This window comes from Scophthalmus maximus, chromosome 5, assembly GCF_022379125.1.
Source record: "Scophthalmus maximus strain ysfricsl-2021 chromosome 5, ASM2237912v1, whole genome shotgun sequence".
Classification (NCBI taxonomy): domain Eukaryota; kingdom Metazoa; phylum Chordata; class Actinopteri; order Pleuronectiformes; family Scophthalmidae; genus Scophthalmus; species Scophthalmus maximus.
In genome coordinates this window covers 371,528-657,500 of record NC_061519.1, presented here as the reverse complement: position 1 = coordinate 657,500, position 285,973 = coordinate 371,528, and the positions used below count along the sequence as shown (strand labels likewise).

Below are 285,973 nucleotides of genomic sequence, written 5' to 3'. Positions count from 1 at the left end.
AGCGTGCTGATTGGTTCTTATCAGTCATGACACAACTACCAGCAGTGAACTTTCCCCCCAATTTTTTTTGAACACATACAAGTAGTAAAAGTTCCACATGGTTGTTGCTCCAAGAAAAGAAATACCTTATTTGATGTAAGCAACCAAATGCAGATCGTTTTTGTTTTAATAGGAAACATAGTAGGATGGATGTAGCCTCGGTCATTAATGGCAAACACTGTACTCTGTTGAGTCTTACACTCCTTCAATTGAAAAATGTATTTTTCTTATTACGTTGAAGTTGAAAAACCGAATGTTTTATGTGTCTGAGTGTTTTACTCCCGGGTGTAACTAGGAAACCATCGTGTGTGTGTGTGTGTGAGTGACCGTGACAATGAGATTCTTACAGCTTGCGTCTCCCTCCAGGCCAAGGATCTTTCTGTATCCTCCATGAGAGAGCACCCTGACCAGAGTCTGAGCTGTGAAACACACCATGTCCTGCACAAGTGCACACAGACATTATCACGCCCTGATCAGGCTCAGTATTGTATATTTGACACATCTGGAGTGATCCAGGTAAGGTTTCTGAGGATATACAGATGTTAGCTGAAGGAGTGCCATGCCTCATACATGACCACAAACATTCCCGCAGTAAAGAGTGAACCTTTAGACGTCTTAAAACGTATTATAAATAAAATATACCTGCTGTTCCAGAGTCATGACTGTGTGCACTCTGAAGTTCCCACTCTCACATGGATCAGTGATGCCCACAGAGCCGGGCAGAAAGAGACCAGCAGCCAACATCTGCAGGCAGCGCCTTCGAAACACAGGCCAACACAAAGCTTAGACAGTGTCCCATCTGTAGTGACTGTACACAAATGAAAGCTGAGGTGAGGGTAACCCACCTGTAGGCTACGTTCAGTGACAGGGGCTGCCTGGACGGGTTGTTCATCACTGCAGAGTGGCCCTGCAACACAATGTGTACCCAGTATACGTATCAAGGCCTGAGATGTACATGTAGTCATATGCAAGTTGTCTGCACTGAAGTTAGGGCAGAGACTTGAGGCCTTACTAGCAGGTCCAGGATCCAGGGGGTGAGGGGTTCAAAACCAGGGAAGCGAAGCCTCAGGTCCTTCAGCAGGCGGATCAGCACTTTGACCCTGAAGATGAATGATGCATCAAGTTTAAATAATGTTAAGTGGCATTTGTATTGTGTGGTGGTGCCTGTGCATCAAACTGCTCTGTTGACAAAACTTGCTCACGTTGACTGAGAGGCATTCTCCTCAAACCAGCGGGCATGGCGGATGGCAGCAAGTGCACTCTGCAGCACCTTGATGTCCACTGGGGAAAAATCAACAAGATACTGAACCTGAGCATCTCTGAATGGAATCCAACTAGAGACCTTTGACTGTCAGGGCTTTTTGATTGTGTTTATACTGCAGACACTGATGTCCAAGGCAAATTCCCCATGGGGAAAATGAAGTCTATCTTATCAAACCCCATCACAAATACAAGGTCTATGAAAAAGATCAAACAATGAAATAAATAAAGACTGAATACAGAAATGTTTTGCAGAAACATTTGCATAATTCACGACCAAGGTGCTTATGTTTTCACCTGTTGGTTGGTTGCTTGTTTTGTTATTGTACACAAAAGCTACGGAAAAGATTTCAATGAAAGCCATCAAATTTAGCCGTGGATACGGACAAAGGGGCAGCTGCTGGAATTTAATAACTTCATTTAACATTGCAACATTTGACTATTTCACTGATTTGCCAAGTAATTAGGGGTGACCATCTTTCCTAATGGTGAAAAATCGGGATTATTTAGGGGGACTGATATCTATGAGTTGTGCCATTGTAGTTGTTACTGCATCATATTTTTACATTTACATTTTATATCCAGACTGTGGTAACAGCTGAGCCAGGTCTTCAGAGTTTTTGATGGTAATTATTCAGAAAAAAAATGGACTTACTAACTTTGGACAATCGACTTTTCTTTCGACTGCTGGTTACAGTACAGCAGTTTCTTCACATTTTGCAGAAAGTTGAACTCTTTCAGACCTTCTGGTCATATTTGAGTTCAGATTTTGTGCACCTTCAATTTGAAAATGTTGAAGTTTTTGGACTTAAGTCAAAATGCTGGGAAACTGCATGGATGAAAACAGCCGTGGCCTACACCGAATCCTCCAAGGAATTCTGGGTCAAAAGAAGCAATTACTTACACCTACAGTTATTGACCAAAGGCAGCTGTAATAGGGGTCTCTTGTTGTCTCTTTTTTTTAACCAGGTAGCAGGTGAGAGTGATTAGTCCAACCTGTAGATATCTGAGCTGAACATATTTTGTGGGCAGGAACAAAAATAAAAATTAAAGCACTATGGTTAGTAGAAAAACACTGGAATGAAGACTGCAGCAATGCTGGGTTGGACTATCCCATTGCTTCTCATTTAAATAACACGATGGTCCAAAATTGATTTGAAAACTCCTGCATTGTCATTGTATGTTTGTGTTGTTAGTGGATACAATGTGTAAACTCGTACAGTGCAGCTCAGGGTCCAGCTTTCGTAGGTTGGGAGGAACAGTGGTGATGAGGATCTTGACAGTGGCATCAGCTGAACTGATCTCAAAGCCTGTCTCGTTGGTAAGCATGGACAGCACTGAAACAAGAGCACACACAGTCAGCTGCCTGTCACAAACATCACACAGCAATTCATCACTAAAAGCTTGATAAATATAAAGCACATATTTTCAAAAAACTGCCTGAGGTTTTTTTTCACGTATCATCCTACAACTGGACTGGGTAATTTTGCGCTGGCTACACGTTGTGTTGGTTATTTGCGGTCTGACTCTGACAACAGCTGAGGTCTGTGTCCAGCTCACAGACGCAGTGCAGACAGAAACCTGCTCCACGAGACGGTGGCAGAGTGAACCGGTCGAAAGTTGGTTGTAATTCACTAAAATCCATGGAGACAACGATCGTTCCCACAAGTGTAACAAATATTTTGCAAGTAAAGGCGGAACACGAGTGATCTGTGGAAACCTTTAGTGAAAGTGAAAGTATATCCCGAAGCCCGAAGCTCCTTCACAGCTGCAGTTAGTAGGAGGATGACTGAGTTCCACCTCACTGTGACCAGGTTCACAGTGAAAGACCTACAACACTTTACAACAGTTGAGTCCTACAGTCTGTCTGTACATATTGAGTTGTGTTATTTTATTTATTTGACAGGCTTTATGTTAGTCCCATCCCTCAACACACAACATCATGTACTTTATAGTAGTTATTTGTTCAAAATAGTGATGTCCAGTGATGTGTATGTAAATTTGTATGTTTGAATTTGTGCTCATTCGAAGATAGTGTGATGAAGGGCTGAAAGACTTAAAACCAGTTCAGTCATTTTTTTTAATTGGGATTCCTTTTTTTCCCTCGTAAAAGGGACGAATAACAAAAACAAAAATAAACAAACAAAACAAAAAATATCGGTATCGGCTATCGGCCAAATTATTACTGTGAATAACTGAATAACATGCGTCAGTGTTACCTTCGGTAGGGTCCTGTGTGCGAAGGGTCTCCACTACTTTGTTGCCCAGGGCAGCAACTGCCTCCACTTTAAAAGAAAAAAAAATCATCATCATCCAACATTCATCCCACAATAAAGAAGACATTTCAGAGGATTTGGGAATAAACTTCTCTTTCTTTTCAAATTGGAACAAAAGCCAGTAATTTTGTCAGCCAGACTTTAAATGGACTATATAGCGCTTTTCTGGTCATATAGACCACTCAAAGCGCTTTACAGCAAAGTTACATTCACCCATTCACACACATTCATACAGCGCTGCTAGTTACCACGCATTTTTCATGCAGAAAAATCCGTGGTAACAGAAAAAAACGCCAACCTTTGGGTTGGTGGACCAACGACTCTACGTCCTGAGCCACAGCTGCCCACTGATTGGACTGATCCACGTTGTGTGTAATGTGACAAACAGGTTGTTCAGTATCAACAGGCACCTCGTTCATTCAGAAATAGAGTTGCCATTCACATAACCAATTAAAGACAAATTATACTGTATTAAACCTAAGTGTTCCTAACCTCCGTAACTGAATGTGTCTTGAGGACTGAAGACTGAACGCTGCCGTCAGATGTCTGGTTTATAGTCTTGTTTAGTAAGATAGTTCTCATATTAGATCAGGATTTTGCCAGTTGTGTTTTAGGAATGTGTGCCTTTAATGGCTAAACTATGAAAAATTTAAATGGGACAGACAAGATCAGGTAAAACCAGCACAGTCACTAGAGATTAAACCACTTTAGTTAACCGATGCTTATAAGGATCAAAAAGCTTGGGACAGAATCTGTCCTTTTAAAAAATGCTGTTTACATCATTAAAAATTAGTAATCAAATTGTCCACTTACATTTTGGGTCAACTGTTTATAACTGTTGTAGTCTACTAATACACTTTACATGTACTCATTTATCAGCGACTTATAACTGGGGGACAACATTAAAGTTTTAAATAAGTACTCGGAGATGAATCTGTTCATTGTGCTGCTCTGTCAATCCTCAATAAAGGTTCATCTTATCTCCTCTTTAGACAAAATGCAGGATATCAGGTAAAGAAGTGTAAAAAAATAAGTGCTGTATTTTTGCTTCATTATTTAAGATCTTAGGTTTATATTAGTGTTCAACCGATTTATCAGCCGATGTTTGCGTTTTTTACACGCACCGACTCAGCAAAAATGTGCGTTTGACAACAACGCGCAGGCCGCACTAATACTAAACTTTGATGTCAAGTAGGGGGCCACAAAATATCATCCTGCGGGCCTCAATTGGCCCGCGGGCCGCGAGTTTGAGACCCCTGCTCCAGAGCGACGTGAGCCTCGTCTCCCTCTACCCAGGGAGGCGAGCCATGGCCTTGGCCATAACCCCACTTTGACTAAGACCTCAAATCAGATGACAACCCGCTGAATTTAATTCTATTTAACTATTAAATTGAGGGAGCAAAAGTAGTATCGGCTCCAAATATCGGCTCAAGAAAATCGTCAGTCCGTATCGGACATTGGCTAAGGCTGATGAAAAAAAAAAAAATCTGTATCGGCATTGGCCCTAAAAAATCTGTATTGGTCGATCGCTAGTTTATATTGTTAGATGGGAAAAAGGTCTGTAGAAGTATGATTTTAGTATCAACCCCAGTAAACAGTCCTGGAAAAAGGGATTGGCAGACATATGGCGCACAATTGTGTAATGTTACTCACATGTAGGGAGAATCTTGAGGATTACAACCAGGTCAGCAACGTTGTGTCCTGATGTCATGGTGCCCTTCTTGTAGGAGCCCACTTGACGCACCTCTTCAATTTGCTATGAAAGAGATACAGGTTCAAAATTATCAAAATGGAATGTACAAAATATTAACCAGATTATATTATTCCCAGAAAACAAGTCCGCTAAAAATTTACAATCTGAGCACAAGTTGTTTTTAGATTTAATAATCTACATTCAATGGTAATTCAACAGTGCTGTTCAACTATTCAAATCATCTTTATTGGTAACATTATACAGCTTCAGTGTGTAGTGACATTGTAAACGACTCACCACTTCAAAGTTGCCAGGTGCAACAATCAGGTTGTCAATAACATTATTGATCTTTGTAACCAGGGACAAAATGGAGGACTAAATGCAGGAAACAAGGTTTGTGTCAGTGAATGTGCAACACACAACTAAAGAAAACATGTGTCAGAGCAGGTTTGTGGACTGACTTGCTCTGCAGGTGTGGGGCTCAGGTCCTGGTTCCTCTTTAGCAGACACTCACTGAAAGCCGTCTCATCAGGGGCGGGTTTCACTCTGGGGAAGGCCATCTCACACTTGTGACAAAAACAACATGTTTCAATACTCACTGTTCTCACTGCAGCTACGTTAACCATGGTAGTTTCATTAGGAAAACATGGTCTCCTCAACACAGGTCTGAATCTCCTGAGAAACCTCTATCATTCATGTACAGGTGTAGTCCAGCAGCTGTATTCACAAAACCTCCTCATCCTCCAAACTGGCAGTGAGGGGCAAGTCCTACAAATAAGGCTCATGTCAGTCCTGACTTCAGACAGTAATCCAATCCCCTTAGTTGTAAAAGTAACTCCTCAGTCGCCTCTGACTTGTCTAGTGATGTGCTGCAGGTAATGAGTCAGAATAAGAATTCAGTCGGCTCATCAACAGATGTAATGACAGTTTAACTCTGCTTCTTGCACAAAGCATTAAAATATGGATGTTTTCTTGTTAAACCTGTCAGCGCTCATCTGTAAACAAATGTGCTTGTTGGTGCAACAGTTACAACTACTCGCACAAGTGCGACCTGCAAATGTGCAGACTTTTTTTTTTTTTTTTTTAAAGAGAGAAAGAGTCTACTAGTGTAGGCCAATGTGTGTTAGAAGGGGAAGATTTCAGTAGTAATTAGTCAACTGCAGGGGCCACGTCAATTACACTCGTTGCTGTGTCTTCGCAGCTACGCAGGTATTGAAGTTCTCGGTCACTACGATTTCCGTCAATTAGATTCCAGACAGGCTACGCATGAGTTCAGTGTAGATCTCCACCACCTTCTCTGCCGATGGGGCGGTGTCCAGATTGCACGCATGTGCGGGTCTCCTGAATTAACTTCCGTTTTCTCTTGCACCCGTGGTTGGCCTCAAGCCTGTCCCTGGTGCGGTTTTACCTTAACGGCACACTCTTTTAACCCTTACACCCAGTCTGCGGCCAGAGAGGACATCTAGGTTCTGCTTCTGCCCCTAAAATTTTCATTAAGGTGCTACAGTGCTCCTAGAAAAAACAGTTAGTCTGGAGCCCTGATTAGTCTAATTCAACTCCTGGCTATGGCCGAGACAGACTGACACCCAAAGGGGCAATGAAACACTTATTTACTCACCACATAAAAATCGAATGGGATGTGTGGGACAAATGGACGATACCTAAAAAGGAACAAAGAAAGGAAAACAGTTTGTAGTATTCTATTTAGGACCTCAACATAACAGAATATCTGACTGAGCAATTCGACAGTTACACATCTTATTCTTCAGACTCTGTGCTTCAGCTCATTCAGGTGGAAATTAAATAACGGATTCTTTTCAAAGTACCCAGATTCTGTACATTTACGGGTTTGAATTTTAATTTGGAGGTCTTCTAGATTAGGTCCACATGGTGTAATATTCAAAATACACATTGTTGGTCTAATTCCGTATGCTGCTGTTGTGCCTCTATTCACTCACTGAACCAATAACAAGATGTAACTGTTACTGACAGCAAGTGTTAGTAACGCTTGTAATGATTCGAACCGCTGGTAGCCGGGTCATGACTGATTAAGACCCAATCACGAAGACAATATGGGCATCTGCCTCATTCTTTCCAAAAGTCTCAGTTTCTGTCCGTCCAGACTAAAAACTCTGGAGTATAGTGGCCAGCAGGCATAAACATAGCAAAAGTGACGCAATTTAAAACTACAATGGATAAGATAACTAGACATAATCTTAGTATCTGCCCATTAGTGATTCATTTAAAGTGTAACTAGGGGGATGCTTTGGATGGTTTAAGAGAAATGACAGAAATCTGTGCAGCCTGAGGAAACCATGATGAACCTCGTACACTAACATCATGATCCCTTCGAGTTGAACTCACCCCTGGACCAGTCCTCCCCGGGATCCGAAGCGGCCTCCCCGGCCCCTGCCGCGGTCTCCTCTGGACACAAACACAGGGACATACGGGGCTTCTTACAATTTGATTTGACAACATGAATTCCATTCTGCTAGATGCCGTATGGTAACGCAGTTACATGGCTCCTACAGAGAAATTCACGTAAATCCATTCATTCATCCGTTCACGTACTTGGCTAGGCCAAACTAGCTAGCAAAAGCTGACCGGGCAGCTGTTGCTTGACACGAGGGTTAGAGACCCTCGCCACTTTATATAATGTGGTGAACACCGATCACACTGTGAAGGATCAATTATGAATAATCTACCTAACTAACGTGCTACCGGGTACGCAGCGTTCAAACAATGCACGCTCCTAGCATGCTAGCACAGGACCTCACATCAACCAACAGCAAAACTCTGCTCATTCAAACTGTGGGCTTTAATATTCAGCGTATGAAAAGACAAATACCTCATTGCGTACGACGTTTTGACAATTTAATGCAGGAATCTTGGGAGAAATGCCCAAGTTGGTGGCGACAACGGCGGCGGCGGCGGCGAGGAGGAGGAGGAGGAGGAGGAGGAGGATGATGATGGTGATGATGCTTCTTCTTTGTCTTCATTCTATGGGTTTTAATGGCAGTTTATAGCTTACACGCGGGTTATACTGCCACCTATTGGAATAGAGTGTGGGGCAATAGATTGGCAAAGGGGAAAAAACAACTAAGTCCTATTTATAATGCTAAAGGCAATCACACTTCTTGTTATCGAAATCTTGTGTAGATGCTGGATGCATTCTCAAAATATGTTGTCCTACAAACACATTTCAACCTTTGTTTTTGGCCCTCTATCCTTCCACATGTCCTTCAACCTGGAAACTTCATTCAAGAGTTCAGTTCAATTAGGACATTCCTGCTTGTATTCAGCTTCTTCATAACTTTCATACTTTCTGAGATATTCAACGTTTACCACGACTATTTTACTAATCACACATTAAATACCAATCCAAATTTTCCTACTCTTCATACTCCTTCAACTTCTTCATCCAAATTCAAGCCAGCAATCCAGTTTAGCATCAGCCTTTCAGCAGCCAGCATTCATAATAATACAGAATTTTGTTATTATTATTATTATTATTATTATTATTATTATTATTATTATTATTATTATTATCATCGTCATCATCTAGATATTCAAATTATTATTGTTAGTAGTAGTACTTATGTCCCAGTCATTAAGGACATGATGGCTATTACCTTTCTTAAAGAAGCTCTAGCATATTTTAGTGATTCTATTTACTTTTATAATGGAAAGTCAATGGGAGCGATGTTTAAACATTAATATCTGAAGTATTTATATTCCGTGAACAGGTGTCCCATGTGGAGCTGTGTAACATATTCAACTAGAAAAGGCCATTTTTCAAGAAATTGTGGTGTGAATGCTACCTGCTGAAGGCTGACGCTAAACTGCATTGCTGGCTTGAATTTGGATGAAGAAGCTGAAGGAGTATGAAGAGTATAGAAAAAGTGGGAAATTAGTAGATAATCTGTAATAACTGGAACGTTCACAGAAAATGTTGAATATTTCGGAAAGTTATGAAAAAGTTGAATACAATCACATCGTTATCGGTAATTGATTACCAAACATTTGAAGGCATGGTCCACAACTTTTGGAATGTCATTATATAGTCACCAAGTGTGTGACTTGATGAGTGTGACTGGTAGTGTAAAGTGCTTGTTAAAGTGGTTGTTAAGAATAGAAACGAGCAATGTAATTCATACATTTACCATTTACTTTATTTTCATTGATTAAAATGTTCATACATTCATTTATAGTTAATCATGCCATCCTGTGGTTTCCACAAATACAAACAATCCAGTGCAGGTAAACTGTGTGACACACATCTCAGATGATTTTAGGAATACTGGCATTGTGAGTCACAACTACTCCAATTTTATGAGTAACAAGTGTTTTGTTTACAACCCTGGGAAAGTACAACATCTATATATTGCAGAATCAATTCTATCTAAAAGTTCCCAGTGGCTACAGGCCTGCTTCTTTGCTTGTAAGGTTCCCTAACATCTTTGTGAAGTAATTAAGCAATTATTAAACGATGGGGAAGGGGTTGATGGTGAGCAGGCTCATGATAAATTTAGTTATAATTAAAATTTCAGCTCAGATTTGACTCCAGTGGCTTCACATATGGCTTCAGTGTTTGTTTGGTAATATATTCAAATCAGATTATTATTTATCTATTATTTATCTTGTGAAATTATAGTTTTGATCACAGCATAAAATAATTATATTACTGTCTCCAGAAAAAAGCTCTGCATCTGCTACTATGAGACTGAATATTCTCTTTTCATTTGCTTCTTTTAAGCCTCCCAGCTTCACAGAAAAACTTGATCACTGGAGCACCCCTTTAGGTATGAATCTCAAGATAACAGGTCTAAAACATGAGAACTAACAATAGACAGAGGCTCTGCTGGTGTGATTCTTTTATCAGTTAATTGTGAAGTGGTATTAAGACTAGTTTAGAATAGCTTAACATTTGTAAACACAACCAAAAGTAACTTTTATAAATGAACAACAACAACAGCAATAACAACAACAACAATAGTGTGTACACATTTTGTGTTTATTAGAATGAAGACAGATTATATTTGTAATTTGTCTTCATTCTAATAACCACAAAATGTGCACACACTATTAGTAAAGTGAACCTGTCCAACACACAATATTTCCTTTTCCTTGCTGTAAGTATCTGCCTTTCTCTGCTAATTTTATTTCACTTATTATACATATGTGAGTGGGCTTAGTGTTTGTAGAATAAATTAACATTACTAATAACACTGATTCATTCTATGGCCACAATATACTATATTGCATGTCCAGCTGTGCTCACACTGATGCTGTGTTCATGTTATGCCAGAAGACAATGATTCTCGTCATTTTGTCACCGGAGCTGATCCGTGAGAGATCACTGAATCCCAAATATAATGATCACCAGGGGGCTGAAAGGAATAGTTTTTCCAAGTTGACATTCATATTTTCACTGTCTGACATGACATGAAACCACATGGAGTAGTGTGTGCTGAATTCAGGGTTCTGTCTTCACAGACTCTATCGGCTCCACCTGGGGTTCAGTGGGTGGAGTGGAGATGTCCTCCAGTTGCTCTGAATCTGGTTCAGTCACAACTACAGACACCTGCTGACACACAAAACAAAGTGTGAACATGCTTCCAGAAAATGCCAACATATTGAAGTGCAATTTAAGGCTGTGGTTTGGTTTGACTGAAAGAAGCCTTGTTTGTGTTTACTCTGAGAACACTGCTTCTCAAATCCTACCGTGGACCAGTACCTCACATTTCACACAAACTCTGCTGTGGTTTTCCACAAGGGCGTTGAATCAGGAGCAACTAGGCTTGGTTGTAGATTCTTGAAGACGTTTCACCTCCTTAAGTTCTAATGTGACCCTGTTTTCACCTATCAGTAAAATCCATCCTGAGTGATCCAATCACAAGTGGACAGCTCTCAGTACAGGTGAAAACACTCTCAGGACGCATTGAGGATGCATTGAAATCGGATCTCAAAAAACACATTCAGAGTTGATTTAAGCCACGTGTCCACATTCTAATAGCAGTGAAAAAGGGAATGCCACTTTTGGCCACATTAGGGACAAATAAACAGAATTTGAAAGATCACGCATTTGATCCGCTGACTAATTGCAATTTTTTTTTACCATGTTGCGTAAAACACTGTTTTACTTTTTCATTTGCTGCCGCTGCTACTTTTTAAAGAAGCGGAATAATTCCCTGAAGGTCGATGAACTGCAGTGAAAATATACTGATCGGGAGATGTTGAAGGAAGTTGTGTGTTCACGTGAATGAGCCATGTTAACAGCGTTAGAAGCGGATCGCAGTCATGGCTACTGGAGGATGGAGAATGGAGCAGTGAGAGAGAGAGAGGAGTGTGTGTGATGTGAGCATGGCTCGACCCAGCAAGGGAGACAGAGTTGACACTTAATTTGCGGTGCCAGATTCAGTGTGAGAAAGGGAGAACATCTCACCCTTTAATTGTCTTTTTGGCATATTTTATTATTTTGTTAAAAACAACAACGCATTTGGTCTTTTGCAAAAATGATGCACATGTTGATTTACATACAGAGCGGGTAAATGAAATCAGATCACAAGTGGTCACTGAAGACACATGTGGGGACACATTCTGCTGACAGGTGAGAACAGATGTACTGAGAGCTGTCCACTTGTGATCTGATCACTCAGGTCGGATGTTATTGCCATGTGAAAACAGGGTCACAGTTTAGGTGAAACCCAGTTATTTAAACTCTGTGGAGTGTGGGTAGTGCATTTTGGTGCTCCAGACTGCTGCTGTTGTAACAATGGTATTTAGAGTCGTTGGAGTCACCAGTGTCCACACTGTTGTCTTGAGGGCCACATGAGGTTGAGTGTGAAAGGTTGTTGAGTCTCCAGCGAAAGGATAAAAAGACAGCATAGTAGATGGGAGAAATATGGTGTCTCAGACCTCTTCCTTTGTTGAGAGATGTTTCTCTTCTTATATCTGTGTCTTCCAATGACTGTTATTTGTCCCTTAGGTGTAGGGAAATAACTGAGTCTTGCCCTGAAGAGCTGGACTCCTTCGTTGAGCCATGTGTTTGTATAATGTTTGTTTGGTTTCTCCAATATACAGGTCGGCTTATTCCTCGCTTCATTGGACTGCATATAATAAGTTGCTTTTCTGTGTGGTGTGTGGTCTTTGGATCTGGATCTTGTAACAGTTTCCCCAAAGGTCCTGTCTGGGTATCCATTAACTTTAAGTGCCACCTCAGGTGCCTGTGCTCCTTCTCTTGGCCTTAGGCACTTGTGTGTACATTATCAGCTTTGTGTCTCAGAGTTCTGATAACTCCCAGCTTGTGTTCAATTGACTGACGTTTAACCAGTCTGGAGCACGAACAAGCACTGGCCACACTCCACAGAGGTTAAATCCCTGGGTTTCATCACAACTTACTTAGAACTGAAGAAGCCTCTTGGATGAAGGGAAAACATCTTTAAGAATCTACTACCAAGTCCAGTTCCTCCTTACTCAACACCCTTGTGGATAACTGACTTGGATGAATGAGCATCTCCCCAGACATCTGCTGTGGTTTATTGGTGATATTATGGACCATGTAACGAGGGCACTTTGTTACTAGTGATTAATAGTTTTAGCCTGGTAAATTTTGCACATTTGGGTTTGTATTCATATCACTTTTAACAAATGGCTTAACTTGGCACATTAAGAACTGCACTTTGCACTTTGGTGGTAATATTTGCACTTTATTGGCAAGACTTACACAGAACTTTTAGCACATTGTATTTGAACATTGTTTATAAATTATTATTATACAACTTATTCAATTTAAATGCCATATTTATTGAATGTTTAAACAATGAGTGTTATCTTCTGGCAGGTGCTGTGGTGGGTACCTGGTTAGGCTTGGACAACGGCATTTGTGCAAACATGTTTATGTTCATAATTGAGGATTAGTTGTTTAAATGTATTCTGTGTAAACTTGGTGACATTTGTGTAAAATATCATGAGATGATAGTGCTTGTGCATTAGTTAGTTGACTGTTAAATGCTGTATACACACTCACCTGTCCTGTCATGTCTGCTACAGGGTGTTCGGCCAAAAGAGTCTCCTAGGGTACAAACACCCATATGAATGTTCCAGGAGGGACCAAGTGGCAGGATTGGAGAGCGGGATTTGGTAGTTAGGTGTATTTTTATATTTATTGAGGGCTGTGTATCCACATGGGGAAGATGAAATGCAGAGCCAGCAGCCATAAGCAACCTTGCACTGCCTAGGCAGGTCAGACAAGTGGGATTCAAGGCCAGGTCAAATATCACAGTGCCATCGGGCCCTATTTGCGGAGGCTGGACTGGAAGAGAGAGAGGTAGTAGTTACCCCCCAGGAGATGGCCCCAGAAGCATCTCTAAGCAACCAACATGTCAAGCCAAGACAAAAGACTACAAGCATGAATGGACCAGGACGAACGGACCAGGTCCTCTGCGAGCTGCTACAGAAAGCTTTACGTGGCACAGTGGATGCCAAGCTAAACCTTTGTAGTGAAATCCTGTACAAGGAGTGCATTAGTAGGTATGGCGAGGTGCCTGGCAGAAAAGCAACGATGAGGACAAATGGAAGAAGAGAGAAAGAGATCGATGCCTAGAGAAGAGCAGAGGAACAGGAAAAGAGTCTGAAAGCGCCCTGGGATGAGATGAGGAAGAGACTGGCTAACCTGCGGTGGGAAGAGTGCATCCGGCAAGAAAAGAAAGGAGAAGGAGATGGCTAACTTATTCAAGAATCCCTTCCACTTTGCAAGGTGGCTCCTCAAGGAGAAGACCATTGGAACGCTGGAGATTTCCAAGAAAGAAATGGAGAAACATCCATTCAATACAGCGACCTTGCAAAGAATGGGCCTCTGGGCCCACCAAGCTATGTGCCAAAGCCCGCAGAACCATCAGTGCTTTTTGACACATCACCACCCAAACTCAGTGAGGTCAGGCATGCAGCCCGACGGCCAAGATCAGCATCAGCACCGGGGCCAAACAGGATTCCATACAAACTGTACAAGAACCAAGGCTACTGAAGCTTCTATGGACCCTGATGAGAACATCGTGGACCAAGCAGATTATTCCATCAGCATGGCAAAGGGCAGTGGCAGTCTTCATCCCTAAGGAGCAGAACTCCAAAACCATAAACCATTTCAGGAGTATATCCCTGCTGAATGTTGAGGGTAAGATTTTCTTCTCAGTCATTGCAAAAAGAATGACAACCTACTTGAAAGAGAAAGGATAAATCGACACCAGCTGCCAGATCCCACGCTTTCCAGGTTTTTTAGAACACACCAGCGTGATCATGGAACAGATCCAGAGCAGGGTCAAGTGCCACACCAACTCAATGCATTTGCAATGGATTTCTTTTACATCCTAAAGAAACATCAAGGCCATGGTGATGGACTACTTCAGGATCTGCATATTTGCTTCTCAATGCAGGATTGTAGTGACTGATGGCTTTAGCCTTGTAAATTTTGCACATTTGGGTTTGTATTCAGTCCACTTTTAACAAATGGCTTAACTTTGCAGATTAATAACTGCGCTTTGCACTTTGGTAGCAATATTTGCACTTATGGGCAAGACTTGTACAGAACATTTTGCAGATTACATTTGCACATTTTATATTAATTATTTTTTGACAATTGATTGAAAATACATGCCATATTCATTGAATGTTTAAACTCTGAGTATAATCTTCTGGAAGATGTTGTGATGGGTACTCATCTCCACCTGCAAGAGAAAAGCTAGGTTAGGCTTGAAAAACGGCGTATGTGCATAATTGAGGATTAGTAGTTTAAATGTATTCTCTGTAAACTTGGTGACATATCTGTGTAAAATACCATGATATGAAAGTTCTAGTGCATTAGTTAGTTGACTGTTAAATGCTGTATACACACTCACCTGTCTAGTCCTTTGTCTGCTCCAGGGTGTTCGGCCAAAAGAGTCCGCCAGGGTACAAACACCCATATAAACATTCCAAGAGGGACCAAGTGGCAGGATTGGAGAGGGGGATTTGGTAGTTGCGTGTATTTTGATATTTATTGTACTTATGGTTGTCAGTATATTTGTGAGGGGTGAAGTAAGTGGCAGTGAGTGTATTTTTTTAAATAAATATTTTCAAATTGCTTTTTAAAATACTGTATGATAGTTTAGCCAGGTGAAGAAATTCAATCCAATATGGGTACCAGTGACAAAGTGTAAAAGGCGCAAGTTACAATCTATCTGTGTTACTGGTCAGACTTCGCTTGGTTGCTGTCATGAGTGTTGAATAAAGCCCCAAATAGTGGGTAACCCTTCCATCGTCTTGGCATCTGTCTTTACTGTTTCATCCAGCCGCTAAAGTGTCATTCTAACAGACCAACCCCAAAACAGGACTCGTGATTTGCTTTGTCAGTATATGTGACAGCTGTTTCTTTGTCATCGAGAAGATATCATTGTCTCCTGTGTGTAGTGGTCCTTCAAAAAAAAATCATCTGTGAAGTAACCAGAATGAGTGACAGGCCAACATTTGACTCTGTGGAGCGGCGTTTTCTTTTTCTCCACAGCTGCTCAGGGTTGGAAAGGGTCACTGGTATCTAATATAGTGACTTGGTGAATTGGCTGAAACAAAAAATAGAAGTTCTGTGTATTCACATTCAATCAACTATGCCCTCTACCCCAACATGTAGGCGATGCTAATGAACAGCTAAAACATTTTACAATAATGCCCCCCGTCTCTTCCATAAGTATCCATCTACAATTATGACATCAGAGCAGTACTATCTATCTGAACCAACACCTTCTGATCAAGCATAATCACATTTTCTCTGTGGACATGGTATAATCATAAAGAATAAAGCCTAAAGCTAAGTCTCCTAGAATGACTTTGTCAGCTCAGTGCAGTAACACCGGCAGTTAAGATAAACAAAGCCTTTCTAAAAGTGGGGTCCATGGTAACTTTGGTATCAATTTGCGAACTAACTGAACTAGAACTACAATGATTAGAAAAATATATTCCCTGCTTTGATCTGGACCAAGAAGACCAAGCAACAGGTGTGAACACACCTGAAGGGCTTTATTTTCATGCAGAGTCGTTGAACCATGCATGGTGTACAGAGTTTTTGTGGCCAGGGGTGTCAAGGACACTTCATATACATGGAGTTAAGGAAGGGCAGATGGTCGTCATGATGGTCAAACACATCACTGTCTTGCATTCATATACAAGCTACCTGAGATGGTTCAGCTGCAGCTGGAGCAGGCTGCACAGCTGGAACAGGTGGGGGGCGAGTCTGCGGATAGACAGGTCTCTGGCTGGGGGCCTGCAGCACACAAACATTTACAATTATTTATGTTTGTTAAGTAGCAGTTTCATCTTAGACTTCCAAACTACTGGCAATAACTGGAGCACCTTTAACTTTGTGAATTCCAACTACTCATCCTTCATCTTACCTGACCACCCATTTAACTTCCTGACCTAAATTGTTTAGGACGTTAAATATACCATAGTCATTTTACATTTGGTGAACTGCCCCATTTAATATTTAATGTTTACTATTGCTTTACCCTACCATTATTATTGTTAGATTTTTTTAAATTGACAATTTATACATACTTTGCCTGCGTAATTTAGTTTTTTGTCCCTAGTGGTCAAATATCACTTAATCTAGCTTTATAATATCAGAGCCCACCTGAGTTCCACCAGCAGCAAGGACACTGAGTCCGAACAGCATGGCAGTGATACAGATCAACAGTTCCAGCACCAGGAAGACCACCAGTGTCCCCAGGATCCCGTCAATCAACAGCTAGGCAGATAAATCCAAGAGCATATAGTATAGTCAGAAAACTGAAACAGTGTCAATTGAAACACAGTATTAGGTGCTGTGACACTGACAATGATATGTTAAAGCCTCAGGACATGTATTTTACCAGTTAAAGATATGTTTGTCTTCTACATGCACTGTACAAGACATAGCAACAATAACATGACCTATCTGACCAAAGTATTAGTTGTAACAGTAGTCAGTCACTTACTTTACACTTTTGCTCGATCAGCCCGGTGCATTTCCTGAAACAATGTTGCTGCAGTAGACAGTAAAGAAAAAGAAACATGGAGTCTGCTTTTTCAAAACATGTAATGTCTACTACGAATTCATTTGACTATATATGTGAAGTCACACATAAGTGAGGGCTCTGTTTATACTACAAAGCCTGCTTACACAGGATATGTAGTATAGATTTTCTCAATCAGTTTTTATATCCCGCCTCTAGCTTTAGATCGTGAATAACGAATTAAAAAACAACCCTTCCCCTTACTTTTTTTTTTCAAGACAAATTCTAATTCTAGAAATCCTAGAAAACCTCCATCTGTGGTCAAAGATCTATTTGATAAAAAAATCAAGTTCTTAAAAGTAAAATGTAAATCATAATTTTTGTGTACTTATAACATCTTCAGCATGTTGAAATCTGGGGCCACATTCACAAAAGACCATATCTAATCACTAGGAGTCATCATTTCACTCAAAAGTTCATAGATATGAGGTTCACACTTGTGTAGTCTACTATGTAGTCACCATTATGAGGTTTCTAGTGTAGGCACTCAAAAGACTAGGTACCGTTAAAGCTGCTGTCGGTAGGATTGAGAGAAGTGTGGACATAGTCTCACAATTCAAAACCAAACGACTCCTGCCCCCCCCCGCTGCACTTCGGTTCCTCCTCCACAGCTCCTCCCAGCCCTCCGTGCCCGTGCACGCTACCATGGCAACTGAAGCCAGGCAAGGTACGTAACATGACGTTCCCACTGGTAAGAAGCTAACCTGAAGCTAACACGGACTACTGTCCACATTGATAGATTATAACACGTTTTTCAAATTATCGTTGCCTCACTTTATTACCTGTGACTTTTTGGGAAAAAAATGACATCATCAGTGTTTTTGAATGTGGGCGACCGTAAATCAGTTTATATTAGCTTGTTTACGTACCTAGAGTTAGCTAGCATGTTAGCTACTGCAGTGTTACATGGTAGGCCTGTAAATGAACAGCTTTATCTTCACATACATAATTTATTTATTTGGGGTAATCAGATTCACTGGTTCAGTACTACCGATGCAGTAGCTCAAAGAAAAGCATGAAAAAAGTACACAATGATGTAATATTGTCAAGCTTTATTTTGCGCATGATAAAATACAGTAGTTGTGTTGAATATTCCTTCCTCAGCTGTTACCCCATCAAAGTCAGCATCTGTAGAGAAAACCAACATGAATAGCGACACATACTTAGCATTTAGCATAGCACGGGATGCTACATTGGTGATAAAATAGGGAAGCTAACTAAACAGTCCGACACAGATGGGGGAGCATTTGGTCGCGAGAGCACGGACAACGACACACACAACTGGAAAACTCTCAAAAACAGATTAGACCGCTTGGACACAAACATATTTTCAGCTATGATGCTACAAACACTGCTAACCAGTAGCTGTAGCACTGTGGGCCTAGCATCTAGCAGCCTGATTAGAACTAGCATCCTGATTACAACAGCACAGTAACACACTGTCACAGAGTGCGATAATGAGAGGGAAAATAAAAGATAAATGAAACAGAGATAATTACCGGTCAAGCAGAAAGCATCATTTGTGAATCCTGTCAGTGTCGTTGCTTCTGTGGAGCGGCTCCGATGTTTACATCTGCTCGGTCTGTTTCCTTCTTTTTAGCTCGTTTTTGCTCGTGGTCTTTGTCGTATTTGCAGTTTCTAGCAAAGGAGCCGGGCAGTTTTGTCGATGCTTGGCGTTTCTCTGCTGGGTATTTTCAAACTAACTCTGCTTCTGCTGCAAGCTCCTCATTGCGAAGACGTGAGCTTGGTCGTGACCGAGTGAGTGAAGCTGTGCACAGGTTCTGCATCGCTGCGCCGCTCGTACCCAGATAACTGACAGAGCGGAGAGATGCCCCCTGGCTGTGATTGGAGATTTTTGCTCGGGCGCGGTGGATTCTGGCAAATGGCATTAAAGGCATTAGGGGGAGGTGAATGACCCAGATTCTGTCACAGACAATCTGTCTCACATATTACTACCAGCATATAGTTACAGTTTCAACAAATATGAAAAAAAAATATTTTTTCAAATCCTACCGACAGCAGCTTTAATGAGCAAAGGTGATTGCAAGCTAAACCCCAATGATTTTATTTCTTCCTCTATCAAACTAACTTCTCTGAATGAGGTTTCTTAGCTATTAGCTCACTAACCACAAAACCTGCCTGCAATAACATTGTGGCTAATGGAAAACCGTTCGTACCAACAGATTTGCTTTTAAATCGTGCAAACAAGTGAGTTAGGACATTTAACTTCCAGCATTCATCAATTTTCTCATTACATTCATGTCACAGACACTTTTGTCTAAAGCGAATTACAATAAGTGCATTCAACCATTAGGATATTACCCAAATGTGCAACAATCGATTGATTACATAAACATTTATCAAATAGGCAAAAAACAGCTTCAAGTACTCATTTAGATTTTTCTACTTTTTTTTAAAATTAATAAATTCAAGGAATAAGGTACAGTCTGAACAGGTGAGTTTTCAGTCTGTGAAGGAAGCATTGAAAGAATTCTGCTGTCCTGATATCAATGGGGACCTTGTTCCACCATTGAGGAACCAGAACAGAAAACAGACGGGATTTAGATGAGCTGTGGCTGCCCACCCTTGCAGTGAGGGAGTAGCAATCCATTTGGCACTAAGAGAGTGCAGTGGCATTTGACCCTTTTCTGGATGTAGGAAAGGCCTGAGCCATTCGCAACACGGTAGGGGAGTACCAGTGCCTTGAATCAGATTCGAACTACCACCGGAAGCCAGTGTAGGGTGCTGAGGATCAGCGTGGGAGAATTTTGGTAGGTTGAAGATCAACCGGGCCACAGAATTCTGGATGAGGTCGGTTGCACATTTCGGCAGGCCAGCTAGGAGAGAGTTGCAGTAGTCCAGGAAAGACTCCACATCTTAGTCTTGGTTCGTCTTCTTATGATGAAGCTGAAGCTACCGCTTCCAACAAAATGCTATTTTTGCAACCCAAGTGCTGATTGCCAAGTTGGCTACAGGGGTGCTAACCACACCCCCACAATTAATTAGAGATTTAAACCACCTGGTGCCAGAGCAATAGAAACTGACAACTCCCACTGAACACTGAGAAACAACAACAGCTAAAAAAACAGTTTTCCACCTCAGTCAGTGAAGATAAAATTTTCTAAAAATGGATCTTAAGCCACAACAAACTTAACTTAAATAAAGTCAACAAAGACAAATTGTTAAACCTAAAACAACAGGCAGAGAGAGCACAGTTAATCAGGGAATGCCAATTTCAGAAACTAGATGTTCAGCTAATACTAGCAGTCCTAGAGGTAAGATATCACAGTAGTCAATTGCACAATAAAATAACGCTGGTGAGACTGGAAATAAATCTGATTTAAGAGTGCTAACCACGACAGAACACAATTTAGAATCAGACTGTAAAGACATTAAAATAAGTCTTCAAGAACTAGAAAATAAATAAATCTAAGTCAGGAATACTGATCACAACAGAACTCAGCTTAGAGACTGAAAACCTAAAACAGACAGCACAGTTAAGCAGAAAATGCCAATTTCAGAAAAGTAAATATACTCAGTAACCAAGCGTTTATTATTACGCCTGTACTGTATCATCTACATAAAACAACAACACAGAGACTGCAGTATCGACAAGTGTGACCCAAGACGGAACGACAACAACTTTACTGAACACTGTCAAAAAGCCCATTACAACACCCCCCCCCCCCCCCCCCCCCCCCCCCCGTCCTCGTTTCTAAACAGTAACATCAAAGATGTAACCACAAATTACCAACCTGTCTTAACAACAACGTAAAAAACTTTTTTCCCCCTCAAACAATAAACAATATACCCCCACATAACAGCACAATCTACCCCAGGTACGCACCACCAACACACCATATACCACTGATACATCACACATTACCGAGACACAAAGTCCTTGAAATGGACAGGCTGCCTCACAGTTCTCCCAGCACGAGTCACATTCTGGCCGGGCTCACTGGCACTGGAAATACGAACAGTCCCTATACCATTAACACCCAGTGGCTCCATAACCCCACAGTCCCCAGCTGGTGGCCCCTCGCCTTGCAGTTCAGGAGCATGAAGATGAGAAGCCGGGAGACCACTGGAACAACCAGACGGCATCAGCATTGTGTAAGTCTATCATAATGAACAATCTGCTCTTGTCCAACAGAGTCCATAGAACGGCCAATACGATAGGTAAGACCTGGATCTGCATAGGGCTGATGATGAACAGCTCCGTCATAGTACAGTTTTAGTTTTTCTCGAAAGTCAGCACAATGCTGTCGGGCACCACTAAAAGCAGTCCCCAGCCACTCCGCCAGAGAGTACACAAAGTCAGCATGACAAGAAGGCAAGTTCGAACACAGCATTCAGGCCGGCACCAAAACATCCACGGGACACCGGCTTCCCGTCCATAGGTCAAGAAGTATGGAATGTAGCAGGTTCAGGCATGAACAGAGGTATTATATGCGAACGCCAACGACTTGATACTGTGCATCCCCTGTGAGGGAGGAATTCACTCTTCGGCAGAGCAGTCCATTCACAGACAGACAAGGACATTCAGTCCATAACTTCCGAAGTCACTGAAGCTCCCTCTCATCTGTCCCCAAGGTCATCGAGATCCACTACGTTCAATCCATTCCAACACCCTACCAATATCTGGATCAGCCTGTTGCAGCTCTCTCATTCCAATCCCATCATGTGACAGTGCATGCACAAAAGACAGATCATCTGAACTACTGTCCCTTTCAATCTGCTGCCCCAAACTCAGGCCATCAGAGGCCTGAGGGTCCGCAGCAGTTGGTTGAGCCCACAAAGTATCAGTCTGGGGAGCAGTCGACTCCCCACCAGTGTCTTTTGCATTCACCTGAGGGGTTGCTTCTGGCAAAGCGTTGTTCCCCATCCCAGCCTCAGGATCTTGAGGTCGCCGGGAGAGAGCATCAGCATTAGTATGCAGTATGACCCAGTTGAGAGGATCCAGTTCCAGTATCCACCTTGCCCTCTTCTCTGTGTCAATAGAAACAATCTTGTACCTGTCAATAGACAGGCTACGGAGGCCCAATAGACATTTATCATCTGTTATGATAGTGAATGCAGCTGATCCGATGTAGTGTCTGCATTGCCTTAAATTCAACCCACACTATAGCCCACAACTCTTTGTCAAATGTGGACCAGCGCCTTTCAGTCGAAGTGAGCGACTGGCTGACATACACCACCATCCTCTATTGTCCTTCTCTGTCCTGAGCCAGCACAGCCCCCACAGCCTCCATGGAGGCATCAGTATACACCTTAAAGGGGAGTTGGAAGTCCGGCATAGTGACAACAGGAGCAGACGAAAGCACCCACTTCAGATACTCAAACGCTGTATTGCATTCAGTTGTCCACTGGAAAAGTGTGTCTTTACATGTTAGGTGGTGCAAGGGAGCTGCACGCCGGGCAAAGTCCCTAACAAAGGGTCTGTAATAAGAAAATAAGCCCACAAATGCGCTCACTTTAGTTGGATTCCGTGGGGTTGGCCAGGTTTTGACCTTGTCCGTGTTTTGAGGGTCTGGCTGAAGGCCATGGCAAGAAACAACATGCCCCAGGAATACCACATGGTCTCGAGCCAGACGGCACTTCTTGGGGTTGAGTCTGAGACCTGCCGCCTGAATCCTGGAGAAAAATTCACACAGACTGGAGAGATGGTCCTCAAAGGAGGGGCTGTATATCAGGACATCATCCAGATACACCATGCACACCTGCCATGGAAGCCCTCTGAGCACTAGCTCCATCAACCGCTGAAACGTTGCGGGAGAGTTAGTGAGGCCCATCGGCATCGACCGCAACTGGTAGAGGCCCCTGCCACTTGTGAAAGCTGATTTCTCCCTGTCCTCCTCAGCCACTTCGTCCTGCCAGTAGCCATTAGAGAAATCAAACGTGCTGAACCACAGTGAGCCGCTCAATGCATCCAAGGTATCATCGACCCTAGGAAAGCGATGACAGTCACACCATTCAGGTGTCGGTAGTCAATACAGAACCTCCACTCACCGTTTTTCTTCCTTACAAGAACAACAGGCGAGGCCCAAGGGCTGCAGCTTTCCTCACCACTCCATTCGCCAACAGAGCCGCCACCTGTCTGTCTATTTCTTCACTATCTTTGGGGAGGTCCGATAGGCATGCTGTCGCAGGGGAGAATGATCACCTGTCTTTATGTGATGTCCAAAAAGTGTGCATCAGCCGGTCGCCCCCTTGGATGTGCTAAATATTTCCTGGTGTTCTGCCGGCAAAGCAACCAACTGCGCCTTCTGTTTTCGACTGACAGGAGGTCCTTTCAGCAACCTGAGAGGCACATCAGAGGTGGAAAGGGACGAGGCAGTGTCACTCAGGACCTGTGGGAACGACACAAGCTCGGCCTCATCCACAGAAAAAAACTCCCCCAGATGCATGCCCTCTCTCAGTACAATGTCTTGATCAGTAGGGTTCAACACACAGGCTGTAGTAACCCCATTCTTCACAGATGTCAATGTGTGGGCCACCACACACTCACTTTTGTTCTGGAGGTTTGGGGCCAAGTAGCCCACAAAGTCCGGCAGCCTATCCACTGGCCCGGCTGGGGACACGCACACAGGCACCAGCATCTCGCTGAGGGGGGGCAGAGTCATAATGGACACATTACAGATTAACACTCTGTTGAGTCTTTACCACCCAGAAGTAGGTGCTAGTGTCCCATAACTGCAGCTGGTCCTGTGCGAAATCCAAAAGGGCGTGGTTGGAGGCAAGGAAGTTCAAGCCCATTTGGGATGCCTAGACCCCCCGAGTACATAGAAAACATGCTGCCAGGCTTCATTACCAATATAATAGAGTGGAATAGAAGCCTTTATTGTCATTACACATGTAAAACTGTACAACATTTTTTTTCAGTGACAGGTTATTGTTTGAACACCACGATGTTAGTTTCAGGATCTCATCCCAGGCTCGTCTTCTCCTAAGATCAGTCCCACCACGATCGTGTCATCCGCAATCTTCACTATGGTGTTGCTGGGGTGGGTTGGACTGCAGTCGTGGGTGTAGAGAGAGTGGAGAGGTGGGCTCAGCATACATCCCTGTGGAGAGCCTGGGCTGAGTGTACAGGTGGAGGAGAAGTGGAGGCTGAGTTTCATCTTCTGGGGCCCATCAGTGAGAAAGTCACTGATCCAGGAGCAGGGAGGAGATGGAGTCCCCGGGATGATCTTGTTGAAGGCTGAGCTGTAGTCAATGAAGAGCATCCTAACGTAACACTCCTGGTGTTCCAGGTGTCTCAACACAGCATGAAGGGCTATGGAGATGGTGTCCTCGGTGGATCTGTTCGCTCTGTAAGCGAACTGGTGAGGGTTGAAGGTGGGGGGAGGCAGGCTTTGATGTAATGCAGGACAAGCCGTTCAAAGCACTTCATAATGATGGGTGTGAGTGCTACTGGACGGTAGCATTTGAGGTGTCCGGTGCTGGTTTCTTGGGTACGGGGATGATGGTGGAGGACTCCAGACAGGCAGGGATGATGGCCTGTGTCAGGGAGAGGTTGAATATCATTGTGAAGACCTGTGAGAGCTGGTCAGCACAGGCCTTGAGTACCTTACCAGGATGTCCGTCTGGTCCAGCAGCTTTCCTGGGGTTGACCACCAAGCACACGTCTCATATCATGCACCTGTACAGTCAGTGAATGGGTGCTGGGTACTGGTGGAGGCTGAGGTGATGAAGCTGTGGTCTGTGATGTCTCGAAGCGGGCAAAGAAGCTGTTCGGCTCTTCTGCCAGAGAGACACTGGAGTCCACAGTTGTGGTGTTTCGTCCTCTGTAGTTTGTTATTTGTTGAATGGCTTGCCACACCTGTCGTGGGTTGTTTTCTGAGAGGTGGTCTTCTATTTTCTTTTGTAGTCCGCTTTTGCCTTTTTAATCACCCTCTTCAGATCAGCTCTAGCAGTGCTGTACTGCTCTCTGTCTCCAGACCTGAAGGCGGCGTTGCGGACCTTGAGGAGAGTCCGGACCGGGCTGGTCATCCAGGGCTTCTGGTTGGGGAGCACACGGATGCATTTGTCCACTGTGACTCGGGAAGCAGTGTGTGTCTATAGTTGTACTGTTTACAGACTAGTTGTTGTGCAAGAAGATGCACAAACCACCTCCCCTGCTCTTACTGGAGTCTTTTTTGTGGTCCCAGCGGTGGACGGTGCGGCCCGCTATCTGTACTGCTGCGTCGGGGATCAACGGATGAACCCAAGTCTCTGATATTATCAACACGCAGCAGTCATGAACATAGTGGTCGGCGGCGAGTAGTTCCAGCTCGTCCATTTTGTGAATCAGGGATTTTGCGACATCCCCGCTACTGCTTCCTCTCCCTACTCCGTCGGCGCCACCTGCCGTAGCCGATAACAATCCACGGAGAGTCTCGCTAACTCGTTCGGGATGTTGTGATAGCGGGGAAAATCGTCTGTAACGGGTGATTTGTGGAGAAAACCAATGTCAAGTAAATCCTGTCTACTGAAGTAGTGGTTTCCATGCATGGTAGACACAAACCAAGATGTTGAGTGGCGGTTATGGTGCCCAACGTGTCGATGATCTGACCATTAACAGCACGGGCAGCAATAAAGTCAGCATTCAGGGGTCTTTGGCCCAGAGCTGGAACAGCCATGTGCAAATCAGCACTGATAAATGACTCTGTGGACCCCGAATCCACTAATATATTGATTTCAGTCCCTTCAATGCTCCCTCTCACATATGAAGTATGATGCCGCTTTGTCGTATCCTGCACCATTGCCTTACTTGTAGAGGAGAAAAAAATGTCTTCCTCCCAAGAGGCCGTGATTACTGTCGAAGCTGGTGTTTGGGCCACAACATCAGCTACATCTCTTTTCCCGACTGGTTTTCAGGGTCCTCCCTCTTGGGTGAGAATAAACGTACTCCTCGCCTCCTCTGGAGATCGTCATTAAAGGGGGCTCTCGCAGGTCTTGGGCTTCGCCAATTTGGAGATCTAGCTCGTCTGTCATAGGGCCCCCAATATCCTGTCTTTCCCTGGGACCCGTGTCTACTCGCCGTTCGCGCCAGTTCCGGTCCAGAGAGCGCCCTCTCGGCTCACCTTGCAGGCGACATTGCTGGCCGCCCTGCTCCCCACAAGAACATTGACACTGACCTCCATGCACTGAGTTAGGAGTTCTCCATTCATCTCTCCAGCCACTGGATTTCAGTTGGTTATTTTCCTCTGCCATTCATCTCATTTCAATCCTCATTTCCCTCACATCCTCAGTAAGTCTGTCCATGACTTGGTACAAACCACCCCCGTCAGCGATGGAATGCACCATTGCTGCTGCTCCGCTTCTAGCGGGAGGTTGGTGAACCAAATTGTTGACATAGTCTGATTGCCAAGTCTCCCTCGCCATTTCACATCGGCCAGCGATAATCAGGGCCTCCTCCAAATCAGTAGCCCATGGCTCATGGCATTTAGTTCTCAACGCCGGGTCAAGCCCAGCCAGAAATCGGCTGAATTTCTCTTCTTTCTGCGTTACATCACCATAGCCTGGAAATGCCTGGTGAACCAACTTCCTTATTTCTGCTGCATACACTTCCAAACTCTCACCTGGGGAATGAGGATAGGCTGCACAGCTGAGCTATATGCGTGTGTTGGCAGTGGCTAACATTAGCTAACTACAACTGCGGCAACTGCCGCGTCTGCTTTCCACTACACACTTTTCTCTCAATTGTCTTTTAGGCAGGAAAAATCCCACCGCTGCCAACAATGTAAGTGAGCTTTTATTATTATGCCTGTACTGTATGATAAAATAACAATAAGGAGACTGCAGTGTTTACAAGTCTGACCCAAGACGGAACCACAACTTTATTGAACACGGTCAAAAACCCACTACAACACATCCGCTTCCTTCTTCCGTCCTTCCCTTAAAACTAAAACCCCAATTTAAAATCCCTCAGTACTTTGCTGAGGCAACCCAAAAACGGATTCAAAATAAAATGTTATGTTACATAAATAAAATAGCTTACACTTCTATTGAAAAAATTAATGTTGCCATGAACAAGCAGGGCATCTGGATAAGGTGGGAGAGAGGACACTGAACTGGCAGGACATCTGAAGCATGGAAGGCCACCGGATCAAGTTCCTGCTATGTTTTGGTGTATGATGTCCTGCCTACCCCATCAAATCTACATACGTGTGCGTTGGCAGAGAGCTGTACACTCTGCGGAAGACCAGCTAACCTTAAACATGTCCTCTCCTCTAGGGATGTCACAATACCAAAAATCTAGTAGTTGGTACCGATACCACCAAAAGTACACGATACCAAATTCAATACCATGGTGTACAAAAAAGGACACGAACAATTATACTTAAACAATAACTCCTTTATTAAAAAAATATTTGAACATTACAGAAACAATAATAGTGGCATGTAGCCATTTAAAAGAAGAAATTTAACATTACAAAAAAAGATGTGCAATACTATGCAATCAACTTTATTATGGCACATATTGGAAGTCATGACTTCAAGATATAACAAATAAATTAAGAGCTTCTGATATTGTTTGCTGACTTTGCTCCTGGTGGATCCTCTTCTGGCTCATACTGGGGGGGAAAGAGAGTGATTTCGGTTATAAAACTGTCTGACAATGAGTCAGAAAACAGTAGAGGCTTCAGGTACAGTACTAAGCACGCGGGCGCGCACAGACGCACGCAAACAGGCACACGCACAAAAATACACGCGCACAGACGCACACAAACACACGCACATACGCACACAAACACATGCGCACAGACGCACACATACACACAGGCAGGCACACACACCTTGTAAACTCTGAACATCATCAAACATGTTGACGGGACACAGACTGAAAAGCTGTTAGGTCACTATGAGTTAGCGGTAGGGTTGTTAGCAAACGGCTATTGCTAACATTGAATGGAGCAGAACGTGAGGAGGTTTCTGCCTAAAACATGTTAACACGCAGCACCAATTGTCGCCGAAGTTTAACAGTTTTTATATGATGTTAATATGAATTTGATCCCACTAACCTTGAATTCTTTGAACTGATCTTGATGCCCGTCTGTCAGCTGTTAACTCCTGTGGTTTGAAATGCGCGATGGCATCGTTTGCATATTGACTTCAGCACATTAATTATAACGTCGTATTCATCTACCTCGAACGCATCCGACTCTTGTTGGGACGGTGCACAACTTGTTGTTGTGTTCCTCCCGTACTTTTCCAGTGTGCTGGAGGGAGTTCTTCTTCTTCTTTACCATTTGAGGACAGACCACAACACTTGTAGGCTATATGCTGCCCCCATCAGTTCCGGAAATCCTGCTCGGTTCCTACGGTACTTACGCTACTGCAGAAGAACAAGTACCATCTGGTTTTCCTAATGTTTGGACAGACTTGGTACCGTAGTATCAGTTCTGGTGACAACCCTACTCTCATCATGCAGATCAAGCCTGGCGGATGGGAAATTCCGGTGGCTAAATGACCAGATTCTGGCCCAGTTTGCTACTGGTATGGAGCAGGCAAGGAAGAAGCCAAGACAACATTCCAAGGCCCACCGGTATATCCACTTTCTCAGAGCAGGAAAGGCTGGCGTGGTGGAGACTAGGAGCAGAGGGATCTTAACTACAGTAAGCGACTGGGAGATGCGGGTAGCCCTCAAGAAACAGCTCAAATTCCCAGAAAAGATAACAACCACATGCCTCAGACCAGACATTGTCCTTTGGTCAGGAAGCACCCAGCAGGTCATGTTTATGGAGTTGACAGTGCCCTGGGAGGAGAGGATTGAGGAGGCACAAAATAGCGCTCCAGGGGCTTCCCAGGGAACTCACTCTGGCGAAGTCTTGGGCTGCTGGGAATAGAAGGCATGGCTAGGAAGCGGATGGTAGCTGACGTTAGCAAACAGGCAGAGACAGCATCCCGTTGGATCTGGATAAAGCGCAGTGAGCGTTGGCAGAAACAACCTGGTGATGGGCAACAACAACAGCACTGAGTTGAGTGGTGGACAGTGGGGGTAGTCCCAGGACACTGGGTCTACCGTTGATCCCGTGGAGATGTGCTGGGCTTAATTCGACAAAACATTGATGAAGGGGGGTGCCCATTTGAAAACCCAAAGAAGCCACCCAACTCAGGCCCAGACCCCAGGACAGGAGGTGCATTGTAGGAGAGAGAGAAACGAGAGCGATGCTACTGGCTCAAAGATGGTGCAGGGGAGAGTACCTGTAAAGGTGAGCCAGGTGCGATAACCACATCATATTTTGCATATTGTATGGCCCCCATGTGCCTGTATGACCTCCCGACAACGTCTGGGCTCCTGATGAGTTGGCGGATTGTTTCCTGGGGGATGTCCTCCCAGACCTGGATCAGGGCATCAGTAAAATCCTGGACAGTCGGTGGTGGTACTTGGCAGCGTCTATGCACCAATACATAATATCCCATAGGTGCTCAATTGGATTTAGGTCAGGGAACCAAGAGGGCCAGTCAATGGCATCAATGCTTTCATCATCCAGGAACTGCCTAAACACTCTGGTCACATGAGGCCAGGCATTGTCCTGCAAGGAGGAACACATGGCCAACTGCATCATCGTAAGGTCTAACAACCGCTCTGAGGATATCCTGGTACCTAACACCTGTCAGGGTACTGTTGGCTATGACATGGAGTACTGTACGACACTCCAAGGATATGCCTCCCCAGACCATCACTGACCCACCGCCAAACCGATCATGCTGGATAATGTTACAGGCATCATAACGTTCACAAAGGCCTCTCCACGGATTTTCACCAAATTTGGTGGGAGTATTATTTGTGAGGGTATCTCCAGATCAGTGGCGGATTTAGCGGAGGCGACGTGGGCAGCCGGGGGTGGCACAGAGTGCTCCCACACATTTTACTTCCTCAACAGCGTGGCAAATAACACAGAAACTTCTCCTTTGACTAGAGACACTGCAGCATCTATTAACGGACGGACTGCAACCTTCACTGCAAATTCTCTACAGCAGCCCACTCTGTTTCTCTGGACCTCACTGCTCACTGTCACACTCCATCACAAGATCATGGACTGCACTTTCAAAACAGTAATGAGTAGGGTTGACACATTGAAGTCCAAACATACTGTCTCAATTCACATCATATAAAAAAGCAGAAAGGCACCACAGGTAAATGTACAAACCATCAACTCATCATGGTGGCCATTAAATACACATTCAGGGATACTTTTCTGTCCTGCAAACATTGTTTCAGTCTTGCACCAGGCAAAACAATTTTTTCAAAAAATACACACTATAGAGAGAAAATTTAGACGTGATCACTTTAAGCCCCAAACTGAATTTTCTGGCACCTGTTTTGAGATAATGTTTAAAACAATCGATCACAATAACTATTGATCTTGGAATTCAGTGATGTACTTTGGACGTTTGTTCCAATCAGGCTGTAACACGACCTGCCACAGAGCCAGAGAAATACATTACATTCTCACAGCATCAAAGCTTTGTTACAGTACTGGCAACTGATTTGGCTTTTTGTATGTCTTTATCTGTTTAACCACTAAAACCTTAAATCTGGCTTCTCTGTGTAGGTTTTAAAGACATTACCACGGCATGTAGCTCCAATCTGTGGCAGTGTTCACAGTGGTAAGAGTCTTGGCGGTAGGGAAGGTGTTTGGACATCAGACCCAGGGCAGCAGTGGCAAATGCAGCACTGATGAGATGCAGCACTAGCATGCATTTCACCTGCAAATGGAAACAGCAGTGCACAAGTAAAATAGGTTAGTTACACTAATCTAACAACATAGAAAAAACACATGCACAACACACAATATTGGTATACCACACAAACAACCACCTCACCCATACACTTGTACCTCACACAACTGACGTAGTATATAAAGACTGGCAGGAACACCAATACTCTGCCAGATCATTGTATACCCTGTAGTATTTACACATTCCCTCGATTCTCTGGAAAGGATTGCATCGGTTTGGACTGAGGACACCAAACAATCCCTTGGTTTAGTTTAGTTGTGTTATTGGTCAGCCTCCTTGCAAATTACTTTGCAATTACCCTGCTTGTGAATTTCAAATTTGTGTCAGTCTCTTTGTTCCACCTCAATGAAACCCAACAGTGGTGGCATTCCCCAATTGACAGATGGATGTAACAAGATGGGAAAAATGGAGCTAACTGGGCCTCATACTGAACAAGAACCATTCGTACAAACAGATTTGTTCTTAAGTGGTGTGTACAAACTCAATTTACGAGTGGTCCGGACCGTGCCGCGTGAAATTAGTCCACTGATATTTAAATCAAGTTTTCATTAATGGATTAATTACGTTAATTACTTTGAAGCAATTATAAATACAATTATCTATTACACCTCATAATTATGTTGAAATTATTCTGTTAAACTCTGCAATTCAAATTATGATACAATTCTAAATGTATTAATGTACCTGCTTAATGTTGTTGCGTGATGGTTAGGGGAGCGCACAACTCCTTTTGCTGCAGAATAGTGAAGTAAACATGTGTCTTATATACCTGTCTTATTGGTAAGTGACTTTGTGTTACGGTTGAGGTTACCAAACAGCAGGTAACTGACAGAGCAGGTTTTGACACTTTGACGTCATGCAAGCTATTTTCAGATCATTTACAGCTGTGGCTCAGGAGGTAGGGGGTCGTCCACTAACCCAAATGTTGGCAGCTCGAGCCCAGCTTCCCCTAGCCGGCATGCTTTTGTGTACTTGGGCAAGACACTTAACCCTAAATTGCCTTTGGCGGCTCTTCTGGCAGTGTATGAATGTGATAGAAAAAGCACGGTAAACAGCAGTGCTGTATGAATGTGTGTGAATAGTGAATGTGACTTGTCCTGTAAAGCACTTTGAGTCGTCAAAAAGACTACAAAAGCGCTATATAAATACAGTCCATTTACCTAAATTTCACAATTTTTTCACAATATTGTGTATATGCTGAACTCCCTGGCCCATGACATCTCTAGTCAACCAGACAAGACAGGAGTATTCATACTGTCATACTGTATGTTCACTTGTGCCATGGTAGAGTGTACAGTTGGTGATTTGAAGGCCAGATGGATGTGCCTTAACAGAGCTGGTGGCTGCTCTACATGCCTGATGCCTGTTGCTTGAATTTCTGAAAGCAGGATTTCAGTCTCCAAACATGTAAACCTTACTTTTTCCTTCCTGCCATATGTCGCAGGAAGCATAGCCTTCTATTGTATTGCAGAACACTATTCACATGCACTCCGCAAATGTGCTCAAGTGTTCATCTTGTCTACATAGGTTATTTACACACTTTTCTGAAGTAAGAAGCGTTTGCTGAATCTGAGTTTGAACCAACTCACGGAAAAAATGAACCAGAAATATAAGATAAGAATATGAAAATGTTCTTGGATGAGGCCAAATGATCTGTGTGGATTGTCAATCTGAAAACCATATCAGCTACTGGTGTTTTGTTTTTTTGTCAATTCTATGTCACGTACAACAAAATAACAATAACATCCAAAATAATGACAATCCTCAAAAGTGAACTTAATTATTGATTGTGCTTTTTATATTTTTGTGTCATTAGATGTGTTTTAACCATAACTATTTTCAGAAAATTGGAGGCAATATGCAAAGTCAAGTTAGAAACCAGTTCACAGCCCTGTATAGTATTCTTGCAATATCTCTGTCGTGACTTTGAACATCTCTGGTCAGATTTAGTTTAACCTATGTCCATACCCTCCAGAGATACACACATGTATGTGCACAAACACTTAAAAAAGGATTTTTGCATAATATATCACCTTTAATGATTCTGCTACAGCAACACACACACACACACACACACACAAATTTTATCTGATTATAACCAGATAGTTTGTGTAGCCCAAAATTGAAAAAAAATATGCCTGTGGTGCCTTTCAGCCTTTTGGCAGGCTGGTGCTGTGGTTAGCATTAAGATTCTGTCAATAAGAGACACTAAATTGACCTATGGTGTGAATGTTTGTTTGACTGTGTATGTTGGCCACCATGATGGGCTGGCACCAAACGTCATCTGGGAGTGGCTCCAAAGTAGAATATTCAAAACGCAAAGTGACAGGAGATTCTTTTGAGACCAGAGTGAACACACAGCCTTGCAGCCTTATCTGCTGTTACTCCCAGTTTATCACGGTGAAACTAGAGGCACAAGTGTTAATGTGTGTTGAAGGGTGGAGAGCTGACTGTTGGATACAGTGATCGGTGTCATTCTAAAGCACTTGAGATGGTCCAGACTGTAACATAGAACTCTTGTTTGATCCAGACTCTCAAAGCCAGACTCACCCAGAACAGAGTAGGTCTCCTTCCACTGTGGACCAACACAGAACCAGACAGGGTCACCTGGTGGGTTACAGTACAACTCATTACACACAGCATTTGGAAGAATGTCAGTTTTAATATTCAAGTTAATCAGATATGTGTTCATGCAGTGCTGAAAAATAAGAAAGGTATGAAGAGTTTCAGTGATCTAACAGTCCGGATCTACCTATACATTGTTAAACACTATCCAAATGATCCATGCCTCTAACTGACCTGAATGACAACGATCAGGAAGAGGGCCACATCCCCTGTGAAGTGGACCTCATGGATCTGGAGCACAGAGGCACTCAGACAAAGAATCAAAGCCCCAATAATGATCTGGATGGCCTGAATTGGGGGGAAAGCCACAAAGTCAGCACTTGTAGCCCCTTCAACCCAGAATCCCCAAACCGGGGAGATGTTTTCAGGCCATTACAATGTGCTATCAAAGTCTGTTGTTACTTGGTATGAGACAAAAGCATATGAGTTAAGCTGGAGATATAATACTTGCTTTTTAGCCATGCATTTGTGTAGACAACCAGATGGGTCGTGAGCATAATTGTTGAAATACTGTTACTAGAGTATTGCACTAGAGGGCACACTACAGAACTCGTATAGAACTTTTACTGATATAAAAAAAAGGCCAGCACCACTTGGGCTGTGTCTGAAATCTCACTAACCCATACTCACTATCTTGGGAATTCTATGTAGTGCACTCCATAATGAACTCATCGGCAAAATAAAAAAACACTTACAGACACTACTTGGGTCGCGGCGGCAATAGAGTCATTGTTGCAGGTTTATGACAATGCCAGCAGGTGGACAATCCCATAATATATTAAAAATATGTTTAAATTTACACTAACTTATTACGTTTTGGTAAAAAGCACTTTGAATTGTCTTGTTCAAATGTAGAAATAAACTTATTTGCCAAAGCTGTGATGCGCTGCTCTGCTCTTATTATATTATATTAGTGCCACAAATCAGAGATTTGTCTCATGCCTGTCGACATAAACAAGCTATGCCAACGAAAATCACTCTTCAAAACCACTTTAACCTACCTGTAAAAATACCAGCGAACATAACTCCCCTGTATTAATCCTCCCTATAATTCAGATCTTTTTGATAAGAATAAGAAGAAATAGAAGCACCAGAGGGAGAGAGAGAAGTCTGCTGCTGCTGTTAAACTAACGAGTCAAAGCAAGACATCCTTAAATTGTAAGTGAAAAGATGAAGACAATGCAAGGCCTGTGCATTTATATTTAAAATACATACACATACATACATACATCATCTGAACGCGCCATAAGACTGTTATAGTCAGACTACGCCACCTCCTGGGGAAACTTGGACAAGGCACAATTTAGTTTTCAGCCCGAGTGTGATGATATATATATATATATATATATATATATAGGAAGAGAGGAAACATTAAAAAAAAAATCTGTCAAACCACATCTTCTCCCCCTTGAACTCTCATTCCCTTTGGGTTTGGGGGCTGTGAAAAGGAGAGAAGGCAATGGAGCACATCCCTGGACAGCCAGCTTCCTCCCCAGGGTCTGAGAGCGACTGAGGGAAAGTAACCCCCAATCAAATCAAAATTGGTAAAATAAGAATAGAAAAGACAAAACCATAAACACGAAAACAAAGGCATCAACATGAACAGGACTGGGACAGGACTAACAACCCCACCAGGAATACCTAACTTAATTACTTTTGTATAATGTTTGGTTACTTACTATTATTTATTTAATATCATTTATCGTCTTCATTTGCCACTATTACCACACATATTTACACATTACCACTGTACAAATTTAAGTCATTTATTCATTCCTTTGTCTCTCTTCATTACCTCTCTGTTACCTCATCATTTCTCTCCCGACTTTATTCTCCCTCCTGATCTCTCCATTTTCAAAACCGTCCTCCCGATTCCGCTACGCTCACACTTACTCACATATACATACACTGAATATTTGAATTCAACACAATAGTCTGCCCTTAACTAAATATTATCACACATAGTCCATCACATTTATTTTGTTAATTGTCTTAATTTTTTCCTTGTGTTTTTTATTTACTTATTTGTTTTCATTTTAACACACACACACGCACATACACACAAAACAAACACCTGTCAAACAACATGTTGACACTGGAGGAGGTTGGCCTATGGTTATTTCTGAGATCACAGCAGAAACAGCGATCACGGCACTATAGTAGATCAAAGGATGCCAAAGACACCATGATAATGACAAGTAATGACAATGTATGTTGTGATTTGGCGCTATACAAATAAAATTTAATTGAATTGAAATTGAATATCTGCCCATACATTGCCCTTACCCTTCCTGTACGTTTTCATATTGCGGACGCACCCAAGTCACAAAACAGACACACGAAACGAAAGGCAGCCATGATGCGTATAAGTAGTCAAAAGCAAGTATATCTCCAGCCTTTAAATCACTGACTGACAGGAAATTGTGTATAATGTCTGGTTCCAAACTCTGAGTGCTTCTGCTCACCCCAAGAGTCTTGGGCTCCATCTTGAGATGGGACTGCAATTGAATTGGGGAGAGGGGCCCCACTACAGGATTCGGGTCTTTATCATTAAGCGCCATCCTCCTGCTGAAGACAAAAAACAGCTTTAAGAGGACAGTAGTTAAAAAAGGACAGAGTCAAAGATAAAATAATGGACAGGATGGTTAAATTGTATATATGGTTGACCTCAGACACTGGACATATCTGTCCAATGATGTCCCTTGATTAAACAGAATTTTACCAATCAACAATTGCAGGATACATTCCAATAAATGCAAGAAATAAATAGATTGCTGACACAAAGGTGGGGAGAAGAAGACTACTGGCCGACAGATGTACACAACGTAGGCTCCAAGAGGAACAAAAGCTTCTGTTAGGTGTCATGAGTAGACACAAGCATATATAGTATATTGGGAGCAGTATTCTTTGGCTTTGGCTGGTAGTCAGCCATTATGCTGGGCTGATCAGACATCTGCACTTTACAAGAAGAACTAGAGCAGAGTGTGTTAAGGTGATTGAGGTCTTTTGGGGTGCAGGGAGTGCTCCTGAAGACCTTTATGACTGGTGGCATCGGCCATTTTATTTGGAGTGGTCTTTTGCGGCAGTAGGGTCTTGATAGCAGACATGAAGAGTCTGACCTGTACTACTTATTCACTAAAGTGTAACTTGATATCTGTACAGTTTGTTCTTTGTCAGGAGGTGGACGTTACGATGACATCAATTCCACTAGAAAGAATGGAAATGCATATTTGAGTTGAGAGAGTTGTGGGAACTTGTGGGACTCCACAGTTCAGTCCACCGGGGATTTTGATAAAAAGAACAAACATGATGAACATATCAGAGACAGTGGGGATACCACAAAGTTAATCCTGTGACAGCATCCTGGTCAACTGATCTTTTTGTTAAAGCAGTGCAGAAATGTGTGCTATTACAGGTGAAACATGCCCTGACGAGTCCTTTAAGCTATAGAATTCAGCACTGAACATACATGCAGGGCATGTGTCTGAGAGGAGGCCTCTACGAACATGCTATGTATAGGAGACTGCAGCAACACCAATGTCCAGAAACCACCTAACGAGGCCTAACGCAATGAGCTTTCTGTCAAAAGCTTTGAAATTTCAAAGATTTGGTTGGAGACTAGAATGTCTAAATGTGTGTGTATGATGTACTTGGGATGGTGGTGGGGGTTTGCACTAAATACTACTTTACTATTATTTATGTGCATGCACTTTGTTTAAAAATTTGTTGATAAAATAATGTTTGAAGAATGGAATGATGTGGTTTGGGGGTTAAGTGTGGTCTGATGTAGGCCCCCCCAGGTCCCTTTTCCTGGGCCCCAAAATTTCTCGAATCACTCCTGGTCCAGGCCAAAGCCTGCAGGCTGATTCCCTGCTCCGATGCGCAGTAACAGTCAGCAAAACCAAGGACCGCTGTCCAAATGATGCAGTGATGCTTGGCTAGAGTTTAAATATGAATGTGCTGACATGTCAGCCTCTGTACTTATCGGCTACAGATCCATGAACCATTTCTTAAGTATTTCTGTGAACTCTGAGCAGGAACAGAGTTGAGTTTAGGAGCAGCACACAGAGGAATCAGAGGAATCCGCTGCAGAGACCGAGGCTGTGATGCGACCGCAGCGACACAACGCGACATAACAAATGAATATGAAATGTCCAGGAGTCCCACACAGACTTGTATCGACATACATCGTCACGACCCATGTCCCCTCAGTAATAGGACCATACACATGACAGTGACGCCAGATCAACACTGTTTCCAAGGACACGCCGTCCTGTCCCAGACTACCTGTCCCAGTTTTCTCCTGCTCGACGATCTGTGGTGAACAGTCAGTCTTACCTCACCTGTGTTCGTGCAGCTCGCCGCCTCTTCTCCTGTCAGCTCAGTGATAATAAATCGGTGGATGTGCCGTGAGTGTGGCTGCGCTCGTGTCTGCAGGATGCGGCAGGGTGTGTTCAGGAGCCGCGGTTCACTGCAGCAAAGTGATGCTGCCACTTCTTTTGCAGACTTGCGGTCTGGTGCAGTTCAGCTGCGCTCCCGCTACACAACACTGTACCTTTAAAATGAGTGGAACCCCACAGATTCTGTGGAAATGCAGCTTCATTTAATGCAAATCAAGGTTAGAGTGGGAGTGTGAACTGGGGGAGGAAACAAGGCCGACCCTAAATATTACATAGATAAATAAAACTACCCTGATGCCTGTGGATTTCCCCTGTAAGTGTCCTATATACTGTTTCACATGCAGCTTTAGAGATTACCTACAATAACATAATGTAGAGTGGTCAAACAACATCCTACTAGTTCCCCTGTCTCCTGTGTTCACTATGGTGGTTGTTGTTTGTCCCCTGTTTGTATTCTCTGTGTGTCTGGGCGTTTCTCAATGTGCGTTCTTCTCTGTACATCAGTCGTGGCCAAAGTACCGTTCACATACAAAGAACGCGTCGAGCCAAGAATTTTGGTTCAAGTTACACATTGCTGTGCTTTGCCAGCAGGTCACCTCCAGCCGACCTTCCCCGCTCTGCTCTCCCCTCACCTGGAGCCCTCTTGCCCATGCTCCCCTGGATTCGTCCATCGTCTGCCCGCTGGATTCCCCCGGAGACCACTGCTCACTGGGGAAAATCCCTCTATACCTTACTATTCCACCTTTGACTCAGTAATGCTCAGTTCTGTCTCCTGGTGATTGTTGTCTGCATTGTGGGTTCAGCTCTGTAGCTTTTACAAGCGAAGGTTAACACTTACTTGAATAATCTAACCATGACCAACATTAATCTAACAGATTAACGCTTTGTCAACTGAGCAACATCCCTTTTATTGAGCTAAAAGAACTTGCACATTGCCACACAAGGCTATATTATTTTCTGTATTTCCATGGCAATAAGGTTGATTTGGCAAAAATGAGAATAGTCTCTCACTTCAGAATTGTTTGCCAAAAAGCATCAGAAAGACTCCACACAAATTTCAATGATGTTCAATCCATTGTCCTGTGACTTTCTATAATTTTGTAGGAATACAAATGATCTTTAAGATACAGACATGGCCTATTTTATCTTTGTAAATGCTCAGTGTTCCTCATCTGTCCATGGAGTTTGTTTCTAGTTTTTATTTAATTGCTCGTCTGTCTTAATACCTTGGGAGACATTGGTGAAATTGACAATGACCTAGGTGACAATGTTTGCCACCATATTTTCTACTTGATCAGTCATGAAAGTCTTGACCAACGTCAGCAATTTGTCGCTCAGTAATGATATTTTTGGTCAGGCAAGGTTTCTGTCAAGTGCTTGAGCTCCCTTCAAGAACATCTAGCCTGCTTTCTATATTTGATGAATCTAGCCAGAATCCATCTGAATTGATGTGATGTGAATGCCTTAAAGCAGGCTGCAGTTGAATAGTCTATTTTGGTTAGGTAGGTTCCAGACTGAGTGAAATGACCTGGAAGTATTTTATCAGCAGTCTGGTAGAATTCTCTAAATTGTTAGGAAAGAAGTTTCAATGCTTCCTATCTTATCTCATTTAGCATAGGAAACACTGGACATCCCTTACGAAAAGAAAGCAGAAAATGTCCCACAATTCCTTGTGATGCAACATTGCAGTTACACTGGGGCAGACAACAGAACAACTGCTTTTTTGTTGTGGCATGATCCAAAAACATATGTAAATCCTGACATGATTGACTGAGCTCCAAAACAGAGAATAAATCTATATCATATATATATATGATATAGATTTAGTCCTTGTCCAGTCAGGAGTCATGTTTATGCAAGCATATTGAACTTATAGTCAACAATATCATTATCAGAATTAAATACAAACATAAATGTTATTTCAATTCTTTCAATAATGGAATTCACAAAAAACATCTCTTATTATTAAATATATAAAAAGTAAAACACACCATAACAGGAAACTATATACTATTATATACATACATTATGTCTGAATATCATATACCCTGTTTCTTTGTATAATTCCTTATTTATAATCCAATTGTTATTTTAATAGCTTCACTTTCTCTACTTATGTATTCCTTTCATGTTACGATGTTATTTTATTTTAAACAAATACTGTACATATATTCAGTTAAAATAAAATAAATAAAGTTGGGGGGGAAAAATGGATTTTGTTTGCACCACTGTTCACTCCAAGTACAAAATTCATCCACAGCATAGCGCATAATAATTTAAAAATGTTTTAGTCTTGACTTAAAAATATCCTTAAAATCTTCCAGTCTCAGATTTTCTCAACAATAATTGTTAGTTTGATTGCACAAAGGTTCTGTTTGTGTTACCCAAAAATATAATTAATTTGTATGTTGATATTGATATAGGTGACTTTTATTACTACGAAGCGAGTTCAACATACCTTGGAAATGTTTTCGTTATCTGGTTTGACTTAAAACAACATTGACCATCCTGATGACCTGTACTACGAAGCTGGATATCAACTGTTTCAGTTAACCCTGGGTTTTCCTGTCCGGTGTCGAGCGCGCTCATGCCTAAGAGGCGGAGACTGTAATTATAAGCAACATCGTCAGGACCATAGACAAAGTTTTTAATATCATACAAAAAGAAACGCTGATACGTGCAGGTCAATTTGGTTAAAGCGACATGTAATATTGACATTCTACAAAGTGAAATAAAAATAATATGATCAAACAACTAAAACAGAAAAGAACAACTCAAAATATTTTCTACTGATGAATCTGAGAGGAATGTGTGATGATGTCTATCACACTGAACTGTTCATTCATGATCATGAGAAATATTGAACAGTGTGTGGATAATTTTTCTAATAAAATTTATAGTATTTAGTTGTTACCATTTATCATCACACTCTCCTAGTGTTGTTCTGGGCTGCAGTGACAAATAATCTTTATTGAATTCAAATTAAGTTCTAATATTAATTAGTGTATGTATTTATCTGGCATTATAAACTCTCTCTGTGTAATAGAAATATTGTTTTTAAACCACAGTGAACATATGAAAAGTCTGGAACATCAACATTATTCCACTCATCTATAAATATCTGCTGCACTTTATTGTCATTTTACTCTAAACTCTTTTGTCCCTGGCAGGATCCTGTAGAATGATGACTCTGGTTTTCCAGTGATCTGATTGGTCAGTACTTGGGCTGTTGACAAGTTTTGATCTCTTATCTGGAACCTAACTTCCTCCAGAGCAGGTTAGCCATTAGCATCAGTTACCATGGTGATTTACCACGGTAAGAAGAGAACCAGCTTCGTAGGACAGAAAACCAGAGTTAAACATGAAGTTAACGTGATAATCACAAATTCTGCTTCGTAGTACAGGCCCCAGGAAACCTGTCTGTGACAAACACTTTTATGTGTACATGTGTATGTAAATATTTTCCAGTCTTTTAGATTGTTCTACCTTTGCAGTCAATAAATGTTATTTGGATTTTGGTTCTGTTTCGTTTACCCAAGAATAGAGTTTATTTGTTTGTGGATATGACAGATGAATTTTATTCATTCAAGATTTTCGTAGCATCAAAAAAATAGTGCTGGTCATCTGAATTATCATTGACAAGCATAGTGACGTCATTTAAATATACAATAGCCAAAACATATTGAAAAGTGATGATTGTACTGAAGGTATTACAAAGGCAAGAGTTTTATTATTAACTTTCAGTTAATCATTAAACTTAACAAATCTGTTCTGACAACCGTGCAGATGTTGAATGACGCAACAAAATGCAATGACTGGTTACTCTGCATGGCTGCTTCTCATGTCCTAAATGTCTCCTTGTTTCCTTCACTCATTTCTTGGATGCAGGTAAAGATGTGAGGAGAGATGAAGTGATGAAACATTTTTTGAGACAAAGGAGGCATCCTTTCATCTAAAGGACATGACAACCGTATAGCTGTATAACATCTAGATCAGCTGTTAGTCCGCTGATGCCTTGGAGTTCGTATTTGCACAGATAATGTGATTTACTTTAAAAATACTAATCAGAGGGGCGATGCAGACCCTTAAGACAGTATACACCCCAATCAGGCAATGCACTTTTTTATATTGTAATAATTACAATTCATAATGACTGTATCATGACGTTAGTTATACCATATGATAATGGATCATTGGTTAATCTAAATAAGCTGTAGATCATGTCTATAACCTTTTAAATTACTACACTATATGACATCATTTTCTGACTTCATAGTGACATCATGACATAATTCCTTCCATTAGATCTTAATAGTTTTTCAGTTTATGAGCTTTAGATCATGTTTATAGTCCTTTAGGATGCAGGAACCTTGAATTGTCTCTTATTTGCACATATCTTGTCAAATGTTTTCAGACCATATTTTGGTTGACCTTTGACCGATCAGCTCCAAAAGTTGGACTGATTTCCTCCAACATGTTTCCCCTTAAATGAACTAGACAAGCTGCACAAACATTAAAAAGTTGTATTTTTATTGAGATTGTGAACAGACTGTACGACCACAGTATATAAAGTTACTGCTCAAAAAAGCCAAAAAGCATCAGTTACTCATTATTCCGTTTGAGCATTCATTATGCAAATATCCAGGCTATGATGGAATTTTTAGAAAATATTTAGTTGACCATGAGGATGCTCAGCCTAGTGGAAAATAATATTTAATCTAATGTTTTTACTCGTGAGTTGGAACATGAATAAGATTTACACTTGGTGGTGAAATTACACCTGGACTGAATTTGTTATTCGTCCCAGCATTTAACTGTAGCATCAGATCAGTCCAATTAGCAACTAAAAATGACTTGTGTGTTATAGGAACATGATGCAGAACTAGGGAAAACTTTGGCATTGGACATAATGTGAAGCATTTATGTGAAATCTCTTATAATGAGAAATATGCTGAGCTGGGGCTCAGACTCTTCTGGATGTTTTCAAATCTAACTTCTCTGTTCATCCGTGCTTTGGATGAATGCTTGAAAAACGGTCTGATTTAAATAGATAAATAACTATGGCAGTCACTGATTTTCCATCAAACACAGACTATTCTATAAAAATACTGGATCAGCTTGTATGTAGTAAGTGAAACATCCAGAAAACCATGACCTGCACTTTGGCCTCTGGCCACAATAAAGGAGAATGTGTCTGCATTTAAGTACCATATGACGTACCAACCCCCATCCACCACTGGTCTTATCTTATTCAAACTGTCTGGGACTGTTCAGATGGGAGTGTTGGGCAAATGTCCATTAGAGCCTGTGAGTGCCCCATTACATCCTGAGCCACTGGGGTGTCCGATATGCAGGGTTTGTCCATTATGTTTACTCAGAACCTGGTTTCCCCTGAGGGCCTCCTGCTCCACAGGGGTCCTTCTGTCTGAGTCTCTGGTTGGCGTTCCTGCATGCGGGGCTGTTCGACTGCGACAGCGCTGTCTGATGACATACAAAAGCACGGTGATCAGCAAACTGAGGCAGAGCACCAGCAGAACTGATACAACCACCAGCTCCTTTAAATAGCAGGGGCCTTGAGCAGACTGCAGAGGCTCCCCATCACCAAAGTCTGCCTTCTTCTGCCCAGGTTCCTGTGTCCACATGGTCAGGTTCCTGCCCTGCTGCCTGTTCTCAACCTGAGTGTCCCTGCTGGTCAGTGTTGGCTCAGTCTCTCCTTGTCTTGTTTCTTTTCTTTCAGGCCAATTCACAGATGTGTGCAGTCCAGGTCCAGGTCTGGACAGTGGTGCCTGTGTAGTGGTTATGGGGTGTGTCTGAGGCTGGGTGTAGGTGGCTGGAGTATGAGCCAAGGGGCTGCTCTTTTGTTTCACATGATAGATGGCTATAGTCTGCTGGTAGCCATTCTCAGTGGAAAGGCAGAGGTAGTGGCCCAGTGTGGCCGGGGTGGCCACAAAGTTTAGACTCCCGTCCCCCATGTGCAGGTACAGTTCTGAGGACAGCCGGCTGTTAGGACGCTCCCACAGCTGCTGGGACAGCTGCGACGCCGCGGGACACTGCAGTCGCACCACTTCATTCAGAGCCACTGACACCAACTCACCTGTAGAACATGAGGCTGACATACAGATCGCAACTCACCACAACCCAAATTCAGCAACAGTATGGAGCCAATATTCTAGCAATATTATGTGTGGAGATTTGTGTAACTGTACCCAAATCTATGTGTGCGTAATCAGATTTGTGTATATCTGTAAATGAAACTGCACATGTGTATTCAGAATGGTTTTATGCATAATCAGATTTGTAAATGTGTAAGAAATCTTTCAGGAGGAGACATCTCAGACAATAGTGCCACCAATAGTATGATGTTTGAAGGAGGACGTTAATTTGGCGCATTCAAAGTAGTGTCAAGTACTGAAGTTGGTTATGCTGGTAGTAATGATATTACAGTGGCAACAAAATTAACTAAATGAACTGGATCATCCATGTCTTTTCGGAAAGACTACTACCTGCCAAATTGACATTCACAATTCTTCACAACAATATTTTACTGTATCCTTATCCAGAATACCTGTACATGTTGTTGCTGTATACAGCAGCAACCTAAGTGCCATATTGTTAGAATATGTCTAGAGTAAATCCTGTAAATATCCGTGATGCTTACATGGAGAATGTAAACCAGCTTATACAAAGCAAAGCAGTTGAGCTAAGTGACACTTACCTGCAGACAATTTGTTTGGATCGAATCTGGCTCTGTGTGTTAATGTAACACTGTTGCACGCCTCCTCCACGTTCCCCCTGTCCACATCCTGGCCTCTGCACAGGGAAAATAACCGTCAACAGAAAAGGCTGTTACAGCTTTCATAGACTTACTGCTGATGGCTGTCATCTTGAGTGATGAGTGAAAAAGAAATTCCATTAGCTTTTTATAGTTTTTATAGTTCAATGTGCTTTAACATTGTGAGATAGTGTTTTTTTGTTGTTGTTTTTTTTTTTTTAAACATTTCCTCTGATTTCCCTTGATGGTAGTATGGGGATATTATAACCACTAAGCTTTATGATTGTACCATCTTCTTATAGGCCAATAATAACAGCCCAGTCTATGGGGCCAATATTGTAGCAATATTGTGTGTGTGTGTGTGTGTGTGTGTGTGTGTGTGTGTGTGTAGATTTGTGTAACTGTATCTCAATCCGTGTCTGCGTGATCAGATTTATGTGTGCGTAAAATAATCTGCAAATGCATACTAGGATTTGTAGGTGATATTGAGATATGTTAATGTGTAGACAAATCTGTAAATGCATACAGAGAAATGAATGGCTGAAAGGCAAAAGTGTTTTGCTCAAAGTGCTGGAAATACAGACAAGTCATGGGTTACAATTCAACTGGGCCTCGCAATTTGCTGTAATTTTACACATGATTTTTGTTGATACAGATGTGAAGGGGCCACCTGATACAACATTTAGGTCAGTTAAGTGAGCCTGTTGAACTTCTCTCTCAGCCTTTTTTTATTTTTAAATTCATGTGAACAACCAAGTAACACTATGGTGTGTTCCAGGACAGACCGTTATCTCACTTTTTAAACAATATCCCCAAGTTCTGTTAAAATACCATAGGTTTATGTGAGGAGTAGTGGAATTTATTCAAGACATTAATAATTTGTTACATTTTCTATTGCCTATGTCTGATAGGCATTAGTGACACTGACCACACTGCAGTCTCTGGATAAGACTTCTTTATTTGTTCTATTTGTTCGTAAGAGGTTCATACATCCAAATGGGTATTTAGTTAATGGGGGTTGCTCCTAAAGTACTGTTTTTTCTAATATATTTTTTAATTAAACACAAAAGGTTTTCAAAAAACTCATGCATTTCTTAAAAAACAATCTGCATGGATAAAACCAATTATCAAAGCTAAAGTCAAATCTGTATCAAAGTAATAATCACATTTGAATAGGCAAGGGTTATTTTTTCAATTCTATCAACATAATTCTTTTAATCAAATGACTTTTGAGAAAATGAGAATTTTTCAACATAGAAATAGCTAAATCTTACTCATACTCACATACTGTTCTGAGTGTTAGAGGCCTCCACACAGGCCCTGTTGGCAGTGTCCCAACCACAGAAGGGGTCTCGGGCCAGAACACACTGAGCACAGGTCCAGTAAAAGGAACAGTTTGCAGTTGGAATCCTCAGCACACCGTCTGATGTGCCAACATATATTACGCCCTGCAATGGGACAGAACAAGATCAAACAATTGTAAAAGAACTCAAAGATGATTTTATATGATCCTCTTTCTGACAACTATTCCTGAACCAGTTTTACATGCTACACAATCTTTGACATCTGGTGCAAAGGTATAAAATAAGGGAAATTAATGAGGTGACTCACTTAGACGAGTCTCTTGACTTCCCATAAATGTCAAGTTTAGCAGAAAATAACAACTATTCACAGCACTAGTGTTTCCAGGGAAATGTTAACTCCACAGAAGAACATACTCACGTAAGATGTGCAAGGACTAATCAATGTCAGTCTATACCCATTATTTGATTTTTTTTTTGTTCTGCCTTGGTCTGAAATAAAACTGAAATATTTTTGTTTTTATTTGACTAAGATGACAGCCACAGCATTAAAACCACTGAAAGGCGAAGTGGGTAACATCTTTTTAATGCAATGTTGGTCCTAGCATTCATCTGGGTGTTACTTTGACACAAACCGCCCACCTATATGTTGTTACAGACCAGACGATAAGCAGATGCCCCCTCCCCCCCTTTGGCACTTCCCGCCGGTAGCAGCCTTACCTTTTATATATATATATAAAAGACTATAACTAAATATAGGAAAAGTTGGCAAAATTATCACTGGTATTCAAAACCGTCTCCCTTTCTCTGTGACTTTCCCACACCTGACCTCAGTTTCACTTTGATCCACACTGCTTGCTGCCCAGGCCCAGAAGTGACATGAATGTCAATTGTCATTACTTCCATCATTAATGCGTATTATTGCACTCATTGCCATAGTGTGAGTTTGTTGATGACTAGTCATTAAGCTTTGGATTGAAGGTATTTAGTCTGAATCTTTGCTTGAACTAAATAGAGTAAAACTCGGTCTCCAGGTTTACCTTAGGTATGGAGAGCTTCAGGCTCTTAATAGGCTGTGGCTGCTCAAACACTTTGATCTCCTCGATGATATGGGCCCCACCCGGCAGCAGCACTGCTTTGTGTAGGTAACCAGACTCTGAAACAAAGTGAATGAGAAGTTGCAGATCATGTTAATGCAGAGGAAATATTATTATTACTGTACAACACAGAGAGCTTACAGGAACCTCAGTTTGCATTAAGTGTTTTGATGGTAACTTGTCTGAGGTGTCAGTTAGTGCTCTCGGATACCTCAGGGTTTCTCAGTCTATTCCAAATCCCCAAACCAGGGTTTCCGCTACGTCGGCCGCCGCCACAAAATAATTGCTGCCGCTCCTACAGAATTTTAGGAAATGTAATGAAGGCGCAATTTCAAGACCCTGCGAGGGCCAAAAAACTGTTTTAAACCCGCTAACGCCCAGCGTTTTCTGCAGTGTGAAAACGTTTAATCGGCATTCAGCCCCGGGTCAAATGACTCTGCAATAGACCCAGGTAATAATCGGCTTCACCTCTGATCGGCATTGATGTGACCGTCACACGCTGGTGAACGCACTAATTTGCGCAATGACGGAGGCAACGTAGGGTCAACTCCTCCGTCGGTAACTGCTGTTACCTCACCAGCTGTAGTAAAGAGACCTCTCGCATGTAGCTAGCTCGCTTAGCCTAGCTTTGGCTGGTTGGTGGTAACAACTAACACAATCCAGATCATCGATGAGGTTTAAAACGGGGCACTTTATTTCAACCCTTCGGCGGACATACGCGGCCTCATCAGGCGGTCTTTCATTACACAGTGGCCATAAACTGTCGGTAACATGGATGATGTGCGGAGCCCGTACTCCTTGTGGCTGCAGCTACGTACACAAACACAGCCTGCAGCGCCAACCTTCTTCTTCTCTCATACACACACACACACACACACACACACACACACACACTTCAAAACCCATATGGCCACCTGCTTAAAGGGCCAGGCTTGGCTCGTAACACTGCGCTGAGTTTGTAAACTTTGAAATAGTGACAAGTACAAGATATAAGGTAACGTTGACCACCGGCTCACTGACTACCATGCGTTATGTTGTTTACTACACTGTTCTTCTTCTTTGTTTTACGGCGCGCGCCGCTCTCTACCGCCATCTGTGGCCGACAACTGTCACTACACGACCATCAGACCCTGGACTGCTCGCAGTGTGAAAGTGGCCAATTGCCGATTAAACGCGGGTCGATCCGCGTTTAAAAAACGGGTCTACACGGTAATTTTGGTGTGAAAGAGGTATTTGCGGATTAATATTCCATTGCTGCCAAATATAACCCACCCACTGACAGGTGCTTTTATAACGAGATTATCAATGTGATTCCATTCACCTGGCAGTGGCCATAATGTTATGGATGATTGGTGTATAATGTTACTGTTTGAACTGACCACACTGCAAGCAGCTGCGGCATTCACATAATTCCAGGTCATGTGACTTGAAATGTATCTTAAGCTTTTTCTCAATAACAAAGAACGCAAGTATGTACTCGTGTTCTTTCCAAGAACGTACTTGGGAGTTCATCCCGAGAACGCAGTTTGGTCATTGTGCAGTGGGAACAGGAGCGTACTTGCCAGCCAGGATGCAGTTGAGAATGGAGATACGGCATTGTAGCATTTCATTTTAATACAAATTAACAATATCTACATATAGCATTTATTTTGAATACTAATATTATGTGATATTATAGCATATTATGCATAACAATATGCATTTTTTAAACAAATATGGGTAGACCCATATATTTAGACCTCACAGTTCATTAGGTACACCAATATAAAAACGAATGCAGTTTAATACTGTCTACATACACACACATATATATATATATATATATATATATATATATATATATATATATATATATATACTGTGTACAACCCCATAATCCACAACATCAAAATCACTGCCATTGAAATGTACTGAGTTTTACTGAGAGTTGTTTCTAATATTTGGTCTATTTTCATTCATATGGGACGGACAGCCAACACTCAAAAACTGATGACATAAAAAGCAAAATATTAAAAACTGGTTGAGGCAGGACTGCTGTATTACTTCAGCTTTATCTAGGTGTACCTAATAAACTGACAGGTACAGAGGTTTGGTATTTTAATAATGTAATCATATTGAAATAGATTAGCCTACATTCCACATACGTACCTCCTGTTGTTTGTCTTCTTCAAACACAAACAGGACTCGTACAATTAGGCCCACAAACATATTTATAGATGTAATTAGTACCTGTACCTTATCTGTGTCACATACATCATTAGTCATTTATATACAAACTTTTTGACCTGAGCGATTACACTGCTTATCAAGAAAGACAGAAATATATCAAGCAGACACCGGACCACACAGGTCAGATGTTAGAGGCACATTTAATTCTGGTATTTATCAACAATTCATATCAGACAATTCATGAAGATAAATTTATTAAATAGTTGAATGAATATGTAAGACACAACTAAGCAATAAATATAATAACAACATAGAATAAACAACACTAAAAACGTCACGTACAAAGGTTTGCACATCTGAGTGACCATGTGTCTTCGCCAAGCTGTTTTTTTCTGGAGTTGATGTGAAACCTTCGGGCTTCCAGGAAAAGCATCAACGTGCTGTTGTGCATAAAATGACGACCGTCCTGCACAGAGCGACTCATTTCCCCAAACCAGAGGAGATGGAGGAGGTGAATGAGGTGGAGGCCAGCTGCTCGTCTTGCTGGTCATGACACGTTCTGCCATGTTGCTGATGCCACATCAGGATTCTTCCTCCTAAAGATTCACAGAAGAGACCTAAACAGACACACGAAACAAAGCAGACTTTAAAATACAGTAAACATTTAATATGTGAATTTTAATGTAAAAAAAAATGTATATCACTCTATATTATAGAACTTTGGGATTTCTTTTGTTTGGCTGCAAATATATATACCGCATATAAGACACCGTTGCTTTCCAAGAATGAATCTCCTGGTTAAATAAGAACATGAACAGTATTTATTTACAACTTAGTTACAAGTGTGTTCTACAGGCACAGCTCTGCTCTCCCTTCTCCTCTCACCACAGCTTCTCTCATTAAATAAACATCTAAAACTACGAACGTTAACTTTGCCCTCTGACAAAAAATATGAGTAAAAATACCAATAAGCTCTGAGACCAGCGATTGATCGTTCGATTAACCCAAAACGGAAAAATAGCTCATGTTGAACCACAACAGAGCCAGCGGGACCTTCAGCAAGGACTTGCCGAGATGAGGCTGCTCTCGGTACCGAGAGCTTTGATCTCGATGGTCGACGAGGCTGCTTATCAATTCCGAAAACTTCGGAGCAAATGTTTTAATAGGCTCTAACTTGATAAATCGACCATAGATGTAAGGTCAAAACAACTATATTCTCGCCTCAAAACATCTTTAAGTACATTTCGGGACACAACAACAGATTTATTTCAAAAGTTTTAACTTACGGCTGAGACTTTTCTCCTTCCCCTTGCTGCCGTTGGTTGTCACGAAATGCATTCTGGGATACTTGGCTCTCCCAAGAACACACAAGTCACCTCCGATGCATCCTCGGTAAAGGGGGCGCGGCGAGAACAACATCCGGGCATTTGGACCGCTCTTGGCTCGATGCGTTCTTTGTATGTGAACAGTACTTTGGCCGAGACTGATGACGTCTCACGAGAACGCAAGTACAGAGAAGAACACACACTGAGAAATGGCCTTAGAGACCATCGACACTCATTGATGTTCCGACGAGTTCAGTCGAGTTCAGACAGCCGACCGTCGGTTTGGTGTGTCCCGGCCTTTAGTAAGAGCAGAGATATGTATCTTACAATGCTTGCTCTGGTAATTACTTGGTCGCATTTTCAAACCACAGCTGACAAAGACAAAGAAAATGTATCAACAGTAAAGGAAAAATACAATCAAGAGTGGCCAGCTTTGAAAAGGGGGATTGTTGGGTTTTTCCCCAACGTGCCTGATAGGATTCTCACTCTAGAAGAGGAGAAGCTGCTGAGAGAAAGGAAACTTGGTACAGTGAGACTAGTGCTGGTGCCCTTTGGGTGGCTTCTTTCTCCCACAGAATAGTGAAAGTGTGAGTAGTTTTTTGGCAATACCATTTTCATAATGTACTGCTGTGCCAAACAGGCACTTTACCTACCTGTAAGCAAAAACAGGACAGTGTAGTCTCTGCTGTTGGCAGCCTGGACTCTCTGGACCGTCAGGTGGCTATACTGGTGCTCAGCAGACACCATGGTCAGACTTCTTCCAACTGGCCTCACACTGTCGTCTGCCAGGAAGTTTTCTTTAACAAAGCGCAGGGCGTTGTCTGAAGCATTGTGCAGTCCACACTACCACACAACAAGGCAGTGAGACAGCAGTGCAAATTAAACAGTAGGTTCAGTGTCATCGTATGAAAAAAATTCTTAGACGTAAAATTACATAAGTACAAATCAAAGTGGCCTAAGTCATTTTGTCACAGTTTCGTCCATCACTTTAAGAATCCAAGTGTGGTTACTTGTAGTGTGAAGTTATTTGAGGGGTTGCTAAGACCAGACAACAGCTATACAAATACAGTCCATTTACCATTGACCTTCACTTTCTCTTTGAGTTAGTCTCAGGAGGAGGTTTGTTTCCAACCTGTCTCTTCTGACTGCTTGTGCTTCTTCAATTCTGTTCAGTGTTGTGTTCCTTAACTATTCTTACTTGGTCAGTACAAGCACATTACTGATACAAATGATGGACAAAAGTGAGAAAAAAGGCTAGTTTAGGCCAGTACATCTGCCTGCATGGCTTATTGATTTAGAGAGCCTTGTGGAAACTTCCTTTTAACTTTTGTCTTAGTTCCTTTCATTCCCATATCAACCGCTTACCTCTCCTGGATTTGCGACCTTCTCTTGGACGCGTGTGGTCCACTGTAAAGTGTCTCGGTTCAGGACTTTGTAGTTACCAGAGAAAACTGATTTGATGTCACTCAGGCGGAATGAACACACTGCTGACTGTCCAGAGTTGACAGACCTGGTTAAAGAAAGAGGAGCATTAAAAACTCAAGGAATGAGAGCTACAGAATGAATCTTCATGGAAAGATTTATACTCCTGTGAAGGAATAGGAATGACAGCACTTGGTCAGAGCAGTGTGAAGATACTGAGTCCTCCTTCTTCTCCAGTTTGACACATAAACCATGTTGTTGTTAGACCTGGTGTTAACATCAGCCTTGAGTGATCCGATCACAAGTGGACATCTCTAAGTACACACTCAAAAGTGCCCTCAATGCATCTTGAGATCCGATCACTCGGGTCACATTGGGAGGAGGTGTAAGACACGTGTCCACACATTTGCAGTCTGAATGCTATTGTGTCCAGCACCACATTGAAAGATCACCTACTGCGCTGAAATCATCTGACCAGTTCAGAACAGTTTCATAATAAACAAAGTATTTTTATACTTCTTAGTGCCCATATGTTGATTTATTTGTGGCCATCACCACAATATCAGCACTGATCAACACATCATTTATGTTTCTTCAAATGGGTAAAATCTTATTCCATATTAGAGCTGTGCACAGAGCACGTATTCACTCAGACCCTCCGCTCTGTCTCTCTCACGCGTACAGACAGACAGACACTATCTCATTCATACACCGCCGCCAGGCCCAATTTATGCCTCGGACTCACTACACGATTTTCAAAAACGTCAGATCTCTGTTCCGTTCATACTACAAGACCTGCTGTCTTGTAATCGCAGGCTTTCAGTCGTTGTGCTGTTCACACTACGTTACACATCTGTGACAGAGGTTCACCCACTACACAATCTATCACCAGGAGAAATGTCTCCAAAGTATGCTTTGTCATGAAAACACACACGAGATGTGACACTGGAAATGTTTGTCACTTTCACGATGGACGTCAAAAAGAAACTGATCAACATATTGCAGGATACTCTTATGTTGACAGGTCAGACACAGGAAGTATTCTGAGCGGACGCTCTCTGTATGTTGTGTGGACGGAGAGAAGTAACTTGACCTGTTAATAGGTGGTTCGGCAATACATAAATCCAGCTCAAGGTTTCACTCATCATCTGTTGCAGAGAAAACGGACAACACAACAGAAACAAGCCCAGCAAATAATCCGCGCAATGATTTGTTCAGAAACACGGAAAAGGCAGAGAATGTGTGTTGTTGTGCTACAGTTTCTCCCCCGGGTTTTGCGATCAATGCATTCACAACAAAGCTCACGCTACAGGAGATGTGTCCAGATATTTAGCCTGCTAGATATCTGAAAGACGTCGGTGAGGCCTCGTGAGTCACTTTCATCGTGTCGTTGGTAGTTCACACCAGTGTTGGGCAAGTTACTCAGGAAGTGTTAAAGTTACTAATTACTTATTACTCTTTCAAAAAGTAATTATGTAACCTTACTTATTACTTGATTTGAAAAGTAATTAGTTACCTTACTCATTATATTACTGTATTATTTTGTTTATTGGTTCTGCATATTCAGTCATAAGAGCAGCGAGGAGTATGTGATGGTTTTGCAGAAACGTTGCATAACACCCAAGCTGATATTGTGTCCAGCTTCTTGTTCTGTTATCTCTGCCCTGGCATATTAAGCAAGGTCCTTACGTTCAGAAGTGAAACAATGATTGTATGTCATTAGCAGAAGCTTCTCAAACCTACGATATTTACGATATACCCAGCGACGAGTGTGTTGTAAATTTCTCATATAATCATGTATTAATATATACTCTGTTTAAATTGTGTTTCTAGTATGTGGGAAAGACTGTTTACAAGAATTAATAATAAGCTGAGCCTGGTGTAGAAATTTAGATAAGGGAAGTCTGGTTTACAAGGAGTTAATGAACAGCTGGTTTATTAGGGGTAGTAAGACTTTTGGGCCAGGAAAGAAGGATTTAGGAGGATGACATGGTGAAGGAGCTCTGAACCAGCTGAACAGACTCTGCTGTACTCTTGACTTTGTTTCAATTAAATATGACTTGTAGACAAACTTGTTAAATTTGAATGATTTATTTGTTCATTTCTTGAGGAAATCAAGTTTTCCACCACGATGAGCTTCTCCAGATCTTTGTCATCCTCTATCCTTCGTATAGCTTTTTGGCTAGTACGTAGCCGATGTGACCTGCCCGCGCATAGACGTCATCATAATAGTAATGCAGCATTACTTTGATCAATAACTGTAATATAATTACTATTTCGGAAATTGTAATCCCGTACTACACTAGTTACTTGGAAAAGTAATTATATTTCAGTAATATGTTACTGAGTAATAAGTTACTGCCCAACGACGGTTCACACAAACCGATCGTGTGCCGATTTGCGAGCCCTGATTTCACGCAGATTTTTTTCCTTCGATTTGCTGCAGCTTGGATTTGTCGGCGAGCAGAAAATCGGGCTTAAAATCATGTAGTGTGACCTCGGTATTAGGGTTAAGCCTCTTGCCCAAGGACTTGGACTGGACGAAGAGGGGATTGAATCAGGAACCCTCTGGTTAGTGGACGACACCTCACTCTTGAGCCATAGCATCCCCTTGGGAACCACAGCTTTGAGCGGCATTCAGCAGAGTGGCAACCAACCATGACGTCACCCATTGGTTTGTGAACAGCCATTTTTTGAAGCCTCGAGTTTAGCATTTTAACAGTTTTTTTTTTTAACCACACGCAAGAGCGGGGTGGGTCTGACTGATAGCTTGTCCACTCAGCACCCTCCTACACCTGCAACCATGCACCTATTGGACAGTACTAGCAGCCAATCACGCTGTATCCAAGCTCCAATGTATGTAATGCTTTATCGTCTATTTTACTCTGAATGGGACCATCATTTACATCATCATGCTGTATTGGAGAAGACTTGAAACTAGCGATTAAGACCATAAACTCCTCAGGAAGATGCTTACTGACAGTATAAACCAAGTGAGAAGAGTCATTTTCTCATAGACTTCTTTAGAAACTAACTACTTTTTGCAACAAGTGGAGTCGCACTCTGCTGGTCATTCCAGATAACACAGACTTCAGGCACTTCTGCATGTGCTTCATTTTCCGGCTCGGAATTCATCACGATGAAGTCAATGACAAGTCTTGTGTGAAGTGAGACTCTGGCTCTGAACAAAGCAACAAACTGGCTGAGAAAAGCACTTAAATACATTAGAAAATGACAGATATGCAGTGGGAATAAAGGCCACCATAGCTATAGTGAATGGAGATTAGTTAATAGACGGATCGTGTCGTGGCCTTTAAGCTTACTAACCACTGTGAGGTGAAGATGCCATAAAACAGAGTGTCATCTGCAGAGGCTCCATCTGCTGGTGGGAGGGTGTCTATGTCCTGGATCACATTGTAGGGTAGCTCATTTTCAGCTTGGCACAACAGCTGAGCCTTGGCAAACGTGGTCCAGCGTCGCTGCAGGGTCCGCTGGCCGCCAACATCGCTCTGACACAAGAGAGGAGGAGAAGGCATCAAGCACACTGAACATTGTAACCTGCTGGTGTCATAAACTAAATGATGTTTCAGTTAGCCAAAAAAAGACACAGTCCCCGGCCCCCCAGCAAAACAATTGAGAGGAGTGATGATAGTAAGCAAGTGTATTTGGGCAACTATGGATATGGATGGACAGAAAATTAGTTGTTTTTTTTGTATGATGTCACAGTGAAGTTGGCCTTTTGGTTATGAATGATCATCACTTTATGTCATCATTTGTCTCAAAATTTGTGATAATGACTGCAATTATGAGCTATGGCTCGCCAGAGTGACTATTGACCACCAAACTCTATAGAGTATATTCTAGCATGTTCACAGATGCTTCCCATCCAATCTGACGAAGACTGAACTGTGAATAAATAAACTGCACAAATCCAGGCATACAAAGCTGGTAGAAACTGGAAACTGTACTGATGCCAAAGGGGCTTTAACATAGTACTGAGTTAAGGGTTTGAAATATTTTTGAATATAGTAGATTGACAGATTTTTTATACATTTCGTAAAATGTCTTAAAACATGATTTCATTGTGTTATTATGGGTTGTTCAGTGTAGAGTAATGGGAAAATGGCATCTTTATCCATTGACAATTAAATCTAAAACAAGTGAATAGGAAGTGTTCTGAAGTCTTCCATAACTGGACAACAAACAAAATCATGATTTAACTCTTACATATATACAGTGCAACTTAACAAAACTCATATGGTCTAGTACTTGGTGAAATAAGGTCAGAAATGTGTACTCACAGATGGTGTTTTATTTGACTGCAATACTAAAACACAGAATTTAATTTACACCTTGATGACAATGAAAAATAATTTTCTCTAATATAGGTACCTTAAAAGTAGACTTTTGACAGCTATGTTGGATTGCACACATGCACTTAATAAATTCTTAAATTTAGGATTGTAGGAATAAAAATAAATGAGAATGTATGTGCATTTCAGCAGAACGAAAAGCAAAATAGGATGCATGTGAGAGTACCAGTATGTATTTTGGTTTACATTGTTTCTCGCCACCAAAAAAACAATCTCCTTTTATGAATGATTCTTACATGAGGCCTGTTGTTTCACCCTTACCATGCAGATCTGAGAAACACGAGAGACAATAAATTTGTCAATGAAGTCGTACTCTCTGCCAACTTCACTGAAGAAGAAGTAGATCTTCTCCTCATCAGGAATGTAACTGGAGCTGATGAAGGTTGGATCTATAGAAAACACATGACAAAGTATGCAGAGATTTTCCACATTAAAACATAAAGATATGTTCCATCATTTCACCGTGGTTTGTGTCTGTGACCCTTCTGAGTCCGTACATAATCCCCCGTCGGTGTCGAACAGTGTTTTAAAAAATGACAGCAGCCATTTTTGCAACCAAAATAAATTGTGTTTGGGAATGATAGATGGTGTAACTCTGGGCACATCACTGTCAAAGAGCAGCTGTGCTGTAGAGACATCGAACTGTTAGCTGTTAGCATGAGGCCCTACTATTTACTCAGGGAGTTCTCACATGTTATTGTGATTGCGGGGTATATTCCCCCCTCTGCTAATGGCGACGCAGCTTGTGATTTCCTGCACTCAGTTGTGAGCAGACTTCAGTCTCAGCACCCGCAGGCCCTCTTTCTTATCTCTGGTGATTTTAATCACGCTTGTCCATCCTCCACTCTGCCCACATTCAGTCAGTATGTCAACTGCCAAACCAGAGACAATAACACACTGGACTTGTTCTATGCCAACACCAAGGAGGCATACGACTAGAAACCCCTCCCTCCCCTGGGGAGATCAGATCACAACCTGCTTCATCTCCTGCCTGTGTACAAACCTCTCGTGCACAGGCAACCAGCTGTGACCCACACAGTTAGAAGATGGTCTGAGGAGACCGAAGAGGCCCTGAGGGACTGCTTTGAAACAACTGTGTGGGAGGAACTCTGTGATCCTCATGGGGAGGACATCGACAGTCTCACTAACTATATCACAGACTATATAAACTTTTGTGTGGAGAACACTGTACCCACCAGGACTGTACAGTGTTTCTCCAACAACAAGCCCTGGATCAGTCCTGAATTAATAATAATAATAATAATAATAATATATTGGATTTATAAAGCGCTTTTCATGTACCTAAAGCGCTGGTACAAAAAGAAAGAAATAAAATAAAAGTGGAACGGGGGAGCTAGGGATATGCAGAGGAAAAGAGGTGGGTTTTTAGGTGTGACTGAAAGGTGGTGAGGGAGTCTGTATCACGGATCTCTTGGGGGAGGGAGTTCCACAGCCTGGGAGCAGCCCTGGAAAAAGCTCTGTCTCCCAAGCTGCGGAATTTGGTTTTGGGGATGGAGAGGAGACCGGCAGAGGTGGATCTGAGGGACCGTGTGGGTTGGTAGGGGGAGAGGAGATCAGTGAGGTATTGGGGAGCAAGGTGGTGGAGGGCTTTGAAGGTGAGGACCAGGACCTTGAAGGTAATTCGGTGGGAGACAGGGAGCCAGTGTAGTTTTTTTAGGACTGGGGTGATGTGGTGCCAGGATTTGGTGTGGGTGATGAGACAGGCGGCTGCGTTCTGGACCAGTTGTAGTTTTTTGATTGAGCTGAGTCGTTCTGCGGCGGGGGGTGTGAGTGAGGTCTGATCTTGGTGATGTTACGGAGGTGAAAGAAGGAGGTTTTGACTATGTGGCGGATATGGGGTTCGAGGAAGAGGGTGGAGTCGAAGATAACGCCAAGGTTGCGGGCCTGGGGGGATGGGGAGACAGTGGTGCCACGATGGTGAGTGTGGGGTTGTTGATTTTGCTGAGTGTGGATTTGGAACCGATGAGGAGGAATTCTGTTTTTTTACTGTTTAGTTTCAGGAAGTTGTGTTGCATCCAGGTCTTAATTGCTGACAGGCAGGAGTCGACATGGGGGGGGGGGGGGGGGGGGGCGCGATTTGGTGCTGAGGTAGATCTGGGTGTCATCGGCATAGCAGTGGAAGTCCAAGTTGAAGTTGCGGAGTATCTGACCGAGGGGGAGGAAGTAGGTGACGAAGAGGAGGGGACCGAGTACGGAGCCTTGGGGAACGCCTTGTGTGACTGTGGATGTAGCAGAGGTGTGATTATGGAGAGTGATGAAATGCGATCTGTTAGTGAGGTATGACTGGAGCCAGCTGAGTGCAGTACCTTCGATACCGAGGTCTCTGAGTCTAGTGAGTAGGATGTCATGGCTCACGGTATCGAAGGCTGCACTCAGGTTGAGAAGGATGAGGATGTTGAGGGAACCGGAGTCAGCAGAGGTGAGGAGGTCATTGGGGACTTTTAATAGGGCAGTTTCTGTGCTGTGGAGGGGCCGAAAACCAGATTGAAGGGGCTCAAAGAGTTTATTGGCATGGAGATGGGATTGTAATTGAGTGGCAACAATGCGTTCCAGAGTTTTAGAAAGGATGGGGAGGTTGGAGATTGGGCGATAGTTATGGAGGGAGGAAGGATCGAGACCAGGTTTCTTTAAAATAGGGGTGACAGCGGCAGTTTTGAAGGCAGAGGGGACAGTTCCGTGGGACAGTGAGGAGTTGAATAGGTTAGTGAGGTAGGGGCAGAGGACGGGGAGGCAGGACTTTATCAGGGGAGTGGGGAGGGGGTCAAGGGAGCAGGTAGTTGATTTGGAAGAGCTGATGAGTTTGGCGATTTCGGGGGGGGGGGGTAACCAGGTTAAACTGGGAGAGGCGGCAGTGGGGAGGAGGGGTCAGGGGGTCAGGGGAGATGGGGAGGAGAGGGTCCATGGTATGTGCTGGAGTAGATGCAGGGGGTGTTACGGGGGATAATGATTGATTTATTAGGTTGATTCTATCAGTGAAAAACCGGAGGAATGAGTTGCAGAGATCAGAGGTAGAGGTAGGAAGGGAGTTGGTGCGGGCCTGTAGGAGGTTGGTCACTGTGGAGAAGAGGGTTCTGGGGTTTTGGCAGGGGTCCGTGAAGATGGTGGAGAGGTATGCAGATTTGGCAGCGATGAGGGCATCTTTGTAGGCAGTGATGTGGGTTTTGTATGCTTCGTGGTGGACCGTGAGTGGTGATTTTTTTGTAAGTCGTTCAAGTTGGCGGCCAGTTCGTTTCATGTCACGGAGTGCGGGTGTGAACCAGGGTGAGGAGGTGTTGAAGGAGACTGTTTTTGTTTTGAGGGGTGCCAGGGTGTTAAGGGAAGTAGACAGGATGGAGTTTAGGTGGTTTGTGAGATCGTCAGGGGAGATGAGGTTTGAGTCCAGGGGGAGGTTGGTGGAGAGCAGGTCAGAGAGATGGTGAGGGTCGATGGATTTGAGGTTGCGGAAGGTGATTTCTCTGGAGAGGCGGGGTTGGGGATGGGAGAAGGGATGGTGAACCGTATGAGTTTATGGTCAGAGAGGGGAAACAGGCATGAGTGGAGGTCGAGCACCGGTGTGTTAATGGTGCAGACGAGGTCGAGGATGTGTCCTTTGTCGTGGGTGGGGAAGGTGACATGCTGGGTGAGTGCTAAATTTTCCAGGAGAGTGGTGAATTCAATGGAGAGTTTGCAGGTGGGGGAGTCCATGTGGATGTTTAGGTCACCGAGTAGCAGCAGACGTGGGGAGAGGGATGAGGCTAGTGTGAGGAACTCGGTGAAGTCAGAGAGGAAGGAGGGGTTTGGTTTAGGTGGCCGGTAGATGAGGACAACTGTCGTGGAGGATAGGGCTTTGAAGGCAAGGAATTCAAAGGATGATACTGAGGGGAGGGGGAGTTCTGAGATCCGGAAATTCTGATTGAAAATAACGGCGAGTCCACCTCCGCGGCGGGAGGGGCGGGGTTTGGAGATGTAGCTAAAACCAGGGGGGGATGCTTGGTTGAGGGAGAAGAAGTCGTTGGGTTGTTGCCAGGTTTCAGTGATGAGAAGGAAATCCAGGGTGTTGTCGAGGATTAGTTCATGGAGGGCAGGAGCTTTATTGTTAAGTGATCGGGTGTTGAGTAGCGCAAGGTTGGCAGAGTAAGAAGGTGGTGGGATCGGGGGAGGCGGGAGAGGTCTGAGGTTGTCCCGGTTAGAAGTGCGGGGAGGTGCTGGGGAGGGGTGGAGGTGCAGTGGGAGAGGGGCAGTAGGTGGATTAGCAGATGGTTGGACGTCGAGTAGCTTGGTTTTGGTGTTTGGTGAAGTGGTAGATGTAATCAGAGGGCGGTGAGCACTGAGGTCCAGTCCGGGTTTTGTATTCTGCCAGGCGGGTTGCGATGTAAGAGTACCACAGACGGCAGCGCTCTGATGGCGCGGCAGACGTGCGACGGGGCGTGCAGCTGAGCAGATGGATTGAATGGATTGTCCGTGCTGGGAATAAATAAATCTGCGGCGAGAGCCTCTGTGGATGTAGCGTGGTCGGCGTAGGAGTCCGAGGTGTTTAATCAATGAGATGCAGGATGGGATGGTGAGGTTGAAGAGGTCAAACAGCTGCGGAGTTGAGTATTTGAGCATGGTGCCGGGAGGGAAATCCGGAGGGACCGAGAGCTCCGTGTTATCGATTAGCCGTGGACTTGGCGAGTAGAGGAAGAAGGCTGTTGCCAGGATTGTCCACGGAATGACAGGAGAAGATGTGCAGCCACTGGAGATGTGGGAAGAACCACACGGAGTGAGAGGGACGGGGGCGACCAGGTGAGCCGCTGTAGCAGCTAGCATGAGCCACCACTCGATGACTGAACGAGGGCGACCTGCTAGCAGCTAGCCGCGAGATTGTTGTCCGGCCAGGGAGTCCGAGCGACTAGGGGAGCAGCTGAGAAACTGTCCATGAGTGAAGCCCTCGGTATCAGCCAGCCGATGCCCACAGGTTGAGACGGCCGGTGTACGGGGGCAGCGGCAGCAGGAGACGGAGAAGCGGCGAACAGACAGCGCCAGCGTCCTCTCACGTCAAAGCCGGAATGACGGCTTAAGGCTCTCCTTAAGGAGAAAGTTAGGGCCTTTAAGTCAGGAGACAAGGAGGAGCTGAAGACTGTGCAGAGTGAGCTGAGGATGAAGATCAGAGAGGGGAAGAATGTGTACAAGAGGAAGATGGAGGACCAGCTGCAGCAGAACAACATCAGTGGAGTCTGGAGAGCCCTGAAAACCATCTCAGGTCACAAAAAGCCAGACTCCCAGACTGCGGGGGACCAGAAGTGGGTGAACCACCTGAACTTGTCAACAACAGGTTTGATCAGCCACACACCCCTCCCCCGAACCAGTCACCCGGGCTGCAGCCCCCCTCATCTGCACTCCCAGTACACTGCCCCACCCCATCTCCACAGCACTCAGGTCACAGACCCAACTGCTTCGGCTTCTCCTGCCGCATCACTTTCATCTCACCTCTTACCCTCACCCCCACCCCCACTTACACCTTTAACACCCCCTACATCATCAAACACTCAGCCCCTGTGCTCCAATCTGTCCCTCTCCACAAGCCAGGTGAGAAAAGAGCTCAGGAAGATCAAGGCAAGAAAGGCAGCAGGTCCGGACGGCATCATCTCTCTGCTCAATTCTGCGCAGATCAGCTGTGCAGGATTATGGAGCGCTTCTTCAACCTGAGCCTGAAGCTGGGGAGAGTTCCACAGCTGTGGAAGACATCCTGCGTGGAGCCGGTACCAAAAGCATCGCACCTGAAGGACCTCAACAGCTACAGGCCAGTGGCATTTACATCGCACCTAATGAAGACGTTGGAGCGCCTGGTGCTCGTCCATCTCCGCCCCTGGTGAGACCATCAACGGATCCGCTACTGTTCGCCTACCAGCCTGGCATCGGGGTAGACGACGCAGTCCTCTTCCTCCTCCACAGAGCTCTTTCTCACCTGGAGAAGCCTGGAAGCACTGTGAGAATCATGTTCTTTGATTTCTCCAGTGCCTTCAACACCATCCAGCTGGTGCTCCTGGGGGACAAGCTGGAGCACTCAGGAGTGGATCACCACCTCAAATACTGGATAATCGTCTACCTCTCCAACTGCCCCCAGTATGTGAGGACAAGGGACTGTGTCTCTGATACAGTGGTCTGCAGCACAGGAGCGCCATAGGGAACAATCTGTAGACTGTACCTGCTTAGGAGACTTAGGTCCTTTAGAGTGCAGGGGACGCTCCTCAAGACCTTCTTTGACACTGGTGGCATCAGCCATTTCCTGTGGAGTGGTCTGCTTGAGCAGCAGCATGTCAACAGCTGACAGAAGGAGACTAGACAGACTGATCAGGAAGGCCAACTCTGTCATAGGATGCCCCTTGGACACAGTGCAGGTGGTGGGAGAGGTGAGGATGCTAGCAAAGTTATCATCAGTGATGGACAGTGACTCCCACCCCATGCAGGAGATTGTCTCTGCACTGAGCAGCTCCTTCAGCGACCAGCTCCTTCACCCTTAGTGTGTGAAGGAGCGGTACCGCAGGTCCTTCCTTCCTGCTGCTGTGAGACTGTACAACCAGCACTGCTCTAAATAGAACACACACAAACACACACAGGACTCAACCACTCTAAAATAATTCACAGATACACTTAAAGTGCAATAACTAACTGTGCAATATATATATTTAGTCTCCATGTGCACCTATTGCTACTGCTCTTTATATAGTATTTATATACCTTTGTTTTTTATTTAATATTATATACTGCCTACTCAACTGTGCCTGTAGCAGACTCTCCACAGGTTTAATTTCATAGAGACAACGCACTCACCCTCCAGCCATCCTAATGTGTCATCCAACTTCAGGTCAACACGCCTGCCCTCACCGAGGTGCCGGGAGATGACTGGCCGGTTCCCCCTGTAGTCTGCCACCGTCCCAGTATAAAGTTCCCCATCTGAGAAACATAACAACACGCAAAAGATTAACAGGTAATGTTCCTTTAAATGAACAATCGTTGGTTTCTTGCATGAAAACATACATTTTTACAGGGACTGGATTCTAAAACAGGAAGTTGGTCCATAACAGTGCCCATTCTTACAGGTGGGATGATCTCCAAAGGTTTAAATCTATCTGAAAAACTATGAGTTGGTTAAGTTAAATTATAACAATGGGTGTCAAGTTACGTTTTGAAATAAGCAAGCAAGCTTGGAAAGGTACATCATTGGCCCAGAGGGATGTGGGAGTCCTCCAGGAAGAAAGAAAATGTTCTACTTTGCTAACTAACTGTCATCAAACCCACGAAGCCCCCTGCACTAGTCTGGATTAGTTAGATTGAGCTGCTATTATTATTTTTTTTATATATTTATTAGTGCTGTCAATCGATTCAAAAATATGACTAATTAATCGCACAATTTGCTGTGATTAATCACGATTAATCATATTTTTCCCCCTTAAGAATGAATTTGTAATAATGGATATTTAAATGTAAAACCATAGATGTAATGTAGAATCAACAAAAAGGAAGTATTTAAATTCAAATACTATCGTTTCATAGCATCTTTGAGCACAGATTCTCTCCTGTTAACTACAGATTTCCAATAAAACCATCAAGGCCAAAGTGACTCACTGAGGCCTCACCGATGTGTCCAGCTATCTATCAGCTAAACATCTGGACACGTCAGGGAACCATCTCCAGTGTGAGCTGTGATGTGACAGGCAGTGAGTGTGTCAACCTGGAAACCACAACAACACTCTTCACTCATATTCTCTGCCTTTTCCGTGTTTCTGAAAATAATAATCGCGCAGACTATATGTGGGGCTTATTTCTGTCATGTTGAGCGCTTTCACTGCAAAAGATGACGAGCGTAACCTCGAGCTGACCTTAATGTGGAACCACATGTAAACCACGCTTCAAGTTATTTCTCTCCCTTGCCATAACACAGAGAGCGTCCACTCAAACTACTCCCTGTTTCTTTCAACATAAGGGTATCTTGCGATATATTGATCGCTTTTCTTTATTGCATCCATCGTGAAAGTGAGAACATTTCCTGTTTCGCGTGTGTATCGCATATTTCCACGTGTCACTTTTCGCGTGTGTTTTACGTGACAAAACCTACTTTATACTCCTTAAACTCTTCCTCGTCCGTATCCACCTTTAGCCAGGATGGCTAATGGCTAAAGGTTATGCGACACACGTCGTCAGCCGCCACAGGAAGTAACAAAATCTGTCAATGGCGTTAAATCTTTTTGATGTTGACAGCACTAATATTTATGTGATAATTCGAAGAATTGCTGTTTCATATTAGAACTCGTATTCATAAAAACATTATGTAGCCTACCCTAAAATGGTGGTAGGTTGATGGCTACAAGAACATGGTTAGTACAGTCTTACAACACATCACAATAGGGCTGGGCGATAAGTCAAGTTTTTTAAATATATCGATATATTTTCAAACAGGATATAGGATAAGACAATATCGTGTATATCGAAATTTATGTTGCGTTAAAATAACGCCACGTTTCTTTCGTGGAGCCGCCAGTTCGACTATTGTCCTCTCCCGGTCTGTCCTTCACACAACTTTGCCTTGCCCCGTCTCTCTTCCTCTCTGAGCGAAACCAATACCCACACCCCCCCCTACCTGCTCACTCACACAATGGTGCATGCAGCACCAACACAAATGAGGGGCAAGCAGCCGAAGATATTTAAAAACAATGGCTCGATCATTTGGAGATGGTTTGGAGAAGTTTCAGATGAGCGGCAGAACACTGCATTCTGTAGAGAATGCCGCAAACAGGTTCCAACTAAAAGTTCGAGCACGACGAATCTCTACCACCATTTACAACAACGCTAACAGCACGAGGAGTGTGTTAAACTTCTGCAACCCAGAACTTGAAGCCTTCGCAGCCTTCTGCACCGAAACAAACCACGTTGCAAACTTCATTCAGCCTTGCTGTGCCTTTGTTTGCACAGCTCTGTGTATTCTGTTATGTAAGAAAGGAGCATTTTTTATCTATTTTATTTAAGGAACGTTTTTATTTAATATTAATATTTATTGTTATTTAACAAGCCAGTAGTTTATTTTTGTGTCAATTTCAATGTACATGAAATGATATTGTGCAGTTGGTTATTATAATTGCCTGTGTGAAATTTGCCACATGTTGATTTGACTTGGAACTGACTTTGTTTTTGTTATTTCTTTACGGGAAAAAATATCGAGACATATATCGAGTATCGCCATTCATCTAAAAAATATTGAGATATTTTTTAGCCATATCGCCCAGCCCTACATCATAATACGATTTGATTAATCAAACAGCGCCAGACGTGCCTGGCACAGTGCAGTCTTCTCCTAAACAAAAGGTGTCGCTGCTGACAAAACACTATCTACACTGCTGGAATCGCCACAAGAAGAAGAAAGGCATCACAAACCATGGCAAGGGTGACAGAGCTGGTGTTGGGATCGTTGGATGAGGAAGAAATTTTGGTTTTAAGCTTGCTTTCAGAAAAGCAACCTAAAAGAAGGAGGTGGTGTGTTCGTCCTTTGAACAACGACAGACACGTCGGGGGCGAATTCAGTGTCCTAGTGAAACCCTCCCCTAATTCTCCCTGAACAACACTGTCTGGCTCTAGCTTTCTTCTTATCATATTAAAATGAATACACGCATCTCCTGAGCACTCATTCCAGAACATTATCACCTGTCCCTGGACAATGCAACAACCATCCCCTACCTTACTAAAAGTGTACGTGCGCCCAGAAGCCAAAAATGGCGTACGCCCCAAAATATTCAGACCGTGCATACGCATATCTGTGCGCAATTCTCACTTTATAAATCACCGATCACGGACAAGTGTACGTACGCGAATCAGCCTCCTATCCCGCCCTGTACAAGCCCATTTTAACCATTAAATAGTCAATGCAAATCATCTCATGAATGCTGATCAGTATATTAATGAGTCAATTGTTCTTTCGTTTCGACAGGTGAGAAAAGACCAAAAAAAAACGTCCCTTCTCAGACACTGAGATAGACTCGCATGTAGGGGAGGTGGATGCCTGGAAAACAACGTTATTTGGTGCCACAGCAGCGGGATCATTAATAAAAAGAAGCAGTGCAAGTGGCAACGTGTTGCTGCTGCTATCAACTGTCAGTGGGAGAGCTTAAGAAAAAGTGGTCCGATCTGAAGGTTTACTACATCTTGATACTCCTTCACCAACATTAGTATTAGTATTTAATTTGTGTTGCTTGAGTATTTGAGGAAGTTTGACTTTGATGAATCCATTTATTTTAAATGTGCGAGATAAAGAATCTCATTCATTCAAGGTGGAGGCAAAGAGGAAGGTGTCCGCAAGTGTGTGTGTGTGGGGTGGGAGGTCAGATCAAGTTTGACAGTAGGCAGCATGTCCGAAGAAACAGAGTTGGCTGCAGTAGTGAATTTGCAGGGCAGGTTTCAGTCTGTCTGTTAATAAATGCTCAGTGTCTCAGGGCAAAGGGGCAAGGGGGGAGCAAGAGAGAAAAAATTTGCCGGCGCTTTGTGAGGCATCAATACTTTAAATCAATACTTCTTCTAACATTTACTTTCTACAATGGGTCAAAGTTTGCTTACAGGTGCGCACATTCTCCTGTCAAGTTTGTTTTTATAGATCCCAAACGTTGCGTGGGAAGTGGCGTACGCATGTTTCCAGCCCCGTTTTGTGCGTACGCCACGTTTATAAACGAGACCCCAGAGCATTAAGAACCTGGTACCACCCAGAACAGGTGACATTAGCAGTCATTTACTATTCACTAGCACCGTTACATAGATGTAAATATACCATTTAAAGCCATGAACAGAATTTCTGGTGTAGCTGATGAAATTGCAACTGTGAGCCTTATCTCCTTCTTCACTTAAACTTCACTTATGGTCTTAAAGGGGAGAACTCAACATAGCCATGAATTATGTTGACTTTTTCTTTTACCATCTGCGCAAGTAACAAAATATGGGAGGTGCGTACCCTGCGAAACAGCACCAAGGCGCTCCCGACGACACGGGAAGTGACGTCAATTTGACATCAACGCCGCCGTGCGGACAAACCGACGAGTCAAGCATAAATCCAGCTTCAGTCTACTCTTCAGGAGGTGGAATGCTGCTCCGTCGACAAAAGGTCCAGTGTCTTGCTGCATAATGAAGTTTGGGTTGTGAATTCATTCTGCTGCTTCATCATCAGTAAAAATTACTGAGCCAGATACCAGAAGCAGCCATGACACCACCTCCACCGAGTTTCACAGATGAGCTTGTATGTTCTGGATAATGAGGATATCCTCTGTTTCTCCAGACCTTTCCATCACTTTGGGAGAAGTTGATCTTGGTCTTATCAGTCGAAAACATTGCATCTTCTGGCCTCTATATTTCTGCTATTGAATTCTTCAAAAAGTGGATCGTGACACTTTCACCTGCCACAGTAAACACTAATCCTGCCTCAGCTAACATTGTATTCTATCAGCTGTGATTGCCTTACCTACGATGATAGCAGTATTGCGTTGGTAGGGGTCATAGGGGCAGCGACCTCTGCCTTCATCAGACTTGATGCTCATTGTTAACATCTTGGAGTTCTGGACAGAAAAGAATATATCAAGCTGATACCAACAGAAAAATCTAATCAATCCACCCTTACCCTAACAATTTTGAAAAACTGTACGGTGATAGAGCATTACCATTCTGCCTAAATGCTAAACAAACCAATCAGTTTAAATGTTTGCACAACAAACTTACAACATAGGTGCAGCGTGGACTAAAGGCAAATGTTCCACAGGCATAGATATGGGAGGAATTCAAGAACTGCAGTACACGGATGAAATTGGGACAATCAGCCTAGAACAAGCATATAAAGGACATCAAGTTAGAGTTTTCACTAACAGCAAGCAGTTTGGTGGCTAAAACAGGTCCTTTGGATTCAATCCTAATGTTTACAGAACAGACAGGGCAGGCATTGAATATTTGTGCATCTGCATAGATCAGCTACTTGCCATTTTCTTGCCTTTCATGGAACATTGTTCAAGGTCTTTGTCTGAAGGGCTCCAGTCCAGCTGAAAGAAGAGTAGAGAATCAGAAAGATTCACAGCTGGCTTAAACACAAGCTGCTACTGAACAATTAAAACTATACAGCAAACACATCTTTTTGTTGCTTTTGACGCTTTTCACCTACACGAATGTAATGCAATCTTCACATTTCCCATTACAAAGCTAGACTTGCTGCATAGTGGTGGGGGAGAAGATCAGGGTAAATTAATCACTTTTTGATTTTGCTCATGATTCTGTGCAACAGTATTTTATACAGTTGGGACACAGAAAAACAAAAAAAGCAACTATCAGCAGGCTCTGATGCAAAATGCAATAATGAATCTTAGAGCCATCCCCAGATTACAAATCAAAGAGCGCAATGATAAACTGAATCTAGGGTTTTGAGACTAGAAGCACGAAAGTGCATATAAATTATGTTGCTGTAATCCAGGACTGGAAATTTCCCTTTTCCCTCCAAAGAGCATATAGGAATGCATCAAGTACTTTAGGGCACAATGAAAATGTATCAAATAATTAGCTTTTCCTTAATAAAGGGAAACACAAAGATAATTACAAGCAAAAAATATATTTGAATCAAAAAAGTTGACTAGGTTTTTAAATATTTCTATTTCACATTCTTTTGGCTGTGCTCCGGATCTGAGTCTTTAAATATTTGGTGCCTGCTGATATGAATACTTATATTTAGATTATTTACATGTTGATTTAACAGTCTGTGTATGTGATATATTGAATTAACACAGCTGTAGATTTTAAAATATTACGTTTGTAAATGTAAATTACTGGAAGTTCAGTTGGGAGATGCCACCCCTGACAGTGATGCACATAAAATCTCGTGGGCGGCTGTGGCTCAGGAGGTAGAGTCGGTTGTCCTCTAAGTTAGAGGACAACTATTCTGCATGTTTTTTTGGACGAGACACTTAACCTTAAATTGCCTCTGATGGCTCTTCTGACAGTGTATGAATGTGATAGAAAAAGTGTAGAAAATAGCAGCGCTGTATGAATGTGTGTGAATGGGTGATCAGGACTTGTCCTGTAAAGCACTTTCAGTGGTCAATAAGACTACAAAAGTTCTATATAAATATAATGCATTTACCATAGGGGACCAATATAAGCTTGATTGGTGTCATTTTTCTATCACATTACACTGTGCAATCACTTTGACAACTTAGACTTAGACAAAGTCAATATTTGTCTATTTCAGCTTAATGATGATCAGTGATCAGTACTGCAGAAGTCAAACGGTGATTGTTGCCCACCTTGTTCATCAGTATGATGGCGTCCTTGTGGCTAACATCCAGTGCTAACACAGCATCACGGGCTCCTACATACAGCATGTCTCCACCTTCACTGAGCAGCAGTGTGGTGGTGTTGCTGACATCGTAGCTACTGAAGCAGGTGAGATGTCTCCCAGGACTACCTGTTGTTTCACAGCAGTTAAGACTGGGATTATGTTTTTCATTCAGTTTCCACGGACAATTAAAAGCATCCAGATAAGCAGGCTGCAGTGTGCTGATCTACAGAGCATTCATTGTTCATAGTGTTATTCATGTCAAACAGCCCTGAATGTATGTATATTATTGAGCCATTCAAATAAGCACACTTTTTTGGTAAAATATAAGTCAAGTTTATCTACCAGGTACAAAACAATGCTTGTGTGGGGATTGGCTCCGACAGCATTACATTACACTTGAATCAAATTAACATACTTTCAGTTTTAGTTAGAGGAAAAGGCTTAGTTTAAATACAGCATTTTTTTAATTGTTTGGTTGACAAGAGAATTTTTATACTGGCCCACCATGTTTGTTGCTAACAACAGTGTCACTTAATTATCACAAGTTTCTTTACGTCTTCAGCTCTTTTTTTTTCCTTGACTAATACATTGAACTAAAGGGGCCAGAGCTACATGTAAGAGCAACAGGCAAGAAGCAAAGTAGCCGCAAAATGGATGATATAGTGTTTCAGATGTGACTGGACCTCTCATAAGTGGGTGGGGCTTAGCAAAATAATAAGGTGACAAGCGGCTGACAAGATGAATATAGAGCTAGAGAGGAGAATATTCACCCCACACACAGATCCCTTCCCCATATTAGATCAGGGGCCTGTACTACGAAGCAAATTCAACTTAATATATAATATATATAATATATAAAACTCACTAGAATATTTTTGCTTTTTTGTCTGATGATGAAGAAAGTAGATTAAAAAAAACAATAATAGGCTAATGTCAGATGGTTTATTGTGCCAAAGCAGAGGAGAGAAGTAGTTGATATGTGATGAGCTCAGTTGACTGAAATGTTCATTTATAATCATGGGAAATATTGAACACTGGAGATCATTTTTGAAATAGAAGACATCAGATAATTAAGTTTTGATTTTCTCCTCATGTTGTTCTTGATAGAACGAGAGTCAAAAGTATCAACACTGTCAGGAATCACAATCAAAGAATCTTTGTTCAATTCAAATGAAGCTATACTTTTTGTGATGTATTAATTTTATGCACACACCGATCAGAGCAGAGATTATGTGATGCAGTGAACCAGGTGAAGTGATTTTTACTTGAGTTGCCAACAACTACGGTTTTTGTGCAGTATAAAGTAAAAGGCCAATATATAATTACAGTTTTACACAACCATAGTGCCGAGGTTAAGTTAATAGCAACTTGTTACAGAGAAGCTTAAACGAAAGCATTCTGCCTGTACTCTTGAGTGATTGTTGGGTTGAAATTAATCTGGTAAACGTATCTACTGAGACACACCGCCCCCCTCTACCAGCAGTACCTGCAAACAGTGAATCGCAGCAGCAGAGGAAGGAAGACAGAGAACTGATACTGAACCATGTTTGTGTTTTTCTTTCTCTCTAAACTTCACTATGGAATATTCTTAATTTTACTGAAATGTAAGATTCGATTCCATGACAGATTATCCAGTTAAAAGTGACTTGTTATTGTTATGAAAATTATTGTTTTTTTCTCTGTCGGGAGCACGCCCGTTGACCCTTCTAGCTAGCTACTCTTTCCCACTGGTACATATACACATGGAATGCCCTGATTAGTAATGGAATAAATATTCCAAACCTGTTTTATTCAGGGGTTGCAGTTTGGTGCGCCTTGCAATAGAACAGTTCCCGTTCCTTTAGATAAGATCAACAAATGTAGTTAGCTTTACAGAAGTTCACATGTAAAGCGGGGCTATATATCAGCCAATATATCAGTAGCAGAATTTTTTTAATCCTAATTATCGCTATCGGCCCCCCAAAATCCATATTGGTGGGGCTCTAATGAAAATATCTGCTGCTCTTTATTGGTTGACAGATATTGGTCTCTTATTATGAACTTAACCTGCTCCAGAGAAGGTTAGCTGGTCTGCTTAAGTAACCATGGTCATTTAACTGAAGAAGAAATGAACCAGCACTGTAAGTACTGTAGGCCAACCAGTTAAGTTGCAGGAAATATGTCAAAAAAATCCAAGGCAGAAAATCGCTTAACAGTGACCATCACAGACACTGTTTCTCTGCCAACGCCTTGTTTCACGCCCTGCCCATCTGGAGCTGCCACATCCGCTTGGAGGTCTGCAGTGATACCCCTCGATTAGTGTGCCGTGGAGTTTAACGAATCCAACTATTTTACCAACATGGAACGTGCTATTGGAACCCATCCCTAGGCTTGTGGTCTTCTTTTTCTCATCTTTATAACTACCACATTGCTACATTACCAACAGGATGAAGAAACTAAAAAAAATCTTTACTCACCCATAGGGAAGGAGACTCTGGGAGTCAGTCTTGTCAAACATGGGTGAAGAAAACCCAGCAAGGCCACAGTGAGGGACAGCAGACTGTGATTCTCCATTACAGTCAGAATAAGGGAGACTGACCTCAGTTACATGTAGGGGCAGAGGGAGAGCACTGGGTGTGATTGACCCACATTGTCAAAGACTTGGTGGGGGGGTGGAGATCCTAGCTGAAGCAACATTCTCTGGTTTGCGCAGCAGACCATCACTGGATCTGAGACAGGCATGAGTGCATACACACAAACAAACACACACCGGACACACACACACCGGACACACACACACACACACACACACACACACACACACACACACACACACACACACACACACACACACACACACACACACACACACACACACACACACACACACACACACACACACACACACACACACACACACACACACAGGTGAAAGTGGGTTTGTTTCAGTGCAGCAGCATATAGTACATGTTATTACAGGGTGTGACAAGTCTTTATATCAGGACAAGCATTATAACCATAGCCATGCTGAGCTGTGTAGCCCCCCGACTGAATAAATATAAGATGTATGTATGTGCATGTGTTATAAAACAAAGATCAGAGAAACTTGGATTACAATTATTATTATATTATATTACTGGAGCCAATCCCAGTTTACATTGGGCGAGAGGCGGGGTTCACCCTGGACAGGTCGCCAGCATATAACAGGGCAACATACACAGACAAGCAACCATTCACTCTCACATTCACACCTATTGGCAATTTAGTGTGTCTCCAGTTAACCTAACCCCAATCTGCATGTTTGGACTGTGGGAGGAAGCTGGAGAACCTGGAGAGAACCCATGCATTCACAGGGAGAACATGTAAACTCCACACAGAAAGACAGTGGTTGGTTGGTTGGTTGCTGTGAGGCGACAGGGCTAACCACTACACCACTGTACAGCCCTTGTATGTTAACATATAGAACATAATTGAATTATTTCCTTGAAAAAAAACAAATTGTAAATGCAGTCTCTTAAGTGTTGTTGATGGTGATCTTTTGACTGCCTTGTACTGCTCGTGTTGGAGAGAGTTGTTCCTCTGCACATTACGTGACCTGGTGGATTCCACTGCACTTTTTGGTTCCAAAGTTAGGATATCTGTTAACACTTGGCGGTGAGTGTGGGGGTACGGTCGAATTTATCAAATTTGCTTAGGAAGGTTCCTAAATCCTGAAATGAAAGTATTTCATGGGCAGCCATGATAAGAGCTGTTTGGATTCTTTGAATGTTTTGGAAAGGTGCTTCAATGCTTCCTTTCCTATCTCCTTTAGCAAAGTGTGTACCACTGGACCTCCCTATGCGAAATGAAAGGATAAATACACGGCCCACAATTGATTGTGGCAGCAATATTTAACGTGACGCGCCATGCCTGAACTTAAACGATTCAATCCGAAGAAAAAGAAGAGTATGAATATGTCATCATGTAAGTTACTGTTGCCTATAAAGTATTTACATCTGATGTCATATGGTGTCATATGGATAAATATGAGTGGATTGTCCATGTTTAGCATGAATCAACACTCTAAGAATTCAAGTGGCGAAGTCGTCTACAAGATGCTTTTTGTAGTCCATCTTCAGAGATGTTTAGTTTCACCACGACAGACACATCAATAACATCCACCTTCGCATGATGACATAGTTTAGTGTAAGTGGAGTTGGATTCTCTGAGCAGCGCTGTCAGCTTTTCCTGAGACCTATGAATCCTCCTTTACACCATGATGTTTTCCACTGAGGAAGAGTATATGGGAAAAGACAATAGGAAGGACAATCCGAATTGGTTCAGCGGGCCCAGTGCTAGGTGGGCATGATTAGCACAGCTGCTGTGAGAGGGCTAAAGCTGGATTTATGCATGCAGGTGACATTCATCTTGTTTACATGGAATTTAAATAGATAGAAGCGTTTGATGAATCCAACATGGCCGGTTCATGAGAACTCACGGTATGAACAAATGTAGGAGAAATTTAGGATAAGAATACATGTTCTTACATGAGTCCCATTTTCTCATAGACTTTTCACTTGAATTCCCTGCTGTATGAAAAGTGCTAGACAAATAAAGTTGCCTTGCCTTTTTCAATCAGTTGAGTCGCACCTGCTGGTCATTCGAGATTAAAAAAAAGGGTGGATTCAGATTGTCCTACTTTTCCTATCTACTATTCCTTGAACTCAGTGGAAAACATCATGAGGTCAAGGAAAGGCGTAAAGGAGGACTGATAGGACTTAGGAAAAGCCGACAGAGCTGCTCAGAGAATCCAACTCGACTTTCACTACACTACGTCATTATGCGACGTCGGATGTTATTGACGTGTGTCCGCTGTGGTTAAACTACAAGACTACAATAAAACGCAGCAGCTCCATCCAGCATTCTTTAGTGTATATTACCACCATGTAACATCAGATGTAAATGCTTCATAGGCAACAGTAACTTACATGATGATGTGCATCTCTTCTGGGTCATATTCATATTCATACTCTTCTTCTTCTACTTCTTCTTCTGTTGTGGATTGAATCATTTACGTTCGTGCATGGCGCATAACATTTGGACAAAAGTCCATTTTAATATACCGTCAATGATTTTCACCGCTGAGTTCCGGGAAACTTGGAAGGATGGGACATGGGGCAAAAGAGAATCGAATCAATTTAGGTGTGGATCTGGGGATCTAAATTTTTTTAAGATTGGTCATTTTCTTTAACATGGCGAGATACGGCTTTAGTGTTGTTGTTTTTTCACAGGGAATTATGCATGGACCTTTATGAAAAAGAGTGAGCGCAATTTGATTCAGATCCAAATAAAAATCCAGATTTAGGTTTTCACTGTTGGGCCTTGGCAGGGGTCTGTGCTCTACTGAGAGCTATTCTAGTTCGCAGTGCAACAGGTTGCACTATCTATACTCACTGTTCAACAGGTTAGGTTGGAGATTGGTTAGAGCTGAGGTCAGGCATTCAATTGTAATGGTAATAGGTAAGTGTATGGGGCTAGGGAATGCATTATGTCAATGGGGCCCTCACAACTATAGAAAGACAAACGCACGTGCGTGTGTATGTGGTAAAGAAACAATAAAGTTATCTGTTGTTGGTCCCGCTGATGAAACACGTGGAGGCCAAAGTTCAGCTCCACACTGAGCCTCTGCACCTTGGCATCTCGGCTCCAGTGTGCAGTCACAACCAGAACCAGAACCAGAACCAATGTGTGTGCTGCTGTTTCACCTTGACGCCGCCTTTCCTCAGAACCAGTCGCTTCTCTTGTCCCTGCAACAGGATGCCGCCGTCATCCCATCTGTGAATGCTCCTCCGTCACCGCGTCCTCTCGTCCCCTTTCTTCTTCCTCTTCTTCCTTCACCGTTCGAACAGAATGGCCGCTGCCCCCCACATCACTGCCTCTGCTCCGGGGAAAACTGGAAAAAAGGGACGTTACATTGTGAGGTGAAAATCGCTGACCGTGGTGTAGTACGGTGGCCCTGAGAGCTCACAGCACTGCAACTTAAGAAAACACATGCAAATAGACAAAACACAAGCAAATTAAGAAAACATCTTCATCAATTTGACAACACATGCGCAGCAGTTAGAAAACGCGCTGCAAAAACCACAACACATTAACAAAAAGCTCTTCAAAAACCACAACACAACACATTAAGCAAAAGCAATGCAAATAGACTGCAACCCATTAAGAAAAAGCGCTGCAAAGACTGCAACACAACACATCAAGAAAAAGCCCTGTAAATAGACCGCACAACACAACGGAAGTGTTTCCAGAGGACACTTTTTTTTGTGTTTTTTGTGTTTTTGTTTCCAGAGGACACTTAAAAGTTATGCACACGTCTGGACACGCTTGTTGTTGATGCGGACTTTGAGTCACAGCGCTATTAAGGTTCTCTTTCCGTCAGTGGTGTTGGAAAATGAGACAAAAAGTACGTGTTTTTGATTTATTTTAACCATACGTGAAAAAAAGTGTCCCCTGGAAACACTTCCGTTGTGTTGCTGTCTTTTGGCATTGCCTTTTCTTAATGTGTTGTGTTGTGGTCTTTGCATCGCTTTTTCTTAATTTGTTGTGTTGCGGTCTTTGCAGCGTGTTTTCTAAATGCTGAGCATGTGTTGTCAAATTGATGAAGATGTTTTCTTAAGTTGCAGGGCTGTGAACTCTCAGGGCCACCGTAGTTTAGCCTTTACAATAACAACAAAGCCTAAGAGCCTCCTCCCAACAGACAGCCGAGGGGACTCTAGCCTCCACCTACAGGCGGCCCGCACACATCACAGCTCGGGCCGTCCCAAACTCTCTCAGGTCTCAAACAGTGGCTGTTGAGCCTCCGTCCGGGTGTCTCACTGAATCCAAATAAGGCAGCGCATTCCCTCAGAAATGCTTCCTTTATTAATAATAATAATAATACAGGTCCATTCAGGTCACATTAGAAAATGGCCCCACACTCAGCCCTGGAAAAGTAACTGACTCTGATGTGGCAACTAAACATTCGGCAGGGCAATCATCAGCAAGGGTCTGCAACCATGGTCATGGATGAGCTAATAATCCCACAATGCAATGCTTAAAAGTTTCGTCCTTTTAAAATGTGTGTGTGTGTGTGTGTGTGTGTGTGTGTGTGTGTGTATGTGTATGCACTACCACTCCTGAAAATGTGTGTATCCTGTGTCTAATTGTTCTATATAGTTCTGTTATTATTTTATCTTCATTCCATTATATATTATTCTTATTTCCATTCCCAAATTTACCCCATGTGGATCAATAAAGGATTATCTCATTGTATCTAATCTTAATGCAGAAGATCATACCAAAGAGGAATCATACTCAAATAAAAGTCTTTTATTCAAGTTTTACATTTTGTAAATGCATGGTAATGGAACAAAATGTACAGAAGGATCAATAAAAGTAAAGTCAGAGAAGTGCCTTTGAAAGTGATGCGTTAATACTGTAGTATGTACTGAACTGCATTTGATTGGTGAGCAAAACAAGTTAATGATTGAAGGAGGTGATTCTGAAAGTTAATCCAACTCAATCTTTGAGAATGGGTTGTACATGTTTACTGTCTCTCTGGAAGAGTTTTGTCATGTCTGAGAAAATTTCTGGTTACTTTAAACAGAAAGCCTTCATTATGTCCTGCAGATATGGCGATGGGTGTGGGTCTAATGAAATATCCTTTCAAATCTGTTTGGAGCTGGATCCATCCTAGAAACGGAAAGCCAGGCCCAGTTGATCAAAAAATGTAATCTGGATTAAAATGATCCAGATTTGGCAATCCTGTTTTGCTATCCACGATCAAATAATCCATTTTACTTGCTTCTACTTACTTGGTCCCAGTTTTTCAAAGCAACATTGGATTGGATCACCCTGTTACAGATACAATTTTTTTAAGATTACCAAATCCAGATTTACAGTGCTTTCAATGGGACTACATATCACACTGAAGACTACTTGATATGTGAACAGCAACACGGGTAGAGTCACTTAAAGTGTATTTTTTGAAGAAATAAAAAACAGCACAGAACCCAATAGAAGAACCCCTTTCCATTTAAATGTCTTTAAAACAGTCAGACCCTCATCTGAACCACAACAAATGAATAAAATATATATAAAGTTTGAAGCTGTGCTTTTAGGAGATGAATCTATATCTGGTTTTGGTTTGCTGTTGTTGGGTGAGAGTGATTTGTACCTCTACAAGATGAATCTGTGTTTCTGCTCTTTCTGTTTTTCATTTCAGAAGTTCAGAATCAGGGTCTGAGGGATCTAATCCAAAGCCATAATTGTTTTTTAGTTTTTAACAACCCATTTCCAAGATTTGATCCAATCCATTATCCAAAATCCAGTCAGACAACTTCTGAACAACTGGGCCCAGCAGGATATGGTGGCCTCTGCCTAACAGCACTAAAGGTACATCTGCTCTAGTTGTGTTTATAATCAGTCATAGTAAAACAAAAAGTATTCCTGCAGGTCCTTTTTTATCTCTTCAACCTCACTGATACTACATTGGTCTTTATAGTTGATTTGTAATTTGAAAAAATGTGGTTGAAATGGTTAAAAGCATTTGACTATGGTCCACAATGTGTAATCTATATAGATACCTGTTGGTTGTCTTGTAGAGTCCTTGATCTCTATCTTGATGCGTTGCTGAAGAAATTAAGTGATTTTTTTCTCCCACCAGGATGTATCATCTCTTCAGACTTCTTCACATACAAACTAGCTGTTGTAGGAGAATCAGTCAAATATGACATGCACAACAATTTGAGGCACACAGGATTTTGCTCTCTGAGACAGTCCGTTCTCAGCTCTTCTTAAAGCTACTTCTATTTATTCATCATCCATCTTCATTTTAGGAGTTCCGCTGTTGATCGAAATGTTGGTCTGCCTGTCATGTTACACCTTCAGAGAGTAGAAATCAGCAGTAACTGCAGTACCAAACTAAGGTTTAAACTATGCATGTAAAATTAGTCATAGACGGGCTTCATGGAGCGCGCAGCAGAGAAAGGAGTAGGTAAGATGGCTAATGGGGAGAAAAGAAGATTGGAGAGGATTAGCAGTGACCTGGAAACAGCCATGTGGTAACAGGCAGTACAGCTCCCAGCATCAAACATGAAGCTGCTGACTTACAGGTTGACTAAGGGGAACAGTGAGACGAATATAATGCTGTCTCTCATCTGCTTCTTGGTGACTGCATGAGACAACCAACTCAAGAACATGGCAGTGACATCAGTTTTCAGAGGGAGTTCCAGTGAAGTATCAGTAAAATTTATTGCTCATCATTCTTACACCACAAGCATATGTTGACAAGGAATGTTTTCTCTCTGGGGTCTCTGTGTGGGTCTGTGTGTGTGTTTGTGTGTGTTAGTATCAAGGTGACTTTCTCTTTGATTGGAGTCAATTAAATCAATAGAAACCAACTCAACTCAGACCAGCTGCTCACTGTTCGACCTGTCTGATTACCACATACTACTGTCCCATATAGGAGCCAATATATAGGTGGGGAAAGAGGACTAACAATATCCGTTCAACTGCTTTAGTGAATAATTATGACTGCCAGGCCTGTACCAGTTACCAAAGGCGTACACCGGACGCAACGCTTGTATAGTTGCATTCCAAAAATTCCATATTCTCTGCTCTAGTCAATGACTGTCCTGTTACAGCAACCCCCACTTCATTCTTTTTTTCTCATCACACTGATGAGTACTGAATAGATAGACTGTCAATTATATACACATACATACATACATACATACATACATACATTCAGTTATTTGAGATCATATCACATACTATGTATGTAGCTCCAGCCTGCTGGAGCTGTCATTTTAATATTCAGCGTGACTTGGATGTGTGATTATCTCTCTGTGAGCTACATATTCAGTCAAACTGTCACCGTCAATGATTCAGTAAAAGCAGAAAGAGAACATGTTGATGTATATGTTTTAATCAATGTCATATTGTACCTGCAGTGAATAGACAAAAACTATGCACAGCCAGCAGCGTCTAACTGATAAACCGTTGGCTCATAAAATCATTTTGACATTTACATTCTTATCTAACCAAATGTGGATGAGTTATGATGTGAAGCTCCTCTGTCTGCCTGAGTTCACAGTGATCAGCACTTCAGCTACACTTCACAGAACCTCACAGCTATGCTGAAACCCTTTGGATTTTATCTGATCATGCAGCTGTCTTTAGCAGCAGGAATAACCGCTGGTAAGATCACCGCACTTTAAGGAATTCAAAAATAGACACGTGATACTGTTTTAATTTGCCACCTCATGTATCGCATTTTGATGAAGCCAACCAAAGCAAAACATGTTGCAAGTGAAATATAATTACACTATTCCATTGAATTAGTAATTCTGTTACTACAACTCTTCTGTACCAAAACAGTGAAAACCACATTCATAATGATAATATCAGTGTTTGAAATAACAATTCATATTAGCAGAACCAATAAATATTCTAATCAGCAGATGAACAGCATTTTACACTAATGGCTGAAAACCAGTGGACTAAGCGTCAGTCATTAAATGCTTTTGTTCTTACAGATTGGAGTATTCAAAGGACTCCATTCAGATCTAATGTAGGAAACAGGTGAGGACCCACATCATGCAACACACGGCCTAGAACTGACATGACAATTCTGATGGGAAATACTGTAAAAATATTGTTGTGTTAATAGGATAGATATAGAAAAAAATGACTTATTTTACTTGGAATAAAGAACACCAGGTTTTATCAGTCCGTCTGATGAGACAAATCAGACACACTAATATAATGTTTTGATGATAGGACATGAAATTCAAAATATATTTTTTAAGGACCTGATTGTGTTTCATGTCATTAAGGCCTCTCTTTTTGCTCATCTTAAAACATCCTGCTCTTTCCTCTAATCCTATGTGTACATATTAATGCATACATTTAAATGTGTGTGTATATTAGGGGTGTGAATCCTCACGATTCAATTCGATTACGATTATCCTGTCAACGATTCGATTCGATTCGATATCCCGATGCATCACGATGTATCGCGATGCATAACAATGCGTTTTCCTCTCAATTTTCTATTTTACTGAACAATGGCTACATTTTCATCAGTTAATACAAGCAGTCAGACTCTAAGCATTCCCTTTCTTTTTTTTATTTTATCCAAGAAAGGACACTTCTTGAATGTGGAAAACCCCCCACAACAACACTTAAGTCTGAACACAGCAGACAACAGGAGTATTTACAAGAGTAAATACTAAAATGGCATCAAACTGTTAGTTTATATAGTGCACTTATTCATAAATGAAAATATTTAAATGATAAAATAAATTAAATTAAATGATCAATCAAAATAAATAGAGGCTAAGCTTACCATCTACATTATTAGTGTGAAAATGGTCATCAAAACAAGACATAAATCCTTATGTTTTGGAAAAGTGCAATAACTTACTCCACTGCTGTAACCTGTATTCTACAAAACATCACAGGACAAGAGCATTTCCTGATTGTGACTAACATCACAATGAATCTGGAACACAAAAAAGGACAGGTAGCATTGAATAGGGGTGTTAATCTTCACTGGTCTCACGATTCGATTCGATTCTATTATGATTCCTGTCAACGATATGATTCAATTTGATTTCACGATGCATCAGGATGCATCACAATGCGAAGCATCTTCCATTTTTGATATTACTGCACATCATGGCTACGTTTTCATCAATGAATCAAAGCAGTCAGATATATATGAACTTCCTTTTTTATTTTTATATTTTTACCGAAAAAAAGGACACTTAGCAAACAGCAACGTAGTGTAAGCTAATTTATTTATGTAACATTACATTTTAATTGGAATCTGTTTTTGGGTTGCCTCAGCAAAATGCTGAGTGATTTTAAGTTGAGGTTTTATTGTGAAGGGCAGAACGGAAGAAGGGAGTGGATGCGTTGTAGTGTTTGATGGTGATAAATAAAGTTGTTGTTGTTCCTTCTTGGATCACGCTGGTTCATACTACGGTCTCCGTGTCATTATTTTGTATAAATGATACAGTACAGGCGTGACAATAAGAGCTCGGTTACAGCATCAATTCTTGGCTGAGCTGGGTCCGCTATTTCCTTGACAGGCGCTACTACTACCAGGAAGTAATTTTGAACTCTAAAACTTTATTGTCCGGCCGCGGTCAGAAAATCAACAAGTAACGGCAGTAATCTATAATCGATTATTGTCCGTCACTGCATCGATGCAGCATCGGCCACTTCCGCATCTCAATGCATCGTAGAAACGATTCATTTCAACACCCCTTGTGTGTATATATAGAAGTACATTAACTGTATAGGTGTGGATATGTTTGCACCTATGTATGTATTTGCATATTCAAAATATATGATTACCCTGTGACTGTGTACTGCTAAGATATCTTTACGTATACTTTGCATTGTACATGCTGAGTCTATTTTTCTAATGTAAAATGAAGATAAATAATACTTGTTACTCACTTAACCACTCTTAACTGCTCATGTTTTTAAGTAGTATACTTTTTATTTTTCATTTGGGTATATGACTTGTCAGGTGACCTCTTGATACAGGTATTTGTATAGTGTCTCTGCTTTGTGCTTTGGCTGAAGAAGGCCTTGTTCCCGAAACGTTACCTGGGACGTATTTAATCATTTGTGGCAGTATCAACTGGGGCGGATATTTCTTGTCTTCTGGCTTTCGTCGCTTCTGTTTTTTCTGAAACATCAACTGCTAAACATTTAGAATGTTAGCATTGTCACTGATTACATGTTAGACTATGCAAGAATTTTTTTTTGTGGATTTAACTCTCCTATACTATGGTAGAAAATAATCTGTTTATATCAAATAGCTGCAAAAAATCTTATACCGGAAAAGAATTGGACAGGAAAATCCATGACTTAATAGGAATTGTGTGTGTGTCTGTGTGTGTTACAATTCGCTCAACTGAAACACTGCTACATTCAGTCAGTGGGAGTAGTTGATCCACTGGCTCATTGCTCACCCTCCCCTTATCTGTTTCTAGGACATATCTTCAGATGATTCCGGCCTGGTTGGACCCTCCACGCTTTGATCCCAAAGATTCTCCTTACAGTCACACCAAGTCCAAACAAATAAGTAGAAGTAATACTAGTGTGGATTTGGAGTTTAGAGACACTAAATACAGTCATTTGAGTATAGTCATTATGGAAGAGGACCCTGTAGTGATTGAGTCAGCCACTTACCTATATGAGAGGTTCCCCAGGGTATCAACTCTGCTGAGGTACAAGAAGGGGGTACTGCATGTTCTCAGAAGAAGCTCTTTCTTTCCTACTAGAAATCATGATGTCATACTAGTAGGCCATGGCAGAAAAGGTACTAATGAAACCGCCCCGCTAGCTGGTCATGGCTCAGAGGTACTTGCCAGATATATGTCAATCTTAAACGCTCTAAGAATCTTTGGTCATCTTGGCACCATCAGCATCATCAGCTGCAACCTTGGTAATGACCGAAACTTTATGTTGCAGTTGCTTCAAGTTCTCCGGTCTCTCAGTGTGGAAACAAAGCTGCACCTGTACAACTCCTTCCTGTCTGTGAGATCTGATGGAGAGATAATGACTAGAAGTGACGGAGTCTGGAGTTCCCATGACCTCAGCAGAAAAGTCATTGCTGAACTAGACCACAGAGGCGACCTGCTGACCAAAGTGGAACTTGGCTGTGCAGGGCCAGTGTCCCCTCATTATAAAGGAAGTGTTTTGTATCTTCAGACATTTGAGTGGCCAAGAAATCCTCAAATGTTTGTTCCAATGGAACTGCGCAAAAAGTACCCTTTTATAGACTGCCTTGAGGGGCTTACTTGGAGCTTGTTCTTTGAGGAGAATGAAAGAAGACGTGCACCTGATTATGTCCCAGACCAAGATCAAAGACACATGACGGCGATTTGGCTCATAGAACCCAGACCCAAAGAAAAAGAAAACATTGTTTTCAAGCATATTGTTAACATTCAGGATCTACTTGTGGAGATAAGATACAATGCCAGAGAGGAAGTTGCATCAGACCTTTACTATGTACTCAACGAATGCATTTACAAAGTACACAGGAAAAATCTTAGCGCAAAACTCGTAGGGAAGTTCATGGGCACTGAAAATCAGGCTGAGATTGAACGTTTCCGTCAGAATTTCAATGAGCAGCAGAGCGAGTCCTCCCTCCAGGAGCTGAGACAGGGTCTCAAAGCGTCAAAGTTCAATGATTTCTGTCGACAGACTTTCCAGTTCCAACAGTGTAGTTATAACTGCGAGAGATGGGGTCGTTACTTCATGGCAGCAGTGTTTTCAGCATCTGTGCGCAACTTCAGAACCTTCTCACTTTTTCTCATGAGTGTCATAGGCTGTGAAGTAGGTCGCTCACGTGGGACGGACAGCACCCTGTGCACAGCGTTTGTTGGAGATGACCACCCCATGGTTACTGAGCAACCCTGGCCGGAACATCTGCAACGAGGATTCTATGGCTGCACTGTTGACAACTATGAAATAGCTCCACAGAACAGACAGATTTGGTTAGATCAAGTTGTTGCAAAGGAAAATGCCCTGTACATCAAATCAAAGCAGATGATGAATGCTGTCAACCATGACGAGCAAACAGAACTAGACATCTTTGGCCGGGTCAAAGTCATGAATAAATACGTGTTCTCATCTTATCTAGAATTCTTTCGAGGTACACCTGAGGGAAAGAAACTCAAGAGAGGATGTACTCCCACTTTCCATGAGAATTTAAATCCGTAACGTTGGTGTAACCTGTGATTCATCTAGTTTATATAATCTAGTATTCTGAACGGCCTGATGATGTGGTATTCGGCCAGATGCTGATATAACCCTGAAATAAAATGGTTTGCTGGAACTCATTTGATTATATTTTCATAGTTTGAAGAATGGGAATAATCTTGATAATGTTCTAATTAAAAGCACTAAAACACAACACCTGTTAGAGCCCTTTAATACAAACTATTGATTGTTTTTCTTATTATACCAATAAATGATTTAACAATAACAAATGAAATATTTCTTTATATGTTTATTACACAATTTTCTTATGGTGTCAAAGGTCAGAATACAGAGAATTACAAAATATAAATACTTAGAAAATGCAGAATCACAGAGGATAAAGCATTACTAGTAGAAACTTATAAAGGGACTATAAAGCTCACATTTAGAGAGTTTCTGCCGGAGATGTTTCTCTAGATTAAACAGATTTAATGCTGACATTCAGAAAGAATTTCTCTAATTTTGTGTTATGTTTCTGTTGCATATGAGGTCAAATAGAGAAGAGTAGTATCATATACTTAAAGATTCAGACAAGGTTTTACAATGAAAAGTTACTGTGTAAACTGCCATGGCCTCAGGCCATAACAGATACTGTGAACTGGGAATTGCAGTAATAATTGATCTTGGAGTCACAAAGGAAGAAAGAAATTCTCTTTAAATGTTACAAAACTTCCTACTCTATATTTCAAATGATCTGGCCTCAACTCTGTTAGATGATGCAGCCCATATATTGATGTGCCTGCAAAATACTTGCCGTGTTGATTACACTATATAACTGTACATAAAATATATGCTTTGCATTTAAGTGGTTAACTAGTGAGATGATCACTGCTAAGCAAGTGAGAAAAAATGGACACCATAAGACCCTGCTCTTGTTCCACCATTTTCAAAACTGTCATAACTTCTATTGAGCTTTGAGCTGTTGGACGATTTACTGATGAAGCTCTGAATACCACAGTGGTGGGCCATTCATCCTGTTTTTAGTGATGGGAGATCTGAAGGCATCATTAATCAACATCAAACATGAACAAAAAATATGATAAAATTATAACAAATAATGGAAAGTGACAATGTTAATGACTCTGACTTTGATAATGTCCAGCAGCTATTTGCACCAGTTAATTCAAAATCAGACAAACAAAGTAATTGTTGGATCGTCACATAGTGTCTGAAGGATCCAATTCAAACTAGTTTGACCACATGTAAAGTGTTACGATCCATTTATAACCACAGAGTGACACTTGGGTTTTATCAGTGTGGATCAACCGGGGTCAGCCAACCCTCCCTCGTGATCCTCCTCTCCACCAGACTTGTTCTGCTTTGGTGAACTGTTGTTGTAAGCAGGAATTAAAATTAAATGATAGCGACATTTGAGTATCATTGAATTTTCCCACTGACAAAAATGAGAGAGAGAGAGAGAGAGAGAGAGAGAGAGAGAGAAAAAAAAAGTTCGAGAGAAAGCGAGCGTATAGAGGCTGAGACAGGTGAAACTTCACTTTTCACAAATGGGACCGATGCGGCCTTGAATGCACCTTGGAATTGATGTTGGGAATGTGTGTGCGTTTATAAGGATGACATTGTATATTTCAAGCATACTGAAGGCATGTGGTCAGTTTGACACCGAAACTGTGTCTCAGTTTAGCTGCATCACAGGACAATCTGAGAAATGTAAACTAGCCTGAATTGTATTTTAACTGATGCAAAGGATGCTGGGCAGTATGTTAGTCGGAGCATGATGTTGAAACCAGTCAGATGGACACCACAGCATGAAAACCTGTAACGTTTCAGTCCTACATGTTGGGAACAGCTTGCTGTGTGCAGAAAAACTTTGCACCTTTGTATTCTGTCCGACACCTGAATAAAGTGATTTATCTATTGTTACTGTGATTCATTAAATTCCAGGGTGGAAACTCAGAGCTTGCTGATGTGTTGTGCTGAGAGCCTGCTCTTCACAGGAGGATGCAGCTACATGAGGTGCCCTTTGGGCCACTGAGGAGGCCATGCTGGGAGGTGGCTAGTGACTGGATTAAGTTCCAGAAATGCTTGAAAGAGATGCCCTCTCCTTCACCTACACCCATCTTCCGCATGATCTCACCCATTCCCTGGTCTGTGCCAATCCCCTGGGAACACAACAGGACAACATTTAAAAAAACATTTGTATGCACTGTGAAAAAGAAGGCCAAACTTCGGCCATTTCGTTTTATTACTAATTGGTTGTTATCGTCAGTCAGTTATATTGTCACTTTATTGTCACTGCACTTATCAAAGTTCAAATGGGAACATGATGTCAGTAAAAAGAAGTTGGATATAAAAAGAGACAGTATTTAGACAAGAGAGACAGAAACGTCTACACAACAACAAAGCCCCAATGTAAAACATTTCTGACAAGGCACCAAAACTGTTATATCTTATCTTTTTCTATGAGCTACATTTACAAGGATGTCATTCTAGTGGAGAAACGTCAAATCCACAAATTCTTTCTCAGGACGATAACACTAACCCGAGCTTCATTGTTCAGTGGTGGCGTTGACACTGTCAGGCAAACTATTTATCTAGATTACATGTACAATTTCATGTAGAGGTCATACTGAATGCAAACACCTGAACTATCACTAATAATATCTATGATAAATATTTACAAGTTTGGAGTTTACTGTTCTCATCCAAATAAGTTTATCTAACCTGTTGGCTTGTGTCCCACCTGTCTGATCTTCTGTCTGATCACCTGTCTGATCGCCTGTCTGATCGTCTGTCTGATCGCCTTTCTCATCACCTGTCTGATCATCTGCCTGTTCGCCTGTCTGCTCGCCTGTCTGATCGCCTGTCTGATCGTCTGTTTGATCGCCTGTCTGATCGTCTGTCTGATCGCCTTTCTCATCACCTGTCTGATCGTCTGCCTGATCGCCTGTCTCATCACCCGTCTGATCGTCTGCCTGATCGCCTGTCTGCTCGCCTGTCTGCTCGCCTGTCTGATCGCATGTCTGGTCGCCTGTTTGGTCATCTGTCTGGTCGTCTGTCTGATCATCTGTCTGCTCGTCTGTCTGATCGCATGTCTGATATTCTGTCTGATCGTCTGTCTGGTCGCCTGTCTGATCGCCTGTCTGATCGCCTGTCTGGTCGTCAGTCTTATATCTGTCTGATCGTCTATCTGATCACCTGTCTGATCATCTGTCTGCTCGCCTGTCTGATCGCCTGTCTGATCATCTGTCTGGTCACCTGTCTGATCGCCTGTCTGGTCGCCTGTCTGGTCGTCTGTCTAGTCACCTGTCTGATGGTCTGTCTGATGGCCTGTCTGATGGTCTGTCTGGTCGTCTGTCTGGTCGCCTGTCTGATCGCCTGTCTGATCATCTGTCTGCTCGCCTGTCTGTTGGTCTGTCTGGCCGTCTGTCTGGTCGTCTGTCTGATCTTTTTTCCGACCGCCTGTCTGATCCTCTGTCTGATCGCCTGTCTGATGGTCTGTCTGGTCGTCTGTCTGGTCGTCTGTCTGCTCGCCTGTCTCATTGTGTGTCTGATCACCTGTCTGATGGTCTGTCTGGTCGCCTGTCTGACTGCCCGTCTGATCGTCTGTCTGATCATCTGTCTGATCGCCTGTCTGATATTCTGTCTGATGGTCTGTCTGATGGTCTGTCTGGTCGTCTGTCTGGTCGCCTGTCTGATCGCCTGTCTGATCATCTGTCTGCTCGCCTGTCTGATGGTCTGTCTGGCCGTCTGTCTGGTCGTCTGTCTGATCATCTGTCTGACCGCCTGTCTGATCGTGTGTCTGATCGCCTGTCTGATGGTCTGTCTGATGGTCTGTCTGGTCGTCTGTCTGACCGCCTGTCTGATCGTCTGTCTGGTCGTCTGTCTGGTCGTCTGTCTGGTCATCTGACTCATTGTCTGTCTGATCACCTGTCTGATGGTCTGTCTGGTCGCCTGTCTGATCGCCTGTCTGATCATCTGTCTGCTCGCCTGTCTGATGGTCTGTCTGGTTGTCTGTCTGGTCGTCTGTCTGATCATCTGTCTGGTAGCCTGTCTGGTCGTCTGTCTGGACGTCTGTCTGGTCGTCTGTCTGATCATCTGTCTGATCGCATGTCTGACCGCCTGTCTGATCGTCTGTCTGATCGTCTGTCTGGTCGTCTGTCTGATCGCCTGTCTGATCGCCTGTCTGACCGCCTGTCTGATCGCCTGTCTGATCGCCTGTCTCATTGTGTGTCTGATCACCTGTCTAATGGTCTGTCTGGTCGCCTGTCTGATTGCCCGTCTGATCGTCTGTCTGATCATCTGTCTGATCGCCTGTCTGGTCGACTATCTGGTCGTCTGTCTGCCTCTGTGTTTCGTCCTGTTGAGTCCAGTCAGACTCATTTCAAGACCTCTGTGTTCCCAAAACTAAGCTATTAACTTCTAAATATTATCGTGCACAATACTAGGAGCCAAGCTGTACTAAGCAAGAATTAGCCTGTTTCTACTTTATTATCATTACTTTGTAGGACATAAACTTGCACAAAATAAAATCATTATGTTACAGTTGTTTTTCTCTAATTATCATTTCAAAGTGACTACTAAATAATTTGACCCATCTTTTTGAGGTTTCATTATACATTGTCTGACAAATGTATGTGAGGAAATAAAGTAAAAGGTGAAAAACAAGTTTTCAAGGATACAATACTGAATCTAACAGATATCTAACAGAGAGCTTGTTTCTCTCTTTGTTGTTGTTGTGATTTTACTGCTCTGGCCGGGCCGCAAACCTGGGTCCTCAATATGGGAGTCCGACGCACTAACCACTAGGCCAAAACCGCGGAGTTGCACGAGAGAGCGCTAGCTAGTTTACACACACTGCACTACATGCACTTGACTGGCTGGACCACCGTTACGCAGGTACAACAAAACAAAACATGAAAGAATTAAATCCCATTTCCAAATATTTGTGCTTGGTGACATTCTGAAAAGCCGTGCAGTGATCAAGGCTAATGAACCCAGGATCATTAGGTAAATTAGCCGATGTCATCTATTGTCTCACAAAGACGAGTGCTGACAGGTGGATGGTCCATTTCGGATTTTATCGTTCTATTGCACTACAGATATTGTTCATGTTACAGCACTTTACTTAGTTTAAAAATGTCTATTTTAGGTATTTTATATAGTCAATTGGTGAAGTAGCATTGATCACTTTTAGGGAGGGATACATTTTGCCCCCCCTCCCCACGGATAAAAATAATTCAGCAGAGGTGGGGTTATGAAGACCAGAAAGGGCGAAGTCCCACACATTCCCTCCTGTAAATCGCACCCTGAACATATATATGATCAGTGTGTTTTTTCACATCATACATTTCATCTATGTGTGTGTTTATCCTCTAATTTTCTCTTGCTTTGTGTAAAACAAAGTGAATATTCATTTTCTAATTTCTAATTCTCCTTCAATAATTCACTACATGTTTATGCTCAGGTAGACAAACACGTTGTGTGTTTATCTTGTGTGTCTGCCAGTGTATGAGGCCAGTGTGTCTTTGTGTGAGCTGAGGTTTGATGCCACACCCACTGAGGAAACACGTGGAGAATGAGTGTAATTTTACCTTGACCAGGTTTGGCATCTGGGAGGACAAAAGACCTTTGAATTCATCAGTTTTCAGTGTTGGACCATTGTCAGCTGAAGCAGCGTGGAACTGCGTGACCAGCGTGTCAATGGCCTTCTCCAGGTCTGAGATCTGTGGAGAAGAGGAAGGAACAAACATGGGGCAAGAAAAATGTTAGTAAGCACATAGTCATGCGTCATTTATTGTCTTCATTCGTTTCTCATTTGCTTCCTCTGTGGATCAGGTCTGGTTAGCAGATGAGATTGTTTCCAAGTTCAAGAATGAACTTGAAATCAAATTTTATGAGACTGTTATAATGCCCATCACTTAATAGTAAATTAGTACAGATAGGACAAAGTATTACAACTATTTAATGTAGTATTCATCGTGTTTTTGCCCCCTGGGGTCAACATATGACATCACCTTATAAAATTCTCTTGAGAATAAGGAAACCGCATAGTCACACATCCAGCAGTCACATGATGATTCAATGTGAGTGTGTGTACATGAGATGACTTTAAATCCTGTGTTCCCTCTCTTTTAGCTTTGTTTTTGGTCTCCACCACCTCCTGAGGGAAAAATATTTCTTTAGCCAGTACATACTCATACACAAACACGGAGCAATCAGAGTGGATACTGTTAACCATGTGTAGTGATGACAACTACGCTTGTTAGGTTTTTTTGCAGTGAAAAGTAAAAGGGCAATTAAGTTCTAAATCAAACCACCTGTTCAACAAACATGTAGAAAAGTGATAGTTTCAACAGTTTGGTCTGAAGTATGAGTAATTATGTTAGTTTGCCACAAATCTGGTAAACTTTTGTAAACGTAGCTATCGTCTGAGACCATACACTGTATGTAAAACTGGTTGATGCGTCTCCACTTCCTCCCTTTGTATAAAAATGAGGCTAAAATATCCAGCATATGGGACATCTTATACTTTTGACATCATTTGGAGGACCAGTGCCTCCAAGTCTGAGGCCATGGTTCTCTGCTGGAAAATGGTGGATTTTTCTCTACTGGTTGGGGGAGAGTTGCTGCCCTAAGTGAAGGAGTTCAAGTATCTCGGGCTCTTGTTAATGAGTGAGGGGAAAATTGAGGGTGAGATGGACAGGAGGACTGGGGCGGCGTCAGCGGTAATGCGGCCGGTGTACCGGACCGGTACAGGATGCCAACTGGGAGCCTTCCTTTGGAGGTTTACTGGGCAAGTCCAACTGGGGGAAGACCTAGAGGTAGACCCAGAACTCGCTGGACAGACTACAAATCCCATCTGGCCTGGGTACGACTCAGGATCAGCTGGAAAGCATGGCTGGGGAGAGGGAAGCCTGGAGCATTCTGCTTAGCCAGTTGCCTCCCCGAACCGATCTTGGATAAGCAGAAGAAAATGGATGGATCGACGTCATTTGGAGCCAAAGTCTGCACAATAGAGAACATGATGTGGAGCTGCAGTATAAACGTCTTGTCGGTCACAGATGACCAATCGCGAGTCAGTCTAAGCTGTCAATAATTATATTTCACTCTATTTTTATAGCATCAAATAACTAATTAGAAACCAAACTTGCAGGAAAATTTTCCAAAAAATTGTGAAATGAGAAAAATATATTTAATATGTACTTTTTTGTTGGTCTCATCTGCTAAAATGGGGGGGCAGGGGTTTATGACCTATACAGCAATCAACCACCAGGGAGCGATCAGGGTGATGAATGGCTGCCATGTTGTTCATCTTTATATACAGTAAAAAGGTAAATGGACGGTGTTTATATTTATATAGCGCTTTTCTATCTTATTAACCACCCAAATCACTTACGGCACAAGTCACATTCACCCATTCACACTGGAATATACTTTTTCTATCGCATTCATACACTGTCGGTTACTCATGTCTGTGTTCTTCGTTCTCTCTAAACTTCACTCTATTTATTTAATAAAATGTTATATTTGTTTCCAGTGACACATTATCGAATTAAATGTTATTTTGCTGTTGTGACAAATTTTTCAAATCATGTTTTGGAAATAAAATATGACCTGATGGAAATTCCAGCAATAAAATATATATGATCAATACGTTCTCCACATCCTATATGTCATCCATGGTTAACATGCTTGTTTATCCCGCCACAGAGTCGTTTTCTCCTGCTTCGTGTGAAACAAAGTAAAAATACGTGCTTCATTTTCTAATTCCTAACAAGTGAAGGCAGGACATTGTTTCTCTGGAAACTGCTGCTGGACACAACATTGACAAACACGAGACTGAAACCAAACTTAAAATGTGCTGAAAAAGCAAGAGTTTGCGCAAAAGGACTAAAAAGCAGCTTAGAGCCTGAGAGTTGGTGATAATATCTTTCATATTACATGCTCATTTGAGTTAATGTTTATGTGCATTGGAACACCATAAAAGATGGTTGTCTCATCTCAGAGGAACACACTCCAGTCTTGCTACAGTTATTCAATACTTGTGGGCCAACAGCTTTGTCAAAACCACACCCTTTCTGACTGATGTACCACAAGCCACTGCAAGCCCTCTGCACTGCAACTGAAAACTCTCCCAGACAGCGCCAATATCCTGACTCTAGACAGGGCACACTGTACTACTGTACTACATTTCACCGCTTATTATACTCACTCAATATTTCATGTATAAATATATGTAAGTCTAAAAACAAAAAATGAGTTAAATCTATCAAAAGGAAATGGAGGCTTTAGTTTGATAGTTGTCTCCACAGTAAGTATGTCAACTTTTTTCCAGTAGTCCCTTTTGAACCTTTCTTAAAAAGTACTTTGGTTGATTAAGATGTTGTGAATTAGTTTCAAAGAAGAACAAATAAAGTTTTATTCCCTGTTTTTGGTTGTTTTTTGTAGTACCCATTACCACACCCAAATCACAACTTTTCTCTCCAGACAATCTTTAGTCAAAAACTCCATAAAGTTGTACTTTTTAAAGGATTGATAATAACACTTTGCGAAAGTATCTTCATCAGAGAGTGGGTTCTACAACCTGCTCTCAGCCGTGACTATCGAATATGTTCAGCTTCAGGATGTAACCGATTGAGACTTGATATGGACTGGTTTTTGGGGAGGAAAGTATCTTCATTATTACAATTATTATTATTATTATCATTTGGGGCAGAGACCCGGTACAATTTAGGTCAGAGGTGGCATAGTCCCCACTGGAAGCCAGCCGTCTTAATTCATGGTAAAGAATAAAGAATAGAATGAAGATGTCATTCTGCATTGCACAATCCAGGATTTCTGCCTGAGCTTCACCTAGGCCCCGTACAAAAAACAGCCACACCCCGAGTAACTTACTGTATTCTTTACTAAAGGTAAACAAGTGTGTCCGCTGTAAAGTTTGTCATAGACTAGTGAAGCCTGAGGTTGTTAGTGCGCTGTAGAGGCATGACAGCGCCTAATGCTCCACGGTGCTGCTTCTCAGGGAGGGGCCGCGTCACCACCAAATAAGTTCCAGTAAAAAGAGCTCGAGGCTGCGGAGCTCCGACTCGGCTCTGGTCGGTCAAGCACAATGGCTTCCGTGTCTGTGGCATAATTCTTTATCCCGGAACGATTTCAGTGGGAGACCGTCCGTTAACCAGTCGTTGCGCATGTTGCTCAATCTGTAAAGTTTGTCCATCTGGAAACGACTAGTTTCGTGACGGGGGGAAACAGGATTCTGGCGAGAAAACGGACTGATAAGTTGGCGTTTTTTTTTCACACATTCCCCCGTCCGATGTCTTGTTTTTTTTAATTAGCAGGTTTTGTTTTTTCAGTAATAAAATAAAAGTTTGAGAATCAGTTCTTACCTGAGGCATGTCGACTGGGAGTTTTCTTCCTGCGTGTCTCGTTGCTGCTGCTGTGTCAGTGGAGCGGCTCTGTCACCAGCTGGCAACAGTCCTGGATCCTCCCACAGCCACAGCCTGAGAGCAACCAGGAAGGAGTGGAGGGCCACAGCCTGAGAGCAACCAGGAAGGAGTGGAGGGCCACTGCAGAGGTGTGCTGCCAAAAAGTGGTCGTCTGCCAGAAACTGATTTTATGTGGATCAAACTCTCATTACACAACTTTATAAAGATATGTCTTTGTGAAACTTTAATGTTTCTTGTAAGAGAAACGTTTATAGCGTAATCAGGCATGGATTGCTCACAAGAAATACGATTCTTGTGAGCAATTTTGTATGCCTTTGTGGGTTTGTATGCCTTTGTATGTTTAATATTACTACACTGTAATTATCATGACGATATATGGTAATGGGTTATGTTATAAAATAAAGAAATTATTGCAATTATCCATATAACTTCATTATTTCTCCTGCTCTGTCTTAGATTATAACCCATGCAGATTTTCACCTGTTGAATTACCTTTAAATGGGTCATACACAAGGGGCCAACTCTGAGGCTTTGAAATGAAGCCTATGCGGAAGTGCTATAAACTGCAGTTCACTAAATGCCCGCTTGAGGCTGGCTGGGGGGGTTTTCTAACTCGCCCATTTATATTATATTACGGTTTGAAAAATCTGCATAATTAGGGGCGTGGTTACTTGAGTGACAGGCGACGCCGCTGTTTGTTAGCCGCTCGGTGGTGGTTAGCCGCTGGCAGCGCTAGGTGTCAGCTGAGCTAATTCCCGGTCAGTGAACGGGACTTCTCGACCGCGGAGTCGGAGCCTTGCGGAGAACATTTGAAGCTACTACCGGATGAATAATACGCCTGTTCTGCGGTCAGTCGTCCCAAGAGAAGTCCAGGAACCTTGCCCTCCTATTGTTTCGGTAAGTAAAATGATAGTATTGTTCTGTGTTTGCAGTAATTAGTGGGTGTCGGTGTCTGCGCTCGGTAGCTGCTTGTTAGCTTAGCTCGCTAAAGCGCTCATTAGCCAGCTAGCCTGGGGTTAGCCTCGAGCAAGACTCCGGCTCTGATGACAAGGCAAGCGGAATCAACACGACACCGTCATGAGCCGGTAAAAAGCGACTGCGTGTGGATGGAAAATATGGTCCACCACATTAAATGTTCCATACGAGCAATGCAATGTTAACAGAACATGAATGCTCACTGTCAAGGTATATGAAGGTGTTTGTATTGCAAATGTTAATGTCACATATCAGACTTGTTTCAGAAGATACCATTAACGTAAGGATGCGGTGTGTTGTTGGTTATTGCGCCAGTACAGTAATTTAAAATGAAATAGAAGAACACAAGAAGTTGATTCATATTTCTTTTACTAAAACCGACACGATAGATAATTAGGATGCAGAAACAGACTTGTTGTGATTGTCTGTGACATGGTTTGTCTGTGTTGTAGTAGTAGATACTTTATTTATCAGGCAGTGTAGTTCTCCTCCAGATGATCCAGACAGACTGGACCAGTGGAAGCTCAACATGAGTCAGAACTGAACTCGGACTCATCACTTCAGCACTGACCAAAGGTCCACATATGGTGTGTGAGTAACTTAATGGTCACATATATTCCCCAAGTGAAACATGAGAACAAAGGTGCCTGTAAGCTTTGATAACAATGTACATTCACTGTGTTGGTAGAACACTGTTAAATCTCAAACTACATTTAATACAGTTGAATATCTACAGAACACAAGCACACAAACCTCTTTATTTACAAACTTTTCTTCATTCATTCATTCATTCATCGTCTACCACTTCATCCCAGCTAACACAGGGCGAGAAGCGGGGTTCACCCTGGACAGGTCGCCAGCCTATCACAGGGCCACATGAAGACATACAGAGACAAACAACCATTCACTCTCACATTAACACCTACGGTCAATTTAGAGTCTCCAATGAACCTGACCCCATTCTGCATGTCTTTGGACTGTGGGAGGAAGCCGGAGAACCCGGGGAGAACCCACGCATACACAGGGAGAACATGCAAACTCCACACAGAACCGGGATTCGAACCCAGAACCTTCTTGCTGTGAGGCGAAGGTGCTAACCACTACCCCGCAGCCCCAAACTTGTCTTACTATTTTTTATTTGTGTCTTTGTTATTAGGGAAGGACCTGCCTGAAGGACTCCACTGTCTTGACCATGTTCTGTCTCCAAGAGCAATGAAGACAAATTAATCACTCAGTTCTTATCATTACATGTACTGTTACACAGCTTTTAAAATATATTTAAATCACACAAACCTGTTATTGCTTAAGGTTTTGTGAAATCTCACATATTCAGTCAGTATTAAAGACATAAATAGTTACAATATAAACATAATTTATGAGCCAGAGCCAGAAGTTATAGATTAACTCTCAGATTTATTCTTAGTGAAGGTACAAAACATAAAAAGGTGGACAATATTAAAATTAAAGAACACATTTAATATACAGACTGGGCTTGTGCAAGCGGTAACAGCTGAGATAAGAATGAGCCCAGAGCTGCAGAGTCCATGTGGTGGGAGGAGAAGGGGATACAGTGTGGGACTGTAGGGGAGGGGAAGAACAGAGGTAATAAGTTTTGTAGCTATAGTTGGTATTTTTTATCAACCATGACGAACATAAAAATAAACTCAACATTGTCCATGAAAGTCAGGTTGTCTTCATGTGGACCAACTACTGATCCCCCTAACGGTTGTCGTCACCACAGTGGATGATGTGAGCTGCTGCTCTTCCTCACGGAGTGGAAACAGAGTGGAAGAAGGCTTTTCCACCAAAGTCCACCAGCCAAACATAGCATGCCAAGGTCTGCAGCTTTCTGGACACCTCGACGGACAAAATTGTCACCACGTCCACATTGTGACTGTAGGATTAATATTAATAAATGAATGTGATAAATGCATCAGATAATGAAAAATGTGAAGTCCACTAAAGAGTGTAGTTCACTTTTTCATTTTTATGATGACAACACTGTTATGTCACATCTGTAGGATAAAATGGACCTAAGGAGCTACATCTCAGAATATAGATGACAGTCTCTAATACTTTATATTTAGACAGGCTATATAACTGTAAAGTCAAGCAGCCACGACTGGTACTGGTTTGTTTTGTGCAGCTAGTGGAAGCATCGCAGGTGAACTCAACAACAACCAATGTGCTGGAAGTAATAAACATCTAGTAACAAATATAAAAGTGCCTTTCTTTCAGTCATATTCAAAGTGATAATCTGGTACAGTAATGTCTATAGCAGTACAGGTAAGGAGGACTACCACGGACTTCTGTCAGTGTGAAAACTTGATCTGTGCACTGTTTACGACAGTGGTGTGGGGAATTATAGTTTTTTTATGTTCTTGTTTGGTGTATGTGTTTGTCCCTTAAGGCCAAAATAAAGAAATAAACGACAATAATAACTAAGACTACAAGCCAGTGTTAATTAAAACATTTACTGTATGCCAAAAAACACTAACCATCACATGTAACTTCTGTTTAATTGATTTAATTTATTAGAATCAAAATATAGTGGTGCAAATTACCACTAATACAAATTTTCTTTTAAAGAAATTTTTAAAACTTATAATTTCAGTAACAAATATTTATTTCAAATGTCTTATAGTTCCAGTCTTACTTACCACATGTAACATTGGCTGGGACGACTGGTACCGGAGCTCACGATACCGCCCTGTTGCAGCCTCGGGGCCGCGGCACTAGCCGGCTCGCACTTAGCCTAGCTTATTAGCCTAGCTCCTTAGCGTCAGCTAGCTGGGAAGCTTCGATGTAGGTGTGCGTGTTTCAGCGACCGGTCTGCATTCGGCACACCTCTATGTCCATATTGAGATTAGCCGGGTAAGGGAGGAGTCGGACTCTGCCAAGATGGTGACGGCCTGACTAGCTGCAGAACCGCCCACTTTGGGCCTCAAAACCGGCCTGCAGAAACCAATGGGTGACGTCACGGATGCTACGTCCATGTTTATATACAGTCTATGGTCATACAACCCATAAAACACAGTATATTACCTGTCAAAAACAACGAAAATCTGTTTCTAGCAGATGATCACTTTTTAGCACCACACCTGTATTCTCTCGAATGACCAACAGAGGGCACTGGTTGTGAAAAGAAGTCAGTTTCTATTGAAGTCGATAAGAAAATGAACTGAAATAGTCAAATAGACGAATGTGATGGTAAAAAGTATTACCTTATTATTATCTCAAATACACACACACACACACAAAGTTTCACAAACATAATTAGCTGCAACTCTTTCTCTGCAACATTTCAGGCCTTTATGACACTGTTCCCCTTTCTCAAGGTCAGGCTGAACTCTTTACCATGTTTTGAAAGTCCCTAAGCTAAAACCTAAACTTTATGCTCTAGGGAGGGGAGTCACCCAAGGTCACTGCCTTACACTTCTGCCGTTGATGTAATTACATAAGACTGTAACCTACCACTGTTGCCTCTCTCATGAATGTATAAAAATGCTGCAAGAAATATACTCTGGTTGTTGATTCCTCCTGGACTCTTTCTGAGTCCTGCTGGACCCGAAGCCACGATAAATTCACAAAGACAATTTATTTTTTCTCAGTCTCTTTATTAGACAAAAACTGCCATATCCTATAGGTGCAGGTTGCAGGTGTAGCAGATCACAAACCGGTGGGTGGGTGACATCACAGTAGGCTGCCATTTTTACCAACTGCTTGACGTCAAAATCGGTCTATGCTCATGTTATAACATGTTAATTGGTATATGAATGGCATATTCAATGAACAACTCATGTAAACATCACAATTCAAATAGTGTTTTATTTGGAATAATGTCAATTGTCAGATAATTGCTGTCCATGTAAATGTAGTCATTGTTTAATATATGAACTGATTAGATGAGACATTAAATCAACATGCACTGCAATCTACAGTCATCTGTCACATTAAGATCACTGGGGTGTCCAGTTTTCAGTTCCATGATCACAATAATTTGTTATGTATGTGTAACACTATATGAAGTGATGTGTCTGGAGCTTCAACTGAGGCTCAGCTCACATTAAGCAGACAACTCATTCCACATCTGGAAACCTTTAGTAAGAGTTGGACACTGTTGTTTTACGCAATGACTGCCTGCAAGTCTAGGCTGGTATTTTACTTCTTTTCCAGACTGTCATAGTGTTAACCCCTTCACTACCAGCTGCTCATTTGACACCAGGTACTTGTGATACTGCAGCTTTATATGCAAATCTGTCCAGACCCCATGTGAGACATTCAGAGTGTGGGAAATGCCCGTTGGAAAGAAGAAAAAAAAAGGAGGGAGAGAAAGCGAGGGAAAAGGAAACTGGCACAACCACATTCTTTCGGTCTGGTTTACGACTTCAAACGGTCAGTAGTGTAGGTGCTGAAGTGAGGGGAAAACTTAAGTTTGGATCAAGGAAACCAAAAGAATCTGTCAAAAGAAAACACGCTACACAAGCAGAACTCAACAGAACTCCAGCAGGCAGAGCTTCTTCCTGGCAGGGGTAGATACTGCAGAGAGCAGCTAACGTCCTCAGGGTGAAAGGTGTGTCACCAAAAGGATTTCAATGATTTGAGACCCACTTCCACCCCTCCTTCTCCTCCAGGAACTTGAATATCTGAGTGGGAGGGGTTGAGGCCACACCCAATCGAAGAAGCCACAGTGAATTGTTTCAGTATGAGACCATCATTTCATCCTCCATGTTCCTACAACAAGCTGCTTCCAGATGCGCGCATGCGCACACGCACGCACACGCGCATGCGCACGCACGCACGCACGCGCACGCACGCACGCGCACGCACACGCACACGCACACACACACACACACTTACTTCAATTTTGCAAACATCTACAACTCAGTATACTCCTTTATAAACATTTGCCATGATGGATTTTGCTCAATTTTGGGAAAACACATTTTTGATATCTAATCTTAAACCATAGGTCTTATTGCAACGGAATATTTTGTGGATCATTATTAATCCAATCTTTTCAAAGTTGTATAAAGCTTGTTGATACCTCAATTGGTTTTCAAGATATTGACCAATTAACTTAACAAGGCCTGGGCTCAGCACATAAATAAACCAAAGTCAATAACTGTAGCAACAATCATCACAAAACTTTCAGGATGTATCCACATGTACCTAAAACGTATCCTGAAAATAACTGAGAAATAGTTTTGACTGTTTCCTAACAATGTGGAAGTTTTTTCGCTCCACTGACACCATGTGTATGTTCATTGTGAAAATTGTTGGTCTATTCTATAATATTGTGAGGTCTCCACCTCACTATGTAAAGTGCTTCCAGACAATGTGCGTTGTGATTTGGCGCTTTACAAATAAACCTGAATTGAATCGAGGGTGTGTTCAGAGATGACCTAACATTGATAGAGTAACGAAAGGATATACAATAAGTCTAGTGGAAACATGAGGGTGTATCAAGTAACTAGTTTATATTTGTGTCATACAACACTCTCTATCCCCATAAACCACATAAACATCCACAAACCGCTTCAAGGAACGACACAGTACATTGCTCCTGCACCATTCGGAGAACATTCCTGATGCAGCTGAACAAACCTAACTAAATTCAGTCAAGCCGCGCCAGATTGTACACACTCATATTAGTCCCCTAAATATGCCAGATTTTTTTCATAAAGATCCATGCATTATTCCCTTGAAAATTGTTTGGGTGTTATTTGTTGACATTTTCACCAATCTCACAGTGTTAAAAAAAAGTGATAAATTCCTAGATCCGCCCCTTGGTCCAAATCTACACCAAAGTTTAATGGTTTCATTCTTGGTCCATGTCAAAAATTTTGTGGAATTTAGTTCAGCAGTTTTGGCGTTATCCTGCTGACAGTCAAACAACAAACAAACCAACCAACAAACAAATGGATGAAAACATAACCTTCTTGAACTAGTGGAATTCAAAAATGTAATTATCACATTATTTCAGAAACAAAGATTCACCTTCATTTTTGTCATTTCAGTTATGAATTATTCATGTGTTGTTGTTTTACCAAATCTATCTTTTAATGTTTGATTTGAATTAAAGTCATCAGATCCCATTAAAAAAAGACCCGCACCAACAAACCCACTGGTTCCTACTTAAGATACAAATCGCTAACAACTCCTAAAAGTTATATGATTTTCCTAAAACAGCTGGTTTCTGGGTTATGGTTAGCAGGATGGTATGAGTGTGGCACATTGATGTGTTTTAATTGTGTCTGAACAACAACAGAGTTCTTTGGCTCATTGGAACGAGATACAGTTCATCACAATACTCATAAATTCAACATATTCATTGTTGGTTTCGATCTCAACTTAAAAATACCAATTTATCCACTGTCATTCGCACCCTTTCTGCACAAACACTGAAAATATCTTATAAACTTGCTGCTGCTTGCTGAGTTGAATAACCCTCTGAAATACATATTGAGGACTCCACAACATTCACTATGTTCAACTATGCTGGAAGAAAAGATTTGCAGTTTATCATTCACTGTAATAACAAATTGTGTTCATTCAGAACATGCTCTCAGTTTATAAACTCGCTGCTCAGCTGAAGGTGAAATCCCTCCAGGTGCTCTTTAAGTTTGTCCCTCACATCTTCTCTCCTTTCCACGGCTGCACTGTTGATAACAGAATGCTGGTCACTATGATCACAGGTGGTTTCAGCTCTGGTCAAACCTCTAATGTCGGTCGTATGTCCCAAGCATCTTTTTAGATCCATTTCTGACACCAGTATGGTTTGTGCTTCATCAGTGACCCCTTCCGTCATGAGAAAGCTTTGTAATCCATCGACACCAGGAACAGGGAGTAGAATAACCTGTTTCTCAGCACTATCCTGAATCCAAAGCAGCTGCTGCTGCTGCATGTCCACAGCTTCAGACTCCACTTCACATGAGTGAGAAACCAGTGGCTTCTGCTGAGAGCTTAACAACTCTAAACTCTGCTCATCGGTAACAGGCAGAGACACACTTGGAAGACTTGGATTTTGGACCACGACTGAGTAATGTGCAATATCTGGGTCATTGGTTTGTACTTTTTTTTCAAATGGTCTTTCCAGCCTGACTATCTTTATGTCTTTGGTGTTCTCAGCTGTGCCACATTTACTGGTTTCAACACTTTTATGAATCCTATCCGAGTCCTCATGCTCTGTGGACTTTGAAAGTCTGTGTGCGACCTGAACACCCACATGAACCTGCCCTCTTTCACAGTAAAAGCAATACCCCTTCTCCTCCTCAGACCAACTGTTAGGGCCTGGAAGAAAATTACCACTCAAATCCACACATCGCTCCTCAAACAACCCTGTATCCTCAGATTTAGCATCAGTCTCACACTCCTTCTGGTTAGGACCTTCTTTCCCTAGTCTCCTCTCGCCCCCTGCTGTCCCCCTGTTTTTACAACCATTATGTGACACCATCAGAGTGTGCTTAAGTTGTTTATCACGGAGCCTATGCACAGTGCTCCGCAGGCGGTTCTCCCTACGCCTGGCTGCATGCAGCTGTCGCAACGCCTTCTCCAAACAGTCAACGGCCTGGTCATAACGTCTCTTCCAAAGCAGGGGGCAGAGCTGAGCATAGCTGTGTTCCTTTGACAGGTAAAAGCCTGGAGGAGGGGGCAGGCGCCTCATGTAGCATGACGGGGAGATGGGACGAGACTGGGGTGGTGGTGAAGGTTCATGTTCTTGCCGTGAGATATGCTCCCCCCATGATGGCTCTCGAGGAGATGCAGGATTGTTTTCATGAGTCTCCCCAGATGTTGCCACTGACCTCTGGACTATATGTTCTTCTGATGACGGACCCTGGTCCGTCTCATACGGAGTGAGCTCCTTGCTACCTGAGCAGGATCTACAGAAAAAACAACAACACAGTGTCTATATTAGATTTTTCTTTCACATGGTACAATATACAAAATGGGTCACAAATGTGTACAATATTACAACCCCCCCGTGCTGGACTGGTAATCTAGCAGACCAGTGGTCCGACGCTCTTTTGGGGCCAATAAAATCTAATTTATTTTGGGGGAAACCCCCCCTCCCCAAAACAAATAAGAAAAACCTTGACCGGCCCATAAAGCAGCGAGACGTAAAAAGAGAAAAGAAGCAATTTTCCTATTTCAGTGACAGTGCGACTCACAGGTGACAGAACATTACCAGCTCCACTGATGATGCTGCTAAAAATCATAGACTTTAATCTCAGATCTCGTAAAGTTGCTCATTTTACTCTTTCTTTTCAAGCGTAGCCTTATATTATTGTACCATTTATTTGTATATGTGATCTTTGTGTACGTTCTCTCAAATATGCCTGTTTATGCAGGTAATTTACAGACTAGAATTGCACCCAGTAGATTGCATACTTCTGCAACGATCCCCCTGTGAAACCATATTTTAATTTGATAGAGATATCAGTCCCCTAAAGAAATTCCTGGATTTGCCCCTTTCTCTGGATCCATGCCAAAATTTATTGGGTTCTCACTTGGCTCATGTCCCATCCTGCCACCAAGTTTTATGGAAATCTGTTCTGTAGTTTCTGCATAAACCTGACAAAAACAGACATAGAAAAATACTACCCAACAAATAAACCTACAGGATGAAAAAGGATAGTGGGAAAAACATGACCTCCTTGGCGGAGGTAATAACTAGGGACGCCGGTAGCCGATGCCAATGTTTTTTGTTTATTTTGTTTTTGTTGTTATTCATTGCCCCTTTTGTGAGGGAAACAAAGGGATCATAACAATAAACATAAAGCACAACAAATTAGGGATGCATCGATCCACCTTTTCCAGTTCTGATACCGATCCGATCCTTGGGATTTTGGTATCTGCCAATACCGAGTACCGATCCGATACCAGTGTATGCCCCACTGTGTGGAATAGAAATGGTAATTCCTTTGCACAAAGCAGCATCTGGATTGACTTAAGTATTAATTCTTTGGTAAAACTAAATGTAACAAATTAACACAAATATAAATTTACTGAATCATTTATTAAATATTGCTTCAAATGCAACTTGAACAAAATATTCTAAACAACATTTTGACCAAATCCAATATAAAAAAATACGTTTTAGAGACGGTGATGACAAAGAAATTGTGCCAAAGAGAGGAGCAGTTTCTGTTATTTGGAGAATTTTCGGTTTAAAAAAGTCTGACGGGGGTGTTGGGGAAGATGGCCGAGAGAGCAGACGTATAGTCAACTTCTCTCCCAAGTCGGACATTAAAAACCCACCACATAGATTTAACACGACGACTGAAAGGGATATTATGGGTGGGAGAGGTAACCGAAGGACAGGGAAATCTAACCAGAAGCAAGACAAAGCCGAGAAACTACCTGAGACGACCTCTGAAAGCGAAGCTAGCGAGCACGGAGACGACACAGCAGAGAAAATGGACAGGCAAGAGCACAACGGGATGCTGCGAGTCGGGCTAGCTACAATTAGCAAAGATATAAAAGACCTAAAACAAGAGATATGACACAAACTGATCACGCTCCAAGACGAGTTGAAAAAAGAAATGAAAGAAGAAATCAACACTCTTCAGCAAGAAATCGAGTGCAAGCTAACAGATAATATAAACGAGCTACAGACACAGAAGGCTACTCAGGCTGAGGCCCAGGTGCGCATAGCAGAGCTGGAAGAGTGGAAAATAGACGCGGGAGAAGTGATGATGGAAATGCTCGAGCAGACACGCCAGATGCAAGAAAAGGTAACTGACCTCGAGGGGAGATCAAGGAGAAACAATATCCGGATCTTCGGCATCCCGGAGGAGACGGAAGAGAACTCCACTAGCAAGTACGTAGGATATCTGCTAAAAACAGAGCTACAGCTACCTGAAGGAACGGAGCTCCACATCCAGCGAGCTCACCACGGTCTCGCACAAAAACCAAGCCCAAATGCTTCACCCATGTCCATTATAGTCAACCTTCTTAAGTTTGAGACGAAAGAAATTATCCTGAAGACGGCATGGAGTAAAACAATACAAATAGGAAACAAGCAAATCTTTTTTGATCACAATTATCCTGCTGAGGTCGTCCAGAAACAGAGGTCATATATGGCCATTAAAAAGGTGCTCAAGGAAAAAAAGATACGTTTCCAGACACCGCTGACTAAAATACGGATACCCTGGAGCAACGGAGTGAAAACATACGACAGCGCCATGGAAGCCGCGCGGGATACGAGAGAGAGGGGATACATAGTAGACCCACCTGGCGATGACAGCACACCTGCGGCAATGGGGAAGACTCGAGTAACACCGAATAGACCTTATAGAGTTCTATTAGGAACTAATTGAGTCTAGGAAGGGGCCCTCTTTAGAGATGAGGATTTCCCCTTCACCCACCAACGGGGACTCGGGGAGAAAACATAGTTCACCCCATTGTCTGAAGTCACTAACTGTTTTGGTTCATGTTGTTACATTGACTGTTCATGAATGTTTCGTTCAGAATTATTTGGGAGTATACTTTCAAAGAATAGCAGAACATAATGATGACTATTCATATCAAGATAATGTCGCTGAATGTAAATGGTCTAAATAGTACAATAAAAAGAAAAAGGTCATGACAAAGCTTAACAATGAAAAAGCACAAATAAATTTTCATCAGGAGACCCACCTTTCACAACCAGAACATAATAAACTTAAAAAATATGGCTACAGGAACTTATAACACAGTACATTTAAAGAAGGATGTAGAAGAGGAGTAGTGATACTGATATCAAATACAACTAAGTTTGATCTTGAGAAGGAATGCAGGGATAAGGAGGGAAGATACGTCATAGTAAAAGGAAGACTTGAGAATGACTAGTAACATTAGTAAACATATATGCACCTCCAGAAAGTGCCAAATACGTTTTTAAATGCCTATTCGATGATATCATAGCAGAAACAGGGGGTATTTTGGTTTGTGGGGGGGACCTAAATGTTATTAGACACCACAAAATAGATACAACTAGTTCCACAAAGAACAAAATGCTTTTGACAAGATTCATAAACATATCTTTGGAGGAGATGGGGAGGATTGATGTTTGGAGGAGTCTACACCCCCTGGAAAAAGACTTCAGGCATTACTCGGCAGCACATAAAGTCCATAACTCACTCTATTTAACAATAAATTTAAATAATAGAAGACGGCATACAGTATGGAGACTCAATCTGGGAATTATGAATAATGATCAAACAAGGAAGAAGGTAAAAACGGAAATAAAAAGATACATAGACAAAAATAACTATGGCACAGTAGACCCAACAATTTTTTGGGATGCCACGAAGGCAGTCATTAGAGGAAAACTGATAGCTGGAACTGCACATGCAAAAAGAGTTAAAGTGAAGGCCTATAGAATACATACTGAGAAGTTAAGGGAATTGGAACAGGAATACCAAAACACTAATGACCCCAAGATAAGTCAACAAATTAAAGAAACAAAAACAAAAATAAATGACATACTACTGGACGAAACTGAAAAAATGAATAAATATTTTAAGCTGGGCTACCATGAAGTAGGCTCAAAGGCCACTAAAATATTGGCAAAGCGTACAAGAAAACAACAAGCAATTAGTAATATATACAAAATTAAAGATCCCCATACAGGTGAGATAGTATCTACTCCAGATGGTATTGAAAATGTCTTCCAAATATATTACCAAGATTTGTATACACAACCTGCATCTGCAGAAGAAAATGAAATGATTGCATTCCTGGAGTTTCTAGACCTACCCTTAATTGGACGTACACAAAATGATAAATTAACGGCTGAGATTACAATGGAGGAGGTAAAAGATGCAATAAATACATTGAAAAATTAATAAATCACCGGGGAGCGATGGATATCCAGCATTGTGGTATAGGATGTTTGCAGAAGAGCTGTCACCACTGCTCCTTGTCTCTTTAAATTGGACTCTCCAAAACAATAAAATATCCCCATCATGGGCTGAGGCAATAATTACAGTCATTCCGAAACAAGGAAAGGACAAAGAACACTGTGCTAGCTATAGACCAATCTCTATATTAAATGTTGACTATAAAATATATACAACAATAATCTCTAAAAGATTGAACTCCTTTATACCAGAAATAATAGAGGAAGATCAAACAAGATTTATAAGAGGATGTCAGATGCATGATAACATTAGAAGAACACTACACATAGTGGAGCAAGCAAGAAAAGACAAAAAGAGCACTGTATTAGTAAGTATCGACGCAGAAAAAGCTTTCGATCGTGTCAATTGGAAATTTCTATATAAATTTTGAATTTTTGGAGATCACAATCACAAAAGGACTATCTAAACTATATAAATCAAACTACGGCAAGATAAATCAGGAAATACAAAAAGATATTGAAAGATGGTCCACACTAACACTAGATCTCAGCTCACGAATTCAGATAATCAGGATGAATGTTTTAACAAGGGTTTTGTACCTGTTCCAATCCCTAACAGTAGAGGTCCCACAGTCTCAATTTATGAGCTTGAATAGAATAATATCAAGGTTTGTTTGGGGTGGAAAAAACCCTAGAATAAGATTGGAGACTCTCCAACTGCCAAAAGAAGAAGGCGGGATGGGACTTCCAATTTTGAAAGCATACTTTCATGCGGCCCAGTTGAGGTATATTGTTGGTTGGTACAAACCAGATTACACTGCGAAGTGGAAAGAGATGGAAAAACAGCTTGGCGAATACCCAGTACAGAGTATTATAGGAGATGAAGAAACATACAATGTGATTAAAAACCAAGTAAACCCAATTACAATGTTCACACTAAAATTATGGTTCAGCATAATAAAAAAACATAAGATTCAGAAAGACACCAATTCATTAAAGTGGGTAGCATATGATAGCAAATTCAAACCAGCTAGATACGATAAAGGCTTGAAACTGTGGACAACCAAGGGAATCACAGCATTGTGTGTGAGTGAAGGATGGACAGCTGGAGAGTTTCCAAAATATAAAAGACAAATATGATTTGGATAAACATGAATTCTATAGGTACCTACAACTTAGAGATTACTTTATGAAAGAGATCAGGATGGACCCCTCCAGAGAAGTGAATGGTGTGATCCAAATCATAATCAATACATACAAAGAAACCAAAGTTAGAATTATATCCGGGTTATTTAAAAAACTGATATCAAATAAACACTCAACTAAATACACAAAAGAAAAATGGGAATCAGAATTTAAAATAAAAATCACTGATGAAGAGTGGCTAAACATGTGGAAAATAAACCAAACATCCACTAGTCTGTGATCTGGAGGGAGTTCTCCTGGAAAAATCTGATACGTTTTTTTATTTCACCCAAAGTCAAGAGCAAACAGTTGAACAAAAATATACCTTGTTGGAGAGACTGTGGAGTAATGAATGTGGATCACTCGCATATTTTCTGGAAATGTGATAAAATCAGACGGTTTTGGAAAATGTTACACGATGCATTGTTGAAAATACTTGGATATAAGATTCCTATGTCTTGTACAGTATTGTATTTGCGAACCTACGTGAAGAAAATATAAGAACGAAGGACAGATACCTGGTAAACGTATTACTAACAGCAGCTAAGAAAGCTATCACAAAGAAATGGGGAAGGGAAGACATCCCTTCACAGGACCAATGGACTCACCTTGTAGAGGAGATCTACACAATGGAAAAAATGACATCGCCTAATGAAGGCGCCCCAGGAAGCTCAGTTTGAAGAGAAATGGATGAGATGGACAATATCTATGACTGAACAGCAGCAAAACAACATACTTGATTGAGTAAAAGAAAATGGAATATGGACAGATTACTTTGATAGTGACTCCCATGTGTTTATACTTGTTTATGTATTTACGTGTTTTAATAGAGCTGTTACAGCTGTATAAAGGAAAAATTCTCCATAAAAATTGTGAAAAAAAGTGAAAAAAAAAGTGAAAAAGGTGAAAAAAAAAAAACAATTAACTATTTACTGCAAATGATGTTGAGCTAAAGTTTTTCCCGGAGGAGGCAACACAAGCAATTTTCTCCACCATCTAAACCGAAAAACATGGAATACGAATAATGTAAGAGATAAAGATCAGCTTCCACAACATCATGTGGTCATATCACATCAACATAGTGGTGAGACAGTAAAACCAATGTCGAGTCAGATGTCGCTTGAAGACGCGTTTACTCGAGGGACCTGTCACCGCCAGCCCTTATTCTGTCTTGAGAAAGCACACAATTTACCTGACATGGATGTCTTCTTGTTTCTGCACTGATCTTGCTCTTATGCATTTTGTTGTTGAAGAGGAATTAAAAACTGTAGGAAATGCATCATCCTTTAGTCTTCTGATCCCACTGTGTGTGAAAAGGCCAAACACATTAATCTAAACATTGTCAGCAGTAGACAAATTAAGATTGAGAGTTAAACTATTAATATGTGAACTCTTAATGTCCTGACTTAGTTTACAGACCTGCATCCGGTCAGCTCAAAGCTCTCTGGGGTAAAGTGTTTGGAACAAAAGTAGACAAAGTCAGTCTGAGGATCCCAGGAGTCTGCACGGTGGGAGTTGGCGATCCATATGTTCCTCCGAGTGGCACCTTTTGGTAATCTGGCAATCACAACAACTAATTTATTATTGATGACTTCAATACTCAAGTTCAAGTGACATAGGGAGACATTTCAGAACACCATAAAAACTACAAAATACAAGCATTAAATGCAATAAACATAGTGTTATGTGATGTGTTTAAGTGTTTTGGCATGTTGTCCTATGAGCTTGTTTGTATTGGTTCACTCTAGGGCTGCAACGGCGCTTCGCATTGTTTACGTTCATCCCCAGTGATCTAGGCGAGTTCCGGTGAAACAGAGTTGGTTGCAGCGCTGAATGTGCGGTGCAGGTTACAGTCTGTCTCTTCATGAATGCTGCAGCGTCTAAAGACAAATGAGTCACACTCGGAGCGAGACATTCAGCCTTGGAAAAAGTGAAAGCCCATCTCCCCTGGAGGAAAATGTTGGAAACTCAGATACTTTTAATGCTATGTCGCAATAAGTTGTGTTTTGATCCATAAATCCACTCACGTTAGCGCAAAGGCTACCTGTCACTACCCTACCGGCATCTCAGACGTCATCGCAACACTACAAAGAGTGTCTGTAAAGAGAGATAAACACCCATCTTTGTTATGAAACAGCTGCATTTAGAAGGAATAAATACTTAAAAAAATATTAGTGAAATTAAATGAGTTTTAGGTGAGCAACCTCAAATCGAACAGCTGACCATGTCCCCATCAAGCCTGTAACTTTGCTCTGCTTCACTTTATCAGCATGAAATTTGAGAGATAATGTTCAGATGTTGTGCTATGGATTGTGTATGGAAGTTTTTTGTTGTTGCTTCATCTGCATTATTACACAGAGAAGAATATGTTTATATATATATATATATACACACACACACACACGTAAAAATCTATAACGGTATTATCGTTGACTGTATGATATGGCACAGGCCTATCCTGAGCTAAAGAATAGGCTGGATAGAGCAGGTTGGCGAGAGGCACGAGAGATGAAACTAAGAACTAGAATGGCACTCAGTAGAGTGCACACCCCTGTCAAGACCCAACAGTCCTATTAAGTTCAATCAAGTTGCACCAAATTGCACACACTCATTGGACTCAGTCCCCTAAATACACGCGTTATTTCCTGGAAATTCAGTCAAAATGTCAAAAACCACAATATTTTGCAATGCTAAAAAAAAGTGATGAAAAGATTTCTGGATCAGCTGCTTTGTCCAGATCCACATCTAATTGGATGGGTTCTTTCTTGGCATGTGTCCCATTCTTCTATTAAGTTTCATGGAAATCAATTCATCATTTCAACATTGACTGAGGTAATTTACTCAACAATAGAGTACTGAGCAGCTGAAAGAGTGGATACCACTCTTTTTTCAGCACTCTTCCAGAACAAACTGGCAAACCAATTACAAGTGGACAGTACTGGGCTCAGGTGTGGACTCTCACAAGCACACGAGGACACATTCGAGATCCGATCACTCACAACATCACAACATTTGGAGGTGGTCTGGGACGCATATGTGGCCACATTATTTTAACAGTATGGACAGAAATTAGTTCTGGACTTATTGAAATGCCTGCTACACAGTTGACGTCCTCTGACCCGCTAGAGTTTCATTATGAACCAAAAGTAATTTTACACAGTTTGACTATAAAGCCCGGTCATTAAAGGCTTTGAATAACAGGGTGATTTTTATATTTTATTCTAAAAGCTGCAGGTAGCCAGTGTGGAATTCAGAGAACTGTATAAATGTGGTCTGATATTTTTGTCCGAGAGACATCATGTGAAGCTGTGTTCTGAGAATGTTGCTTCTGCTGGGTCTGTTGTCCTCAAGTTAATGGTAAATGTACTATATTTATATAGCGCTTTATAAGAGTCACATTCACCCATTCCCACACATTCATACAGTGCTGCTGTTGACCTTCTGAGCCACAGCCACCAACAGCCGTGTTGGCTGATCATAACTGACTGTAAATGTATTGAATTGAATTTTATTCGTATAGTATAATGAATGTTGTGCCAAATCACATTATTTCTATGTACTTTACACAGGAAAGCTTGCATTCATCCATCCATCTTCCAGGGAAAGCATGGCCGGGAGAGGGATGTCTGGAACACCCTGCCTTCACGACACGATCCCGGATAAGCGTAAGAAGGCGCTCCCAGGCCAGGTGGGATATGTAGTGCCTCCAGCAAGTTCTGGGTCTACCTATAGGTCTCCTCACAGTTGGATGTGGCCGGTAAACCTCCAAAGAAATGTCCACAGGTGGCATTCTGACAAGATGCCTGAATCACCTCAACTGACCCCTTTCGACGCAAAGGAGCAGCAGCTCTACTCCGAGCTCCCTCTGGATGTCTGAACTCCTAACCTTATCTCTAAGGTCGAGCCCAGCCACCCTACGGAGGAAGCCAATTTCGGCTGCTTTTATTCGTGATCTCGTTCCTTCAGTCACTACCCAGAGCTCACCATTGGCGAGGGTCGGAATTTAAGATTGACTGGTAAATCGAAAGCTTTGCGTTACATCTCACCTCCCTCTTCACCTGTACAATGCAGGCATTACTCCCAATCCACCTGTCATTCTCCCGCTCCATTTTCCACTCACTCGTGCCTCCAAGATAATTTAACTCCTTCACTTGGGGCAGCAACTCAACCCTGTAGAGAACAGCCCACCACTCCATGGCAAAGAACCATGGCCTCTGACTTGGAGGTGCTGATCCTCATCCCAGTTGCTTCACATTCAGCTACAAACCGCCAAAGTGCGCACTGGAAGTCATGGTCCAATGATTCCAACAGGCCACATCATCTGCGAAAAGCAGGGACGCAATTCTGAGGTTCCCAAACCAGACACTCTCTGCACCACGGCTGCACCTTCAAATCCTGTCCATGAAGATCACAAACAGGACTGGAGACAAGAGGCAATGTCAAACACCCACAGGGAACGAATTTTACTTTATGCTTAGAATACGGACACAGCTTACAGGACCAGGTATTCCCTGTAGGTCTCCCATCCATGTATGAACAAGGGCCAAACCATCTCAGCTTCCAAGATCAAACAAGATCAGGTGTGAACCAGCTGGTGAGGTATGTGTTTTTCAGATGGAATGAATTGAGCTGTTCAACAGAGAGGAACCAAATGCAGAGCAGAAATGTCCATTGGTACTTCATTGTTTAGGAGGTGTATATCACTGACAGACAAAGGCATTCGTGTGTGAATGATCCTTTGACATAAAGGTGCAGCTAATTTTTTTGCAAAAAGTTGTTTGAATCCAGAAGAGGTTGGATTGGGTTTGTGATCTGGCAAGAGGGCAGCTGAAGAATGATACTGGCCATGGCAGAGTGTCCAATTTCATCAGAGCAAATATTTTGCTGTTCTGCCAATGAACTCCTTCTTCCATAGTTCCTTAAAAAGCCTAAGGATATAACAATTGAGGCCCAGTGTTTCCCATGAATTACTTAAGACGGTGGCAGCCCACTATATTCCACCGACCTTCTGGTTTGTGGACGACCTCTATACCTCCTGAGCCACAGCCGCCCCATTACCTGTACCTGTAACTAAAATCTCCATACACCTGACCCTGGTGTTCTACAAAATGTGAAAAATGCTCACCTGTGAAAGGTGATTCCAGCATTACGAGTCTCACGGTTGTCCCGAGATTTGCAGCCACCTGCTGAACAATGTCTCGGCATCTGAAAGTGACAGTGAAGAAAGTAAAAGATGCAAGTTTTTGCATGTTTACATTTGTTTATTTGTCAGCATGATTACCCAAAAACTACTGAATAGATTTCCAAAGTTAGTGGTAGGAGGGGACATGACAGACTCCATTACATTTTGGTGCGGATCCAGACAAAATGGTTGATCCTGGAATTTTTTGTCACTTTCCTTCACATTGCGATAGGGGGATTTGAAAATAAAATTCACAGGGAACTAGAAGCACTCAGTAGAGCACATACCTTCTCCAAGGCCCAACAGTCCCCTTATGAAACCACATTGAATAATAATAATAATAATAAATCCACTATATCTTGATTTTTATTTGGATTTTGCACCTAATTGCACACACATCAGTCCCCTAAATATGCCTGATTTTTTTCATCAAGATTAATGCATTCCCAACCAACCAACAAACAAACAAACTGACAGGGATGTAACCAAAACCTCCTAGGCAGAGGAAATAATGCATTGATACATCTGCCTCCCAAATTTCGTTAATGTGGGATAGCCACAATTTCGGGCTCCATAGAGGGGCTTCACATTAGGGGGCACCTGTGCCACACCCAGGGCCAAGCCTCTGTACCTGAGTAGCGAATAGGCAATATTTATTGTAATATAATCAATGTATGATGTATTAACAGGAAAAACAGTTTATGAGGAGGAACTATGTTTTCAAAGTACTGTTTTACGAAAAACGTACAGGGTGAAGGGTTGAGGTAGGGGGAAAAGTCGCATGCAATATGCAGGGTGAAAAGCAATCTATTGGATAAAAATACAGGGGCATCACTTACTTTACAAAACAAACTCCTCCTGAGCTAAACTGTTTATACAGCTGAAAATTTAAACAGGCGTCCTTAGTGAATAAATAATTAACAGCAGTGAGGAGATTAATTAGATCGTATCCTCTTTGTGGAGAAAGAAACAGAGAAGATAACTTCCCAGAATAAAAAGGTATGACGTCACGCGTGTCCGTGAAGCCTTACACCAATCACGACAAAGTTCTGAAGTTCTTTAGCACAACTGCGTCGTCTGACTGCAGCCGTCTCGCTCCCGCGACATCATCGCACAGGGTCTGGCATGCACCAGCGCTGCGCAGCCACGTGAAGTCGGACCTTATGTCTCTTTCCCACTGAGACTCGTTTCGTCTGGATCATCTCATACAACTGACGTTAGCAGCTGACGCGCGGCGGGAGCACAGGAAATGATAATGAACGCTGCGTTTTCCTGCTAATATACGGCTTTACCACAACAAACTACAGACATCGTAAACTAACTGATGACTTATTAACAATAATAAACCTCACGAAAATGGCTGGTCTCTCCTTCAACAAACTGATTCCTCCTCTTCTTCTTCTTTATGGTTTATTGGCGGTTGGCAAACCAACTTAGAGGTGTATTACCCCCACCAGCTGGACTGGAGTGTGAACGAGAGATAAATGCAGAAAATAAATAAAATAAAACAAACAAACAAACAAATAAAAAAACGAGATTATTTTTACAAAATCAATTTCTCTTACAAACGTTATAATATTATGATGTCTTGCCTGCTGTTTTCCCCAAAAGCCCTGACAGTGAAAAGTTGTGGTGGCTTACATCACAAGGTGGTCTCTCTGGGTATCGTATTCCTTGCGATGTATTAGTATGTGTCAACAGTTTCTGGCTGGTTACTGTGTGTACTGCTGCACCTGCACACCCTTTACCTGGATCTTTAGAGCCATCTGTAAAAAATTAATACTGAGTCTGAGAAATTCTTTTCAACATAATTCTGGACTTTGGCCGTACTGGAAGATGTTCTGACGTATTTTTCAATTCCTGATGTATATTGAGGTCTTCAAGTGGTAAGGGGAATAACCACGGAGGAATGGAGATCTTCTTCTTCTTCTTCTTCTTCTTCTTCTTCTTCTTCTTGTCGTTTCACTGGTGATTCGCAACCATGTGGAGCATTATCGCCACCAACTGACTTAATCAGGTACTACATATATCCTTGATATTAGTCCTGTGTTTTGTAGATAGATTAGTAAAAAAATTTAAACAGACTTCCCGGAGTTATTTGCAAAAATAGTTTTCAGGTCCATCTGTTTGATTCCTTCTCTCATTTGTATAAATTTAGGACATAGCAGGATGGCATTTTCCACTGTTTCCATTTGATTGCAGAGATCACTGTTGCTTTTCTTCTTCTGTGTGAGTTTAGTGGTAAAGAGCGAAGATGTTTTTCAAACAATTTTTTTTTAACTGTGTATTAATCATATGATTATTGTGTAAGTTTGGTGATATTTGTGCAGTGTTTTGTGTTGTTCTTGTAGTGTTTTCCCGTTTGTTTTTTTTTGAGTTTCGTGGCAGCGATGGCGTCCTCTGAGATGCCTCCCTTGTACCTGAGGCACGGTGTGAGGCTAGTGCCTCAGCAGAGCGCCACGGTGAAGCAGGTGTTCCTGGCCGTGGGAGAGCAGGTAGGACACGGTAACATCTTGTATGCCTATCGTATGAACAAAGCAGTGGTGGTTTTCTTTAAAGATAAAAACCTTGTGACTCAGCTCATTGAGAATGGCCTAACTTTAGACAATGAGTTTATTCAAGTTTCCCCGCTGGCAGTGTTGTCTACCCGGATCACCGTGTCCGGAGTCCCTCCATTCATTCCCAATGAGGTGCTGGAGAAAGAGATGAGGCGCTTTTGGAAGTTTGCGAGTGGGTTTCGCTTGGTCTGTCTGGGCTTTAAAAAGGATTTTATTTTAAATTGTATTAATTTTTATGCTCTCAACGGTCCGGAGCGTTTGGCTCTTTTTAAATCTTTAAAGCACGTTTTAAATATTAGTGATCAGGGGGAGAGTGTTGTAATCGGGGGGATTGGACCTGTTGCACTAATGTCACTTTAGACAGGACAGAACAGTAGCCCCATCCTTAGTCGTCCTCCTTTCTGTCTGATCTGGTAAAATAAGCTGACTTGGTGTATGTGTTAAGGATGAAAAATCCTTCAGTTGGATTGTACACTTGGGCAAAAGTATGAGGCAGAGTTAGTGCTGCCAGATTATATAGATTTAACATGTCTGCTTCCCTTAAGACTTGTGTTGCAAACTGTCAACTCTTCACTGTTGGTTTTACAGACCATCATTTACTTTAACAGAAATTGTTTTATCTTCTACCCAAAGATCAAGATACTTTTGGCATTTTAATGTTAAGCTTTTACATGATTTAAATTTCTTTGAAAATTTTTAATTATTCTGGGCTAACTGGAGATCCATGAAAAAGTTTTTTCCCTCCCTGACTCAGTGGTGGGAGGTAAGAAAAGGCCAGATTAGGGTGTTCTACAAGAAGAACACCTGTTATTCCACTGCTAATGTCAGGAGAGCTGTGGAGAAGTTAGAGGCTGAGATGAGAGAGCTATAAAGTGCACTCTCCGTGTGTCTGCACCACAAAGTGAATTTTTACTCTCAAAAAGGCAGCAGCTGAACTCTTTCCTGCAGGAGAGGACTAAAAGAGTTTATTGTTGTCAGAGACATCAACCAACCACCCTCTTTCGATGGATGCACCAGAATTTTGCCTGATTCGCATTGTTCATATCATACCATTCATGTCAGTGTCACGCATCTAGTTTCGCCTCTGCATTGACTTTGTATGTAATCTACCCGTGCGAAAAATGCGCATTAGGTCCGCTGTGAACGCACCTTTAGAGGGCAGCTAAGCCGTATATGAGAAAGCTTCCTCAGCTATTGTTAACTGGGGCAAAAGTGAGGCAGGGCCTCATAGATGTCGTCTCCAGGACTGCAGCTTGCAGACTTCATGCCCTCTGGTCATCTGTGGCCCGACTGCTGCTTTGGAAGGATGGACGGATTGGCCTGGATAAACATCTGTTCCTGGTAAGATCCTCTAATTTTGACCTGGACTAACACCATTCTACTGCTCGGTGATGGATGCCTGGAGGACTCTTGGCTTCACTCGACCTCCTGACCAAGCCCAAGCCTGGTATGTGGCTGTTTAAGGGAACATTTATTTTCCAACTGCTTTCTGTCTGCCACCCGTTTCTCTTCAGTCGCTCTGAGATGTAGGTTTCTTGGAGGCCGACATAGTGAAGCTGGGCCACCTTCTGACTACGTCACTAGAGAGGTTAGCTGAAGTAACAGGCATCAGGTCAACCAGAATGATCTAGAACCTGGCGGAGGAGGTTTTGCAGTCCTTATCTGCTCCTCCCAGGGCTTTCGCTCAGAGTCGAGGTCTGGCTGACCCGTGGAATGAAGGATACGAGTAGGCTATATCCGTGTGGGGGGAGTCCTGCTGTGGAGGAGCCTTAAAAGAGAAAGACGAAAGTATCTGACAATTCCCTAAATAACCGGTCTGACACTACTGTATTTATTGACACATTTAAGACACAGGCCGTCTGGATGTTTTCTGATAACTCACTAACCTAGTTAGAACCACATCATCCCCTACTGATTTTGACAGCAGTCTCTTTCTCTTGACAGATGGCTGCAGAGAGTAGTAATAGGGGTAGTAAAGGGGGGAGGCCTCTTTCCGTTCTTTTTGCTGATGAAGTTCTAACCTTTCTTTGCAAATACCGAAGCATTCACACTTTCCTAATAGGACTTTTACATATAGTTTGCCTTAATAGAGATTGCTTATACAACTTATGAGATATTTCATTCGCTTCAATCCCTGATTGACCCGGTATCCACAGAAATTCAAGATGACAATTCAAATTCTCAATCTTACACAAACTGCGCTGACCAAGATAAATCTACTTCAGGTTCAGGAAGAAACCAGTAAGGAACAGGAGGCAGGACAGACCCACTCACATTTTCCTGCACAAGCGCAATGTTTGTTGCACTCTGTTTAATGTTCAGAAGGAGCCTTTCTCTCCTTACTAGGGATGGGCACGAGTAGTAAATTCCAAGATCCAGTGATCGCATTCATTTCTTGGGGCCATCTATTTTTAGAATGCAACGCATCTTTCTGCAGGAATAACGATGCACAGCAATACAGCCTACCCAACACGTGATACTTATTCTCACTCAAAGCAGTCACAGTTACCCTTTAGGGATTTATTTTTTATACCTTCAAAACATTTTTACCTAAATTGTAATTAAATTCGCGGGTGACACTTGACTTACCGTTGAACAAACGCTGTAGGCTGGTAACTGTAAAAAAAGATCCTAGAAAATAAAATTTTGAAACCTAAAATTAATTAAATTCTTACTCAGGAAAATGAGCCTATGCCAAGAACCAGCCCTGCCCTCCATGGTGTCACAGTAACCCTGTCGTGTAGGTCAGACAACTTCTCTGGGATCGTGAGGCGAACTGATGGTTCCAAAAATCGGAGGTGTTTGTGCCTTGGGTCAAGCCCAGAAGGAAAGAGTGCTGCAGGGTTAGAATAATCTTCCAGAAGACATTTGGTTGCAGAGCAAGGAGGTTTACCTTATGTCTCCCCAATGGAAGCCCAACGTAGGGGGAGTGGGGAAATCTATCAAACAGCGCATCTCTACCTTTGTACAGTACTAAAGCAGTTAGTAGAATAAGTCGCATTACAAAATGCAACCAAATAACCACAATTCATTAATAATACTGTGAATATATAATTTCAAAGACAATGAGTATAATATGCATGTTATGTAATGATAAAGTCTTGTATAACACTTGTTTGGAGCTTATTAATGTTTCTTGCTATACTATTACACAGGTTTGTTTTCTTAAATTGTGCATAGTGATTTAGGAGAACTTCCACAGTTCACCAATTTTCTCGTATTTTGAGTTTTCTTGTTACCTGTTGGAGTTTTTCAGTATCCAAGAATACACCAATTACAGCATCTTTTTGACAATAGCTTTCCTAATATCCACATCTAAAACTGCTATTGAATCCATTTTTTCATTTTCTGAACCCATTTTGATAGTTCACAAAAAACATTAATTTCAAGTAAATATACTAATCTGTTTGTAAATATATTTTCCATCAACTTGCACAGAAAATATTCCAGTGCTATTTGGCGATAGGATGAAGGACAGGATGGATCTTTTCCTAAAAATTAAAATCACTACTGCATGCTTCCACTTTGTTGGCAGCCTCCCAGATATAACTATGCAGACAAAGGATTTCATCCAATACCATTTCATCTAAATGTTTAAGCATTACATACATATTTTATCTTGCACTGGAATGGTATTTACCCCAACCTGCACTGCATCTTTTTGTCATGGCTCTTTGACCTCTCAATCAATCAATTTTATTTGTATAGCACCAAATCACTACATACTGTGACGGTGGTGCAGGAACTGGAGCCAAATGCAGAGATGCAGTAGAGACAGGCAGTGGTGCTCAAACATGCGTAGCTGCTCAGACGGGCGACCCAGAGGTTGGGCAGATGGGTGTAACTGGTCAGATGACAACCCAGAGGTTGGGCAGACGGGCGTAGCTGCTCAGTCGGGTCGTCCCCAGTTGGTGGGCCGACTGAGGATGTGTCGGCCCACCAACTTGAGACGAGGAGCAGGCATCGGCCGGGACCTCCGACACCGTAGCAGGAGATGGCTGGAGGCTAGCAGGCCAGATGCTAGCCGACGTGGAGGCCTGTTGCAGGCTAGGAGACCCAATGCTAGACGACGTGGAGGGCAGCTGGAGGCTAGTAGGCCCGATGCTAGCTGAAGTCGAGACAGGATGGGGGCTAGCAGCAACAGGATTGTCCACACACGTTTCTAGTTCAGGGTACCACTCCGGGTCATGGTTTTGACCGGACCAGACGCTGCATTAAAGTCCGTATGGTGACTTTTTGCTCAATGATACACTCTGCTGGGTCTTCATAGGTGAATTCGTTCTGTTATGGTGGTGCAGGTGGAACTGAACCCAAATGCAGAGGTGCAGTAGAGAAAACTATTTTTAATTAAAGAAAATGAAAACAGACTAAAAACAAAAACAAAATACAACTAAAGGTGTCCATTGGTGTGTGAACAGAAAGAGGTAATCTCAGGCAACAGGTAGCAAACACAGGAACAGACAGAATCTTAACACATACATTATTTCAAGGCTTTTTACATTGTGAGGTAAAGAATCACAATATTACAGAGAAAACCCGACGGTTCCCACAATTAGCAGCACTTGGCGACTCAGAAGAGAAAAAACTCCCCGTTAACAGGAAGAACTCAAACAGAACCAGAACATCTACTGTGACCGGTTGTTGAGAGGAGAGAAATGGGGGAGAGAGAGAGGTGGGCGGAAAAGGGGGGGATAAGAGAGAGAGAGAGAACAGTTATATAACCATTGCTTTTATCTCTACTAAACTGATAAATAATTTTCAGGAAGCCAATGTAGAGATGTTAACACTGGAGAAATATAATCTCTTTTTCTAGTTCCTGTTAGAAATCGTGCTGCAGCATTTTAGATTAACTGGAGGCTTTTCACAAACTTAATGGGAAACATCCTAACAATAATGAATTACAGTAGTCGAGTCCTAGGAGTAAAAAATGCGTCCTTCCATCCTTTTGAGATAGGATGTTTCAAAGGTGGGTCAAAGGACATGTCCTGTTCAAAAATAACTCCAAGGTTCCTCATATTAGAGCTGGAGGCTAAAGCTTTGCCCTTCAAGATGACTATATGCTCAGATAATGTTTCTCTCAGGTGTTTAGGGCCGAGTATAATGCACTCAGTATCTGAATCTAAAAAAAGAAAAAGTCATCCAGGCCTTGTGTCTTTAAAGACCTTGTGTCTTTAAAACAATGAAGTTTGTCTACCTGATCTGTTTCATCTGGCTTAATAGATAAATATAGCTGGGTATCATCGGCGTAACACTGTGTCACGCACACATGAGGATGGACCCACAAATTGAATGACTCAGGTAAGTACAACACAACGGTTTTATTTGCAAACTAGTACAAGCTTACAAACGACAGTGTCCGAAATTGACTGGCAAACGGGAAATCCAAAAGACAGGCAATAATCAGAATCCAGGGGGGAAATCAGAACTCGGGAAATCAGGACACAGGGAAAAACGCTTGAATGCTGCATTAAATGAAAACAGACAATCTCGCACTGGGGTAAGGGGAAGACAGAGCTTAAATACACTGGGCAGGAACGACAATGAGCCACAGGTGCAACACATTAAGGCGGAGGCAGGTAATCACCCAGGCGGGAGAAAACAGGAAGTCTAACAAGCTAACACATATGGGAACAGAGGCCGTTTCTCAATGTGCGTTCTGGTCTGTACTTGCGTTCTCGTGTTTTTCGTGAAACGTCATCAGTCGCGGCCAAAGTACTGTTCACATACAAAGAACGCATCGAGCCAAGAACGGTCCACACGCCCGGATGTTGTTCTCGCCACGCCCCCTTTACCGGGTGCATCGGAGGAGACTTGTGTGTTCTTGGGAGAGCCAAGTATCCCAGAATGCATTTCACGACAACAAACAGTAGCAAGCGGAAGGAGAAAATCCTCAGCCGTAAGTTAAAAATTTTGAAATAAATCTGTTGTTGTGTCCCGAAATATACTTTAAAGATGTTTTGAGGCGAGAATATAGTTGTTTTGACTTTATATCTATGGTTGATTTGTCAAGTTAGAGCCTATTAAAACATTTGCTCCGACGTTTTCGGAGTTGATAAGCGGCCCCGTCGACCATCCAGATGACCAGGCTGTCAGCGCTCTCGGTGCTGGCCGAGAGTAGCCTCATCTCGGTAAGTCCTTGCGGAAGGTCCCGCTGGCTCTGTCGCAGTTCAACATGAGCAATTTTTCAGTTTGGGGTAAATCTGACGATCAATCGCTGGTCTCAGAGCTTAAAGGTATTTTCTCTAATATTTTTGTCAGAGGGCAAAGTTACGTTCGTAGTTTTAGATGTTTATTTAATTAAAGAAGCTGCGGTGAGAGGAGAGGGAGAGCAGAGCTGTGTCTGTCTCCGTCGGACACACTTGTAAATAAGTTGTAAATAAATGCTGTTCATGTTCTTATTTAACCAGGAGATTCATTCTTGGAAAGCAACGGTGTCTTATATGCGGTGTATATATATTTGCAACCACACAAAAGAAATCCCAAAGTTCTATAATATACAGTGATATACATAGTTGAAGGTTTCACATCAACTGTTTTGCTTAGTTGTGTCTTTAGAATTTTATACATATTCATTCAACTATTTAATAAATTTAACTATACGATTTGTCTGATATGAATTGTTGATAAATACCAGAATTAAATGTTCCTCTAACATCTGACCTGTGTGGTCAGGTGTCTGCTTGAGATATTTCTGTCAGTGTAATCGCAATGTAGTCAGTGTAAGCAGTGTAATCGCTCAGGTCAAAAAGTACGTATATAAATGACTAATGATGTATGTGACAGATGAGGTACAGGTACTTCTAACATTCATATATATGTTTGTGGGCCTAATTGTACGAGTCCTGTTTGCGTTCCAAGAAAACAAACAACAGGAGGTACGTAATTAAAATATCAAACCTCTGTACCTGTCAGTTTATTAGGTACACCTAGATAAAGCTGAAGTTATGCAGCAGTCCTGCCTCAACCAGTTTTTATTATTTTGCTTTTGATGTGATCAGTTTTTGAGTGTTGGCTGTCCGTCCCATATGAATGAGTATAGACCAAATATTAGAAACACCTCTCAGTAAAACTCAGTACAGTTCAATGGCAGTGATTTTGATGTTGTGGATGATGGGGTCGTACACAGTATGTGTGTGTGTGTGTGTGTATATGTAGACAGTATTAAACTGCATTAGTTTTTATATTGGTGTACCAAATGAACTGTGAGGTCTAAATATATGGGTCTACCCATATATTGTTTCAAAATGCATATTGTTCAGTAATGCTATAATATGTAAATATATCACATAATATTAGTATTACAAATAAATGCTATATGTAGATATCGTATATTTGTATTAAAAAGAAATGCTACAACGCCGCATCTCTTCATTCTCAACTGCATCCTCGCTGGCAAGTACGCTCCTGTTCCCACTGCACAATAACCGAACTGCGTCCTCCCGTTCTCGGGAGAATGTACTCCCGAGTTGAACTCCCAAATACATTCTTGGAAAGAACACAAGTACATACTTGCATTCTTTGGTATTGAGAAATGGCCAGAAAATCACCAAAATAAAATAGGAAATGATAAAACTAACAGCAGACATGACAGTACCCCTCCCTTAAAGGCTGGCTCCAGACGGCCCAGGCTCTTCAGGGTGTTGCTGGAAGAACTCACGAATGAGCTCCGGATCTAGAATGTTACTGGCTGAGACCCATGACCTTTCTTCGGGCCCGTACCCCTCCCAATCGACAAGGTACTGACGGCCTCTCCCTCGTCTTCTGACCGCAAGAAGCCTCTTCACGGTATAGACAGGGCCTCCATCAACAATGCGCGGAGGAGGGGGAGCGGGAGTCTCAGGAACCAACTGGCTCTGTTGAACCGGTTTCACATGGCTCATGTGGAACGTCGGATGAACCCTCATGGTCCTAAGTAATTTCAGTCTCACAACAACAGGGTTAATAACTTTTTTGACTGGAAATGGACCAATGAACCGGGGTGCCAACTTACAGCTCTCCACGCGAAGGGGAAGATCCCGGGTAGCCAACCATACTCTCTGACCCTCCGAGTATGTTGGAGCCTTGGACCTCCGGCGATCTGCAGACCTCTTGTACAGTGATAACTTATGAAGCAGGACTTGACGCGCCCTGGTCCATGTCTGCCGACAACGGCGAACTAATGCTTGGGCGGAAGGAACCTCCTGCTCCAGGGCCGCGAAGAGGGGGGGTTGGTAGCCGTACGCACACTGGAAGGGAGTGAGGCCGGTGGAGGAGCAGGGCAGAGTGTTATGGGCGTACTCCACCCAAATCAGCTGTTTGCACCAACTGGCAGGATTCCTGGAAGAAAGCAAAGACCCACCTCCAACTCCTGGTTGAGCCGCTCAGTCTGATCATTAGATTGCGGGTGGTAACCAGAAGACAAACTCACAGTGGCTCCGAGAAGACTGCAGAATGCCCTCCAGAAACTGGAGATGAATTGGGGTCCCCTATCAGACACCACATCTCTAGGGAGTCCTTGCAATCTAGAAACATGCTGGAGCATTATCTCCGCCAACTCCTTGATGGAAGGTAGGTGGGGTAGGGGAACAAAATGAACCATCTTGGAAAATCTGTCAACAACAGTTAGGATAGTAGTGTTCCCCCCCGAAGAAGGCAAACCTGTGACGAAATCCTGTGATATATCTGACCAGGGTTGAGAGGGCACAGGGAGAGGATGAAGTAATCCTGCCAGTGGCTGATGAGACGGTTTGTTTTGAGCACACACAGGGGAGGCCGCCACGTACTCCTTCACCGAATCTCCAACTCCAGGCCACCAGAAACGCTGCTGAACCACAAATATGGTTCTCTTAACCCCCAGATGACAGGACAGAGAGCTTGAATGGGCCCAATGGATGACCTGTGAGCTAAGCTCAGGAGGGACAAACAGGTGGTTCGGCGGACAACCGACCGGGACAGGTAAGTCAACAGTTGCTTGTCTCACCCTCTCGTCAACCTCCCACGAGACAGCGCCAACAACACTGGGATACTAAGAGGATGGTCTCTTCAGACTTAGGAACGGAGTCAGAGTCAAACAGTCGGGACAACGCATCGGGTTTAACATTCTTGGAACCAGGACGATATGACAGGGTGAAGTTAAATGGATTGAAATACAGGGCCCACCTGGCTTGACGAGAGTTTAACCGTTTGGCCGATCGTAGATATTCCAGATTCTTATGGTCTGTCCAAACCATGAATGGGTGCTCCGCCCCCTCCAACCAGTGTCTCCACTCCTCCAAGGCCATCTTGGCTGCCAACAGCTCCCGATTGCCCACATCGTAGTTTCTCTCCGCAGGGGACAATTTACGGGAGAGAAAAGCACTAGGATGTTGCTTACCATCCGTGGGAAGGCGTTGCGAGAGGACCGCACCCAAACCGATATTGGAGGCATCCACCTCCACCACGAACTGTCGACCGGGGTCAGGTAAAACCAGCACTGGGGCCGTCACAAACCGCTCCTTGAGAGCCCGGAAGGCTGAGTCCACCCAAGGATTCCACATGAACCTAGTCTTGGAAGAAGTGAGTTCATGCAATGGAGCAGCAACAGAACAGAAGTTTCTGACAAACTTTCTGTAAAAATTTTCAAACCCCAGAAAACATTGGAGCTCCTTGCGATTGGTGGGAACAGGCCAGTCCTTGACCGCTCTGACCTTCTCCGGATCCATGCTCATCTCTCCCTCGGCCACCATATATCCCAGAAAGGACACCCTGGGCACATCAAACTCGCATTTCTCTGCTTCGACAAACAGTTCGTGATTAAGTAGCCTCTGTAGAACAACACGTACATGTTGGATATGCTCATTCAGGTTATGGGAGAAGATCAAAATATCATCATGGTACACAAACACAAATACATTCAATAAATCCTAGAGTACATCATTGACAAATGCCTGGAACACAGTAGGAGCGTTAGTTAGTCCAAAAGGCATAACCAAGTACTCATAATGTCTACTAGGAGTGTTAAATGCAGTCTTCCATTCATTCCCTAATCCTCACCAAATGATATGCATTTCTTAAGTCAAGCTTGGTGAAGATGGTAGCACCCTGCAACAGTTCGAAAGCAGAGGAAATCAATGGGAAGGGGTACCTGTTCTTCACCGCGATTTCATTGAGCCCACGATAATCGAAGCACGGCCGTAAAGACTTGTCCTTCCTCCTCACGAAGAAAAACCTGGCACAAGCCGGTGCGGAAGACGGTCTGATGATCGCGGCCTCCAGAGCCGAATCAATGTACACCTTCATGGATTGGGTCTCAGGAAGAGAGAGAGAGTACAGCCGCCCCTTAGGAGGTGAAGAGCCAGGCAACAAATCAATGGCACAGTCATTTGGTCTGTGAGGAGGTAGAGCCGTAGCCCTAGCTTTGTTAAACACCTCCTTAATATCCATGTAGCAGGAGGGAATAGCAGAGAGATCGGGAAAATCTCTCTCCTCAGAAACCACTGTGACCTGCGCAAGAGTCGACGCAGGACTAATATTCCCCGAACTCCCTCCACATCTGGACCAAAAACAAGTCCTGGAACAGTTCTCTCCCCACCCCTTAACAGCCCCCAAAGTTCAGTCAATGTGATGGTTGTGTTTGAGGAGTCACGGAGATCTGAGGATAATCTGGTGTTGTGAGGACTCCACCAGAAAAAAATCAATCATCTCAGTGTGTAGATCAGGAAAAAACAGGGTCACCGGAGTGGTCTGATGAGTTACCTGCCAAAGCATCCGCCCATCCAGTGCTTTGGCCCCCTAACGGTGCAGGCAGAGGAACAAAGTTCAGTCCCAACCCTCTGGCAAGGGAAAAATCCATGAAGCTATCATCCGCCCCGGAATCCAACATAACCTCCTGAACCCTGGAAATCCCTGTGGAGGACAGGGTCACAGTGAACATGGGACGAGAGGGAACGTTTGTAACGACAGCAAGGCACTCCTTTACTGGTAAGCCTCCCCTTCTTTTGGACACTGCCTGACGAAGTGGCCCAGCTGAGCGCAGTACATGCATGCTCCCTCCTGGAATCTCCTCCGTCTCTCAGGGGTTAGCCGAGTTCTCCCCAGTTGCATAGGCTCCTCCCCCGTGGCAGGGGGACGCAAGTGACGCAACAGCCGGCCGAGCTGTGGCGAGGAGCGTTCCTTACCCGAGACGACCCCTCTATAGCATAGTCCGCCACTCGTCGTCTGCCCTGACGAAGGCTCACCAGGGCTCAGGCCGCTTCTCAGCCCGGGGTGACATGTTGGAAGATCTGGGTGAAGGCTTGGGTGAAACGAGCAAATGAGTCACAAAGAGGAGAATTTCTTCCTCACTCCGCCATTGCCCACGCCTCTGCTCGACTGGTCAGATGTGAAATCAGGTAGGCAATCCTAGCCCGATCAGTGGGATAATAGGCTGCCTGAAGCTCAAAATGTAGTCCACACTGAGTCAAAAAGGCTCGGCAGTCACCAGACTCACCGGAGAAACGTTCAGGCCAAGATAGATGAGGTAGTGCCACGGAACTGACAGATGACTGGACCGGAGAAACCAGCAGGACCACCCCCGACCGTGGAACCAGCAGACGAAACCGGGTCAGTGAAGCTCTGAGAAACGGGTGACGCAGCTGGAGACTGGAAAGCTTGAAACTGTGTCTTCAGGTGAGACACTTGTTCACAAACGACCTTCTGTAATCCCAGCTGCCGCTCCGCCATGCTTCTCATCTCTTGTTGCATGGTGGACAAAACCTCCTCGGACTGGTGAAGCTTCTGTCCTTGAGCTCGAAGAGCATGCTGTTCTTTACTTGAGTCGGAAGGGGTCAATGATAGTGGCAAGATTGTTCTGTCACGTGCACCAGAGGATGGACCCACAAATTGCATGACTCAGGTAAGAACAACACAACGGTTTTATTGTAAACAAGTACAAGCTTACAAACGACAGTGTCCGAAATCGACTGGCAAACGGGAAATCCAAAAGACAGGCAATAATCAGAATCCAGGGGGGAAATCATAACTCGGGAAATCAGGACACAGGGAAAAATGTAATAAAAAAAGACAATCTCGCACTGGGGTAAGGGGAAGACAGAGCTTAAATACACTGGGCAGGAATGACAATGAGCCACAGGTGCAACATATTAAGGCGGGGGCAGGTAATCACCTACGCCTAAAGGTAGGAACAGGATTCAGGATGCATGGAATCCTACTGTTTATAGGGTTGTGAAGGTCCAGGGAAGCACACATGCAGTGAAGCCAGTGGAGGGTGGCCCTACTAAAGGGGTCCACAGAGCCAACCTCAGGCCTTGTTTTAGGCCAGTTCCGGCACCCAGGAAAAGGAAGTGTAGTAGTCCCAGTGTTATAGCCGTCCCCTCTACAGAAGTTGCTCCAGATCATCCAGATTCAGATCCTGAGTATGTAGTGTTAGAAGAAACCTCATACCAAAGGCCAAGATGAAAGGAGAGATGGAGTTCCTGGTCAGAGCGGTGAGGTCTCAGAGCATGTGGACTTAGAGCAGCCGGTTGTGACTGCGTCACAACCCATTATCTTGTTCTTCTTCCAGAACCTGATTGAAAGTGTTGTGCATTGGTTTGGGCTAATTTGGTTATCAGCAATAATTTATAGTTATCAAAGATAATTATGAATTATTAAAATCAATAGAGCTTATTAATCAATGTTAATAGCAACGGGGCACCACCCGGAAGCCGGGACCAATAACCAAATCGTCAATTCAGTCTCAAGAATTAAAGGTGTTTACTCAAAATGTTCATATCTGGTAGATATGAGCATTTATGGAGTGAACTGAAGGTGTGAATTCGAGCACTGACTCTGTCAATCAGCCAATATCACAATGTACATGCAAATAACACAAAACAACTTCAACAACTTTAAAGTATAACAGCATTTATTAACTTTAGCAAAATCAATGTACAATCAATACTACTTTTTATAGTAGCTAAGCTACCAATCATATATCACATGGTCTTCATATGAAAAGACAACAACAAGCAAGTGTGTGTGTGTATGCATGCGTGCGAGTGTGTGCACAGGCGTGTGCCCGTGAAAAGGGGAGGAGGAGCAAAATGGCGGACGTGACCGGGGACGTCACGTAGCGCCAGAGAAAGGTGGGGCCTGAGACCTCAAGTCAAAGGGCAGCTACCTTTAAATATGTGACTAACAAAGGAGAGATCAGAGACGAAGTTAACTGCGGGCCAGAATCTCTCCACCACCCAAGGGTGTGTGTAAATGTTTGTTAGTAAGCAAGCAAAGGGGAAAGCGAGCAAAGCAGCAGTAAAACTCATGCAATGATGACTGAGCTCCAGCACCTGGTCTGTGTGACACAGGGGCGCAGCGGCTCAGCTGGTGAGCCGGCGCGTCTCTGGTCTTTAAACAGACGACAGGTGCTGAGTCAGACACGATGGCAGAGCAACACACAATAGTCCGACGTGGTCAGACACAAATCACAGTCAAGCAACACTGATAATAACGCGGTTATTATAGCAGCAATAAACGGGACACGGCTGTCCGGTACAAACTTCACAACAATACACAGTAAGTTAACTTACTGAAACACATAAATAGTCTACGTTCTGCCCAGAGCTAAAGCCTCTTACTGTACTCCTTCGCGGGGGAACAAGCGTGTGTGGTCCGTCCTCGGATGCGGCGATGCGCGAGGCGCTTCCTAGCGACTGCCGGCGGTGCGCGGCCCTCCGGGTTCGGGTCGACTCGGTTAAAAGACTGTGGGTTCAGGTCTTTCCTTCTGCAGGGATCAATCGACAGTGTGTTCCGCCTCGGCGGCTCTTGTCTGGGTACCGGTGCTGTGTGCGTTTCCAAACGCGCCCAAGGAAGAGAGAAAAAAAAGGACAGATTCCGGTTCGTCCGGCGAAGTCGGGATCCTGGTGCCTGGTTCAGCTGCGTGCACGGTCACTTCTTCTGATTTCTCGAGTGATCGTCGTGGTGGACGAAGTCTAAGTAAGCAGGAGACCCCTCGCGGTGCCGTGCGGGTCTCTGCCAATGAGGGATGTGAGTTGGGCTGTGTCCACATCACGCCCCCAGGTGGGAGATGCGGGATCGCCGCAGGTCCAGGGGTCTTGGCTTCCTTTCTTTGTTTTTTGTCTTCAGCAGACCACGTGGCATTCCGGGTTCTCATATTCCCAGTCGGCAGTCGTCAATCTTTTCTTGACCACAAGTCATTCTCTTGTTCGCTGAGAAACACATACTCAGTACTGTACAGCCCTGTGTGGTCGGAGGTGTACACATAGCTGTAACACAGCTTGTTTGAACCTTGTTGCAGGTTCAATCCCTGCCGGTTCACCTAACTAAATTCCTGATAAGAGGATTTTGGAAAATGCTTCACACAACACTGAAGACTTGTAAGTCACAGGTTTTAGATGGACCTGCGCACATTTCAACATTTATAGTAACCTAGAACAAGAGGTAGCATAGCCCTAGGAAGTGGATTTACAGACAGGTAAAATGAGTCACCAGATACCCCTAGTGGCCGGAGCTGAAGCTCCTAAAAGGTTATTTGACACAGACCTGCTGGCTGTGATCGTTCTCTTGTTTCCCTCTCTAAAGAGTAGGAGAATAACCTAAGCAACTATGAAAAATGTGTGCCTGCAATGAGGAATTGCAGAGAGTGGTTGACCGGTCCATCCACCCGGTCAGGAAGCCAGGCCTCCCTCTCTCTGACCTGTTGGGCGAAATGTTCCTCCTGCACCACCTCAGAACCCAGCTACTGAACGCAGTGCACCAAGGCATGGTTCACACAGCTGCAGAACAGTTTCAAATCTGTTTGCAGACTTTCCTCAGTGTCATACCATCGATAAGTAGGCGTACATGTCGATGGCATCTTAGATCCCAAAGCACACACCCACTTATGTCAATTTATGCTTTTGAACAGTTTATGTTTGTAGTTATACCTTTTCTTTTTTGTTCATCAGTTTAGAACTGAGATTAATGATGGATGTTTGTCTAATTTAAGTACTATTGATTGTGAATTAATACTGCTAACATTTAATTAACTTTATTATATATTTAAAAGAGAAGTTGTCTGTGATATATTATGCGTATTGTGTTATAATAACTGCTCCTACCAAAGCAAAACACAGTTATTTCAGAACATTTTGTGGAACCTGGATTATAGAATTATATTAATCAATGCCACTAATATGAATGACTGAATTCAAAGGACCAGGTCACTTACCAAATACAGGAAGTTCAGATGCTTGTGTTGCAGTTTGAGATTTTGTACTGTCAAACAGAAACATAGGCAATGAATGTTTAGATTAACTGACAAAATGATACAAGCCTTTTGTAAATAGTTTCATATTGGTATGTAGCAAAGTGCAAATGATAGTCCATAGCAAGACTTCACAGCCAGCAGAACACTGTGCGTGCGTGCGTGCGTGTGTGAGGGGGTGGTGATGATTCAGAAGTCCGATCTCTCACAGGAACAGTCTCTTCACAAGACGCAGAAGCACATTGCAGTTGGCCAGTGAGGAAAGATTTTTCTCTTTTTTTTCTATTTCTGAGAAAAAGAAAAAGAGAAAAGAATCTGAGGGATCCACAGAGAAGCATGTAAACACTAATATTGGATATTTTGGACTTGCTGTTTGCTGGAATCTGTCTCAAATTTAAGAGCTGTCACAATGTCAAGAGTTGCGAATTTGTCGAAACTGCGGCAAGAGAGGATGAGGGAGATCAGCCTGAGGGTGAGTTGGAATCATCAAAGACATGTTAACAAACATGTATTAGTATTGTAGAACTGTTACAGCTAAGTCGTACTATGTTAACTTTTTCATTTCCTGTCTGTTTTTGTCACTTCCCCCTCTTTGTGTATCATTGTGTCCTTCCCTGTTCCTGCACAGGGCCTGCTCTCAATGACAGGAGCACAGGCCTCTCAGATCAAAGGCCCTGATTTAGCTGCACTGGTTCCAATCAGCTCTTATTAGAATATAAAGGATAATGCTGTATTTGTAAATGTAGGTGGTGTGTGTTTGCTGGTACACTGTGTGCTTTCACACTGGATATTTGAGAATAGCAACTGTTGCCATAGAAATATCAGTGGGTGTATGTGTGTGTGATATTACAGATTTTTTGAGAATATTGTGGTCTTCAAAAAATGTTTCTAAATAAATATAAAAAAGCACTCATGTGAACACCAGTTGATTACATAATCTGCTGGGTTTATGTGAGCCATCAGCTACACACCATGTCCATCCTCCCTCTCCTCTGACAGAATCAGAAATGACAGATTTGTGGTGAGAAAGGGGAAAATAAAAGAATGGCAGTACAATATTAAATTACTGGACATGCTGAGAAATGTTTCCTCTGATTTCCAGCAGAATCATTAGGGAATGACAAAGAAGACAACTGATGAGTTGTTTAACGGTGACATTATGCCCATATTCAGGTTCATACTTTTCATTTGTGAGACCACTTGAAAAGGTTAACATGCTCTAATGTTCAGAAAAGGCATCAGTGTTCTCAAACTGCCCATTCCTGCAGCTCCTCTTTTTACTCTCTGTTTAAAACGCCTGGATTTCTTTAGCTTATGATAGAAAAAATGTGTCAGTCCAACAACATAGTTAAAGTCAGAATCCACAGAATGGGAAACCTTGAGAATGCACAAATAATAAAACTAAAACAGAACCTTTTCCATTCAGTTGGATGAAAATGGATGGAAGCTGATGCAATGTGCAATCTTCCCTATAACAACTAGCTGCTGGATAAAGGGAGCTGCCTCTGATGGGAAAAAATAACGGCGTCAGTAGCCATTTGAAGGTGCCCTACTGCAGTGTTTTACTGACTGATACATTGCATTCATTTAGCAGATGCTTTGGTCCAAAGCGACTTACAATAAGTGCATTCAACCATGAAGATATTACCCAAGAAGTGCAAGAATCAAGACAAAAACATTTATCAAACAGGCAAAAACAGCTTCAAGTGCCTCATCTTAGATTCGGAGAAGTTACAAGAAGAAATGATTCAAGGAGTAAGGAGCAGTCTGAACAGTTGAGTTTTCAGGCTGTCACAGAAGCATTTAAGGGTTTTTCTGCTGACCTGATGTCAATGGGGAGCTTGTACCACCATTGAGGAACCAGGACAGAAAACAGATGTGATTTAGTTGAGCGGTGGCTGCCCACCCTTTGCAGTGCTTCCTGCGTCCCCTCCTGTGAAGAACAGATGTATCCTCCTGATGTTGTGGAGGTTTAATCTGGAGGAGCAGGTCGTCACTGAAATGTTGGCAGGGAAGGACAGCTGGTCTTCCAGTGTCCCACCTAGGTTTCTTGCAGTTTGAGCTGGAGATTAAGAATTCCTTTAGGTCCAATTCTGTGTCTAGTCTCAGGTGCAAGACAGAAGATCACAGCAAGGTAGTACAATTTTTTTTGATAGTCAACATCCAGAGTGATATTTTATACCATTGCATCAAGGCAAGTCAAAAACAGTAGGTTGTGGGCCGGGTTAATCAAGTGCTGTGTGACAATGAGGTGGATACAACTCAGCAAATCCTGGACAGGCTTAAATCACAATACAATGTGGTCCAATCTGCCAGTAAACCATTTGACCAATCCATTCAATACCTCTGACAATGTGATGTCTCTATCTGCAAGGGGGCCTCTGGTAATTTATATACACATGTAAATTAAAAATTCTGAATGTGTATGTGACGGAGCAGCTGTTGAGAAGACTAATATACAGTGTATAAATAGTTGTAAGTCCGGCAACACCACCTGAGGAATTGCACCCCAGGAAATATGTACTATTGAATATGCTATTGTCAGTAACTTAAAATTTACTTAAGCACACAGGCTTGTTCAATTGAAGGACAGACGACAGATGATATAAAGCAAATCAATCACTTATATTTTGATTGATAATCAAAAGAAAACAAGGTGCGCGAAAGATGTTAAAATCTTTTCATTAAAATATTAATTGTGCAACTGGTAACTAAAAAACAAACTGCAGGAGGGCTGAGGCTAGTAAGTGGGGTGGCAGGCTATGCTAGGATGTGCCCAGGGGTGCTACCACATAATCACCAGAAGTGCAGCCACAGCCACCTACACACAGAAACCAAGGTGAATCAAACGTGTGTCAGTGCCCATCATCACAGCAAACAATAAAGGGGACAAGCAATATAACAGTATGAAAATTTAACATCATGGTAGTTAAAATTATCACAGCTATCAGTATTATCACGGTATTTTTTTAAATATGAAAATGTTCAAAATACATAAACCTTTCAAAAGACAAGCTCATCGTTCTCTTTTCTTGAAAAATATCCATCTTGTGCAGAGATGTGTTAAATTGTTCTTTACAAAATAACCACGCTCCCAAGACTGATCCCTTCGTTCTTCCAAAGAGCCATTCAATAGCGATTGTTTTCCTGCAGGTTCTGCGGACATACAGTAGATAGCCACCTTCTATCAACTGTCCCTCAGCATCGACACGCCTGCATCTGGTAGAGCTGGACAATATTTACCGTGGTAATCAACCACGGTTTTAATGATAATTAAAATTTGAAACGGTAGAACTAACCGTTGAGAATTTCACCATGGTTTACCATGAAATCGGTAACCGTTTAATCCCTAAAAAGTGAACTAAAAAATGACATTCAGCTCCTCCTAAAATAAAAAGAAACAAAATACAAAGTTAAACAAAATAAGCATACCAGTTGTTTACATAAAATGAACAGTGAGGCATACAGTATAACAACATTTAAAGCCAGGAAAAAACAGTAGCAGGTAGGGACCTACAAAAGAAATAATATATTGATATAGTCCCCCTGCATACACAATTTAATTCAGTTGTCTGGGCCCCACTTAACAGTTTGTAGGGAAAGGTTGCAAAACAGGAAGCATCTAAGAGCTAAGAAATGGTGCAATTTAGCCATCAAATAAAATATAACTTCCTGATAGCAAACGTCTATCTACATACCTCCTGGAAAAATGTAGCAGCAAGAGGGAACAGCACTGGTGGCACCAAAAGAGAGAACAACTACCAGCATGTGCCTTTTATAGTGGGGCCTGATTAGGAGAGTGGCGAAGAGGAGTCAAGCCTGAGGCTGCATTCACTGATACTGGGGCTGCGTTCACCAAAACTACTACACACCTACTACACGTAGATCAGGAGTTTTACACAAGTATCTGTTAATTCATGTAAACCAGTTTGTCTCAGCACAGAGCTTGAGGTAATGAGGAAATAGAAATAGAGCTGAAACCATGTTTTTCTCCACTTCCTTCCCTCCATAATTTAAATAACAGATGGGTTTCAGAGATATTCAATCTGGACAATGAGACAAAGTTTATGGCTATGCACTGATATTATTGAATGTAATGGAATGCCGGGAGAAAGTGGCTGTGCTAAAAGGGACTACAACAGTTCCCCTTGCTAATGAAAGAGTAAGACATTGTATCCCTGACTTAGGAAAAGCAGCCTTAGAGCTCTGATTGTAGCTGCTTGCAAACCTGTTGAGGGTTTTTTTAATGGTAAAGTGAACAAAATATTTTCACTCATTCATTGTCGTCCATTAATGCAATGACCTACGCTGCACAGACCTGCATGTATTCTTTAAAACTGAAAATTTTAAGTCATATACTGAAAGACAATGACATTGATTGAACATATCTAAATCCTGTTTTTGAAATATTCATATATATATATATTATAAAAGAGTAAATTGTGCAAAAATGAAAGTAGGTATGTTACTGTTATGTCACCTACAAGTGAAATGCCTTCAAGTGTTTTGTTTGATTGCTTGGAACTGACACATTGTCATGGTTCTGCCCCCATAAACTCTTCAAGTCTTTTTGATTTTCTTAATGGACGGTTATCATGTTTTAATTATCTCTTGTGGATTTTGATTTGATTATTTCCTTTATTAAAATTCCTTGTGTATCTGTTATGTTTGATTCTAGATCCCTCAAGGTTAGTTCCTGTTTTATTTTGAAGTTAGAGTCCTGGTGTCTGCACTTCCCTTTCCTCTGTCTGTTCACCTTACTTTTCTCAGGTCCTTGTGATTGTCCACACGTTTCTAATGTGTCTCACCTGTATTTTCCATTACCTGTGTCTATTTAGTATCTGAGCTTCCCTTTGTCTTTGTCAGTTCATCTGTGATTTTAGCCCCAATCTGTTTACCCAGCTTGTTATTTGCCAACCTGGGATGTTTCCGGCCTGTGTTGTTCCTGTTCCTTCCCTTTGGTTCGTTTTTTTATTTTGTTCCTGTTATTCCATTGTTGTGCATTGACATTGGTGATAGTACCATTTGTCTAAGCAATATAGTTGATCAGTTATGGCTATCAAAATAATAAAATATTAACATTAAAATATTAATATCAAAAAAATAACTTTGATTAATATCAAAGTTCCTTCGGGCACCACCCTTCAAAGGATGGGAAATGATAGTCAATCAACTGATTCAGTCTCATTTACATTATACTAACTATCAATTTGGAATTCTGATTGATAATTAAATTAATAATTACCACCAGAATCACCACCTTGGTAGTTAGCAGAGGTTAAAGGATTTGGAGTTCTTCCGATCAGAGGTTGGCAATACGCACACTTATGCAATATTAAATAGACCAGCCTGCATATTTAATAACATTTATTTAAAAGACAAGTTGAAACAACAATATCTAATCTAACAAACAAAATATATACAAGTCTGAGAATGTGTGTGTGTGTGTGTGTGTCTGTGTGAGTACACAGGCTAGGTGGCCGTAAAGGTCAAAGGTCTAAGAAGTACTACAAACATGATGGCGGTTAACAAGGAAACTACAAAATGGCGGCATCAGAAGTGTTGGCCCGGCCACATGCTGTGCTTCTTTGATAAGGCCATTTGTTGCAGGACAAAGAGTGTAAGGTTAAAAGAAGGTTAGTCACAGGGCGCTAACATCAAAGTAACCTATTATTAAATATAACAACAACATTAAGTGTGCAAACATTGACTCAAATCAATACAGTAGGGTTAGGGTTAGACATTCCTATGCTTAACCGTGTTGTGTTATGCTATGCTGTATGCCCAAGTTACGTTACCAGGTCCATGGAAAAAAGGATGAATAGTCTTTTTGGGATGCTGTTTGTGTGTCCAGAAGGATGCAGCAGTCGTGCAGTGTGGTTTCAGTGTCCTTTTATGTCCTTCACAGAGTTAGAGGTCCAACACTAACTCTGCTTGGTGTCTCCTGAGCTTCGGTCATTTGGCATGACCACGTGTCTACTACTGATGTAAAACCAGACTTTCCAGCCTTTGTTGGTCCTTTGGCAGGCTCTCGCGTCGATGCCTGTGGAAGTTGTAGCAGTCTAACCCTAACCCTGCATGGAGGTCAGGGTCCTCAAAGAGCAGTGGTTTCTCCCAGGGAGAAGAGTGAAGAGAGACTTTACCCCTCAAGGAGGCATGAAGAGAAAGAGAAAGATGTTGTCTCCTTGAAGTTAGAGGCAGGAAGAGAGTGAGAGATGGGTGTGCTTGAGTTTTATGGGCCTGATGACCCCTGCGGTCTGGGCCCTGATCTTCAAAACAAAGAGCCAAATGGTCAAGTCCTCCATTTTGTGAAGCACTACACCATTGATCCCTTTGCCTGAGTTGGAGTTTTTGTATTACCTGAGTTTTGATAGTTTTTTTTCCTTAAAAGATTGTAAGTCAGGTTTTTTTGGTAACTGTTTATTGAATTAGTTGTTTTGTACACCACACTCTGCATTGGGGCCCAGTTCCTGCATACCATTAACATACATGGTTGTTACAGTTACATTTTTATATAATTACACATTGTGTTCATGAGTCATGGACATTTTTTTGTTGACGCCATATCTAATATGTAACAGTTTTGGAAAAGGCTGGATGCAATTGAATTGAAGCAGGGTTTGAATCAAAGACCCTCTGGTTAGTGGATGACCTAACCACTAATCTCCTGAGCCACAGTTGCCCAGGTGGGAGTAGCAAAAGCGAGTAGCCTATAGCAGGGCCGGAGTGGGTAATCGGGAGATTTGGGCGGATTCCAGGTGGGCGGCTTCACTTTCAAATCACTTTTGGGCCGGTCGAAAAAAACAACAACTGACAATTGTCCCGTTAGTTCACTTCTCTCAAAGTTCACAGCGCAGCCTCTGCCTGACAGTGCAGCAGCCTCTGCATGACAACCCTTCCCCCCTCCTCCCAGATAGAGTTGGTTGGGTCCATATAGCTTCTCACTCAGGTACAGACAGCTCCACCGTCTCAACGGTAGAAAGAGGCCGGGGCGCTGAAGAGGCCAGGTTCAAGAGAAAAAGGGTCATTGGAGGAGGGGGCTGCCAAATGTGCCCAACTCACAGAAATGTTTTGGAGACGACAGACTCAAGTGGCAGCTGGTAAAGAGAGATATAAGCCTAATGATTAGCAGTGTAATTATTTGTCTTACAGTTTAGGCTTAAATATTAGCCTATTTGTATTTCCCATAGTGAATCACAGAGTTTGCTAATATTATAAAAAAAATATTGATTAAAAAAAACAACAACCTCAAGCTTGATCTGTGTACACAGTAAAATGACCTCTTCATGATTGTTCTTGGCCAGTCCCCTGCTGAAAGTGAGGAAGAGGAGTCCGAGGCCATGACTGCAGAAGGGACAGGTAGAGAGGATAACAGAGCAAACAACATCAATGAAAGTTATTTCCTGTAAGATTAGATGACACACACATAGAGCAGGAGAGGTGATAGATTCTATATAATATCCCGATATTCAGAATGGTTTCAACATTAGACTATAAATTTAGAGTTACGCTAGACATAATTAATTGTGCCGCATAAATGGATTACAATAAAATGATTGAATAGAATAATAGGTTCAAGTTGTTTAATCAAGAGTTCCTATCTGCGGTCATGACATCACAGTATCTATGCCCTTCTGCGTTTTTAATGCCATGCAATACAGGGGATGCTGAGAGAGGAGATGAATAGACAGTATCCAGTGATACAACAGCAGCCCAGCAGAAGATCCCATAGGGACACACAGATGCTAGTATAGACGAGGAGACCGATCATTTTGATTATTTTGCTCATCCTCAACCACAGGATTAAGACACGTTTTCCATTACCATCCTCAGCAACCCACAAAACACCCCCTGCTAGCTAAAGGTTTTCACAGCAAGCATGGCACCAACCGCAAGTGGCTGACATAAAGTGAAAAAACACAATCACTGTATTGTTGTGTGTGTTTGGCATTTGCACCTGGCAGGAATGCTTTCAGTTCAAATTGATACAACCCAAGAGGTCACACCAAAGGACCAGTCTGCTATCATTGTCAAATATGTCACAAATGTCATTCATGAGCGGTTGGTCGCTGTGGTGGACTGTGAAAAATCCACTGGCAAGTATTTCATAGAGCTGCTGAAACACACATTAGACAAACAGCATTGACATTGGCAGGTGTGGGCAACTCCACTGATGTTGCAACAAATATGCAGGGACAGTACAAAGGGTTCTCTGCATTTCTCTCTGCCATGAGACAATGTATGTTGTGATTTGGCGCTATACAAATAAAATTGAATTGAATTGAATTGAATAAATTTTTTAGAACATATTATAAATAAAAACTACACGGTAGTAAGAGCTGAACTGTTGCTTCATGTATTCAATTTCCACCACATCATAAAGTGGGCCAGTCTTGGGCCTGAAACTCCTGGGCTGAAAAGTGGCCCCAGTCCGGACCTGGCCTATAGTGAAAACAATGTACATCCCATGTTGCTGCTCTGCTAGGCAATTATGCTGCTGTTTCTGACAAGTCGTGTAAACAGAGAGATCAGTGACAGACAGAAAGAGAAAATCAAAGTGTGGCAGAATATTCCAACAGATTTGAGACTGAGAAAGTTGATATTTGAAAATTATGGAAGCAATTTGTGAGTTGCTCTTACTGTTACCTGCACTGAACAGCAGGGAACACAACAACTTCTAATAACAAGTAATATTCCATAATATGCAACAAGTTCTATTTACTGAAGACATGCATTTAACCAAAACAACTCAATGCAGTTCAGTGCATAATAAAAGACAGAAAGGTATGATGTTAAATTTGTATGTCAACAGAAGTTAAACGCCATCCATAGTTAGGCTACTTTTACATGTGTATTCATGTGATCATCACGAGAGATTCCTCTTTTCTGAGTACAAGCCTTCAGCTGAAGAGAAAGAAAAACAGCACAAAGAGATGTTTCATGCAGGACAATGACGGCCTGACTTTATTGTGAGGAGATCTAATCACCTACTGCTTTTGCAATTAGGCTTCTGAAACATGCAGGTGGCATTCAGTTGATGCAGGTGGTGTGTTTAAATGCCATGTCAGATTCCTTGTCATGAATTGTCCTTATCCCCCAAGCAGTAGGGGAGAGAGAAAACACAGAGTTAGTGACATGTTATGTAAATACATGGGAGCAGAGAGAGAGAGATGCATGATGGGTGTTCCTCCAGCAGTCTACACCTATAGCAGCATTAGCTCTAAATATAAGCTTTATTAAAGAGGAAGGTTTTAAGTCTAACCTTAGATGTAGAGAGGGTGTCTGCCTCCCTGGTTCCAGAGGAGAGGAGCCTGGTGACTGAAGGCTCGGCCTCCCATTCTACTCTTACACAGTCTGCGAACCACAAGTAGTCCTGAGTTTACAGAGACAAGTGATCTATTGGGATAATATGGAACTATGAGCTCTGTAAGATATGATGGAGCCTGATTATTAATGACTTTGTAGGTGAGGAGCAGAATTTTAAATTGTATTCTGAATTTCACAGGATGCCAATGCAGAGATGCTCACACTGGAGAAATATGATCTCTTTTTCTATTTCCTGTCAGAATTCGTTGTGCAGCACTTTGGATTAAATGGATGCTTTTCACAGACTTATTGGGAAACATCCAAATAGTAATGAATTACAGTAGTCCAGTCCAGAAGTGACAAATGCATGGACTAGTTTTTCAGCATCCTTTTAAGATAGGATGTTTCTTATGGTCTTGATATTGCGCAGGTGAAAAAAAGGCCTAGAGACTTGTGTGAGTCAAAGGACATGTCCCGGTCCAAAAAAACTCCAAGATTCCTCACAGTAGAGCTGGACTCCAAGGTTATGCAATCTAAGGTAATAATGTGCTCAGATAATGTTTCTCTGAGGTGTTTTTGGCTGAATTTAGAAGTAAAAAATTATAAGTCATCCAGGCCTTTATGTCTTGTCCTGAAATTTGTCTACCTAATCTGTTTTATCTGGCTTTATAAATAAATACAGCTGGGTGTCATCTGCATAACAATGGAAATGTATGTATTCTCGGTTGAGGTGGTGGTGAATGTGGCTTTCATTGCGTGTGTATGCTGAATAATATAATAAGGTAGCTTTGGTGATAGGAACATGACTCCAGACCGAGGTTGTTAGACTCAGGTGCTTTTTCAACTGCAGCATATGGAGGAATGAGCTGAAGAAATCAGGCTCACACAGGAGGAGAGAGAGAGACTCTGGGTCTCTGCTGCAATATTTTAGTGTCGGGGGGCTGGTATGTTGGGTCAGACGAAGTGAGAAGCCTCAGAAAAAAACTGTTATCTGTTCCAAAGTCTCAGCTAAGATCCAAAAGGTTACTGTGCTTTGGAGCCCCAAGACTTTGGGATGCCCATCCCAAGGAAATCAGGAATGCTGAATCAATGCCCCAGTTGAAATCACTGCTCAAAACATACACATATAATTCCCATGACTTTTATGCTCTTATCCTTGGTTCATTGATTTTGTAGTTTTTCCATATTAAGCCTTGTTAATGACAAATTTATTTCATTCCTTTTTACTGCTTGTTGTTTTATGTACAGCACTTTGTAACTCTGTTTTAAAAATGCTGTACAAATAAATTAAGTTAGGGTAAAATAATTATTGCTACGATTACCATAATAATAACAATTATTATCAATATATCTGTCTGTGACTATGCTAAACATCCCTCCAGTGAATGTCACCTCTGCTCCAGTTAGTAGACTCAACTAGAACCTAGAACCTAAGAATAGAACAATAAAATGTGGATTATTTAATATTAGGTCACTCCCATCTAAATCTTTGTTAGTGAATGATCTGATAACTGATAAGCACGTTGATTTATTCTGTATGACTGAAACCTGGCTACAGCCAGAAGAATATGTTAGTTTAAATGAATCAACACCTCCCTCTTATAATAATACTCATATTCCTCGGACCACAGGACGAGGAGGAGGAGTAGCAGCAATCTACAAAGCAGACTTATTGCTTAACGCTCGACTTAACCATAGTTTTAACTCATTTGAAAGCCTAACTCTTAGCCTCCTTCACCCTAGCTGGAATTGTCAAAAAACAGTTATTGTAGTCGTTGTTTATCGACCACCAGGCCCTTACTCTGAATTTTTATCTGAATTTTCAGACTTTTTATCTGAGTTGGTGCTTAGCACAGATAAAGTTATTATAGTGGGTGACTTCAACATTCATGTGGATGTTGCCAACGACAGTCTTAGTTCTGCCTTTAATTCGCTCATAGACTCAATTGGTTTTACTCAACATGTAAACAAACCCACTCACTGTTGTAATCACACCCTCGACCTCGTTCTGACCTATGGCATAGACATTGACAATCTAATAGTATTTCCTCAAAACCCTCTGTCCGATCACTACTTAGTTACATTTGAATTCTCCATTATTAACTTTACTGAATTTGGAGAAAAGTTCTATTACAGTAGGTGTCTATCAGAAAACTCTGTTAGTAAATTCAAAGAAACAGTTCCATCGTTATTTACTCTACTGCCATGTGTCCATACAGTGCAGGATCGTTATCAAAACTTTACTCCCATACAAATTGATGATGTTGTTGATAGTGCAGCAGCCTCACTACGTTCCACACTTGACACTGTTGCCCCTCTGAAAAAGAAGACAGTCAAACAGAGGAGGATAGCTCCATGGTTTAATGCACAGACACGCGCTTTAAAACAGACGTCACGTAGGTTAGAAAGGAAGTGGCGTTCCAATAGTCTAGATGATTCTCACCTAGACTGGAAAAATAGTTTAATTACATATAAGAAAGCCCTCCGAAATGCCAGAACCAATTATTTTTCTTCACTAATATAGGAAAATAAAAACAACCCCAGGTTCCTCTTCAGCACTGTAGCCAGGCTGACAGAGAGTAAAAGCTCTACTGAACAGTCTATTCCTCCAACTCTAAGTAGCAATGATTTCATGAGTTTCTTTACCAATAAGATTATTACCATCAGAGAAAAAATTTACCAGCTTCTTCCCACTAATGGCACAGACACACTGTCCAGTACTGTAGGTTCTGAACCAATAGTATCGCCTAATTTTATTTAGAATGCTTCTCCCCTATAGATCTGGCTGAGCTGACTTCACTTGTCACTTCATCCAAGTCATCAACCTGTCTTTTAGATCCTATTCCATCAAGGCTATTTAAGGATGTATTACCTTTAATTAATAATTCCATATTAGATCAGATCAATTTATCTATATTGACAGGCTATGTACCAAAGGCCTTTAAGGTGGCTGTAGTTAAACCTCTGCTCAAAAAACCGACTCTGGACCCAGATATCTTAGCTAACTATAGACCCATATCAAACCTCCCCTTTATCTCTAAAATCCTTGAAAAAACTGTTGCTAACCAGTAATGTGACTATTTACACAGGAATAGTCTGCTTGGAGACTTTCAGTCAGGTTTTAGAAAACATCATAGTACAGAAACAGCACTACTGAAGGTTACCAACGACCTTCTCATGGCCTCAGACAGTGGATATGTTTCTATTCTCGTCCTTTTAGATCTTAGTGCTGCATTTGATACCATCGATCACAAAATTCTGTTACAGAGACTAGAACACATTGGGATTAAAGGAACAGCACTAGAATGGTTTAAGTCCTACTTATCTGATAGATTTCAGTTTGTTAACGTTAATAACAAATCTTCCATTCATACAAAAGTGAGACATGGAGTACCACAAGGTTCTGTACTGGGACCGATACTTTTCACTCTATATATGCTTCCTTTAGGCAATATTATAAGAAAACGCCACATCAATTTCCATTGCTACGCTGATGATACCCAGCTGTATTTATCTATAAAGCCAGATGAAACTAATCAGGTAGACAAACTTCTGGATTGTCTTAAAGACATAAAGGCCTGGATGACTTATAATTTTTTACTTCTAAATTCAGAAAAAACTGAGGTCATTATACTCCGCCCTCAACACCTCAGAGAAACATTATCTGATCATATAGTTACTTTTGATGGCATTACCTTGGCCTCCAGCTCTACTGTGAGAAACCTTGGAGTTACCTTTGACCAGGACATGTCCTTTGACTCACACCTAAAACAAGTCTCTAGGACAGCTTTCTTTCACCTGCGCAATATCAAGAACATTAGAAACATCCTCTCTCAAAAGGATGCTGAAAAACTAGTCCATGCTTTTGTTACTTCTAGACTGGACTACTGTAATTCATTACTGCTAGGATGCCCCAATAAGTCTGTGAAAAGCCTCCAGCTAATCCAAAATGCCGCAGCTCGAGTTCTGACAGGAACTAGAAAAAGAGATCATATTTCTCCAGTGTTAGAATCTCTGCATTGGCTTCCTGTAAAATTCAGAATAGAATTCAAAATACTGCTCCTAACCTACAAAGCCCTTAATAATCAAGCTCCATCATATCTTACAGAGCTCCTAGTTTCATATTATCCCAATAGATCACTTCGCTCTGTAAATGCAGGATTACTTGTGGTTCCCAGAGTCTGTAAAAGTAGAATGGGAGGCAGAGCCTTCAGCCACCAGGCTCCTCTCCTCTGGAACCAGCTCCCAGTTTGTGTCAGGGATGCAGATACCCTGTCTACATTTAAAGTTAAACTTAAAACCTTCGTTTTTGATAAAGCTTATAGTTAGAACTGCTCAGGTGTTTAATAAACCATTTCTTTATTATGCTGTTATTGGCCTAGACTGCTGGGGGAACTTATATCATGAGCATCTTTCTCCCTCTCCCGTTCTCTCCTTCTCCCTCTTTCTCTCCCTTTATATCTCTCTCCTTCTCCCACCTTTTTCAATCTCTCTCTCTCTCTCTCTCTCTCTCTCTCTCTGCCCCCATGTATCTACATTACATGTCACTAACTCTGTTTTCTCTCTCCCCTAGTAGATCTGACCCCAGAGCTGCAGGATCCAAACCCGTCATTATTATTATTACTATCATTATTATTAATAACATCATTGTATTTATAAGTATCAGTTTTCACTAATTATAAGTATCAGTCTGGTAGAAATTAAAGCAACTGTTATACTACCCCCCCATCCCCCGATATGTTTACAGTACATGTCACTAACCCTGTTTGTGTTTTCTATCTCTCCTAGTGTATCTCTGACCCCAGAGCTGCAGGACCCAAACCCATCATTATTATTGCTATTATTCATATTAATATTAATTTCATCACTAATAATAACAACAACATAATTGTATTTTTTAATTATAAGTATCAGTCTGGTAGAGATTACAGCGGCGGTTGTACAACTGTCCTCTCTCTCTCTTCTCTCCTACTGTCTCGCCTCCCACCCTCTTTCTGCCCACCTCTCCTCTCTTCCTCCTCTCTCTCCTCACCCCAACCGGTCGAGACAGATGACCGCCCACAACTGAGTCTGCTTCTGTCAGAGATTTCTTCCTGTTAAAAGGGAGTTTTTTCTCTCCACCGTCGCCAAGTGCTTTGCTCATTGTGGGATTTGTTGGGTTTTCCCTGTAATATTGTAATATTGACCTCACTATGTAAAGTGCCTTGAGACAATGTATGTTGTGATATGGCGCTATACAAATAAAATTGAATTGAATTGAATTGAACTGATCATGATCATATAACCGTGGTTGTTGCTGGAATTTGCTCTTACTAGGTAGTTTGATACTTCCACATTGGAGCAGTGGTTCCATTACCATGACAGTCTGCTTCTTTTTTTAGTCCTGTCAGTCTTTAGACACATGTAATATCCTGCCAGAGGTCAGTGGGCAAAAGCCATGCTGGTCTGATTTTTCTTTGTAAACTTTGTTGAGACATTCATGGATAAAAAACTAATAATTTTTACATTTTGTTTCTATTTCATTTCCAGAATAAAGAGAGAGAGCGAATGAGGGAGCAGGAGAAGGCAGCAAGGGAAAGGGAGGCACGTTACAGCAATGGCCACCTCTTCACGTCATTGACAGTGTCAGGAACTACACTCTGCACAGCATGCAACAAGAGTATTACTGCTAAGGAAGCACTCAGCTGCCCAAGTAAGTAACAGACACTGCAGTTCTACATATACAGTACAGTGAGAGGTGGGTCCTCTGGTTTCTCAGGTCATCATCTTCAATTATCAAAATTATACATTTCTGCAATGCTGAAAGCGAATGTCTTGTCTTTTTATCCAGCATGCAACGTCACTATTCACAACCGCTGTCGAGATGCTTTGCCAAACTGCACCAAAATGAAACAGAGGGTAAGACAATCAACACAAGTCTAATTATTGACAGATCTTCTTTCTTCTGTCTTCATTTCCACTCTTTCGAGAGTCTGGATCTATTTTTTTGATCTAAACAGTGAATTACACTTATACTTCAATGTCATGTGGAACTTAAAGGTTCTGACAGTATTTAACACTCATGACATATTCCTCTTTAGACTCCTTTGCACTTTTTATTTTGGGCTGACTGAGAGGAATTCCTAATTGCTTAGGAGGTTTCCTAAATCCTGAATGACCCAGAACTATTTCATCAGCATCCATGACAAGGGCTGTTCGGAATCTCTAAATGCATAGGAAAGGTGCTTCAATGATTCCTTTCCTATCCCCCTTTAGCATAGGGTACACTCGACCTTCCTATGCAAAAGGAAGGGTGAAATAGACGCTCCACAATTCATTGCAGCAGCAATATTTAATATGAATATGACCCTGAAGGGACGCACCTCATCATGTAAGTTACCACTGCATATGAAGCATTTAATAATTCCCCAGGACCTGGTTAACAAACTGAGCCCACTGAGCCCAGTCTGTACGTGTGGGAAGGAACACCACCATTACCATCCTGCTGAGCCCACTGCTCCCGCTTCACTCTGATGACCCACGACTGTAGTGCAAAGTTCCAAACAAATCTCATCATCAAGTATGTGGATGACACAACAGTGGTGGGTCTCATCCAGGACAATGAGGAGCTGGCGTACAGAGAGGTGGTAAAATATCTGGTGGACTGGTTTAACCACAACAATTTGCACCTGAATGTCAACAAAACGAAGAAGATAATTGGCGATTTCAGGAGAAAGCAGCCCACCCACATTCCTTTCCACATAGACGGTGCTGCTCTGTCCAGAGCACAACGTTCCTGGCCCACACCCGTCACCTGTCCAAAGCCACCAGAATCATACAAGACCCCACACTTCTCCCCTCAGGAAGGAGGTACCGTTCCATACGCAGCAGAACATCAAGGTTCTGGAAAAGCTTCTTCCCCACTGCAATAAGACTTTTAAATGTGCAGTATCCCCCCCCCCCCCCCCTTAGTTTTGAATGCCAATAAAGAAATGTATCTATCGAAAATCTAAAATATCTAATTTACATTTGATGTCATACGGTGGTAATACACACTGAAAAAAGCTGGATAGGGTTGCTGCTTTTTTGTAGACCATCTTCGAAAATTTGTAGTTTCACCACGGCAGATGCACGTCAATAATCTGCCTTTGCATAATGAAGTAGTTTAGTGTAAGTGGAGTCGGATTCTCTGAGCACCGCCTTTGGCTTTTCCTTAGTCCTATGAATCCTCCTTTCCACCTTTCCTTGACCTAATGATGTTTTCCACTAAGGTCAAGGAATAGTAGATAGGAAAAGACAATCTGAATCCACCCAGTATACTATTTCATAGTATGCATAGTATGCCTCTTTTTAGTCCAGCTGTTGTTATTTTTTAAGGCTCCTTGGCCTGATGGGTTGGAAAATGAAGTTTAGGATGCTCACTTAGAAATAATAACAGAACTTATGCTGGAAATGATTACTGCTCAATTCAGAATTTGTCCCGAAACAATCTATGAAGCAAATATCTGTGTAGAATAACACGTGTAAAAGTGTTACTTGTGATGTCTAGCACACAAGGCTTGGACTCAAATGTACAACTCGGAAAGCACTTAAGTCACAATGTTCTTTAATGGTAAAAAAAATAGGTCAGTAAACGGGAAGGCGGCAGTCAGATCAGGCAAACACATCCATAAAGGAAAGAGGCAGAAACCTCAAATACCCCAACCCACTTTCGATTTAAAATTTTCAGAAATCCAAAGTGCCCCAAGTGAAATTACACTTACTAAGCACTTTATTATGATCACTGTGCACTTGCCTTTTCATTGAAATATCTGATCAGCCAATCATGTGGCAGCAGGGTAATTTATAAAATCCTGCAGATACTCTTCAGGAGTTCAGGTAATATTTGGTTAGACTTTTTCTGAAACTGATGATCACTGGGATTTTCAGACACAATAGTCTATTATTTTTTTACTCAAAAAACAACAAAAAACAAACATCCGGTGAGCAGCAGTTCTATGGTTGGAAACACCTTGTTAAGAAGAGGTCAGAGGGGAATGGTTAGACTAGTTGACTTGACAGTTTAAGACTGAAAAACATTTGCCTGGTGTAGCCAGACTAATACTCAAATACTTAATCTGGGACCTATCAGTTCATTTTCGGGCATTGCCAACGAACGCAGACGAATCATGTGACGTCTGTTGAGTGACGCGAAAATGTCAACAATCTAGAGCAGAGAGATGTCTGGGATGATGATTCCACAATTGTCTGTGAACCAATGTTGCCGTTTTTGTGGAGTCAAATGCTCGTTCATTAGCTGCAGCCTTGGTTGTTCGCTTCCGTCCGTGTCGTGGAATAAACCCCGCCCATTATCAGATAATCAGTTGTGATAGGACTGGCAAGTTTTCGGCCAGGGGAAATCACTTCTCAATGTAGGGGATCCAGACAAAGTCTGGCAAAGCAAATTTAAATGAGCTCCCAGAATTCGTATGGGACAAGGCTAGAAAAACATGGTCTGATGAATCAGGATTTCTGCTGAGGCAGCAGAGGGTACAGTCAGAATCTGGAGTCAACATCAGTAATCCATGGAGCCAACCTGACTTGTGTCAACAGTTCAGGCTGCTGTGGTGGTGTGAAAGTGTGGGGAATGTTTTCTTGACACACTTTGGGCCCTTAATACCAGTCAATCATAGTTTGAATATCACAGCATATCGGTGTGGTATTGCTGACCAACGTCATCTCTTTATAGGCACAGTTCACCACCGTTCCTTTAATTGCTACTTCCAGCACTTTACTGCTAAATGTCACAAAGCAAACATTCTCTCAAACTGGTTTCGTAAACATGACAGAGAGTTCAGTGAACATCAGTACTGAATGCAGTAGAACCTTTGGGATGTGGTAGAAGAGGAGACTGGCAGCATGGATATTCATGTGACAAATCTGACAATAATTTGATTACATTACAATAAGCAGATGCTTTTCTCCAAAGCATTCAACCATGAAGATATTACCCAAAAAGTGTAAGAATTAAGAGAGAGCATTAAAATTTGTGCAAGTGCTATATTTTAGATTCATTTTATTTATTGATTTTCAATTCTTTTGTTTTTTCTTAATTATTGTTTAATTCAAGAGTCTGTACAGTTGAGTTGTCAGTCTGTGACTGAAACCTTGAAGGGATTCTGTTGTCCTGATGTCAATGGGGAGCTTGTTCCAACATTGAGGAACCAGGACAGCAAACAGACAGGATTTAGTTGAGTGGTGGCTGCCCAACCCTCGCAGTGAGGGAGTAGCAAGCTGTTTGGCAGGAGTAGAGCGAAGTGGATGGGATGGGGTGTAAGGTTTGACCATGTCCTGGATGAAGGAAGGGCCTGAGCCATTAGCAGCACGGTATGCGAGTACCAGTGCCTTGAATTGGATTCGGGTGTGGAGGAGTGGTGTAGTGTAGGAGAACTTTGGTAGGTTGAAGACCAACCGGGCCGCTGCATTCTGGATGAGGTGCAGAGGTTGGATGGCAGACCAGCTAGGATGGATTTTGGAGTAGTTGAGACATGAGATAATAAGAGGCCTGCACCAATACCTGCGTTGCCTTCTGGTGAGGAACGGATGTATCCTCCTGATGTTTTGGAGGATGAATCTGCAGGAGCGGGCTGTCACTGCGTTGTCGGCAGTGAAGGACAGCTGGTCATCCAGTGTCACACCTAGGTTCCATCACCACAGAGTTATCAATGGTGATGGAGAGGTCAATGATGGGAGATGCCATCCCTGTGACGAAAATCATCTCAGTCTTGCCCACATTGAGCTTCAGGTGGTGTGTCAGCGTCCACTCAGAAATGTAAGCCATACAAGCAGAGATTCGTGCTGCCACCTGGCAGTCGTGATGCAGTCAACATGCAGAATCTCAAAGGAAAGTCTTCAACATCTGGTGGAATCTATGACATGAAAATCTGAGGCAGTTTGAGAACAAAGAGAGGACCTTCCCAGTATTAGTTTTTAATTCAATCCAATTCAATTTTCAATTCAATTTCATTTATATAGCGCCAAATCACAATATAAATTGTCTCAAGGGACTTTACATAGTGAGGTCAATATTACAGGGAAAACCCAACAAATCCCACAATGAGCAAGCACTTGGCAGCTGTGATTGACAAAAAAATCCCTTTTATCAGGAAGAAATCTTTGGCAGAACTGAACTCAGTTGTGGGTGGCCATCTGTCTCAACCGGTTGGAGTGAGGAGAGAAATGGGGAAGAGAGAAGAGGTGGGCAAAAAGAGGGGGAGAGGAGAGACAGGAGGAGAGAAGAGAGAGAGAGAGAGAGAACAGTTGTACAATCGCTGCTTTAATCTCTACCAGACGGATACTTATAATTACGGAAATAATAATTACACTTATAAATGCAATTATGTAATTATTATTATTATTAATAATAATGATGATAATAATAAAAATAAGAATACTAAGACGGGTTTGGATCTTACAGCTGTTCGGTCAGAGATACACTAGGAGAGAGAGAAAACAGAGTTAGTGACATGTAATGTAAATACATGGGGGCAGAGAAAGAGAGAGAAAGAGAGAGAGAGAGAGAGAGAGAGAGAGAGAGAGAGAGAGAGAGAGATGCTCATGATATAAGTTCCCCCAGCAGTCTAGGCCTATAGCAGCATAATAAAGGTTTTAAGTTTAACTTTAAATGTCTCCCATTCTACTTTTACTGACTCTGGGAACCACAAGTAGTCCTGAGTTTACAGAGCAAAGTGATCTATTGGGATAATATAGAACTATGAGCTCTGTAAGATATGATGGAGCTTGATTATTAAGGACTTTGTAGGTTAGGAGCAGGATTTTGAATTCTATTCTGTATTTTACAGGAAGTCAATGCAGAGATGCTAACACTGGAGAAATATGATCTATTTTTTTAGTTTGTGAATAAAATGGAGGCTTTTCACAGATTTACTGTGGCATCCAAACAGTAATGAATTACAGTAGTCCAGTCTAGAAGTGACAATCTCATGGACTATTTTTTCAGCATCCTTTTGAGATAGGATGTGTTACGTTTCTGATGTTCTTGATATTGCGCAGGTGGAAGAAGGCTGTCCTAGAGACTTGTTTTAGTCAAAGGACATGTCCTGGTCAAAGATAACTCCAAGGTTCGTCACAGTAGAGCTGGAGGCCAAGGTTATACCATCCAAGGTAACTGTATGTGTGTAATGTTAGTAATGTTTCTCTGAGGTGTTTAGTGCCGAGTGCAATGATCTCAGTTTTGTCTGAATTTAGAATTTAAAAATGATGGTCTTTAAGACAGTCCTGAAGTTTGTCTACCTGATTAGTTTCATTTGGCTTTATAGATAAATACAGCTCGGTATCATCTCTGTAGCAATGGAAATTTATTGCCCACAGGAAGCATATATATCTCACTTTTGTATGAATGTTCCTTTAATCCCAATGTGTTCTAGTCTCTGTAAAAGAATCTTGTGATCGATGGTATCAAATGCAGCACTAAGATCTAATAGGACGAGTAGAGAAACATGTCCACTGTCTGCGGCCATGAGAAAGTCGTTGGTCACCCTCAGCAGTGCTGTTTCTGTACTATGATGTTTTCTAAACCCTGACTGAAAGTCTTCAAGCAGATTATTACCTTGTAAATAGTCACATTACTGGTAGGCAACAGTTTTTTCGAGGATTTTAGAGACAAAAGGGAGGTTTGATATGGGTCTATAGTTAGCTAAGATATCTGGGTCTAGAGTGTTTTTTTGAGCAGAGGTTTAACTACTGCCACCTTAAAGGCCTTTGGTAAATAGTCTGTTAATAGAGATAAATGTATCTGATCTAATATGGAACTATTGATTAAAGGTAATACAACCTTAAATAGCCTTGATGGAATACGATCTAAAAGGCAGATGGCTATAATTTTACCATAACTACATTCATCATTAGCCAGCAGTTTTCAATAGGATTCAACGTGGCCTGCTCTGGCCCCAGGGATACAGACTATGGTCACTGGTTTCGCTAACTTCACGTTCTTCAAATAGAGTCGCCAATGATAAGAGTTGTTTCCTCAGTGGGTGTGTCGAGAGGGGAGAATTTATTAGAAACGTGAAGTGGTTGCTGGTGAACCATGGGCTTCAGTTTAGGACCATGCCTCTTACTGCTTCTTATTGCCGACAGTCACCCAGCCGCAGTGTCTCCAGGCTGCTCGGGAGCTGCTGATGGACCGCAAGAAGCTACACTGGAGCGGCTCGCAGCGACTAGAGTGGACTGATTACTAACAGTATCAGCTAATGATTTACTCTCCATGGTGCAGAGTCGTGCTTCTAACAGACTGAGCCTGGCCTCCATCCTGGCAAACAAACTACACTTATTACAAGTATGATTATCGCTAAAGGAGGCAGAGGAGTAACTAAACATGGAGCACACAGAGCAAGAGACAGCAGGAGAGGGTGAGTCGCTCAAAGAGGGAGAGAGCTGTGATTGTTTAGACTAAACAAGGGCAAGTGGAGCGGATAGTTATCCCAATAGTTAGAGGAAACCGCAGTGTTAAAGAGAGACGACGATGAGCAGTGGATAAACACAGTTCACAGAAGCAACAACAACTGGAAGTGACACAATAAGTTAACGCGAGAGTACTACCGTGCTGTTCCTAATGAAGTGCTTTGTTGTATTTGGATCAGTTGTATTAGCTTAAGGACCTCATTGAAATTATAATACTTTTGACACTATCACTGACTCTGTTGCATCTGTGCTGATTTATTTGGCCCTGTGTGTGTTAACTGCCTTTTAAATTTGACTCAGACATTCTGCATCCAGCTATGGGCACTGAAGATACAGTTTATCAGGATATACATTATTAATTTGCCACTCTGATTAACCTTTTTTGTTCTTTTGTGTTTTTTTGGTTATTTGTATGTTGGTGTGTGTTTATGTGGTTATGTGTTATTATCTCTTGTTTTTACAACAAGTTAAGTTGTAACATCATACATTGTTCTTTGGTCCTTTATTAAAACAGCAGCAGAAGACAGTGCTGTTGAGGAATAACTCAGCTTTGCAGAATGTCACACTGCGTGCAAAAAGTAAGACACACATACAATGTAAGATTATACTCAGTCTCCTACTACTTCATCTATTTCTCCTTTTGACTCTTTATTCTCCTGTTCCTCAAAATGTTGTGCTCCTCTACATAATCAGACAAATTTTCTTCCTTTTACTCTTCTTTGTTTTCTCTTCCCTCTAAGCATCCTGCTCTTGCTGCTATTAATCTCGTCTCCCTCCTCCCTATTTATTTCCCTCATTATCTCCTCCTTGTCTTGCCCTCTGTCCTCTACCTGCCTACCATTTTTTTTCTTTCCCTTAGCACCAGGAATGCGTGAACGTCCGACTTCAGCCATCTACCCTTCTGACAGATTCCGACAGTCCCTGCTCGGATCCCGCCGTGGTCGCTCCGGTCTATCCCTGTCCAAGAGTGTGTCCACCAACAACATTTCAGGGTAAGCCTCACTGTCATCGACCAGTAGCTACTATACAATCTAAGGCAAACATCGAAACCCAAACAAAGTCACAGGCAGCTAAGTCACAATTCTCTTAGATAGACACTTCAATTCTCTCTGAAGTCCTACGAAGGGGTGAGGTATAGCCGAGCCCATGTTCACAAGGACAACAACTCTGTACTGTATCCCACTGCACCTGTCATTTCTTTCTTTCTGCGTTTATTTTGGCCGGATATGCTGGTTGGGCTGGTGGGAGCCTCTTACGGTCATATAGGTCTCTCTCCGGCCCCTCTGCATTCTGGGCTGCTGGCCATTGTATTCCCAATTTGGAAGCAGCCTGTTTTCGCAGTGGGAACATGGCTAGGGGTCAAGCAGTGATGTTTGAGCATGTTTAGCGCCCATGCAAGCTATGCACATAGGATGATAGTCCTTGCCTGAGATGGATGCTCCACATGACGTGGGGCACAGGCGGGATGCAGCCTCTTTAACCTTTGGTTATGACGCTTTGGCAGGGGTAGTGGTCGAAGACATGGTGACTTGAAAGGGAGAAAGTAGAAAACACTTAGCCTTACGAGGCGCGCCTCAGCACGTTAGCCTGTTGGATAAAAGCGTTAGCACAGGGTTTGATGTCCGAGCTAACTACAAGCCTTAAGAGTTCTGACTCGCTGTGACATGTAAGCTTAACTCGTAATCAATCAATCAGACTTTGCAAAAATGCAACACAAAGTATATATAAAAAATATACCCCCCCTCCCTTCCACAGACACACAAACACCCACCCACACACACACACAAACACACACGCACACACACACACACACACACACACAAATACTCAGTCAAAAGAAAAGTGAATAGAATAAAAATAAATAAATAAAGATAGAAATGCACACATATATATGTATATATATATATTCATATAAAATAATAGAAAAATAAAATTCAGGGTTCATTAAATATATTGTATTAAAAAAGAGAATAGATAAAAAAAATAAAAAAATTTAAGTAATAACATTATATTAAATTAAGCCTATATATAGATGTATTAAATAGTAAAAAATTGTCAAATATAAATAAAAGCCAGGACAAATTAAAAAACTAAGTAAAATTCGATTAAAAGCTAGGTTAAAAGGTAGGCTGTTCCAGAGACGTTGGCCATAGTAGAAAAAAGATGCCTCACCGTGGGTTTTAGTTTTAACTTTAAACTTTTTAAATAAAGGCCACTACAAAACAACGGTCTTGGGCCTTCTTATCTGATAGATAGGAAGGGCCAAGACCATTAAAAGCTTAACAACCAGTAGAAGGGCTTCAAAATTGATTCTGAAGCTGACAGCCAATGCAAATTAGGAGACTGTAAAATGGGTGTAATGTGAGTCCTCTTTTCTGGTCTTGGTCAACACGCATGCGGCTGCCGTAACACGTTTGCCGGAGGGAAAAATGCTACACAGTCGCCAGTGCACCTGTAAGTAAAAACAGAGTAGCTGGTGGAACAGTTCGCCTGTATGACGATTGAGTAAAATTTTTGCACAGGACTTACAAATCCAAACTGAAGCCAGGAATTGCATTTTGCGACGAGGTCCTTAACGGTGCATCTACAAACTGTTGAGCAGATGATCCAAGCTAGCCTAGATAAGCTGAGGGTGCTTTGTGTAGTTCCTTCACAGGAAGGAAGATAGAATGATTCAAGGGGGGTGAATCGACTGTGGTAGTATGACATTTTGATCTGACTGTTACTGACAGACGTGGTGACATTGGAGCTTCCAAAGTTGGTTACACCAGGGCAATTTCCCATAGTGAAACACGGAACAAAGTTAGAAAAAGAACCCTGCCCCCGCTGAATAATCTTAGCCCTAGTGGGGACAAAATTCATCCCTCCTCAAAGTGATAGACCATATACAATATAATTTTTTTAAAGTAAGTAACCCGCTGTAACGTGAACAGTCTATAGTGCGATAGAACGATAAAATCCGAAATGGACCACGGACTGTCATCGCTCATGTTCATGAGACAATGACATTGTGGCTATTTTACCTAATGATCCTGGTTCCATTAGCTTAGATCAATGCTCAGCTTTTCAGAATGTCACCAAGCACAAATATTTGGAAGAGGGATTTCATTTTTGCATGTTTGTTTTGTTGTACATGTGTAGCGGTGATCAGCAAGTCCAATGCTGGGCAGTGCAGTGTGTGTAAACCTCACTCGCAGACACCGTAAGAGATGTGCTAGCGATAGCCACTAGCACCCATGAGTTTAAGCCTCCTTGCTAGTTCTTCCCGTTTGAAGCCACTCCCGTGACACATGATCGAACCATCCCCCACTGTGCTTTTTTCACAAATTGCACCCTGCTATCAATAATGAATTACAGAAGTTCAGTCTAGAAGTAACAAATGCATGGACACATTTTGAGATGAGATGTTTCTAATAATCTTTATATTGAGCAGGTGACTAAATGCTGTCCTAGAGACTTGTTTATTGTGAGTCAAAAATAAGTCCAAGGTTCCTCACAGTAGAGCTGGAGGCCATAGTATGCCATCCAAGGTAACTTTATGCTCAGTTAATGTTTCTCTTCATCCAGGCTTTTTTTTCAAACCTGAAGTTTGTCTACCTGATTAGTTTCATCTGGCTTTATAGATAAACTGAGTATCATCTGCATAACAATGAATAGCATTGGCTCTTTCTGATAATTTTGCCAAGGGGAAGCATATATAGAGTAAAAGGATTGGTCCCAGCACAGAACCCTGTGTAAATCCATGATCCTTCCAGTGCTGTTCCTTTAATCCCAATAATGTGTTCTAGTCTCTGTAATAGAATCTTGTGATCTATAGTGTCAAATACATAACCAAAATCTAAGAGGACATTTAGATTTGTACAGTAATTTTCAAAACCTGATAACATCCTGTTGAAAACATACATGACTGATGCTTTCTTAAGCTGATGTATCATAAAAAAGTTACATTGCTCATAATTCCATTTTTCCTTCCCTTACAAAAATGAAATAGATAAAGTCTGAGATGCTCATTAGTTATTACACATTGTGTTTGTGTGTGTTGTAGGACCCTGAATGACGACTCTCCCCTGGGGCTGCGTAGGATCTTGTCCCAGTCCACAGACTCCCTCAGCTTCAGGACCAGAGCTATGTCAGTGGAGTCTCTCAATGATGATGGTATAAGTGCATTCAAAATATACATTTTGAAACATCACTAAGAATTTAGTGTAATCCACTCATTTTTCCCAATAACAAAATATACATTTTCTACTTTTGTTGATTTGGAAAAAATCTAAAGTTTTTTTTCAATGTCTAATTTTCAGACTTGTAAACATTTGTCATTCTGACTTGAGGTCTTGAAAGAATGAACTGCTGAGATTTCACTCAGCTCATTAAATGAGATTTGTACAACAGTCATGTTTTTTTTTTCTTCCTACACTGTATATAAAAATAATACTAACTAACATAAAGTGTTACGGTTTTTAAGTGTTCTGGACCAACTGAGACGAAAAAGGGCAAAATAAAGTTCTTACCAAAAGGCACAAACATAGGATGCCGATACAAAAAACAAAATAATCAGGTGGCGATGGCAGGAAGTAGGCTGGCTCAAGGAAAGACAGCATCAGAATGGAAGTGAAGCACACACTGGAAAATAGGTAAAAAGAGAACATGAGTCACCAGGAAACCTGAGCACAACTAAAGCTATCCAAGCACTAGAGAGAGAAAAAACACTGTTGCATTACGGAATTATCTGATGCAGAAGTGGTGATTGTCGCCAGGTGTGTCTCATCAGTAGTGAAACATAGAGAAAGTAAACCATGCCTCCTGCCGCTCACACTGCAACGAGGAGAACACAAAGGGGAGGGGGAGAAGAAGAGAAAGAAGAAAAATGTATTCAATGTATCACAGCCACTGGGAGCTGGAAGTTCTTCATGTCAAATGAAGAACTGACAAGAAAATTTAAAAAGAAAATCAAATCCATCTTTAATGGCTTTAAAGCTTAAGGTTATTGAACTTGTTTTCTTTCTTAGCTCAGTTTAGCATCCACATTGAAATAACTATTCAACCCAAGTTCAGCGAGCTCAGTTTTAAGGCAAATTTGGAGCATTGGCTTCTGAGTTGTACAAACATAAAATGATTTACATTGTGCAACATAGTAACATGCCCGGGAAATCCGTTGACATCTTGAAAACAGCCCTGTCACCCATCAATGTAACCCTTTCTCTCCATTGTCAGTGCCAAAAGTTGTAACCATAAATGTGTTTGTGTGTGTATTCTGTGTATATTCTATGTTCTGTCTGTAAGTATGGAAATCAATGTGCAAAATTAAATCCACTCTTATGTACTCACAAAAGTCTAAAAAACTAAAACCTAAGGCTAACATTACAAAAAAGGTAATAATAATAACAACGGGGTTATAAATTATAATTATAAAGGCGTCCCTTCTCTGACGCACCCTGACTTTCTCCTGCCGTCTTGTGTGGTGAATCACTCCAACCACACATGCTCCCCACACTTACCAGGCAGAATAATTTAACATGGATATATAACTGCCTCTCATCCAAACATCCAAACACACATTGACAGTGCTTACATTGCTTTTTTTCTTATTTTCTGTAATTCAATCAGGAGAGACTTTAATTGAAAAACAAAATGTTACTGCCATACACAACAAGGAGAAAAATATGCAATATACTTTAAATTAGTCTATTTGTTAGGTCATGACCTCACTATGTAAAGTGCCTTGAGATAGTGTATGTTGTGATTTGGCGATATACAACATTTTTTTATGGAATTGAATTAAATATTTTGAGCCCTTGTGACGTCATCATGATTGAAAGAGGGTGAGGCTATGCGTAGTGTAGGTGCCCCCTCTACCTACTGGCTCAGAGAGGGTCACCCATCAACCAGGGCTCCTCCAGTCTGTTAGCCGATATGACCTTGAGCAAGACACTAAACCCTAAAAAATTGCAACTGCCTGCTGTGCCAGCAATATATGAATGATGTGTGATAGGAAAAGTGCTGTATGAAGACACTGTATAAATGTGTGTATGAATGGGTGAATGTGACTGTACTATAAAGGGCTTTGGGTCCATAACAAACTAAAGTAGAAAAGCGCTATATAAATACAGTCCATTAATATTTACCTTTTAACCAGATAACTTCGTCGCAAAGGCATGACAGAAAAGAAGTTGTCTATTCATACCTTGATAGTGCAATGTAGAGCTCTTAAATATGTTCCAGTCTGATTTTCATGCTGATCGTTTTCTCTTGTTTAGGAGACATCTATTATCATTCACTGCTGGAGGAGATAGAACTGGAGTGCCAGGACTTTAAGGCTGATTCATGGAGCATGGCTGTGGACGGCGGCTATTTGCAGACACATCGCAAAAATGTCATCAAGAGGCAGGATGTCATCTATGGTGATACAAAAATCATCAATTCTCCAGCAGTAGTTTATTGACACTTGACACAGTAGTTCTTCTCCACCTGATAGTCCACATACATAGACACTATTTACTGTCGCTAGAATTGGTGAAAAAGTGCAGTGCCCTCTCATTGCATATACTATATGATTTATACACTCTGTTATGTGTGTGTGTGTGTGTGTGTGTGTGTGTGTGTGTGTGTGTGTGTGTCCGTGTGCACGCGTGTGCATGTCCTTTTCAGAACTGATTCAGACAGAGCTTCATCACATGCGAACACTGCATATCATGGAAAGGGTGTTTCAGCAGGGCATGCTGGAGGAGCTTCAGCTGGAGCTCAGCACTGTGCATGCCATTTTCCCCTGCTTGGAGCAGCTGATCAGGATACATTCTCATTTCCTGGCACAACTGCTCCTGCGGCGCAACAACAGCCTGCAGTGTGGATCGAGCTGCAACTTCACCATTCACCAGCTGGGGGACATACTGTTACACCAGGTGACTGCCAAGCATTCTCACATACACATACAAACAGATCAACAGATACAATGGTCTGTACACTTTGAGATTGCTTTTAGCAATGAAAAGTGCTCTATAAATGAAATTTATTATTATTATTATTATTATTATTGTACTATGAAGCAGGATTTGCGGTTCTAGGTAACTTCAGGTTTAACTCTGGGTTTTCAGTCCTATGAAGCTGGAAGCATGTGTCCACCACTTGATTTTAACAAAGATTATTTAATTCCCAACAAAATCCCTGAGTGTTTCCCTGAAAGCTTTTTTTTGATAAATAGAAATAAAAAACGAATTTTATATATTTTATTAGATAAATTATCCACACAGTGAATGAACAATTCAGTCTGATTGACTTTATCACACATTAACTACGCTTGTCTGGGCTTTAGCAGCAGAAACAAACTGACATTATTACTACATTGCTGAAGGTAAAATGATTCACTCAGTGGTAAGCTTGATAAAATTCCTCGTTTTGATTTGTTTTGTTTACAGTATATAATTAGGAGGACCTTTGAATATCAAACATTATTTTGCGAATGCTTTCGTTTAATCTTATTATTTACATTTACTTCATAAATGTCAATACCAACTTTTCCCATAACACAAAATTTCACAAAACTAATTTCACATAACATTTTCCAAAAAACCATGTCAGGAACCACAACATTTCATTGCATTTTGTAAAATACAACTCAAAATGAACAAAATATTTTACAAAACATAACATTTCATAAAACACATCCCACAAAAAATAGGAACATTTCTTATAACACAACCTTTCACAAAATGTGGGAAAAAAACACATTTTACATAACAAAATTCACAATTCATATTTCACGAAACATCTTTCACATTATATATTTCACAAAACACATTTCACAAACACTCCATAAAATAGCAAAACTTCCCCAAAAAACATTTTCCAACAAACAACATTAAATTAACCAGAGCATATCCCAAAGCATAAAATTTCCCAAAACATAACATTTGGTGAAACACAACATTTTGACAAAACAAAGCAACATTTCATGATCTTAAGCAGAGAATCCATTCAGAGAGAGCCATTCAATCCACTGCAGCCCCCTAATTAACTTCTTAACACTAATGCCCTGGAAGCTGTCAACAACACGCTGGCGCAGTCACAGCTTGGCACTGCTACTCTCCGCCGCTCCTTCACCGTCCAGAGCAGCCCACTTCTCTGCCCCAGCAGCAGCTCTACGGGGCAGGAGGATCACCATCATCTCAGCTTTATCCAGCATCCAGTCGCTCTAGAAGTTGCTTCGAAGCAACAGCTCTTCGGGCCTCGTGGGCCGTGGCCAACACCGGTTACAAACCTATGACGTCACTTGGAGACGCAGTGAAGTACAATTACTGACTTTGTCTTTCTTTCTCCTGCTGTTCAATCTCTCTAAATGTGAAAGCCAAATCCTTGCGGCTACTGTAGACACGTGCATCCAAAGTTAGTGTGTCCGGGTCAAACCCGGCTGCTGCCAGTCCGCTAAAATGCTCATTTGCTCCGCAAAGAACCAGCAACTACAGCATCCTCCATAGCTCCCATACAAACGCTCAAGGCTGTGGGTCGCTGGTCTTCAACTGCTTACAAACCTTAACTCTGACGTGAAACTATGGTCATCCTTGATGCTCGAAAATGTATGAGTGCTCTGTGAATCTGCTGGTTCAACAATAATTATTGTGGCTTAATTGCTCAGGCTTCCTCTATCATATGTCTTGGCTGCTGCTCTCCCTGCCTCTGACTGTCCATGTTATCACATGGGGGGTGAGGAGGCGTGCTCTCCCTACCTCAGACATTCCACATACGTGGAAGGGCAGCGAGGTCCCAGAACAGAGCAATACTGCCAAATATAAGCAATTGCGATTATTGAAATTAGTTAATTTTGACAAAAGTGGTCCTGACTGAACTACATTTCACAAACCCATTTCAATAAAACTTGACATTTTACAAAACTCCTATCCCATATAACACTGTCACAGTCATAACACAGTAAATGTTAAATTGACTCTAGTTATATAGCACTTTTCTTCTTGGTCTTATTGACGACTCAAAGCGCTTTACAGTAAAGTACAGTCCCATTCACCCATTCAGTCACATTCATACACTGCCGGATGAGCCACTGCCACCTGTAACATTTTACAAAACACAGAAGGCAGAATAAATTCCTCATGAAGTACAGACACTGGTGGTGATGGTTGTATATGACTTGCTGAGACTGATGAAGAGAGGAACCTGAAAAGTCAATCTATGTTTAATCAGGCAAACTCCTTGAGATTAAAAATCTCTTTTTCAAGAGTGGTGTTTGTAGCGCCCCCTAATGGCTGATCTTTGCCAAATTTGGTCCAAATTTGGCCACAGATCGGACGAAAAACGTAGGACTTTGAAATTTAGTAGGTTTTCAGGTTTCGAAATACATTTTTAGCGGAATTGGGCGTGGCTTACATCATATGCTTCAGCTTGATTCAAGAAACGTGTGAATGTAAGGTGTTTAAATGTGCGATGTATAATGAGGGATTTTGCGCACGGTCTAGGAGGAGTTCGAAAGTGGGTTTCCAATAAATCGCCATTTTGCGGGCAGAAAACTGCAGGAGAAAATAAGCGTGGCCTATCTAAGGACATTCAGCTTTATTCAGTGAATGAGTGGATATAAGGTTTAGAAATGTGCGATTTACGAAATGGGAGTTATAGGGCAAAACACAGGTTTTTAATTGTAGCGCCCCCAAGTGGCAGGTGTGTGTCAATTTTTGTGCCTGAGGTGAGTGCAGGGTCCTGGACCAGTCCTAAAAATGGCACCACTCCACAATGCACGGTTTATGCTGTTGCAAGACTATTAGCTTTGGAATAATTAAAAAGTACAAAAAACAATAGGGTTCCCAGCACTGCTGGAACTGGGAATCGCGTTGCTGCTTGAAAACGTGGTTCGCAGCCCTCGCTGGCGTTGGCTTGGACCCTTACAAAGAAAAATAAAAGTAAAGTGCCTTGAGACGATGTATGTTGTGATTTGGTGCTATACAAATAAAAAAATTGACAACAATATATCATAACACAATACTATTTCTTAAAACACAACATTTCACAAAGCACATTTTGTGGAAAAGAACATTTCACAATACAACATTTTTACAGAACCCTGAGCTGCCACCAGGGTCAAAACTGATTACCCCTTCAACTCCCTCCCTAGAGGGTATTCATTTGTTGCTGCTATGGCAACTGGTTTTGTCACACATCTAAAGGTTTTTATAAATGTATACTACATCCCACATATGTACTCAGTACTAATGATGACAACTATTGTAGTTTGTCTTGATTGCTCTAACAGTTTATCCCCTCTTTCAAAACAGGTAACTTACAGACGTAAACAGAACTGTCCCAAATGACACAAAAAACATTCAACACATGCAGCAAAAATAAATATTTCCCTCAAACGCCACAAGATGTAGATAAATTAATATCTTCTTTCTATCACAGAATACAGTAATCAATATCAACCAGTTCAGCCTTACTCTCATTTGCCTGTGCCATTGCTACCAAAAGAGGCAAGCAAGTCTATCACAGCAATGGTATATATTATTTCCTCCCAAAACGATTTTATACAACCTTCACTCCGCTCTGCACTTTAAAAAAAATAAAGGTTTTAAGATGCCCTATTGAAATATAGTAACAATTTGACATTTTTTCAAATAAAGTTTCATTTATTTGATTGTTGTCTGCCATGGCAACATGCCTCGCGTTAAACCTATCCACCTTTCGCAGCATGGGTTAACTGCGAATTTACCCCTGATGCCACAAAGTTACTCCTGAAGTTATCCTATTAAGCCAGTGATCTCACTTAGTAGTACAGGCCTCCGGTTTTTGAACAGCATTTATCTGATTACTGTACATTTTGTTTACACACAAACAAAATGTTTTTCTGCTAGTTCTCTGGCCAGTGTGCAGATGACATGCAGAAGACCTATGCTGAGTTCTGTAGCCGCCACTTGAGGGCTGTGAAATTGTACAAGGAACTGCTGGCCAGAGACAAGCGGTTCCATTGCTTTATACGGGTGAGTTTATACATAGGATGGTAACAATATGGAGAGTTCATTCTACCACGTAATTAGGGGTCCAAGCCAGCGGGGGCTGGGAAGCGCGATTGCAAGCAGCAACGCAGTTCCCAGTTCCAGCAGTGCTGGGAACCCTGGTGTAGGATGTAACTCTAACCCTGTTGAATCCATTTATAGTTATTTAGGTTTTAACTCTTCCCTTTTCATCTGTTTTACCCTTCTGTTACTGTAGTGACAGATTATAAATGCCATAGGTGCCTTACAAATACAATGTAAAAGAAATGACAAATGTTTCTCTGTTTCTGGGCAGAGGGTGAGCCGAGGACACTTGCTACGTTGTCATGGGGTTCAGGAGTGCATCTTGTTGGTGACTCAGCGGATCTCCAAGTATCCTGTCCTTATTCAACGCATTCTGGAATACACCACTGGTGAATCTTCCCTCACAATTGCTTCATTACCAGTCTATTTTCAGTGCAAAATCAAATACTGCAAAAGAAAGTTTAATTAATCCAGTTACTTACAGTTTTAAAATCAGGCAACAATAGACCTGAACACGGAAAGGATGACTTATATCCACTTACACTCCACAGGGTTTGGCAGCACATGTAGAATATATAATATAATATAACATCTTGGCACTTTTGCACCACTTCACGACCAAAACTAAAGCTGTACCTATGATCCAAACAGAGTTTGTGCCAAGAAAGAAAGCTATAGCCAAGAAATAATGACAAAGTGGAACTTTAAATGCTAAGTTTGGTGACTCTTAATGTAAACAAAACTGTCACCAACCAAAGCCATACAAAAACAATGATAAATTCAAAGAGCAGATCATTTAGCCGTCTATAGACAGTAATGACATAATTATGGTTAATTGTTTGTCTGTTTCTCTTCCAGAGGATGAGGAAGAGGCCTCCAGTCTGGCCCAGGCTCTCACCATGGTCAGAGATCTTCTTAGTTCAATAGACCAGCAGGTACCAAAGTGCTTTTTGATTATGGGAATGGACATCCCACCCCCACCTTTAACATTGGTGTTAGGATTGGCATTCAGTAAATAAATAAGTTTGCACTTCTCTAATCAAGCAGATTAGAGACTTAATGCAACACAACAAACAAATATTCCATGCTATGCCATAGACCTGATATTCAAACATCACTAAAAACCTTTGAAATTTAACATTGTCATTGTCTTAAGATTAGATTGACCTAATTTGAAGTCAATTGAATGAGTGCCTTAGGGCGAGTTCATCAAAGTACGAAGTAAAGAATTGGCAAAAAAAATACCTCAAAATTTTGCTAATAAATAAAAAAAAGTGGATTCCCTGTTGGGATAGAGTTTCACTCCAATAGGTTTTTTAAGTCTCAGTCTTGGTAATGTAGTCATCTGGGACTTCCCTGGTCTGGCTCACTTAAACACTATCAAACTGGACTGGTCAAAGGTCAAAAGGTCCTTTGCAGAAATCTTATTATTTATTCAAATCTTATAATCATTATTATTAGTATTTAATTAAATCAGTCAGAGGTTGCAGATTCTCCAGAAAATTACTACATGCAGTTTTATTTTTAACCAGTTGTCTAGAAACCCTTCTACAATATTCCATTTAAACCCAATCAAATTAATGTGGTTCATTCATGTTCGTTAATACACTATTTTGGACTCGAACTGGACAATGACTTTTATCCTGGTTGGCAGATGGGGGAAATGGAAAAAACACAACGGTTGCAAGAGATACAGCTCAAGTTGGACCCACGGGCTCAGGCCAGAGTAAGGGATGGTGGAGTTTTCAAGCCTGGAGAATTGCTCCGCCGGAGACTTGTCCACGAAGGCACCCTTTTCTGGAAAACTCAGGGATCCCGGCTCAAAGGTAAAAAAAAAACAGAAAATTTTTCTTTGTGAACTGTAGGTGAACTTACAGTATGTAGCCCTCCTGTACAAGGACCAATATCCTTCAGACGCAGTCTGGTGCTAAAGGGAAAATAGTACTTTAGGTTGACAATTCTTAATGCTCCAGTCATGGGCACTAATCACTATGTTACTGGTAAATTAATATAGCTTTCAAGCTGTGGGGGAGATAAAACACGGAGAGTGCTTCATCTTTGTTACTTTGTACATTTTCAATGTCCGTCTCAACCTCAGGACAACACAACACTCGGCCCATTACCTGACATTATATTACTCTGCATATCTTAACAATAACACTGGAGGCAATGTGCACCATATTATGTAGTATCTGATCTAAATAAAAGAAGATAACACAATATGCATAAACTTGCAAAAATAAATCTTATTTTATAATAGCATTTTGGTTTACCACTCCTTACACTATTTCCTGCTCCCATCTCAAACACAGAAGTTCTTATCTGAATAAACCACAGAACATATTAGCTATGTAGTTCACTCTGGCTCAACGGTTGTGTTGTGAATGGCCCCTGTTAAATAAAATAAAATAAACTAGATGCCTTGTACTGGTGCTGACTATAAATAACACTGCTATTGAAGAAACCTACCCCCTAAATTATAAAAAAATTGAGAAACTTAACTCTCAAAATACAAATGTAATAACTTTGATCAGGAATCAGATCTTAAGTAAAGGTGTCTTTGGTCAGCCAGTAGCTACCTTTGCAGCGGCTGCCTGACAGCGGCAAGGTTTTCCGGAAGCAGGATGCAACTACACCATCATGGCACCATTGTGGCGGCAATATCTAAACCTAACAACTTACACAATGCAACAAAGGCTGCTGCTATCCATCTACTATAATCTCAACATGTAGCTAAAAAGTAGTAGGTTGTAGCCTAACATAGAGGTAATGGTACGGAAAAAGAAATGGTCAATAAAGCAATCTATTATCATAATTATTAGCCCAGACTCGATAGTCAGATTTTGAAGCAGTTGTTCCAATATGTTTCTATTTATTAATATTAGTTTGCTCTCAGCTTGTAAATAATTGTAAATTATAACCACAAGATAACTAGAAACACTTTTTCAAACTTGTTTCAGGGTAGTTTGTGACTATAGACAGCAGAAGTCAGCCTTGTTCACAACAGCAATATAATATCAGGTGTCTAGAGCATGGAGGAGAAAGGACATGACAATAACTCAGCTGTGGAAAGCAACAGTCATCAATACGCCCACTTGCTCGCAATGAATCCTCCGAAGATTCTCTTGCTGTATTCTCACATGGGCTCATTCAGATATTCTCCAGACATTTTAAAAGGGGGCTGACAGGAAAAGTAATGGGGAATGTCCAGAGCCACATGTCACATACAGCCCCTTTGGAGGAGTTCAGGACGATGTCCGGACTACAGTGCATGCCTGAAAGCAGTTCATGTATTCAATTATACTGTATACTGGAATGTGTTCTGATGTGTGCCTGCATATTGTGTGTGTGTGTGTGTGTGTGTGTGTGTGTAGATATACAGGTCTTACTGATGACAGACATCCTAGTATTTCTGCAGGAGAAAGACCAAAGGTACATCTTCCCAAGTCTGGTAAGAAAAGGAATCACACACCAAAACTGATTTCACATTTGTTTAGCAGATGATTGAAAGAACAGCTATTCATGCTGCTGCTCTTTAACCCTTCCTCTCTCTCTCTGCTGTGTGATCCAGGACAAACCTCCAGTACTGTCCCTCCAGAACCTGATAGTAAGGGATATAGCCAATCAGGAGCGAGGCATGTTCCTCATCAGCGACTCCTCTCCTCCTGAGATGTACGAGATCCATGCTGCCTCAAAAGAAAACAAAGATGTCTGGATACGCCATATTGAACGCACAGTCAGCAAGTGGGAAAATACACTAACACATACAAACATAGTGTGTCAATGTTGTCCACAGCCTTACAGTTAACCTTGATAAAAAAATGTGAATGAAAACACCAAGAAAGAGTGATTAGAATAGTGATTGTGGAATAACATTTTGGAGTATTGCTGTTAAGTAGTTTTTGTGTCCGGGCAAATGTTTCTAACCTTAAGAAGTTGCTATGCAGGTGCACCAAGGTATGGCTCTACAGCCCCCTGTTGGCAACTTCGAAGATGGCTGATTTTAATTATTGGAAATATGGCAGTTGGGGCACAGCTGAGTAAATGCCCTGAAAGTCCCCTGTCCAATACTTGATACCACAGATTCACTTGAAGACTTCTGTCAGGCTTCTCTCAAACACAATGTATGAAGTAAATACAAACCTTAAACAGTTTATTCATAAATATTATCCCAACATTATGTGTCAGACAGATATAAACGGCATTAACAGCTGTTGTTTTTCTAAAGAAGACATCAACATGGAGCAGATTCCCAAAATTCAACACAGCATGATGTCAACCTGAAATAATAAAACACATAATGCTCCTGTTCAGCCGTTATGACATTTTTAAAGAAAAGAGTATGTCCTAAATAGGATTTCTGGTTTTGACATGGTACTGTTAAGCACAATGCTCTATTAAATTCAATTTCAATACAGTTTTATTTGTATTGTGCCAAATTACAACATACATTTTCTCAAGGCACTTTACATAGTGAGGTCTCAACCTCACTAAATTACAGAGAAACCCAACAGTTCCCACAATGAGCAGCACATGACAAATTTGGAGACAAAAAATCCTAAACCCAAGTTGTAATAATCCACAATTTTTCTTTTCAATGATATGATCTGTGTGTGTATTGTTGTTGCATTTTTTACAACAAAATAAAATAGCAGCAAAAAACCAACAAAAAAACACAGCATTGGCCATCACTTAACAGGATTGTTGTTGTCTGTGCTTTTGTGTCTTTAGGTGCCCATCAAGACTGGAGTTTCCCCTAATAGAAACTGAACAAAAGGCTCATCTGAGGAGACTCAAAGGTCAGGAGACAAACTTTACTAAAACGATCATAGGAATATTTTTCTTACGGCACTAGGTCATTTCTGTTCAAGAATACCAAATTATGTGTGTCTGACATTATGTCAACATGTTTGTTTGTGTGTGTGTTTCTGTGTAGCTGTGTGTCTGTGTGTCTGTTGGTGTGAAAAGAAAAGATAGAGAGAGGGACAGAGCCAGGAGTGAATTTCTGAGTGAATTATGTGTGACATACAATGAAACTAGATCAGGTCTGTAGAGCTATTGAGCGAGAGTGAGAGGGTACAGTCATTCAGCAAGTGCGACCATGCCCTACCTGCTGGGGGACAAAATCTCTTAAACAAACTTACAACCCCTTCCAAGGTTCCCAAATACATTCAAAGTCTTTGTTACAATTCAGGAGAGTTAGCACTCCAAAGTCTGAATTTCTCCCGTCTCCACTGGATGATCCCGAGAAGCTCAACCAAAGAAGAACCATCCCGATCTCGATCTTTCTGTTGCATGACTTTATATACCTTTCTCCTCTCTCTCATTCTCTCAAACCAAACTGCTGTGTGTTAACACAATTAAGTGTGTGTGTGCCGGTTACTTCAATTCAATTCAATTCAATTTCAATTGGCTGTAGGGAGGTGGGGCATGTAGTGAGAGCCTGCCCTGGGAAGAATCAGACTGTCCAGTCGCTTGTTCCACTGATTCAGAATGGTCCTGGTATGGTGGGCCAACTTCAGGCCCAGCAGAGAGGCTTCTGCCTCCGTGTTCTGGAGACCAGGAACAGCAGCCTCCACGATCCCCTCAGTTTTATTACGCCGGCTCTCGTCAGGCTCTCGATGAGTCTGGGTCTGCTGCCATCGTGGAGATCCAGCCAGGCCCCCCACACCAGAGGCTCCTCCAGGAGCCAGAACAGAGATGCTGCAGGTTCCAGTCTGGTCCATTTAAAAAGTGTCCATGCTTTAAAAAGTCCTTGATAAAAATGAGGCAGTTTACACAAAGGGATAAAACCACAGTCCACTAAAAACAATGAAGCATCGAGACTCAGACCTGCTACCCCCCTTAAAAAGGTGCTGGTTACTGGCCTCCAGCTGGTGTGAGAGATGAGATGTTTCATCCGAGGAGACTTGCTGGCTTGACAGTTTCCTGAACGGAGACATTATCATACCATATTTGCACAACTCCCTCCGCAGATAGTCATCCCCGATGAACGGGGGGATGTTGGAGACCGTGACTCTCGTAGCCGGTGTCACTAGCGAAGTCCCGGAAACAAACGCGTCATTGATGACAATCCCCGACTCCACCACCGTGTTCGCCACGCTCCCCACAAACATTACGACCCCACCGTTCATCCGGGAGGCCGACTTGACGCTGCTATCGCCGATTAAGTCCCCCACTGCATGGCAGCAGTCATCAACCGTGCACGGGAATCCCGGAGACACTTTGATCCCGTGCGCACGAGTCAGCATGGTGAAGAGATGGAGAGATGGGAGCTGGTTCCAGAGGAGAGGAGCGTGGTGGCTGAAGGCTCTGCCTCCCATTCTACTTTTACACACTCTGGGAACCACAAGTACAGAGCCAAGTGATCTATTGGGGTAATTTGGAACTGTGAGCTCTGTAAAATATGATGAAGCTTGATTATTAATGGCTTTGTAGCTGAGGAGCAGGTTTTTAATTATATTCTGAATTTTACAGGAAGCCAATGCAGAGATGCTAACACTAGAGAAATATGATCTCTTTTTCTAGTTCCTGTCAGCCAAGTCTGAACATTTCTTCGGGTACGACCATATTTGTCCACGTCCTGTTGAGCATCCTGTCAACTTATGTCTCAATATATTTTCAACAAAAGGTTCCTGTTTCACATGCTTCCTGTTCAACAGTATTACTGTACAGCCTTAGCTCGGCTACAGTTCAACTCTTTCTCAACAACTTTTTCTGGTTTCATTATGAGATCATTAGAATAGCAGAACATACTCTTTTATTACATTTAATCACCATCACAACATTCCCGTTTATTGAAATAATGCCACTAAATACTCTTATATGGTATTAAATCATAGACAGGACTAGATGATATGTCCTTTTTCACTTGCGGTTATGGAGATAGTACTGTGGAGATCTCAACTCATTTGACAGATGCCACACTGTAGTTTAAATATTATAATATTAAACAAAAAAACACAAGTAACTTGAATTCAATTCAATATTTAGATGATGATTTCATTTCACCCTCAGTTTATAAATCAACCAATTGATCTAGTTGAATTGATAATTGGGTTCAATGTCAGTAGCCACATCTGTTCAATCTAAATACCACTTAAACAGAACCTGTCTGGCAATGTAGGCTAAAAGGTCCCTAAAAGGAACACATGATGATTCTGACTACAGAAATTCAAGAACAGTTGCAAAACAGACTCATTGAAATCCATCAGTCTGGAAAGGGTGACAAAGCCATTGCCAAGGAGAGGCCACCCAACCAAAGTTCCTCCAAGAGTGCCTCAGTTCAATCCAGAGAGGCAAGTCAGTGAGAAATAACTATTTATTACAGATTTGACAGATGATATGTGATAACAAAGTCTCGATAGAGTCTTGGCCCTTCGACTGAATGGGAAAATAATGTAGTTGTGGGTATCTACCCTGAACAGTGGCAAAATAAATCCCCCCATGGAGTCCAGACACTCGTGGTGATGGTGGTTCATGACTTGCTCGACAGTGATGGGAAAATGGAGGGCGTAACAGCAGTATGAAAGAACTAAGGCAGAGAGAGAAATCCTATTTAAAAAGACAGCAGCAAGATGATATGGTCACAAGGCAGGTGTGTTGCAGTGCTTTTGGAATTGATAAGACCCGTTGATGAACAGCTGATCACTGAAATGAAAGCCCAGGGAAATGACGGCAAGAAACGGTGTATGCAGGAAAGGAAAATGAGAATTAAACTATGACCAAAGCATGAAAAATAGCGTTCAGACTCAATGAGTATTATAGTCGAGGACATATGTCCTGATCAGCAGCAAAAATAAATCTGACATAAAAAAGGGCGAATATCCCCTGAGGACACCCTAATATCTACCCCAAAACAGAATGCTCACTTACCAAGGAGGGAAGAACAAACAAACCGTGATTGATCAAACAGGATGCTACAATCAGCTAGGTATGAAAGAAAACAACAGTTGAACATGAATTAATAAATTGACAGAAATGATACCCTTTCCAAATAATTTTAAATTTTTATGAAAACCTAAAATTCCAGATATGACCAAGAGGGGAGAGAGTGCAATTAGATGATAAGTGAGACAAACACCACGAGCCACCAGTTATATGCAATTGCTTACAATATGCAGTTAGAGATTTTTGAGCTACGATTTTCGCAGCAGCATCATAACATGTTGAAGGCAAAGGCATAGGATTACCAAAGGCTCAGTTGTTGAAGAGAAACTGTTGATATACTGTGTAAGGCTGCAGAAGTAATGTTAATAATGCTTTGGGGGAATGTTACGTTTCAGGAGAGCCCACTCTAAACGATAGGTGAACCAGGATTTGGGAATGGGATTATTATCTGGGTCAGAAAAAAGAGCAGCACTAGGGGAAGAAAGAGGCCTATTCTTTAAATATTTGAACATGGATTTAAAAGGACAGAACTGAGTATTGGTGATAGCTTTGGAGTGTTTAAAGAAAAAACTAAAGAAATCTGGATGAAAAGTTAAATCCGAAAATTTCTGGTCTGAAGCAGTAGTAAATTCACCACTTCTTAAAAACCCATAAAAAGCTAGTAGAGAAGAACTATCCTCTCAAAACTGTAAAATTTCATGCAGCTAGACATATTGATAGGCAGCCTATTATCCATGTTAGAAGGAGATACTTGCCTTTAAATAGCAGTTTGGTCGGGTTGGAAAATAGGCTGGGAAAAGATGGGTCAGGACATCTAACTTTGAACTGGATACCAGCAACTCAACCTTTAATATAATAAGGCTTGACCATGCAGGCATGACAAATAAATATCTCCAACGCTGTTTTTGCATAAAACCCCAATGCAATTAAGAGCTGCAGCGCAGATTAATAAGCAGTATGGTGGTACGATACAAACCGCAAATCCTGTGATCTCTTCAATAAGTTGAAATAGATCTCTCCTACAGAATCAAAACTGCTCAGCCAATCAGCTCCTCAACACTGTAACTGTCCAGTGGATTGCTTTGGCCTTAATAACTCTTCTTGTTTAAATGCCATGCATATTTAACGCACAGTTCGAATTCAAAGTCTTAGCACTAAAATGTCAAGACTTTGACCTGAATTAATCAACAACACTACTAAATACTCATATAACAGTAAATGTTCTCACGATCAATAATGCTTTTTGTTCGATCGCAGGATTTGCAGTATAAATAAAACTTTGGCCTATTTTTTTTGTATGCATAGTAGCAGGCCCTCATGCAGAACATATTTTTATATTTTAACAGGATTCCTGATAATGGCTTATGCTGTTTGTAATGGAAAAATGATGCAGTTGAATCAGGAAGTCAGATACCGTGGATGTTTTAAGCAGAAGTATTTATTACAAGGAGCTCAACGTTGAGGAGATCTCTGGTTCGTTACACAGATCAACAAGCGGTGCGTCTTGCAAGATGTGACCTAAATTCTGGGACTTTGACATCCCAAGACTGTCTTCAGCTAGCCAAAGATAAGATGACCTAGCACAGGCAAATCAAACACTCATCTTTGCAGTCTCACAGAGAGGAGAGGAGAGAAGATAAATTCCCAGACACTGTTGACAATTATGCTACTATTTGTGCTATGGCTATTGCACACGTATTCCCAATAAAGCCCCTATAGAAGTACATGAGGGTGTTATGTGAAAAATTATTTCACAGTATCTATGTTCACATATTTGATCATATCCTATCTGATATGATTACTTTATTATACTCTATGTATTGTAATATTTAAGACAAAGACACATAAGGTGGTGCATTTTGTTATGTTAAAATGGAATCTCAATAGTTTACCCTGAACTGTACACAAGGCATGTGAACTACATCAAATTATTTTAAACCAGTTAATCAAAACAATTGTTATGATATTACCCTTTAAAAAAATGTTTTATACTGAGCTGCCACCAGGATCAGAACTGACTGACCCTCAACATCCCCCATAATGAGGCTTCATTAATTATTTGCTCTGACCTACTGATCTGCCAGTAAAAATGTTGCAGGAGGTCTTATATAAATGTAAACTACGTATCAAATCTGTACTCAGTAGTAATGTTGAAAACTATTATAGATTTTCTTGGTTGCATTTTTGTCCACAACAAATTTTTAAAACAGTTTACACAGGCTGAAACAGAAGAGCAATGTGTGCTCTTCCTCTGTGAAATACGCTGCACAGGCTTGTGCCGCCGAACACGCCCCCTCTAACCATGCGCTCATGCACGCCCACACTCCGGGTAAGTTAAAAGTTATCCAACTTCAAGGGGCAGTAGGCAATTTTGGAAAAAGTCTGTCTTGTTGTTGTTGACAATTTTACTGCACTGAGTGCCATGACCATCATAGTGTTTGTCTCTCGCAAGTCTCTTAAAGCTGTAGTCTGTAGGATTTGTAAAAATAACTTTTTTTCATAAATGTCACTATATCCTGGTAGTAATATATGAGACAGAGTGTGATTGACAGAGAGTCTGTCAATCATCCGGGTATGCGCTGCGCAGCGCTGCAGAACCTGTGAACACACTCACTTGCTTGTTCAAGACCAAGCTCACGTCTTAGAAACAAGGAGCTAGCAGCAGAAGCGGAATTAGTTTGAAAACAGTGGGAGAGAAAGCATAACCCAAGCATCGAAAAAACTGCCCACCTCTTTGGCCAGAAACTGCATATATGACAAAGACCACGAGCAAAAACTTAAAAGAAGCAAGGAGATCAAGCAGAGAGAAGACCTGTGTATATATTGGAGTGGCGGTCCACAGATGAGAGAGCTGCGAGAATGAAAGGATTCACAAACGATGCGTTCTGCTTGACTGGTAATTATCCCTGTTTCATTTATCTATTATTTTCCATTTTATTGTAGCACTCTGTAACCATGCCGTATGCTACTGTTTTGTTGTAATCAGATTGCTATTTGCTAGGGTCATAGTGCTATCTATGGCTATTGGTTAGCAGTGTTTATGGCATAGTGGCTGAAAATATTTTTGTGTCCAAGCAGTCTAATCGGTTTTGAGAGTTTTCCAGACGTGTGTGCCGTTGCCTGTGCTCTCGCGGCTAAATGCTCCCCATCGTACTGTTTAGTTAGCATCACTATTCATCACCAAACGTAGCATCCCGTGCTATGCTAAATGCTAAGTATGTGACGATATTCCCAGCTGTGGCTACAGTCAAGTTCACGTAGGCCTACTTGATTTGAAAATTCACTCATCACTTACGTATTTATTCATCAATGCAGAGCAGACTGGCAAATTATTTATTTTTATGTGTAATCTCCTGTGTGTCTATCACACGCAGCAGCGTTTCAAGACAAAGATGAAGTTCCTGTGTAGTGTTTACACACTATTGAGAAAGTGTAAGGGTTTTTTCCCGAAGCGAGACTCCACTTTGGCCATGCGCAAACGTAAAATGCACATACCCCTGCGTTGAAATCAAGCAGTAAGAGGAGAACAGCACATTATTAGACATTTTGTTCGACACTGATAATCATGACTACAGATAATGTACTCAAATGATTTATTCCGCTCATAGTATTTCGACTTAAAAAATTTGTAAGGAGGAATATTTTTTCCTGGATCATAGTTTCACATACTCATGTTGCTTTTCTACACAGATGATGATTTTGCTGGGGGCATAGGTGAAGGAGCAAGGTATGCTATATACTTGTTGATGATAATGGCATTCCGTTCTGATAGATATTAATACCCTGTATGTGTACCATTTACCACACAAATCTATAATATAATTAATTAAGAAATATATTTTGAAATGTTTTTAGTATGTAATCGCTGGACATCCATGATGATATAGATGATGACTTCAATCATATTCCAAACTCTATGTAGGTATATACATTTTACGTGATATTTGATATGTTGAGTCACATTGTCTGGAAGGGGCTCAGAAAGATAACAAACCTAAAGCTCCACACTCTATTTACGGCCCACTTCAGGACCATTAGTAGATGTTTTCACATGCAAGGTATTTTTTCAGGTTGCTTTGTGGGGGTTCTGCTTCTTGGGGAGGCTGTTGATGGCCCTGTCTAGAATGGAGAGAGTTGTCTCTTTGATGGTGGGAATGTGGTGTCAAACCAGGTCGTCTCCAAAACTTCACTAAAATACTTCAGGTACGGATATGAATTTTTATTTACCTGTAGGACCACATTTGTTTGTTTGTTAATTGTGATTTTATAACAACATGTGCACTTAGACCACATTATTTTAAATAAAAAGTATTATAACAGTTTCCTCTGAATTTGCAGGTCAACTGGAGTCCTCCTTTGATCACATCCTGATGTACTGTATGCCAGCATCATTCCTTCAGTCTATGAAGGCAGAATCTTACTGGCTGGCTCAGACTACAACCACCATGTCCACAGACCAACCAAAAGAACACCTGACGGCTCCATACATGTTAAAAGGAAAAGACCACAGACCAGACACTTCCCTAGAGGTGATGCCTTGGATTAGCATCCAGATGAATCAGGAAACAAATCCTGCAACTATGTTCAAACATTAAATGTGCAGATCCAAATACATTAGTCTACCTGAGTATTATAAATATTCAACGCACCTCCTTTGTATTTTATTAATGTGCCAAATAAAGCTTGACTATATGTGTGATGTTATGGTGTTGACTTGTTGCTCTGAGCTAACAAGCTAAGCTAACAACAATTGGCTGAGTTACTAAGCCAGCTCAGGTATTTGGTCATTCAACCACAGATAGTTTGACAGTCCTGCTTTATTATAAAAGTATTTCATTTTATTCTGTTCTAATTTATTTATTTTAAGTTATATCTTGCTTTGCTGGTATAATGTCTGTTAGAGTGTAAAAAAATGTTCAAAGTTATATAAATATTGATACATTTTTACTTTTGTTATTGATTTTTCTCCTAGAAAATCCAGACAAAAAAGTAAAATTTATTTAAGTTATACTGTGCTTTGCTGGTATAATGTCTGCTAGAATTTTTAAAAAATGGTCAGTGTTTTATAAATGTTGATACATTTTTACTTTTGTTGTTGATGTTTTTCCTAGAAAACCCAGACAAAAAAGCACATTGAGGCTATTTCTTTTATGCAATGGTGAAGAATGTGGCAAAATAAATTAAAAAATTAAAAACGTTAAAATGTTTAATTTTGGTGCATCCCTAAACTTGAGTACTGCAAGTACACATAGCAAATCATGTAGATGTCAGGGTCGAGTGTTAGCAAGTTCAGTGATTTAACTCACCTTCCATGGGTAAACCAAAAACAGACATGACAATTTAAACACAGCCTGTCCTTCCCTTAGTTAGCAGTCATGGCATGAATGTGATAATCCACTGCGTCTCTGTGTGGAAAACAATTTACCTCGGAGTACATCATTGCTTATGTGTGTGCATCAATGTCAGGTAGCAGTATATAGTTGTACGATATACTGTAAAGGTTAGGCTGGGTAAGCATAGGAAGGAATTGTTTTCATGTTGTATCAGGTTTGCGTTAGATGCATTAATCATTACTTTCCTCAACCACCACCCATAGCTGACCTCCAGCAAAAGGACCGGGAAATGCTGGAGCTCCTGCAAGAGAGGGTGACTGTTTTCTGTGAGCTGGCAGAGGTGACAAGTGGTCAGGAGGGCCTACAGCCCCCCATCACTCGTTACTTGTTCAGGGCAGACATACCCCAAGCTCCACGTGCAGAGAAACTCCTCCTGGATGCCACAGCTGAAGGTAACACACTAAGTATCAGGTCAATTACAAAATGTTATTTGTTTGTTTGCAAAGAAGGTGGATAGTGTTCAAGATCAACCCTAACTGGCATAGACAAAAGAAAAATAACTGCCCTTGTTTCCAAGAAGACCAGTATCAAGGCTTATAATGTTTCAAGTCAGTGTCATGACTTACTTCACAGGAAACATATTTTCACTAAAAACGTATTTATCAAGTGTCGTTACCTTGTGAGTTACCTTGGAACAGAGCACACACAGCATGGATTCAAGGAGCGCTTTATTTGCTGTGACACACACCAAACCCAAAATAACTCCTCATAACAGTTTTTAACGCCAGTGCCCTGCGCTGCCCGGCTGTGCCAGTGCACGGTCCAAAGTTGTTCCCTGCTCCTTTGCTCATGTGTGTGTGTCCTCTCAGAGGATTGAAATAATACCAACTAAATGTCTGGAGGGCCATCTTCTGTGATGTTTGATAGGAGGACGTCCAATTCCTCCAATAAATCCCAGAGAATTTTTTGTTTCACCAGGTAGGTTACAGACACAAACTGACAAGCTTGTCAGAATGGCTTGAGAAAAAAATGACAGCTCAGCTAGTGGACTTCATCAAAAAGTCATCTGATAGTTTCAGTATTTCTCATTGTATGGCACAACGGTGTCAAACAAAACATGCCTAATCATCTATATAAAGATTCCCTATGAAGGTGAGGTCTGCAGCCTCTTCTTTCAACTTATTGAACTGCAGTCGTGCACTGGGTCAGCAATCTCTGACATCCTGCTCCAAAGCCTTCATACGCAAGGCATTTCTGAAGACATGTTGCACTCCTGGCTTATTGGCTTTGCAACTCATGGGGCTGCTGCTATGATGGGCTGCTACAGAGAAGCAGCCACACTCCTATGTGAAAAGATCAACCCTAACCTCACTGTCATTCACTGTATGAACCACAAGTTTGAACTTCCGGTCCATGATGCTGTGAAACCCCTCGACAGAGGCAAGTCATTTTCAGATATTCATTGAATATCTGTATTAATTTTTCTCTCAAAGCCCAAACATATGAGAGAGTTTGAGTCTGCAGCTTAAGATTTGGGGATGCATGCTCGCAGGATAGGAAGAGTGTTTGACATGCGCTGGCTTTCCTCATCCTGCACATCTGTGACGGCTGTCTGGCAAAGCTATCCAGCCTTGGTCAAACTCTTTGGAGTGTTGATGGAAGAAAAATCCAGATCTTCCATGGAGAGGGCCAAATGTCAGGGCATTCATGGTTCATTCTTTTTTTAATTCATTTTTTTGGTGGAGATGGCATTGGTAAAAGATGCGCTGGAGACCCTGCAGGCCTTGTCCCTGTTTCTGCAGAGGAGAGATGCCACCGCTGTCAGTGCCAATGCTGAAGTGAGTGTTGCACTGAGAACACTGAGGTCTATGAGGCAAGCAGATGGTGTGAACGCAAGATGTCTGAAGGAGGAAATTGAAAGTTTTTTCGCTCTTTCAAGGGAGTGATTGTGTCTCAGCCAAGTTACAAATATCCTCACAAGGCAGAGGTCTTTCATGAAAGATTTATCGTTTCCCTGGCCGACAACATTGAGTGCAGACTGGATGACGACTGAATTATTTCCGTTGCAGCTGTTTTAAATCCATCAACTTGGCCATGTGATGAAGATGAGCGCATCCTGTATGGAGATGAAAAACTTCCCTCCATACACACACTCTCAATGTGAAAGCTGCAACCAGTCCCATACTCCTCAAGGAATTCCACCAATTCAAATGCCAGGGCGTTACAGGAGAAAATCTGCACAAAGTGCTCACCACTGTCTCCACACTCCCAGTGTCAACAGCCAGGTGTGAAAGGGGATTCAGTTCCATGAACCATATTCTCACAGATGACAGAAACAGAATGAACGTCTCAACGCTGAACAACCTACTGTTCATTTCAGTAAATGGACCAGGGGTTGCCACCTTCCCTGCCTGGAGAAAGGAGTGTTAAATTAGGGGTTCAAACCACCTGATGGCAGAGCAATAGAAACTTGGTCCCACTGACAACTTCCCCCTCAGTCAGTGAAGATCACATAAAGAGAGCACAGTTAAGCAGAGAATGCTAATTTCAGAAAGTAAATATACTCAGCTAATACTAACAGTCATTGAAGTTAGATATCCTAGTAATCAAATGTACAATAAACATTGGTTCTTCGACTGGCTTAAATAAAGTCACTAAAATTGGACTAGTTCTAATTTTCTCTATGAATGTAAAATACCCTTTCAAATCTAAATTTCGATATGAACATTACTTTAGCTTGAAACAAGCAATCCAGCTGCCAGTGCAGCCAGGTGATAAGTTTCTGAACTCCACATAAAGCAGTAATATTCATGAGTTCTCAGTTTGTCACACTACCCAGTTTGATAAAAAAAATTGTTATGTATTTCTTGAAATATTTGAACTCAAGCGAAATATTCTTGAAAAAATAAGCATTGTTCTCTGCTCTGCAATGCTGGGGGCATGTCTGCTGAAGGCCCTGGACTGAGTGCATTTTAACCAATCAGGTTTGGTGTGAAAAAAAAACAACACACACTCACAGCCCAATTCAAAGCAACCTGCAAATACGCAATATGGCTGGAAGGGTTGGTAATTGCAATGATACAAAGGCAAAAAAGCATCTGCATTTGGTGTGTAGTGGATGCCAACATTAGCTTTACACCCTCTGAGTTTGGCAAGGTTTCCCTCATTTCATGTTTGTCATTACACACAAGCATAAAATCATTAGCACACAGGGCAACATGTACTGGCAACAGTGGTGTCAGATGTAGTCAGGACAGGGGGATGAAGGCTGAGGAGAAAGTTAGTTGGTTCAGTGGTTAACTGAACCTGTGACAGCGTATTATCTTCGAATTCTAGTAGTCCAATAAATGTTTGTAAAACTACCTAGTGCATGGAGAATCAATAAACTCCTATGTAAAATGGATTATCATTGTCAAAAAATGTCCTTTGTGGTAAATGGACTGTACTTATATAGTGTTTTTTAAGCCACATTCACCCATTACAGTTTTTTTGATTGCTAAACGACAGTGGGCACAACTGGAGCCACATGTGCAAAACTCTAAACACTGCACAGCATAAGTTCATGTGGATCAAACTCTAGTTCCTTTTTTATTTCTTGAACACAGTTTTCAAAAGTCTACACACTTATCCCATGGCTGCAACCACAACCTGCACATGTATTGTGTATTTACAGCACTTTGTTCAAATGCTAACACTGCTGTCAAAAATGTTACCACACATTCAAAACAGAATGGATTTCATTCTGGTGCATTTCAAACACTGCTGATTGCACTGTATATATATATATATATATATATATATATATATATATCAATATATGTGTGTATATATATATATATATATATATATATATACACATATATATAATACAGACCAAAAGTTTGGACACACCTTCTCATTCAATGAGTTTCCTTTCTTTTCATGACTATTGACATTGTAGATTCACACTGAAGGCATCAAAACTATGAATTAACACATGTGGAAATATGTACTTAACAAAAAAGTGTAAAACAACTGAAAATACGCCTTATATTCTAGTTTCTTCAGAGTAGCCACCTTTTGCTTTGATTACTGCTTCGCACACTCTTGGCATTCTCTTGATGAGCTTCAAGAGGTAGTCACCTGAAATGGTCTTCCAACAGTCTTGAAGGAGTTCCCAGAGATGCTTAGCACTTGTTGGCACTTTTGCCTTCACTCTGAGGTCCAGCTCACCCCAAACCATCTCGATTGGGTTCAGGTCCGGTGACTGTGGAGGCCAGGTCATCTGGCGCAGCACCCCATCACTCTCCTTCTTGGTTAAATAGCCCTTACACAGCTTGGAGGTGTGTTTGGGGTCATTGTCCTTTGGAAAAATAAATGATGGTCCAACTAAACGCAAACCGGATGGAATAGCATGCCGCTGCAAGATGCTGTGGTAGCCATGCTGGCTCAGTATGCCTTCAATTTTGAATAAATCCCCAACAGTGTCACCAGCAAAGCACCCCCAAACCATCACACCTCCTCCTCCATGCTTCACGGTGGGAACCAGGCATGTAGAGTCCATCCGTTCACCTTTTCTGCGTCGCACAAAGACACGGTGGTTGGAACCAAAGATCTCAAATTTGGACTCATCAGACCAAAGCACAGATTTCCACTGGTCTAATGTCCATTCCTTGTGTTCTTTAGCCCAAACAAGTCTCTTCTGCTTGTTGCCTGTCCTTAGCAGTGGTTTCCTAGCAGCTATTCTACCATGAAGGCCTGATTCACACAGTCTCCTCTTAACAGTTGTTCTAGAGATGTGTCTGCTTCTAGAACCCTGTGTGGCATTGACCTGGTCTCTAATCTGAGCTGCTGTTAACCTGCGATTTCTGAGGCTGGTGACTTGGATGAACTTATCCTCCGCAGCAGAGGTGACTCTTGGTCTTCCTTTCCTGGGGCGGTCCTCATGTGAGCCAGTTTCTTTGTAGCGCTTGATGGTTTTTGCGACTGCACTTGGGGACACTTTCAAAGTTTTCCCAATTTTTCGGACTGACTGACCTTCATTTCTTAAAGTAATGATGGCCACTCGTTTTTCTTTACTTAGCTGCTTTTTCTTGCCATAATACAAATTCTAACAGTCTATTCAGTGGGACTATCAGCTGTGTATCCACCTGACTTCTGCAAAACACAACTGATGGTCCCAACCCCATTTATAAGGCAAGAAATCCCACTTATTGAACCTGACAGGGCACACCTATGAAGTGAAAACCATTTCAGGTGACTACCTCTTGAAGCTCATAAAGAGAATGCAGAGTGTGTGCAAAGCAGTAATCAGAGCAAAAGGTGGCTACTTTGAAGAAACTAGAATATAAGGCGTATTTTCAGTTGTTTTACACAAGTACATATTTCCACGTGTTAATTCATAGTTTTGATGCCTTCAGTGTGAATCTACAATGTCAATAGTCATGAAAAGAAAGGAAACTCATTGAATGAGAAGGTGTGTCCAAACTTTTGGTCTGTACTGTATATATATGTGTGTTTTATCTATGAGGATTGTTCAAAGTGTTTCGCTGCACTAAGACGTGTGTGTTGAGTTGTGTTGTTTGGAATGAGTTTTGATGGTAATGTGAACTGTTCAGCTCAGGTGACTGTTGGTAATGCAGACTGTGGTTGGAGTTTTGCACATGTGGCTCCAGTTGTGCCCACTGTTGTTTAGCAATCTAAAAAACTGTAACACACACATTCATACAGTGTTGCTTTTTACCACCCCTTTTCTGTCACATCCATAAACTGCCAACACAACGACAGAGACAATTTAGGGTTAAGTGTCTTGCCAAAGGCATGCGTACTGGGGTAAGCGTATTTCTAACCGACCAACCAACCAACCTTCTGGTTAGTGGATGACCCTCTCTACCTCCTGACCCACAGCTCCCCTTGATGAATGTCTAGCACTGAAACATTTGAATTAGATATATAACTGCAAATTAGACAGTGCGTGGGATTTCATTTGTAATGAGTCTACTACTCTGATATATACCGAAATATTTAATAAATTGCTAAATAGATTGCTATGGACATTGTCACCACAGGATGAATCCTACTGACTTTTTAACTGGTACCTCCAGAGGGTTAATTTTCAAATATATTATTCTTTGTCAAGGATCTTTTTCTATCCTTAACATAAGCAAAAAGGTGGTAGATTCCATAATGTTCATAAACCTTTTTCTAAAGGACAATTGTGGCTGTCTTGGACAACTGACACATGTTGTCCTGATAGTAGGGGTACTTGCTTTGCTGTTTCAGTTGAAGCACTCGTTGGATACATTTGTGCTGTATTCAGCTTTAATGCTGACTGGTTGAATTGGTTTTAAAGAAGATTGACATAACTGTGAAAGAAAATGTTTGTTGTGTATGTCTCACAAATTAAAAGTATCATAGGCCTGTCACAATTTTTTTTTTTTTATTGATATACTGACAATTAAATACTGAATTGTTGAGATTAGAAATGTGATCTTAATAACTGTGTGTGTGTGTGTTTGTGTGTGTTGTTCCACAGTGGACAAGTTGAGTGAACTCCTTCTGGGCTCCAGTGTGGACATCCCTCTTCTATGTCATCACAGCCACAAGGAGGTGGTAGGGACCAGTGAGTCCATACAGATTCTCTCATACAATAAGAAAGGATTATATTTTATCAGACTAATTTGTGTCCACCACCACCAAGTTACTACAAACAACAACCATTGAGAAGAACATACTGGTTACAATACATATACAATATATGTTACAAAATCTATTAAGTAATATATGATGGTATATCAAGTCCATTGTATGTAAAAACAACAACAACACTTATACAGTTAAACCCAGCCGACACTGAGAAGATGGCCCAGGAGCAGACTCCAAACTCAGGCAATAACACAGTTTATTTTGGGAGTAGGTACAGGCAGAGGCTGGCAGGGGTACACTTGGCGGAGCACAGGAGGTAGGTGGCTGGCAGTCCAGGGGGGGGGGGTAGCGACGGTGTCCTGTACGCGAGGGCAAGGGGTTGCTTGGGAGGAGACGTCATGGCTCATCAGGGACCCCTTGGAAACTGACAAGCTTCCCCTTTTGGCCGCTGGGGGCAGCGGGCGACATAATTTCCAGACTCTCCACAGTAAAGACAGAGCCCCATGTTGAAACAGCGCTGTCATTCAGTGTTAGGGGGGCTCTGCTCAGCTGCATGGGCTAATCAGAGTGGTAGACGTGAGCAGATTCAGGCGGGGCTTCAGTGGCACAGGGAAACTCTTGGGAGGAAGGGAGCCTTGGGTAAAACTGGGGAGGGGACCTGGGAGTAGGAGAGCGCACCACTTTGGCTCGGCTTCGCTCCAGCAGTCTATTATCAAGGCGGATAGAAAGAGAAATAAGAGCTTCCAGATCTCATGGGGGGTTTGTAGCGACGGTGTCCTTTGGAATGAGGGAACCAGTAGAAGCGGCACGGCAGAAATCTGAACAATAGGAAACAGCACGTTAAGGAAAATCGGATCTTGGTCTTGCCATGCAGCTGGGTATTAATCAGGAACCCTTGGTTGAGCCTGTCAAGGCTACTGCTCTGGATGGGCGCCTCCTCTGCACAGTAACCCACCAAACATTCCTCTTCATCTGGGCATGTCAGTTAACCACACTGAATCAATTACCCTCACCTGATAAATGCTCTCCAGCAGCCAATTATCCGGGAGTTTCCTTGGTTAAAGAGACATAATCCACACATTGACTGGGGGACTGGTTCCATTCTACATTGGAAACATTGTCATGCAGTGTGTCTGAAATCTGCTTTGATACCTACCATCAACATCTATTCCTTTAAAGAGTTCCCAGATCTCTCAGGTGTCCCATCCGAGTATCATGACTTAAAGGAGGTGTTTAGGAAGGGCCACCTTGGACTGGGCCACCTTGCTTCCCCCACATCGCCCGTATGATTGGGCCATTGACCTCCTCCCTGGCTCATCACCGCCTAGGGGGAGACTCTTCTCTCTCTCAGCTCCTGAAACCAAGTGGGGACATGCTTTTGGCCTTGCCTGTCACCCGGGGGTTAAGCGCACCCTAACCCTGCTGAAGCAACATTTCTGGTGGGCTTCCATGGAAGAGGACACCAAGTAGTTTGGCCTTTGGCTGGGGGGGGGGGTTTGGTTAGACATACCCCACTAATCCCCATCGGCATGGCAACCAGGACATAGTCTGGATGATATTTATCCAATCTTATTCACAGCTCCTCTTTAGGTACATGAATGGTCCAAGAAAAACATTGCTCTCTACTCAGACAACAGTGCCGTTGTTGACATCATCAACAAAGGTCGGTTGCATTGCCTCAACATTATGCAGTTCACACTTTGGCTCACCCCGGTTTTGGTCAAGCGCCATTTCATTGTTGGAGCTTTCCACATCCCACATCGTAAAAACTTAAATTGTTTCTCATCCCAAATACAATTCTGACAATAGGCACCGGCCTCCGACCCTCTTCCGATTCCGGTCCCATTGTTTTTTAGGATACCATCAACTGACCCACAGCTTGGTCACCACCTCACAAGATGCCATCCTCAGCACTATCGCTCCCCTTACGGTTAAGTCCTACTCAAATCTGCAATTACCCCCAAATCATGCTCCTGCCATCCATTTCGAATCAGAGCCACCTCTTCTGCCTCCAAGTAGGGAATCCCTGACCAGATAATTCATATTCCTGGATGGTGCTTATCTTTGCATCCGAAATGATCTAAATGACATCCGAAATGCACATACACACCTGTCTGCCTGAAGTTCTCTTTGGGGCATATCCAGACGCACCTAGGTGATCAAAGAGATGGCTCCCCCGATCAGAGTCTCACTCCCTGATTTCTGTTCCTGCTGCTCCTTCTGCTCCTTGCAACCGATCTATATCAACTTTGAGTCCCTGAAGAGCGCTATATAAATATAATGTTTTATTATTATTATTCATCCACAACCTCAATCCTTCCATCCCTCATGTCTTACCCTTAGACCCCTCATCCCTTTATCCTCACTGTTATCCTCATCATCTCAAATTTTTTACATGCAATAAACTTTAATATTCATAACTTTCCAAGTGTCAGTGGCGGTTCTAGCTTGTCTGGCGCCCTGGGCGAACACCCCCTGAAGCCCTCTCCCCCAAATGTTATAATGCACAATTGATCAAACTTTCAGAATAGGAACCAAATCACAACCTCCTAAGCTAATTATAGGCACAAGACACCACAAAAGATAAGAAACATATGCATAATATAGAAAATGAAAATTCACATACTATTATCATCATGATGACACTGTAAAATGATATCCAATGCTAGTTGCTAGTTGGACAGAAAACAGAATGTAGTCACCCTTTGTGTAATAGTATAGCAAGAAACATAACAAATAAGAATAAAAAACACAAGTGTTGTATGAGCCTCTTTCATCACATGCATATTATTATGTTGATTAAGAGCTGGGCACCTGATGGATTAGACCGTTTCTTATCCATTTGTGTTTAATTGGCACTCGACAATCAATACATTTCCAATCCCCCAACAGTGTCAACCAAGGGTCAAGACCTAACCAAGTCACCTTGGTGGTGGGCAGACTTATTTCACATTATTCTTAACGATTTCACACAACCCAGAAACAAATGCAACAATATGTTTTTGAATTTATATATATTTTTCTTATATTCACAGTATTATGAATGTGTTGTAGTTTATTTAGTAGCATTTCATAGTATGAATAATTTTACTAACTACATTAGTACTGTACAAAGGTAGAGAGGTGTGTTGTTTGATAGATTCCCCTGCTATGTCGGGCTTCCTGTGGGGAGACCTAAGGTCAACCTCCCCCGCAGCCTTCCCCATATCCTTCTCCTACTTTTGGGTGTTAGACCTCCCCAGCAGGCAGTTACCTGCCCAGCTCACAAACCAGAATTAGGCCGCCCATTCCTACAAGGTTAACTGACACACACTGTGACATGATATCGTAGTGCGGGAACAGATTTTATTCAGTCCAACTGAGACAAGTAGAACAGTGGAGGAGCATTTACAAAGACACCCTGGGGGATGTGGCATGGTGTTGATAAAACTTGAGTTTTCAGTTAATCCAGCCAAATGCTTATTGTAGATAGCAAACCCAAAGAGTGCGGCTGATGTGATATCACACATCAATTTTAAATTCAAGGTTAAAGAAGACGAAGCCACATCTACTCTTTGTTTCATTTACTATAATGAAAAAGTAAAATATGTGTATTAGTGACAGTTTTGTTTTTCCAGGACGAGTAATTGACTAGTTACTTGACTATTCAGTGGCTGCTGTGTTTGTCTCTGCTTAGGTAAACAGGATCTGTTGGTGAATGGAGCCCATGATTTTTCCACAGCAAAGGTGAGCTGGGGGCTATGAAGAAACGCTCTGTCAGGTCTGGGGTTGAATAATAAACTTAATCATTTAAAGTTATTAAATTATCAGTATCATCTTACTAGCTTTGATACTTCCAATTGGTTATGTAGGACCGTCATTATCAGACAATCCTTATACATAGCCTTGATCAGAGGTTATTGCTGCATGGAGTGGAAATCAAATGCGACCATTGTGGCATACTGTTCTGGTGGTTTAAGTCATGGAAGTGTGGCTGATGGAGGTGTTATTTTGTAACATAAGATGGATGTTCTGCACTTGATGCATTGTTTTTGTTTAGGGATGTTGTCTTTTCACAAAAGCGGTATACAGCAGGAGTGTACATCTCCATTTTAGCAGAAAAGTGTAAATTTGACACAGTACAGAGAACCATATAGTGGCCACATAAATAAATAAAAAAATATTAAGCCCACATTTGACTACACTAAGCACCCTAAGTGTTCCCATCTTTTTATTAAATATTACCATGAGAAAATGTATATACAGAGACCTGGGGCCCATTCGGGGAAGCAGGTTTAAAAAACTTTGAACTTAAACATGAAGTTTGATTTACTCTCAGATGGGAAACTCACTGTTTTCGCTTCCAAAAAAACTGTTCTGAGTTAGTTAGATCAACTCTGATTATTTTCACTCAGAGTTACGTGTGTGCCCACCGAATATAAAAAGCCATCATCAGTGGAGCTCCGATACTACGAGTCATCATGGCAACCGAGGCGAAAACAAGGTCCTCCTACATCACGCCGTTAGAGTTGGAGATACCACTTAGTCCTTCAGGAGAAAATAAGCACCTTCTGAGAAAGAGGAGCATCAGAGTTGCAGCTGATGAGGAGAGACAGTTGGTGTTGGAAATAGTTACTGCCTGAGTCGACATGTAAGACTGAATAAAATAATCGAATGATTTAAAACAATCTGATATTTTCTCCACAAATATCTTGTCTAAGATGCTGGTATAATGGTTAGTGACACTGTCTGCTGCGCTGGAGACCGATTCCTGTTGCTCACGTCTGAAAAACGTGCAATGTTATTTAATTATTTTTAATTTAGTTTTAATCCCACGGGCACAAAAATAATGTGGCTGCAGCTGAAAATGAATTATAAGAACATAGTGCAGATAGGTAAGGCATATGGTTTTAATCAGATTCCACATGTTAAACAAAGAAAACATCAGTCGCTATTTTAACTTGTTGTACAGAAAATTCCCGTTCGAAAAAAAGGGCAATGCCAATACTTTGATCTGGTTGGAGCATGTCCGCGATATTATAATGCTGGAAATAAGGTCAGAGAATATTGTTTAGATATGTGATAGATGATGATGATGTTTAGATCAGGTTCAGGAAAAAGTAGGAGTTAAGGAGACACTGCATTTTTTTTCAAGAAAACCTGCCAGCGAGCAGGTTAAGTTCAAAGCATCAGTTACCATGGTAATTAAGTTTACTCGCTTTCTGGAACAGAAAACCTAGAGTTTCCCTCTTCTAGGGTTAAAAAACTCAGAGTTTTAGCAAAACCTGCTTCCTGGAACAGGCCCCAGCAGGACAGACTAGCCTTTTTCACCCAAGCATTGTGGTCAAGCCAGTCACCCCTAATATGTACTGTATGTATGTATGCAATACAGAGGTACCTGTAGTCTGAGCTTTGTTGTAAATGCTTTGAAAAGTCCCAGAGCGAGCTGATATGCAGGGTTAGTGACCTTATTCTGTTATTTTTCTCACTTTCAGAAGAAATTATAATACAGTTATATCATTATTAGGATGACATTTTAAGTTCTGATTTTGTTGCATCAGATGTGCAGTTACATAAAACAAAGAATCCTCCTTTGCAAAAAATCCCAGGAAATGCTAAAAGCTCATATTCCCAAGTTTTCTTTCTATAAAGTCTGTGACTTTTCCTAATGGTACCCAACACCCAACCCCTCAAATCCAACCATCCATTCTTATCCAGTGCAGAGTTTACATTTCCTTTTAGAAATGTAAATTGAAACTTATGTCATGTACAATTAACACCTCATGATTGTATTGTGTACAAATGGATTGTCATTGTCATGTCACTGTCCTCTGTGAACTATGTATTACCATTTAAAGGATTGCACGAGGAGTCAAGACAAGCCAACAACTGTGGTAAGGGGGTAAATGTGTGTGTTTGTGTTTATGTGGCATGGTAAGGTTCAAGGAAGATAAGACACGAATACATACATGTGATTATTTACTGACAGTCCCACATGTGTGTATGTGTGTTTGTGTTTGTGTGCATGTATGTGTTTCTGTGTCAGACATGCAGATGCAGGTGCGTTAGATTAACCATCTGTGAACCACTTTAATAACCTAGTATGATTGATTATTGTTATTTTATCTGTTGTACTCATTTACTTTGCTTTATATATTTTTTTCATGGATGCATGTAAGATTCAATCAGATAGTTACTATAGTTGTGATTGTGTGTGTGTGTGTGTGTGTGTGTGTGTGTGTGTGTGTGTGAGAGAGAGAGGGTCATCAGTATTAAGAATGCTGCCCACATTCCTGTTTAACAGGAGATCTGTCAGAGGCTGGTGAATCTCAGTGTGTATCTCCATGCACTTCAGGTGAGTAGGTTTCACACTGCAGTGCACAACCCACTATAATACTTTGGCTTGGTAAGAAAGCAATGACTGCAGATGTTTTTGTCGGGGTGTTGTCAGCGTACTTTTCTCTTCAGACTGAGGGTTATAATTCAACAGTTTGCATGAATGGTTAACACAACTAACTACTCGACACCTTAAATATATCAACTAAAGTTAGGCAAACAACCACATGGGGCGCTCCAGTTTTATAATTCACATATAGCAAAAGTTGAAGCATTTTTGCTCCACCCACCAAATACACTCACCATGTAAAACAAAAAATCAGTGACATCAGTGCTTTGCAGGGCACTGAAGAAAGAATGGCCTCTTTGTTTTGTCACAGATTCCCTCAGGACAACAACTAGCTCTCATTTCTGTACTGTTGAACCTTCTCTCGTAATTTCAAAATGCACACAAGCCACATTGTGTTGGGTGTATGTGTTGACAGTGTTTGTCAACACACACATACAGAGAGAGAGCATTTAATACACTTCTCTCTTTAGGGAGAGAGAGTGAAGTTTCTCACCCTAAAATTCAAAAAGTCACCAAAACTTTGTGAGAATCTTTCCCTTCAACGCAATCTCTATATTCATGAACTTTTCTCTTTTTTTCTTTTAACTCAGAGCTCTAGATTTTCAGTTACCACACAAACATCAACTGCATCAGTGCATTAATAATATTCACATCCACATATTGTAGCCAAATAAAATTTCCAGTTTCCAATTTAGGTTTGCTTACTGTTCCTTGACTCCTGGGAGCCAAATGCAGGGCATCTTTTATTTACAAATGCTCAGGTTTCCTAAGTCTCTGGGACTGCTTGATCATAGTCAGTCAAACATGGTTCCAAATCTTCCTCTAAAGGTGGAACCTCTGAGTTATGGAAAGTTGCCCTATTGAAACACTGTGGACGTTAGTAATACACAAAACAATGGTTGGAGATGGCCTTGAGAATATGTTTACAACACAGATGGCCATGGACCAAGAAGAGAATCTAACAGAACAAAAGGACCAACCATAATTTATTATTTTACTGGAGACAAAGCCAATGACCTTGATTTTCCATTTGCCAAAAACAAACCTGTTACCATACATTCCAAAAGGCATAGGCATACCTAAAGGTACTAATTTTACTTTCACAAAGCAAAGAGAGGAATCTCTTCAATCAGAGGTTCAGTGACCTGGCTCACTGTACAGATGGAAAATCAATAGTGTTTTTAAAAATGGATGAGACTAAAGCACATTGTGCATTGGGGCATCGATACCGTGTGATTTATAGCTAGTACTGCAGGTTTGGGTGTAGGCAACCCCCTGCTCTTCATAATATGGTGACTTCTAGTTTTAGAAAGATGACTGGTCAAAATGCCAAACTCAAGGCCTTAAAACGGCATTTCACAAACCAATGGGTGCTGTCCTTGGTATTAGACTCATCTCCATTTCCGCAAAAATACCTGTGAGTACTGAGTGTGTCAATTTTCAGCTTGTAAAATCTTTTTAACTGGATTCTCTCTCATCTCCTGCAGGGTGCTGTCATCAAACAGGACTCCATCTTGGAGCTGCTGCCACAGTCACAGGACACCCTAGTGCCAGCCGCAGGAGGAGTATGGCGCCCTCTCTGGCGGAATAGTGGTGATCGGGAGGCCAGTGTGGGATCAACCATTGGGGAGCTGGCTCTTCTGCAGAGACAACACAGCCTGCTGCAGGAAGAGCTGTTGAGGCTGCGGGATGCCGAGAACCGTTTCAAAGACAGTGAGAGGGCCCGGGCCAAGTTGGAGAGACAAGTGCGACACATGAAGGTCTGCAGTGGGCCTGCACCAGACTTCCAGCAGATGGAAGAACAGGCTCCTCAAGTAATAACAATTGTATTGCAACTCCACAAAGTTATGGGGAAAAAACAAAAGTTATATCAACATTCTGTCCCTAGTATCAGTCAGTTCCCAAAATGCAACTCGGTATCTCTATTTTATTAGACAAACCCTGTCTGGTAAACAACTACAGTATATCAATCAAACTAAAAAAAAAGTAGTCTCAATCCCAAACTGAGAGAGAGCTGTAATGATGTCATGGTGAGGCCATTAGGGCTCTTATTCTGTCAGACAAACTCCATAACACCTACACAAGATCTTACAAAGATCTTCTTAACAATTAGTGATGACTGAATGATGGATAACTGACTGTGGTTTCTTTTATACCCTTGAGTTCTGGGAAATCAGCTTTCACCACTAATGTGACAAGATAAATCATGAATAGCCCAGAAGTTCAAATTAGAATACTGTGGCTTGACATGTGTTTGTATGCACGTGGTTTCTGAAAAGGGAGGATTAATCACATTAAATGGTAGGTGGGTGCCTAGATTGAGCTGCTGCTATGCCCAGGACTGCCACATGGGTGCAACTGTTAGACCACATTGTATTAATTCAATTAAATAAAATTTTATTTGTATATCGCTTAATCACAACATACATGATCTCAAAGCACTACAAATAAATTGAAATTTACAGGCTAGACGTGACAGTTGACAATAAAGCATGCCTACAAATGAGAAATGAAAATCTAATTGCATAAAACTAACACTGCAGACACTCAATTGCTCTTAATTGAGCCAAATTAGCAGGACCAGTCATGACCAACATGAAAAGGAGCAACAACAGTCTTTTCATAATTATATGAAAACACATTAAGTGACCCACAGACTGCCACAGTACCTGATTCTGAACTTTATTAGCTGAACTACTGGAACTCAAAGTACTGCAGTAATCTCCATGAACTGCACTGAGGAGGTGGAACAAACTAAGGGGAGAAACGGAATAGTGAAAGTGGTGCTGGCCTTTTTTATCAGCACAAAGAGTAAATTAAGCACTTCCAACGAACTATCATTCACTATGCATGCACCTACTGAGTTTCTACAGGTTCTTTACTCTTTTCTTGCTATTGTAGCCTGCGTCTCTGCAACCAGGAAGTCATCTCATAACTGCAGCTGACACCCTGTGGGCCAGGCAGGAGCCTGTCCACTCATCAGAAGGTCTACAGGACGGCAGTGATTTGGAGGTAGACGTGACATCAGATGATGATGGGACAGCATCTGAAAGCTCCAAAGGTCCGATAATCGACAAGACACAATGATTGTGAATGTTATATGTCTCATTTTGGTAAAATAAGATAAGAGATAAGATAAGATAGGTACTTTATTTATTCAAAGCTGGGAAATTCTGGTGTTACAGCAGGTGTCAAACAACATACCTTACAAAATAAACAATATATACAAAATACTAATGTAAAAATATGAATTGCAAGAATATAAAGAATAAGGGAAATAAATATAAATAATTTACATGATATAGTGCAGTATCAATGAAGGCAATCAGTTGCCAGAAATGTGCAGAGGAACCTGGTTACATGAATGTGCAAATGTGCCAGAGTCTCGCTGTCAGACAGAAGTGAGGTGCTATACAATCTTATGGTTTGTGGCAGGACGGATTTCCTGTACCGGTCCTTGTGAAACTGAGCTGTCATTTTTTTTAGGTAAAGATTTCTCTGTGGTTAGCTACACTGAAAGCTAAAACCAATTTTGGCATACAGTTGTCTCAAGGCACACTCTCTGAATACCTTCAAAATCTGAAATTTCACTTTTGTTTACTGTAAAGTGACAACATACGAATTAACCCACTGTTTAATTACTCCAAAACAAATAAGGGTTGTGTCCACCCCTGTTGTAAAAAAAAAGGAAATGTCCTCTCACTCATTTTAGGGGAGTTGGCAGGTTGCATGAATAGGGCAATTATGATTTCCACATTGCAGTCTGATTGTGTAACTTGTAGGTTGTTTTCTTTGGTTATTGTGAGATTGACAAAGATGATTTTGCACACGGTCTGCCCAGTCAGAGACAGGGAAAAGGCAATGGTGGAAGAAACAGAGAACAATTCACAAAAATTAGCAACAGTGTTCCTCTGTACACAGTCTATTAGGTACCTTGACAGAAAGGTTGTTCCAAAAACTTTTGAGAACTTGTCATAGCTCTGTGGATTTAGGCTGTCTCAGTATTTTGATGTAATCCATGATGAGTTTAGGGCTCTTTGGGGACCAAACCAATTGTTGCAGGACCCTTTGTTCTTTTTGTGTAGTTCTTTATGACATCACTGATCAGCAAGTGCAGAAATTATAATAATTATCAATTTTATGAATATAGCACTTTTAAGATTAAGCACAAAGTGATCTTAGAAGGCAATAGTTACACAACACATGTTTCATGTTTCACGTAGTGCTGCTGCAGGATTGTGTGATACTCTGGGTCACAAGGCTTAGACTCAAAATCATGACATACCGTAGATCTTTGAAGTTCAAAAAGAGTCTTTGAATTACAACATGCAGGTCGATACGTGTAGTCAGTCAGATAAAGGCAGACAAAATCCAAAAAGGGCTGAGGCAAAAGGATAGGTCAAAACTCACAGGCAGGGATAAAAAAAAAACAGGAGAGAATGCTGGAACGTTAGCAACGAAATGCAAAGACAAACAGGCAACAAGACAGGGGAGCAACAGATTAAATACACAGGAGGATGAGATGATTTCACCAGGTGAAACACATCAGGCCAGATCAGGGGACTGTCCTTAACAGGTTTGAGTCGACTGACATGGAATGTTGGGTGGATCCACCAGGTCCTGGGGAGTCTGAGGCGAACAGCAACAGTGAAACGCCTCTGTATATAGTATTTATATTTTATATTTTGTACATCTGTTGTTTTTATTGTATTCTGTTGTCCACTTTGCTGCTGTAACACACACATTTCCCCCGTTGTTGGACAAATCAAGGATTATCTTATCTTATCTTAATTACTGGTCCCACAAACCTAGGTGCCAGCTTGGGAGATGGGACATGTAGGGGAAGAGTTTAATTCCACTTAGTTGCTGTGTTGTTTTCCTCAAGAAAACCTTAATAAATCAAGTCAAAGCAAACTTCTTTAAGGTATCACATTAATATCAGGACTACAAATAGGGACCAGATGAATTAATCATATAATGTAATAATTATATAATAATTATATATGAGCCTCTTGAAAGCTCAGGAGGTAAAGTCAGTCATGCATATATGAACATATATATGTGTATAATCACACACACATAGCCGCCCATACACATATGGTTGGAGGTTGGTGGTTCGATCTCAGCTTCCCCCAATCCGCATGCCTATGTGTCCTTTGGCAAGAGGCTTTTAACCCTGAATTGCATCTGAGGGCTCTTCCAACAGTGTGTGAACGTAACAGAAAAAGTTTGGTAAATAGCAGCTCTGTATGAATGTGTGTCAATAGGTGAATGTGACTTGTCCTGTAAAGTGCTTTGGATGGTCAAAAAGACTAGAAAAGTGCTATTTAAATAAAGTTCATTTACCATAATCAAGACACCAAAGAAATGCCATTTTCTTGTCAATTTATGGACCCCAGATTAAATTATTATTTGTTTTTTTCAGATCTTCAAGATATTCAAGAGGACATCTGATTCACCTGATTGACTTCAACAATGTTTATCTTTTCTTAAAATCTAAATGTTTATTTAGTTGCTTTTGAGTGGATGGCTTGTGACAGTGAGTTATTTGATTCATTTAAATTTTTCTGCTTTGGATTGTTTCCACGACTAGATGTGGTTAAATGGGTATTGCTAATATGTATGTAACTATTAAATCTTAAGATTTGACAAGGAGTGATGGTTAGGGCTCCTAAGTGTAGTTTAAAATCTTCAGTTATTTGACATTTTACACATCAAAGTCATAAATTCCCCCCCATAACAATCTGCCATCTTTATTCCATAATGACTATGTTTTCACCCACAAGGGTGTTGAATCAGGAGCAACTGGACTTGGTTGTATTTTCTTCAAGATGTTTAACCTTCATCCAAGAGGCCTTTTCAGTTCTAAACTAAGTTTAGGTGAAACCCAGGTATTTAAACTGTGTGGAGTGTGGGCAGTGCTTGTTAATGCTTCAGACTGTTTCAACCACAGTTGTTGAAACTGCTGTAACAATGGTTGGTAGAGTCGTTGAAGTCACTTGTGTCTTGAGGGCCACATGAGGCTGAGTGACAAAGGTTGTTAATACCCCTTTCACACCAAAATTATCGTGTAGACCCGGGTTTTTTAAACACGGATCGACCCGCTATGAATTGGCCATTGGACGATTTCACAGTGCAAGCAGACCAGGGTCTGATGATCGCCAGCAGTTTTGACCGGAAAACAGTGTAGTGATAGGTGGCGGTCATAGGTGGCAGTAAAGAGCAGTGCATAAAACAAAGAAGAAGAACAGTGTAATAAACAACAGAAAGCAGCCAGCATGGAAGCCAGTGAGAGGATGGTCAACGTTACCTTATATCTTGTACTTTTGTCACTCTTTCAAAGTATACAAACTCAGCGCAGACTGAACGATGTTCGAGGGCTGATTGAACGAAGACGGTTGGAATTTGTGGCTGAGATGGCAAAGAGTCGCAGAAGGTACAAGCGGAGGAGACAGGCCTTCATTACCTCCGTCATCCGCAAATTTAGCGTGTTCACCCGGTGTGACTTTCACATCAATGCCAATCAGAGGTGAAGCCGATAATTGACCCGGGACTCAATGCCGATTAAACGTTTTCAAACTGCAGAAAATGCCAGTAGTAGTGGGTTTAAATGGGTTTTTTGACCAGTGTGAAAGGGGAAAGGAGGAAAGGACAGCAGTGTAGGTGGGAGAAAGATGGTGTCTCAGGTCTCTTCCTCTGTTGAGGGATGGTTACTCTTTTTAACATAGATGGCTTCCTTCACTCCTCTTCAAACCATGCGTCTTCCCAAGAGTACCAGTGAAACTACTGTATTTTACCAAGTGTTGCATTAGGTTATTAAGTTGTTAGACTAGTGAGTCCGTCTATAGTGGGTCTTTCAGAGTAACTCAACATTAAAAGTGTTTGTTAAAGTCCAGTTTAACCTGCAGGAGTCTCTGAAGGCAGCTGTAACATTTTCGTCCGCCACAGAGGAGATAAATCATCATGAGTGAAAGTGAGTTTTTTGCATCTGAAAACATATCAAATGGCCAAAAACTATTCCTGCCTGTCAATTGTGAAAAAATGTTAACTCTCACAGCAAATTAATAACAAATATGAGAGAAGAAGGAGAGTGAAAGGAATCAACTCGCCACAGTAACTCAGAGCGGAGGATTACAAGGCGTAATTTAGTTTTTTCAATTTTGTTCTAGCTCATATAGCCAGAGATTTAGGAGAACGTCCAGCATTCACCAATGTTCTCTTATTTTAAGTACGAACAGAATTTATGACCTGGTCCAGACCTGTCGTGAGATTCACTTAAATAAGTCTGCTGTTGGTCAAAAAACGTTTTCAATTTATGGATAATTTTTTCAAAATTTGGACACAATTATACTTATATAGAAAAATTATATAAAAATATATACATTTCACCTCATTATGTTGATATTATTGCAATTCAAATTCATGTACAAATATTCATGTACCTGCTAAACATTGTTGCACAATGGCCAGGGGAGTGCACATCTTTGGCAGTTGGCATGCATGTTGCGGAGGGATGCACGGAGTTGCTGGAGTTGTTAATTGTCACCATGCAAACTATTTTAGGATCATTTCAAGCTGCAGACGAGACAGGAGCACCATGCAACAAGCCTATATCACACTGACTCGTGTAGTGAGGGCAGGTGGATGAGCCTTATCTTTTGGTGGCATAGTTTCTTGCAGGGCTTTCCTTGGGTTTGGAGATCGTTCTTTCGAGCATTTAGTCATTCTTTAAGGGTATTTTCAGAAAGTTAGCATAGAGCCAGGTTAGTTACTGCGACTTGTCAGTGTCAGGCCATAACTGGAAGTCCCTACATACATATATCTTGTGAAAATACTAATAATAAACTTTGATATATAGCATTCAACAATGTTACTGCTTTACAAGGAAGAAATAACACCTGCAGACGAGACAGGAGCATCATGCAACAAGCCTATATCACACTGACTCATGCTGCGGTAAAACACACAGTTGGTGTAGTGAGGGCAGGTGGATGAGCCTTAACACAACTGGTGGTACAGTGCTCCACACGCAAGAAAAGGCATTTCAAATAATTATAACATGCTGCATTGTGTATAATATTGCAATCATAGATGAATGCATTAATTTTTTCAATACCGTTCGGAGTTTATCGTTACAGTCTTTCATAATTTAACCCATTTAATACCGGATTTCGGTACCTATCCTTACTACCAATTTAATACTGAGTCCTACAAATTACTTTCATGTATAAACAAAACTGAAGCAGCAGATACATTTGTTTGGAAAAATCGCTGGCTGGATTATGTTCAGAGTCAAACATATATTTTGAATGAAGTTTTACATTTACAAACAGCTGTGAGGTTACCAGGAGTTTGTTAGGTGTGGGATTGGTGGTAAATCAGTATCTCTGCATTATTTTTTTTAAATATGCTGGAAGAGGGACTTCTAGCTGAATTTGAGAACTTTGTGACAGTCTCATATTCCAGATTATGAAAAAACGCATTTAAAACATATAACAGCTTTGACATATTGAGCAAAAAAGAGATGTTAATTATAGCTCCAAATATACTTAATACCCAGCACAGTGACTGTTTTGCTGTTACATGTGACTGAAAAGAAATGACATTGATAAACAATTACAAAATTACAATATGTGAATGCTGAAATGAAGGTAGACAACCTGGAATATAGTTTTCTAAAGTTTTAAAATTATCATACTGTCTGACAAGCAGTCCTCATCATCAAGGTGTCATTCCTCATTGTGTTGGGTTTTCTGATCGGACGCCTGAGTAAAATCTATTTTAGAAATCAGTGCCTTCCTAAATGACAAAGAAAAATTACTATTACAAGAAAAGATTCAGGGGTCTTTTATCTGATCTGTCACTGCTATGGTTAAGGTTGGTAAATCTTAATTAGGGTTGGGAAAATGTAAAAAGAATAGATTGTTAACAAGTCATGCATGGTCCTGGTTTAATCACTGGCTGCTGATAGGAGAGAGGGGATTTCAGCTAAAATAAGTGTGTTGCTACCTTCTTCTGAACAGCCAGAAAATGGGCAGACATTCATCATTATGCAGCTTTCTGGAACAGAAGCAAAAGCAGACTTAAAATTGGCTTTACATCTTTGGTCAAGACTACTCCATCAGTAGTCAGTTTGGTATCAGTGTTTTGCATGTCATCTATCTGTCTATTCATCTATCTATATATCTATCTATCTATCTATCTATCTATCTATCTATCTAACTATCTATCTATCTATCTATCTTTTACATAAGGATTCAGGTTCATGGTGGATTTTTCAAAGGTGGTATATGAGTGAAAGTGGTTTGAACGCCTGTTTAATTGATTAAAAGTTCTGTTGCTGCAAAAAGATTCAAAGTCATCCCCATATTAGAATGCTCCAACTGTACATGTACTCTTCTGATATTAATTTAGTTTAGGCCGCACTGTCAGTGGCCTTTGTGGAAGCTGATAACAAACTTTACTGGATAAACAGGAAGGTTGTGTATAAAATGTGATGGCAAATTATGTTAAAGCCAAGATACTATCAAATACCACAAAACAGTGTAAAGCAGTATGACATCCCCTTGTGTTATTCATGTGGATTGTATTACTATGTTAGAAATAAAAAAATTAATACATAATGTATTTTGTATTGTATTGGGTTGAATTGAAAATGTTCTGTTTCCAGATATTAGTTCAAGAAGACTGATGACATGTCACTGATATGTTAACCAACTGCATGAAAGGGGAAGTAAGTGATTCTAAAGCAATACACGTTTTGTAAAAATCAGCGAATATTTGTTCCCCGACCGTTAGCTGTCGGTTCTGTGTGTGCGCCGAAAAAAATCTAGGTTTTCGACTCAGGCCAGGCTCTGTAAATCACTACAGCGAGTGCAATTTGTAAACTTCACTCAACGACATTTTAATCTCAACTCTGAGGTTTTGGCCTGGTGGTTAGTGTGTCGGTCTCCCATACCCAAGGTTAGGGGTTAGGGTTATTTGTTGCTTAACGTCTTCACCGTCCCCTCCAGTTTCAAAACTTGTTGTTTGAGAGCAGTTATATCTTCCTCAGCCGCTGAGACTCTCGCTTCACAAATCCTCTTCACGTGTGACGTTAAATCTCCTTTAATGCCATTAATTTCTTCCATCATATCGACAAATTGTTTGATTGAATCTTCCTTCAGTGAGTGAACAGCGCCCAGTATATCACTATTTGAGGGTGAGCTGGCGCTAGGTTCATTCTCGACCTTGGTAGCAACATAGCTAACAGTAGCCGTGGCGCTTCTAATCGTACATTGTAAGGGATATTTTGAGTGTTTGTTGTCCAAGTTTTGAGTCTTTTGGTGGCATAGTTTCTTGCAGGGCTTTCCTTGGGTTTGGAAATCGTTTTTTCGAGCATTTAGTCATTCTTTAAGGGTATTTTCAGAAAGTAAGCATAGAGCCAGGTTAGTTACTGCGACGTGTCAGGCCATAACCGGAAGTCCCTACATACATTATTAGTAGTAGTAGTATTTATTATTAGTATTTTCTTATGAAAATACTAATAATAAACTTTATTTATATAGTATTCAACAATGTTACTACTTTACAGGGAAGAAATAACACCAGACAGGCGGATAAATTGAAAATAAGACAAAAGAATACAAGCAAAGAAAGTTTTTTAGTTTTAAAGAAGAAGATGAACTAAGATGAGGCAATACCCATGAGGCAAGACAGAAGTAGACAGTGGTCCAACACAGAGAAGCTTAGTTACTGAAGGAGGACAAAACAAACAGAGAGCTAAGCAAACAGCTTAGACACTTTGGGATACAGAAATGCTGTGTTAATAATGTGTATGTGTGTGTGTGTGTGTGTGTGTGTGTGTGTGTGTGTCTGTGTGTTAATAATGTTCCTGCCACCAGGACAGACATGGACCAAATTAATTTGGCTGAATGAATGTATCCAAACCATGTCACATCCAATAAATCAATCAGAGTGTCATCCCCCATTCCCCTTAAAAGCCAGGTGAGCTTGCACCTATGTTGCGATTATAATGGTGGGTTTATCAGGTAGTAAGAGAGAACAGTTATCTGCAGAGGAAACAGCACAAGCAGATCATCTGTGTTTGTGTGTGTGTGTGTGTGTGTGTAGATATGTTCCAGTGTTACAGCAGCAGAATTTTACAGCAAAACTGTCCATAAACGAGTCTTGATATAACAGTGAAATTCTGAGCCACTGACTTCAGACTATGTTTTTGTTGGTCAAAGGTGCAGTTGCTTTCTACTGCCTCTAGACATCATCATTTTTAGACCAACACGCCCACCAGCACAAGTGCATTTTGTATTTAAACAATGCTGAATGCTGGATGGGAAAATTGTAAATGTGTCTGTCTGAAACTATGTGTTATAATATTTAGTGTAGGGCGGACTATTGTTTAGAATTCAAAAATTTCTGTGTGAGTGGGTGTGAGAGTAGGGGAATGTGAAGGATGGGAGAAAAGAATAAAAATGAGAGCAGTTAGGGAGAGTGAGAAAAAATGATAGAAGAAAGCAATGGTGTGATTGTTGCTGATATGATCTATATTAACTGTAAATTGCTGGTTTAGTTAGTGCAGTGAAAACCAATTACAAATATATTATAGTAATATTTATGTTGTTTGAGGATGGATAAAAATAGTAGTCTCATGTTCCGCAAGGATCATGAAGTCCTACGTTATAGTGGACTCTATAGTTTGTTTATTTTATTATTCCCTTGTTGTACTTTCCCTTGTGTATCTGTTATATTAGTTTCTTGATCCCTTGTTGTTGGTTCCTGATTTATTTTGAAGTAATGTTCCTCGTGTTTCCGCACTTCCTGTTTCCCTGTCTTTTGTCTTTTCACTTTATTTTTCCTGTGTCTCCTGCCCCTGTGATTGTCTGCAACTGTTCCTAATGTGTCTCACCTGTGTTCAATTTGCCCTGCCCTCCTTGTGTCTATTTAGTCTCTGTGCTTCCTCTTCCCTTTGTCTTTTTTGGTTTGTCTGTGATTCCTCTGTGACTTTGCCCCAGTCTGTACCTGTGATGTTGTTCCTGTTCTTTCCCTGTGGTCTGGTTTGTTATTTTGTTACTTTGGTCCCTCTGTGTGAGTTAAGAGTTTTGTCGAATTACCCGAGTTTTGGATTATGCTTGTTTTTTGGGTCCTGCTTAAACCCCAACCCGTAACAAGTAGATTCCGATTTATAAAAATAAAAATAGGTTAAAAAAAATAAGAATTGGAAAGAATTAAATTAATTTGTTAAATGAAAAGAAGACCAATACAGGAGTAAGAATAGTAATGATATATTCATGTTTTTTATTATTCATGATAGTGGTTGAGATGATGGTATAATGGTGTGATTTTGATGTTCTCACAAAGAAATGATTAAACAAACCAGAAATAATAATAACAATTGACTAATAATACGAAAAAAAACAATTATGAATGAACTTTGTGATAGTGATATAGAATGTTTGGGGGTCAGGAGGAAGACAAATTGATAAATAAACAAATAAACAGTAGTGAGAATAATAATATTAATGATATAGTTATAACAATAGACAACATATTATAAAATAACATGTTGATGGTAGTAGTGCCAGTGAGCCAACTAAAATAAAGTGAGATAATGATAATAGTAATGCTAATGATAGAAAAAAAAGAAACGGCTGCAACCAACCATTGTATATTTTACACCACACCCTACACTACATGATCCATAAACACACACATGAACACCACTGAGGCCATTGACTTACATGCCTCACATCAATGTTACTCTTATTTATTTACGTTTGCTATAACAAATAGCTTAATTTTGTCCGAGTTCTGTGTCCTTCTGTGTTTTCGTCATTGCCCATGTGCCGGGTTATGACAAAATGGGGGCTCGTCCCTTTTGTTCCCGTTTATGTTAGCAGTCTGGTTGGAACATGTGTAGGTTTGTTTGCATTCTGGCATTTGGTAACTTACAGCGTCTGTCTTTGTTTGTGATTTGGTGCGCGTTGTGTTTGTACGTAAATGTTTGTGAAATGGTGGAGTTTTCCTTTGTAGACTGTAGCGGCATTCCCTTTGGGTTTGTTGGGCGATTCTGATAGTGTTCTGGCCGGCGTGGTTGAAGCTTTGCTTGGGAGCACATCCGTGGCTTCGGGAGGGTTGCTAGCTTGCTAGTCGCCCCCCTGACTCAGCGGGCTTTAGTGCGTAAATACCCACCGCAGAAGCCGCATGAAGACTAGGGGGAGCTTAGTAATTGGGGCTGGGTGTTTAGACAGCGGGGAAACTCTAAACCCTATGAGGTAAATCCTCTTTGTGTGCACCGGGAAACTCACTGTGTGTCTCTGCAGTTGGAGCATGATAAAATTAAGCACGAATATCAATAATTTGCGGTGGTTGCCTAAGTTTAATGAGAGCGATCCAGATACTTTTTGTTTTCGTTTGTTGACCGTCTTGCCATCGCTAGAAACTGGCCTGACGCGGACGTGCTCTTATGCTCCAGTGCACACTCACTGGGAAAGCGCAGGAAGCATATTCCTCATTGAGCCTGGAATTTAGTTTTAGCTATGCCAAAATAAAAATCTGCTGTGCTTAAAAGTTATGAGCGTGTCCCAGAGGCGTATCGCCAGTGTTTCAGGTCCTGGGAGAGAAGAAATGGAGAAACTTATGTCGAGTTTGCTAGGGATCTAACTAACCATTTTAAACGCTGGTTAGCTGCTCTTGATGTTAACACACTTGATGATTTGTGTGATTTGGTTATACTTGAGCAAGAATGTGCATCCTGGTCAAATTTCGACACACATTAATGAAACAAAAGTCACCACAACTGCTGAGGCTGCTGTGTCCGCAGATGAGTATGTGCTGCTCCATAAAGGCAGTTTTAGAGAGCGCACTACTGTGCGTAATGAATCTGGCTGGAGGGGTTCAGGTAATTCTGCCGTTGTTTCAGGTGACCAAATGCCTACATGGAGAGCTGGTTCGTTTTAAATCTGATCATAAATCAGGAGCTAACTTTGTTATGGATGATCACTCTGGTAACTCCCGTGTTGGTAGATTTCCAGCTGGTTCTTCAGGTAAGCCTGCATTGACAGGGCGACATGATGGTGCTGGATCCTGTAACTACTATCACGAGACAGGCCATTGGAAGGTGGAGTGTCCTGTGTTGCAGACTAAAAATAAAGGAGGAAGACATAACATTAAACCTCCTGCACTGGTTAGTTAGTACTGGTTGTGGGTCTGATGTGCGTACCACTATTTTTTGTGAACCTGATGTCTTGGCTGCGTATAGATGGATTTGTATCACTGGTGGGAGGCAATGATAAAGTTCCCATAAAAATCCTGAGGGACACAAGGGCATTTGACTCGTACATAGTGGACTCTGTGCTGCCGTTGTCAGAGGAGACCGACAGGGGTGAAGGTATTCTCAGTCGTGGGATAGGGTTAACAGTTTTGCCTATTCCTTTACACAAGATGATCCTGAGTTGCGAGCTGGTGCAGGGTGAAGTAGCTGTCGGGGTGCGTCCCACGTTGCCCATTGAAGGGGTTCATTTTATTTTGGGCAATGGCTTGGCTGGTGGCCAGGTTTGGTCGGACACTCCTCCATCACCGGTGGTTGCACTCCGTTCAGTTGATGCTGTTGCATTACCTGAGGTTTTGTCAGTTTGTGCTGTGAAACGTGCAATTGGTAGGTCTGAGTTATTAGCTGACAAGAGGCGTGGTGAGGTTGATGTGGAGGTTCCATCTCTGTCTGATTTTCCACTGTCTGTTTCTCATACTGAGCTGTTGCAGGAGCAGCAGAGTGACCCCTCTTTAAAAAACATTTTTGATTGTGTGTTGTCTACCCCTGACATAAAAAGTACAGCCTGTGGCTACTTTTTGCAGAACGGCTTGGTGTTCAGAAAATGGATTTCTCTAGGTAATGATTTTGTGAAAGGTGCAGTTTTCCAGTTGGTGGTGCTGGCTAAATTTCGTCCACTGGTACTGAAAGTGGCCCACGATGAAGGTGGACACTTTGGTGTCAGAAAAACTTATCTGACCATATTAAAATATTTTTTCGGGCCGAGGCTGAAGAGAGATGTCTCATCATACATAAAGACGTGTCATGTGTGCCAATTAAAAGGAAAGCCAAACCAGTGCATTAAGCCTGCTCCGCTGCAGCCTATCCCTGCTGTAAGTGAACCATTTGAGCATCTCCTTGTGGACTGTGTGGGTCCTTTGCCGTGTGCGAAGTCTGACTGCAAGTATCTCCTTACAGTCATGTGCCAAACTACTAGGTATCCTGCTGCTTATCCGCTGAGGTCAATTACTACTAAGGCTGTGGTAAAGGCATTGACTCAGTTTTTTTTTAGTGTTTGGCATCCAAAAAGTAATACAGAGTGACCAGGGGTCAAATTTTTCATTGTACATGTTTGGGCAAGTTTTAAAGCTGCTGCGTGTAAAACACAATCGGTCGTCAGCCTATCATGCTCAGAGCCAGGGTGCTTTGGAAAGGTTCCATCAGACTCTGAAGTCTCTTCTGCCTTTTATATTGCACAGAACTGAATAGAGACTGGGTAGAGGGTCTTCCGTGGTTGATGTTGGCTGCGAGGGAAGCTGTACAGGAGAGTACCGGTTTTAGTCCGAACAGGCTGGTTTTTGGACATACTGTGCGGGGGCCCTTGGCAGTTTTAAAGGATAGATGGGTGGATGCAGAGCCACCTAAAAACTTAATTGACTTTGTAAATGGGTTCAGACACCGTTTGTTTGTGGCAGGTTGTACGGCCAAGGAGAAGTTACAAATGTCTTAAACCAGAATGAAAAAGATATGCGACCGTCACACTGAGTCTCAGGAGTTCAGTCCGGGAGACCAGGTTCTGGCTCTTATGCCTATTGTAGGTTCACCATTTCAGGTGAAGTACACTGGTCCTTAAACCGTCACAGACAAGATTTCGGATGAGAATTATTTGATTGCCACACCAAGTCGGAAAAAGTCTAAACAACTTTGTCATGTTAACCTGCTAAAACCATATTGCAAATGGGCACTGGAGATTGATGTAGCACAGCCTGTGAAGGATTGTGTGCGCCCTGCTCTTTTTGTTGGTGAGATGTTCAGAAAGATGGGGGAGAGATGATATTAGCAATAATTGAGCGTGGGGGTCAAAAAATGAATAAATAAATACAAACATTACCATATTTCTAGTACAAAAACATACATCTGATGATGGATATTGAGGGTGTAGATGAATGTCATGTTAGAATGTATGTTAGTCAGGGATTCATGCAGTGAGGACTGGCTCCCAAGTTTTGTGTATTTTATGGTTGATAGACGCAAAAAAATAATTTCATTGCTATGTGTTCTGAAAAGAGGTCTGTCCATAATGATAGTTTGGAGTATGGTTTTCTAGGCGACAGTTAGCGCTGTGAGTATTTTAATGTTGTCGTTAGGAATTTGAATTGATGATAAGTCACCTAACAGGCAGAATGATGGGGAGACAGGAATCCGGCAGCCCAGAATAAGGGACAATTTATTGCTGATTTCCAGAAATGTTGTATGGGTGGGCAGTGCCAGATTGCGTGTATGTAACCATCTAAGAGACAGTTGGGTAAGTCATGTAGGCCCATTTGGTGCATTTCTTTGGATGTAATGTTTGTTCTGTGGTTCACCTTATACTGTACGGGAGGTTTTTTATCTGTCATTGAGAATGTATTTGTGCGGATTTTAGTCCAGGAGAAATTGTTTATTGATATATATAAGTCTTTCGCCCATTTAGCAATGGTGAGGGTTATTGTCGAGTCAGGTGTAAGGATCTTGTAGATCAATTGTATGTGCTATGGCTGATTTGAATTGTTTATTAAATTTTATTACTAAATTCTTGAAAGAGAAGATGCATTATGCATTACATGCTTAGGTTGTGTGATACCTTTGTTTGTCTGAAACTATATGTAGAAGTTATTGACTGAGGATTCTTTACCTCCATAATAGCTTGATACCTAGTTTTGATAGTGAGGCCCTGACCAGTCATGCCAGAAAAGGGGCAAACATTTTACAATTTTAATCATTGCCCAGAATTAATGAAACATGTACCCTTTCTTACTTTCTCAAAATCTAGATGTTACGTTTTTGTCTATTGTGAAAAAGGCTAATATTTCAACCTTCACCCCATTATTGCTTCGATAAGTTATTTTAAAAAACCTTTCTGATGTTGAATAAACAACTACTAAAATGATACATACCTTTTCCCCCTTAGTAATAGACTGGAGCCTGTCACCATCAGGCAGCATTGGTTAGGCAATATGAATACCCTCAAACCCTGTAATAGAAAAGGTCACTGTCCAACATTCCAGCACACAGAGGGGAACCTGATATCAGCCATCTCATGTGATTGCTGCTTTGATAGCAAACAGAATTCATTTTTCAGAATGTGTGATTACAAACCAGTAATTATTTTTCTTTTTTGTCTGTGTTAATACTGTATCTGCCTGTGTATTTGTGTGCATAGCTGCAGACACACACTCTTATTCTAATGCTCTGGACAATGTCAGCCAAAAGATATTTATTAATAACCTAACTAGAGCATAGAGAGGAGAATAACTGTCATCGTCACCCTGCTGGCACTTTATCCTCTCCATCCCCAGGAGAAATCCAGTTATAGGCATTGGAGGCCAGGTGATGGAATAGGGTTGCAGCACAGGCATTCCTTCTCAGTGTCACTTTGTATTGTGCTTGTTCTCTCTTACAACTTCTCATCCCATCACCAAGAGGGTTCATAGAAAATCAATGGGGACTATACTATTTAAAAAGATAACAGCCAATCCTGACAGACATCTCTTTAATTATTCTTGAAGGAAAATGGGGTTTTAGTAATATGAATCCAGTAAAAATATATTTCATTGATTGTATGTAAAACAATCTGTGGCTCTCACCTGATTTTGCAATTTCTGATTTTCTCAGGAGATGGTAGAGACCAAAACTATGGGTTCATTGTGGACTTACATTTGCCAAGTGGCACAGAAACATGTTTCTCAATTTAGGCTAATGTTTATGACTGGTTTCAGCTGGATGATGGACAGGGAAATGTTTTCTAACATATTAACTATTGACAACATTATGCATAATAGAAAGCCAAAGTCCTGAAATCACTTCCTGCTCAGCTGCTATTTCACCAACTCGTCTAACTAGATACAATCTCTGTCACCAGTCAATCAAAGAAGAAACCTATTTTAGGGTGTCATTATGCATATTATAAAATAATATAAATGTCTGAAGTGGCTTATCTAAACTAAATTCATAAATTGAACCACGAGGTTGGATAGGGAGTTGCCGACACTCTGTGTAAAGCACCCACGGGGAACGTCTTTCCAAAGTAACAGAAACATTATTCATTAAGACAAACTCCGGTTGACTTTTCAATAAATTAAAGAAAATACTGTTAAACAGATTGCCTCAAATGATATACAATGTGCGGTCGGAAAACTGTTGCTCTCTGTTGCCATCTAACCCACAACAAACATTTCACTCATGAACTTAAAGTGCACCTCCTAGACCAGGAGGCGCGCCGTATATGTCAAACAGTGATCTCACCAATCATTGACTGACCAATTTCTTTGCCTGCTTTATACAACAAAATCAAGGTAAATTGTTTTAACACAAGACAAAATAGCAGAATTAACTAAACATCTTTTCTTGCCATAATCCAATATTGATAATATGGCTCCAACAATGCCCAATATATCTAAATGTCAGTCCTTTTTTGCCCTTTTTTGTCTGTGTGCTTTTACTTTTGTTGTACTTTATGAGTTATTAAGATTTAAAACACTCCCATATTCACCAAATGTATTTACAGAACATATAGAATGTAAACATACAGACATATGTTGTTAGCATGCAGGTACATTTGTCACTGTGGGGGAGAGGAGGATGTGGTTGTGTGGGTCGGGTTAGGGTCTCAGAAGTGGGAGTGTCTCCTCCTCTAAAATATAAATGGTCTCCCTTTATCTTTGTCAGAGTTTGGTGTCTACCAGTTTTCAGACTCTCAGGCCATTTGTCCTGCACCCATCTATCTCCCCCTCTCTTCTATTTGTGTGAGTCTGCAAAAAACACATAAAACAAAGCCAAAATGGAGGCCATCAAAAAGAAGATGCTTATGCTGAAGTTGGACAAGGAGAATGCACTGGACCAGGCTGAACAAGCTGAGGCAGACAAAAAAGCAGCTGAGGACAGAAGCAAGCAGGTGAGATATGAACACAAAGGCAAAATCAGGTCAAAAAACAAGAAGAGCATCTTTCATCAAGAATCTGATCAAACAAGAGTGAGATGAAATGATTCAGTGTATTAGTTTTGTCACCAAGGCAGAGAAGGGTTATTTTTAGCTTTTCATCCTTCTTCCTTCAATTGAGGGTTTTTCTTTATCTGATGCTCAGGAGATAGAGACTCTGAGGTTGGCAGTTCGATTCTCGCTTCCCCCAGTCTGCATGCCTATGTATGAATGAAATAGAAAAAACGTGGTAAATAGCGACGCTGTGTGAATGTGTGTATGAATGGGTGAATGTGACTTGTGCTTTGAGTGGTCAATAAGACTGTACTTATATAGACCCAAAGCTCTATATAAGTACAGTCCATTTAATTATTATGCTCCTGCACAGCATGTGACCATTTAGAGCAGATTGTATGATCTTCTTATTTTACATATTAATTTCTGTAATGATCAGAAAGTGACTGTTTGATATAAATTTGGGGTAGTATCTAGATATTGAATGAATTGATGTTACCATATAACCTCTGGCATATATCGTCACTATTTCATATAATGGCTCTGCATGATGACGATCAGATCATTCTAACAAAGACTTCTCCACCTGTCTGAAACTAAGACCTGGACCTGGTCTGTATCTGTGTCTTGAAGACCGGACCTGACTGAATCAAAGTATCTTTGTATTTGAGACACATACCAGCCAGAAATCAGAGTTTTTATAACTCTTTAAATCTCTTTTAATCTTCCCACACGGCATTGCGTGAGTGTCTTGTTGCAACACATGGCACTAGCATAGATTTGCACAGTCAGAGAGAGAAATACCACTTACATTTGTAATTAATCAATAAAGATAACCAAACCTGAACCCGGCATCCTGAGCTCAAAGCTTTACACAACAAAATTACCTGTTTAATAGATATGAAACCAAAACATTGAAAATACGTTTTAGCATTATTTTCTACCTGCTATCTGCTTTGCTGAACACCTCAATGCTTTGTCAAAGATTTCAGATATCATTCGCACTGAGATAGAGGGTAGTGAAGGCATGAGGTGCCATGCACTTTCAATTTGCTAGGTAGATCATTTATTTTAATAATTTGGTTTCATTCTACTAACTCCTTTATACCTGGCTAAGATCTGATCACAATGTGTTTACATTCATTTACATGGCATCAGTTTGCATTCTTCCTGATCCATATGGAATGTCCAGATACAGACCACATGTGGATGCCAGGTGTAAATGTGGTCTAAGAGTCCACTTGGATCCACTGATCCACTTGACATATTGACACACAGACCTGATACCTGCAGTGATACAACGGGACCTTACCTGAACCATTCTGACTAAAAGCAGTTTGAACCTGGCACAATTTAAATCCTAGGTCAGGTCTCAAATACAAGGAACTGAGTAGACCCCTAAACTAGACTTCAGTGACATGACATGTATTTATTGGTAGAATGTGTAAAGAAACCAGTGCAGTATTTTTTTCCATGTTTAGAAATAGTTGCAGCATAGCTCTGAAGCCCAATTCATGTTGTTTCACTATTTTATGAGAAGCTGGTATGAAGTTAATGTGAGTCTGAATGAGTCTAATATACTAGCTTTGTCTTTTTAGTATTAGATTCAGTGTGCACACTGTGATTTTATCCCCAGTCTCTTTGAGTGGAAGCATGTCGGGGAAGAATAGCCCCAATGGTCAGTATGAACATGAAAAATAATCTTCAACAAGCAAAAACATCTTCATAAAAAATTGTATTGTTTTCCGATTGACCTTACTGACTTTCTGCCAGACTTTTACTTGTAATGCATAGAAGTTATTGTATTCCAGGGCATTAAAATCACTGCATTGAGTATGTTCTTTTAACTCTGTGTTTGATCTCCCACACCATCAGCATGAAGATGAACTTCTGCAAATGCAAAAGAAGCTGAAGGGGACAGAGGATGAGCTTGACAAATACTCTGAAGCCCTGAAGGATGCTCAGGAGAAGCTCGAGGTGGCTGACAAGAAGGCTGCTGATGTGAGGAACAATTCTAAACATGCCATATGTAATTGTTGTGGTTTATTTTGTAGATTTTGACATCATACTGTTTATACTTGACTCCAGACATTAAAACATACTTCACATAAGATATAGGCCCAGACAAGGCACATGATAGAGTAGATATGTAGTTCTTTGTGCCCCTTTATTTTATCTTACTAGGATTTAAATATAATTTATAAATATGGTTGCACATGTTTAACCTCTAAATATCCCAGACGCAGCACTAGCAAACAGTGTGAGGCCTGAACTGAAGCCATGTTCAAAGCTATGATAATACCAGTGTAAACCAATCCTGGATGATTCACTGCTTCTCCATTGCATTCCATTCTCATCATGCCCTGTGTGGGCTCCGCAGCTGTCAGGGGGATTCAGAGGCCTATTTTGGCCTCAATGTCTGCCATCCAACCTTGACTGTGAGCTTAACAATGCTCCAAGTCCATTTTAGGGACGTGATCCATTCCCCCTCGGTCAACTTTCCCCCTTTGGAGAGTGACTAAATAAATAAATATTTTTAGGAATGCCACTGGGTCACTTAATAAAGACAAACACATTTAACATGAGGAAAATAACAAATAAAACATTTTAATTTTGTACACCACAAAAGTTACTACTGTACATTAACAATCAATTTATATGATTGTGACTATGGCCCCTGTTGACCACCAAGAAAGTTGATGTGAAATCATTTTCAATCACAATGAAAGAAATGCACTCCATTGTATTCTTCTCTTCTCCAATCCTGGGTATTCTGAGTTATTTCTGAAGAATGGACCTCAACATCTACAAAGTACAGCGGTCAGCATAGGCCACTGTTCTGCCTCTTGATAATGCCTACAGTAGAGAAAAATACTTAATTAAACTTAATTAATTTCATTAATGTCCAGGGTAACATTAGTTAGTAATCGATTACTGATCAAATATCAATTTTTTGCTTGAATATTAATTTGATTAAATTTGATTAAGTTTTATATTTATATTTGTGTGTATTTCACAGTGCTGTGACTAAGTTCCCCCATGTTAACATGGGAAAGCTTCTCTTTTTTCTTGCCCTACTATAGCCCATGTGTTTTGAAATACTACTAATAGTTGTAATGTACTGTAGGTTACTTTTAGTAAATATGTAATTATCTTAACATATCCATACTTTTATGTTTCTTTTCCCAGATTAACAAGAATTCTGTATTGATAATTTTTTTACCTTACATCTACAAATTCTAATACAAAAAAGTCTAATTTCTTAGCTTCTCTTTTTTCTTTACTTAAAATATAGCAGCAGTATTGAAATAAATTAATGAATTTATGAATCTATATTAGTTTTTCATGCATTTCCTGGTTTGTTATACAGCAACAATATTTATGTATCTCATAATTGCTCATCAATAAAGAAAAACACTTTAACACTCCTAAATGCAACAAAAACTGGATAATATTGAGCAGGTTTTACTTAAAAGACAACATAGTAATAGTTAATGTATGTAGAACATAGCTGCCAACATAGTTTTTGTCAAAGATGATGTATCATCACATAAAGGTACTTTTCGGACTCTGAACATTAGATCTGCAGGTCCCATGTTTTTATCAGCTACAGTCTGTCTATTCTCTCAGAGAAAACACATCAGTTTCGAATTTGCATTCAGAAAAATTGTGTAAGCAACATTAGCAAAGTCCTGTGCTGTTGGCAAATTACACCTGTGCAGGCGTAAAAAGATCACTGGTTTGTCTGAGCACCATGTTTATGTGTTCAGGCTGAAGCAGAAGTGGCTTCCCTAAACAGACGTATCCAGCTGGTGGAGGAGGAGTTGGACCGAGCTCAGGAGAGACTGGCAACCGCTCTGCAGAAGCTGGAGGAGGCTGAGAAGGCTGCTGATGAGAGCGAGAGGTGACTTCTACCACTTTCACACCACAATGACCCTGTAGACCCGGGTTTTTTTAAAACACGGGTTGACCCGCGTTTAATCGGCAATTGGCCACTTTCACACTGATGATCGTGTAGTGACAGTTGGCGGCCATAAATGGCGGTAGAGAGCGGCGTGCGCATTAATACAAAGAAGAAGAACAGTGTAGTAAACAACAGAAAGAATGGTAGCCAGTGAGCCGATGGTCAACGTCACCTTATGTCTTGTAATTTTCACTCTTTCATAGTTTGCAAACTCAGCGCAGTGTTACGACCCAAGCCTGGCCCTTTAAGTAGGTGGCCAAAAGGGTGTGTGTGTGTGTGTGTGAAGAAGAAGAAGCTTATCATCGCTTAGCCTAGCTTTGGCTGGTTGGTGGTAACAACTAACACAATCCAGATCATCGATGAGGTTTAAAACGGGGCACTTTATTTCAACCCTTCGGCGGACACACGCGGCCCCATCAGGCGGTCTCTCATTACACAGTGGCCATAAACTGTCGGTAACATGGATGATGTGCGGAGCCCGTTCTCCTTGTGGCAGCCAAACGTCTTCTTCTCTCACAATCACACTTCAAAACCCATATGGCCACCTGCTTAAAGGGCCAGGCTTGGCTCGTAACACTGCGCTGAGTTTGTAAACTTTGAAAGAGTGACAAGTACAAGATATAAGGTAACGTTGACCACCGGCTCACTGGCTACCATGCTTTCTGTTGTTTACTACACGGTTCTTCTTCTTTGTTTTACGGCGCGCGCCGCTCTCTACCGCCATCTATGGCCGACAACTGTCACTACACGACCATCAGACCCTGGTCTGCTCGCAGTGTGAAAGTGGCCAATTGCCGATTAGACGCGGGTTGACCCGAGTTTAAAAAAAAAAAACGGGTCTACACGGTAATTTTGGTGTTAAAGTGGTATAAGTAATAGTAAAAAAAAGTGTTTGATCAGTGGTTCACCTCTGACCACAGCATCACTGCTGCGAGTCAGAGCTATGCTGTGTTGTACATGTAACCGCACAAAACGGGTGTTGTGGAGTGCACATGTTCTTAACTGTAAGGTGGTTTGACATGTTAACCACTTTTTGCTTGAGTGGTTAGCATGTTACTGTTTCTTGCCCAGCAGTATTTAGTGGAATAACACAGTACTGGCTGACGTGAGTCACTAAAAAAGCACAAGCACACTACACATCTCCTTAGATAGAAAGGACTCCCAAAATGGCTCATGCCTCACAGTTCTACTGGCTGCCACCTGTCATTGTCATACATAGACTAGTTTGAGATCATGGAGTGCCAACTCTGAAACAGGAGGGCGTCATTCGCTAATTGGCAGGCAAGGGTGGTGACATTATGGTGTCATGGCCGAGTCTGTTTGGCTACTCACAGTCAACTGCTGTCTTGTCAGCATCTCACATTCAGGGCATAGTGAACCAGACTTGTCAAGACGCCCGTCTAGACTTACAGAGTGTTGTATTCACCCAAAGGTAATTTCAATAATTTGGGAAGAAGTAGCCCTCACAAGACACTATGGTTCAGCATTTAGAATTCAGACATAGTTTCAGCTATTTGTATTCCCAGCTTTTCCCCTGTTACAACAGGTGCTCAACAACCACCTGAGCGAGGAAGAGGAGTTAGAAATCCTGTTTGTCCCTCTAATCTGGGTTGCTTTTGGTGGTGCTATAGTTTCAACTAAGTAGCAAATCACGAGATATAACTTATTGTCATTGTATATCAAATCAAAACTTGGTTCAACAAATCCACTCCATGTAACTGAATAGAAATATATAATTGGAGGCTTTCTCTGTGTACCAATCCTGCCTTAACTTGCTTTAAGGTTAGGTTTTTAAGACCCCAAATCCACACACGTTAAAGCTACCGGTGGGTTAGGTTAGGTTGGCAGGCACACATAAAATTAAAATGAACAAGAAAAAAGTTGAAGTTACAAGGAATCACAAGGTAAAATAGGAAGGTGAAAAAAGGATACTGACAGACAACACATCACCAAGACCTAATCCAATGACCAACTAGCTCGAACGTTCTGAACCTGCTTGAGAGAAATAACTCACCATACCAACAGGGGGCGGTAGTTTGTATACTATCATTCAGAAAGGGAAATCGGAAAGGATTTCTCTGTAATGTCGTACAGAGGCGGCCTCTCTTGGATCATGCTGATCAGTCGATCCTCCATGTCTTTGTTCCAAACAGCCATGCCGACCAGGATTGACAGACAGATGAAGATGAACTGGCTGCAAGACAACCTCTTTAAATAGTCTTGTGGGTGTGAACCCTCTTGATTCTCCTCATTTTCTTTCTTTCATACTTCCGCTTCTCTTCTCAGGCTCTGATTCGCTAAATCTGAACAGCCAATCAGAGTGATCTCTTTCATCAGCCGACTCTGAAACAGATTAAACATGCTCAGTCAGCAGAAAACCAGCTTATTGACGAGTATAGATCACCAACAATTTTGACGGTGCGGAACATACCGCCACATATTGTTAGCTTTGTCCAATTCATAGTTAATCTTAACAATTAAAAACACATTCCAAACACTGTACAAAAACTAAGTCACTGTGTGTGCAGAGGCATGAAGGTGATTGAGAACCGGGCTCAGAAGGATGAGGAGAAGATGGAGCTCCAGGAGATACAGCTGAAGGAGGCTAAACACATCGCAGAAGAGGCCGACCGCAAGTATGAAGAGGTGAGTTTTCTGTCATTGGTCTCTGGAGTCTGCAGTAACATAATGTCTCCAGGTGCTGACAGGGAAGCTCTAACAATTAAAGCCATGTAGACAATAATAAGGCCATATAGTTCTAACTCGTATCTTAAATCTACTCCACAATGAGCCAATCATAGGTACCATGGATATTTATCAAGTGTCACAAATATCAGCCCACATAATAACTTTCAAGGACTTGTCCAGAGTGAGTGAAGATGTTTTTATGTTTATATGTATGATGTATGAAATCTTATAATATATAAAATGCTTTGTGCAGGTGGCTCGTAAACTGGTGATCGTAGAAGCAGAGCTGGAGCGTACAGAGGAGAGGGCAGAACTGGCTGAGGCGTGAGTATCGATATCAAGTACCTCCTCAAGCAGAGCAGTGGATGACTTGAGATCATGAAAAGACATTGGTGGTTTTTGGTTACTTCCACTCAACATGTCTGTTTGCATTTGTTTAAGTAACAAAGTACATTTCAATCAATCAAATTTTATTTGTATAACCCATATTCACAAATCACAATTCATCATATTCAATCTCATAGGGGTTTAACAATCTGTACATGGTACATATACTGAATCTACCCAACAGTTTATAAAGTAGTTAAAGCTCCTCCTAGACCATAACATTAAAATGATTCGTACATAAACAGTAATGCATTGATGATAATGATAGGTTAAAAAGCTTTAAAAGCTGTTGTACTTCTGTTTCGTAATAGTTTCAAAGCATGACTCTTTCAGGTAATGTACTCTTACATTTACTACTTTTACTTTTACTAGTAAGTAAACTAAGAACTTTGACCACTATCTGTTTTTATAATGTACACTTATCATCACTGTTTCCAGTTGTCTCCAAACAAATGTGTTGTTTTTATGTCCACCTGTTCTTCCTTTCTTTCCCTGAAATAAAAACTAAACAAGTAAATGTGCTGAACTGGAAGAGGAACTGAAGAACGTCACCAATAACCTGAAATCTCTGGAGGCCCAGGCTGAGAAGGTAGGGCCAGGCTACATTGCGCAGGGCAGCATTGTCCAGTGTGCTTTTCTTGATTCTGTATTTACTGGAGGGGGACAAATTCAAAGGAAACTATGAGCGACTTTGACAGAGGGGAAAGGCACAGCAACAGCTTCAGTCATAATAACTGCTTGACTGTGACAAGTGCCATCTGCATTTGATAGGAATAGTTATGTTAAGAATGCTTCACCCCTACAGTGAGGGGGTTTTCTGGCTCACTGCATTACAAAAGTGGTACATTGACTGAAACACTGGAAGGTCTCCACTTGATTTCTGTATATAGATATCTTTTTACGGGACAAGTGCTGTGGAGTTTGTGCCACATCATCCACAGTGAAGTTGTATCAAAAAGGTGTCCCAGTATACACAGCAGAAACAGATTCCGCGACCAATACATTTCACTGTACATATGAGCATGTTAGTATTGTGATGCACTTGGAAAATCAGAAAGCATCTCTTACTATGCTGGGTTAATATTTCGGGTATGTATTACAAAACTGAGACCCGACACAACTCAGAATTGAGCAGGGGTTTAAAGAGCTGGTTAGAAATATGTTCATTTACATGACTGGGGAAGCATGAGACATTTGCTTGCAATGCTCAATGCCAATATCTGCTCCAGCTTTAAGTACATAGACCATGGTGTCTGACTCAGTGGTGCCGTCAAGGGGAGGCCAGCGTGGCAGTGGCGAGTTGCAGTAGGATATGCATAATATGCTACATGGTGGTAAAATGCTTCTATCTGATATTTTACATTGGGTACTATTCGTTTAAATCAATAAAGTATATTTTTTATAATAGTTAAATAGTATAGTCTGAGTGTCACCGGTTTGAAGGAGCAGGACCCAGATTAAGGTAAAGGGAAAAGGAGTATTTAATAACAAAAGTAACAAAAAACAGACTCTCTCTACAAAACTCAAATCCAAAACTCCATAATAAACTACAACAGCAAAATAGTATTCCTGAAATTCAGTTATTGCTTTTGATTTCAGTGTGCCACTAATTACCTAGACTGTGGTGACCCACCATGGTCTAATTTGTCCCACCACAGTTTCAGAATTATATGAATTATTTTAATACAACATAAAAGATATCTGACTTAGTGTTTTGTACTGGTGCTCATTGTAGAGCTGTGTGCAACACTTTTTGCCCAGCTGTTTGTCTATCTCAAACAGGGGACAGTTATGGGAGTCCCCTTGCCCCACCCCTAACTGACCAGCTCCACAAGTTCATGTGGAGATACCCTCCCAAGTAATATTTGCACCAAGTTTGGTGAAAATACATAAATGGGTTTTTTAGGTATTTTGGTAGCCGAATTTATACACCAAAAGGCCAAAATAAAATGTACTTAAGTTATTTTTCTCTGAACCAACTACCGCAAAATGTGAGTGTATATACACTGTATGATATCTACAAAAAACAATTACATGTGTCGAAGAATATCCATGCATTAGCTATTAGCTTTATGTGATGATGCACAGAGGTCATTCAATGTGCTTTACAGAATAAAAAGATGCACAAAATGCATGCAAAAAAGAAAAACATTAGAAATAGCAAACCATATAATCATGAAAAACAGCATAGATACAGTGTAAATACAAAAATTTGATCTGATAAAAACAGATAATGTCTATTTATAAGTGTGAGATTAAGGGATTAAGTGAAGGCATTTTTTAACCTATTTTTAGAGCAGGTTATGGCAGATTTCCAGCAGGGGGCAGCATAATTACAAAATGCCATTTCACCCTGTTTAGTTATAACTCTAGGCACCACCAGTTCCCTAGCTTCTGCAGATCTAAGAGACGTACTAGGCCGATATACATCAAGCATTTCAGAAATATAGTTGGGGCCCTGACTATTTAGGGACTTGTAGACAATTCAATTTTTATAATGACAATAATAATACTGAGATGCAATGACATTGTTAATAATAATAATAATAATAATCATAATAATCTGGATACTGTAGCTCTGGAGTCAGAGATTCCAACACTAGGGGAGTGACATGTAATATAAATACATAGAGAGAGAGAGCGTGCGCGCGCGATGCCGATAGAACCCTGACGCTCTGATCTATTCACAGTTCTTTAATCACAGAATTAGAAAAACTTCTGATCAGAACAACATTTTGCTGCTAAATTAACTCAGTCCTGTTGTTTTCTGCTGACCTCTAAAATATTGCATATTTTCTGGCAGCTCCACAGATAATTGATTTTAAACTGAATCTTTTTAAACTTAAACATTTTCTGTCACATTTCCAAAACTGTAGTTGGATGTATAATATGAGATCACCACCTATGGTTTAATTTTTGTACCAAAATTGGCAGGTCAGGCCTGGATCACTTTTTTGTGACAGTTCAAGTAATCCTAAAATATGCTGTATGCTTCCAAAAATGTACACAGTACAAAGTCATGTGGCAATGAAATACAATATTAAGGATCTGCACAGTACCGGTCTCTGAGTCCATTACAGAGTATATTAGCAAAATTCATCAAACATTGCATATTGCAAATTTATATTAACATTTACATTAAAAAAAATATAAATATTAAAAAAAATATAAAAATAAATTGAATGTTTCTGCTGTACACAATTCATCATCAAATCAAGTGCCAACGTTCAGTGTTCCAGTATGAAGTAGTGTGAGTTTCATGAAGCAATGTGTCAGTTGTATGGTGCATTGACCTTCATGTTTGAGACATGAGTTAATGCTCTGTTTGTTTTTGCTAAATACAAACTTAATCTCTCCCTAACCTTGAGCACAATCTAGCTGTCCTGTACAGATATTGTGGAAATTAATATTTATTCAAACGCTAGTGTTGATCATAATCCAGGGTTTTTCAGAATTATCCAACGTTGACAAAAAGTAAATGTCTGTTTGATTTCATATTTCTTTTACAAGTTCATATGGAATCACATGTGGAATTGCTTTCACATAGAGCCGGGTCTGAATACTGTTTTGTCTCGCCACAGTACTCTCAAAAAGAGGATAAGTACGAGGAAGAGATCAAGATCCTGACTGACAAGCTGAAAGAGGTGAGTTGGGTCGTTTGTCCAAAAGAATAAAAAGTCTGAACAAACTGAACTGAATCACTTTTTAAATAATCTTTTCATTTCCCAGTTAATTTGAGCTCAATCAACTGCGAGTGAACATGCAGGGCTACATACTCCCTGAGTGATTCAAATCGTTGGTTCACAGGGAGGCCATCCTTTTCTCTGAGCTAACAGTTAATGTAGCTGGGAGTTAGCACAAGATATTAAGTGCCTTAACTGATGGCCTTATTCTCCAAAACCATTTTCATCTTCAATATTCAGTATCAAGAATTATAAACAGTTTGGTATGCTTGTCAAAGTGACAGCAATGTTCAGTACGACAGGGATGTTGAGGAATAAACCCTGCGTTTCACTTCAGTGAGTGGGACTACTCACTGTTGAGTAGTGAAATCTAGGTTCTTGTGATTGCAGAGAGTGAAATTAACTGACCCTAACCCTCACAGATTTGCACATGACTAGTGAGAAAGAAGGACCTTTGAAATTTAAAAACCCTAAAATTCTAATAGAAAAATTATTTCTATTTGTAAATATACCCTACACCCTAAAATATTTCAGTAAGAGGCCAATACAAAAATATGATTTACATACTTCAGAATATTTTATTTTTCAAGATTTGTTGACCTGTGCTATGTTATCTCAGGCTGAGACCAGAGCTGAGTTTGCTGAAAGATCTGTGGCCAAGCTTGAGAAGACTATTGATGATCTGGAAGGTAGAGCATTCATTTGTCTAGATTTGTACCTGTAGATCCTTTTCATGACACACTGTACTGCAACATAACCAATCTCTCAGAGTTCATTTCTGAAGGTTATATTTGTTTTACTGGAACAAAATGCATAAAAAGTTACAAGTGATGAGAAAGAAAAGGCTTGATGAAAACCACGCCTTTCATTTAACTGCATCAGTAAAGAAAGACATTGCAAAACATCATGTGCATGAATATAGTACTTATAGTAATACTATATGATATGTATAAGTAGTAATATGATATAAGTATGTATGTTGTTTGTCATAGAGTTGTATAGAAATACACTGTACTGACAAGTCTACCTAACTTTATGTTCCTCCTTGTCTCCACCACTTTAACTAGGACTGTAACACATTTATGCAGATATATATTTTTCTGGTCATGTTAAGTCTTTATTGTCATTTATATCTCATCTTCCACATGAGTTATTTCAGTTTTAGTTTTTTAACACACCTACCCTTGTTCTCCTTTTGAATGGACAGATGAGCTTTATGCACAGAAGCTGAAGTACAAAGCCATCAGTGAGGAACTGGACCACGCCCTCAATGACATGACATCTATGTAAGTAGTAATAAAGTCATTATAATTTCTACGTGAGAAGCAGGCTTATTAGGGTTATAGAGATCTATTGGTTGGTGGATAACATCGGCCGATATGAGACTTTCACATCGGTTCGTTTGTTTGCTGATATGCACCAATATGAAAACTGTTATTATACAGAGTAAACAACACATGTACAACATATATGAATTTATGTTTGCATTTTATGTTTAAAAAAAACTAATTTTCCATTTCTGAACATGAAATCCATACTACACACAATCTGGTTGCTATAGTTTCTACTATTTTTGATTAAAAAAAACTTGACATGTTCTTCTCATTTAAAAAAAAGATTAGAATGTCTGTAGAGCACGTTTGTTTAGAAACAACCTTAATAAATAATTAGATCTCTTTACAGCAACAATAGCCTTTAAAAGTGTGATATTCAATTCAATTTTATTGACTCAATGACATAAACATTATCTAACGTGAGATCAAATCATTCTGCATGTTGTCTTTGTCATAGTAAGAATTATATAATTGAAATTAATTAATATCCCAATTGAATAAAGATGTAGTTGTACATCACAATAACAAAGAATTTTAAAAATAACTTATGACCAGATTGAAAAAGAGTGTTGACTGGTGCATCTCATACTCTGGTTAAAGGAAGAGACTGTTTTACCTCTGACCCTAAAGTCATAAAAATAATTCAATTGAAGTTCATTCACTGGACTATATTGAACTGTTGTATATCTTGAATGCTAGAGTAAAAGGGGGGTCATGCAGCTTTCCTGCTGAGTAAAGTGTTTCAGATATAGATTATATTGGGCCTGAATTCGGCCAGGGTAAAGCAGGAAACTTTTTTTTTACCAAACTGTATCAAATCTATACCCAGTCTAAGGCCCTTTCAAATCAATCGGTACATCTAGGGAAGTTGAAGGAGAAGGGCTCATCAGAAATCTTCTCCTTGTGCTATTGCCCTGTGATGAAGAGGTTTGTGTCCCTCAAACACACTGAGCCATTAGCTCCAAGTGAGGTTCAACCAATATGATTTAGTCTCAGGTGAGAGGTCTGACAAAAACAGCATACCAGCCATCTAGTTTGCGGAGGTTGGGTCTTCAATGGAGCTTTCATTATACTGCCAAACAAACACCGGGCATTCAGTAAATTCATATTTCAAGTGGACGTATTACTGAAGAACACGGAACATCCAAACCATGACTGATACATTTAAGACAGCAGTTTTCAATGAACTGAAGAAAAACCTTGTACAACATCCTTTACAACATGACATGACATGACCCCCTTTCAAGCCATAATAACCTATTTTACAACTAAATCCACAGAAGAGTATCAAGATGTAAACAATGTTAACTAGTAAAGAATTCAAGGGATTTATCATAGTCATATCAATTAATCATATTCCTGGCTATCGCTTTACTGCATGAGTTTTCCAGTGAATTAGCATTATAATAAACAAAAGGACATTAACCTGAGTCTATTTTGCTAAAGGCAGACATTAGAGCTTATCATGACTTTTATTCACTTACTAAAACTGGTAATGATAAATGTTAATCTAATTATAAGCAAAGCATCTGGGCTCCATTTCACCATATTTGTAAAATTTCAAGCTGAGATTTGAAACAATATATCATTGCACCTTACTCTCATTCTGATATATTTCGTGAAGCTGATAAAATAAAATAAAAAAAGACATGCGCAAGCATGCAAAAGCCTTGCAATGCTCACAACTGTGCCACCAACAATCTTAAGTGAAATGTGTCCTTCACTTGCAAATTTTGTGAAATATCCACAAGGGTGTTGAATCAGGAGTAACTGGACTTCATTGTAGTTTCTTGAAGACGTTTCACCTACATCCAAGAGGCTTCCCAAGTCTAGTTTCTGCTGATTCAACACCCTTGTGGAGATATGACCTGGATGAATGAGAATCTCCACAGACTTTTTGTGAAATAGTTTCCTCGTTTGTCATGGTTGGTTAAGACATACACCTAAACCCCACCTTTTCCTTCTTGTGATTTCAGCTGAACGTCCTGAGGGTCCATCCTTCTGCCAGGTTGTGGTTTCAGGACTCAGCCTTTTACAGTTCAACATCATCTCTTGGTTAAATTTTTTCCTCAGTCTGCACCGTCCACAACCCAACTGCCACCCTCTACCCTTTTCATCTCATCTATGTTTCTTCATTCCTCAACTGTTGAAATCTGTGTGCCTGTTGTAATGTTTTACTACTTTTTCAATGTCTCGGCAGATCTTGTCCCTTCTCTGGTCACCTAAAAGCTATTGTTAATTGGATGTTTCTCTTCACTGCTCTGTACTGGTGTTAAATAAAAGAAGAATACATGTTTCAGTTAATGCATCTGTGTCTATGGCTGTCCATGTTACACATTAGTTTTTATCATCTCTTTTTGCACTTTAAACAATAGTATAATAGTTGTGTATAGTACTTAGTCCTTAATAGTTTTTGCAACTATTGTGACCGAAACTTACTAAATTTTTTGCAATAATTTTTTAATATTTGTTTAATTTTGTTCTAAACTTCATGTCATAAGCAAAAACAGCTGTAAGAAGCAGAACATACAGAACCAATTAAATGCAGTCAGAATCTAACCACTAATACAAAGAGAGAAGTTCTCCAGATTATGTAGGAAAGGACTGAAAATATCAATGATGACTCTGTTCTAATTAATGTAATTATTTAAACCAGTGCTTTTCTCAGTGACATCCAATGTCTCCCAAGAAAGAGGCCTGTATATTCAACTGAGAGATGAAATGGCTATAATATGAGTAACAATTAAGGAACGCATATGTACACATGTAATTAGTGTCGTGTTTCTGTCTGTGTAAAATTAGTACTGATCCACATAATTAATGTAGGCTATAGGAACAAAGCTCTCCCTGAGCCTAGTGGTGTGAGAGCAGAGGCACCTGTAACACCTTGGGATGAGATGTTTCTAATAAATATCGATTTTTATTTTACTGGTGATCCACTGGGTGGATCATCCGCTCACCATGATCTACCAGCCTGATATGCAGTTAGAGAATATAATCTGTGGTACAGTGGGAAAATTCCACCAGAATGCTGGAAAACACTCTGGCTTTCTTCAGGCTTCAAAGACAGTAAAGCACTGTTGAAAAGAAAAAGTGAAGTGGCAAATGGAAGTGAAATGTCAAAATAAAACAGGAACCAACAACACAGAAGGGGTCACAAGAAAGTAACAGAGACAGGCGAGCCACATAGGAGGATGGATTGGGGGCTGAGCAGACAGACGATGCTGTACCTCCCCAGAAGTCGAGCGAGAGGGCGATGGTGAAGAAGAGTTCACGAGGGGGCAGAGCTGGAGGCCGGCACTGAAGCCAAGGATGAATGTTGGGTTCCTCAGGATGCTAAGCAGGGGAACGCCTGTGAAGGCTGGAACTCACATTAGGCCGCTGAAGCCCAGAGAGAACAGGAACAGAGGTCGGCCGGTCCGGCTGACAGAGGATCAGGAGTCGGCGGGACCACCAACTGGAGATCAGGAACAGAGGTCAGTCTGGCTGCTGAAGTTGTGAAGACTGGCATAACCCATTCACATACTGATGGCACAGGGGACATTTTGTGCACAAGTCTGTAGCCTTGGTCAAGGGAAAGTCAAAGCTAATTTCATGAGCCCTGAGGAGAGAAGACATGAGCCAAAGATGACAAATCTTTCTCTGAGCCCCAAGTGAATGTGGCTGTTAAGAATAATTACACCTACAGGTGAAACTCCAGCCCAGGCTGGATTTTGGATGCTGGGATGGCTTCTTATTGAGTAGATTAAACCAGAGCACAGGAACACAATCAAAGGGTCCATAGATGTAAGATAAGATAAGATGTAACTTTATTGATCCCCCGTAGGAGCAATTCAAAATCGAAACAGCATCATATATTTGTAGGGGGAAAAATGTGGGAATGGGAAAAAAAATGTACAGGGGAAATTTTAACAATAAAATAGAGTAGAATAGAAACAGAGTCTAAGATAAAATAGAAATACTACGCCAAGAATCTTGGCATTTACCTCTTTTTCAGTGTCCTTTTCCTTCTTCAGGATCTTAACTATGGAGTTAGAATTGAGGTATATTAAAAAAACATATTAAACCATCGCGCGCAGTTTTAAATCACAAAGAGGATCTGCTCTCGCTCGCGGGAAAGGCAGCTCCACTACTCGAGGGTTATTTCTGCACTCGCGGTGCAACTTTTAAACTCGCGCGAGGCAGCTTCGCTGCACTTGGACCGCTTTCTACTCTCACGGTTTTTGGACACTTTGGGGGCGGAGCCTCTGGACTTTGTCTGACAGCTCTTAGGGAGCCTGGAGTTGTCAGGTTGGATTTTCACGTAGGTAGGATACTGTTGGCAAGGCAAGAGACAGTGGCTGCATCGGCAGGACGAGCGTCAACGAATGGTAGTATCAAGCATTTTTTGACAGCTACAGCCTTCTTGAAAATGTATGAATAGCGAATATTACCGTTCGTAAACTGTTATGGGACAGTTACCTGTATTGGTGTTTGTAGGAAAGCACAGGTAATTCCTCATTTTTGATTTAATTCAAAAGTGTCAATTATTATAATAATTTCATTTACACAGTTCAGTTCTTTAAAATATAATAATTAATTCTAAACATGCAGCTCATTACAGTGATCAGAGTCACTGCAGTTGCACCAGCTTAGATTTCCTGCAATGTGTCAAATTAATCAACGGAAAGAGATACGGAAATGAATCAGGTCATTTCAACAAACCATGACTAAGAAGTGATAGCTTTAGCAGTATTTAAAATTACTTTCATACCAAATTAAAAACAATAACAGTAGGTAGTGAGGTTATTGCAACACATGCACTTTTTTGGAATTTTAAAAGATACTTTGTGATATAAAACATGAACACAAAAGACAAAATGTACAGTACTGATTCAAATATTCTATCTACTCCAGTATGAAAAATCACACCAAAGCTCACTGATGTTTGATGACAGGCTTCAAACAAGCCAACAAACAAGTTTCTTTGGAGGTGAAATGTTGATAATAGTTGGTCTGTACACAACATACAGACAGATCAAACATGGAGGTTTGTTTCCATCCGTCTGACTACTCTGATCCGTTTGGACCTCTCGGTTCATTTTCGATTTCCAAGAGGCGTTACCAACGCACGCAGACCAAAATGCCTCTGTACATGTGACGTCTCTTGAGCGTCGTGAAAGTGTCAACAGAGAGGAGACGTCTGTCATGTCTGTGATAATAATTCCACAATGTCTGTTAACCAGTGTTGCCTTTTTGAAATTTTTAAAAAACAAGTACTTTTTGTGGGCTGCACGGTGGTGTAGTGGTAGGCACCTTCGCCTCACAGCAAGAAGGTTCTGGGTTCGAATCCCGTTTCAACCAGGGCCTTTCTGTGTGGAGTTTGCATGTTCTCCCCGTGTATGCGTGGGTTCTCTCCGGGTTCTCCGGCTCCAAAGACATGCAGAATGGGGTTAGGTTCATTGGAGACTATAAATTGACCGCAGGTGTGAATGTGAGAGTGAATGGTTGTCTGTCTCTGTATATGGCCCTGTGATAGTCTGGCGTCCTGTCCAGGGTGTACCTCGCCTCTCGCCCAATGTTAGATGGGATTGGCTCCAGCGACCCCCCGCGACCCTTAAATGGATAAAGCGGTAGACGATCAATGAATGAAGTACTTTTCGTCAAATATTCCTTCATCAGCGGCAGCCATCTTGGTATGGTATAGCCATGGTATAAACCCCGCCCATTATCAGATAATTGGTTGTGATTGGAGCATAAAGATTTCTGTCTCTTGGTAGTCCCTTCCCAATTGAGGAGATCCAGACATAGTGAGCTCCGGTAATTTGTCTAGGTCCCAGGCAAATTACCGGAATTAGCAGTTTTCTTTTTATCTAAACAACTTAAAGTTTAGCATTTTACTTTATATATATTGTTTATATGTATTAGCTATCACAGGACAACATTTAAAACTATACAAAGTTAATATACTATATATAAGCATTTGCAATTGGCCAACGTTAAACATTAGCATCAATATAAAAGTCATGGAAGACCAAGACATAAAATTTGTTTTACATTTTGTGGAAATATATTTCTAGCCAAAGCTTTTGTGCACATTGTGTTAACAAAGAGTTTCACAAAATCAGTAACAACCCAAATACACCTTTAAACAAGCCACATGTTAACAGTGTTTCTGCCAGTTTATTTTCTGCAGGTCTTTCACAAATGAGATGCTCGTCAGACAAGGCAGTGCCTACTTCTGGGACAGTGTTGGTGTTTAACACTAGGAAACCTGTTGTGGTCCACTTCACCTGGTAAGACAAAACCTCTCCCTCCAGCCTGGCCCTCTTGCTGTGCTGCCATCTCTCCCTGCTCAGCTCTATGAACTGCTGCTGAGTCTTCGACGCAGCAGAGAGGTAGGCTTGCTCTCTGTGTCCTCTGTGTCGCTTTCACATTGTCTCTGGAGAAAAGATTCAATGGTTGGATTTTAATTTGATGCACACTTCTGGGTCGCATAGTAATTTAGAGTTGTATCTTGTAAAGCTTCCAATATGGATGAGTATAATATGTATTGCTACTAATCTCCTGCCAATTGGCTTGGAGAAGTTCTATATGTTTTGTACTGGTTGGCTGCCATTCCATCTTCTGTGTTGGTTCTGTTGCAGTTGTCAGATAAGTCCTCTTTTAGTTGTGTGGAAGCTGCATAACTTTGAAGAGGAAATAACAGAGAAATTGATGTGGTTGGATCAGAGCTGACAAGCACAATAACAACAGTCTAATTTTTAAGGCTCATAGTTAGAACCTTCAGTTATGTGTATGGTACATGTTGACCTTTGGTAAAATTGTCAGCTACAAAGGTCTGAAACTTGTAAATGTGCTACGAGTTCAGTCCAGGTTTAATGTGCCTGTATTGTTAATTTGATCAAGATCAAATTAAGATTCAGTGTTGAGTATCTCTTAAACACACATGCTTTAATAACTGGGTCCTTTTTACTATTAAAGTACAAAAATCCCCCCAAAAAACAAACAAACAAACTCACAGAAACTCTCCCCCTCCCTCCTCCCCCGCTGGCCAGGCCCGGCCTGCACCCACACTGCTTCAAAAGATCATGGCCAAGGCACGATTGCTTCTTGCTTATACATCATCACGTCGTAATACGACACATGCATTGATTGACGTCATCGCAATGCATCGTTTTGTTTTGGAAAATGCACGGTCTTGGTTGGGTTTTAGTCACATAATGGAGTGCAGCACAGGTAACGTTATTGACTTTGTGGGGTTTTTTTGACTCATTTTGGTGCGGCACGGCCCAGTTTAGTCAACTTTGCAAGGCGACAACTTTTTGTCGCAGGGAACAGTCGTATTGACAACCGCCGTCAATGTTCTTGCTCGTACATGTGCAATCGTGCCGTGGCGAAGCCCACCTCTTTCAATTGGGCCACGGCCAGGAAGCGTGTCGTGCTTAGGCACGGTACGGTTGCACTCACACTGGTCAAACAAACTAAACTTAAGCAGTGAATTGTGCTTGGGCAAGGTACGAATGCCAAGTGTGAGTGCGCCCTTATTTGGGTTGAGTAAAGTGGTCTCACCTGCAGTGGATCTGGATCTGATCTGCCCTTATACAGCAGTTTCAGCTGGACCAGTCGGTTACACATTAGCACCATGTTAAAGGACATCTATGGTGGGGCAGGGGAGTGAAGAGATAATTTTTACATTAAAGATTGTCAGCAAGTGGTCAAAATCAACCACAATGCTTCAAGGTTCTTGAGGGCTGTACTTGGATGGGTCAGAAGGAGACTAACTTAGTGTCATCTAATGTTTCTATTTAATTTATTTTCTGAACAGGTCATATACAAACAGGTACATAGATAGATTTTGGTGGGTGTCAAAACAATTGAAATTTATATAATGTAATGTCACTTCATACAAAACATCTCACCGCCATCAGTAAACCACACAAGTTAATTAACATTTCAATCCTGGTGCCATGTTTTCGAGATTTAAAAAAATTATGTATGAATCTGAGGATGAAAATGTGTGGATAATTCACTCAAAATGTCAAGGGCCTACATGTGTCACTGCTTTGAACACTGATTTATTTCCTTGTTCTGCTCCCCTGCAAGATTTCTTGTGTTGCCCCATAGCAGCTGAGTCAGGTAACAAGTCTTGTTTAAAATGTCAAGCTGGTGCAGGTCAAGAGTCATGCAGTAATCTGATGCTTCTGATGCAGAATTTTGTAGAAAAACATGATACACTGCCTTCACATTTTACAACTTTTTTGTGTAAGTACAACTTTATTATTCCATTCCCTCAATTTATTCATTTGTCATCTCTCACCTTCCATTTCCTTCTGGCATTGAACTTCTTGAAATTCTTCATATTGATTGAGGATCGATTTCTATTGGCCACCTGTTTGCGTGTGATGGGCTGAAACAGATGACAACATTTGGAAATCGTTACAATCAAAATGCTGTGACACTCAACAGCATTAGTCCACAGACAGCAGAGCAGGAAAAGGTTTGTGGGCCTGAAAGTAGTAGAAGACTTGTAATAACCTTAATCCATGGATGAAGCAGACACTCCTCAGCTGTCATCCTATCTCTGCAACACACATCAAGACATCAGGACAGATATACACAAGTATACATAGAAAATATGAGCACTCTTTTTAAAATGACATCACATTAGGCAGATTGTTGTAATAAGATGAAGATAATATTATTGGTCTTGGGATTTGATCTTCAATGGAATGATCCAATGGATTAATGAATCCTAAAGTCAATCTCTTAGTTCTTACAGTCTATCACCCTTTAAGGTGTGGATGAAAGAAGCTTTAACTTCATTTGTCTCACGTGATCAGCCTCCTTGTGCAAAGAGATAAGCCTCCGCTAAAGTATTTTGCCCCTGTCCATTTGTTTGTTGGCTTGTTTACTTGCTTGCTTGCTTGTTTGCTTGTCAGGAGGTTTACACAAAAACTACTGAAAAGAGTTCCACAAATCTTGGTGGAAGGATGGGTTATGGGCCAAAAAAGAAACCATTTAATTTTGTTGTTGACAACAGGGTGACTTTCTTTAACATTGATAGAGAGGACTTGTTTTTTTGTTTTTTACATTGCCAATGATTTCCCAGGGAATAATGCATGGATTGTGATGAAAACAAAAATCTGGCTGTTTTAGGGGACTGATGTGTGCAATTTGGTGCAGATTGAAAGAATTTAAGGAGACTGTTGGGTCTTGGCACAGGTATGAGCTCTACTGAGTGCCATTGTAGTTTAAGAATTTGTTGATTTGATGGGACAGTGGACATTATTGAACATAAGTAAGATGTGAACATGTCGGACCATAACAACAATTCTTATTTATATCCATCGTCCCTGGGCAGGTAACATAAAAGGAAAAAATTACAGGTTTCACATATCAGACCTGTTATGTTAAATTACCCATGAATACTGTACCTATACTACATACTTGGGATTTTTCACCAAGAGTTTCAGGATAAAGTCTTTGGCCATGGAGCTGGTCGTGCTGAAATACCGTTCAAAAAACTCATACTTCATGGCAATGACATTCTTCAGAGTATCTTCATCAGTCTCACCTTGGAATGGTGACAAACCGCTCAATCTGAGGACAGAGTGCACAGCATGAGTGAGACTATAACATGTCCATATCTAAATCAGTCCATACAGACAAAACATTTCATGCAGTGGTGTAAAGTCATAAAGGTCATAAAGAGCATAAACAGCATAAAGAGCCACAAAAAAACCCAAAAACGTACCATTGCAAAAAGCTGCATGTAACATCCGCATGTAACTTACAAAAGTCAATTTTTGTGGATGCTTTTGTGTGGTTCAGTGTTTCCCATAGGATTTTTGTGAGACTATGGTGGGTGGACATGGAGGCATGCTCCTCAGGAATAACATTTTGTACATTTCAAAATTAAATACATCAATCTGGTGAACTTTGATAGCAATTTCGGGGCTAAAGAATGTATTGCTCTTGTTTACAATTGTGTCCTGTAGTTAAGAATTTAATCATAAACACATAAGTTGTATGGATATGAATGATGATCACCCCCATTAATATCCTTAAAACCTATGTGTTGTATGAACGCTGACCACGACCCACATACTATTACAAAAAAGAGGGAAAATTATCTTGAATTCATCTTTCTTTATATTTGAAACAATAATAGCAGAGAGCAATTAACTTTACAATGAACATAAATAGTGAACTTGATACTACAGGAATTTTTTTTAGCAATTTGTATAAAATTTTAAAAACAAAACACAACAGGATATTGCAATATATCAGATAATTTTCCCTCAAATTTTTAAACACCATAATTATGTCTGTATTACAATTTACATTTTAATTTCCAGACAAACAGCTGATCAGCGCTATCTGGCAGTGATAGCTAAAACTCATCAGCGTAAGAGACCTTGTCAATACAACAACAGCGCGTTTACAACAACAGCGCGTTCACAACAACGGTGACAACAGCTGATTCTCCGGTTCAGGGTTCTGTGTACTGAGTTGAGCTTCACCAAACTTTGATGAAACAGGTGAGCAAAGAGCTATATGCAGCTCGCAAGCTGCGAGTTCGCCACCCCTGATTCAGAAAAGTGGAAGAGAGATCTCTCCTTACACCTGATCTCAGAACAATTTTTTTGTTCAATAAAGGATCAATAAAGGATAAAAGAATGGTGCTGCATTCATTTCAAATGTATGTCCTTTTGTGGTGGCAGCAGGCTGTTAGGAGGAAGCTGGAAGCTAGTCTGACTTCCAGCTGATATTACTCATCGTTTCTGTGTCTCTCGTGACAAAGTCTGGCACTTGTCAAGCGGAGGGGAGAGAATCTAGTTCTAAATCTAAAGTGCATTGGGATCAAGACTGACAGGTGTGCTTGTCATGCTGTTCTTGACTCAGCTACTACTGCTCCGAGATCAGTTATGATATTGCACGCAATATAGTATAGTGTCAGTAAGCGATTTTAATCTAATACACTTTTTGAAAAAGTCAGCGAATATTTCCTCACGATGCGCCAGCTGTCGGTTCTGTGTTGTTGTGAAATCAGATTTTTTTTTTAGATAAGCTTTCTCCAAAATCGCTTACTGCCCCTTTAATATACACATGTGCAGGGTGTAAACTGAACTCATGCATTAAAAAGTTACTTGAAGCAGGTAAATGAGCAAATTACACACACAATTGACTACATATACATTAACAGCAATAATCCAACATCTGACTTTTATTGATTATTTACAGGTTGCAGAGAATAGTCCAATTATCACGTTAAGTAGTTCTGAACTGCTGTTTGTGTCGATGATGGAATACTGCTGTCCATGTAACAATTAGTCACTGATTTATCATCACTATGTCAGAACAGCAGTACGTTTAAGAAGTTTGACTGAGAATGTAGTTACACAAGTAGTGTCGAGAGAGAGTGACTGTGTGATGTTGAGGCTGGTGACTGGAGCAGAGTTAGAAGTTAGCAGTATAGTGAAATAGCGGTAAAATGTATATGCAGTTCAGACCTTGTGTGAAAAATTCCTCAAGACTCTGTACTCTCCCTGCTCTCATATGACATCTGAAGCTCTGCTTGTCTATGTGCAAAAGTCACTGCAGACCACTGTATTAATGATTTCATATCCGATAAACGCTTGTCAAAAAAAAGTAAATAAGTGCTTCAGTTTAAAGCTTAAGAACATGAACTACTGAACCACTGAGACCACTAAGTGTAGACTGCTGTGGTTGTATTCACCCTATATGAGCACATGGATCATTGAATGCGTGCAACAGCATCTTTAACCCCTACAAGCATTCACATGTAACCCTGCACACATTTACAACTTACAGTATGTAGGTAATAACTCCAATGCTCCTGGAGGAAAAGGAAACACAGGACAAAGTTAGTCATGTGGTGGGATTAGAACATTTTCTCTCTTGTATGACAAATGTAAGACTAATAAAGTATTTAATTGTCCGCATCAGTTAAAGAATTATGTTGTGGTCTTAAAATGCATTCAAAGTGTTCCGACAGCTAGATATTTTGTGAAGATTTGACCCTCCCTCGTACAGAAAAAGAGCAGTGAAGAGAAAATACTGAGGAAAAATACTAAGTTAGTGTGTGCAATCGTGAATTATAACTGTCTGTTATAGATGTGATAATGTGCAGTCCATTGCAGAATACACTGTGTTAAAGGACGGTCAATAGAATCTCACCACATATCTGATGCTGTACTCAGAGGTTCACTGTTGATCACCTCAGGGGCTGAAAGATAGAGAAGAGAAAGCGATGAGGAAGTGCTGTAGAAAAATCTGAGAAAACTTCCAAGACAATTTCACCTGCTTTGTTTCAAATGAAAGTGACAACAGGTGCAATGGAGAGGCAAAAGCAAGACAACCCCCAAAAATGTTATGATTTTATATGAGGTGGCCACAGACCTTCTACTTCCTGACTGATTCTTCTCTAGTTATGTGTTCTGCTATTGTCCTTGTTACTACTGGCAACATGAGGCGGAACCTGCAGCCCAATCAGGTTGCAAAGGTAGTCCAGCTCCTCCAGGATGGCAGATCCATACGTGCGGTCGCAAGCAGGTTTGCTGTGTCTCCCAGCACAGTCTCAAGAGCAAGGAGGAAATACCAGGAGACCAGCTGTTACACCAGGAGAGCTGGACAGGGCTGTAGAAGGGCATCAACCCAGCAGCAGGACTGGTATCTGCTCTTTTGTGTGAGGTGGAAGGAGGAGCACTGCCATGCCATTATGGTGATCATGTTTCTGACCAGACTGTCAACCTGACAGCATCGGGCTCCTGACTGCTCCGTGTGAAGCTTTCATAATTGAGGTAAACTTCATCGCTAAGTAAATCATCTAATGTCCACAACTGGCCAATGTTATATATGAGAGGAGTAAACTTGCAATGTTTTTGTAGCCAAAGTATGTAGGTTAACATTAAATACTGTTGTGTAAATGTGCAGAACCTGAAGAGAGCTGTGAGATACTATATAAACTCACTCACTCACTCACATGTATAAAGCCAACTGGACTTTTGGATCTTTCCTCCATCGTCAAGACAGCAAAACTACAAAATGTTACACTAGGCTCATTTCAAATGTAAAGGATGCTTTTATTCCTTTACCCAGGGTTTGGACTTTACTCATACAGATGCTGCAAGCACTGCAAGTTATAGAAGAAGTACAACATTTACATTGTGGTTTCTCATGCCTAACAATTCTACAGCAATTTATACTTGATGCAAATAATGAAGAGGATCGTCCATGACAGTTAAGTTCACCTTTACCTTTATCAAAAAGTGTATTTTTATTTATTGTTGAATCAAACATTATCTAATTAATTAATTCATAACACTATTTTATACATCTTTCCACTGAGGATTACACCCTATCTATCAGGCCATATTACAGAAAGGGGGGGAAAAGTCCTGGATCTGCCCCTAAAGTTAATTATTCTTTGGGTCATTCTCCACCCCTCCATAAAATTTCATGGAAATTGGATCAGTAGTTTTGAGTTATCCCACTAACTAACAAACAAATGCAGGTGAAAACATAACCTACTTGACAGAGGTAGGAAACTAACAAGGCAAAACTGTCAGTGGAAAATGCCTTAGACTTATAACAAGCATCAAGCTTGTACAGGGATTGTTTATCATTACCTATTCCATGGAGGTTTTGTTTTCGCCCCTGTTTGTTTGTTTGTTAGTTTGTTCAGGATTAGACAAAACCACTGAACAGAACAAAATTTTGTCTCGTCTCCCTCTCGACTCAAGGTCTCTCCTCTGAGTTTTCCAGTGACACCGGTATCCAGCGAGCCACCCATGTTTTCTTCTCCTGTGACTAATGAATTCATCCCACTAGGACGAGCACGTCTCCCTCCTGCCAATCTACAGAGACGTTTACAGGCTGGTCTATGTTCCTATTGTGGCTCATTTCCTCACTGCCTGTCCCCAACAGCTGAAAGACTAGGCTCATCAGAAGAAGAGGAGGTTCTGATGAGCCACGCTTCCTCCTCCCCTGTCATCCTTCTGTCTAGGATACAATTCAAAGACAATTAATGCCTTAGAAGGCAGACTCCCGGCCAACATTACACGCTGTACTGCCCCCCTACGACTCAATATCTCAGGTAACCATAATGAACTCATTAAGCGGTCCACCACCTCAGTTTTTAGCTGGAGCCCCTTTTTGTAACTGCCTACTGTTAGCTCCAGCTCCCTCTCACATGTCTGCTGCCACTGCCCCCTATTGACGGCTTTGAGCCCCTCGACACAGCCACTGTATTTTCCAAGTTAGATCTTCAGAAAGCTTATCACCTTATCAGATTACGGGAAGGTTGAGACAAAGACGGCCTTCAACACCCCCCATAGTCAGTTTGAGTACTTAATTATGCTCTTTGGCCTCACAAATGCCCTTGCAGTTTTCCAGGCCCTGGTGAATGATGTACTCTGTGACATATTAAACTGCTTTATCTTTGTGTACCTAGACGACATTCAGATTTTCTCCAGGAACGTGGAAGAGCACACGCAACATGTCAGGTTGATGCTGAAATGACGGATGGATAATCGTCTGTATGGAAAGGCTAAAAATGTGAGTTTCACATGACCTCTGTGAGCTTTCTTGGATTTATTATTGAGTATTGAGATCTCTGTTCTGCCAAACCGTTGAACTCTCGTCAAGCCCGGTGGGCTTTGCTCCTGGGAAGGTTCAGGTTCACCCTTATGTACCATCTGGGATCCAGTAATACAAAGCCTGATACTTTGTCCCATCAGGCAAACCCGGAGAGACCAAGGAAGTGTCTGAACCCATCTACCTCCCTCCTGTGTGGTGGCTGCTACTGCTTGGGACGTGGAGTCAATGGTTCACGAGGCTCAGCGGACACATCCAACCACCTGGAGCACACACCTCCCCTGGGTTGAGTATGCGTATAACTCCCTCACAAGCTCTGCTACAGGTATGACACCATTCATGGTTTGCCTTGGTTATCAACTACCTTTATTTCCTGTGCAAGAAGAGGAGGTGACAGTCCCATCAGTTCAGGTGAACCACCGCCGTTGATTCCCGGTCCCGGACTACCAGTCCAGACAGAATGTGTGGTTGTCAACCCGGGACTTACTTCTCCAAGTTGAATCTCCACCTTGTAATGTTGGACCCTTTGTTATTGAGAAACTATTTATCTATTTATCCCTCTGTTTTGAAGTCAAAGCTACCAGCCTCTATGAAGATTCACCCTGTATGCATCCCACGTCTCCTTGATCAAGCCTGTCTCGTAAAAAACGTTGTCTCTTGTGAATACTAACGTGTGTCTTCTGTGTACAGGATCTGGATGACAGCCAGATCAGTCCTGTATTGCTTCATCTCCATGCCAGCGCTAACCCGCCTGCCCACCCCTTGTCTCCTGTGCCGCCTTACCTCCACGCCAGTGCTAACCTGCCAGCTCGCTCCCTGGTGTTTTCGTGTTCTGCCTTGCCTCTGCGCCACTGTTCACCTGCCTGCCCCTGCTCATTCAGTTTCCCCAATAAACCTGTTCCTTTTCCCATATGTCTGTAAGTCTTGGTCCAAACCTGAAAACTAACCTGCCACTATTGAGCCTTTGCAGAGGTTATACGCTTTTCTAAGTGCTACTTTTGTTTCATATCCTTTCTGTTAAACCACATCAAGTTATAAAGCAAAAAAATGTTCGTTAAAAATAATAATAACAATACAGTTCACATGATAATGGAAGTGCACAAGAGCCTACCATTTAACAGTAAAAAAAATAGTTAATTCTCACCGATGTACTGTGGGGTGCCACTTGAGCTCCTGTACTCCTCACCCTGATGAAAACAGTGGGCCAGGCCAAAGTCAATGAGTTTGATGTTCGGATTTGGTGAGACTTTGTCTGACAGCATGATGTTTTCTGGCTAAATGGAGAGAATCATTTTGTTATGGTTGAAGAATATAGATTAATGTACTGAAAAAAATAATTTAAAGTACTAGTTGTGTTTCAAAACATCAACAACAAGCAGAAAAATACAAAACATTTAGTTTAGTCAGTTTACCGTTACCTTGAGGTCAAAGTGGGCAATGTTCTTGCTGTGCATGAATCCCAATCCTTCCAAGATCTGCTTCATGAACTCAATGGCTTCACTCTCCAACAGGTTATCCTTCTCAGCAATGAAGTCAAACAGCTCTGCTCCACTAACACTGAAATGGCAAACAGAAGTGTGTTTTATAATTAAAGTTTTTTTCACCCAGTATTTTATCCACTCCTAGTAAACGACACGGGCAAGGTAGCAAAAGGGTAATTTCATGCCAGGTCAACGAGGACCTGCCAGTTCATGTTATTGATTTTCTTAAAAAAAAAAAAAAAAATATATATATATATATATATATATATATATATATATATATATATATATTTATATATATATATATATATATACAAGTAATTTTCTAAATGATTCATAAGATGTCATTATCAAACCCTTATGAAATTTTTTTTTAATGAAATGAGGCTCAACATTTCACAGTTGAACTGACAAACTTATAAATATCTATGAATTAAAACAAAACATGAATACAACCAAATATATAGAACTTGAATTAAGAAAATAAACATCATTTCTTACATAAAATAAACATTAATGCTAATCTTTTCTGCCTTTTTTATAAGGTCCTCATTTAAATAATGGTAAATCTAGGCATTTGGGCTCCATTTTCTTGTGTCTTGAATTGACAATGCGTTGGTTGAAATATCAGTGAAGTAGGTCCTTCTGCCTAAGTGCATATGGCCTTCAAATGCTTTTGCCCTCAGTTTATAGCATACTGAGTCCTTTATTCTCCTACAGTCCACTGCTGTGTTCAACATATTTTATCCAACTCCTATTAGTTATTATTGATTGAAGATTATTTCTAGCAAGAACATTGATTTCTCTGCTAAACAGATAATATGTTAATGCGCACCCGTTTACAGTTAGAAACCTACAAATTTTATAAATTCTGAACAAACCTTGCCCTTTTTCTTCCACAGTTAGTTCACATACTACATATCACTTTGCACATGAAATCAAATCACCCTGTGCATGAAACAGGAACTTACTGCTGGCACAGTATAAGAGTAACAGTGTCACAGCCTGCGTTTTTCTCTCTGCTGTACATAAGCGTGCAGTGTACTTGATCAACTTCAGATATTTTGCAGTGGACCCTTTGGCTCAGGTGTATCCAGCTGCTGCTCCAGAACACACCTGGTAAACGTGTGTTTGAGTATAACTATGATGGACAGTTAGAAAGCCAATCTCACGTTCAGCAACATCATCAGATCTAATCCATATTAGTCACATTAGGCCATAAGACATCCAAAGCTGGTGCCACTATTAAGTTAAGTGGAAATTCATTTGTTTGTTTAGCAGATTGAAGATTGAGAACAGCTTGAAAAATCAACAGGAAGCATTCTGCTTTTATAAAAAGATGAAACATAGGTTTAAGTCCCCTATCCCTTCCCAAACATTTTCACATGGTCCCAGGATCAAATTTTGAGGAAAAGAAAGACCAAGTGTCAGAGTGGTAGCCTGTGGTACATTAAACAACTTGTACTGGAGGGCAAAACCAATTTTGGATTGTTGCTCTTTATCATTGAAAGTTATTTTATCTTCACTTACAATACTATTGTAAATATGTAATAACTCGGGTTAGTTTAAGGGCCCATGTGCTGTTGATAGACAGGGTAGTGGTAAGCCTGACTTGTCAATAAAAAAACAAATGCAATTAATAAGATCGTTGAACACAGGGCTGGACTGGTCATCTGGACATTCTGGAAAAGTCCAGAGCGGCCGTCCACCCAACGGCCTGGCTGGTATTTGGAAGGGCGATTTAATTCTTGCATGTTTTGTTTTGTTGTGCACGGTAGTCTGTCAGTCGAGTGCTGTGCTGCACAGTGTGTAAAAACCTCACTCGCCGACATGTTAAAAAAGCGTGCTAGCGACACACTTAAGAGTCCTTGGGTTTAGCTTCAATGCTAGCGCGTCTGTCTCACATTCCCAAGATTGTGAGTGCGAGGCCACAGAGTGACACATGATCAAGTCATTCCTCGTTCTTTTTTTCTTTTCACAAACAGTGGAATTTGCCAATTCTTATGGTGCTACTTGTGTCAATCTGCACAATAAGTGGTGGTGGGGCCCTAACCCTATTTGGGGGCGGGAAAGGGTTAACACACACACTGAATGGAGCCAGGGCTGGAGTGGGGCCACTTTTCAGCCGGGAGTTTCAGGCCCAAGACCGGCCCACTTTTTCTATGGTGTGGTGGAAATTGAATACACGAAGCAACAGTTCAGCTCTTACTACCGTGTAGTTTTTATTTAAAATATGTTCTAACAAATGTTTTCAATTCAATTCAATTTTATTTGTATAGCGCCAAATCACAACATACATTGTCTGAAGGCAGAGAGAAATGCAGAGAACCCTTTGTACTGTCCCTGCATATTTGCTGCACCATCAGTAAAGTTGCCCACACACGTGCCAATGTCAATGCTGTTTGTCTAATGTGTGTTTCAGCAGCTCTGTGAAATACTTGCCTGTGGATTTTTCACAGTCCACCACAGCGACCAACCGCTCATGAATGGCATTTGTGACATATCTGACAATGATAACACACTGGTCCTTTGATGTGACATCTTGGGTTGTATCAATTTGAACTGAAAACATTCCTGCCTCTCTAACCTCATCAGCAATCGTGTCCTTTATCACCTGGCTGAGAACATCCACAACTTTACCAACAATGTCCTTTGAAAGTAGAGTCACAAGAGAACCTCTACCTTTTGCACCAGTGTCATTAAGCTTCTTGCTTGGCTCAATACAACTGCTAATGTGCTGTTGATGGCACAGATCATACCGGCTCAAAGGTATGACCAACTTTAGAAAGTTGCCATGATTGACTGCAGTATTTTCTAGAGTATAAGCAGCCTCTGCTTGACCCCATCTGTAACTAAGTCCACATTTGCCTATGACTTTTATCACATCTATGATGCGTTTCATCACCTGACGCTTCTTTTTCACCTGCTCAAGATGTAGAGACATTTGTTTGCCAGTCAGCAGGCTTTTTACATCTGCCTTTTTAGCCACCAGATAGTAAGCATCAGCATTATCGCTGTGGATCTTATTCATCTCATGCTCCTCTATCCGCTGATGAACATGTTTCCATGTTTTCATACCTCCCTTTATGAAAGGACTATCACTTGCTGCAGGTGCAAATACCAAACACGCAGAACAATACAGTGATTGTGTTTTTTCACTGTATGTCAGCCACTTGTGGTTGGTGCCATGCTTGCTGTGAAACACTTTAGCTAGCAGGGGGTGTTTTGTGGGTTGCTGACGATGGTAATGGAAAAACGCGTCTAAATCCTGTGGTTGAGGATGAGCAAAATAATCAAAATGATCGGTCTCCTCTTCTACACTAGCATCTGTCTGTACCTCTGGGATCTTCTGCTGGGCTGCTGTTGTCTCACTGGATACTGTCTCTTTATCTCCTCTCTCAGCATCTGACTCCCCTGTATTGCATGGCATTAAAAACACAGAAGGGCACAGACACTGTGATGTCATGACTGCAGATAGGAATTCTTGATCAAACAACTTTAACCTATTATTTATTCAATAATTTTATTCTAATGCATTCATGCGGCACAATGAATTCTGTCTAGCGTAACTCTAAATCTATAGCCTAATGTTAACACCATTCTGAATATCTGGATATCTTATGGAATCTATCACCACTCCTGCTCTCTGTGTTATCTAATCTTACATGAAATAACTTTAATTTCTATTGTTTACTCTGTTATCCTCTCTATCTGTCCCTTTTGCAGTCGTGGCCTCTGGCTCCTCTTCCTCATATTCAGCAGGGGACTGGCTTATCTGTTGCTCAGGGGCTACAAGAAAAAACATTAAGAGGTAATTTTACTGTATCCACAGATCAAACTTGAGGTTGTTTTTTTTTTTATCAATATTTGCATAATATTAGCAAATTCTGTGATTCACTATGGACAATACAAATAGGCTAATATTTAAGTCTAATCTGTAAGCCTAATAATTACACTGCTAATCATTAGGCCTATATCTCTCTTTACCAGCTGCCACTTGGGTCTTTCCTCTCGAAAACATTTCTGTGAGTTTGGCACATTTGGCAGTGCCCTCCTCCAATGCCCTTTTTCTCTTGAACCTGGCCTTTTCAGCCCCTCCCGGCCTCTTTCTACCGTCCATCATCGCTGACACTCGTCGAGAAGGTGGAGCTGTCAGTACCTGAGAAAACTATATGGACCTAACCAACTCTATCTGGGACGAGGGGGAACTCCCTCAGATGGTACAACCCATCTGCTCCATTGTCAGGCAGAGGCTGCTGCGCTGTGAACTTTAAGAGAAGTGAACTAATGTGAACTAATGGCACAATTTTCAGTTGTTGTTTTTTTTGACCGGTCCAAAAGTGAATTGAAAGTGAAGCGGCCCACCGGGAATCCGCCCGAATCTCCCAATTACCCACCCCAGCCCTGAATGGAGCAGAGCCAGCAGAACTTTCCTGGGCTCACATTGTGAGCTACTACATAAGTAAAAATACAGATGTACACTGAATTAATCTAGAAAAACATACTACAATCATTGGAAGAAAGACACACACTCTTGTCAACTCACAGCTCCAGAATGAGCACCACTTCAGCTCGGCTCTCAAAAACATCTTTGAGAGTCACAATGTTTGGATGGCGTAGAGTCTGTAGGATCTCCACCTCCCTCTCCACACTGCTCCTGTCCACGCCCAGACGGCTGCAGGCAATCTTCCGAATCTTCAGAAACTTGCCCGCCCAACAAGTCCCAGTGGCCCGTTCACGAACCTGTCGAACCTGACCGAAGTGCCCACTGGATGGGGCAAAAACATAATTCACAGTGAACCCCAAGTTTGAGGGGCTGTACATATAAAATGTCTTGTTTGAAAAGGCTAAATAGCTTTTTACACACTATTTCTCTCTCTCTCTCTCTCTCTCTCTCTCTCTCTCTCTCTCTCTCTCTCTCTCTCTCTCTCTCTCTCTCTCTCTCTCTCTCTCTCTCACACTCACACACACACACACACACACACACACACACACACACACACACACACACACACACACACACACAGTGTCGGTCAGTTAGCTCTCTGTTTGGGTTTCTGCTTTACTATACAAAGCAGCAATACGCGGCAATAAATGCACCAACCGCCGCTGTTATTTGTTTTTCCCTGTTTGAAGCAGTTGAACGGCTGGCTAAATGCTGCACATATAGTTTGTAGCATGTGTGTTGCTGCTCCTTGTTTCCGTCTAGTTCCGCATATTTATTATATGTGCACTGAAGTAGTCCCACTGAAGTAACCTCTCGACAGATGCGGCATATCTTTGTTTTAAAGGCATTACTAGCCATATTGCGATTATATAGAGCTATCTTAGCTTAGTGTGCCTCCCGGCTGCTACAGTATACAGTTTATACAGTAGCAGCCGTATAAACAATATATACATATATATACACACATACATACATACACACACACACACACACACATACATACATATACATACTGTACATATATATACATACATACCTATTTATATATACGCACACAATATGTGAAATGGTGAATGGATGGTTGTGAATAAATGCTGTTCTTAGTGTTGTTTTTTATTTGTATTTTATCAACCTTATTCTTATGTTTTGTTGGTTTTGCTACAAGGATCGATTGAATTTAAGGGGACTGTTTGGCCTTCAAAGGTCTGATGAGGCTCTAAATGTTGAAATCCCATGAAGATTTGGAAGACACCTAGTCATTGGGCCTCATGCAAGATCATGCAACATGTTCGTATTCTAATCCTAAATTTCTCCTACATGTGTTTGTACCGTGAGTTCGTATGAACAGGCCTCGTCAGATTCATCAAACCCTTCTAGCTTCAGAAAAATGTGTAAATTATGTGCTTAAACAGGATGAATGTCACCTGTGCGTAGTTGAGCGAGCGTGCCCGCGGATCGCAAATTAGCATAATCAACACCCAAAAATACCATAAACGGTTTTTCTTCCATGTCCAGAGACTTAATGACTGCACTGTGGTGAGCACTGCTTAGATAGATAGATAGATATATAGTTTATTGATCCTGAGCTGATCAATAATAGAGCTTTAAAAACAACTAAAACATACCTTCCCAGAACTTCCCCGATCTCAAAGAAGTCTTCCACATTTTCAGGTTTGAACACTGCCATGTTGACTTCAATCCCGCTCGTCCTTTGGTAGTCCACTCCTGGCTAATTAAAAACCAGCATCAAGTGGTCCTCCAAACTCTGGACCTGAGTATGAGTAAAAGCTTGTCAGAAATTACACATTAAAACAGAGTGCTCTTGCCCGCATAGGTTAACAGCAGAAAGAGACAACAAATATCCCGATGAGCTTCCCAGATATTCTTTACAATCTAAAGAATCTAAAATCATCAGATTTGAGATGTTTTTTTAAAATCAAAATTGTCCCAGTTGGATGCCAGTGATGCTGATCTCTATCCCATGATTCTGATGCTGTTGAGTGAGAAATGTCAAATCTACATTAGGTTTTTCACATTATTTGCCACAATTCGTGTTTGACTAACCAAACTTATCTTCCCATTCTTTTTTACACCTTATCTCATAATTACGAGATCTTAATCTCGTAATTACGAGATCAGGATCAGCGTGCTTATCAGTCTGTCAGGAGTGAGAGCGAGATGAAAATGACGACAGGAAATGTTAACTCGTGCGACCACGTTACTGAAGAAGATGTCCCTAAGGACACAGCCCAAGGCTCAAAAGACGAGGACATTGTTTAAAAGAAACGTCCGAGGAATATTTAAAGTCTGATAAGAAGCAGAGTAGTAGCGTGCACTGCAAACTGTGTCAAAAGCATTTGTAGCAGTTGCAGCTGACAGAGCTATTGTCCCAGGGCCGAATTATATATGGCTGTTGAACTGTTATGATAAACTAACCCCTGCTGTCATTGGAGTGAACAGGAACGGAGCTACAGGTTTAAAGCAGACACTGATGAGCGGATAAGAAACAGGTGCGCTGCCAGCCAGGAAGCGAGATGGCGTCACGCCCACTGCCGCACCTCCAGCCGTAACAAGAGCTTCTCTGAAGAGTGGGGCCTCTTCCTTGTGATGACGAGGACTTATCTGAATATTATGTTGAATGGAAAGACAAAATGCAATTTTTGCCTTGATTAAAATACACTCTGATGTTCATCAAAGCTTACTCCTGACATTTTCAGCTACTAATGTCAAGATACTGTCTATGCTGCCATGGCTCTCCTGTTCTGATAGGCTAAATATTATAAGTTATAAGAGGAAACACCATTTTGTTATTTCGAGATAACGATTCAATATATTGTTATATCGAGCTAATAACTTGTTATCTAGAGATAATTGCATTTACAAAATTTGCAAGGACGCCCGTTCTCAGCTTCCATATTCTACCCCAGGGATTGAACCTTAATAAACTGGAACAAAAACAATAGGGTTCTACCCCTGTTGAGGTTTGAACCCTAGTAATAATAATTTAACATAATAATGGGAAAATGAGGCAAATATCGTCTTCACGCTGGACTTTCTATGATCACTCTGACCACCTTTTATCACCAAAATCATTGTTTATTTCCACAACCTACTGAGTGTTATCCTTTCCAACTTAAGAAAATAACAAAGTTCTTACTGTAACAGGTTTCATGAATCAAATAATAAAGTCGATATATTCAGAATAAAGTCAAATTGTTCAGTATAAATTGAATATGTCGAGAATAAAGTCAAACTTAATCTGAGGAAGATATTTTTTGTATTTCAGAAATAAAGTGGGAATGCAAAGAGTGAAGCTTTTATTACTAAAACAGATTCTGAAGAACAATGTCACAAATTCATCTAAACAAGGCATTTTGTAGTGCCAATGTTTGATTTTTTTTTTTTAAATGTGATTTTCATCTTGAAATTTCAACTGTGCTTAGACATTTGCATTTTATTCTGGATGTTAATTTTATTTTTGTAAATCCTCTGATTTTGTTTAACTTTTTTTTGGTTTAACAAAATTCACTTAGATTTTTGAGGATGAACTGATTACAATTTGGTGGTGGTCAGATCACTGCCATAAATCCTACTGGAATAGCACTCAGTAGAGCTTATACCTCTGCCAGGGGCCAACAGTCGCCTAATGAAACCACATTTAAATTAGCTTGATTTTTATTTGGATCCACACCAAACTGCACACACTTAACATCAGTCCCCTAAATATGCCTGATGTGTGACAAAACTTAAATGATTGAGGTGATCAAAATGCATGTGAACTGAAAAATGGATTGGTCAAAATGGAGCGATGCATTTTCAGGTAGATTGATTAATTTAAAGCAGATTTGATTGGAATAGTTGTTTCATCATTTTCCAAGTCTTCAAATTCATACATTTATCTCTCACTACACAAAATTGCTAAGAAAAGTAGCCTCAAGGGTGGAAGTAACAACAAATAACTGAATAAAATGGAAGTGATAATGTTTCCACATTAATAATGGAGGTGATGAAAAAGTATGAATTGAGAAGATTGAGTGATATATTGTCATTTGACTCGATAAACATATTGACATTTTATTTTAAACTGTATTGCTCTGATAATTAACTTGGCTGTTTCCCCATTCATCATTCACCACACCCAACTGACATTTACAAATTTTGTTCCTTTCGGCCTATTAGAAAGAACACGCCCACTCAGCCAATGCTCATCTCTCTACTTTTTCTGTCTTAAGTGCAGACACTCGCACCAGTCAACAAGTACATTGTACTTGTTGACTGGTGTACATTGAAGTACATTGTTAGGAGCAGAATGATTATCTATTAAGTTTCTGCAAAATCTAAGTGATTGTAGGTTGAATCCTATAACTTCATTCTCTGGATTTGCTGCTGCCATGTCACAGGCAGGGATGCGAGCTGAGCAGCAAAAACTCAATCGGGTGAATCGTGAGAATTCCCAGTGGGCCTCTTCACTTTCACTTCACTTTTGGGTCGGTTGAAATTTTGACAATTGTTCCGTTAGTTCACTTCTCTTAAAGTTCACTGACAGCGCAGCTTCTGCCTGAAAGCACAGCCTCTGCATGGCAACGGAGTGTTAATTTTGGCATCTATTTTATATTTAGTCTTAGTTGTTAGACGGAAATGCTTATTAGTTTTAGTCACATTTTATTCATGTTTATCCTTCATAGTCGACGAAAAGTCATTATATTTTAGTTGACTTTTAGTTAAACTCTTTAAAAATAATTTTTTTTTAAAAATAAGTAAATTAAACTACGCTTATACAAATATCAAAAATTGAAATCAAGGTGACAGGTTGTATCAAGAGTTGAAATTCATAAATAAAATTTTCACTCATCATTTCACTGAACACATAGTCTTCCTCATTTTCAAAGAAATTAAATTAATTTTCTGACATTTTATATGTAAGATCACAGGAGAGGCTGCAGTAATCTCCACTGCTGGAGACATCTTACTAATTCTGCTAATAAGTAAAAAAATGTGTGTCAGTCAGTCAGTCAGTCATATCTCGAGAACCATTCATCTTCTCAGTCTTACACTTGTCCTGTGTGTTGTTTAGGGAACAAGAAGGTGCAGTGCTGGACACGCGTTACATTCAGTCTTGATACATGTTGAATCAACAGCTGATCAGTGCTGTGGAGCAGCAGCAGTAAAGACGTTGTCAACCGCGACAACGGTGTGTTCACAACAACAGCTACAACTACTGAGTCTCCAGTTCAGGGTTTTGTGCACTGAGTCCAGATTCACTGAAACAGTTTGTAATCCGCGCATGTGAAAGTAGAACGTGAGCGGAGCGGAGTGAGGCTGCAGTCTGAGAGCTGCTCTGCTGACGAGGCCAAACACACAGGAGCAGCCAAAGAGTTGCATGTCGCTTGTGAGCCGCAGTTTTGCCACAGCCACACTAGATGCGCGCCGGAGATGAAATATAATTTTATCTTAACACACTAAACATTTTTGTCCCGTCACGTCAACGAAAAACAAGACTTACATTTTGTCGTAATTTTTAGCTCGTCAACATCTCATTTTAGTCATGGAAAAAGGTTGTTGACGAACATTTTCGTCATAGTTTTCATTAACGAACTTTACACTGCAACGAAGTAGATGGGTTGTACCATCTGAGGGAGTTCTCCCCTCCCAGATAGTTAGTTGGGTCGAGTGCTTGAAATTTGGGTGGGCACTACTACCGGAACGTTTACATTTTACTCTTTGGCGTAACATTACTTTCTCTTTGGGGCCTTCCAAGATGGCGGTGTGGGTGGCAGCACTTTTGCAGGCTCTGATTTTAAGAAGGAGAAGGAGCTCTGCTGTCTGTCCAGTGTGAGGTGGAGAGGATGGTCCAGGCTATCCAAGATTCAAAGATTCAAGATTCAAAGGTTTTTATTTGTCACGTACTCATACAGGATGCGCAGTGAAATGTTTTTGTGACATGTGCTGTACTTCTGTGCTCAAATTCAAAAAATTTGAGCAATTTGAATTATTTTTAAAGAGTTTAACTAAAAGTCAACTAAAATATAATGACTTTTCGTCGACTATGATAAACATGAATAAAATGTGACTAAAACTAATAAGCATTTCCGTCTAAATATGTACCAAAGGCCTTTAAAGGTGGCAGTAATTAATCCTCTGCTCAAAAAAACGACTCTAGACCCAGATATCTTAGCTAACTATAGACCCATATCAAACCTCCCCTTCATCTCTAAAATCCTTGAAAAAAACTGTTGCTAACCAGTTATGTGACTATTTACACAGGAATAGTCTGCTTGAAGACTTCATAGAAAAACATCATAGCACAGAAACAGCACTGCTGAAGGTTACCAACGACCTTCTCATGGCCTCAGACAGTGGATATGTTTCTATTCTTGTCCTATTAGATCTTTGTGCTGCATTTGATACCATCGATCAAAAAATTCTGTTACAGAGACAAGAACACATTTGGATTAAAGGGACGGCACTAGAATGGTTTAAGTCCTACTTAACTGATAGATTTCAGTTTGTTAACTTTAACAACAAATCTTCCATTCATACAAAAGTGAGTCATGGCGTTCCACAAGGTTCTGTGCTGTGACCGTTTCTTTTCACTTTATATATGCCTCCTTTAGGCAATATTATAAGAAAACGTCACATCAATTTCCATTGCTAAGCTGATGATACTCAGTTGTATTTATCAAGCCAGATGAAACTAATCAGGTAGACAAACTTCAGGACTGTCTTAAAGACATAAAGGCCTGGCTGACTCATGATTTTATACTTCTAAATTCAGAAAAATACTAAGGTAATTTTACTCAGCCATAAACACCTCAGAGAAACATTATCTGATCATATAGTTACCTTGGATGGTATAACCTTGGCCTCCAGCTCTACTGTGAGGAACCTTGGAGTTACCTTTGACCACTACATGTCCTTTGACTCACACATAAAACAAGTCTCTAGGACAGCCTTCTTTCACCTGCGCAATATCAAGAACATCAGAATCATCCAATCTCAAAAGGATGCTGAAAAACTAGTCCATGCATTTGTTACTTCTAGACTGGACTACTGTAATTCATTACTGTTAGGATGTTACCCAACAAGTGTGTGAAAAGCCTCCTGTTAATCCAGAATGCTGCAGCATGAGTTCTCACAATATAATTAAAAATCCTGCTCCTCACCATCAAAACACTTAATAATCAGGCTCAATCATATCTTACAGAGCTCATAGTTCCATATTATCCCAATAGATCACTCAGGACAACTTGCAGTTCCCAGAGTCTGTAAGAATAGAATGGGAGGCAGAGCCTTCAGCCACCAGGCTCCTCTCCTCTGGAACCAGGGAGGCAGACACCTTCTCTACATTTAATGTCAGCCTTAAAACCTTCCTCTTTGATAAAGCTTATAGTTAGGGCTGCTCAGGTGTTTACTGAACCATCTCTTAGTTATGCTTCTATAGGCCTAAACTGCTGGATGGACCTCCCATCATGAGCATCTCTCTCTCTCTCTCTCTCTGCCCCCATGTATTTACATTACATGTCACTAGCTGTGTTTCTTCCCTCCCTAGTGCAGGTATCTCTTGGCCCTTTTCCACTGGAACTTATGGCCGCGCCAAGCCAAACCGTGCTGCGCTAATTTGCTTTTCCGTTACCACTTTTACTGTGCCAAGCCGCGTCTGGGATGGACCTTCTCTGGAGTGGGGCAAAAGCGAGCTGAGCTATCCTCCAAGCGGGCTTCACTGACGTCAGGGGATGTCGGCATTATTGAGTCATCACCCTTAAGCGACGTTAATAGGGTAAATAGTCTCAGCTGCTCTGCCGGACATAACACTTTTTAATTTAACGTGAAGCTGGATTTAGTCTGTGCACAGATTCTGCAGCACTGAGCAGCTCGTACCCGGATGATTGAGAGAGCGGAGAGACGCCCCCTGGCTGTGACTGGAGATTTTTCTTCAGGCGCGGTGGATTCTGGCAAATGGCATTAAAGGCAGTAGGGGGAGCTAAATTACCTAGATTCTGTCACAGAGGATCTGTCTCACATATTACTACCAGTATATAGCGACAGTTTCAGCAAATATGAAAAAAAGTAATGTTTGCAAATCCTACCGACAGCAGCTTTAATGCATCCTTGAAGTCAAACAATATCACCTTGGTAAATATATATGCGCCTAATGAAGATAACCCATCCTTATTCAGTTGAATTGAAAGTAAATTATTAAACTTTTGCAGCTCAATAATCATTTTAGGAGGAGATCTAAACCTTACCTTAAATCCTCAAATTGATAAGTGGTAAGGCAGGTCCACCCAAAAGGTCAGTATTTGCGCTGCTGAAGCTAATGCAGACTTTCAGCCTCTATGCCACATCTGGAGAACACCTCATTGTGATGACAGAGACTATACTTTTTACTCAAATAGACATCAAACCTTCTCAAGAATTGATTTGTTTTAACACTCAAGGGAATTGTTAGAAACGTGACAGAGTCTGATAGACCAAATAGTTATACAAGATCATATTCCTATTCAGACTGTGACGTAATTTGGAAAATGCGTCAACAAAATCTAAACAATGGAGGATAAACAGCTGTTTATCTGAAGATGCGGAGGTTAAAAGGACCTACTGGTCTGAATAAAAAAGTTGCTCCAAAGTTCAATGTCATTTTTGGATCGTTTAATACATACAGTCTCGGGCAGAACTCCAAGCTAGTCTGGGTAATGTTTTCAATGCGATCATAAAACTTTAGGAGTTTCATGGACATTAACAAATAATCAACTTCCAATGTTCCACTAATATGAGAAACTTTAAAATTATGCCTTAGAGGCGGATTAATCCAAATTGGCAGCCTAAAAAATAAAAAAGCAACACCAAGAAGAGAATGAACTATTAACAGAAATTAAGTTGTTGTAAAAATCATTGTCAGACTGATCAAAGTGGATTCATGACCGCCCGGGTGGTCTTCAACCTACCCAAGTTCTCCCACACTACACCGCTCCTCCGCAACCTGCACTGGCTTCCGGTGGTGGCTCAAATCCAATTCAAGGCACAGGTACGCACCTACTGGGCTGCGAATGGTTCAAGCCCTTCCTACATCCAGACAATGGTCAAACATTACACCCCAGCCCATCCACTCCGCTCTGCTACTACCAAACGGCTTGCTACTCCCTCACTGCAAGGGGTGGGCAGCCACTGCTCATAATCCAGTTTTTTTTCTATCGTGGTTCCTCAATGGTGGGACAAGCTCCCTATTGACATCAGTACAGCAGAATCCCTTCAATGCTTTTGTCGCAGACTGAAAACTCACCTGTTCAGACCACACTTAACTCCCTGAATGTATTATATTAAACACAAAAAAGCACTAAATTACAAATAAGCACTTGAAGCTGTTTTCGGCTATTTGATGAATGTTTATGTACTCTATTAATTCTTGCACTTCTGAGTAATATCTTTATGGTTGAATGCACTTATTGTAAGTGGCTTTGGACCAAAGCAGCTGCTAAATGAATGTAATGTAATGCAATGAAAAATCGATACTCATCTGATAACAGTAGAAAATTATTCAATATAATTCATTATGCAAAAAACATTCCTCATCTAGCCGCACTATGTGTCATAGATTCTTAAAACCTTTGATCGAGTTGAATGGGCCTTTATATTTTGCACTTTGCAGAAATATGGGTTTGGAAATAACTTCATTCAATGGATCAGGATGTTATATTCAAAGTCCATGGCTTCAATAAGAACGAACAATATCTTTTCAAAACTATTACTTTACATCACGGTATGAAACAATGTTGTCCAATTTCAGGACTCTCATTTAATCTAACAATTGAACCATTAGCTGAAAAAGTAAGATCCAAAAACAATATTAAAGGCATAAAGGCTCTAACGTCTGAAATATCCCTAAATTGATGCCATCAACCTCTATCTAATCGATGTGGGCTCCTTACTGAATCATCTTAGTATTTTTCAATGCGGATCACTTTCAGGATACAAAGTAAATTGGGGAAAATGTGAGCTACTGCCTTTAAAAAAAACATTGCAATAATCACATGCGTACAAAATACAAAAATTAAATGGAAACAATCAGAAATAACATATTTAGGATTGAGGATTACAACCAATAGTTATCAAACACAAGATATTAATCTCTCACAAACATTTAATGAAATAAAACCTTCCCATATCTCTGTGGGGTCATGTAAACATTGTAAAGATGAATATTCTTCCAACTGTTAAATATGTTTTAAGGATGTTAGCCATGACAATACAAGATACTTGGTTTGAACACTTGCATAAAACAATATCAAACTTTATATGGCATGGAAAAGAGGCAAGATGCTCATACCCCTAACCCCAAAAAAGGTGGGCTACATCTGCCTGATGTTTTCACTACTATCTATCCTTTGGTTGTTAGCAAATTAGTCTCTCTCAAGGCAAAGACTGGAAATACATCGAAGAAAGTTCACTGCAAAATGTAAACATTGACACTGAATGTCTATTTTATGAAATCTCTTCCTCAGGAAAACATGGAAATTCCAATTGAGGCATCATTTAACATCTTAAGATCATGTAAAAAGATTCTTGGAATCAAAGCAGCTACTTCAACAAATCAACCACTATGGCAAAACTTGTCACAATTATCTTTTATTATTATACTCCCTCCTTTTCATTGTTATGCATGTATATATGCATTTGTATATTTGTATGTATGTGTGTATTTATATATACAGTAATTGTTTTATTAATTTCTTTTATTTGAAAGAAAGTGAAAGAATATATGTGTATGTATATATATATATATATATGTTCATCTATTCTTTTTTTTTTTGGTCTCTTAGAATCAATTCCCATGTTACCTATAATGTAAGATGAAGGTATTGTTGAAATTGAATGTGCTGTGATTAGATGGTCTGAGGGTCTGGTATAGATTTAGAAATTGGTTTGGAAGGGGCTAGAAAACTGTAAATCTCAGTATTAACAGTAAAATAAAATAAATAAATAAAAATAATCTTGGTACATAACTTGCAGCTGTGATTAGCTGCAGCTCTACTTCAAGGTTTTTGTTCCCAACCTATAGGGGTGCAAAAAAATGTGTATCTAAAGTGTATCTCAATAACCACTGAACAGAATTTTGCCACCATTGCTGTGCATGCTCTGGGGGCAAGTATTGCTCAAAATTTGAGGCACCATCTTGATTAATTAAAGTGGGCGTGGCCTATAGCATACATGCTAATATATCTCAAGATGCCTATTACCTATCATGACCAAACTCACTGGGGACCTATCACGACAGATCTGTTGAATAAACACACCGAGTTTGGTTCACATCCCAAGGGGACGAATAGCAGTGGGATTGAACCCTCTAATCGCCACTCGTGGCTATATTTATTATCAACCATGTCATTGAATCTATAAGTGTCAGTTTTATTAGTGTCATTATAAGAATCAGTCTGACAGAGTTTTTCAAAGTGAAATCGCGATTTGAAACAGCGCGAAATGCAAATCGCAAAAGCCGGCAATTTACAATACGGTATAATGCAGCGCATCCGACCAGGGTGACAGTCATGCCCCCCAATCAGAAGTTGCCTAAAGGGTAATTGCGTATATGCCCACCAGCAACACATGAGTGAAACCAAAGAATAACATTGCATTAGCGGAGCCAGAAGCAACGTTTGACAATTTAGTCTTGAAGAAAAGCTGCAATTCTGTGATACAGGAGTGTTTCGGGTTTGAGCCGACAGATATGCAACAAAGAAGGTATTGTGCAAAGCATTCAGTCGCTAAGTCCTGAGGCAACACCACCAACCCTTTACCCTTTACAGTGCTTGACACAAAGCCACAGCAGCTACATGGCGAGTGTATGGCCAACAAGTCAGTGAAAGTAGTGACAAAAACAAAACCACACGAGAGTTGTTTGTGACTGAAATGTCTCAGGTAGGCACTGTGAGGTAACAAACACCACAACTATTCCCTTGTTAAAGAGATAGACTGCTAACAGAGAGAGAGCTCTCTCCCCTTCTCCTCCTCAACACATCTCGCTCTTTTTCAGCGACCAGGATAATGGGTAGGGGGGCGCTGGCCCAAAAAAGGTTGAGAACCACTGCTTTAAGAGCTGTTTTATCATTTTGACAATTTTATTATTATTTATGTTTATTTAGAATTTTACACTAATCACCGGAACAAGCCCTTTTGGGTACAGCTAAAGGTAGCAGGTGTGTTGGAGCCAGGTGAATACACGGGAAGGGATATGTTTTTTTACCAGAGCACAGAGCACGAGAGGAAATGTGTGTATGCTGTTTGATGAGATTGGACATCAAAAGCAACTAAAAAGTGTATCTTGCCTGGACAATTGACTGTTGCCTGAGTACAACCAACTGTTGCATTTTGAAAGTTAATAGGAAAGACATCTTTTACAAATCGCGACTTCAGTGCCTTCAGATAATTGTAGAGAGGTTCTGAGATGTCACGACCTATACCCCTTCTTGATCCGGTTTAAGTGTAAAACAACAACAACTAGGATGGTCAATATAGCGCTATTTGATTGTAGTTATTTATTGCAATACACCCACCACACCAAGAGACGGCTGGTTGATGAGCTCAAACAGACAAAAAGTCACCAAACCTGGCTTCCAAGAATCTAATGCCAGACCACCGTAGTCTGCTTATGGATCCAACCTTACCAGCCGCCGTTACATCAAATATTACCTCTAAGGCATGTCAAGACGAGGACTACTTGATGTCAATGTGTGTGTGCAGTATAGGTGTTGGAGGATTGCAAACACATCCACCCAAGCGGCTGTGGCTCAGGAGGTAGAATTGTTCGTCCACCAACCCGAAGGTTGGCCGTTCGATCCCAGCTTCCGCCAGTCCACATATCGTTGTGTCCTTGGGCAAGACACTTAAAGGTTTTACAAAGCTATTGGTTATAATATCTTTGAGATAACAAAGAATTAAAGATAACGAAAAGGTTCAAAAAGTGGAAAAGGCAAAAGGCCAAAAAGGAAGGGCAATGGTCCAAAAGGTCCTGTCTTTTTCTTCTCCTTGGTTTTTATAGTCCTTCTTCTCATCAATATTCATGAGCATGAGATAGCAACCCTACTGGTAACAAAGTCCCAAGCAATAGTGGGACAATGGAAACTCTGAAAATGTCAGTTTCACCTGCATCCTGCCATAAACGTCATGCGAGAGAGGCCACTCTGCGGTTTCTCACACCTGAAGATCAGACAGGCAAGGCAACCGAACTTTATCTTAACTTCTCACCCACGAGGGTGGTATGTCAGAGGTCAGCTCGGACAACACAATGAGCCAGGCTCTCGATATAATGTATGCTGCGATCTGGCGATATACATATAAAAATGAATTGAATTGAGTCGTTTGACATCATGTTGGTGTGTCCCTACCTTAAACTGTATTCTGATGCAGCTTAGCTGGTGCACTCTTAGCTGTGGCTGCTCAGTATTACTGTACCTTGACAGGGCCACTTCATATCACTCCATATCACTCTCTACACTATATGACTAGGCTGTAAAAGAAAATGCTGAGGCTCATTGAGACAGACTCTACCTGTGATCATCAATGTAGCAATGGGATGACAAAAGTGTTCTTGTGATTGTGGTTGTGACACACAATTCATTCTTCTTTCGAGATTCGTATATTTTTATTACTATTTCTTATATTCTGCATATTTTTAAGGTGTGTAGTGTGACTGATACCTGCTGCTGTCTATCTATCTATCTATCTATCTATTTATCTATCATTATTAACTCCAACTAAGAGATTATGTTTTCACTCCAGTCCATTTGTTTGTTTTTCTTTTCAAATATACTCTTACACCCATGCTTACTTCTCTTCATTGACTCCTTGTCACAGAGAATTTCAAAATTCCCACTCTTTTATTTAGAGCACTGCAAATTGAAGCCCCTACATATCTAAACAATCTACTGCACCCTTATTCATTAACTTGCTCTCTCAGATCCATGAACTTACATGTACATTCCGCACACTCATCTAAAGACTTGCGGTGACCTTCCTGGGCTCGATGGAATTTAAGGGGACTGTTGGGTCTTGGCACAGGTATGCGCTCTACATTCTAGTTAACTTTAAAGCACTTCTCAAAACACAGTTACAAAGTGCTTTGGTTGAATGATTGAAAAGGAAATACATCAGGGCTATAATAAAATCAGTTAATGAAATAATACTTTTAAAAATATATATGTTTTGCCGTCAATGATCCTAAAGCCTTAGAACCCTTTTTCACCTGGAAGAAACATCTGTCCTGAGTGATCCGATCACAAGTGGACAGCTCTAAGTACATGGACTCATTGAGGACGTGTTAAAATCGGATCTCAAAAATCACATTTGAAGGTGGTTTGAGCAGCATGTGTCCACATTCTAGTAGCAGTGAGAACGGGTCCTCAGGCAGAGTTCCAGAGGAGCCCAGTCACCTTTAGTCATGAGCCTGGACTACAAAGTGCTTTATCGCTGATCGGTAAAATCTTCAAATTAATTCTAAAACTGAACAGAAGAAGAGAGGCTGCTGTGATCTTGTGTTCTACTATTTAATAAAAGATGAAAAAGCTGAAGGTGTGAGATACATTTATGGCTAAAACCCTAAATATAATGAACTGAAGTGATGAAATAAAAGCATGAATGACCTTCTCTAGCTCAGTCCGAGGGAGAAAAGACCTGATCTTTGAGATGCTCCTTCAGTTTATAATGAGTAGCCTACTCAAAAAGACTGGCAACACCACTGATACTGTAGCCACGTTTGGAGCATCATGAGGGGAAGCACAGCTGCAGTCTGAGCGGTAACATGTGGCCTGTCTCTCAGGCAAATGTCCCAGCTCAGCCTTGAGGGTATGAGGACTGAGCAATGAACGCTTTTTGTATCTACAGTATCGCCCTAGACCAACACGATAACTTCTCATGTGGACCAGAACGCAAAAGAATTTCAGAAAGGAATATCCCAATCCCACCACCATGATCCTTTCAGCGCTCCGTACCCGTCTTAGTTTTGGTCAAAATTAGCAACAATGTCAATGTGTAAATATATTAGATGTTTGAAAGTATGTGTTGTGGATTTTAAAGATCATTTTTTTCCACCGCACTATGTGTTCTCTCCTTCAGTTTTGCTTCAGTGGAGAGTGAAAGCTTGCACCTTCCGAAACACGGAAACATCCCATCACAGCTTGTTTGCACACTGACAATCGTCACAAATGCAAACGTCGCATCAACTGGTAGTGTGTGGAACAGGACGTACTCACCCGGTGTGGCTGTCAGATGTCCAAATGCGCCGTCGTCACGAGAGCGAACCAGTACCAGTTCTGCGACGGGAAAATGCGCAGGATGCGTGCTCTGCGCAGGGAGGGGGGGTCGACCATGAATGCGGAAAACGCCCACACGCGCACGCGCACACACACATGTCGATGTCATGTCCCATTTGCCGTTATTACAAGTTTGGCAACCTGGAGAGGCGTTCAAGGGACCTCCTACTGGTAAAGACAAGAATCTGAATAATAATAAATTCTTTAAAAACAACAACAACAACAAACTTTGTATGTTGTTCTTTTTCCTCTTATCAACTTCCGCCAGGCTGTCAACTGTAAAAGCTACAACTTCCTTCTACAGACAAGGGTATATCTTTTTATCCTATATTTAAAGAGTATATGCTAAGGCTGCCCTGTACGGGTCTCTGAGTAGCACTAACTGTTACCTTTCACCTCTGAATGTTCCATGACAATATTTTTGACAGCAATGTGGGCTATCTCCAAACTTCCACACTTATTAAGCCAATGTGAATTTTTGCCTTTGACGTTTTGCTGGAGAACTGTGCCTCTGTCTCACCCTAGTTTTTTTTTGACAGTTGACTCCAGACAGACAAGGTCTATCCCTTTCTTTCCAGCTCCCTTTGCCATTGAAACGCTTATTTTTCATGGTAAATGCTAAAACATTCACGTTTTCCCAGCAGCAACTCAAAATCAACATTTCTCTCGATAGAGATTGTGTAGCCAAGTCATTTCCCTGAACCCCTGAACACACACACACACACACACACACACACACACACACACACACAACTACACACACACAAACGTCTATGTAACAGCTCACATTCCTTGAGCAGGTAAGGGCAGGCCTCAACAAGGCAGCTGCAGAATGCTCTGACACCCCTCAGTGGGTGTGATCAGCTCTATCAACCATGGTTATGAGGATACTCTGCTGGACCCTTAGATTAGCCACATACATTCACGACCCACTTTTCCCAGACGCTGGGTCCTTAGATCCATCATAAAACTGCAAATATACTTTCTGAAATTAATTTACATATTTGTTTTTTATTACACATTGGATAAAGCAAAGATAAATGTGTCAGGTTCAGGGAGGAAACAGATAGGAGCAGCAGACCAGACAAAAGCAATCCCACCATTTTACTCAAGCCTGAGGTTTACCCAAAAATCATCATCTTTTTACTGCTGAGCTTTGTTTAAGGCCACTTAAACTTAACTGAACCCATTCATAAAGCCACATTTAATTTCTTTTCATTAGGTGATGAAACTGAGAATAGACTAGTCCCAAACCCAAACAAAACCACATTCAAATGTAGATCTTATCATGACCTGATGGGTCATAAGCAGGGTGTCTTTCTCAGCCCCCCAATCACTTCCAGCTATGGCTTAACCATGAAAATTATTTATTTTGTTCTCCTGCAGATGGCGCAATCATCTCCAAATAAAGACGTAAAACTATGTGAACACTAGGGTGATAAAATGATGGAAAGAATGGATCACTTCCTGGTTTCAAAATTTCAATTCTTCCATTTTACAGTTAAATAATTTGAGTGGCTGCATGCTTCTTTTGGAAACATTATCATATACTGACTTCTTAAATGCAGGGATGTTTGAAATGGAAACCAATGGCCGCAGTAAAAGCTTTAGATGATACATAATAGGGTGAAATATAAACCAGTGTAGCACAGTGTTGCTGTGGTTAGTGCTGTCACCTCACAGCAAGTAAATACTTGGTTCAAACCTGCAAACCAGCTGGGGCCTCCCTTCCTCCCACAGTTGAAAGACATGCAGGTTAAGTACAATAGAAACTGACCGAAAGAGTTCAGTAGACTCAACTCGACAGCAATATCAATAGTACTCTCCTTTCAGAGCGAACACTTCAATTGAAGTTATACTAAACCAGCTGACCTTGTTACAGAAGGTCGGGGTTCAAATCCAGGACATCCCGGTGTGGGCCCTTAAACTGGGCATACACTGTGCGATTTAAGCCCGTTTTTAGCGATTTTCAGTTTCATTGTGTGTCGTTTGCGGTGCAGTGTACAGGGGGGAGCATGCAGCAATTAATTGCTCGCGACCATCTGTTGGGCATCTGATAAATTTCTGTCATGTCAGAAATTTGGGTCAGCCGACTACCGCCTCTCGCATTGTTGAAGCAGAGCCACGAGTCGATTCTTCAAACCTGGTGCCTTTTTTCCTGACTGTGTCTGTGCAAAGTGGCAAACATGGTCAATTTGGCTTTGAGTATAAGAAATAAATAGCATATTAAATATGATAAAAAGTCAGTGTGTTAGAGCGTATCACTATGGGTGGAGGGTCCCTTCGCTGCTGAAGGGGTTATTGTTGGTAATATCATAAATTCTAATGTTTATTGGAAATATAGTGTGTGAGTCCTTATATGCCAACCTCTTTTTTTGAGGTCTCGGCACACAGATTATGCATGTTTCTGTCTTCTATGGTAAACACAAACTCTGCCTCAGAGGAGCTTTCCACAGGAGCCGACAGGCATTTCACATGCACAGTGTGAGCAGTCAAGTTGTGGCTGACGGTCGGACGTACAGTGTGAGGACATAAATCCTGAGCTTTGGCTTCACATTGCAGACGATTTACTTGGACAATGTGACTTGGAGTTTTACAACAGCATCAAAAATGAATGTAATGTTATGGTTTAATTTAAGTTATTTATTCATAAGGACAATTTTAGGTTCTCCCAGCTAAGGATGTCATTTTTACCAAGAATATTGCAGAGATGGTAGGACTTGGGTTTTCGATTCACACCTTGAGAGCTTTCTTGTAAAGGGAGAGAAAGGGCTTCAGCGTTGAACCTTCAGCTCGTCAAACAGAAATCATCATACAGGTTCTTATACATCTAAAATTAGCCAGAGTATTTTTTGTTATTTTGATTACTTTCTTCGATTGTTTAGGAAGAATAAGTTAGAGTCAAGAAGATATTAAACGTAAGAGTGCTTGGATGACCATTCCAGATACAGACTTTAGGATCAGGCAGATGCAGTGTCTACTTAACTTTGAGGGGAAAAAGTGAGTTAAGAAGCCTCATGTACATGTGTCATTGTTGCACTGTTTGGCAGCATTTTTTTTTTTCTTTAAGCGTGGACATATGGACAAATTAGTGTCATATGCATACCTCATTGAAACTTAAAGACCTTTCAATATACTTTAAATAGCACACAAACTTACAAGCCATCTTTCATAAGCCATGAACAAGGTTTGAACTCGGCCTTAAGTGATTTGTTCTGTTCTTTCATCCGTTTGTTCTTTGTTAGAGAATGCTTATATTTAATGTAGTACCGTATAGCTCTTCTTTCAGCTACCTGCTCCTGAGGGAAATGCATTCTATGTGTTTAGCGATGACGATCATCTGTGGCCGTATTATATCTCATCTTCTGCCAATTTCAAGCAGTTAATGGAAATTTCCTGCTTTGACAGTAAATGCACTACTTCTTTTCAGTCCTACATGGCAACACTTCAACCACAGATGATGCCTTGTTGGTTATCAATAGCTTTCATTCTGCTAGTGCCAGATGCAGTGTTTAATTATTTAATTCAAATGTAAAATGTGGCATGAACTCAATAGCTATGTAAAATCACAGAAATCAGACACAGATTTAGAAAACCCCAGCTTGTTTTTATTAATTTATTTTGCAATTCAACAACTGATTGAACCTGAAATCTGAACTGAGTTCATTACATACACAATTACAAAACCTAGTAACTGTCAGCAAAACTTTTCTATCACATGAACCCATTTGCAAATATGAAGGAATGACCGGCAGCTGGTAAGGCTCACGTCATCACCTGTAGATGAGAACAGTGTGTCCATGTACATGTCCATGGTCTCGTAACCAAAATGAAGCCTTTCACCCTCCTTTACTGTTGTTCTACTTCCTGATCCAAAGCTCTAAATCCCACTGCTTCTTGAAACAAATCACAGTCGTGTTTCTTGGTCACTTATCTTTCATCTTACACCCCCAATATGGGGGTAACTCAGTTACTCAGAGATGTTGTGCCTTCTAAACCCTTTCATTTCCATCCCCACCCCAACCCCAGCGGTGCCTTCTCAGTTCTTCTTGGCCTTTGGCGAGTCGTACTTCCGTTTGCTGGAGTACCAGAGGAGCAGAGGAATGCCGATTGAGGGCAGAGTCATGACACCAAACGCAGCCCAGTCCAGCTGTATAAGGGCAACAAGGGGTCGTGAGATTTCAAGGACATTCCAAAGGGAACATTTTTTTTTGTCCTTTTTAAAGTCGGAAGTACTATTTCAATATAAATCTGCATTTATCATAAACTCCAAGGTCAAAGAAAATACTATTGAAGCACTACTAAAGAGCAGATTCTACACTGATTCACAATACTATTAACTGCACACTAAGGATACTGACAGTAGTATCAAGGAACCCCTATTCCATCATGGTAGAATCAGCCAGTGTAATGCGAACAACTATGTGTCAAACATGTCAGCACACAACTGCTGTGGGTTCAGGTGTTTTCAGTCACAGTAATCAGATTAGCTCTATGGCCTCACATGGTGAACAAGCCAAAATAATTGAATTACGCTATTAAGCCAAAGTTACAATGTCTCACATAAGTTAATTGTGTTAGTGTTTGTTTTTTGTGCTTTTGCTGTTCTTTAAAGTGAACAGTGCTCAATGCATGCGTATGTTTAATCAATCAGTTAACAGAGGTCTTGTGTGATAAGAAGTAAAAGGACTGTATTTATATAGAGTTTCCTGGTGTTATTGACTATTCAAAGCTTTACAGCACAAGTCACATTCACACACATTCATACAGAGCAGCTATTTACCACACTAATTCTGGCACATTCATACTCTGCCAGAAGATCCGTCAGAGGCAATTTGGGGTTTAAGTGTCTTGCCCAAGGACACATCGGCATGCGGACTGGAGGAAGCTGGGATAGAACACGACCGACTTTACCGCCTAAGCCACAACCACCGAAAGTAGAGCAATGCTTTGGTTTGTTATCGTTGCTTCTGATTAGATATCAACAGGTCAGTCCCCTGTGAAAAAAGACTGAGCAAAATCATTTTAAGCATGCAACACTTACATAATGAGGTGAGAAGCGGCGATCAAACTCTCTCTGAGCCAGGATGCCTCCTTGGCCTGGGGCACTGGTGAAGCCAACCTGGAGGATATACAAACACTTTAGCTACCTTCACGTCACTACACACTTGAGCTACTGTGTTCCACGACAATAATGAACTGGTTTTACCACTACTTGTCCTCCCTCCTGGGCCAGGTAGCTTACAGATGCTGAGGTGAAATTAAAGTAACCAGCCTTCAGGGGGCGCAACACCACTGTGTGAGAGACATTGCTGGCACTGAAAGTTCCAGAGTTAAAGCTGACAACTTAAAAAAGACGGGGTTATGCTACCATACTAGACCTGAATTCAAAAACAGTTGAAAACCTCCTTCAATCTGACCTGCTTTTAAGTTTTTCAGCTGTATCGGATCAAAGGGGTTGACCTATCCAAGGGCTAGTTCTTCACTGATCTCTGCTCCTGAACAATTACTGTCATCTTCTCTGGATTTTGTCCATCTGTCTTTGAAACATACTTCGTACTTCGCCTTCTCATATGTTTTGTAGGGGTGGGAGAAATAATACATTATTAGATGCATCGTTTATAATCTGAATTCTACAACTCAATATTCCACATTAAGATGCAATTTAACATCACCAAGCTTCAGATTATGGCAGACCGCTGCAAGCGAATGAGGCACGTCACGTCCGCTACGTTCCTTATGAACGTCATGGACGTAGAGACAATGTGCATCGAGTTTACACTCTAGGCTACATGTTAGCACGGCTAAACATGAGCAACAAAAGCTAGCGTCTTGTTTCCTTTGATTTCCAAGGTGGCCAAGAGATACCCGAGCATTCCAGGTAGCAGTGTCTTTTTTACTGCTGGGGATATAGTAACTGTGCAGCGATACACATTTACACCGGAGCACGTAGACTCCCCCTGCTCTCGTTCCAGCACCCATCAGCTAAGCACTTTTGCTATGTTGCTCTTTGATCATGCATTGTCAGGATTTAAATGTGCCCTGTTTTGTTCCTTTTTTGTTTTACCACATATTCCACAGAAAGCAATATATCTGTATGAGAGCAGGTAAAAAATTTTTTTAATGTACTACAAGGATGCTGCTACAGGCACACCTTTGGACTTTTGTTGTTGTTATTTTTTGCTGTGAAATATAATGGCAAATATAACCTTCCAGTGGACATATCTCTTCCATTGATTATTATCAATAAAATATAATGGAAAGAAATATATCTGTTTATTTTCATTAGTGGTCAAAACAAAATGATAAATCATTTTTAGTTACAAAGTTTTACTGTGTAGTAGATTCCGCTGTTTGCGATATTGACAAGTAATCAGAGGGAAAGTCAGTGTGAGTAATATGAGACACAGAGGTGTTTTTGATGAGCTGTCTGGGAATGCTAAGGCTTTAAACTACCGTTAACTAGTTCATCTTATCGCACCAACATTCACTGCAGGTTGAGAGGACCATTAGTAAGACATTTAAGTTCAAGGATACGGTGCTATCCTGTCCCATTTGACATTCAACATTCCGGAAACGATTCCAAAGTCTTCAGGAGGAAAAGAATCATCTGAAAGCTCCACCTCCAGAGCAGCACTGCAGAGACGGACAAGAATGGTTAATGACAGCCACACGTGAGATTTGTAGTCTGATGAATTTGTGTGGAAAAGGCAACTATTCTTCTCTTTTCTTATGTATTTATGTTTTCTGGCATATTTTGATCGAGCAAGGTTTTCACATTGCGTTTGTTCAGTTTGATAAGAAATGTATGAATAGGTCATCCAAACAAGTTGAACTAATTTTAAATACATGTTCACAGCTCACAAGCCATTTGTGTCACACACACACAGAGAGACAATCAGCAGTTGTATTCTGTCACACTGGGTACAGTACTGACCTGGAGCCCACATTGTAGATGTTGTACTGTAGGGTGAGGTCACGGCCCTCCACAGCGTAGCGGTTTAGCAGGGATTTAGAGGCCAGCAGACGGGCCCCCTCCTCTCCGGAGCCCAGACTGACCACAGCCAGGACCACAAACACGTAAAGCATCTTCATCATCTAGAAAAAAAAACAGGCAAAAATAATTCAATCAAAATCTAACACTGCTGGATGGACGAGGTTTAAAGACACGTCCTCTGTAAGAATGTGAAAAATACTGTCACTGCAGCCAAGCTTCTAAGTCCCGTGGGAAGCCTGTAGAACCAGAGGCCGTCATTGAAGCAGGGTCCAGGTGGTTTCAGAAGGACATGTTCAAACAACTGAAAATGAACGGCTGACCAAATTACATTTGGCTATGAAGGGAAGGGGACCCTCTTAGTACTCTGATTGAACGTGGCCAATTCAAAGCAACCACACAAGCGGACGACCGGAAAAAAAGATTTAGAAAACCAGCAGCATTTATATTCACAAATCCGAGGACGGTAATGGATGGAGCATAGAGTTTCATGTTTTGAGTGCTCAACACGGACCGTTACCGACACTTACGTGGACCAGATGAGCACTTCGACATTAGGTTTCAGCGACGTGGTAAGTGAGTGGAAGTAAAGCAGAGCGCTCTCCCTCTACAACTGTAGTTAGTGCTCGGCTGTCTGCCACTGACATATTAAATTACATATTAGTGTCGGGTGTGCAGGTTAAAAAAAGGAGACAGGGCGACTTACCGTTCGCTAGTCCTCAAATCGCTCGTAATGAAAGGACTCGACAGGCGCAGGCTCAGAAGCTTCAAGCTGCCGTTTGCATGACGTGTACTGAGGAAGCCTGACGGAAGGCTCCGACCAACACAGCGCCCTCTGGTGTTAGGGAGGAGCTACTAATTTTCCCACTCATGCTCTTCTTCTTGTTTTTTTTTGGCGGGTGGCAAACAACAAATTGGTGCATTACCGCCACCAACTGGTATGGGGTGTGGCTGAGCATCGCTATTATTTACTATATTTTTAAAAAATTAAAAATATTTTTTTTATAATAATAACAAAAAAACACACATCTTCTCAATTATATAAGTGTGTCTAAGATACTGAAATATGACATGATAACATTATTTTGAGTTATTTTGTATATTATCTATAGTGTATTTTTTTATCTGTGGAGGTTTTGGATGAGATGCCTTCTTTCTTCCTCATATTTTTGATAGTGTAGTATAACATGCTCTATTGTTTCTTCTTGCCCATAGTTGTCAAGTTTACCTGTTTCATGTTTACCTGTTTTGAATAGTGTACTGTTTAGTCCAAACCTAAGTCTTTGAATTATTGTCTCATGTCTCCTGTTCCTTCCTACCCTCCTCATTTCTCCCGTTTTCCTTTGAATCCTAACTCTGTAAAACCCTGTCCTTTCTTCTTATTCTCCCATTGCTTTTGCCCCCTTTCCTTCAATCTGTTTAATAATACTCTTGGTTTCTGTCTTGCTTGGGTTCAATGCTAAGTCAATGTAATTATTCTTTGTTGCCTCATTTGCATCCTTATCTGCCATTTAATTTCCTTTGGTACCAACATGTGCTGGTATCTGCTGTGGAATTTTATCTATCCTCCCCTGGGAAACTGTTAAGACGAGTCTTCTCAGGCACCAAGCAAGGTCAATCTGTCTGTGGCAAGCCACAACAATCATCGAGCAGCTGAAGTCTCTCTTGAGGTGTCATAGTCACGGGGAGATGACGACATTACCCTAAACTAAATACATTACAGAGACCGGGAACAGGCTGATTGTCTTGGGGCGCCATACACTGACCATATTGTTGATCTGTGTAAAAGAACCAGAAATCTCCTTGATATATATTGAGCTCTTATAATAAATACTTTTGCTTAAGACATCCACGGTTTCCATCTCCCTGAATCAGCATCCACTCCTTCAATTATTCCTTTTCAGTATCCATAAAAAAATTACTGTAAGACCCATCATTTGAATTCTGTATAATGTTTGTTGTAGAATGTCAGATTGACTGTACTTTAGACTGGTTAATGATGAGCTTGAGTCTATACAGATGATTGTGTAATCTTACCACTGCACTGCTAACAGTATAGCAAGCATTTCTCCTGTATAAATTTATAATTCATCATTAATCCTTTTGCCTGCTTTGAGTTGAAATTCTGGCACAACAAATGTTATTCCTGTTTATTAACTAAATTCTTTGATGCATCTGTGTAGATCTGGATGTAACTGTGCATCAATCTATGCCTGCATGGTATGTGATTGTTGCAATCGGGAAGGATCCAGGTGGTATTGTTGGCATGTTGGATAAAAGTTAATTTAGTTACTTCAAGTTCTGTTGCTTTCTGTTTGACTGTCCATCCAAGGCTTTTTGTTTCCCTCCTCTCCTTTTTCCTATATGGTTTCGGAATGTCTTATGCTGGCTGATCCTTTCCATGGCCCTGTAGATGAACGCAGTCATTCAGTGAAAGCTGTTCTCTTCTCATTTCCAGTGGCATTTATTCCATTTCCACCTGTAATGCTGCTGTTGGAAGATTCATGATGGCTGATGAACGAACTCTTATTGTATGTATAATGTGTAATGTATTAATGCCCTACACAAAACTACTCAAAATGAGGCTCAAACTAAACTGACAATGATAAAACCCATCAGTGAAATCCATCCTATATGCAAATGCATGAGTAAAAATAATCTAACAATATAATATATTAGATTTAGATAGGCAACATGCCATCTATTTAATCAGAAAGTATATGTTTAATGTGATTTCAGCATGTGCAGTGTCAGAATGCATGGACAAATCCAGTTTTAGGGAGAATTAAAATGTAGTTAGTAGTTAAATGTAAGTATTCATCAAACCATTTTTAGCCATCTACATCTTTATCATTTGCTTAAAATAATCTCTATTCAATTCAATTCAATTCAATTTTATTTGTATAGTGCCAAATCACAACATACATTGTCTCAAGGCACTTTACATAGTGAGGTCAATATTACAATATAACAGAGAAAATCCAACAAACAAATCCCACAATGAGCAAGCACTTCGCGATTTGGCGACTGTGGAGAGAAAAAACTCCCTTTTAAGAGGAAGAAATCTCTGGCAATTGACCTGATTTGTTTCTACTCTAGGCTATATAATCAGAATGCCCTGTATACAGGTCCAGTCATTGTAATGACATTATAAAACCAAACGAGCAATGTTTCAATTCTTTCCCACACTTTAAAGGGAGGGCTGCTACCAAGGTAAGGTTACGGCTGTTTTTAATGAATCATCACTATATATGATATAATCTTTTTTTTTTTAGACACCACTGAAATTGTGTTTTGTATTCAATTATATAATATGAAGTTATACTGAAAATTAAGTTGGGAATGGTATGTCGCTGGGGGCATTTTACACCAGAGCAAGGGTAGCATTTTCCCCCAATTGTTTTTAAATACTATGTTATATCAATGTGATATTTTGTTCCAAACTTATAAATAGTTCTTACCTTCTTTAACTGAAGAAAGTAAGACATATTTGTACAAATGACAGCCATGGAAGCAACACATAGACATTAACTTAAGTTATATTTGGTGACTATCATAGACAATCCTTTTTTTCTTATGCTTCGTGTCTTCACTAAATTAAACCATGAATATTTCAAAATGACTATATGTTGAATAAAGAAAAAGCACCTCAGTAGAAATATTTTCAAGGGATCGAGCCCATATCCAAATGTATTTATGTGAAGGCTACATCACCAAGAGGTTTCACCAAACTGAGTGACTGAACCGAGTTCAGCCACTAGGTGAAGACAAATAGTTATTATTGCCTGATTTTGTGTGTGTGCGTGTGTTTGTGTGTGTGTGTGTGTGTGTGTGTGTGAGAGAGAGAGAGAGAGAGAGAGCACTTTAAAATGTTATTCCTTTGTAAAAAAGTGTCCTCCCTGCTTAACAGCAGTGTGCTAAATAGCTGCATGGTCTGTATTCAGTCGGGTAATTACTTGTCTGTGGAAGTGTCCATACAAGGGTTGACCGACCCCTATGGGAGGGGTTTAACGCCTTGTCTGTCAATCTTCTTGTGTCGCTCTCTTTGCCTTGATCACAGAGCTCAACTCCTGATGTGCTACTTGAATAAATTTGACTTGACTTGACTTTAGGTCCATTAGTTAGGTGCTTGACTGACATCGCTTTAAGTCACACAGAACAGATAGTTGATATGTACAGTAAAGTATATTGTTCACTAAAAATCTGTGCCACACATAAGTCTCTCTGACTGTGATGACCGTGGTGCAGCTGTGTGATGCAAATGTTACAGGCTGTAACATTCATGCATGCTGGAAAAGCCATACGAGGCAATTAAGGGTTAAGCGTTTTAAGTGTCAACGGAATGCTGACTGGGGGAACTAGAGAGAGAGGGGGGGCAGATAGGTGGGTGACACTGCGGTGGAGGCCATATATAGCAGAGCAGCAGCAGCTCTGTAGTTCATCAGGTGTTCTCCTTCCACACGTACAGCCATGCCTCGTCTCGTCTCGCTCCTGCTGCTGCTCCTGCTGCTGCTGTGCAGAGACAGCTCAGCTGTTCACAATGACGCCACTGAGTCAGTGAACTCTCAGACGCGACACGTCAGCAACGACGGTCTGGCCGCAGAGGAAACGAACCAGGCGAGGAGTGGTGGGAGACGGCAGACTGACGCTGTGCATGGTGGTAAGTCTGACCGATTATTTGACGTAAATGTTTGTGTTGCTCAGAAAAGCTGGACAGATGTGTAATGGGTGACTTACATTGTTTAAAAATCTTAAAATCTGTGATCTGTGAGGCACCCTGCAATAATGAAAATGTTTGGAAAACTGCATTTCATATAGTCACAACCCAAAGTGTTCTAAACACTAAGAATTCCAGTGTCACCACTTACCATGGTCCAGGGGCTTTAACCAATCAGTATATATATTCTTTTAGATGAAGACATCAAATTTGTCACTCACAATTAAATGTTTTGCCACATTAAATTTTAAATGCAAATGGTCTTCATCCATATATCCCTTTTCTACCCTTATTGGCCATTTAAAGTCAGGCACAGCCGTTTAATATCTTGCCCTTGGCAAGCGGGGATCGAAACCACCGAACTCTCTGGTTAAATACTACAGGGCCTTGAGCATGTAGACACAAACACCTGCAGAAATTATCTCCAGTAAAAAAAAAACTTGCCTGGCCTCCACTCTGGTACAATTTTGTGTTATGCCACCATAAATTAAGTATTGGGGACAACTTTACAAATAAACTTAATTAAGTTAGATGAAACTAAAAATTATAAGTCTACACAGCCCTTACTCTTCATAATATAATATGGAGCAATTTCCAGTTATTGTTTTTACAGTGCAGGTGGGTTTTCAAAATAGAGCAATTTTCATAAACTAGTAACAACTAATTTATTGCTCATTAGTTATTCTCTGCTCTTCCAAGAAAATGACAGAGTAGATCCTCATCAGTTCATCGTTATATCCATCGACAGCAGGTTTTTAAACAAGTATTTTTAATCATAATACTCATATTTATGTACATGCTAAAGTTTTAACCATGGATCTTTGTGGGACACAGAAAGTGCTTTAAATCAATAATGTGTCAGTAAAATAATATTCCTGAGTGAAGTTTGGAGAGAAACAAAGAACACAGACATGAGTCAATATCAGTCCTTCCTTCTGTCCTCCTGCCTTCTGCTGCTGCTAATGTCTGCAGGTACCGCTGGTCAGACTACAGACAGATAGTAACAATACACAGTGAATGGTTTTATCAGCGCACAGGTTGTGTGAACATGTTTGCTTTACTTTTAATTTTACTGACAGTAATTTGTTCTTATTGTCAATTCAAGTTTTCCTCGCCCAACATGCTTCTCCGCTCCACTGCTCAGTGTGTGTGTGTGTGTGTGTGTGTGTGTGTGTGTGTGTGTGTGTGTTTGGTGTGTTTGCACACACGTGTTGTATGCAGGAGATGCAGACATGAAATAAAGTTTTTCTGTGGTTCTGTGGATCAATTTCACTTCAAAACAAATCCTGTGAGGGCATTTACATTGTTGTATAGATGTAACTGTGCGAGGGTGAGCTTCCCCTGATGACAAAATGTTGTGTAGGTCTATGTAATGAGCTGAGCACCGGACAGCCAAGCATGATGGGCTTCAATGGGTTTCTTTGCCTGGGGCTACTTAGAATTGATCGCCTGTCATACAGTCCTTCAGTAGATTTCCTTCAATATGGAAATGCCTGAAGCCTGTACTCCCTGGTTGCAAAAAAAAGTCAGTTTCTATAGAAGTCTATAAGAAAATGAATCTACTTCTGACTTGATTTATAATGTCAGTAAACATTTTCCTGAGGACTTTATAGTCTCAATCACTAGTTTCATGTCTTCTCCAATACAGCATGATGTTCATTTTGTGAATTTATTTAGGCCCAATCCCATTTCTCATTTTTACTCCTACCCCTTGCAGTTGAAAATCTGACTTTAAAATTTACCCCTATGAAATGGGACACCCCTTCAAACGCGATACTTCATCAGTAGTCGCCGATGGCTTTACGTAAGCAGACTCAATGTGTTTTTACCGGAGATTCAACATGCCTGGAATGACAGCAAAATCATTGTTAAGATGCTGTTGCAGTAACTATGGTTACATACCCAGAATATTCAAATAATAAACATGCTAATTAAGGTATGTTGGGCATGACAGGACAGGTGAATCACACTGAAAATACTCTATGGTCTTATAACGATAAAAAGGCACATTATGTGAGTTGATAATGAATTGTTTTGTGGCTTTTATGAAGAAAAGTGTCCAAATACATTAAAAATATAAAATATTTACATTTGTGAGTTTCTTTGGTTGCCTTGGACATTATTTCAGCCGACTTGCCGGTGATTCGCAAGGCATTCTGGGAAATATCTCACAGCCCTCCGTTTGGACTGTGGGTCTGTGAAATCTCAGTTTGGAGGGCCAACTAGCCCTCCCCCTCTATAAAGCACTGTGGCATGGATACAGCTTGATTGATTGCTGGTATGTCCAATTGGTGCATGGTTGCAGGTGTAGGTGGGCATACAGTTGACAAGCTCTCAGTCAGCCCCCCCCCCCCCCCCCCCCCCCCCCCGACGTTAAAAAACCCCAACATGGCGCTGATCAAAATGTGAAACTCTAACAGCAGTTGACAAACCAACGGGTGATGTCACAATGGGTTGCCATTTGATCAACACACGTCTTCACACATTCATTTTAGGGGTGGAAATCTGTGGGCACCTCACGATTCGATTCTGATTCAGAGGCTACGAGTCAATTATAAAACGACAATCAATGCATTACATATTTTTAATCTTCTAATCTTTTTTTTTAATCATTAATCGTTTTGTTTTGATCAATTATGAAAATAGACAGATACATATCTTTCCATTATATTTTATTGATAATAATTATCAATGGAAGAGATATGTCCACTGGATGGTTATATTTGCCAATATATTTCCCAGCAAAAAACAACAACAAAAGTGTGCCTGTCGCAGCATCCTTGTAGTAAAAAAACAACTTTAAGACTAAACAGTGTGTTTTCTAAACTTCAAAACATAAAGCTGCTCTTATCCAAAAATAAGACTTTCTCTTCCTGTTATGGGCAATGAGCATAAAATTCCTGAGACAAAAACAAACATACATTTAGTTGCTTATGAGAATCAAAACAGCTTTCATAAAAAAACAATGTAGACGTTTGTACCAGCTCTCATACAAAAATAGTACTTTCTGTGGAATATGCGGTTACACACTAAACAAAAAAGAACAAAAAAACAGGGTACAATCAAATCATGATCCAAGTGCAACATAGCAAAGATGCTTAGCTGGTGGATGCTGGACGTATAAGGGGGGGACGTATGTCATGTGCCTCATTTGCTTGCAGCGGTCCGTCATACTCGTGGTATGAATGGTACAAATGCCACTGAAGCTCGGTGATGTTAAGTTGCGTCTTAAAGGGCCCATATTATGCCCCCTTTTACACAAGTTACATTGTTTTTCAGGTGTGTGAACTACATGTCTTTGCCATTCCATGTCAAAACACCTCAAGGATCAAGCCACACAGCATCCTCCTCTTTCTGTATAAAAAACCCTGTGAGACTATGGTCGATTCCAGCGCTTTTCTGCTCACTCCTTGGCCCCCTCCCATCGTGTTCCGCAAAGCTCCGCCTCGCTCCTCCCCGGGTCTGCTGCGCAACTACGGCGTTGCGCTGCCATGACAACAGTCGCACGTAACAAGGCACATACACGACGTGGAGACCCGGGAGGTGAACACGTTCTCCATAATTACACACAGAGCACAAGGGGCTGGGCGATAGAACGTTAACGACATCCCGGCCGGTAGCCGCAGGCCGGTAGCCGCGAGCTCCGCCGGTAGCCGCGAGCTCTGCCGGTAGCCGCCAGCTACGGCGGCGAGTCTAGCTTGGCCATGCCCGCGGTCGACGTTCGCTTGCGGGGAGAAAATTATGGCGTAGACGCGATCTGTTTTTCCGCACTTCAAGGGGGGAGGTGCTGCTCAGGTTGGGGGCGTGGTTCCCCCAGTAGCAGGAGTCAACTTACGTCACTTGACGCCCGGGCTGTGAATGGCTCGTTTACAGACCGTCTGCACGATCAACCCAAACCACGAATCAACGACTCATTGTTTTCTTTTCATTCTCCGTGGGCTGGCAGACACCCCAGATAACAAAATATACGTGGAGGCAGGCTGAAAAGGTGCCTGGAGCATAATATGGCCCCTTTAATGTTGAAAATTGAGTTGTAAAATTCAGATTATTAATTTTTCTGCATCGAGACAATTGTTCAAATGCGAATCGGGATGCATCTAAGAATCAATTATTCCTCCCACCCCTAATTCATTTTGTGGGGATGGGGAGGCAGTGTATAAACAACAGTAGTATAACAGTTCTGTAGGGGATTTTGTTCATAACCAAAGTTAAAACTGACCTGAAAGGAAGGGCCCAGTTGATAAATGAACTGCGTGTCATCTCAGAAGCCTGAATAAAGTATGGCCTACTGTAATGGCAGAAGCCTAACAAAAAGAGCACCAAAAGACTCATAATTATCTTTGATAATTATTAATTATTGCTAACAATCAAATTAGCCCCTACCGATTCACAACACTATTGAATAGCATCGTTAGGCTAAACAATAGGGCATAGACATAGATGTTAATATGCCATTTTAAGCCATGAACAGAATTTTTGGGTTACCTGATAAAATTGCAATTGTGAGCCTTTTCTACTGTATGGCGTTAGTGTAGTTTAAATACTTGGTTTCTTTTGTACTCTGCATGTGCGCAGAACAGCACCGTCGCGCACAGAAAGGTAACCACGAGCGTAAAAAACATTCTCGCGAGCGAGCATTTGTGCTCCGCGCAGGATCATCAAGGATGTGTCGAGGAAATGTCAGAGTTGGAGAAAAGCGAGATGCATTGATTCATCCACTTCTATAATACCCTAACACATGTAAAAAGAGCATAAACAACATGTGTCATATGCTTATAGATTGTGGACAGCAGCAGTAATATGACTCCAGTAATCCTCCAGTTCAATATGAACACTGACAATTAACATTGTCGAAATGTTATTGAACTGCAGGCCTTTTTTCCTTGTTTGATTTGACAGTCAGTTGTCGATAAGTAGGCTATATGTAGATACAACCAGCCTACTTGATAGGCTATGGCACTAAATAATAACACAAGTTAGACATTATGATGTTCCGGACCTTTGCTTTAGGAAAATTTCTCCTAGTGGACCTCTTTGAATTTTAATTAAAAAAGTACATGAAGGAGACGGATGTAAATTAATGCTTCTGGAAACATCAGTATGCTTCACCATTTTCTGGCTGGAGTTCGCTACAAAGGTTGTCTGCCTCCTTGACACAAACTGGGAACTGGTTCCAGAGGAGAGGAGCCTGGTGGCTGAAGGCTCTGCCTACTTTTACAGCCCCGGGAACCACAAGTAGTCCTGGGTTTACAGAGCCAAGTGATCTATTGGGATAATGACCTATTTAATATATGATGGAGCTTGATCATCAAGAGATTTGTAGTTGAGGAGCAGGATTTTCAATTCTATTCTGAATTATACAGGTAGCCGATGCAGAGATGCTAACACTGGAAAAAAAATATGCAAGAACTATTGCTGCAACATTTTGGATTAACTGAAGGCTTTTCAAAGACTTATTGGGAAACATCCTAACAGTAATGAATTACAGTCGTCCAGTCTAGAGGTGACAAATTAATTAACTTGTTTTTCAGCATCCTTTTGAGTTAGGGTGTTTATAATTTTCTTTATATTGCACAGGTGCAAAAAAGGCTGTTGTAGAGACCTGTTTTATTTGTGGGTCAAAGGAAATGTCCTGGTCAAATCTATATGTTAGTATATGATCAGATTCTGTTTATCTTGGTGTATTTACAAAGACCTCAGTTTTGTCTGAATTTTGAAGTAAAAAATTACAGGTCATCCAGGTCTTTATATCTTGAAGACAATCCTGGAGTTTGTCTACCTGATTAGGTTCATCTGGCTTCATAGATAAATACATCTGGGTATAATCTGCGTAACAATGGAAAATCATGTGTGCTTTCTGATGATATTGCCTAAAGTAAGCATATGTGATGTGAAAAGAATCGGTCCCAGAACAGAAACTCCTCACAAGACACAAGACTCACAAGTTGGGTCGGAGGCTATCAAAGCGAGGCAAGATGATCACAATTAAAGGGGTTGAACTACCAGAAGGCAACAAAGGCATAGCATGGTCTTCTGAGACAAAGAAGCAGAACAAAGAAAGGAGCGCCAAGACTCTTGGACCCCCGCATTTATGTGAGTTTCAGTAAGTTTAACTTACTGTGTATTGTTGTGAAGTTTGTACCGGATCGCGGGTCCTGTTTATCGCTGCTATAATAACTGCGTTATTATTGGTGTTGCTTGACTGTGATTTGTGTCCGACGATGTCAGACTATTGTGTGTTGCTCTGCCATCGTGTCTGAACTCAGCACGCTGTCGTTGGTTTAAAGACCAGAGACGCCGGCTCATCAGCTGAGCCGCCGTGTCCCTGTGTCACACAGACCAGGTGCTGGATCTCAGTCATCATCGCATGAGCCTTAATGCTGCTTTGATTGCTTTCCCTTAGCTTTCTTACTAACGAACATTTACACACACTCGTGGGTGCTTGAGAGATTGTGGTCTGAAGTTAACTTCATCCCAGAGATCTCCTTTGTTAGAGTCACATGTTTAAAGGTAGCCGCCGTTTAACTTGAGGTCTCACACCCCACCTTTCTCTGGCACCATGTGACTTCCCAGGTCATGTCCGCCATCTAGTTCCTCCTCCCCTTTTCAGGGGCACACGCCTGTGCATGCACGCACACACGCTCACACACACACAAACACATACACACTCTTGCTTGTTGTTGTCTTTTCATATGATGTTCATATGATATATGATTGGTAGCTTAGCATATGATAGACATTTATTGATACAAGTAGTATTGATTGTACATTGATATTGCTAAAGTTAATAAATGCTGTTATATTTTAAAAATAAGTAGTTTTTTTTGTTATTTGCATGTACATTGTGATAAAGGCTGGTTGACATAGTCAGCAATCGGATTTAAACCTTCAGCTCACTCCATGTGCTCATATCTTCCAGATATGAACATTTTGAGTGAACAACCTTAATTCTTGAAGCTGAATTGACTATTTGGTTATTGGTCCCGGTTTCTGGGTGGTGCCCCATTGCTAATAGCATTTATTAATAAGCTCTATTGATTTTAATAATTCATAATTATCGTTGATAATTCATAATTATTGCTGATGACCAAATTAGCCCAAACCGATGCACAACATGTACTTATTCATTCTTGCACTTAATAATAGTAATATCTTCATGGTTGAATGCACTTATTGTAAGTCGCTTTGGACAACAGCATCTGTTAAATGAATGTAATGTAATGAAAAAGTACAGTCCATTTACCACAATAGACAGTAGTTCCCAAAGAGATGAAAAAATAATAATTAAAAAATGTATGCAGGATGGGCCGAGACATCCTGACCTTTTGTGCCTGAAATGTGTCAGTCGCCATAGATATGTATTGAGATTAGACCTTTTCTGTCTGGTAAATGCCCATGTTTCCAAACCCAGTTTGCTGCAACATAACCTTTTGCTTGAAAATGTGAAATCTCATGTCAGAGTATAGATAACTAATGATTTATGGATTACTCTATAAAGAGGAGAATGTAATCAGGTTTTCATGTTTCAGGTGCAGCCCAGAGCCAAGTGGGCTGCAGGGAGCTGAGGTCCACAAAGTACATCTCTGATGGACAGTGCACCAGCATTAACCCCATCAAGGAGCTGTTGTGTGCTGGGGAGTGCCTGCCAGCCCACCTGCTGCCCAACTGGATTGGGAGTGGGGGTTACACTGGGAGGTACTGGAACCGCCGCGACACCCAGGAGTGGCGCTGCATCATTGACCGGACCAGGTCCCAGCGGATCCAGCTTCAGTGCCAGGATGGAAGCTCCCGAACCTACAAGATAACCGTTGTGACCTCCTGCAAGTGCAAGCGCTACTCCAGACAGCAGAACAACTCAGGACACAAGGACACATCTTTCAACAGTGGTAAACAGAGGAAAAGTCTGAGGAAGGCTGGACACCATGAAGAGAGAGTCGAGAGGCAGTCTGATGACTGAATTAAGCCCATCCAACAGTTACGATGGGCTGGTTCAAACAGAATCATGTTGCACCTCAACAGAACATAGTCACTGCACACTACTGTTGTTCGTCAAGAAATAGTTCCATTATATAATTTCCGCCTAATGTAGTTTCTGTGCAGATTAATTAAACAAGATACAACATGTCACTTGGTAAATTTTACAAGTTCTTCACTTCATGTTTTCATGCAAAGCTAAGAAAATAACATCCTGACTTAAAATGTTGAACCAACAGTTAACCAGTGATTCAATTTAACAGAATATTTTATAAAAGAGAATACCTGGACCTGAGCACCTCAAAACATTAACACTGGTCCTTCTAATGGAGCAAAATATTCACCTGACGCGTTGACGGGATAGCTAATTAGCGCTAAGATCCCACCTATGCCACTGTCGTCGGATGTCCTTGTATCAGAGATGTAGAAGAACAATTGTCGCTGTCTTTGTGCACCCCAACAAGAGTTGCCTTTTATACCGTGACCAGGTGAAGGAGAGAGCTTGGCAGAATGTAATGGAGGAAATTGGACACTGGTTTTTAGCACCAGTTAGCACAACCGCTTTGTGTGGCTTTCCCACCGGCATTCCTGTCTGCCTTTTTTCATACAACAAGTTATAAAGTTAAATACAAGTTCATGTTTACGCATGTTTGTGTGTGTGTCTGTGTGTGTGTTTGGTCAGAGAGTGGAAGGAAGAACGGGGAAATATTCACATTATTCACGAATAAGCATAAATGTTCTAGCAACCAAACTCAGATACTCGTGCGACTAAACGGTGTGAAGGCACCATATCAAAAGCATCTCTGATGAGTGGTCACCAACCTGTCGATCCCAATCGACTGGTCGATCTTTGAGATTTTCCCTGTAGTTACAATAACACGAAGAATAAATATACAGTATTGCTGGAACAAGAGGCCAGAGGGCCAGTTATACTGTTCTGCTTTTATTAAGTCCAACTGGGACAATTAGAACTGCAGAGGAGCGCTCACAAAACAGCAGCAGAATAATAAACTCTGCTCAAATCCCTCCTCGATAAATGGTCGTCTAACTCCGATAAATCACCCACTCAGGCTACCACTCCATGCACTTGAAAATAGTAGATAACCACAAGTTGTTTATTGACTCTCCCAACCTTATAGTTTTTAAATAGAGCTGTCGCTGACTCTACGTATTTGTGTTTTGTTATCATTTCACGTTTTTCAAATACAGTTTGCCTAAATAAAAGTCAAGTTAGATGATTTATGCTCTTTTTCTCTCAATGATATGATAGGTAGCTCTTGACCTTTACCAGGGCCGAGGTCAGGGAGCTTGGGCATTAATAGGTTGGTGACCACTGTCTTAGATAAACGTGCATGTGTACAAGTCTGACATTGGTAGACATTAGAATGCATACTGTAAATACAGACCAACCTGGCATTACAGTATCTGCATTTATAATTATCAGGCTTTTGTTTCATAATTCTGTCGTCACTACAAGTTGCTACTGATTTTAATGAGTTCACATTAAAGTGCAAAAAAAAAATGAAATATGTTTGAAAGTGAACAAATTACAAATACATTCTGTTTCAACAATTTTGCAACTTTAACATTAACAAAATGTCCCCATGTCAATGAAAATATAATTATTTCCTATAAAACATATACTCTTCCAAATGATTTGTATACAAACATTATTTCTGCTGTCAGAACAATTATTTGTATTTGGATCATATCTAGTTTTCCAGTTAGCTGCCTTTCTATGTAATGCTCTTCATTTTGTGCCCTACCTAACTAAAATACCATCCACTCTTGCAGTCAGATATGTACAACAAGCCACTTTGACTGTGCTTCTCCTGTGCTTCGGATATAAGGTTTGGTATATTTTAGAAAGGAGTGGCCTTTATATAATTCAAAGGCTCAACAGAACACATGTAAATCATAATATTACCAGGATTATTTCAAGTTTCAGATGTGAAGTTAGATTTATGTAATAAAGAGTAATGCTTAGATCGCCTGTAGTGTCACTCTATAGGTGGGTAAGGTTTTATGGGTATTTTATATGAATGGTATGTAATTTATTTTTGTACCACAACAGTTGAAGTTTTTATTATATTTTCTTTGTGCAATAAATAGTCGCTGAAAATTGTTTACAACAAGGCTGTGTTTCTGACATAATGCTGCAGGTATACGAGACAGGCTCACTGCAAACACAAACTCCCTTAACAACAGAGGCCTCAGTTGGTGATCAAACTCTTTTCAAAATACACCACACTTTGGTTTACTGTGAAGGGGATATCTTTTCCTCCAGGCTCTTGGCGCTTCTTCCTCTTGTGGCAAAAGGTAAAGACATTAAATTGTCTCTTGTATGAGGAGCGGGTGTACCAGATCACAGGAGATTGTATCCCTTTGATCCTTACACGTTCAAAAACCCATAAATCTAACAAGTAAAATGCATGCAGCTGGAGTCAGCAGATTACTGTTTCCTAACTCAGAAATAGTAAATTTGATGAACAGAACAGAAAGCATAGAGGCATGGCCTTTTTTACAGTCACAAAAAGGTCAAAGTTCACATGAAGTTTGAGCACATTTTCCCATTGACCGAACCAATTATCTTTTTCCATTTTCTGACTCTACTACAGCAATTTTTAAATTTTATTGTTGACTAAGAAACTTTATTAGAGTGCTGAATTACAAAAAGGCCACATTTTATCAAAAGTATTGCATAAAATCCAAACATTGAAATGAACAAAGGCAAGTCAGTCCATCGAGATTATACAGGGAGTAACAGATTTAAATAATAACAATAAAAAAATGAAGATTTGAACAAGGTTACCCCTAACATATGAAAAACACTAAAACATCCCTCTTCAGCCAATTTTTCTCTCGCTTGCATCAAACAATAGGAGGACCTCTGATCGTTCTCTGAGGAACCCCGACAGTACGATTTACATCCTCCATGACCACACAGGTTTTTTTCAGGATCCATGTAAGATTATTTTTCATGTGGATCTTTTAAAGATCAAGGTCCCTCTGGGCGGCCAGTTAAGTTCATCTGCCACCCTTTCTTTAATTTAATTTCAAAAATAGAGAACCACTCAACCACTTTTCAGAAAATGGCGAACAGACAAACATAAATCACAGGAATGGTGATTTGCTCTGATCCGTTCACATGATGCGTCTCAGTGCTGAAAATAACATGAGACTTTACATCATCTACAGAATTAAACTTCCTTATTTATAAACTGAGGAGAAATGCATCATCTCTCTCTGCATATTTTTTAAATAATAAAAGAACAGCAAATGTACGGAGGACCAAAGAGGACTAAATTAAAAATAAACCAGAGATCTTGGTACAGAATACCGACGAGCAAACACTGGGCCAAAAACGCGGAGTTGCAGTGCCCCTAGCTAGCACATCTCTTAAGGTGTCGACGTGTGATGTTTACAAACTACGCTCGCATTGTAGTTGGTGCAGCCTGCACTATTTCTTTTGTTTTTTGATTTACGGCACCAGGGCTGAGCCGAAAACCTGTTTGGGTTTTTTCGGTATGCATACAGAACCGACAGCTAGTGGACCATGAGGAAATAGTTGCTAATTTTTACAAAACGTACATTGCTTTAGAATCGCTTACTGACCCTTTAACACCGTAAGCGGTCCCAATTTAGAATGGTTCACATTTAAGTTGCTACATGGATAGCAATCAGTTATTGAAGATATCATCACGGAATGTCCAAGGCCTGGGAAGGTTGATGAAAAAACAAGCACCTGGGGTCAAATGTTGTTTTCCATGGAAACACACTCAACTTCAGGAGAGGTTATTACGGAGAATGTGGTCAAAACAGGTCTTGGAAGCTAATTTTTCATCTGATGCTGAGGGGTGATCATTGAAATTCACTAATCCATTCCTTTTCAGATTCAAACCACCAATGAATCATTCAATTAAGGAAAAAAAATATTCAATATCAAGTTCTTATTCAAGGCCATACCCTTATTAGTAGCGGCTTCTAACCATGTTGTCGTCTATTTCCCTTAAAATGTGGTTTCAATTCATTCATTTGAGGATGCAAAATATTTCCATTTCAATTCCACTAAGGAATTATTTCTTCTCACCTTCAATTCAGGATACATTGTTTAATATTTGGAATAAGAATGGTTAGTGGAGTTTTAATGATTTGTTTAAATTGAGAACTCATTGGCTTTGGTCGTGCAATTAATAAACATATTTAACAAATCTAATTCACATTTTCTTACATAGGTACTATATCAATGATGTAATCCCACAGCTCCCCCGAAACACACCAAAAATTTGAATTTGGTCAGATAGTCACAGCCAGTACCTCCACAATTCCTGAGTTTGCAAACATTCAGCAAACCTCTTCCAAGGTGATGAAATACAATACAAAAACATTTTTGAAGCACTGTCATTCTTTGAATACAACAAACAAAAATTTCTACCTGCAGAGTTCACATGAATAGGACGATACTGCACAGTGAGTCAGTTAGTTGTCGGGCAGGGGCCGTGGGAGATGAAGCAGAGGTTGGCGTGTTGGCCCGAAACCCGAGGATCTGGGAGCCGATCTTCATGTGATGAGCCAGTTGGTACCTGCTGCTTGCACTGGTTTCATTCAAAGATGGTGTAGCTTCAGTTGCCTTTGCCAAATGTAAATAGTCTGCTGTGCAATACATTTTTTTCTTCATTTTATTTATTTATTTCAAAGTTATATTTTAATATTTATGCAACCTGAGTATTTGCCTTGCAATAAAGTGTATTTTTGAAATTGATTGGTTTCTCATTGCATAAATATATAATAATATGAAGATTACTTCATTTTTTCATCAATATACTTTTTGGATCAATTTAAGGCATTACAAATATATTAATTTAGGGTATTCAGATTCACTGATTCAGTACTACAGATGCAATATCTCAAAGAAAACCATAACAAATGTATCAAAGTAAACGATGATGTAATATTGTCAAGCTTTATTTCGCACGCGTGTTGAATATTCCTTCCTCAGCTGTGCCCTTAGCAAGGTCATCATATGTGTAGAAAAGCAACATGAGTATGTGAAACTATGATCCAACAAAAAGTATTCCTCCTTACAAATTCATCACAAGTTGAAATACTATGAGGGGAATAAATCATTTGAGTACATAATCTGTAGTCATGATTATCAGTGTTGAAAAAAATATGTAATTATGTGCTGTATGCCTTTTATTGCTTGGTTTCAGCGCAGGGTCGATGTGCATTTTACTTTTCCCCATGGCCAAAGTGGAGTATTGCTTCAGGAAAACACACACAGGAACTTCACCTTTGTTTTGAAACGCTGCTGCCTTATTGACAGACACACAGGAGATTGTGTGTAAATAAATAATAAATAATTTGACAGTGCTCTACAGTGATAAATAAATACGTGAGTGATGAGTGCATTTGCAAATTAAGTAGTCCTATGTGAACGTGACTGTAGCCACAGCTGGGAATATTGACAGATACTTAGCATAGCATAGGGTGCTACGTTTGGTGAAAAATAGTGATGCTAACTAAACAGTACGACACTGATGGGGGAGCATTTAGCCACGAGATGACACGCAACAGCACACACTTCTGCAAAAACTCTCAAAACTTGATAGACAGAGTTGATTCTTGAGAGGATAGACGAGTTTCGACTATAGGAGGAAGATTGAATTCAGACACTTGGAACAGATGGTTCGAAGTTCAGACACGGTTAATTACAGCGCTGGATCGAGAGCCTCTGCATGCTGCAAGATGGTTTTGATAATGAACAGAGCAACACAAGAGTTTATATACCACACCATGAACTCACACAAATTTAGACTACCGTAATTTTCGGACTATAAGCCGCGCCTTTTTCCCCCATTTTTCGACCCTGCACCTTATATAACGGTGCGGCTAATCTATGGATTTTTACAGCTAACGGCCACTAGGGGACCTCCTAAATCTAACAGGTTACAGTCCACCAACTTTAACTCTACGGGCTCTATGACCGGTCCGCGGTCCATGGTTTAAGCAGCGAAAAGCAACTTTTGCTCAAGTTTGCGAGTGGATCCTGATGGCGTGGAGGTGTGTCAAAACATCCACGATCACCAACGGGTTCCGAAAGGCTGGACTGCTGCGTGATGAAGAGGAGGACGCCGCCACAGGCTCAGCTGAGGCCCTTCAGAGGCGGTTTGATTCCGACAGTGACGAAGAGGAGTTCGTTGGTTTTGAGAGCGACAACGAAGGAGAGAGGAGAGTGGCTGACGAAGCCACCCTGAGCCTGTTCGTTTCCGACACTGAAGATGAGGACTTAATATGCAACTGAGGACTTAATATGCAACTTGTTTGTTGGAATGTTAATAAATGGGAGCTTCCTCAAGCAGCCATCTCTTTCCCGACAATCCCCTCTGTGCATGAACTCTTACATATGGTAATTAAACATTAAAACACCTGCGGCTTATAGTCCAGTGCAGCTTATAGATGTACAAATCATTCAATTTAGCTGCTGCGGCTTATACTCCGGTGCGCCTTATAGTCCAGAAATTACGGTATACCATACAAGGTTGAAACTAATCTTCCCAGACAGACATCCATCACCCAGAAGATATTACTTTCTCCTAGCATGGCGATATCTGTACCATGACCTTGACCTGTACACTTGACCTGTTCCACAACTATATCTATCAAACCTTACTGGACTATACATCTAGAAGTTGTAGCCATTCCATGGCTCAATTTGGGCCACAATGATTTTAATACATTTAAAAAAAATGAATAATACTTAACACAAGAATGGATAGAGGTTCCAGGCGTACAGTCCACGATTCATCAAACATCCTATCACGAATATAGCGAGAGACAGGTAAAAGACGATTTGAGTGATCTATACTATTAAAAAAGGCTAAAACCTCATAGCGTATGTGAGGAAAAATCCCAGACGTATCATGCATTACATGTAACACAACCTAACATAATCCAATGACTCAAGGAACATTAAAATTGTTGATTGATTAACATGATGATGTCTTTGTCATAGTCTTTTGTCGTCCGTCTTCACTACCTGGGACGAGCATTATTATGTCTCACCCAGATAGCTTACGATATCCCATGTTGTCAAGCAAAAGGTGATTGCTCTCACTTCTTTTCCATGCATATCAAAGTCCAGAGTAATCCAGTCAAAGAATGTTCAGTGGGTGTTCCATTGTTATGACTCAGTATTTTCTAGAGTGAACACTTGGAAATGTGTAATTAAAAAGGTAAAATAATTTAAGAAGATGGTGTTGTGTGTATCATCATTGTGGAGCAGGTAGTTCCGTTGGGGCTGCCTTGATCCGACTTGCATGGTTCCATTGTGGTTGTCCTTGACAGCGGTCCTGGTCACCAACAACAATTGTGTCGGTTGTCCGTAACGTGATTCTCCTTGGCTAGGTTTCAGACTTCTAGCCAGAATGTAGTCTCCTGGTTGGTTCTGTCCTGGTGAAGGTAGAGCATCTATAACCTGTTGAGAATACTCAGAAAGAAAAGTAAACAAATGTTGAATCTGTTGGTTTCTGCATCATAACTAAGCCTAAAGGGAAAGGACGACCCATTAAAACATCATGAGGTGACAAACCAGGGGTCTTGTTTGGGGTTGCTGTTATTGCCAAGATTGTCAATGGTAATGTCAGGGCTGAGCAGGAAGCAGGACCCGAATGCAGATGTAGGGGGAAAAAGGATATTTAATAATAAAACAAAAACAGAATCAAACCAAGGGTGTCCATGAGATGTACCAAAAACAAGTAATCCAAATACTGGAGGAAAAATGCAGAAACAGACCAGGGGAAATAGCAGGAACAGACCAGAGAAAACAGCAGAAACAGACGTCTCCGGACAGACTGGGGAAAAACAACAGGCAGGAACAGACCGGGCCAGACAACAAGAAAAACAGACGATCCAACACAGACAAAGGGAAGCACAGAGACTAAATACACACAAGGAGGGCAGGGAAATTAGAACACAGGTGAGACACATTAGGAACAAGTGCAGACAATCACAGGGGCAGGAGACACAGGAAAAAACAAGACACCAGAAACTAGACACAGGAAAGGAAGTGAAAAAACACAAGGAACTAATTCAAAATAAAACAGGAAATGAAAACACAAGATCATGACAGAACCCCCCTCATAAGGACCGAATTCCAGACGGTCCAAAAAAATAAAATTTACACAGAGCAGGGTGGGTGGAAGGGGGCCAGGACAGACTGAAAAAACTGTCACTGGGGAACTGGACAGGGGTTTTGCTGGGGGGTTTCAGCAGGCGTAGGAGCTATGGGGGACGGCCCGGAGGCCGGGCATGCAGGCGTAGCAGTTCTGGGGGAAGGCCCGGAGGCCGGCCATGCAGGCGTAGCAGTTCTGGGGGAAGGCCCGGTGGCCTTGCAGGCAGGCATGACAGTTCTGGGGGAAGGCCCGGTGGCCTTGCAGGCAGGCACGACAGTTCTGGGGGAAGGGCCGGTGGCCTTGCAGGCAGGCACGGCAGTTCTGGGGGAAGGGCCGGTGGCCTTGCAGGCAGGCACGACAGTTGTGGGGGAAGGGCCGGTGGCCTTGCAGGCAGGCACGACAGTTCTGGGGGACCACCGACGAGGGACGCGTTGATCGGCCCACCGACTGGCGAAAAGGAGCAGAGTTCGGCTGGACCACCGACGAGCGACGCGTCGATCGGCCCTCCGACTGGCGACGTGGAGCAGGCCTTGGTCGGACCACCGACGGAGAACGTGTCGATCGGCCCACCGACTGGGGACGAGGAGCAGACGACGGCCGGACCACCAACGGAGAACGTGTCGATCGGTCCATCGACTGGGGACGAGGAGGGTTCGGCAGGACCACCGACGAGTGACGTGGCGATCGGCCCACTGACCGGGGACGAGGAGCAGACATTGGTCGTACTACCGACGGGGAACATGTCGATCAGCCCACCGACTGGGGACGAGGAGGGTTCGGCTGGACCACCGACGAGTGACGTGTTGATCGGCCAACCGCCTGGAGACTTGGAGCAGGCGTCGGTCGGACCACCGACGGAGAACGTGTCGATCGGCCCACTGACTGGAGACGTGGAGGACAGCTGGAGGCAAGCAAGCCGCAGGCCTGCCGACATTGTTGGCCTGTTCTTAGCTCGAGCCGAATAATCCAAAAATCCCTGGAGTTC

General features: G+C 41.2%; 11 protein-coding genes and 3 long non-coding RNA genes across 48 annotated transcripts in view; 5 read left to right on the top strand and 9 right to left on the bottom strand.

Annotated features, from left to right (window-relative positions):
- Positions 1-8,274, bottom strand: part of ilf2 (interleukin enhancer binding factor 2) — a 9,411-nt gene extending 1,137 nt beyond the window's left edge. Inside the window, exons 1-13 of one of the 2 annotated variants that reach the window (XM_035633358.2) lie at positions 8,117-8,274; positions 7,633-7,692; positions 6,887-6,929; positions 5,730-5,834; positions 5,566-5,643; positions 5,229-5,331; positions 3,519-3,584; positions 2,520-2,636; positions 1,242-1,320; positions 1,052-1,139; positions 885-964; positions 682-796; positions 387-477 (exon numbers count right to left, since the gene is read on the bottom strand). In XM_035633358.2, the coding sequence (XP_035489251.1) occupies positions 387-477; positions 682-796; positions 885-964; positions 1,052-1,139; positions 1,242-1,320; positions 2,520-2,636; positions 3,519-3,584; positions 5,229-5,331; positions 5,566-5,643; positions 5,730-5,834; positions 6,887-6,929; positions 7,633-7,692; positions 8,117-8,121 (1,030 nt within the window). In that variant the 5' untranslated portion in view covers positions 8,122-8,274. The remainder of the gene's footprint in view (positions 1-386; positions 478-681; positions 797-884; positions 965-1,051; positions 1,140-1,241; positions 1,321-2,519; positions 2,637-3,518; positions 3,585-5,228; positions 5,332-5,565; positions 5,644-5,729; positions 5,835-6,886; positions 6,930-7,632; positions 7,693-8,116) is intronic. The other variant, XM_035633359.2, reaches the window with a different exon arrangement.
- Positions 8,275-9,418: 1,144 nt separating this feature from the next.
- Positions 9,419-38,275, bottom strand: LOC118310500. 8 transcript variants are annotated; one of them, XM_035633475.2, is made up of 9 exons: positions 38,046-38,275; positions 36,173-36,275; positions 33,882-33,995; positions 33,633-33,689; positions 30,912-31,049; positions 17,271-17,318; positions 16,928-17,041; positions 16,469-16,558; positions 9,419-10,852 (listed from the first exon to the last, which is right to left on the bottom strand). In XM_035633475.2, the coding sequence occupies exons 2-9, from the start codon at positions 36,266-36,268 to the stop codon at positions 10,745-10,747; spliced, it is 765 nt and encodes a 254-aa protein (XP_035489368.1). In that variant the 5' UTR covers positions 36,269-36,275; positions 38,046-38,275; the 3' UTR covers positions 9,419-10,744. The 8 variants fall into 8 exon arrangements, with proteins under 8 accessions (XP_035489368.1, XP_035489370.1, XP_035489367.1 ...); XM_035633477.2 differs by having other exon boundaries at positions 36,173-36,272; XM_035633474.2 differs by having other exon boundaries at positions 38,051-38,275.
- LOC118310502 lies at positions 27,670-30,905 on the bottom strand. Its single transcript, XR_004793785.1, has 2 exons — positions 28,358-30,905; positions 27,670-27,910 (listed from the first exon to the last, which is right to left on the bottom strand). It is a non-coding gene; the product is annotated as an uncharacterized LOC118310502 (long non-coding RNA).
- Positions 38,276-42,616: 4,341 nt separating the features above from the next.
- On the bottom strand, positions 42,617-75,932 carry sema4ab (sema domain, immunoglobulin domain (Ig), transmembrane domain (TM) and short cytoplasmic domain, (semaphorin) 4Ab). Of its 5 annotated transcripts, none has more exons than XM_035633469.2 (16): positions 75,620-75,932; positions 72,353-72,604; positions 71,679-71,734; positions 69,862-70,022; positions 68,551-68,610; positions 68,297-68,395; positions 68,043-68,136; positions 63,380-63,502; positions 56,828-56,955; positions 55,521-55,702; positions 52,137-52,281; positions 51,425-51,614; positions 47,221-47,336; positions 46,164-46,327; positions 44,823-44,917; positions 42,617-44,216 (listed from the first exon to the last, which is right to left on the bottom strand). In XM_035633469.2, exons 2-16 carry the CDS (start codon positions 72,391-72,393, stop codon positions 43,378-43,380), a joined length of 2,493 nt encoding a protein of 830 aa, XP_035489362.2. In that variant the 5' UTR covers positions 72,394-72,604; positions 75,620-75,932; the 3' UTR covers positions 42,617-43,377. The 5 variants fall into 5 exon arrangements, with proteins under 5 accessions (XP_035489362.2, XP_035489364.2, XP_035489360.2 ...); XM_035633471.2 differs by having other exon boundaries at positions 72,353-72,469; XM_035633467.2 differs by lacking the exon at positions 71,679-71,734 and having other exon boundaries at positions 75,620-75,930.
- A 4,068-nt stretch (positions 75,933-80,000) lies between these two features.
- On the top strand, positions 80,001-84,763 carry LOC118310399. 3 transcript variants are annotated; one of them, XM_035633317.2, is made up of 4 exons: positions 80,001-80,096; positions 80,435-80,480; positions 82,910-83,279; positions 83,391-84,763. In XM_035633317.2, exons 1-4 carry the CDS (start codon positions 80,033-80,035, stop codon positions 84,642-84,644), a joined length of 1,734 nt encoding a protein of 577 aa, XP_035489210.1. In that variant the 5' UTR covers positions 80,001-80,032; the 3' UTR covers positions 84,645-84,763. The 3 variants fall into 3 exon arrangements, with proteins under 3 accessions (XP_035489210.1, XP_035489209.1, XP_035489211.1); XM_035633316.2 differs by having other exon boundaries at positions 82,910-84,763; XM_035633318.2 differs by lacking the exons at positions 80,001-80,096; positions 80,435-80,480 and adding an exon at positions 81,696-82,013 and having other exon boundaries at positions 82,910-84,763.
- Positions 84,764-84,918: 155 nt separating this feature from the next.
- Positions 84,919-94,188, bottom strand: s100v2 (S100 calcium binding protein V2). Its single transcript, XM_035633319.2, has 3 exons — positions 94,031-94,188; positions 90,236-90,367; positions 84,919-86,803 (listed from the first exon to the last, which is right to left on the bottom strand). Exons 1-3 carry the CDS (start codon positions 94,037-94,039, stop codon positions 86,633-86,635), a joined length of 312 nt encoding a protein of 103 aa, XP_035489212.1. The 5' UTR covers positions 94,040-94,188; the 3' UTR covers positions 84,919-86,632.
- A 4,685-nt stretch (positions 94,189-98,873) lies between these two features.
- On the bottom strand, positions 98,874-115,133 carry thap7 (THAP domain containing 7). 10 transcript variants are annotated; one of them, XM_035633323.2, is made up of 5 exons: positions 115,026-115,133; positions 113,221-113,300; positions 109,515-109,652; positions 109,288-109,398; positions 98,874-102,948 (listed from the first exon to the last, which is right to left on the bottom strand). In XM_035633323.2, exons 1-5 carry the CDS (start codon positions 115,041-115,043, stop codon positions 101,634-101,636), a joined length of 1,662 nt encoding a protein of 553 aa, XP_035489216.1. In that variant the 5' UTR covers positions 115,044-115,133; the 3' UTR covers positions 98,874-101,633. The 10 variants fall into 10 exon arrangements, with proteins under 10 accessions (XP_035489216.1, XP_035489223.1, XP_035489222.1 ...); XM_035633330.2 differs by having other exon boundaries at positions 115,108-115,126; XM_035633329.2 differs by lacking the exon at positions 115,026-115,133 and adding an exon at positions 114,919-114,939.
- A 15,974-nt stretch (positions 115,134-131,107) lies between these two features.
- On the top strand, positions 131,108-199,651 carry arhgef1a (Rho guanine nucleotide exchange factor (GEF) 1a). 5 transcript variants are annotated; one of them, XM_035633291.2, is made up of 23 exons: positions 131,111-131,506; positions 145,870-146,032; positions 146,171-146,238; positions 153,299-153,359; positions 153,641-153,773; positions 156,827-156,936; positions 159,039-159,182; positions 159,430-159,680; positions 163,632-163,757; positions 164,068-164,185; positions 164,655-164,731; positions 165,451-165,622; positions 167,171-167,247; positions 167,368-167,540; positions 168,528-168,595; positions 177,283-177,471; positions 183,534-183,620; positions 187,320-187,369; positions 189,481-189,516; positions 189,927-189,977; positions 191,516-191,842; positions 192,930-193,089; positions 195,454-199,651. In XM_035633291.2, exons 1-23 carry the CDS (start codon positions 131,444-131,446, stop codon positions 195,480-195,482), a joined length of 2,733 nt encoding a protein of 910 aa, XP_035489184.1. In that variant the 5' UTR covers positions 131,111-131,443; the 3' UTR covers positions 195,483-199,651. The 5 variants fall into 5 exon arrangements, with proteins under 5 accessions (XP_035489186.1, XP_035489184.1, XP_035489188.1 ...); XM_035633290.2 differs by having other exon boundaries at positions 131,117-131,506; positions 153,296-153,359; XM_035633293.2 differs by lacking the exon at positions 163,632-163,757 and having other exon boundaries at positions 131,108-131,506; positions 153,296-153,359.
- Positions 132,699-135,160, bottom strand: LOC118310385. Its single transcript, XR_004793774.2, has 2 exons — positions 134,733-135,160; positions 132,699-134,419 (listed from the first exon to the last, which is right to left on the bottom strand). It is a non-coding gene; the product is annotated as an uncharacterized LOC118310385 (long non-coding RNA).
- On the top strand, positions 168,602-176,896 carry LOC118310384. Its single transcript, XR_004793773.2, has 3 exons — positions 168,602-175,413; positions 175,757-175,889; positions 176,025-176,896. It is a non-coding gene; the product is annotated as an uncharacterized LOC118310384 (long non-coding RNA).
- A 9,312-nt stretch (positions 199,652-208,963) lies between the features above and the next one.
- Positions 208,964-223,602, top strand: tpm3 (tropomyosin 3). Its single transcript, XM_035633728.2, has 10 exons — positions 208,964-209,203; positions 211,118-211,243; positions 213,013-213,146; positions 215,735-215,852; positions 216,148-216,218; positions 216,795-216,870; positions 219,863-219,925; positions 220,584-220,653; positions 221,172-221,250; positions 223,275-223,602. Exons 1-10 carry the CDS (start codon positions 209,090-209,092, stop codon positions 223,276-223,278), a joined length of 855 nt encoding a protein of 284 aa, XP_035489621.1. The 5' UTR covers positions 208,964-209,089; the 3' UTR covers positions 223,279-223,602.
- On the bottom strand, positions 221,667-257,221 carry si:dkey-240h12.4 (death-associated protein kinase 2). 8 transcript variants are annotated; one of them, XR_004793820.1, is made up of 13 exons: positions 257,070-257,221; positions 243,453-243,598; positions 241,927-242,148; positions 237,318-237,456; positions 237,044-237,173; positions 233,482-233,530; positions 233,114-233,140; positions 230,728-230,880; positions 229,816-229,861; positions 229,598-229,687; positions 228,850-228,936; positions 227,571-227,719; positions 221,667-224,755 (listed from the first exon to the last, which is right to left on the bottom strand). XR_004793820.1 is itself a non-coding variant. In XM_035633720.2 (12 exons), exons 2-12 carry the CDS (start codon positions 243,512-243,514, stop codon positions 227,639-227,641), a joined length of 1,086 nt encoding a protein of 361 aa, XP_035489613.1. In that variant the 5' UTR covers positions 243,515-243,598; positions 257,070-257,221; the 3' UTR covers positions 227,441-227,638. The 8 variants fall into 8 exon arrangements, 6 of the variants coding, with proteins under 6 accessions (XP_035489613.1, XP_035489616.1, XP_035489614.1 ...); XR_004793819.2 differs by lacking the exon at positions 221,667-224,755 and adding an exon at positions 226,833-226,893; XM_035633720.2 differs by lacking the exon at positions 221,667-224,755 and having other exon boundaries at positions 227,441-227,719.
- Positions 257,222-260,715: 3,494 nt separating this feature from the next.
- Positions 260,716-264,982, bottom strand: ssr2 (signal sequence receptor, beta). The gene is made up of 6 exons (XM_035635104.2): positions 264,830-264,982; positions 264,067-264,227; positions 263,667-263,765; positions 262,339-262,447; positions 262,174-262,251; positions 260,716-261,279 (listed from the first exon to the last, which is right to left on the bottom strand). The coding sequence occupies exons 2-6, from the start codon at positions 264,225-264,227 to the stop codon at positions 261,169-261,171; spliced, it is 558 nt and encodes a 185-aa protein (XP_035490997.1). The 5' UTR covers positions 264,830-264,982; the 3' UTR covers positions 260,716-261,168.
- Positions 264,983-268,522: 3,540 nt separating this feature from the next.
- Positions 268,523-279,100, top strand: LOC118311363 (sclerostin domain-containing protein 1-like). The gene is made up of 2 exons (XM_035635171.2): positions 268,523-268,783; positions 276,370-279,100. The coding sequence occupies exons 1-2, from the start codon at positions 268,594-268,596 to the stop codon at positions 276,795-276,797; spliced, it is 618 nt and encodes a 205-aa protein (XP_035491064.1). The 5' UTR covers positions 268,523-268,593; the 3' UTR covers positions 276,798-279,100.
- Positions 279,101-285,973: the final 6,873 nt, after the last annotated feature.

Excerpts from the sequence above, each read along its gene's own strand:
- sema4ab (XM_035633469.2), bottom strand. The coding sequence starts at position 72,393 with ATGTTTGACAAGACTGACTCCCAGAGTCTCCTTCCCTATGG. Across the intron at positions 68,137-68,296 it reads GTCCACGCTGCACCTATGTT|AACTCCAAGATGTTAACAAT; the intron begins GTAAGTTTGTTG and ends TTTTCTGTCCAG. Across the intron at positions 47,337-51,424 it reads TGTCCTGTTTTTGCTTACAG|AGTCTGGTTACCTACACAAA; the intron begins GTAGGTAAAGTG and ends ACTTTGTTTCAG.
- arhgef1a (XM_035633290.2), top strand. The coding sequence starts at position 131,444 with ATGTCAAGAGTTGCGAATTTGTCGAAACTGCGGCAAGAGAGGATGAGG. Across the intron at positions 153,774-156,826 it reads TCCACCAACAACATTTCAGG|GACCCTGAATGACGACTCTC; the intron begins GTAAGCCTCACT and ends TGTGTGTTGTAG. Across the intron at positions 159,183-159,429 it reads GAGGCAGGATGTCATCTATG|AACTGATTCAGACAGAGCTT; the intron begins GTGATACAAAAA and ends TGTCCTTTTCAG.
- LOC118310500 (XM_035633475.2), bottom strand. The coding sequence starts at position 36,268 with ATGGCGCTTAATGATAAAGACCCGAATCCTGTAGTGGGGCCCCTCTCC. Across the intron at positions 31,050-33,632 it reads GGAGACCTACTCTGTTCTGG|GTGAAATGCATGCTAGTGCT; the intron begins GTGAGTCTGGCT and ends TTCCATTTGCAG. Across the intron at positions 17,042-17,270 it reads TGATCGAGCAAAAGTGTAAA|CTGTTGATTGACGGGATCCT; the intron begins GTAAGTGACTGA and ends TTATCTGCCTAG.
- tpm3 (XM_035633728.2), top strand. The coding sequence starts at position 209,090 with ATGGAGGCCATCAAAAAGAAGATGCTTATGCTGAAGTTGGACAAGGAG. Across the intron at positions 209,204-211,117 it reads CTGAGGACAGAAGCAAGCAG|CATGAAGATGAACTTCTGCA; the intron begins GTGAGATATGAA and ends CCACACCATCAG. Across the intron at positions 211,244-213,012 it reads CTGACAAGAAGGCTGCTGAT|GCTGAAGCAGAAGTGGCTTC; the intron begins GTGAGGAACAAT and ends TTATGTGTTCAG.
- thap7 (XM_035633322.2), bottom strand. The coding sequence starts at position 114,479 with ATGATCCAGACGAAACGAGTCTCAGTGGGAAAGAGACATAAG. Across the intron at positions 113,301-114,437 it reads CAGTGGGAAAGAGACATAAG|ATGCCGAGACATTGTTCAGC; the intron begins GTCCGACTTCAC and ends TGTCACTTTCAG. Across the intron at positions 102,949-109,287 it reads CAAGAAGACATCCATGTCAG|ATCCTGCTCAGGTAGCAAGG; the intron begins GTAAATTGTGTG and ends TTTTTTCTGTAG.
- LOC118311363 (XM_035635171.2), top strand. The coding sequence starts at position 268,594 with ATGCCTCGTCTCGTCTCGCTCCTGCTGCTGCTCCTGCTGCTGCTGTGC. Across the intron at positions 268,784-276,369 it reads GACTGACGCTGTGCATGGTG|GTGCAGCCCAGAGCCAAGTG; the intron begins GTAAGTCTGACC and ends TTCATGTTTCAG.
- s100v2 (XM_035633319.2), bottom strand. Across the intron at positions 86,804-90,235 it reads AGATGCCAAACCTGGTCAAG|GGGATTGGCACAGACCAGGG; the intron begins GTAAAATTACAC and ends TTGTGTTCCCAG.
- LOC118310399 (XM_035633316.2), top strand. The coding sequence starts at position 80,033 with ATGCTGAAACCCTTTGGATTTTATCTGATCATGCAGCTGTCTTTAGCA. Across the intron at positions 80,097-80,434 it reads AGCAGCAGGAATAACCGCTG|ATTGGAGTATTCAAAGGACT; the intron begins GTAAGATCACCG and ends TTGTTCTTACAG. Across the intron at positions 80,481-82,909 it reads AGATCTAATGTAGGAAACAG|GACATATCTTCAGATGATTC; the intron begins GTGAGGACCCAC and ends ATCTGTTTCTAG.
- si:dkey-240h12.4 (XM_035633720.2), bottom strand. The coding sequence starts at position 243,514 with ATGGCAGTGTTCAAACCTGAAAATGTGGAAGACTTCTTTGAGATCGGG. Across the intron at positions 229,862-230,727 it reads CTCTTGGTGAAAAATCCCAA|AGATAGGATGACAGCTGAGG; the intron begins GTATGTAGTATA and ends TGTGTGTTGCAG. Across the intron at positions 228,937-229,597 it reads ATGCCAGAAGGAAATGGAAG|ATGTCCTTTAACATGGTGCT; the intron begins GTGAGAGATGAC and ends GCCCCACCATAG.
- ssr2 (XM_035635104.2), bottom strand. The coding sequence starts at position 264,227 with ATGATGAAGATGCTTTACGTGTTTGTGGTCCTGGCTGTGGTCAGTCTG. Across the intron at positions 263,766-264,066 it reads ATCTACAATGTGGGCTCCAG|TGCTGCTCTGGAGGTGGAGC; the intron begins GTCAGTACTGTA and ends CCGTCTCTGCAG. Across the intron at positions 262,448-263,666 it reads AAATGGGACAGGATAGCACC|TGCCAGCAATGTCTCTCACA; the intron begins GTATCCTTGAAC and ends TGGAACTTTCAG.